General features: G+C 38.8%; 1 protein-coding gene across 1 annotated transcript; it reads right to left on the reverse strand.

Annotated features, from left to right (window-relative positions):
- Nucleotides 1-1,237: 1,237 nt before the first annotated feature.
- Nucleotides 1,238-179,484, reverse strand: LRP6 (LDL receptor related protein 6). Its single transcript, XM_082665597.1, has 23 exons — nt 179,163-179,484; nt 158,929-159,322; nt 108,752-108,949; nt 77,274-77,470; nt 75,395-75,526; nt 71,613-72,009; nt 70,377-70,548; nt 52,923-53,139; nt 51,533-51,822; nt 50,010-50,236; nt 47,651-47,835; nt 46,699-47,025; nt 39,658-39,860; nt 37,511-37,722; nt 36,447-36,637; nt 25,148-25,357; nt 22,842-22,967; nt 18,168-18,404; nt 17,145-17,255; nt 13,009-13,239; nt 11,226-11,362; nt 10,471-10,568; nt 1,238-6,934 (listed from the first exon to the last, which is right to left on the reverse strand). The coding sequence occupies exons 1-23, from the start codon at nt 179,215-179,217 to the stop codon at nt 6,637-6,639; spliced, it is 4,845 nt and encodes a 1,614-aa protein (XP_082521723.1). The 5' UTR covers nt 179,218-179,484; the 3' UTR covers nt 1,238-6,636.
- Nucleotides 179,485-217,622: the final 38,138 nt, after the last annotated feature.

Consider the following 217,622-nt stretch of genomic DNA (forward strand, 5'->3'; position numbering starts at 1 on the left):
AAATAATCAAGATGCCAAAGCGGCATATTTTGCAGTGGTATATTCTGCTACCCTTCAATATCATATCATATTGGGCTCTGCACCAGGAAAAGCAAGTTCATTTTTAAAGATAATTTGGAGGAGGAGAAGGGGGTGGCTCAGAGGCCACATCAGGACTCCTTCTAGGAGTTTATAAAAACAAGAACAGGGCTTCCTTGGTGGTGCAGTGGTTGAGAGTCCGCCTGCCGATGCAGGGGACACGGGTTTGTGCCCCAGTCCGGGAAGATCCCACATGCTGCGGATTGGCTGGGCCCGTGAGCCATGGCCACTGAGCCTGCGCGTCCGGAGCCTGTGCTCCGCAACGGGAGAGGCCACAACAGTGAGAGGCCCGTGTACCGCAAAAACAACAACAACAAAAAAAGAGCAATCAGAAGCACAAATTGTGAAACTGAGCAGGACCCTGTGGGGCCCTCCTGAGCACAAAAGCCCTCCTATCTCCTGTTTCTTGTTTGTAGAAAAAGGCTTTAGTCTCCTAAGCCTTCCCAGAGTTCCTACTAATTAGGGAAGAGAGGGAATTCAGAAACAAAAGAAAAGCAGTTAAGCAAGAAAAGCAATGATAATAGTTCAGTGGTAAAACAGAATCCTAGTTCCTTCTCAAGGGATATACCTAACAACCTGATGCATACCTTTGAGCTGTTCTGTAGAAACTAAGATTCCCAGCCCCCCAACCCAAGTAGAGAATGGTGACTGCATGCTACCCACAAGCATGTAGAACCCAGACTGGCTAGAACCACAAGGTTAATGATAAAGACTCCTGAAACACCACTCTGTTACCTTACCACCAACCAATCAGAAGAAAGTCAAGCACCTTGCAGCTCTTACCCCAAATGCTGCCTTTAAAAAAACTCTCTCCTGAAAGCTATCAGGGAGTTTGGGTCTTTCGAGCACAACTGCCCATTCTTCTTGCTTGGCACCCTGCAAATAAATGCTGTACTTTCCTTCACCACAACCCGGTATCAGTAGATTGGCTTTGCTGTGCAGTGGGTAAGCAGACCCAACTTTTCCTTATTCTGTTCCCAATCACAGGTATTGTCAGCATTGCACTAAGCAACAGCCGTTCTCAAACCTCTCTTCCAAAGTTGTATTTTATTTGAAATGCAAACAATAAAGGTGGGTTTCGTTGTGTCTGAAACACGACATTCATATATCATAGCAAAGCACAATCAACTGTTTTAATTTCTTGCTGAAGAAATGACACTTGTATTTTCCACTGTTTTATTATAAAAATCAACATTTCATTTGTTACAACTCAACTTATTGTAATAATCAAAAAGGGGATTTATACAAGGTATTTTTATACAGTTTAAAATTAAAGCACTTATTTTACAAAAAGGGGGAAGTGAATAGTGGACAAGGGCTGACCAAATGTTGGTCATTAAAATATAAATACATCCTTGCAAAGCACCATCGTACCAAAGTCCATGAACAAGAAACACCAGCTGACTTTAAGACAATGACGAAGATTAAAGCTTAAGAAAAAATTTAAAAACACAGAGGATAAAACATCTGAAAGCAGCACCAGATCCTTCACTTGCAAATAAGGCTAGTCCAGCTTAAGCATCTCAGTATCCTCTTTACTCATTATAATAAAATGTCCTCAACGAAGCCCAGATACTTAATTTCATGTAATGTTAGGTTTAATCAGACTTTCTTTGCTTTATTTTCTTTTTAATATTCAATATTTAGGCATTGATATTTAGAGAGACATATACATAGAGATCTATCTGTATATATTTATCTATATCCCTGCCCTTATATTTGATTTAAAATTTTTTTTTAATAATTAAAAAAACTTCTTTCTTTTAAAAAAAGAATGGACAGTTAAGCAAAAGCACATTGTATAATTCTTTGGTGTTAACTACTGGGCAAACCCTAAGTAATGGGAAATCTAAAAGTTAGTTAGGGCTATATTCCACTTCTGAGTACAAGATATCATTTAGTTTATAATTCTACCTGTAAAGTCATGATGATTTTTTTCAGCAATAACTTAAGAATGGTTTAAGAATGCCTTATGAAAAAAAACACCAAAACCAAAAAACCAGTAAAGTTTACCTTGACTGAAGAAGGGTGAAGTCAGTAATTTCATTCTAAATCATCTAGATTAACCGAAGAATCTACCTCCCTCTCCACTCAGGTATAGGCTTAGTTTAACAAAAGGCAGAATCCAATCAAACAAATATCCTGAGTATATGGTTCACAATTTTAAAAATCTTCTAAAATTATAACAGTAAAATGCTATGCTTTAGGGTCCAAAGTCCTTTAAAAGTTTGAGAATTTGAAAAGCTAAATTTTGAGCCTATTGTGAAATGATGCAATCCCAGAAGTCAGAAACCAACCATATGCTACTAGTACTTTGTAAAATCATCTGTTATTTCTCTTGGTTCATTTTAGGTTTGGGATAAGGAAAGGGGTACCAAATAAAATTAAATTTCTTGAGTTTAAGAATTCTGAGCACATGTTTTAAACAATGCTTGATTATGAACTTCTTTAAGACTCAGTCCATGTCTACACTCAGTGTACAGTCTCATTTACTGATGCTCAAACATTTGTCAGCCATCTGATAATCACATACTCATACCCACACTCCAGACATACTATTCATGTCATTATTCAGAATGAAGTACTGCGCTTATTAAAAGTTTGACGTACTTGGGGGGCGTGAAAAGGCCAAGATTTTTGTTCCTGAATCTTGTTAGATGTGTAATGGCAATAACCAACATGCTGTTTTTATGGCACGCAAATCAATGAAGTGGCAAGCTTCCCCCTGCAAGAGATAAAGCAATTTTAAAAACTGCACTTTTGGGCTTCCCTGGTGGCGCAGGAGTTGAGAGTCCGCCTGCCGAAGTCGTGCCCCGGTCCGGGAGGATCCCACATGCCGCGGAGCGGCTAGGCCCGTGAGCCACGGCCGCTGAGCCTGCGCATCTGGAGCCTGTGCTCCGCAACGGGAGAGTCCACAACAGTGAGAGGCCCGCGTACCGCAAAAACAAAAACTACACTTTTAAGAATCTAGTCGAGGCACAGGACTTGACAGAGAATCAATAGCAGCAGACCTCTCACAGAGCCAGGCTTGCTTAAGGCAAGCCTTTCTTTTGTACCAAAAGTAAACAGTCTCTGTACTATGATTACTGCTATCAGGTCATATAAATATACAGTTCATTAAGGGATTAAGTCACAGTTACTAACCCTACATGAAGTATTCTTCATTAATGAGCTTTTACAGCAAAACAAAAAAATTTTCCCTCCAAACTAACTGCTACCTAATAAGGATGGTGGCGATTTTTATACCTTAACAATGTCTTAATATCAAATGAGTTGGTTGTATACAAATGATTGACTTTGGAGTATTTTTAAATGATGAAAACATATAATCCTCAATCATCTTAAAATTTTACTGCTCAAAAGCCCCCACCCCCAATTACTGGCCGATATTAGATGAAAATGTACTGTAAAGACTTCATTTCTAAATACATATCAACCCTTTAGAATAGTTGTTCTCAAACTTATTGAAGGGTCAGATAAGCTCTTGGTGGTATATCACAAAGTATTTTTATATTAAAATTAAAATAATGATAATTTTCTGTTAAACATATAATATCTCATGATATGCTAGTTAGAAGAGTTATAACAAGTGTCAGAGGCATAACACAATTTCCTGAAAGAAAAATTAATATTGAGAAAATTCTATGCCTTAACTGTTTTTTACATTGTGAATATGCCATTATCTGATATAAGCAACAAAATCCTTTGGGCCACTGTTCAGAAAACCAGGGCTCTGCAGAAGCCAAGTTCAAGATTATAAAAGCTCAGAATTATAAAAGACCACTTCAGTGAAGAATAGCTTACTACAGGGCACAGAAAGCATGCTATGCTGAAGTTCAATTCTCAGATAATTTTAATGACATCAGTAAGTGGGCGTACTTCACGTCATACAATCACAATGAATACTTTTGCATTTAAGGAATATAATGAAATTTTATTCATTGCCCCCCAGCATGTATGATTCTAGCAATACTCCAAATTCAAAACACTTTTTCCCTTTTTCCCCTGATTTGTGCTCTCATATATTAATTTTTTATTTTCCAATTAAAGACTTTGTGTTTAATAATCAAGATAGTCTACTTTTAAGCTTAACTGTCCATATAATCTGAGGGTCAATAAATCTTTCCTGAATTTTGACAATCCTCTCGTTTGAAAGGTGCTCCCCAAAATGTTAAGCATCCATCTCAAATACCAAGAAAGAGGATTCTGAGATTAAGCTGAACTGCCTTCAAATAATTTCAAACAAATTGGCACACAAATTAGTATTTTGCAAGAAGAGGCCATTGCCATCGCAGTACAAGCACTTGAACTGAGATATAACAAGGCAATATTCTTCTTAGTTCATTATAGTGCAAGTTTCCACATGGGAAGCCCACCACATAAAGATGCACATTAAAAAATGTAAACATATAGAATTCTCAAATTCTAAGTGATACCCAGTTATTGCTAACCTTTCCATCTTCATTTGAGCATCAAGCGCCCTTGTGTGTCACAGAACGCAACTTCAATGTCCATTTTGTTAGAACTTGAGCACTCTGTTCCATCAACAGGAAGAGTTAACACTCGTCTGACTGAAATGCAAGATACTAATGGATTACCATTTATTTATACGTAAAATCAAGTGCACCTGATTCATATAAGGTACTCCCAATAATCTAAGCATTACTCTGAAACTGTGTTTTTTTCTCTTTAAAAAGATTACTTAGGTATATTTTTAAATTGCTTAAACAGTTAGTTCACCTCTATCAAAATTCTGAATCCCTTCTTCCACTGTTTTCTCTTCAGTCCTGAAATCCAGAGAGGCCTCAACAAAACAGTATTAAAAAAAAAAAAATCATTCGATAACAACTGACCAACAACTGTTAAGGTAAAAATACATTAGTTTAAAAACACATTCAACTTTAGCAGAGAAATTCTGGAAACATGTAAAAAGCAGGAAATCAACTTCTGGCAAGGTGGCAGAGCAGTGCTAGAATCATTCCACAGGTCAGCCCTGATAGCTGAAGATGAAGCAGCCCCAGTACCACACAGGTCAGGCAGATTACGTAAGAGCCTTCCAATATTCCCCTCCACCCAAGTTCTGACAGCTGAGAAGTTAATAGTTTGCCTTCTCATGTAATCCATATTGTTAAATTTGTTAAATCGTCTTAATCCATCATGGAATAAGAGAGAAGACACATAAAAAATATATGAGGTGATTATAATAATTCATGGATAATTTGAAAACAATCTAACATTCACATTAGGTAACAGAAAGATATTAAACTCATGTCACATGTTAGAAGAGGTATGTATGTAGAGATCATTCTGAGAAAAATTGGCCTAAAGAACATGAAAATGTCACCAACAGTTAATAAAGGGAAAACCCAACGATAACAAAAAAATTCTCTTTTTAAATAGATTGTCTCTAACCGGAACATATTTAAATGGTTTACTAGGAAAGATACATATAAAAATGATTTCATATTGTGATATTATATGCTGAAAGTACTGCAAGGATATATGATTAATTTACAACAAAAACTTAATGGTTAAATTTGTAACTCTTAAACATTTTCTATATGTGTTGTACAAAGACATTTTAATGAGCATTAAAACAATCTTGGAAGTAAAGAGGAGCAATAACATGTCTAACCTTTGATCATTATGCGAACACAGCAGTCCAAATGAAGAGCTAAGCTGACTGGGGTATGGAGCTAGTAGAAATATTAAAATGAAATCTTAATTAGAAAATTCCATTTTATCAATCCTCAGATAAAAAACTGTGAATAAATTATGGTATTTTGGCAATATACCCTACAATACTGCTAGGGGAGGAAGCAAGGTGAAAACACCCAGGGAAAAAAATTAATATATGACAGAGGGGTGAGTTTTAACGTAGGGATAGAAGACTTGCACAACAAACGGCCCCATAGCATCTTACCAGACAGCTGATCTCTCCCACAACAGCAGCACCCCAAATGGATTTTTATAAATATCTATTTTCCTCGATAAAACTGTTGGATTCCTAGAGAAAACAAAGCCCTTTATCCAAAGTTAGTATTAATTCTTTTTTTTCCTTTCATTTCTTAAATCTGCTGGCCTTCAAATGTTAGTTAACATGAAGGCCATTTGGCTACTTCCAAGTATCTATAGTTTGCTGCTCTGAGATGGACTTTAATTTTTTTTCTTCTTTTTTTTTTTTTTTGGTATCAATAAAGCCCAGACATTCCTGGTCAGTGATGCCTTTATTATTCCTGTTTCCTTTGTACTCAGTCACTTCACTGGGTTTAAGGCATGCTTTGTGTATTTAGTTTGCAAAAATAAAACTTTTAGTACAAATTTATTTTTTATACAAATTTTTATGGCACAAGCAGCAAATGTGCTGTTTTAAGAAAATATATAAATATCTTTTCCTTCTGTACAAATATCTCCAGTATGCCCTAACCCATTTATAATTTTTATCTGTACATGGTCTGCCTCACCCTTCTCGAAGAGCTCCCTCCCCCCCTCCAGATCTCAACCGATTTCGTGTTTACACTTTCGTGTGGGAGGCAGTCAGAGGAGGAGGGCCCCTCCTCAGGAGGAGTCTGTACAGGGAGAGGGCGGCGGTGGGTAGAGGTGATGAGAGTAGCTCCTCTCTGTGTATGGAGAAGGTGGGCAGCTTTCATAGTTCTCTTCTGCCGACAAGTACTGGCTTCGGGGCGTGGGAGGCGGAGGCACAGGCTCTGAGTCATAGTTCAAGTCACTAGTGTAGCCCTTGGCTGTGGCCACTGAGGTCATTATTCTCCGGCTGGGAGCGTAGTCACTGTCACAAACATCTGTGCTGCAGGGTGTGGTGGGCGGTGCAAAGTGCCGGTAACTGTGCGGCCTGTAGCTGGCATAGGAAGAAAATCAGGAGAGGCTGAGTCAGGCTTCTGGAGAGGTGGTTTTCTCTATCAGAATACAGAGGTATTAAACGCAAACCTCACCTGCAAGACGATAAGCTACTACAATTTAAGGCTGAACCAACCAAGAGGCAGTTTTCCATGGCAGATTGGAGGAGGAAGATAGCATGTGTTTCATATTTGTAGATAAAATGTGATTAGAGGCAATTAAAAGTGGATAGAATGGGAATGCAGAGGTGAACCCATTCTAGCCTCTGGGTGTGCGCTTGTATCTTTAAGTTACCCTGTATCATAGAATAAAAAAGAACTATTCAAAGTTGTATTTAATGGTCATCTTTGGAAAATCAGTTATACATTTTGGATTTAGTCTATAGAGTGGACCTCACCAACTTCTGCCTCTCCATGATCTGTGAGAAGAATGGGTCTTTATTATCTTACATTACTCAAACATGTTAGCATTCTCTCAATACTCCTTAAATGATCTATGATTTACCTGATGAATAATTTAATGATATCTGAAGACTTCACTCTCTCTTTACAACTCAAATACTGTACAAGCCAGGCTGAATTTTGGTAGACAGCCTAAGGAGCTTATCTATCCCATTATTATTACTATCAGCAAAGGAAAATTGCTGTGGTTTGGGGGAAGGAGTGTTGATTCCCTGTATGTAGACAAGCATATTGTCATAAGAGTGGCTCTAACTGAACATCAAAATGATAAATTCTAGGTATCCATACAGGACCAGTGAATTTTCTAATACGTATTTCAGAGTCCTAATTTATTTTTTACACCTTTTAAGCTACCTTTTCAAGTAATCTACAGCTGTTAAGTCAAGTTTGTAGCGTGGCTAACTAAAGAAAAAGGCACTGGAAAGAGAGAAATATACTAGTGAAAATAAGAGCTGACAAATTGCTGGCTTTTCTATCATTTCTACTTCTATCTATGACTTCTTATACCATTCATAGTCTAAGTATAGTAAAGCTGATCTTATTTCATATTTATCTCAATCAAGATTTATTTATATGCTTTCCCATCAGACAAAATGACTGCAAGAGTAGAGCAAGAGCAAGTGTAAAACTGAAGGAACGATTTATAAAATACCTAGCGATACAGAGTGCCAGATAACACCTCAGGATAAAAGCCATGTGAGGCAAGCCCTCAGTGGTATGAAAAGAAATGGCTGCAAAAGACCACAAGTTACATGACCTGCCAAGCAGGTTCTCAAGCATTTTTACTACCAGTACTGACATGATGTCATAGTATTTTTTAGGTCTTATCTTTCTGTCCAATCAGGTGGCGAGCCTTGGAGAAATTTCTTGGCTCTACATTTAAAGGGCCCAAATTCCATTTTCATGGGAGAAAAAAAAAAAAAGAGGAGAGAACGAAAGGAAATAGAATTAACAAAATTCTTTAAAGTTCCACAAACTTTAAGTTAGACAAAAATTTCAACAAATGATGAAAAGTTTCACTCTGAAGAAATAAATTGGGCTTGAGATGTGGGAAATGGTTAAATAAGAATTGTTTTTGATGCAATTACGTTTACTTGAACCAAACAGTGTTTTATTCAACTTAAGGAAATTAATTTTTTAAAAGTAAAATTTTAGGTCTTTCCTTTTGTTTTTTCAATTTTCAGGTTTCTGCCTTTCTATTTGGCTTTTTAGAACAAACCTGTGGTAGGGAAAGCAACATTTACAATAAAACATAAAAACAATCAGTTCAGAGCCAAGCCTATCTTATCCATAAACTGAATGAGAATTGTGAATGAGATACTATAAACAATTTCCACTTGCTTTCTACACATCTATGAAGTTATATATCAGGGCAATCTGACTGGAATGCTAGAAAACACCTGATCTCGAAGATAATAGGCACTTGAGGGATGCCAATAAACACTGGGCACTAAGTGAAGAGCGAGTATAAGTTTTTGACTCTCTGCTGGCCTCTCGAGTAAGACGAAAGATGACACACGAGGACTTAACTTGCTCATCCCTATGCTCTACGGCCTCACGAATCAGCACAAAGGCATAATCCTCCCATTTCTGGCTTACAAATACATTTCAGTTATTTTAGTGAGTCATGATTTATTCCATGCAACTATATGAGAAACTTTTCATTCCAGATTGTAATAACATATGTAAGCAAGAGGTGAACTTAAGCTTCTCTCAACTCTTCTCAAATTCTGTTCCCTTAATACTCCTGCTGTTTTAGAGTTCTCGTAACGCTCCCAACCTTAGTTTTATCCCAATATTCCACTGAAGACTATCAATCAAACCTAACCTCAGCAGTAACCTTTCTGCAATCAAGTCACTTTGTGGGGTAACTTCCTTAGAATACTGCCAAAGCCTGGGGGCTCTACCTTAATACTTTAAAAGACAGCATTTTTGACTCTCTTTAAAAAATGTATAGTGCCCTGAAGACCCGAACAGACATTTTTCCAAAGAGGAAATGCAGATGGCCAACAGGCACATGAAAAGATGCTTGACACTGCTATCATCAGCAAAATGCAAATCAAAACCACAATGAGGTATCACTTCACACCTGTCAGAAGGGCTATCATCAGAAAGAACACTAATAACAAATGTTGGCAGGACGTAGAGAAAAGGGAACCCTTGTATACTGTTAGTGGGAATGCAAATTGATGCAGCCACTGCGGAAAACAGTATGGAGGTTTCTCAAAAAACTAAAATAGAACTATCATATGACCCAGCAATTCCACTCCTGGGTATGTATCTGAAAAAATGGAAACACTAATTTGAAAAGATATGTGCACCCCAATGTTCCCAGCAGCATTATTACAATTGCCAAGATATGGAAGCAACCTAAGTGTCCATCAACACATGAATGGATAAAGATGTGGTACACACACACACACACACACACACACACACACACACACACACACACAAAATGGAATACTATTCAGCCATAAAAAAGACATTTTGCCATTTGCAGTAACATGGATGGACTTGGAGGGTATTGAGTTAAGTGAAATAAGTCAGACAGAGAAAGACAAATACTGTACGATATCAATTATATGTGGAATTTAAAAAATACAACAAACTAGTGAATATAACAAAAAAGAAGCAGGCCCACAGATACAGAGAACAAACTAGTGGTTACTACTGGGGAGACAGAAGTGGGGAGGGGCAATTTAGGGGCAGGAGAATAAGAGGTATAATATTTTAGGTATAAAATAAGCTACAAGGATATATTGTACAATACAGGGAACAGCCAATATTTTATAATAACTATAAATGGAGTATAACCCCTAAAAATTGTGAGTCACTATACTGTACACCTGTAACTTATATAGTATTGTACATCAACTATACTTCAATTTTAAAACCGTATAATGCCCCAAAAGAAAAGGATTTGTGGTAGGGGCAATATCAGCATTGCCAAGATAAGATGCCTGTTCTCTCTTGGTGACCATCATCTATTCATTCAGGGCTACAGCAAACTCACAACTAGAATACTTGCTTCTAATAAATACTTTGATTTATGCTGGAGGAGGATGTGTATTACCTGTAGGACCTATGAGTGGAAGGACTGTTTGAAGAATAACCAAATTCCATAGTGTAATGTGATCGCTCTGTGGCCGGGGATGGCGGAGGGTTCAAAATCTAAAAGGAAAAATAATCAAATTATTGAAATAAGAATAGTCTATTCCAGACAAGAGACTATTAGCCTTTTTTCAACTTATTTTTCTTCATCTCTGTTCATATTACTTTCCATTACACTAGTAGCACAATCCTGTTTCAAAGAACTGACCTAAAATAGTACTTCAGGACTGTGGCTCTGCACCCCCCAAGACACAATTTCATTATGGCTGAATAGCACAAGGTGATGAGAAGGAAATCTGTAATCTACAAGTCACTGGTTTAAGTGCAGCACAACTGGGTTCTGAGTTTTTAAAATTATAAATGTTTAGAGAAAAATTACTGACTTAGGAGAAATACCAGGCGTGCTTCGTCTCTTGGGAGGTCATGGAATGAAGGTCCTTAGCCTCTCAGGAGGTACTATTCAATAGTTCTACTTTTACCTAGTATATGAAATTAATGTCAGTGTTTTCAAATATGCTGGTTGCTACACAGTAAACTTAAAGAAAGATTTCTAAGTGCTCACGTGGTGGTAAATCCTTTGAGCCTTATATACCTAAATTCTACACTAAAAAACTTTTTATATTACCATCACTGAGTACCCACATTTAAATAAGTTAAAAGTCTAAGATCCTGTTTATCTTAGTATTCAAAGTGAACAAAGGAAAACAGACTGCTTACTGCAGGGAAGTAAGTGCCTTTGGTGCTTGAAGAACTACTTGACGATGCTCCTGTGACATGAGCTCGGTCATAAGGGGGTCCACTGCTTCCCCCCATGATGCTGAGGGAGCTTATCATTGATTTACCTCGAGACATTCCTAAAATGAAGGAGGATAATACTGAAGTTGAACAAGATCTATAAAAATGCATGAAATAATTTTATTCAGTACTAAAATTACAGATACCAATAGTCAAATAGTTTGGCTTTAAAACAATTTACGCCCTCTTTCCCAATAACAATTGAAAACACTTAATGGAAAAGAGAAACAAATGTTCCCTAGAAGTGGACACTTCCACTGAGAGCTGGCCTAGAACAAGGCCAAGAATAGCTCCCAGCCCTTCCTCTTCCCCAGAATGGAAGCAGAGCTCTTCAAACTGAGAGGTTTTCAACCTCTTAGAGGATCTGAGAAAGAAAGAACTGTGGAGAGTGGAGGCTGCAAAGCAGGGCAGACTAAGTAACAGATCTGCTCAAAAGAAAACTAAACCCATTTTTAAGGGCATAAATTCACTGTATGGAAGATTATTGCTTTATCTACTGGATGCAAATGTTGTTGGAATCACAACTACAATGCTAAAGAAAAAATTCCATTTTTTCAAAGTGACTTCCCAAATTCCACTAACAAAGTTGGGTATGGTAACAAGGAATCATTAACAGTTTTTAAAATCACATGTTTCCTTAGAGTTAACATCCAGAATAAGTTCTTATTTTCACAGGGCTCTTGGCCTGGTATTATCTTTCTCCATATTCATCACAAGAAAGGCTTCCTTTCACTGAGGGTACCAAAATGCATTGAAAAGAAAGCTGGGGCTTCCCTGGTGGTGCAGTGGTTGAGAATCTGCCTGCCAATGCAGAGGACACGGGTTCGAGCCCTGGTCCGGAAGGATCCCACATGCCGCGGAGCAGATAGGCCTGTGCGTCACAGCTACTGAGCCTGTGCTCTGGAGTCCGCAAGCCACAACTACTGAAGCCCGCGCGCCTAAAGCCCGTGCTCCACAGCGGGAGAGGCCACCGCAATGAGAAGCCCGCGCACAGGAACGAAGAGTGGCCCCCGCTCGCCACAACTAGAGAAAGCCCACTCGCAGCAACAAAGACCCAACGAAGCCAAAAATAAATAAATAAATTTATTTAAAAAAAAAGAAAAGAAAAGAAAGCTGTACGTCCCTAGAGCAATATGGTCTCTCTCAAGTATAGAACATCTGGTAACTTGGCTATGTTTGAACAAAACCTACTCCCACTGTCATCACCTAAGTTAGGAGAAAACGTAAGATGATATATACCTCCCTGCTATCACTCAGGTATTTCTAAATCTCTGTTTGCTGAAAAGGAATCTTCATCCATTTTTTGGCCTCCTTTAATTCCTGGGCTCAGTAGTACTGAGGTCTCTTGGTAGTGAACCTAAAGAATTGTGGTTCATGACTCTTTTCACCAAATGACCAGCTGATTCATTTTCAGTAGAGCACATCCGGAAACGCAGTATATGCAGTAAATGTATTACATATAAATGCTTGTATGTACATATATTTGCTTTATATCCTTTGGCAATTTCTACCAAACCATACCTAAGGACTTCTGTGTAAAGAGAAGGTGCTAAAAGTAAAAGAGAACATTTGTTCTTATAATTGTTTAAACCCAAAGCGGTCTACGTTGACACAGACTGTAGGCAGTATTCTGTTTCCATAATGGAAACGTGGCAATCTTGCCAGGACCCAAGACTTGATTCTCAATGGATCAGTCTCAGCTCACCTGGAAGGGATCCTGACAAAGAGCTTGGGTGTGGCACATAACCAAGGGGCACAGAAGCTGGTCCATGAACTACATAGTCATTAGTCATGGTTTCCCCATCGCCCTTCATACGTGGACACAACATCCTCTGGCAAATAAAGTATATGGTTCCAGACACAAAAATGGTAACAATTACTCCAATAACTGAACCAACTGTATTGGTGGCCTGTGGTGCTGGCTCCTCAGTTGGATCTAAAATGGGAATGCAGTACAATTATATAATGGAAAAACAACTGTAGGTCCAAAATAGTAATTAAAAAGAGGCTTGCAAGCAGAATGTGAGGCTAATGAAGACAACTCATAAACACTTTTCTCTTTTATGAATACATATACATCATGCCCCATGGATATATACATAAATGTCATTGTTAGGAATCAAAACGAATTATCCTTAAGTGAAAACAGACATAGAATACATTGGGAAGTATAATTGTAAATCAATAACAAAAATGTTAATTATAGATTTAAACACCATTAAGAAGCTTAAAACCACATATACAGATAAAATCTATCCTAGTTCATTCTGTATATCATAAAAATCAATAAGGTTACTTTGGAATTTCAGAGAAAATTTTAGGGTCAGAAGGGATGGACCTGGAAAAGTCATCAAATGTTTTACCTGGAATGGTAAAGAAGCCAATATCAGCTCTGAGCTTGATTTTAGGTCTGAAAAGTGACATTTAGGCCTCGTGAAGAGAAAGCAGAAGCTACAGATGAGCATTAGCTCTCAGGCCCAACATACTGCTGCCTTAAGGGGGAGTCTAGTTGCCTGAGGGCAAGGAATATAAGGTCTCTGATACGTGAGTGCCCGAGGACTCAGAAAGGAAAGCCAGAGCATGAGATGCCCATGGCATCTATATTCATGGAATCCCTCATCTATCTGATCTGAGAAGCAGAGGGCATCAATATTAGAGGTAGAGGGAAATAGCAAAAGGGCTCATCAGATTCAGAGCATTACTCTTCTATTCAGAAGGAAAATCCTTCCATTCTGAAGTCAGACTATATTCCACAATTGCAGATCCTTTAAACACCTTCCTTCTACTTCATCTTGCCTCAAAAGCACCCATCCACATAGCTAACTCACCCTATGATTAAATCCAAGAAATGAGAGAAAACAACATCACTACGTTACATAATATGTAGGGGCTGCCAGTCCCATATTATCACCTATGGACCCTGAGGCAGACTCCTTAGTCCTTGTGAGCAACAGCCCATCTTTCTCATTCTTTTTCAGTGCACCGCCATTCCTTTCTAACGCCAACCTTCAAGAAAGAACAGTTTACACTCACCATCTCCAATTCTTAGTCTCTGGGTCACATCTTAACTCACTGAAATTAGACTTCTGTCCTCACTACCACAATGAAACTCGTCTGAGAAGGTCAAAGTTCTCCTATTTGCCATAGTCAATAAACTCTTCTCACTGACATTTCTACACATTCGATATTGCTGACTCCTGTTTTCTTCTCAAAAATGCCTGATCCTTCCAAGATACCGCGCTCTCAGTTTTACCATCTGATTATTTGTTCTGTTTCCTCTTGCTGGCTTCATTCTCTTCTGTCTGCCTCAAGTGCAGGTGCTTCCCCAGAGTTCTGTCTACCACCTGCTATTTTCCTCCGCTGCTTACTCTCCCTAGGAGATTTCGTCTACTGCCTCAGCTGTAATTAACGTTAATAAACTAAAAAGCCCATCTCTCTCTCTTGAGCTACAGACCCATATAGTTAACTTTCTGAATAGCTACAATAGGATACCCAATGGGCAACTTTAATGCAACATAATCCAAACTGAACTCATAGTCACCATCATTTATCAATGTTTCCTAGACTCCAGGGTAAGGTAGATCATAAATAAATGATGGCACCTGTAGCAAATTAAAGGAATTTAAATTAAATTTAAAACAAAAATAAACTAATTAAAAATCTACATCAGCTAAACATGACATCCACAGTCAAGATACAAAATGATACTTGGGTTCTTAGTCTCTGACATATATTCTGGTTTATGACTCCAGTCACTCAATGAGGTAACCTGTGAGTCAACCTAGACTTATCAACTCTAAATGGTTACCAAACCCTTTTTATTCTATTTCTGGAATAACTTTGAAATCTATCCCCTCCCTCTTTTCCACCACCACTGCTCCCCTTGATTTAGACCTCCACCATCTTCTGCTGGAACTACAATAGCCTCCAAAGCATTTTAAAATTACAGGCTGCAAGTCATTAGATGGTAAAAACTTAGTGGGTTGAAAGCAGCATTTTGAAACAGAAAACTTCAGAATGCATTCCACACAATATAGGTAAATACTGTTGTATGACACTTTCATTTGTGTGTACTCACATCTTTGTATTCCTCTTGATGTGGTCAAAAAATTTTCAAATCTAAAACCAATCTAAAAAATTTCCCTGCCATAATCTTATCACCTCCAATGCATCTGCTTTGCAGCTTTCACAATTATGTAGCCATGCCAGTCCTTCACTTAAGTTTTTCAATGGCTCTCCGTTATTCTGGAATACTGTCTAGACTCTTTAGAGGAAAAGCAAAATCCTTCGTGATCTCACCTTTACATATGCTATCTCCAGCTGACACCCCTCAAGACAGGAGACTGTATTTTGGCAGTCCAATTTACATGTAACTTCTCAAAGGTGCTTGTTTCACTCTGGTTTTGAGCAGGACAGGACAGTCCCTCTGCCTGGAATGCAATCTCTCCACTTATCCGCATAAGTAACGCTATTCACTGACCAACACCCACCAACCTTATGCACCATTTTTCTAAGACGTTTGCCCTGAAACCCATCTTCATTCCTAAAGATCTGACTACTCTCTTCTTTGTGCTAATCCTTGTATAGATCTCTATTACAGCACATTTAATATCATTTATCACACGCCTTTATCAAGTATCTACTATGATCCAAGCTGTATGTTTTATATACATTAAATCATTTAATTTTCTCACAACAGCCATGCTAAATATTATCTTCATTTTAAAGATGGAGGGCTTCCCTGGTGGCGCAGTGGTTGAGAGTCCGCCTGCCGATGCAGGGGACACGGGTTCGTGCCCTGGTCTGGGAGGATCCCACGTGCCGCGGAGCGGCTGGGCCCATGAGCCATGGCCGCTGAGCCTGCGCGTCCAGAGCCTGTGCTCCGCAACGGGAGAGGCCACAACAGTGAGAGGCCCGCGTACCGCAAAAAAATAAATAAATAAAAAAAATAAAGATGGAGAAACTGAGGCCTAACAAGAGCAAATAATTGCTGGTAAGCGGTGAAGTTAGAATTCAAACCCATCTCTGCCTGGCTTTAAAATCTCTCTTCTTACTACCACCTCCAACCACAGAGGACTTTGAGAACCCTGGTACAGGTACCATGCATCCTCAGCACACAGTAGGTATTCAGCACATGTTTGCTGAATAAATGAATAGTTTCCAAAAATTTTAGTGAGTCTCCCATTTGAATTTTGTAAAAATACCAGCTTAAAGTCTTTGTTAAGATTAAAGAGCTTTAAAATGAGTTCTGTCTAAACTCCACAAACAGGGTAGTAGACCTGGCTTGTGTTGAATTCCATTCAGAACTGTTTGTCAATTTGGGATATACTTTATGTTAGGACATTAATCAATAGTTATGAACCCTGAAGAAACACAGGTTATTTAGCCTAAGGTCTCTAGACCTAGGGGTATAAGGTGGCTCACGTATCCTCAGGCTGCATTTTAAGGAAGCTCTTAAAGTCACTGGTAGAAAATTACCCAGAAAAAAAATGGGAGATTTTAAACATGGACCAATGTTCAGAAACTCTTAAGTTCAGACCACTGATTGATTTCTACATATCTAAACTGAGAATTTCCTAACTTTAGTTTCGGCAAAACAATATTCTTTTCTGATGCTTTACTAAATGTTTCTGTGAAGATTTTTGTACATAAGAAAACTACTGTCTTTAAGAAATTATTAAATATAAAATGTAAGAAATCCCTGGTACAAACAACTAACTTAATAACTTGTTTCTTAATAAGGAAATATTGGTTGTAAGTGAACCTCACACATAAAGAAAAGGAAAAGTACTATAGAACTTCTCCCTTAAGAGTAATAAACAAGGTTTTAGTCATACTTACAACAATCCAGTTCATCTGATTTGTCGCTGCAATCTAAATTATGATCACATTTCTTGTGTTTTCCAATGCACTGACCGTTGGCGCAGCGGAATTGATCAATTAAACAAAGCACTGAGGAAAAAAATGCAAATAGTTTTCTTATTTTTGCTACCATGTAAAGGTAAACTCTGGCAAAATTCAAAAAGTGCTTTCTGGGGCTTCCTTGGTGGCGCAGTGGTTGAGAGCCCACCTGCCGACGCAGGGGACACGGGTTCGTGCCCCGGTCCGGGAAGATCCCACATGCCGCGGAGCGGCTGGGCCCGTGAGCCACGGCCGCTGGGCCTGCGCGTCGGAGCCTGTGCTCCGCGTCTGGAGCCTGTGCTCCGCAACGGGAGAGGCTGCAACAGTGAGAGGCCCGCGTACCGCAAAAAAAAAAAAAGTGCTTTCTGGGCGCAAACGAAAAACAAATTAGACTTTTAGAGAAAACTTACAAATTATTCTCTAGGGATTTCAACTGGTTGAAAGAAAAGAGAAGACAAAGGAATCCAGCACAACATTTCCTGTTTTGTCCTTTATGCTAAATTTCATCTTTCACTAATAATTCTGTCAAGAATTAAAGAATTCTACATGCATTTCTGTACACTAAAAATTTCCAGAGAATTTGTTTTTCTTGTTTTTGTTGTGGTTGTTTTTTACTGTGTTAAAGGTTAGCAGATAAAAGAAGAAAATATGAAATTATTTTACGTTGTAATAAATAAATCCACTAACTGAGAGCTCATTGGAAATAAGGACTAGTTTTACATACTGAAGGTCTAATGTTTTGGCCTCATTTCTCAACTTGCAAAGCTTATTAACGTGTATAAACCTTACGCACGTTAAGTGAATTAAAACAATTTAGAACATGCTACTATGTTTAGAAATAATAAAGTCAAATACACTTGAAAAACCCCAAATCTACCACTGAATGAGCCAAAGCAATACTCTGAATTTCAAACAACTTAATTGAAAAAGGACTCCATAACCAGGCCTAGGAATTTCGGATACCTTCACAGTTCTTCTCATCTGACTTATCCTGGCAGTTGGCATCTCCATTGCATCTCAGGGCGCCATCAATACACTGCCCACTGGCACACTGGAACTGGGACTCTGAGCACACAGGACAATTGAGCTCATCACTGTGATCTTCACATTCAGTAAACCCATCGCACCGCCAAGCCACAGGGATACAGTCAATTTCTCCCGTGAAACAAGTAAACTGCTGAGGAGAACATGTCGGGGGTTCTTCAAATGAACAAGGGGGAGGGGAGTGACAAAAACATAATCACAGTCACACAGAGGTACAGACATTTACACCTGAGTGAAGCCCACTTTATAATAGATAAAATTTGTAAAGTGTCTCACTGAATCAGAGAAATATAATCTTTACAGTACTTCATTTAGATTCACTAACTTGCAAAACTATAAGGCAGAAGTTTTCTCATATACTATAATTCAAGTAGGATTACTGTATTTGCAACCCGTTATAATCTCACACATAACCTGGGAATCATCACTATAATCATCGACCTCCAAATATTTTAAAGTTACCTTAGAATTCATAACTTTTCTAGCCCTGAGGTTCTCAAATAATGGTCCACAACCCCCTGGGGGTTCCTAACCTGCGACCTCTTTCAGGGAATTGACAGAAACTATTTTATAATAATATTAACATGTCACTTGCATTGGTGCCACAAAAGGAATGGTGGGTAAAACTCCTGGCACCTTAGCAGATTCGAGGCAATGGCACCAAACTGTACTAGCCGTCACTGCATTGTACACAGTCACATACACACGGGGTGGGGGGCAATGGGGAAGCCAGTTTCATTTAAGAATGTTCTTGATGAATCAGTAAAAATATTAATTACATTAAAATCAATTCTTTGAGTACATGTCTCCTCAATACTGTCTGACAAAATAGGAAGCATGATAAAGCTCGTGTTGCCTACCTCAGCATGATGGTTTCTTAAGGGAAAGCATTCTGAGCTATAAACGCAACCTAAAATGGGACACCCTTCTCATGTGAAAGAACAACTGACAGATAAACTATCAATGTTTGCACTTGGGTACTTGGCAGGAAGTTTTAAAAAAAATGAACAAGTGAGTCAATTATTTCAAGGAAAACAAGAGCAAATCATTATAACACTACTTCTGTGGCAAATTATAACACTGGAACTTTCAATCAGAAATTATAATTTTGGAAGACCTATATCCAAAACTAAACTTGACAGACTCCTAGTACTTAAATATTTTTATGATGAGATTGGTGGTAATGTTATTTTTTTCAATACTGTATAATGAAATGCATCAAAATCTGAAGATCTGGGAATTTCTGAGTGCAATTCTAATATTTCCAAATGACCAAGGTGTAAGGTTACAAAACAGTGCATGGGTAAAATATCCATTCTGAGCACAAGATAAACTAACAGATTTCAACATGAGACTAGGAAAAGTGAGCTGATATGGTTTCAAATTCCACATTACAACTCAACCTATAGAAAATGACCCCTTGTCAAGATTTGGTGTAGAATTCAACATAAATGTACACAATTATTTGAAAAGGCTATATTATAGTCCTCCATTTTCCTCATATCTGTATGAGGCCAAATTTCTTCATGTACTTCAACAAAACTACGTACTACAACAGACTGAATGCAGAAGTAGACATCAGAGTCTAGCCCAACATTAGAGATTTACAAAAAAGTAAAAATAATGCCATATTTCTCACTAAAATTATTTTGCTTTAGAAAATACAGTTAATTTTCTTAACAGTTTTAATTTGAGAACATGTAAAGGTTTATTATTGTTATTTTTTAAAGTTCTTGGTTTCAAATCCTGCTACGGTAAATACAGATAAATATAACCTATGCAAACAAAAGCTCTCCTCAGCAGTTCTTTAAAATGTAAAAATATGCTGAGACCAGTTTGAGAACTGTCATTCAATCCGAATTTGTTTTGCAAATGAAGAAACTGAGGTTCAGAGAGGCTAAGTGATCACCAAGGTCAAAGAGCTTCCTATGAACAAGAGTGATTAAAAAAAAAGAGGACTAGAAGGGCAGTCTCCTTACTTTTAGCCCATTACCTTTACTACTGTATCACAGGCCCACTGACTCCTCTTAAAAACTTGTCTGTTAGTAAATTCTCTAGAGAACAGAACTTTATTATATGACTATGGATCAGAAAACCTTTTATCCTTAAAATAGAGAATATTAGATAGAGAATAGAGATTACAAGTGAACATTTTACATGGAGAATTTGAGGGACTTTTTAGAGGAAATCTAATCCTATTATGTATAGAGCACTGTAACAGATCATATGGAGAATAAAAACAGTAAAATATGGTCCATGTCCTTAAAGAGCTTTTAATTTGGTTGGGGCTAGGAACACACTAATGAATATAAAACAAATGATTATGTAACTCTGAGTTGCATGCTGCTAACAAGTGCTACAATTCAGAAAAGGGACAACAGTAACAGCTAGTGAAGGTTTCAAAGATCATGAGGAAGACTCATCAGCTGCACCTTGAAAACGAAGAGATTGAGGATGTGCAGGCAAGAAGAAAAATACATCCCTGAAATACCACAAGAAAACCCACAGAAGCAAAACAAAACAGAACATGCCACAGTGATGTCGAACTCCAAACAGCCACACAAAAATAAAGTGAGCAGATTGGGCAGAAATACAAATGAGATGGGTTGGTAAAATAGGCTGAAATGAAAACACATCTTGAAGGTCAAGCAGAGGAATTAAGATTCTGTATTTCATTTACCTCCATTGTAAAATCAATGTTAAGTCACAAGAAAAATCTTGTATAAAAACATTCACTGCAGTTTCACTCTTAATAACAAAAACTGAAAACAATTAAAATGTCCCTCACCACAAGAATAATAAAACTGTGGCTTATTTATACAATGAAACATACTACTAGCAACAAAAAGATAAAAATGACTGATGCACTCCACTATAAGGATGAATCTCAAAAATATTATATTAAGCAAGAGAATGCAGACATACAGTACATACGTCATGATTCCTTATATGAAGTTCAAGAACAGGCAAAGCTAAACTATGAGGATGAGAATAAAAAACATCGTTACTTCTGGAAGAGAACTGGCTGCTAGGACACAGGGAACTTTTCTTAATGAAAACACCGTATGTCTAGATTTGGGTGTTGGTAACACCATTGTACACATTTGTTAAAAACAATGCATTTGATAAAAATATGCATTTAATATATACATTAAAAACAATCACTAAATGTGAAGGAAAAAAACACTGGTCTTTTACAGGACATTTTCTAAATGAAAGGTGGTATCTTTGATTCAGTTTTAACTACGTTATCATTACATAAAGGCATATTTTTCTAGGATTTGCCTTATTAGAGCAATAACCTGGCACCCTGACATGGAAACAATTTTTTTTTTTTTTTGTGGTAAAATATATGTAACAAGTTTACCACTTTAGCCATTTAAAAATATACAGTTCAGTGGCATTAAATATATTCACATTGTTGTATAATGCCTGCTATTTTGGGGAGAGATACTTCAAGTACCAGAGCTTAACTTTTACTATGCACATATCTGATCTCCCCCACTAAACTGTATGCTCTGTGTCAAAGATCTGCAAATCTTCTGCAGTCCAAACAGAGTGCCTCATAGCTGCTACTCAATACATGTTATTTATTTTTTTAAAAAAACTTAAAGGAAAGTTAGAAGAATAAAATAGTCTTATAATACCATCTTATCAATAATTTTTATATTTTGAGTGTACCATCTTATCAATAATTTTTATATTTTGAGTGTAAGCCCTTTCAATCTTTGTTCACAGAAATACTTTTTTACGTAATTCTCATCACAGTAGAAAACGCAATTTTAATATTTTTTTTCCACTTGTACCAAATTTTGGCCACATTTTTACGTCAGCTTATGCTCATAATGTTTAATAGCTATATAAACTCAGTTATTTTACTAACTTTCCTATCATTAGAAATTGCTTTTAAATTTCTGTCACTGCAGAGAACAGACTTTTTCCTTCAGTTGAATTAACTTAGCATTATCCCCGAGAGGAGAATTTCTGAATTAAGGAAAAAAATATTATAATGGCATTTGAAGCTACCATACTTTGCTTTAACAAAGGAATATACCAATCTGTTATGGTCCCATGAGTGACTGAACCAATTTCACTACAACATTATTACTACTCAGTGATATCTTAAAAAAAAAAAAATTTTTTTTTTTTTTGGCTCCGTAAGTAAGAGAAACAACAGGGAACTGCTGATAGAATTGAACAAAAGAGTATTCTTTTCACTGGATACACTCCCAGCAATGACATATAAACTGATAGAATCTAGGATTCAGTGGATGGAGACTATAGGAGGTAGAATTAATTCACCTTGTTACCCTTTGGGGTGGGAAAAGCTACTTTTTAATTAGGAAGTAGATTCATTCACAGTTTTGAGTTTCCCCTTTTGCCTTAGTCCCAGGGTTAGGTTACACCTATCACTTGTCATGATGAATTCACTCTTAGAAGAATCCAAAAGCCTAGTATAGTGCAGAAAATGAAATATAAGTGAGCAATCAAGTTAGGAGAAAGCAATTTCACTGTCAAATCAAAGAATGCTAGACTAAGTTTTGGAACATGACTGGCATTTAGACTTTCAGAAAAAAATAATAACATATTTACCTCCACATAGTAGCTCATCTTGAAGCAGAACCAAGTGCATGGGGCAGGAGCACCTTGTAGTACCATCTCCCTTTACAAGACAAATATGTGAACAGCCACCATTATCCTGAGTACAAGGGTGCTGTCCTGCAAAGAGAAGAGAGAAGAGAAGAGAAGAAGAGCACAGAAGAGAAGAGGAGAGAAGAGAAAAGAGAAAGGAAAGAAAAAGAAAGAACGGAAAAAGAAAAGGAAGGGAGGGAGGAAGAAGGAAGAGCCCAGACAAAATCAATTATTTTTGAGTTACCAACAAAACCAAATGTAAAATCCCTTTGAATTTTATTTCCACACAGTATTTCTCACCCCATCCCTACACAATCTACAAGAAAAGGAGGACAACAATTTAAAACACAAAATACTTACATCTAACCACTATCTTTACATACTTATACATAAAATATTTTACAGTATTTAAAGTAAGGTAACGGTACAGCTCATGTTAGTTTTTGTGAATAAGAAAAAGTGATTATTCGAACTAAAAAAAATGCTAGGGAGAACGCTGAAACTTGGATATTATTCTCTTTAAAATATAAAAACTCTTCTAAAGATTTTTAACTCCGAAATTCTACCTTTCTGAGAGATAAGATGATTTCACTCAAAAAGTATACTCCAATGAGGAACCTGCTGAAAATTAGAGCTGTTAGAAGAAAAAACAAGTTCACATGAATCTAACCACCCAGAGACAATCAAAATTATTTGCTTGGTCAACTGCAAAAGAACTTGCAATGTTACAAATGTTTAATTTCCTCATATTTGGGTTAAATTAAATAAATACACTATCAGGCACATTTCAAAGTCTGTCTCATAAGTTGTATTTAATGAAATCATTGTTTTGACTTTTCTACTTAGCTCGTGTCAAAAGCAACTTGACAGCTGTCATCCCAGTAGCCACCCATTTATTATGACTCTTTTCTCAGTAACACATCAGTCCTGCTTCAGTGTGTGTTGATGAGATTGAGGGAGTCAACTCTGTACAAATGAGCAGATGTGTGATACTACACATGTGTGTAGTATCACACAAAGCAGACACCCCAGTCCTTGTATTAGGATGTACAACCTATAGAGCACTTTCTCAACCTTTTAATTCATGACACTTTTCATAAACAGCAATCCAATTTTCTTTAATGTTATTAGAAATTTGAAAAAAAAAGTTTTTCTAAATATAAAACCAAATTTAAGTGTTGAATTTTAAAGATATTCCCCCTGAAATTCTGAAAACCTTCGTTGAGATTCTTCTGTAAGAAAATGTTCATATCAACTGAATAAATAACTTAGCCATTACATCATCTCTACCTTATTTCTGTTAAATATTCAGCATGAATTATATGTTATAACACAGAATGACAACAATTCTAACTTTCTAAATCTCAGATACCTCCTAACTTAACTTCTAAGTTCATGAACAGTGACAACACAATGAAGACTTGAACAAGCTACGGTGCTCTCACTCCTCTTCCCTCCTTTCATACTCCAATTCATTTCTGAAGCACTGTGCCAACAAGTTAAGGAGTTTCAATACTTCTCTCAGTCCTCCATTTAACATGTGCATTCCTGATATACTGTATAAGACCTACAGTAGTGATTGCTAGGAAGGCACATTTGATGACAGACACATATTAACAAGAGTTAACAGTATTACATAAACACACGTTAACTAGGCCAAGATGACTAGTCATTTTCAAGTTTTCAGTAAGATAAAAAAATAATTTATGGCCATTTTTCTAAGCTAGAATTGAAAAACTTATCCAAGTGGGGAAAAAACAAGCTCTTATTAAACACAGTCTTCTCTAAGTTTACACACTAATTTTTAGTTTGTTTTGCTTTTGCTTAAGAATAGGTTTATTTCCATGATAACTATAGTCATCATTATATAAATGTAACTTTTGCTTTTGTTGAAACCATGGGGATGTACATGGAACAAAAGAAATATATGCTGTATACCAATATTCTTAAAAGGGCTGAAGGAGAGAGGAAAAACATGACAAGCAGAGTCCTTGCTATACCTGGGGACATTTTTGAAAATGAGCAATACCATTCCTTTCCCCCACTCCTGTTTCATGAGGAAAAAGTATTTCATATGAAAAAGCTCCCAGGTGAATATAGGCTTTAAAAACATGAAGAGTTTAAAAAAAAAAAAAAAAAAAGGCAAAACTAAAGGTGTATGAAAATCTTAAAGATAAAGAAATAAGAAGACACAAAACAACATCTTAGTTTTATACCATTTCTTACAACATGAATCTTGCGATTAGCAGTACACCACCAACACTTACTATATTCCTGAAGATTCAGCTCCTTTACTGCATGAATGTCACTAAGCTGGGCAATTCGAGCCTGCACTTTGGTTCTACCCTCTCGACCTGTCATGTCAATTTTTTCAATCATCTGCTGCTGCTTATCAATCCAATACAGCCAGTTTTCAAACACAGTTAGTCCCACAGGCTGCAGAATGTTGGAGTCTTCTAATACTATCCGGTTGGCACCTTGGAAAGGAGAACATTCAACAGAAATGATGCATATGGGTCAAGTCATACATTCAACGGCTATTTACTGAAAACCAGTTAGATTTTTAAAGTACTGAAAAGGAAAATATGATAAGCTCTCTACCAGAAAACTTAAAAATCATTCTGAGAAGAAAAGATATATACATCCCAGAAAACAGGTAACAGACTAGACATCCAAGTGCAATCAAGGGCAAATACGCGTCCAGTACATAGTAGATACTAAGTTCACAGAAATGTAGAAAAGCACTTGAGTCGCTTTCAAAAATTTTTTAAAGCACAGTCCAGGGCTTCCCTGGTGGCGCAGTGGTTGAGAGTCCGCCTGCCGGTGCAGGGGACACGGGTTTGTGACACGTTCCGGGAGGATCCCGCGTGCCGCGGAGCGGCTGGGCCCGTGAGCCATGGCCGCTGAGCCTGCGCGTCCAGAGCCTCTGCTCCGCCACGGGAGAGGCCACAGCGGTGAGAGGCCCGCGTGTACCACCAAAAAAAAAAAAAAAAAAAGCAAAGCACAGTCTATCTTTCAAATTAAGTCTTATGAAACTCTCTAACATGTACAACACACAAAAACAATACTTCTCTGGATGAAGCAGTGGTGGTGGGCCGAGAGCTCTGTGTTCTCGGCTTCCCCCACCTGCCGAGCACACCCAAGGCGTCTGTGAAGACCACCACCCTCACCCACCGGGCCACTCAGAACACAGGAAAAAGGACTCAAAGGTTACCTGGTTCAAGCTTCACCTCAAAATAAGATTTCTACAACACCCCAGACACAGAGCCATCCAGACTCTGAAGAGGCAGCCTATTCTACTGCTGAACTAGGAGAAAGTTCTTTCACATAGTGTGCTGAAATCTTGCCCCCTGCCCACCCCCACAGCTTCTCCTTCATTCAAAAAGAATAAAATACATCAATTCCTTCTCTCTTCCTCCTAATCATCCTTCAAATATCTATAGAACTTTTCCCTGGTCCTTAAGTGTTTGATCAAAGAAAGACATTAGCTTAATACTTTGGAAATATCAGGGAAAGTTCCAGGAAAGAGGCAAACATAAAGCTAAGTTTTAATAAATGGAGAAAAGTGGGGAGGTATTACGGATGAGAAGGCACCGCCTAAGTGAACATTCAGATTCATGGTGGGTTAAACACAAGTCTACTTAAGCTCCCTCCTAAACATCTACTAAAACGATGGTAAAAAATGAAGGCGTAAACCCATAAGGACAAATGGGACAGAAGAGTAGAAAAGCGATATAAAATTTACAAGTTGGAGAACAGACAGACAACAGATCAAGAATTTTAGCCTCCTATGAACCTCCTTTCAATAAGCTAATAGAGGATGTGATCTATCACGTAAAAGGAATTAACGAAAGAAACGGAATCTGGGAAACAGCAGGTTCAGAACCAAGGAGACTGGCAAGTACATTCCCAGGATAACGGTGAAAGAAAGTTGCCCTAGAAAGCAAGCAAATCCAGACTGGAGCAAGATGACAAAGAAATGCAGGAGGTACGTCTTCAGTTAAAAAGAAAAAAAGATGGAGTGCTTGATGCATCTGCACATACTGAAACAATATTTACATTAGATAAGATTCATTTCAGAGAGAAATAAAGCTACAGAAGGAAATGCAGCTCATAGTAATATTTTCATAGCCATAAATAACAAACAATTATGAACTTAAAAATTATGATATAACTAAGCTGGGAGGATAGGAGGAGAGTTCATATAGGTATGTTAGGGATATATGGTTTAAGACAGCAAAATCATTATCTTCCATTAAAAGAAGTCAAATTGTGGTATCTAAAAATTAAAAATCATGAAGCAGCAGTTTTAAACAAGTTATTTTAAACTATCGGAGATGCCTCTGAGAGTAGGAACTGAGAGGAGGAAGTAGAGCAGTAGACTTGGTTTTTGTAGGCCAATTAGAACCATTTGATTTCTATACCTACATGTATTACTTTGATGAAAATTAAAATTAAATTTAAACTGTAACACTAAGAGTGATTAAAAAAAGATTAGTTGGTGGTAGTGGAAGGATGGCCTCAATTGGACAACTGGGGAAAATAAGAGGTCAACAGTGTTGCTGGAGGATCCCAGATCTACTGATTGACTCTGATGGCAGTTATAAAACTCTGGAATCAGCAATGAAAAGACATTTATTCAACAATCTAAGCATATACTAAACACAGTGCAGTATAAAAGCTCTGTAGGAGGCTAAAAATACTAAGTAGAAAGATACCCCATGAAAAAAGTATATGATTATCTGTGAACATATAAGGAAGGGGGGAAAAACCTACCAACATTATACTAATCTTATTCAGAAAACGTAAAAAAAGGAAACATTTCTTTTTATGAGGCCAATGTAACCTTGATGGCAAGACGCCAACAAGTACATTATAAGAAAGGAAAATTATGGGGTAATCTTTCTAATGAACACAGATGTAAACATCTTAAACAAAACATTAGCAAATCAAATTCAGCAATATATAAAAGGGATAATGTATCATATCAAGTTTGATTTATTCTAGCAAACTAAGAACAGAAGAGAATTTCCTTAATCTGCTTTTTAAAAGTTATCTACAGAAAAACCTTAGCAAACATAAAACCTAATCAAGAAGTATTGAATGCTTCCCCCAAATCATGAAAAACAAAAACAAAATGAAACAAAAAAATCTAAGGATTCTATTATTTTATTCAATATTGTACTGGGGGGTCCCAGTCAGTGTAATAAGGCAACAAAGAAAAAGGACTGGAAAAGAAAAAATAAAACTCTCCCCATCTGTAGACAAATGATTCTGTAACACAGAAAATTCTAATTTAGCAAGGTCCCTGGGAACAAGCACAATGTACCAGACTGGGGAAGAAGGGAAAAACTGTATTTCTATATTCCAGCCACAACCAGAAAATGAAATATTAAATATTTAGACTACTCTTTATTACCAGCACTCAAAAGCATTAAATACCAAGGAATAATTCCAATGAAACACAGGCAAGACCTCTACACAGAAAACTACAAAACACTGAGGGAAATTAAAGTTCTAAATAAATAAGGGATATACCATGTTCATGGTTTAGAATCTAGACTAATATTATAAAGATAACAATTCTCCCTAAATTGATCTATAAATTCAAAGCAAACCAGAAAGAATTCTAGTAGGTTTTTGCTTTTTGGTGGAAGAGGCTGATCCTAAAATGTATTTGGAAATGCAAAGTGTCAACACTAGCCACGGTAATCTTAAAGAAATACTAAGAAGAAATACTAAAGATGTACACTGCGAGATACACTTGTTATAAAGTTTTATTAATTAAAACAATACTATGTAAGACAAAGTGACCAAGGGACGATTAGAGTCCAGACACAAAGTTACACTAATATAATCATTTCATTTATAACAAAGGTGACAGGAGAGCACAGCAGGGAAAGGATGGTCTTCTCAAAAGAAACAGTGTTGAATCAAACAGTAATGTGGGAAATAAAATATAACTTAACCCCTGTCTCACACCATACACAAAAATAAATTCCAAATGGATTAGAGATCTAAAATAAGAAAAGTTAAACAAAAACATTTTAGGAAAAAACACAAGAAAGTATCTCTGTGACTATGCAGAAGTCAAAGATTTCTTAAATATAACATAAAAGGCACTAATCATAAAGGGAAAAATTAATAAACTTTACTACAATAAAAATAACTTTTTTCATCTAAAGACACCACTGGGAGAGTGAAAAGGTAAATCACAAACTGAAAGATTTATGTAATACATATCTTTCTCTATAGAGAAAGTATGAAGGCATACCAAAAATTATTAAAGAAGACTTATAAATGGAAGGATACCCCACAGTCATGAATGAAAAGACTGAATTCCTTAAACATAACAATTCTCCACCAATATGTATGTAATTTGATAATGGATTAACATCCTGAATAAAGAATTTCTAGAAATCAGCAATAGGAAAATGGGCAGAAACTACGAATTGCAATTCACATATGAAATATGAAATGACCAATAAATTAACCTCAAATTCAAATAGAGAAATGCATACTTTATTAACAATGAGATATACCTCTAAAACTATTGGATTGGTAAAAACTCAGAAGTCTAAAAGTACCAAGTACTGGAGGAGAAGCTCATATACTTCTATATATGCAAAACTGTGGGTATTCTAAACTGATATAATCACTTTGGAGAGCAATCTGAATAGATATAGTCAAGTTGAATATATACGTACCACATTAGACAGCAATCCCACTACTAAGTTTAGGCCACAGAGAAATATTCAAATATGTACATAAGAATAAACACTGCAGCACTGCTTTTAATGGCAAAAAATTGGAAATAGCAGTTTAGATAGCAGAATAGAGAAACTGTAGAATGATCATCAATGAAATACTATTTAGCACTGAAAATAACTGACATAGATTTGTGGATCAACAGGGATCACCTCAAAACCACGATATATCTGAAAAAAGCAAGTGACAAAAGAATACATGAGACTACTTATACTAATTTTAAAAAGTGAAAAGAAGTTTAAATGTGTGCGTGTACATGGTAAAAAATACAGAGAGAGAGCGAGAGAGAACGAGCAAGAGAGAGAAAGCAAAACATGCATGGCAAAGAAACACATCAAAAGTTACCTCTGAGGAAAGAGGGAGGAAAACAGAACAGGGGAGGGATACACAAGGGCTTCAAATTCTCCCTAATGTTTTTTTTTTTTTTTTTTTCACGAGAGAGGAGGAAGGAAGGTTCAAAAGAAAATATGGCCAAACACTAAGATTTTTTTTTAACATCTTTATTGGAGTATAATTGCTTTACAATGGTGTCTTAGTTTCTGCTTTATAACAAAGTGAATCAGTTATACATATACATATGTCCCCATATCTCCTCCCTATTGCGTCTCCCTCCCTCCCACCCTCCCTATCCCAGCCCTCTAGGTGGTCACAAAGCACTGAGCTGATCTCCCTGAGCTATGCAGCTGCTTCCCACTAGCTATCTATTTTACGTTTGGTAGTGCATATATGTCCATGCCACTCTCTCACTTTGTCCCAGCTTACCCTTCCCCCTCCCCATGTCCTCAAGTCCATTCTCTAGTAGGTCAGCATCTTTATTCCTGTCCTGCCCCTAGGTTCTTCTGACCATTTTTTTTTTTTTAGATTCCATATATATGTGTTAGCATACGGTATTTGTTTTGCTCTTTCTGACTTACTTCACTCTCTATGACAGTCTCTAGGTCCATCCACCTCACTACAAATAACTCAATTTCGTTTCTTTTTATGGCTGAGTAATATTCCATGGTATATATGTGCCACATCTTCTTTATCCATTCATCTGTCGATGCACACTTAGGTTGCTTCCATGCCCTGGCTATTGTAAACAGACCTGCAATGAACGCTGCGGCACATGACTCTTTTTGAATTATGGTTTTCTCAGGGTATATGCCCAGTAGTGGGATTGCAGGGTCATATGGTAGTTCTATTTTTAGTTTCTTAAGGAACCTCCATACTGTTCTCCATAGTGGCTGTATCAATTTACATTCCCATCAACAGTGCAAGAGGGTTCCCTTTTCTCCACACCCTCTCCAGCATTATTGTTTGTAGATTTTTTGATGATGGCCATTCTGACTGGTGTGAGATGATATCTCATTTTGATTTTCATTTCTCTAATGATTAATGATGTTGAGCATTCTTTCATGTGTTTGTTGGCCATCTGTATATCTTCTTTGGAGAAATGTCTATTTAGGTCTTCTGCCCATTTTTGGATTGGGTTGTTTGTTCTTTTGTGATATTGAGCTGCATGAGGTGCTTGTATGTTTTGGAGATTAATCCTTTGTCAGCTGCTTGGCTTGCACATATTTTCTCCCATGCTGAGGGCTGTCTTTTTGTCTTGTTTATGGTTTCCTTTGCTGTGCAAAAGCTGTTAAGTTTCATTAGGTCCCATTTGTTTATTTTTGTTTTTATTTCCATTTCTCTACGAAGTGGGTCAAAACGGATCTTGCTGTGATTTATGTCATGGAGTGTTCTGCCTGTGTTTTCCTCTAAGAGTATGATGGTGTCTGGTATACATATAGGTCTTTAATCCAGTTTGAGTTTATTTTTGTGTATGGTGTTAGGGAGTGTTCTAATTTCATTCTTTTACATGTAGCTGGTCCAGTTTTCCCAGCAGCACTTACCGAAGAGACTGTCTTTTTCTCCACTGTATATTCTTGCCTCCTTTATCAAACATAAGGTGACGATATGTGTGTGGGTTTATCAGTGAAATTGGCCTGTAGATTTCTTTGTGACATCTTTGTCTGGTTTTTCGTATCAGGGTGATGGTCGCCTTGTAGAATGAGTTTCTGAGTGTTCCTCCCTCTGCTATATTTTAGAAGAGTTTGAGAAGGACAGGTGTTAGCTCTTCTCTAATGTTTGATAGAATTCACCTGTGAAGCCATCTGGTCCTGGGCTTTTGTTTGTTGGAAGATTTTTTAATCACAGTTTCAATTTCAGTGCTTGTGATTGGTCTGTTCATATATTCTATTTCTTCCAGGTTCAGGCTCAGAAGGTTGTGCATTTCTAAGAATTTATCCATTTCTTCCAGGTTGTCCATTTTATTGGCATAGAGTTGCTTTGTAGTAATCTCTCATGATCCTTTGTATTTCTGCAGTATCAGTTGTTACTTCTCCTTTTTCATTTCTAATTCTATTGATTTGAGCCTTCTCCCTTTTTTTCTTGGTAAGTCTGGCTAATGGTTTATCAATTTTGTTTATCTTCTCAAAGAACCAGCTTTTAGTTTTATTGATCTTTGCTATCGTTTTCTTCATTTCTTTTCCATTTATTTCTGATCTGATCTTTATGATTTCTTTCCTTCTGCTAACTTTGGGGTTTTCTGTTCTTTCTCTAATTGCTTTAGGTGTAAGGTTAGGTTGTTTATTTGAGATGTTTCTTGTTTCTTAAGGTAGGATTGTATTGCCATAAACTTCCCTCTTAGGACTGCTTTTGCTGCATCCCATAGGTTTTGGGTCATTGTGTTTTCATTGTCATTTGTTTCTAGGTATATTTTGATTTCCTCTTTGATTTCTTCAGTGATCTCTTGGTTATTAAGTAGTGTGTTGTTTAGCCTCCAGGTGTTTGTATTTCTTACAGATTTTTTCCTATAATTGATATCTAGCCTCAAAGCATTGTGGTTGGAAAAGATACTTGATACGATTTCAATTTTCTTAAATTTACCAAGGCTTGATTTGTGACCCAAGATATGATCTATCCTGGAGAATGTTCCATGAGCACTTGAGAAGAATGTGTATTCTGTTGTTTTTGTATGGAATATCCTATAAATATCAATAAAGTCTATCTTGTTTAATGTATCATTTAAAGCTTGTGTTTCCTTATTTATTTTCATTTTGGATGATCTGTCCATTGGTGAAAGTGGGGTGTTAAAGTCCCCTACTATGACTGTGTTATTGTCGAGTTCCCCTTTTATGGCTGTTAGTATTTGTTCTTATGTATTGAGGTGCTCCTATGTTGGGTACATAAATATTTACAATTGTTATATCTTCTTTTTGGATTGATCCCTTGATCATTATGTAGTGTCCTTCTTTGTCTCTTGTAATAGTCTTTGTTTTAAAGTCCATTTTGTCTGATATGAGAATTGCTACTCCAGCTTTCTTTTGATTTCCATTTGCATGGAATATCTTTTTCCATCCCCTCACTTTCAGTCTGTATTTGCCCCTCAGTCTCAAGTGGTCTCTTGTAGACAGCATATATACGGGTCTTGTTTTTGTATCCATTCTGCCAGTCTGTGTCCTCTGGTTGGAGCATTTAATCCATTTACATTTAAGGTAATTATCTATATGTATGTTCCTCTTACCATTTTCTTAATTGTTTTGGGTTTATTATTGTAGGTCTTTTCCTTCTCTTGTGTTTCCTGCCTAGAGAAGTTCCTTTAGCATTTGTTGTAAAGCTCGTATGGTGGTGCTGAACTCTCAGCTTTTGCTTGTCTGTAAAGGTTTTAGTTTCTCCGTCAAATCTGAATGAGATCCTTGCTGGGTAGAGTAATCTTGGTTTTAGGCTTTTCCCTTTCATCACTTTAAATATGTCCTGCCACTCCCTTCTGGTTTGCAGAGTTTCTGCTGAAAGATCAGCTGTTAACTTTATGGGGATTCCCTTATGTGTTATTTGTTGAAACACTAAGATTTGACAAAGATGGATGGCAGAAATTCTACACTTTCTGTATGCTGGAACCATTTCATAATTAAGGGTGGAAAAACAAACAATAAAACATGAATAGACAAAAAAAGAAGCATTAATAACGATAGTCTTTTGTTTACAAGCAGCTCATGCAGCTCAGTATCAAAACAACAACCCAATCCAAAACTGGGCAGAAGACCTAAATAGACATTTCTCTAAAGAAGATATACAAATTGCCAACAAACACATGAAAGAATGCTCAACATCACTAATCATTAGGGAAATGCAAATCAAAACTACAATGAGGTATCACCTCACACCAGTCAGAATGGCCATCATCAAAAAATCTACAAACAATACATGCTGCAGAGGGTGTGGAGAAAAGGGAACCCTCCTGCACTGCTGGTGGGAATGTAAATTGATACAGCCCACTATGGAGAACAGTATGGAGGTTCCTTAAGAAACTAAAAATAGAATTACCATATGACCTAGCAATCCCACTACTGGGCATATACCCTGAAAAGACTATAAATCAAAAAGAGTCATGTACCACAATATTCATTGCATCTCTATTTACAATAGCCAGGACATGGAATCAACCTAAGTGTCCACAGACAGATGAATGGATAAAGAAGATGTGGCACATATATACAATGGAATATTACTCAGCCATAAGAAGAAACGAAATTGAGTTATTTGTAGTGAGGTGGATGGACCTAAAGTCTGTCATACAGAGTGAAGTAAGTTAGAAAGAGAAAAACAAATATTGTATGGTAACACACATATATGGAATCTAAAAAAAAAAAAAAAAAAAAAAAAGGTTATGAAGAACCTAGGGGCAGGACAGGAATAATGACACATATGTAGAGAATGGACCTGAGGACATGGGGAGGGGGAAGGGTAAACTGGGACGAAGTGAGAGAGTGGCATGGACTAATACATACTACCAAATGTAAAATAGGTAGCTAGTGGGAAGCAGCTGCATAGCACAGGGAGATCAGTTCAGTGCTTTGTGACCACCTAGAGGGGTGGGATAGGGAGGGTGGGAGTGAGACACAAGAGGGAGGAGATATGGGGATATATGTATATGTATAGCTGATTCACTTTGTTATAAAGCAGAAACTAAGACACCATTGTAAAGCAATTATACTCCAATAAAGATGTTTTAAAAATAAATAATGATAGTGTTTTGGATTTTCTTTTTTTATTTGCTAAACTGTCTTTAATAAACATGTGCCGCTTTTATAACAAAAAATAAACATCATAAACGAAGAGAAAAAGAGAAAAGGAAAGAAGGGGGAAAACCCACATTAAATACTAGAAAAAGTTATAACACTGTTATAATAAATAACTATCATACACACGAGAGGGGATATAAGAGATACATGTGATCAGGTAAGGGAAAGAACATACTATGCAAGGTGGGTGCATACACACGCAAAGTGAGTGCATGACTGTTTGGAATCAAAGAAGGCATAATGGAAGGGAGGCATTTGAACCTGAAAAGACAGAATTTCTTAAAATTTTAAACAAGTTACACATATATGCGAAAATATAAAACTTATATGATACAGAAATAAATACTCTTAACATATTAGTATGCTAACCTTACATACCTTTCTCAAGGTTTATGTGTTTGCATATTTCTCAAGGAATATACAAAAATACATACCTATATTTTTGTTAATAGTATACATATTGTCTGTGTGTGTGTGTGTCTGTGTGTGTGTGTGTGTGTGTGTGGTACACACATTTTTGGAGGCAATTTGCCAGTATATATAGTATATAGTTTGTGTGTGTATGTGTATTTATATGTGTGTGGGTGTAAAATATAGTTTTAAATTTCAAATAAAACTAAATCTTAATAAACATTACTATACAACTTAATTTTAAAAATCATCCTTCTATGTCAGTACACACAGATCTACTGAATGACTGTAATAATTACTGAATGATTGTTAATATTTCATATCCCTGATATACTAGAATGTATTTCTCTGTGATAGACTATTACAAATAATGCTCAGCAAACACCGTTGTACAACAGGGTCAGTGTTTCTGTAAGACTGCTATACGCAAGAGAAAGTTACCAGCAAATGGCCCTCCAAAAAGGTTCTACCAATTTCCACTTCTACAAAAGTGTACGAGAGCATGCCATTTTCTACCATTCTGGCCAATGTTGGGAATAATCAACACCACATTTTATGACTCTGATAGATATAAATAGTGTATTATTTTAATTTCATTTTCCTGATCGCTAGTGAGACCACACAGAGTATTTGGACTTCAGAAATTGGGGGTAGGGGAATAAACATGATTGTAAAGAGAGGACCACTGAGAAATGAGAAAGTAAAAAGTATATTTGAAGACAAACAAATTATTTCATTAAAACACACCAGGAATCTTAAGATCATTTGAGCTTGAGGATGAGTCTGTGAAAGGAAAATACCAACTTAAGCATGCAACCAGACTTTTTTTCTTCAGGTTCTAAGAGTACCCTGAAGGGTTTTTTTAGTATAGTTAGTGACATGATTAGAAACCATGCTTCAGAAAATTAATTTAGGAACAGTGTGTAAACTTTCAGGGGGGAAAAAATCAGCAGGCAGGAGACTAATCATAGGCTAGAATTCAGGCCAGAGATAAGACAAAGTAGAGCAGAAGAATTAGAAAAGGAGAAGAGATGCATTAGAAACATATTATTTACGGAGCCCAAATCAAGAAAATTCTCAAGTTATTACATAAAAATGGAGTAATCATGTTGATGGTTAAAGAAAAAGTGCTTCCCAACCAACTTGATGCTGACTATTCTTAGTGAATAACTGTAAAGAAATGTGTACAAAAATAATACAATTGAAGGAAAATACAAATGCTATTGGTGAATCATCTCAATAACTCAAATCAAAATAAGGAAACACATTTCTTGGGTACCTGAGAGATCACTGCTTTCAATTCGCCGGAGATCTGAATCAGCCCAAAAGAGTTTGCCCAATCTGCTATCAAGAGCTAAAGCAATTGGTTTACTTAAGCCACTGAAAAAGAGGACCTCCCGTTCTGTTCCATCTAAAGCAGCTCGTTCAATTTTGGGAGACCTTTCCTGAAGATTGGTAAAATACATATACCTGAAGAGAAAGGAGGAAACTATAAGTTTACCAAAGTAAGAAATCACACAAAATGAGAACACTCCTGTTGATTAAGACAAAAGGAAGTAAAATAATATTTTTAAATCTTATTTTAAACGTTTTAAAACATATGTTTTGAAGGTCATGGGATATATTTCAATTTCAGTAATAGTAACAAAGGGTGCACAGAAGTTCTTAGGGAGTTAACTTTAAGGAATTAATAAAACAAAGTGTTAGATACAGGCAGCCTTATGCTTTTGGAATAATACAATATAATAAATAAAATAGCAGTAATCAGAGAGATCTGGACACAAAATTTTAACTTTCTTCTCTATTAGTCTATTTCATAACTGAAAATAAGTCATATATGAATCATTTCTTATATTTAACTTCTATAGTTCATCTCTTTCCTGTAACTCCTTTGAAGTAAGCTACTTTCCCTGCTGAATTCCTTATCATTCATTCAGATTCAAGTAAGTATAATTTATTAAATGCAAAGCTCTATATTAAATGAAAGAAGGCATATTAGTTCTTATCATAAAAGAACCTAAAATCTAGTAGAAAACATAAGACTGAAAAACAAGTATAAGGTAAAGTGGAAAGGACTAAGTATAACTAGAGAGGTGCAGACATAGAGCGGTGGGTATTTGAGAGAAGAGAATGTTACATCTGGCTGGGGGTGGGGCAGATCAAGGGAAACTTCACAGAGGATGTTACAGTTCAAACAGTCCTGGAGATATGGGTAGAAATTAGAATTAAAGCAGTAGTGACTAAGGAAGGAAATTCTAGACAGTAAAATCAGAGAAAGCAAGAATATACATGGGCTGAAAAGGAAGGCTGATGAGGGTTTCAGATGCCACCTTAGTAACATACCCTTTTTCTGGGTTTACCACAATGGCTCGAGGTCTGTCTTGCTCGCCTTTTAACACCACTCCAATCGATCTCCCATCTAATCTTGTTACATTAATGACATTGGTGGCCTCGCAAGTCCAATAGATGTAGCGGCTATAAATGTCAATGCTGAGGTCATAGGGCTGTATTTCTAGGTTCTGATTTGGAACTGAGCTCACAACCACTGTAAAGCCCTAAGGGAAGAAAAAGAAACACACACAGAAAATTGGATTCCAAGCCAGACAGCTCCGAGGAGACCACTCACAATACTTATACTTACGTGGTCACACACCTGAGAAGGAACTCTCAAGTCTCAAGCGACATTTCTTAGTGAACATTTCAAATGTTCCCTTTGGTTATTACAACATAAAGCAGTAGAGCGAGCTGAGGCCATATTGGTTGCTCTAAGAAGCTGATAGTGCACTGATCAGAAATGAGAGTGAGAAGGTGGCAGCTGTCCCTGTAAACCAGAGACAACTGCGGCTAGAACCACACTCTAGAAATACCTCTAAAGCGGTGGTGCTCAACCAGTGGCGATTCTGCATTTGCAAATGCCTCCACCAGGGGCACTGGCCAATGTCTGGAGACTTTTTTTTTTTTTTTTGTGGTACGCGGGCCTCCCACTGCTGTGGCCTCTCCCGCTGCAGAGCACAGGCTCAGCGGCCATGGCTCACGGGCCCAGCTGCTCCATGCGGGATCCTCCCCGGACTGGGGCAGGAACCGCGCCCCCTGCATCGTCAGGCGGACCCTCAACCACTGAGCCACCAGGGAAGCCCTGGAGCCATTTTTGATTGTCACGCCTGTGAGACTGTAACTGGCTTCTAGTGGGGAGAGGCCAGGGATGCTGCTAAATATCCTATGACGTACACGTCAGACCTCCACACAGAGAATTATCCAGCCGAAAATGTCAACAGTGCGGAAGTTGAGAAACTGCTCTAGAGACAATAGCAATTAGTCAGGGCTACAAACCACATCTATCAGTCATGTCCTTCTCTAATCCTCAAATCTACCCCCCACCAAATTTTCTTTTAAACAAAGCCAAGCAAAAAGAGAGGCTTTGTTCATCTGTTTTATCTGAATAAATTATATTTTATTTACTCGGCATCTCTGAGGTAACACTCCTTAATAAGGCTATCTCATTTATTTGCTATGTCCTCAGCTGTATAACAACAGCTATAATTTCTATCAACTAGTTATCAGCCTATTGGTCCTGGCCTACACCATGTAAAGTGCATCTGTAGTACACCGCTACAACTATACCCCTAAATGATCCTCGGCAGCCCTAAATACACTATCTCCTTGCTCTTGTCAGACAAGACATGAAAAATAAGTAATCTAATCTCCCTAAATTTTAATGCATTAAAAATGCAACTTAACATTACTGTTAAAAGGAAAATGACAAATAATTATATATAGTAATCCCGGTCTAATACTGCTTGGACACAGAAAGAAAGCAAAGAATTATGGACAGTGGTATGTAAATCATGACTAGAATGTAAGCACAGATAAGACATGTTGATAATATTTTCATTCCTATCCCATAGTCACCAAATAATAGTTACCAAAACAAAAACAAAAAAAGATTAGACTAATGATAACATATCCTAGATGTAATTTTACTGAGACTGTGTTTTATGTTTCCCATCCTCTGAACCTTTTAAATACTAGTTAACTAGTAACACAACTATTATTTACTGAGGGCCCACTGTGTGGTAATGGGCTATGTGCTTTTACATTCCTTTCAGCTAAAAAGTTCATAAGAGTCCTAGTGAGTGACAAAGCTGAGATCAGAACCAAGTGTGTATTTGATTTCAAAGTTTCCAACACTCCATGTAAATGGAATTAAAAAAAAGAAACTATATAAATGATACAGGTGGCACTGACAGTCATACTAATATATGAGTATAAGTTATTTTAATACAACACAATCTTCATTCTAACAGAATTATCAAACAATTGTTTACTCAAATATCATTAGGAGGGAAAAAAGCTGCTAGGTTCAGAATTTCAGTTTTACACACACACACACACACACACACAAGCGGAGTCAAGACTTCAGTAAAATAGGATGGTTGGCTGGTCCAATTACTAGGCAGAAGAACTGGATTTTGAATGCAGCCCTGAATTACCTGGCTGCCATCTTCTTGTGCTTTTCGGATCATGTTTTGTCGTGAGTCAACCCAATAGAGTTGCTTGTCCAGCGGGTCATAGTCAATGGCCCGGACATTCCGAAGGCTGTGGATAGGAAGGATGATGTCAGGGCTCTGCTGTTCATCAATCACCATGCGGTTGATGGCACTCTTTTGACTGAAGAGCAGGAAAGTAGTTGGAGCTTAAAGAAAGAAAAAAGTAAATAGGAAACGTAGTTACCCTAAGTCTTGTATCACTCAAAGATTTGATCAGCCTGTTGTCTGTATCTCATACAAAACAGACATGTATGTTGAAAAGGTAAGGTTGAGATAAAACCCTTTGGAATGCCTCCAGAAACTCTCCTAGAGGTAACACTGATCGGCACTCTGGTTACCAAACCAGTTATGAATTTACCCCATGATAACAGCCAACTAGCCACTTTTTCTCTGTCTTGTCCACAGCGGTATCACAGGACACTTGATTTTAATGAAGCATTTAATAGAGATAGACAAAATTCTCCTGTCTGCCAAGTAAATAATCCTAACTCCTCCATAACCAATTCTTGTAGATGGAAGGAAGCCTGGGTCTCCACAGGTCAAAGAAGAAACTTCAAGATTGGTTTTAGTCTCACTTCTCACACTATTTAGTCACTTGATCTTAACTAAGACCCTAAACCTCTCTGAGTCAAAATCTACTCAACTCTAAAATAAGGTCATAGCTATGTTGTCCTGCTCATTGACTTGCTATAAAAATTTTACAACATATGTGTAAATACTTTAAAAACTGTAAGGCATTATGGCAATTATACCTCAACAAAAAATTGTAAGGCATTATGTAAATGTCAAGTAAAAATAACTACTGTTTATTATTATCAGTAGTAGCAGTAATAAACTTGGTATTAGTAGGATTCAAACCAACCCTCACTGGTTGCAGATATAGGCTTAATATTTTGCATAGGGGGTTGCAAGGAGAGGGAGCCAGTAAAAAAAAAAAAAAAAAAAAGCACACTTAAGTTGATGCCCTAAATTTATGAAATGGGAAAATGCAACAGAGACAACACTTCCCTTTCCCAGGGACTAGGCCTCTGCATCTCTAACCTAGAAAAGGATAGCATCTGGCAGTGCTACCAAAAACTTCAAAGTCTAATAGCATTTTTTAAATCTTCATTTAAAATATATGTAAAAATTCTGTAATTACATGTTGCTCAGTCACCACCTAAATCCAGGAGATTTTTGGAGAATTTTGTCCTTCTCAGGGATATAAACATAAATGGCCAAGACAGAACTCCCTGCTTTATTTCCCCTTAAACCCCATTCTTCACAGCTCCATTATTTGTGGTTCCCTGGTTGACTTTACGTTTACACCCAAATGTATACTGGCTTAAATCCCGAAGAAATTCACTGGTTCTCACAAAGAAACTTGGTATTCACAACACTGAAATTCGGCTTTGAGTTCCTCACTGGCTAAAAGTCCATACCTAGCTTGGAAGATTTAGAAAGTATTCCAATGATCCCACTGGAACTCTCCATTACCTGGAGTCCATAACATATTGATTTAACAATTTTCAGCAATTTTAGTAGAACCCATGCCTTAAGCAGTAAGAATACAGGTCACAACAGAGTAGTTAACAAGTTTCCCATCTTTTTTTTTTTTTAAAGAATTATTTTTTTGGCAGTTACTACATTCTTGTAAATCAAGACAATAGAAAAAAAAGTTCTGAATTCTAAATTTCCAACAAAATAAGCACCGCTTATACTAAGACATACAATGAAACTTAGAAGAAAGACCCCACAGTTTTAGGTGTCAACTTTTCCTGCCTGGGAAATAATCAAATATATATTTGGCTCCAAGTATGTTTCACTGGGTACTTTTTTTTTTTTTGAGTCAAGTTTTAACCTTTAATAAGATTCCACAATTAGGTGTTCTAGAAATGTAGATTAAGACAAAGCCAAATATGGCTCCAAAGAAATGCTTGTTTCAAAGTCTATGGATGACATTAATAATTACAGCTGGCTAAATATTTCTAAGAGGAAGCTAATGTTTTGACTTATTTACAAAAGTGACAAAGAATATGCAATTTTGTAAACCTCAATCCATCCTAATTTATGTAACCTCTAGCCACCACTCCCTCATCTCCTGCAGAATGCTTTCAAAACTGTCCTATGAGGCTGTCTCTGTTTTGCATTCCCACAACGAAGACAGCCAGCCACACGCAGAAGCTGGAGGATGATGTAGGAGGAAGCTCTTCAGCTCTCCTTTGAAGACACAAGTGTTCACCCAAAGCTGAAAGAAAGGTATTACTCTGGTGTAAGAACAGCATAAATGACAAGGCCAAGCCCACCATGTCTGACTGTGCCATCTGTGCATTGTGCCAAAGGCGCCAAGTAGGGACTGAAGTCCAGTCCACACTTCATTAGCCAAGTCAAGCACCTATGCAGCTGCATCTGCCCAGAGGAAACACCTTTTCCCAATTTGCACAAAGGTTCCATAGAGGCCAACCACTTCAGTACTGAACAAGGGATTACACAATTTGGCCTCCTCTCTGACTTAATTTCTATTCACTGTGTTCCAGAGACACTGGCCTCCTAGGTGTTCCTCTAATATGCCGAACATGCTTCCCCCTAGGGCCCCTGCATTTGCTATTCCCTTTTGCTTGACAGGTCTTCTCCTAGATATCCAGCATAGCTCATTTTCTCACCTCCCTCAGTTCCGGACATAGTGTCACTTTTACAGTCAGGACTTCTCTCATGACCCTATTTAACACTGTGATCCTCTTACCCACCCTTTCTTGCTCTTAATTTTCTCCATAACACTCATCTCCATCTAACTCCTGACAGAGTTTACTCATTTAGTTCATTATCTGTCCCACTGAAATGTAAGCTCCATGAGGGCAGGGATTAATGTCTATTTTATTCAGTGCTACATTCTTCACTGGCTCAAATGATGCTCAGTGTGGATTAGGTGTTCAGTAAATATTCACTGAAAGAATAAATGAGTAAACAAATGAAGAAACAAGCATGAGATGATGACAACTAAGGACAGCCCTGTAGCCATGATTTTGAAAGTAAGGAAATAAAATTATTTCAGAAAACTGGGAAAGAAAAGAAACAAGCATTTATTTAGGAACTCCAAGATGTCACACATCATACCAGATGTCATCCAATTCCCCAAATTACTCCATTTTATAGGTGAGCAAACTCAGAACGGTTAAGTAATTTCTAAAGAAAGCCTCAGAAAGGTTAAGTAATTTTTCCCAGGTCACAAAGCTGCTGCTGAATGGAAGAGCACATGTTTTTCCAAATCCTGTCCTGCTTCTTCATTCTTCTATTTAACGATGATTTCTTGAATGACTACTATTTACCGAACACTTTTTTAGGCACCTAAGATACATCAGTGGAAAAACAGGAAAAAAATGCTGCTTCATGGAGTTTATATCCCAGTAAACAGATAACAAGTAATAAGCATAATAAAGAGGCTATAGTATATAAATAACAGAGTGTATAAATTATACAGTATATCAGAGAGTGATTAAGTGTCACAGGAAAAAGAAAAATGGTAGGTAAGGGGCACTGGCAATGTTAGATACGGCGGAAGGATGACTTGCAATTTTAAATCGGGCAGATCAGGTCTCACTGTGGAGGTCACAATTAAGCAATGACTTGCAGGTGAAGTATATCCATGCAAATATCTGCAGGAAGAACATTCCAAGTAGAGGAAATAAGCAGTATAACAGTCCTGAAGTAGGAGTAACTGGCATATTTGAAAACAGCAATGAGGCTGGTGTGGCTGCCATGGAGAGAGCAAGAGAGAGAATGGTAAAAGCTGAGGTTAGAGAAGCAAAGCGGGGGTGTGTGTGTGCGAAATGTGGGGTACAGATCATGCAGGAACTTGTAGGCCATTATAAGAACTAGGTTTTCACTCTGTGTGAAATGGGAGGTTTTGAGCAGAGTAACAACATGATCTGACTTAGCTTTTGAAACACAGGTCTAGGAGTAAATTACACAATGTTAGAAAACTTTTTGAGGGCAAGTACTTTGTGTTAAACTTCTCTTGTAATCTGCTTTGGAATCTAATACATCTGTGCACAAATATTAAATAGTACTCATAAAAAGAACACGCAACAGGAAGCCTCTTGAAACACTGCCAATCATCTCAGAAAGAGCCAAAGACAGACATTAGGGACACTCAGCACTGATTTCTCAAGACCTTCACTCACCAACTAGCACACACTGGTAAAATCAGCCCAAACAATAATGACCTCAAAAGGTCTTTCCCTATTCTTCTGTCTCCAACACTTATTACCCCCATTTTCTCCTTCCAAAGTTAAACTTCTTAAAAAAGATGTCTACATAACACATACACTACCAGCCCTTCCTTTTCTCCATTCACTTGTTGATCTATTCCCATCTTTCACCATTACCTCCCTGAAATTACTTTTTTCAGGGTTACTAATAACCACCTCATCCAAATATCCAATGGATACTATTTTAGGCCTCACCTTACTCAACCTGTCAACAGCATTAACACAGTTCTATTTTCAAACAATCTTCTCTCTTGTCTTCTGTGTCACTATCTTCTCCTGGTTCTCCTCTGGCCCTTCTCGCTGCTGCTTTTCTGCGTCCACTGCGAGCTTTCTCTCCTCAACCAGAGTTCCTGAGGTTACCAGACCCCTTCTTTTCGCCACACTAGAGTTTGCAAACTATGGCCCACAAGGTAAATCTGGCCTGCTGCCTGTTTTTATAATAAAGTTTATCAGAATTGAGCCACATTTTAAAAATGTAACATCTATGGCTGCTATCACACTGAAATGTTCAGAGCTGAATAGATGTGAGAGAGACTATAGGATTTACAAGCCTAAATATTTACTCTCTGGCTTCTTAAAGAAAAAGTTTGCTGATCCCAGGTCTATACCTTCTCCCTAAGTACCTATTTTAAATACATGCTGGCATTTCTAAAATTAATACCTCTAACATCTCCCTGAGCTATGCATTCTTCTATACAATTTCTTTCTTTCTTTCTTTTCCTTCCTTCCTTCCCTTTCTTTTCTTTCCTTTCTTTCTTCCTTCCTCCCTCCCTCCCCTCCCTCCCTCCCTCCTTCCTTCCTTCCTTTCTTTCTTTCTATCTTCCTATCTATCGATCTAACTATGGCTGCATTGGGTCTCTGTTGATCGACTGATCTATCTATCTATGGCTGTGTTGGGTCTCTGTTTATCTATCTATCTATCTATCTATCTATCTATCTATCTATCTATCTATCTAAGGCTGCGTTGGGTCTCCGTTGCTGCACACAGGCTTTCTCTAGTTGCAGTGAGTGAGGGCTACTGTTCATTGCAGTGCGCAGGCTTCTCACTGCGGTGGCCTATCTTGTTGCAGAGCACGGGCTTTAGGCACGCGGGCTCTAGAGCACAGGCTCAGTAGTTGTGGCACGCGGGCTCTAGAGCGCAGGCTCAGTAGTTGTGGCTCACGGGCTTAGTTGCTTCACGGCATGTGGGATCTTCCCGGACCAGGGCTCGAACCCATGTCCCCTGCATTGGCAGGCGGATTCTTAACCACTGCACCACCAGGGAAGTCCCTACAATTACCTATCTAATAGTTCTATTTCCCATAGGAAAATCAATACAAACCTAAAATTATTTTTTAATTCTTTTTGAAAACGAATCCTCCCCATTTACTATCTACTTAACTGCTCACACCAAAAATCTACGAGTCATCCTTGCTTCCTCCCTCTTATTCTTCCTCATATACAACTCATTAACAAGTTCTGTTCATTCTAGTTTCGAAATATACCTTGAACCCATCAACGTCTCTCCATCACGACAGCCACCAGCCCCGTCTAAGTCGACCTGCATTATAACAAGAGTCTGACTGCCCTGCAACCACTTAATTTTCCTCCTCAAATCCATTCTCCACAGCAATCAAATCATGTTATTATATCTTATTCAATTTTCATAGCAACCCTACAAGTTAATTACTATTATTATTCCCATTGTACAAATGAGAAAAAATAAGGCTTAAAAAATGTATGTGACTTGCTTTGGTAAAACACAAAACTTACATGTGACAGAGATGCCAAATCATTAAACTATAAACTGATGTTCTTTCCTTTTCAGAACTGAAGTCTTGTGTCAGAACAGACTAGATCCTTTCCTATGTGACCTCCTATACTTTGAGGCACAGAATAAGGTAATTTCAATAGTTCACTATATCCAATATCCTAGAGCAATTTTGTTACCTTCTAACTTAGTGAACTACCCTACTTCTCTCCCACGAATCTACTTTTTCTGATCTATTTATCATATCTACCAATTTGTTCTTGTCTATCCACCAAGACATGGGCATTCACGCACACCTGAATCATAAATCAGGACTCCCCAAGCCAACAATCTTTTGTGGCACACTGTGTTTTGGTGTTCTCAGCACTGTATGTGTGTGTGTCTCTGTGTGCATGTGAATCTGAGAAGAGCTGGTAACATCAGCTAGAAGTGGCGACCACTCACTATGTTCAGAGCATGTGCTCTTTAGTTTTCCTTCCCCATCTATTTACTGTTTCCTACTGAGCTAAATTTACTCATAGCATTTTCTGCCTGGCCTCTTACACACTTAAATTCTTCATCTTTAGCCTATTCTATGAACTTCAAAGGACAAGGAGATCATATTTTGTAGATTCTCTTTGTTGTACTGTTTGTACTGTTCTTCCCTTCCTTTATCATGAATAAATACGTATAGCACACATATGTGCTGTCTGCTGTCTCTCAAAGAAGCTATGCACATTTTTCAATACATATTTAATCCCCAAGGATAAAAGACTTACTTTTTCTATAGTATCAATTCTTCCATAACATCAACTAGTTAGCACCAAACAAATGAAAGTAACAAAAACTTGCATTTTTCCACATTTAGTCCTTCCCTTTTATTAAACAAATGATCAACTCTGGACCTCTACAACTTTTTATTCTAGAAAGAACATGAACTACAGTGTTTTCAAAATCCTGCTTTCTCCTCTAATTGTAGATTGCTTTGCGGGGGGGAATGCAGCTTACCACTACAAGTCCTGTTGTCAGCATTAAGAGAGTAGTGGGCAGGGCATCCACAAACAAAACCTCCAACTGGCACTGCCAAGCAGAGGTGGGAGCAGTGCCCATTGCTGGAAGCACACTCATTCCACCCTGCCTGCCGAGAGGAGTGAAACACGAGGATGTCCATCACATAATCCAAATGGCCCTGGATGATGGTGCGGTTTTGGCCACTGGTTTTGTTGGCACGCTCGATGCTGCGTCGGCTCCAGTCCGTCCAGTAGATGTAATCTTGGTACTGAGTTAAGCCAAACGGATGAGGCAAGTCATCTGCTATAACCTCACGGTTGAGTCCTGTTTTCAGAAAGGCAGTAGAAAGGGGAGAAGCAGAGAGATGAAATATGTGAGAATGTTAAGTCTTGTTGGCAAAAATAAAATGTTAACATATAAAACATTACTTTTGTAAGCAATTTAAAACAGAAGAATTCCTTTAAAAGCAATTCTTAAACCAGACTGGTCCTCTGAAATCAACCCACCTGCAGTCTGACCCCATGCCTCAAACTAATATTCTTGCTACAAATCACTGAGTTTTTTTAAACTCCTGTAAATGGTCTATTTTGATTGTGGTCTTATTTTCCCTCCATAAAGGTCTACAGTTCAACTATTTTTCCTTCCAAAAAAGGATGAAAATGCATATATTGTATTTTACCGGTACAAAAAGTCACTTCAGGAATGCCCAGGGTGTTATAAATTCCATTATAAGCCCAACAGTAATGAAATTTCCACATATTAAAGAGATATGAATCCAAGTACCTAGCCCACTATTAATAAATAGGATACAGTGTGAGACAGAGGAAAAACCTAGACATTCGTATGAAGTTTTATTAATAGTATCTAACCTATGGTAAACAGCAGCCACTGACTTTTGCACAGAAAGGATTATATACTATCTGTCTGAACAAAAGGGAGTACAGCTTACCAAGCATATTTGAAGATTCTATTAAGTTGGTGTCCAGGTCTGTCCAATAAAGCCTCCTTTTAGCATAATCAATAGTCAGGCCATTTGCTCGCCCCACATTTGGAACTAACGTAGTACGTTCACTTCCATCCATGGCAGCTCTGTCTATCTTAGGCTTTCCACCCCATTCAGTCCAATACATAAATCTAAATTCAAAACAGTGGATACTTAACATTTCATTTTTGACTATTTGGGAGAAAGGATCATATTCATGCACAGTAACTAAATGAATTTAAAGAAAATATACATTAAGTCAAGGAAATTGGTAAAGCAAAATCATAGCTATAATTTTTTTCAAGAATACTGGCAGCCTCAACTAAATATTTTTTCTCATATCCTAAAAAGGAAGTGAGTCAGCTTTCCTTAGTCTTTCCAATGAATTTGTTCCATCCAAAACCTAGGAACTGGAAACAAACCAATGATTTCCTTATTGCAGCATTGCATTTATAAAACTAATATTCAAGAAGTTAGCAAAGAATTAAAGCTCTGGTCTCAGAACCTGATTCACTTCAGAACAAAATATATGTATTTCTGAATACAAGTAATTCGAATTTTTAAACTTCTTTTCAATTTGTGTCATCAACTCTCCCCCAAACTAAGTTGCCGCAGTACATCAAGGGTAAAAATTAATAGCCTTTAACTGAAACTTAAAAGCAACGTTTGAAAACGTATTTGGTCACATGGTCCAAGGTAACATACTGCGACGTGTAAGAGCAACGAACCACCCCTTAATGTGTCAGCTGGTCAGTGAACACTATTACTACAACCCCTGTGAAATTTTAGAACCCTCTTTTGCTTTTGTTGTACTCTTTTGAGTTCTTCACCTTAACCTTAGAGCAGCTCAACAGTATAGGTTTTTTACACGTGAGGAGGCCAAGGCACTAAAAGTGTGACTGATTTGTCTGATGTCTTCAAGCCAGTCATATGGCACCGCTAGAACTAGAAGCTAATCCTTAGCCAAATGCCCTTTCAGCTGAACTAGTAGTGCTAGTTTCAAGACACTCTGAATACTGGGAGTAGGAATGTTCTCCACGTGCCAGGTCTCATCAAATACCCATGGCAGACATTCACTCATCAGCCTGTTAGCTGATGGTTGATTTGGTAGCAATGTATGAACATGGTTTTCTGAAAACTGAAGTTGTCTCGGTCTTTGTTTGCATTTGTACTTGTCAGCTGACAGGCACGTGCACACCCCGAGAGCCCAAGAGAAAACAACTGTGGGAGAAATTTCACAGTTGCCAGCAGCCACATAAACTAGAGTACTTCGTCCCAACTACTAAATATCTGTCTGGTAACTAATGTTTAGAATAAAAATCACCATAACCCAATCACAACATGTCAGCACAGAGGGGGCACTTTCAGTATGACCTTCTTAACTACATGGCTAACGAGCTAACCATGGAACTGACTGATTCAGGGAAACTATTTTTCATTACGGCTACAGTAAATATGTTTGTATGTTCACACTGTTAACTTCTGCTTTTTAAAATGGAGTTATTCTTCACATTTCAGATTTCTTAGATGCTGGCTTTTTAAAATTTGCTAAATCATGTAAGAAGGATCATCTACCGTTGAAAAACATGTCACGTTGTAAAAAAAATAGTTTATCAGAAAGTTCACTGTTTAATATCAAAGTTTCCCCAAGTTTATAATAATAATCAAACTAATTGTCCATTTTTGAATTAACAAACGTTCTAGAATGGAGCTTGTAAAATGCAGTTATTTCCTAGCACACATTATTTCAGTGGTTTTACTTTCATAGGTTTGGAATCTGGTGTAACTTGGGAGAGAGTGCAAGCAAATACAGACTTGATGACACCTTTAAAAAGGCTGTCTACTTAGTATATAAGTATGATCATTAATATTTAATTATTAATCCATTTCACTTTTTTTTTTTTTTTTTCCCGGTACGCGAGCCTCTCACTGTTGTGGCCTCTCCCGTTGCGGAGCACAGGCTCCAGACGCACAGCCTCAGCAGGCATGGCTCACGGGCCCAGCCGCTCCGCGGCATGTGGGATCTTCCCAGACCGGGGCACGAACCCGCGCCCCCTGCATCGGCAGGCGGACTCCCAACCACTGCGCCACCAGGGAAGCCCTCACTAATCTTTTTCACCCAATGTTAATGATGACAAAAGTCAAATTTAGCTAATAATTATTAATTCTAAATCAGTGAAATCTCAACTAATGGTTTTAAGATAAAGCCTGTCTATGGTTGACTTGTCAAATTCCTAATAAGCATTATTTAAGACATCAAGAATATAATCCATAACTTGGCCATGAACAATGCAGTTGCAAAGAATGCATACAAAAAGCTGTTTACCCTTCAGCGGGGTCCAATGCAAGAGCTCTGGGACTATCTAGGTCTTTCCACACCAAAACTTGTCGGTGCTGCCCGTCCAACTTTGATACCTCAATTCGATTTGTTCCTGTGTCTGCCCAGTACAAGTTCTTCCCAAGCCAGTCTACTGCCATGCCTTCTGGATAATCTAAGCCAAATTCTACCACATGTTCCAGTGCACTGCCATTCATAAAGGCTCTGCTGATGGTCTGCAAAAATAAGATTAACAAAAAAGTCACAGGGCTTAAGTACAAAACACCATCCAGAAGGAATGTATGGTTTGTTTTTCGATGGGTGGGAGGATCCAGAAGAGCCAGAGGCATAGTTTCTCAATACAATTCACATATTTTATGAGCAAAGAAAAAAAATGATGTCAACCTCTAATAAATGCAACTGTGACCTCAAGTTTTATTGCCAATTCAGGGAGAAAGTTTTGAAATTTTTAAGGACCAGAAATTTATTCTAGTAGAACAGTGGAATGACTATTCTTGTAAAATTTATTAGTAATCAAGTGAAAGAGACGTGACCAGAATGTTGTAGACTTTTAACTGGTAGTCAGTTTCCTGAGGGTATTTGAGAGTAGGCCATGTCACCGTGTCAACTGAAGATCTCAACAACCTTATATTGATACCTTATAGAAGTGCATGTGACTATTATCATACCATTACCACTGTAGCTTTGAATCCCCTAAAAATTAAAACCGTCATAATTCAAGCTATTAATAACAGCTGCTACTTCATGGCAAGTACTATCCTAAGTACTTTGTGTACATATATTTTCTGATTTAATCCTTACAACAGCCCTGCAAGATAGACATTATCGCTATTTTCAAGATGAGGAAACTTACGAACCCACACAATAAAAGCCAAGATAAAGCATTTATTCACTCATTTAACAGATTTTACTGAACACCATTAGAATCCAACTCTGGCTCTAACATTCCATGATTTTTTCACATGAGACAAAATTTTACACAAGTTATCTAAAACAAGTCCAAAACAATCTGGAAGAAGGAAAGCTTATTCTCCAGATTTTCCGGTTAAGAGCTCCTCCTTATGGACTCAATGTGCTTTTCAATATTTATTCTAGGGGGGGAAAAAAAGGTATGCTATAACTCATAATTGCCATTTTCTACCTCAGTCAGGTGCCCCAAAATTTTTTTTAATACATTTAGAGTCAAGTCTCTATAAGCCATTTATATGAAGCATACAATTGCTTACTCTCTAACTGAAGAAAACGTCACTCATTAAATTCAAACAGAACAAAGCAGAGGAAGATTATGTCTTGCAGATTGAGAACACTCAAGCAGAGTATCTTGCACTAAAACATACTTAATAAAAAATACTGAATGGGCCTTTCCCTCGACTTCCTTTAAAAAGTTAAGTGTTTTTGTAGAACTCTGCCTATTAAGTAATGAGGAAAGTTGATAATAGCACGAGGAGTCAGAAATCCTAGACGCTCTCCCTTTTAGCCTCCAGTTTTAATATTCCAGTTCTTTTGCTAACCTTGAGTGATATGTCAGTCCAGTAAATTCGGTTGTCTGTCACATCAAAATCCAAAGCAGAAGCTTCTTTGACACCAGTGAGCGGGATGGCCACGTTATTATTGTTAGTTTCCAAAGAAATTCTCCTGATATCTGCTCTCCGTGAAAACAAAAGGAAAGCCTCTGGGACAATGCAGGTCTTCATGTCACTGATGAGTTCAAAGCCAATGGGGCAGGCACAGCGAAGGCCCTGAGGTCTATAGAGGCAGAGATGGCTACATCCCCCATTCTCCTCAGCGCAGGGGTTGGAACCTAAAATTATAAAAGGGCACAGAAGGACACACACATGATACAATCAACACATTTTCAATTTAAAATGACTAAGCATTTGTTTCACAAAGACCAAGGATGATATTTGCTCCCAAATCTAGAGTTTCAGTTGTAATCTCATAGACATGCACTGTGAGGGTTAATAGGGAATAAAAGGCCAGGCACAGTTGTGCAGGCCTATAGTCCCAGCTACTCGGAAGCAGGATGGCTTGAGCCCAAGAGTTTTGATCGGTAATGCTCTATGCTGATTGGGTATCCGATTAAGTTGGCATCAGTATGGTGACCTCCCAGGAGTGGGGACTACCAGGTTGCCTAAGGAGTGCTGAACTGGCCCAGGTTGAAAACGGAGCAGGTCAAAACTCTTGTGCTGATCAACTGGGAATAGAGGTATGACAAAAATACTTTCCTTTGTACCCACAGTAAACTTTAACTAAACTGCATTATTCATACAGTAGAAATTCTTTTCATGAAGGGGTGTGTGTGTGTGTGTGTTAAGTTTAGCCCTTCGATTCAAACTATGTAGGCAGAGTACTAAGCCAACATTTAAAAGGTTATTCCTGCCAAGCAATCTGATAACTTAAAGTTCTCATTTGTTTCCGGATAAACAACTTTAAAGAAAGTTCTTGATTCCAAAATTATTCATGGACCATCTACATGGTGCCCAGCACTAGGTCATCCCCAAATATCACTGAACTTGGTGATATGCTGAAAATATGTTTGGAGGTTTCAGGAACCAAAAGAAGAAAGTGATTTGGAGTATTTTCCCCGGGGCATTTATTTAATTTCTCTGGTTCTTACATTTAGGGTTTGACAGTAGGGAGGTGGAAGGAAATGGAATGATAGTCCCTGAGAAAGAAGATAATTGTCTAAAAGCTGTTCACTGTCTTCCTTAGCCACTAGACACCATGGGATATGATGTAAAAGGTATCAGACTTTGAGAAAAACGTACTTGTACCACAAAGAATTTATGTATATCCCCTCAAAACATCAACAATTTACACTGCTGACTTTACAAGCTGCTGACTGTCTCTATCTTTTCTCATTCCTCGTTCAATCTCTAAGAGAACTGTGGAATTACTTACCAACGATTCGATGAACATTTGTGGCCTTCAGGCCCATGAGGTCAGGGAGCTGGTCTATGATGATTTCCCGCTCTGCACTTCGTTTGTGTACTCTTTCGATGCTACGCCTCTGCCAGTCGGTCCAGTAAACATAGTCACCCAACAAAGTAAACCCAAATATGTGGGGAATTTTGTCTTCCACTAGCACTCGTCTCCCAGTCCCATCGGTATTCATAACCTTCAAGTTTAAGTTTAAAGAGAAGGAAGAGGAAAAGATGTGTACTTATTCTTCAAACGTATATAAAAATGACAAAACCAACTATGCCTACATCAAAATCCAAGTGTCATCTTAGTTACTCCTGTTACAATGCTTTCACAAAGTGACAACATGTTGGTTTAATGAGAAGGATTTCGAAGACTCAACGTGGGCTCGTATTTTACCTCTACTTGCCCAGTCTTTTATTACCCTTCCTTCTAAAAATCCCGGCAACATTAGATTTAGTAGGCACCTCCTCTACTAAATGACTGTGTAAAAATTAAAAGTACAATATTATCGCCTTAAGTTTGCTTGTACATCTGTTTTCAAATTATAGTGTACCTTTGCACATATTATTTTATTACGTATTGTGTTTTATAACATATTTTATTTTATCATGAGAGTTTTGCCTGTTTGACATCTAAGGAAACTAAGATTCAAATAAGGTTGCACAGCTTGTACAGAGTTGATGTCTTTTTTAGAACTCCTTCTATTTAGTGTATTTTTTATTTCATTGTTTTTGTTTTAAAAAAAAAAAAACACTCTAGATACTCTCTCTGCAACTAAGTTTCAAGTAGCTAGGACGTATCAGCTCTTTCCAACTACCCTACAGCACAGCGGTCCCCAACCTTTCTGGCACCAGGGACCAGTTTCGTGGAAGACAATTTTTCCACGGACTGGGTGGAGGAGGATGGTTTCAGCATGATTCAAGCACATTACATTTATTGTGCTCTTGATTTCTATTACTATTATATTGTAATATAATATGAAATATATAATGAAATAATTATACAGCTCACCATAATGCAGAATCAGTGGGAGCCCTGAGCTTGTTTTCACTTGCCACTCACTGACAGGGTTTTGATATGAGTCTGCAAGCAACTGATTTATTATGGTCTCTGTGCAGTCAAACCTCTCTGCTAATGATAACCTGTATTTGCGACCTAGAGCCCTCACATGTGCAGTTCACAGTAGGGTTCGCGCTCCTATGAGAATCTAATGCCGCCGCTGATCTGACAGGAGGCGGAGCTGAGGCAGTAATGCGACCAATGGGGAGCAGCTGTAAATACAGATGGAGCTTCGCTCGGCTCACCTCCTACTGTGCAACCCGGTTCCTAACAGACCACGGACCACTCTTGGTCCGTGGCCCGGGGTTGGGGACCCCTGCTATAGCAACATTATTAAATTCATTCTGACATTCTCATTGTAAACATCAGCAATTTCCCTAGGCGTCTTATCTGTCTCTGACGTTGCAGAAACATGTACTAATCTTCTGTTCTAAAAGACAGAGGAAGTATTCTAAAGCACCAACTTCCAAGTCCTCATCTGAGAACATTTCTATCATTTAAAGTGGCCTGTGTACCAGGCAAATCAGCCTTCAGAAATGTTATTGTTACTAATAACATGTACATGCAAACACCCACCTAAAAAGAAGTATCAGGAATAATCTTATACAAGTATTAATTTTTTATTCATAAATTATATTCCATGTAAGTCAATACTGTGATGCCTAGATGGAATGACAAGCAAATATCTTTATCTCTCCTCTCTAAAAATTTTAAAACACTTGTTGACCTTCCCCAAACATCCAAACCTTGGAAACAAAATACTTAAAAATTGAGCAAAATTGTGCCATATTCTTGTATCTTCACTTGCAAATATCAATAAATATTTGATTTATATCTGATGGAAGAGAGATTATATTAGTTGGATGTTTATCTGTTCATATTAGATACAAGAGGACTTCTATTAAGCCAACTGAATAAATCTATATTTAAATGTAATGTTTTTTAAAAGTCAAAAACATAGTTAAAAAGAATTAAATACTACTCCAACTCCTAACATTACACACTTTTTAAAGTTAATAATTTCTGCCTGAGACATGAGTTTAGATTTTTTACATTCACATTTTCTTGCAACAGACCATTCCTGGATATATTTTATGATGTCTACGGTTTATCTTAAAATTACTTTGGTGTTTAACAGTAAAATGACTAAGCAGAGAAAAAGGGTTGATAATCTGTTTTCATATATAACTAGGATATAATCTCTAGAATAGCAGGAACCTAATTTCATCTATTTATGTCTTTCACAGCTACTATTAAAGAGCCTGGCAGAGAACTCAATAAATATTTGTTAAATAATTTTTAAAAGGAGGGACTTCCCTGGTGGCGCAGTGGCTAAGAATCCGCCTGCCAATGCAGGGGACATGGGTTCGAGCCCTGGTCCGGGAAGATCCCACATGCCGCGGAGCAACTAAGCCTGTGCGCCACAACTACTGAGCCTGCGCTCTAGAGACCGCAAGCCACAACTACTGAGCCCGTGTGCCTAGAGCCCGTGCTCTGCAAGAAGAGAAGCCACCGCAATAAGAAGCTCATGCACCGCAACACAGCGTAGCCCCCGCTCGCCACAACTAGAGAAAGCCCGCGTGCAGCAACGAAGACCCAACACAGCCAAAAATAAATAAATTTATTTAAAAAAAAAAAACTTTAAAAGGAGACAGGTTTCCTAAGACCTACGACAGTCATGAAACCTTAGTAAAAATGGAAATTAAAATTTATATAACAGTTCTTATCCTCAGATCCTAGCTTAGCCATGTGAATGAATGAAAGGTATTCTTGCCCAAATTTTAAATCCATGTGAAAATGCATACTACTGCCTACTTTTAGAGAATGGATACTTTCCTGATCCCTCCTAAAAGCAGAGCTCCAAGAAAGAATTTCTGGCCCCATTTTATTACTGCCTGGAAACTCTGATCAGGGTGAAAATTTTTCCTGTATTAGACATAATTTAGAATAGTCATTATTTTTAGGTGGGAGAAGCTTATTTTAAAACTCTGTCCTTTTGCCTCCACCCTAATATGGAGATTCTCTCTTGACTCTGGTATCTTCCTCTACCCTCCCTGCAAGAATTTCCTCCCAATACTATGTCCTTCCTTCCCAGGATCTCCAATTTCTCCCTCTCCATAAGGTCCTTCTTTTCTGCCTTTAACACAGTTTCCACCATTTTAGAGAGACACAGTTTAAAAGCTGAATGATTCTGTTTTTGCTGCCATGTTCTCTGAATGATCTGTAGCTGCTGCCTCCACCTCTTACCATTCATTCCCTCACCTCCCTACAACTGGCTGACAATCCGAGACTCGGCTCAAATGACTACTGAAAACGATCAGTGACTACTTTTCTGTTCTTCTCTGCTCTTCTGCACAATCTGCTTTCTATCTCTTCATCTCCCTGGTTCCTCTTTCCTTCTTCAAACCTGGCTGGATATGTTCCAAGATTTCCTGAGTTGTTCTGTCTATAAAACACCTTTCAACAGGCCCATCAAGTCTTAAGGCTTTAATATGACCTTATGCAGAAAAATTACAAATATGTAAAGTTCTAGTCTAAAGCCTCATCAGTTTCTACTGCAATATTTCCCACTGCATCTACCAGAAAATGTACTGCTACCTCATCTAAAATGTCATATACTTAACGGGAAACCTATCTTCTCCATTAGGCGGAGGAGTTCATCATCCTATCAGAGAGCATCTAACACAGAGTGCTAAACATTCTGTATTACAGACCTCTAAAATAATACTTTCTTACAAGTGTATGGTATAGTAAAACGTGTCTGCTTTTACCTTATTCCTTGTTTCAGTATTATCTTAAATCAATTATTATCTTACGTTTAATAAATACTAATTTTGCTGATTACTATGCTCCAATATTGGCCTTCCTATTAAAATTTATTTGCTGATCTAAAAGCATACACTAGTTACCTAATACTGAACTTTTTAAAAATAAAATCTAAATTTCTACTTCAAAAATATTACAGGATCAACCAACTCTCCTCTTTCAGTTATGTGTCCTGCAACATTCTTGTTTGTTCATTTTGAGAAATTAACAACTTAAACAAAGATAGCTGATTAGCTATGAATTTAGATAATGGGCAAAGAATGAAACTGAAAACCACAGTGAGAAAAATAACAAAAAGATAATTCCAAAAGATTCTTCTGGTTTACACAACTCAGCATTTTCTTATTTAGCATTTATTCTTCATTCTTCTGCTCTCTAAAAATCTCTTATGATTAGCAAACAATACTCTGGCAGAATTAGACAGATTTGGATTTTAAATATAAGATCTATCACTCACTAGATACCCTTAAGGAAATTTCTCACATGTAAAATAGGGAGAGAGCACTTCCATTACTGAATTATTTAAGAAAGAAAAGAATGTTTACTTATATAGCACAGTATCAGATTAATAGATGCTCAGTAAATGCTGGTTCTTGCCCTTTATTGTTTTAGTAAAATGCTTTAGTCCCTAAAAGTAAATAGCTATACTTAAATGGCTATATTTAATTAAGTTAGTAAAATATAGTGCTTCAAAATAAAAATGAATACATAAATATAAAAGGATACGTGGAAGTAAAAGACCAAACCACCACACCGTTTTAAGCTGAATAAAAACAGCACAGACTTTTCTGTATCCTGGCCACTAGTGGAAAACTGCAGGGCTGCAGCCTTATTCCCATTTCCAACCCCCATTCTTATTGTTTGCTTATGCTGCTTAGATGCACAGTAACTAAAACAGTAAACAAAATGGAGCAGTTTGACAATTTGATTGGAATATACTTTCTGCTGCTCTACCAGACCCTCAACTCCCCTCCCCACCCCAAATCAAACAACATTAATAAACATATCTACTAAACGCAAATCACATGAAAAGCATGATGAATGCTAACAGAAGTTTACAACAGGGCCTCTTCTAGCTAAGGGATTACAATCTGGTTGAGGAAGTAAACTATATTTACATTAAAACCATAAACATACACCCTTCTCTGGCGTACAGCTAATCAGGAAAAACTTTAGGAAGGAGCAGGAGTTCAAATCCACCTTCAAGAATTAGAAGAATTTGGACAAAGAAAAAGAGAAAATGATTTTTCAAAATAAAAGAAGTAACACACGTTAAGACACAGTCATGGATGTCTTGTTTGACTTTGAAAGAGACGCTTTGAGGTGGAAAGAATACAAAAGGGACTCAGAGAGACAGCACCCTATAGGAGGTATGAAATTCCAGGTAAGAAAAACTATAGAAAACAAGAAACTTCTGAAAGCACTTTAAGGAGAGTGACATAACAAAGCTATATTTCAGGAAGACCTCATTTACCTCTATTACTGCATCCAGATTGTGCTTAAGATAAATATCTTAAATATAGAATTACGGTTAATAAAATTAATAATATTTTCAATTTCTATGGGATGATAATAGAGCTCCAAAAATCCTCTTTCTGAAAGTCTTTGGGGCTAGCTCTATTTTAGAATTTGGACTTCTCTGAAATACCGAAAGGCTAACACAATGCACATGGCGTATCACCTCTACCTGGGTCCAGGGCAGCACTTCATTGCCAAGCATGATAATATTTTTCCAGCAAGACATATACATATTCCCACAAACGGGGATAAATAGGGACTACAATTAGTCTTACACTGCTTCAAGTCAGACTCCTTTTTTTTTTTTTTTAACTGTTTTTGATGTGGACCATTTTTAAAGTCTTTATTGAATTTGTTACAATACTGCTTCCATTTTGTGTTTTGGTTTTCTTGGGCTCCCCCACCAGGGATGGAACCCGCACTCACTGCCTGGATTGCCAGGGAAGTCCCTCAAGCCAGACTCTCTACCAACTGAATTAATAAAAATAACTTTCGGTTTCAAGAGCTTTTTGGATTTCAGAATTGCACATAAAGGATTGTAGGTTAGGAATGCTTTGGTGATCTTCACTCTGGTCCCCTGACAAAACTGGGGCTTGGATCAGTGTTAATGCTGTTTTAAGTGCAAGCAAGGGTCTCAGGAAGAAGAAAAACAAGCAAAGGACATGTTAAAAAGATAAGGTAATTTTTAGCAACATCTGGCAAATCAACAACAAATGATAATGAAGGTCTTAAGAAGATCTTTAGAATAGCACAGAGTCCAAGAACTCAAATATAGTTCCCTAAAAGCCACAGCTAAGGATTTTGTAGCTTTGCACACTAGAGTATTAGTCCCTTCCAGCTAGCTATTCCTTGTTCTCTCACTTTAAAGGCAAAAACTAAAAGTGTTTTTTTGTGGGGTTTTTTGGGGGGAGGGGTAGTAGAGTAAATAAAGTACACACTAAAGCTAGATATATCACATCTATTTCAAATTAAACAATGTAATTAAGATATGCTAAGATACTTTAAATGTAAGTTTGTAACCACACTGCTTCCCTTAATTCCCTATCTTCCCATTCTTGACTGTTGTAGTAGCTTTTTACAACAGGGTTGGGTCTAGAACAGTGCTGTCCAAAAGAAATACAAGTTACAAATGTGAGTCATGTGTGTAACTTAAAATTTTCTAGGAGCCAGATTTTTTTAAAGTTTTTTAAAAAATAGGTAAAGGTAATTTTGATAATATATTTAATCTATTCATATATATCCAAAATATTTTATTTCAACATGTAACCACTCTTTAAAAATTTATTAGCGAGATTTTATGTTTTTTCTTACTAGGTCTTCTTAGTATGCATTTCACACTTCAAGCATCTCAGTTCAGAGTAGCCACATTATAGGTGCTCCATAGCCATATGTGGTTACTGGCTACCCTAGTGGACTGCGCAGTATTAGAATTTCATGGTGGTGACTATAGAGCCCACAACAAAATTAATTTACTCCTGTTTTAGATTAGACCCCTGTCCCCCCTCAAACCTGCCACCTTCAGGGTTGCCCTAGACTCATCAGGCTCCGTAAAGCCACAAACAAATGCCTTCCATTTCGTCTTTCCTCCCTCCCCAGCTATGCTATACTTAATTCTAATATGGGTTAAAATTACTTCAAAAATGATTTCTCATGAAAAGAATAAAACTCTACTTTTTTCATCTTTTATCACATTTGTAAGTTTACATTTCAAAGTTCTAGCTGAGATTTGCAAGAGTAAGGACAAAGGCCTGATTCTTTCATTTCTTTTAAGTTATATCAAAATAGAAGTATTAAAATCACATTTATATTAATAAGAGAATCCCTATCTGCCATCTCCTTGGCTCTCCCCTTAAGAGCATTCTAGATTGACAGATAATGGTTGAAGCCAGGTAGTTCCTGAGTATCTTTACTCTGCTTTACTACATGTCTGAAATTTTCCATAATTTAAAAAAAAAAAATGAAGAGAGGAAAGATAAGGGAAAAAGTCCAAGGGCATCCGAAGAATAATAATAGTTGTTAGTAATAAATGCTGTTATCATTTTTGTTGTTCACATGATGTAGGAGGCAATTTATGAGAATCCTCTGAAGAAATTAAGGGATCAAAAACTTAAACAAAATCTGATTGTGAGACTTTACTTCTAAAGAACTACATATTTCCCTTTATACCGAGACTGATTACTTTCTGAAATGTGTTTCCTTCCATTACTTTTGCAGAGTTGACACTTCTTAGAAAATTGGCTTCTGCCCTAAATGCTTCTCTTTTATCAGCCACACAATCTCTCTCTACTACTGGGCAGAAGCAACATAGAGAAACAAGAACATGTTGCTTTGTCTCAAAGAAAATTACTGTTACATTTCTCATACCCAAGGAGTAACAGTTTTGGACAGGTTACTAGGTTTGTAAATACAGTTTTAAGCCCCTTTATGTTTAAAATAACCACCCAAATCCTGGTAAAAGCTTGCTTGTACATTCTGAACCCAGAACAAATGCACCATTTTAGGCCAATCCAGAAGATAACCCTTATGCTTTAAAAGCTGAGCCAACACTAATTAAATCTTCTTGAGGGTGTGTTTCACCATATTACCTCAGAGTGGTTTAATTAAACTGAAATTAGGCTTCTGTCACTTCTAAAATCTACCTCCAAATCTGAACCAGAGTCTCCAGTGGTTTCAGCTGCTTCAACCACATTGTGGTATGGATTTAACATTCTGAGGCATTTCCAAATATTGCAAACCACACTGAGCATACGGGCTACAACAGGAAACAGATGTGGGTTAACCAGAACATTATCTTCACAGAGAGGAGGTAATAGCAAACCTTCTGCAGACATCACATCCGGTTTTTTTGAGTAGTTTCATCAGCCCATTAAATGCCAAGACAGGATTACCCATGAAATCCTGGAATGCAGCCAGTCTACTACCAAAGTTGCTGCTATGCAAATTCACTTGACTGGACATGTTCAAGAAATAGATGACAACAGGACAACCAGGCACCCCTCATAAAATGAACTGGGAATGCTATCAAGTTCCAAAAAAGAAATGCAAATGAACCATTCCTCTTATACTGTTCCAGCCAATATCCAAAACAAGTAGTAAAGTAAAAGTTTATATATATATATATATATATATATATATATATGTGAGACAAATAGGTATCGTTGGGGGCTGATTCATCTAATTCATAGGTTATAAAGTATAATTTCATAGAAATGGCATTTTTGAAAACTATATCGATGGAAATAACATTTCAATCACGCAGAATCTCACTGGGGTGAGAAGGAAAGAGAAATGCTTTGCATCCAGTAGGGGAAGCAAAGGGACGCCACGCACCTGTTTAAGAGAGCAGTAACGGCAAATTCAGTGCTGCATTTAAAGCCTTTAACCTACTTCAAGACATATTATGTCTGAGTAAATACAAGTGATTTTTCATATGGAAAGAAAAAGTATCAAACTTGCACTAGGTAGTTTCATAATATTTTTTCAAGGAGTCGTGCTTAGAATATTAAACATTTGCAGTTACTATGCTCTTTTACAGATAGAGCTACGAATTGCTATTGTGACCAAAGCATTCTAAAACATGAATTACTCAGGAAAACTATAAAATTGAGAACAGATTTTCAGCTGAAGGTATCACTATGATGAAAACCAACACCACCTTAGTCAATACTCAAATGCTTCATGAGATACTTGTGAGAAACCCACTGTCCTGGAGCCTTTAATAAACCCTCAGGGAAACACATTAGCATATTAACAAGGGAAAAATGCTCCCTTTCCTCTCATTCTTTTCAAGCACAACTAACATATATTTGGAGTCTTAGTAGGAAAAAAAAAATCAACTCTAACATCTTAGTATTAAGACAAATTACTCAAGTACCAATGAGCATGCCTTATGCCCAGATACTGGTTTTTAAATACTATTCTTCATTAAAAAGAACCATGGCTCCTTGGCATGGGAAGTAAGAGAAAGCTGGAATATGCTGTTGTTCCAAAAAGTATTTTAAAAATGACAGGGGCTCCTTACAAAATTAAAATTAAATGACCATTTGATTCAGCAATCCTACTTCTGGTACACACCCAAAAGAACTGAAAACAGGATCCCAAAGAGATATCTGCACACTCATGTTCACTGCAGCAGTGTTCACAATAGCCAAGAGGCAGAACCAACTTAAATGTCCATCAGCAGATGAATGGATAGAGAAAATACGGTATATACTACAATGGAATATTATTCAGCCTTAAAAAAGACGGGAAACCTGTCACAGACCACAACTCGGATGAACCCTGAGGACATATGCTAAATGAAATAAAGCCAGTCACAAGAACATAATACTGCATGGTTCCACTTATAAGAGGTATCTAAAGTAATCAAACTCTTAGCAACAGAAAGTGAAATGGCAGTTGCCAGGGGCTGGTGGGGAAGCAGTTGTTCAAAAGGAATGGAGATTAAATTTTGCAAGATGAAAAAGTTCTACAGATCTTGCAGAACAATGTGCATATAATTAGCACCACTGTACACTTAAAAATGGTTAAGATGGTAGGTTTTATGTTATGTGTTTTTCACCACAGTTAAAAAAAAAAGACGGAGGCATGTCAAAAGGACACAGAATCACCTTGAAGGTGATCCTAATGCCAATTCTGGAACAATTTTTGCAACGATATAATGATGATAATGAAATATACCCTGTAGAATAAACTGAACATCCACTGGCTCATATATACACATATATATGTGCATACATATATATATGAATAATTGAATAAATAGGAAAGGGGACACCTCTTCCTTATGGGAGAATTCCAATTAATATAACAGGAATAATGGAAATGGTATCAGTGTTAATTTCCTGGTGTTGATCACTATTCTATGAGTATGTAAAATGAACCTGGGTGAAAGTTTTATTACTCTTGCAAATTTTTTGTTGAAGTCTGAAATTATCTCAAAATGAACAGTCTAAAAAAGAGGCAGCAGAACTCAACACAATAAGTACTGTATTAGGAATCAGGAAACTTGAATTCCATTGTTTTCTTCATAAACAGCAAGTTCTATGACCTTTGACAAATTAAAGAAGCTAACTAATCAAAAAGCAACAAACACTGCTGAATTCTGGGAAGAGAAACCTGGGATAGAAAGAACAAATGTTTGTGTAAGTATATGACACTATCTAGAAATCATCTGATAATGTCTAAACCGTCTGAACATGGCTTTTTTCCCAAAGACAACAACACTTTGAAAACCCATGAAACTCTGTTTGCTTACTATCTATAGACTAATGAAATCTATTGTGGCAGAGAAGGGTTTGGGATTTTTTCCCCATATTTTAAGAATAACACTGTAACTAAAACACAATAGTAGTGTTATAAATCTCAACCAGACATAAAGACCAAGTCATAAATCAATCTAAAATCAAAAATAAATGAACATTTAACGTTTTAAATGTCTAAAGCTAAGTGAAAGAAGCCATACTTACAAGGTAACATACTGTATGATTCCATTTATGCAAATCTAGGTGCAGAGGTTGCCAGAGAGTGAGTGTGGGGAGTTGAAAATAAAGGGGCAGCACAAGGCAGTTTTTGTGATTGATGGAAATGTTCTGTATCTTAATTGTGGTGGTGGCTACATGACTCTATGCACTTATTAAAACTTATGGAACTGTAAAAAAATCAATCAACAAAAACAAAAAACTGAACAGGGTCTATTTATTAATAGCATAAAGCCTCTAATTTCAGTCCTACTTACAAGCTCTACAAGCCTGGCAGATCTCAGAAGCTCAAAATTATAAATGAAATAACAAAATACTAATCTGTTGAAAATCTCAGCACTATAAAAGGGATTCTAACTCCTTCCCTCAGATTATTATTTCAGATCAAATCTACCAAAAAAACAAATCATAGTACAATGAAGAGTTTAGGAAATCTATTGAGTTCAACAAAAAAATTACAGGGCCTGCATTATAACATTCTCAACATTTTAAAATTGTAAGCTACACTTAAAGTGGAAAAAAAATTGAAGGAGAATCCTTTGCTCGTTATGGATAACTTCAGCAATGACTATTACATAGAATCCTTAAATAGCTGGTGATAAATTAAGTTGAAACAAGAAGTTAAAATACTTGTTATTGTTAACATTGCTCTGTGTTTTGCAAATTCCCTCCCAAGAAGCCCGAAAACTGTGGTCCTTGCCATTATATTACTTTTTACCCTTTCCAAACCTTCTAAAAACAGTAAAAATAAAATCTCTATGACCCCTTTAAAAGTATAATAGTTTCCCAGCTACAGGGAAATAACCTCCTGAAAAATAATGTTTTACATGAACTCCATTAACATTTACATGTTTGGCAAGCTTCAAACAACGGCTTTAAACATTTATTTAAACCCACCATGCATATTAATAATGGAGTAGCCTGCATACAGGTCAACGCAAAATCTAAATGAATAGCTTACTGGAAGTCACTAAAACTGAGTTACTAAAGACACTGAACCCCCAACAGGCAAGTTTTCTTTAGGTGATAGGAATTAAAGGCACAGTAAATAAGGAAAAATTTAAAGAAAAAAAGAAAACAGTCATGTCATCTTCAATATAGATTCCCTTTTAGCAACTCTCCCAAGCAAAGTGTTTAATTTGTTCTTAACCTATGACATGCAGTTAATATAAAAAACATCAGAAAATGTTATAACTGGAAAGAACCTAAAGATCACCTGGTTCAAATGACCTCACTGGCCAAAATACAAAGACCGGAGATTATGTGAATTATCTAAAGTCACCGAGTTAAACGGCAAAATCAAACAAGAACTAGATCAGGGTCCAATATTATAAAATGTTTCAACAAAACATCTAGAGATTACCTCGATAAAAACTAAACATTAGGGCTTCCCTGCTGGCACAGTGGTTGAGAGTCCGCCTGCCGATGCAGGGGACACAGGTTCGTGCCCCGGTCCGGGAAGATCCCACATGCTGCAGAGCGGCTGGGCCCGTGAGCCATGGCCGTTGAGCCTGCGTGTCCGGAGCCTTTGCTCCGCAACAGGAGAGGCCACAACAGTGAGAGGCCCGCGTACCGCAAAAAAGAACAAAAACAACAACAAAAAAAACCCACACTGTTATAAACTGTAAAGAGGATGACCTCTCTTCTCAAGAAAGTAGGACACTGAAATCAGGACTCTTACTTCAGGGGTACAAAAACCAAAGGAATAAAGAAGGTACTTCTAAAATAATGACTGTAACTAAAAACAGCTCCCCACATATTAAATGGTTTTATACTAAAACATGAGGCGAAAAAGTATAATAGCAGAACATTTAAAAAATAATCCAAGTGCAAGTTCAAACTTGGTCACTAAAGTGCTTTCTAGGTACCAAATGAACAGATTATCCTAATTTACATAGATAAAATTATACTAACTCCAACGTGAGGCAACTGCATCTTGTTTGGTGAGGCTCCAGGGTTTGCTGTGCCAGTTCAGGAAAATATGATCACACCTATCATCAAGCAAGTTTCTCTCACTATAAATATGTGCAATAACTTTTTTAGAGCCAGACAAAGTAGAGGAGATAATGAGATGACAGCACATACAACTGGACGATATACTACTCTGGCTGCTATAGATGATAACAAGTTAAATAATGTTGTTAGAATTGTACATCAACAGGTAACCTTCAAATAGCAGTTCAAAGATAGATATAATCATAAGATACACCCCAATCAGAAACAAGATGATAGCCCATGCTTACAACTCAGTGAATACAGTCTCCAAATCCAGGTATTCTGTTGAGCTGAGGAATCTAATAACGGAATTTATCAAAATCATTCTTCCATTATTATATGTCAAGAAGATGTGGGGAAAAATATATATTCATATATATACATACATATAATGTGGTAAAGTAGTAGGAATGGGCAAAGATTCAGGTATTTAAGTTATCCTGAACATTTCTCTAAAACTAAAAGTAAAATCAATTTTAAGAAACACATAAACTGGCAAAGATTCAAAAGAAAGAACTTGTTGGTACTTGTCATACACTCAGGAGAGCTTTATCTCAACAACAGATGATTATATTATTATAATTTCTTAAGGAGGAATTAATCTTAGAAAAAACATTAAGAAAAACCATCATAAATGGGTCCTTGTGTGTTTTAACAGACTTTCACAATACACAGGCTAAAGACGCCAAAGAAATTACTTTTAAAAAAATCTGAATACTTGGGAAACAAATTTCTTTATAAGAGTACTGATTAAACAGAGGAAGTTGTCAGGAGAGGAAAATACAGCCCTGCATAATAATCTCTGTTTCTGTTTCCCAACAAAATTGTGCCAGGTATAATTAGATTTGGAGAAAACTACCTATGGACACTGTTCTCTAAAATAGGGAAATTTACAATAAAAGAGGTATGAAATAATTCTACATGTCCTTGAAGTAAACAAGAAAAATCTCTCTCTTCACCTACAACCACTAGGTGTTGTTGCATTTGTCAGCATAAGCTCAGAAATGAAAAGGGGAAAAAAATGAATAAAAAGTATATAATGAGAAAGTAAACTGTGAGAAAATTTCAGCTATGACAATATTATTATTTTCAATAAAACCAGCGACTGAAAACGCATTAACTGAAAATGTTTTAAACTTATAAATTATCTATGATATGTCTTCACTATTGGTAAGCAGTACTGCAGGCCCTCAGTACAACCAATGTTTCTGGCAGTTAAAACGGACCGAGAAAAATGAGAATACTGTTAAGACACAATGTGCTTCTGCCTACTGCAGGGTCTTATAAACCCGAAATAAAGGCTTGTTTGATGTTCCCCAACCAGAAAAAAGAAAATGATCCTTTCTGCTAATACTTTAGTATTTATTATCAGGAAGCCCCAGAACACTATAGTAACACTTGGGTGGGGAGTAGAGGGGACCCCAGTGCAGACAAGTAAACTAGAAGCTTGTATGTAAAAGGTGATGAAATGATTTCAGCATAATGAAGAAACGTAAACAAGTACCAGGAAGTACCTTTTAAATAACACCTACAGTTAAGTGGTCACTATCAGTTGAAAAGCAGGGAAATCAGACATATCCTCACAAACACATTCTTATATTAAAGCACCAGCCAATACGATGACTGTCTTTTTTTTAAAAAATGTGACATCATCAGCAATTCCCTATGTACCATCCCTCTCTGCGGAATTGGTTATAGACCTCAGGTAAACCTATTTATTCTTTCTTGCAACTCTGTACAACAGAAGCCGAGTCTGAAACCCAGAGCTCCCCATTAATTTTCTCTGGTTTCCCCAATCCTCAGACCCAGCTCCCCAATATCCAGCATCTGGTTACATCACCACTTACCAAAAAAAGTGAGTGAGAACCTGATCTAAGGAATCTCCACTGAGGGAGCAGAGAGCATAAGCGAATGAACATTTTAAGCTCTTCCCATAAGATCCACTCAAAACACAAGAGTTTACTATGCCTTACACTGCTACATAATTTATCAAATACCTATCTTTTCTTCCCAAATGTACTGGAAACATATATCCCAAGTAAACTCTAAGTCTTCCAGAAGAGAAGGCCACTACAACCATAATTTAATATTTTCTTATAGTCCCAGGAAAAAGTACCTTTCATTCTTGGGCATGACAAAAGCAGGGAAGCTTTCTTAAGAGAAGGGGAGTAGCAAGGAGCATGTGACCTAGACTAGGGTCAGATCAGCACCTAGGATCAGCTGATACATAACAAGAGGCTAGCAAGTAATCCTAGAAAAAGAAGCATTTTTAAAATTCTGTGTCTTCCCAAAACTTTTAGTCGACCTACTACTGAGTAAAGCCAAATGAAAAAGCTGGTGGTTACAGTTGCTCCTATAATCACTACTAGTCTCAGAGAGGGAAACTAACTAACAGTTTTTCTCCCTCCGTTATGCAATATGGAGAGCTGTGCTCTTTCCTTAGTTTGCCATATACCAGCAATTTTACATATCATTGTAAATTTGAGGGTAACAGATAACAATGTCTGCTCTCTTTATTTCCCAGATGTGTCTGTAAAAAGAATTTTTTTTTTTACATTGTAATTGTAATTAAAATTACAAAAGCACTGAATGTTCAATTAGGGAAACTTCATCAGAATCTCTGGGGAAAGAATGAGGGGAGGTCATTGTGTATATAATTTGGTGGAAGGAGATATATCACTAACCTCAAATAATCTGTCAAAAGGGAGACAAACAACAAATAGCAGCTGTGTTCCAGTAAACCTGGAAGAAGAGAAATAGATCTGAAAGGTAAGTTTAAGGATGCTGGTACAAGTCAAGGAGGAAGGAAATAAGAGGTGAGAAAGCAAATGACACCACTTATAAACACATACACAGCTCAAAAGGCCAGAACTAATACTAATTTTAAGACCTACTGCACTTCCTGCAAACTAAGAAAATAAATCCTGTAAAATGAATATTAGATATTGTTATATAATGTGTATTCGTTTTTATTCTTAAACACTGTCATTCAGAACCTCCATAAATTCCCATTTCTTTACCTGAATCCCTCCTGAACTATTTGTGATTTTGAATGAATTTCTATATCTAAAGTGCTAAAAGTGATCTGCAGTAGGGAAATTAAGACTTGAAAAATTCCCAGAAAGAAACAAATGTTTTATTTACAATCTAGTCAGTCAGTCATAGTAAGCTAAGAAAGATCAAATACAGAATTTTTAAAATCCCTATAGAATAATAAATCACGTGTTCTTCCGTGATGTAAATTATGCGCTCTTCCCTTATGTGCAGACATTCCTCTGGGACACATGGACTTAAACTATTTTTCTAAGAGTAGTATACCTATACACTCATGTATAGTCCACAGCTGATCAACAATACACATTTGTGAACTGGATGGGAATGCTGTGAGATTTGTACTCAAGCCTACCCAAGTGAAGCTAATAGCCTGTCTGAAAAGTGAACTGGTAACCTTTGTCTCATTAGCACTGCACTCCAGCTGCTAGATTCAAACCTAACTTGGATTTAAAGGGGGTGGGGGCAGTGAAACACTAACAACAGGGAGAAAATTTATATAGTCAAGTCTATGCATAATTTTCTATTAATGGAAACCAGCTGCAAGAGTTGAAGATGGTTTTCAGTATTTAAGCCTGGTGGAATACTAATGGCTTTTTTCTATTCCAAGATTCCATTCTTAAAGGAAGGCCCTTTAACTCATTATTCCCTCAGAGTTCCTGACATTCCTAAGAATCACCTTTCTAAAGTAACTGCTCCAGAGCCCAAATTATCTATCTATTGCGAGATGTGTGCTGTGCCTTTGAAGAGCCATTCAAAGCTATTCCTTATATGAGAAGTCATGTGTTTTCCAAAGAAATATTGTGATCAAAACTCCGCTTTAAGTATGTGATTCACAAGACCTCTAGCAATTCAAAGTTGTAAAGTTAGACTTCACAATCAATTATCAAGGATATATGCTCTTCACAAAACAATGTGATAAAATAGTCACATATTCACATATGGTGGTTGTTTCCACCGTAATTCTATTCTGATTGCCCTTAGTTCTATCATTTGGAAAATATTTCCCCCAAGCTTTGGCTAATTAATTTTTCTCCCACACAGCTCATAAATCAATTTAAAAACCATTTGCATGTAACCATCTTAATAGTTAATATATGCCACCACCTGCCCCAACACCATCACCAACAGAAAGTATATATGCATGTATGGGCTTTGTTTTCCTGACAACGACTATCAGCTCTTTCAGTCTAGAGTTTATGTAATATTTGGTTTGTGCAAACTGCCCCTAGGAAATTCAGGCAGTGGCTTTACCCATAATGAGAAAAATCATTCACATAAGCTTTTAAGACTAGAGATACATGAATACCCATTTCTCATGCCAGTGTAACTCAGAAATTTTATGGTTAGATGGAAGAAAATACACAATCCCCAGAATCCTAAAGGTTGAATAAAATACCTCTGGCACCCCAGTGAAGATGCAAGAATATCTGCATCAAATTACCATTAATTCAAAAACGATTACAAAACTGGTTTCAAAATGAAAAAGCAAGAAACAAACCTCAATTTTGTCTGTTTTGGCATCTCCCCAGTATATTTTGCCTTCATCATAATCCAAGGCTAAACCATTTGGCCAACCAAGAGAAGTGTTAACCAACACTACTCGATCAGAACCATCCAGAGCTGCTCGCTCAATTTTCGGGATTTCTCCCCAGTCAGTCCAATACATGTACCTATAGAAGTACACAGAGTATGAGCTAAAAACAGATAATAAACTGTAACTTTCAGATATCCTAAAGGTGAGATCCACCCCTCCTTTACACTGATCATCTGTTAACACCACAGAAGGAAAAAAACATAAGACAAACATACGAAGAGTAAGTTTAAGACATTTATAACAGCAGTGTGTAAGCTTGTAGAAAATTTTCAGAATGAAACAGTGTTTTCTAGAACTGATAATGCCTCCCAATAATGATACTCTATTTTCAGCTGTGTTTTTCAAAATATTTTGTGCTCCTTCCCAGGAACAGTCCTCTCTTACTTGCTGGCTTGTCATCTCTGACACAAAAAGGTTAAACCACTAGTAATATTCAGATGGCAAACTGATTTCCCCAAATAACTAACTCCTCCTGTAGCACTACGTGATTCTTGAGGCTCCTGAGAATTTAAGGGGCTCGAAGGCATTGGTATGCACTGAGGTGTAATAATTTGTCATTATGTTCACCCTCAGGATGAATCTCATAGTAACAAACAACACTGGTGAGTATGCAGAAAGCTGTGTTTCCCTGGACCATCGTCAGGGTATTATAGCCAAAAAAAAAAAAAAAGACTAGGCATAAAGCTACATGGCCTGACCAAGTTTTGGAAATCAAATCATTTATACGCTTGGGGACATACAAAAAGTAAGATATATTCTTTACCAAGTCGTTCTGGAAGTACTGAAAATGAGATGAAATTAAATTTTCTAGGGGGGAAGAGAAAGAGCTCTGAAAACAACTTCTTTCCACAATTTTCATGGTCATGATGCAACCTCGGCAAAATCTACAGCCAACACCCACAGTCAGCAAGCATGGACTTAATTTAGAAAGAAAAAATATTCAAAACATTCAAGGAAATAAACTAGCAATCCTTTAACTTGAGATTTTATTCCAATCACTATATTCTAAAAATGGACAGTTGTTAAAGAGCTATTTATTGGAAACCAGCATATACTTCACATTGTTTTTCTCAATGTTTCTAGGAACCTGTAAAAAACCAGAAACACCTGGCAAAATTTTCTATCAGCAGAGCCTCTTACCCAACCATGGGATCTAAAACAATAGCCCGGGGTTCCTCTAAGTCCTCTGAAATCAAGATCTTCCTCATGGTCCCGTTGAGCCTTGTCACTTCTATCCGATCAGTGCCAGTGTCTGTCCAATAGAGATTTCGGGCAACCCAATCAACAGCAATACCATCAGGATGGGCGATCTGAGCAGTGACCACAAACTGACTGCCAGATCCGTCTATGAATGAGCGGCGTATGGCCCTCACTTCATCATCAGTCCAGTAGATATAGCCTTCCACAGGATCATAATCTATGGCAATGGCATGACGGATGTCTTCCAACTGTAGAACAATGTCTGTGAAATCTGGTGTATCCAAAGAAATTCGTCTCAAATCTGTCCTTCGGGCTAAAAGCAGTAATTCAGTGGCACCTAGAACAACAAAGTGAAAAAAATGAAGAAAAGACTTGAAACCCACAGGCAAAATTTAGTTACTCTAAATAAAGAATGCAGAACTTCTTCAGTAATTGAAAAGTAATGAGTATAAAAGGATACTAAGGGGCTTCCCTGGTGGCGCAGTGGTTGAGAGTCCGCCTGCCGATGCAGGGGACACAGGTTCGTGCCCCGGTCCGGGAAGATCCCACATGCCGCGGAGCGGCTGGGCCCGTGAGCCATGGCCGCTGAGCCTGCGCGTCCGGAGCCTGTGCTCCGCAACGGGAGAGGCCACAACAGTGAGAGGCCCGCATACCGCAAAAAAAAAAAAAGGATACCAGGGTCTATTTAGGGTGGAAATGGAAAGTAATGCAGTAAAACAGGAGTGGCTTGACTATGAGGTCAAGCTCTATAATGGCTGAATTCTCCAAATCAAGTTTTGATTCTCTCTCTGGCTTCACCCATTATATAGCCCCTGGAATCAATAACATTTATTTAAAGGTATAATGAATAGCAACTAAGTAATGACTAAGAAGCTAAGTAGCTGAATATCAGAGGAAGGAAGTATAGGTCCTTTGTTCAAGAAGGATGTTTAAAAAGGTCTTTACCTTTTTAATCTAGGACAAGGATCTTTTGTGATTAACGAGAATGTTCTAAAATTGGATGTACTGTGATGGTTGTAACTCTGTAAATTTACTAAAAATCACCGAATTGTACATTTGAAATGGTTGAATTTTATAGGTAAACTACGTCTCGGTAAAGCTGTTGTAACAAAAAGAACTACAGGGCAATGCCTGACACAATTAAGGACAAAGGAACCTATGGAGGAGGAAACAGCAGCAGAAGAGAGAGGGAATCAGATAAATACGACACACTGGGTAAGGGTTAGAGTTGTTCATCTGACAGAACTGGATTCAGGCAGTTACACAAACTCGGGCAAAACACCTAATCTCTCTAAGCCTGGTTTCTATAGGGTTGCTGTGAGACTTTAAGGAGATAAATGTAAAACTCAGAAATGTACCAAACATTTAAGTATTCAATAAATACTAGCTAATATATTATTATTATTACCATTAGAAAGTAAACTTTCAAATTTTTATTTCATTGAGTTTTAAATCAGATTTATTTATGAAATGCTTTTAACCCAAAACAGTATTCAATAAAAACACTGTTGTGAATGAGAATATTAATCTTTTTGTTTGCTTTGATTTTAAATATTCAAGTCAACCACTAGCAAAAAAACATTTAACTTTATATAAAAGCTAATAAAAGATAGTAAACAGGGCTTCCCTGGTGGCACAGTGGTTGAGGGTCTGCCTGCCGATGCAGGGGACATGGGTTCGTGCCCCGGTTCGGGAAGATGCCACATGCCGCGGAGTGGCTGTGCCCGTGAGCCATGGCCGCTGAGCCTGCACGTCCGGAGCCTGTGCTCCGCAACGGGAGAGGCCACAACAGTGAGAGGCCCGTGTACCGCAAAAAAAACCAAAAAAACAAAAAACCATAGTAAGCAGGTTGACATCTCAAAGAGCGAAAAAAGATTCCCAACCAAAGAAATGAGTCCGAAAGAAAATACTGATATTAAACTTCAAGCATTAATCTGGAATCATAGTAGAAAACACTGAGAAGAGGAGTGAAGAAGCTCTCAGCATCAGCTTTTTGACTCATGGATTAATTATAAATGAACTCTGTCTTGGAGAGAATACAGCCCTAAATGCCACAGCAGGCACCAACTAGGAGTAACTTTATCCAATTCACTGCCTCTGCTAACTACCAAAAGAAGCCAGCCCTAAACTCTGCAAACAAAGAAGTCATAGAGAGTGAAGCTGTCAATTTGGCAAGGTGATCAAAACAGAAGAGTTAACTTAAGGCTACTACATGCCAAATGTATATCTGAAATTCAAAACAGGAGTTAAACTCGTACATCTGCACTGCTATAGGGTGTAAACAGACCACTACCGCTAAAATAAATCCTCTGTTTTAAAGTCAGGCTACATTTTTAAACAAAAAGGCAACATTACAAAAACCTTTTGTTTTAAACTGAAACCAAATTATTGTCTGCCATGAAAACCGTCTGACAAGAGTCAGCCAGCTTCACCTTTGACTAGGAGGATAATTTATCAATGCCAAGTCATGACAAATATCCTGTACACCAACTCAATTCCATCTCTCTGACTCCCTGACCCCCTTGCCAGGAACTCTAACCCACTCCTAAATAAAGGCTTCTACTTCTCAGAGTTAGATAAAGAAGCCACTGCTAAATATAACAATTTTCTTATCAGGTCTTGCTGGTGGCTAGAGAACCAGATGGTGATCCATAGGGGTAAGAATGAAGAATAACATTCTCATTAAGAAGAAAAAGAGAAGAACTGGTGTTATCCCAAACCAGAAGTCCCTTGAAATGTCCTAAATCAGAATACTTCTCCAATATGCCCTCTCTCTATAGGGAATTGAGAGTAAGGAGAAGAGGCCGTGTGGTGGTTAAGTATAGAAAAAGTTGCTTTAAACAGTACAATAAGGAATTCTTTTCTTCTTCTGAAGGCAATTCTCTGTTGTTAAAAGGCAATTAAAAACATCATTCAATCATTTTTTAGAAAATGTTTATCCCATGATAGTCTTTATAGTTAAAAGTTTAATAAACATCTTTTCCTTGCACTGAAGTTCTTTATTTACAAATGCTACCTACTGTTAAAAATGTATTCTTTATGAGAATACTCATTTCCACAAGAATCAATTGTGATCAATGACTATGAGATTTTTTAAATTTCATTTTATTTTTTTATTTATTTATGGCTGTGTTGGGTCTTCGTTGCTGTGCACGGGCTTTCTCTAGTTGCAGTGAGCAGGGGCTACTCTTCGTTGCAGTGCGCGGGCTTCTCATTGGAGTGGCTTCTCTTGTTTCAGAGCACGGGTTCTAGGCGCACGGGCTTCAGTAGTTGTGGCTCGTGGGCTTCAGTAGTTGTGGCTCATGGGCTCTAGAGCACAGGCTCAGTAGTGGTTGCGCACGGCCTTAGTTGCTCCACATCATGTGGGATCTTCCCGGGCCAGGGCTCAAACCTGTGTCCCCTGCACTGGCAGGCAGATTCTTAACCACTGGACCACCAGGGAAGCCCTGACTATGAGATTTGACAGAGAAAAGAAATGGCACCTAATTTTTTTTTCCAAAATAGCATGTTAAAAATTCAGTTAAATACTGAAGTAATTTATAATATTCGAGAGTTGCCATAAAACACAAAACACTCCTAGTATATAACCAATTGTGAAGACTGAGAGATTAAGTGACTAGTCTCCCAAAGCACTGTAGAGCTTATTACAGAGAAATAAAATAAATCATAAAGAATCCCAATTGCTATCTAAAATTCTTCCTTCTTGGAGACCAACTTCTTACCATCTTTGCAGGTTTTTCCATTCTCCAGGAGTTTAACCCCAGTTGGGCAAGCACACTGATAAAAAGGCTTGACTGGAGACATCAAACACAAGTGGGAACAACCACCATTATCAATTCCACATGGATTTGTAGCTGTCAAATATAAATCACAGTAATTAATACCAATGATTATGGATGACCTCCCCCACTCTAGATACACAAAGGTTAACAACCATAACATGAGCAACTCTGATAAACCAAATTATTACCAAATGTCATCCAGGTGCTTGACTACCAGACCATCTGCAAGGAAGGGAATTAATCAGTGAGAATTTACTTAGCATTTTGTATCCAAAGAGGAAGATACAAGAAATAAAGCAGGATGTCCCTGCCCTAAAGAGCTTGCAATCTGGCCAGTATGACAAAATTAATGAACAATAATACTGGAAAACAATACAAAACAATGAAACTGCTATCTTGCACATTTAGACTGTAAAGTCAGTATAGAGTCAAATGGGAAGTAAATCACTAAGGAAAGATACAGGACATGACTGAAGTCTTGAAAGGTAGGAAGAACACACAGGGGGACATTCAAGTGTGGTAAAACCACATGAATGAAGGCTTGGAGGCTGTACACTGGGTGAGATAATAAAGTGAACAGTGTAACGGAAGATTAAGGTTTGACTAATAGGAACTAAAGCTGAATGAGCACAGGGAGGGGAAAGTCTGTGGTGGAGGCACTGAGAGACAAGAAAAGCCACACTTTGGAAAGATTTACATGGAAAAGATAAACAAAATGGACTTAAAAGGGAAAACTGAGAAGCAGAGATTAATTAGAAAATGTGCAGAAACTATATATAGAAAGGGATGGATTTAAATAATACTCACAGAAAAAAATCAACAAAAGATGGAGATCAACAAAATATGAAAGATAAAAGAAAGCAATATCACACATAACTGCAAATTCGCAAACTAGTAAAACATAAAGGATCAACAGTGTCATTAAAAAAACAAGAACAAAGAAATTCTTTCCTGAGGGCCAACACTGAAATAAAAAATTCACGCAAGTGACTAAACATTTTCTTTTCTACAAAAGAGTAACACAAACATTTTAAAACATTTTTATGGACTCATGATCACCAGATTCCAATATGACACATTCAGTATTTGACTATCTCCCCCTAAATGGAAGGAACTAATACAAAGCAATGCATAATCCAAACCCCCTGCATTTCTGGCTACAGAATACAATCTGAAATACACTCAGACACATGCCAGACATTTATTTACACACCAGTGCCAAACACTTAACATTCTCATATTCTTTACACCTAATTCTAGTCCTCTCTTAACAAGAAATTGTTGTCAGCAGTCACAGCCCAAGTCATTATAAAGGATGGCCAGAAACAGAAGCAAAACTAAGAAAAAAAGGCGGGAGGATGTGCACAGAAAAGGTATAAACAAGTATTTTATTTAAGTAACCTGAGGTACTTAAATTAACCAGTTAGATTAATAGAGGTTTCCATTCAAGAAAAGTGCTCATTTTTAAACATACAATGAACAAAATCACTCATTAGAGAGAAATAATATGAATAAGAAATGCATTTGTGCACAATCTTAACATATGCGCTATCTCAATTTCTTATTTTATTTCTCTCTTCTTTACCTTCATACCCCCAGACTCAAACAAAGGGCTGAGGTGGTCTGTAGTGACAGATATCAAGTTACAAATGGTTTACGCTGTTGTCTACCCTGAATTATATTTTGACATTTTCCCTGTTTTTTATTTCTTCCCACTACCTTTGGATATATCCTCCCTCCTCTTGCCCCTCACTAAAGCCAGGCATCAGAGTGCTACAAAGCTATTCCAATTTGCAATTTAAAAATCAAGATCACTTACCATTTGGCTGCCTCTGCTGGCTGAAGGCATGTATATCCATGGGAGAAAAGATGTTAGAATGGATTTCACGCAGACCCTCGCCAGTGTACTTGTTGCAAGCCAAAATGGAGTGTGTATTCCAGTCAGTCCAGTACAATGTGTCCTCAAATAACGTCAAGGCAAAAGGATGTGGAAGGGAACCTTTAACCACCGCCTGCCTATTAAACACAAAGAGAAAAACTCAAACGTTTCTAAATTTTCTTCTTTAATCAAAACGTCACCTCTCCCATTAAAATGGTCTTGCCGTCCACACTAACACATACAAATTCTGGATAACACATATGTTAAGGTCAAATACACCTATGAAAAATAAGACAAGGAGTAAATTCAAACGTATTTGAAATCATGGTGCCCGAAATCCTCAACCAAGCACGTCAGAATGGTTCCTAACTTGGCGGCAGGCTCCGGGTGCACTACAAGCTAGCAGACAAAGTGAAGGCCCAAGTATCAGCACTGCTGTCAGCTCCCATCTCCGCACTCACACCTTCCATCCTTCCACATAATTCATGCCATTGGAAAGAGAAAGGCTGGCAAAAAGAAAAATCCCAGGGTTTAGAGTTGGCCGTGGGAAGTAGTTTTAAATCAGCAATAGGTTTTTCCCTTCTTGATGTGGAAGAACAAAGAATCTGAGCCTATTTCTTCCATCACTTCTTATGGCTTTGGTAACTGAAAAGTAAAAACATACACATGAGGCTAAAAAGTCATTCTGGTAGAGCTCTCTCTCTGCAGACTCCAGTCTCGCTCCAGCAAATGATCACCTCAGTTGGCTTTCTGCTATATGGTACTTAATCTCCACAAGCCAGGTAGCAAAAAGGAAGCCCAACCACCGCAGAATGTGTTCAAGAGACAAAGCAGATCCCCAAATTTCACAAGCAATCCTAACTATATGGAAGGAGAGGTAGAGAGCCTGATTAGTACTGAAGGCACAGAACTTTGCAGAATGTCATGGAGAGTTATGTAATTAGTAAATAATGTAATTCTTGAATAATGAACAAACTGTGTTTGAGCCACAATAGCAGTCAAGAAAATAAATGCTTTGATATTTTCATAATATCAAATCTAATATTTTCATAAATCGCTCAGCTAGGAGAGAAAGAGGAAAATGTAAGCAACTAAAAAGAAATAAAGGATAACACATTGACAGAAAATCCAATTTTTAGGTCCCTGAGGTTATCTGATATCTAACACCTAACAGATCACAGGTATACTAAATTAAATTTAAGAGCAGTAAGATAATTTTCATCTAAGCAGAATTAGCATCTGTTATTGTACATGGAATGGTCTTAGCCTAAGATGTTTTAAATCTGAGCCAGATTTTTAAATAACTGTATACAAGATGAGCAGGACTAGTTTATCAAACTTTCTATTTTAAAACCTCACGCCTAGGCCAGCCTACATCACCACAACTTTCTCCTCTCTTTTTTAATTCTCGCTTCCCTAGCAGATTACTTTCCCTCTCATTTCCCAATTAGAACGGTCACAATGACTACTTCTGAAGTGGTTTCTTCCACTTTTTGAATGAACAGCTTTATTAAGTTTACTAAAATGATTATGCTATTACAGGAGTGATACCATAGTTTAAGTTCAAATTTAAATAGGCCTGCATATTTCACACTGACGTTTTCCAAAATTCATTATGATAAGACATAGAGTTCTGAGAAGCTGTCAAGAAAGTCAAGTAACATGACTGAGAAATAATAGTAAAGATGAAATTACTTAGGTTTTCATTAACCATCTTAAAGAATCACAAATTATATTATCAGATCTTTGAAAAACTCTAGGGAGAAAAAAGTCTTCTAAGTCCTTTGTATATTATTAAATAAAAAGTTAAAATTCACTCTAATGAATTTAACACAGCAGAATAAACAGATAGGAAAAACAGAACCCCTCCCTAAAAGATTTACTCATTTTACATATTGACTGAAAGCATTTATATACTGAAAAGAAATGAGACAGAGCCGAGTTCAAATGTCCCCCTGTACTTACACTACTTATTTCCACAAGCTTTGTTTTCCTCATCTGTTATTGGAAGATAATAACCTAACCACACTGAGTTACTGTGAAGACTAAATGATAACATATGCAAAAGCATTTAAGCGTTATGATTGGTACTTAATAAACATTTCATAAATGACTCCTCAATTTTAGGATGTATGTTTTCAATATTTTAATATTTCTGACATAGGGATAATATTTTACAGCTGAAGTGAACATTTCATGTGCTGGTTTGTAAGTCAAAATAAAAAGCTCTTAAAATCAATAGCTTATCAGAATCAAGTAAATACTAGACTCTGGCTTATTTATATTAACAGGATCTCACACAACACAATATGACAATATGTACAAAATTAGGTGGACTTATTAGACACTCAGTGAACGCCTGATCAAATTAAATATCTTAAATGAAATATGTAATTAACAGAACTGTACAAAAAGCAGAGCTAAGAAGGCTATCACCCATTCTTGTCATATTCTTTGGTGACTTACCGATTTGTCCAGCCAATGGTGACTTGCTCTGAAACTGCAGACAAGTGAACACAGTCTTCACCTTTCCTCCCTCTGGTTGGGATTACCCCCCCGGAAACTCGAGTTACTTCAAGGAGGAGTTGATCACGGATACTGAGAACAAATGTGGCTGGCAAGGTCAAAGCCCAGTCCTTCAGTAGTATGCCACAACCAAAACAGGACTTGAAAAATTGATCTCTTCTACAGAGACCAAAGGAGAGAAACCGAGACCCCTACTGATGCTTTGCTTTAGTGCTGGCAACCTCTGAGCATCATCTCCTCCCTCTGTCTGTCATTTCCTGAGGGCTCACTCTCACCAGTACCGCCAAGTACAGGAGTGCACTCACCACCTCTCTCAGATTCCACGCCTGGCAGGTGCCTCTTTCAAATTCTGCACCAACCAGACTTATCCTTTATAAAACACCTGTACACTTGTATTCACTTTCTGTTTCTGAACCTCTTCCCAGAAAGTCGTCCTCTGCCCCCAACTGAGAACTCCCCACCTGTGTGGGTAATAAATCTACTTAGTCACACCAAAGCACTACTGTCATGAATTCTGACATCTGAACCTAACCTTGGAAGAGAGCTTCTCCACATCACAGTGAGGTTTTAATAACACCTAAAAAGATGACAACAGTGGTAGTGGTACAGTGTTTGAAAAATCTCTACAAGTCTTCCACCTGAAAACAGAACAACTAGGTAGCAAAACCAAAAAACCCTTGGACAACAGTTACAACAAATCTAGATGAAACAAAGCTAGATGAGAAGGTACTACCACAAAACCCAAGACACAAAAAGGAAAACTACCAACAGCCATAAGATCTCATTGGCATCAGCACTTCTGCAGGAGGAATAGGAAGGAAAAAATAGGGCATTCAGCAGATCCAGGAACAGGAGAACACACAAAATAGACAGCAATGGAAAGACAGGGAAACCAAACTGCCGAGGACTGGTTCTGTCCACTCAGAGAATGCAAAGAGTGGATGGTTGGTACTGAAGGGACTGGTGCACTTTAACCTCCAGTGAACTCTCCAACTGACCCAACAGAGCTCCCTTACAGACAAAGGCCCATACTGACCATACATTACTGGGAGTACAATGAAAGTGAGGATTATAGTACAAGAGAGGTAATGGAAAACTAAGGTACAGAAAAAAGTGGAAGAAGGAAACAGAGCCAGGAAATCTCAGAAAGCAAGCTGCCAATTTTTTAAACACACACACGCTCGAGTAACTTCTGTGAAGTTACAAAAGTTATGATAAAAAACTCTGCCTTCTTCAACAAGTTCCAGAAAAACAATTTCAGGTGAAAATTTAAAAGTAAATTAAGATCAAGTCCATTAAAAAAGTTAATATTAAAAACAAAAAAAAAAAGAATAAAGAAAATAACATCCCTAAAGATAATAAAATATGCGAGAAAAGTATGGCCCTAAAACAAATAGTTTACAGCCTGTTGCAAAATAACCTGAAATGCTTTAAAATCATATATTAGCTGTAAAAGAATAACACAAATTACAATTTAAAACCTCAAAACTGAGGCGACAGAACTAACGAAAGAATTAGAAGTGTAAGAATAAGTCACTTAAGAAATGAATTATCAACTAGAAATAATACAAACACAGGAGTGAATAAACATAACAGATAAGGAAACAGAAACAGCCAGTGAAAAGAAGGAATTTTTTTTCTTTTTTCATGATTTTTTCCCGTTTTATTAAGAAATAATTGACATATATCACAGTACAATGTACAGAATGATGGTGTGAGTTAGACATATTGTGAAAAGATTACCACATAAATTCAGCTAACATCCATCATCTCATACAGATATAACAGAAAGAAAAGAAAAAAAAATTTCTCCATGGGATGAGAACTCTTAGGATTAACTCTCCTATAACTTTTCTATGTATCATCCAGCAGCGTTAACTACAGTCATCATGTTGTACATTACATCCCTAAGGAGGAATTTCTGAAGATCAAAAAGAAACAGAAAAATAGATTTTTTAAAAATAAAGATTTGAAGCACGAAGGACAGGGAAGAGAACAGAACTAATCCGGAGCAAAGAAATGACATCAAATAGTAATTCAAACGCTCAGGAAGAATTACAGGGTACCTGAAATGGCATATATGTAGGTTAATACAAAAGACCCTATGAATAATGTTTTCTCTTTTTCTCCTTTAACCTTTTAAAAACACCTAAGATTGTATAATGTGATAATTATAACATTCCATTGGTTATAATAGAAATGTAATATAAATGACACTAATAGTACAAAGGAGGGGAGAGGGAATGGAGATACACTAGACTAAGATTTCTATAATTTACAGGAATTAACTTAGTATTTTACCATAATACAGATTTTGACAAAAGGAATATTGCAATCCCTAGAATAATCACTAAGAATATTTTATTCTCCAAAACACTGTTTAAAAACATAAAAGGAATTAAAACGATACACTAAAAAATATCTACTTAATACAAAAGAAGGCAGAAGAACCAAAGGAACAAAAAAAGACAGACATGAAAAATAAAATAAAAATGTCAGATGTAAACTCAACCATATTATTAACAACATTAAATGTAAATAGATTAAGCACCCCAATTAAAAGACAAAAGGTTGAACACCTTAAATATATAGTTTTTCTTTGTAAAAAGAAACCATATATATATGGCAAAGGTTGTTAGACTGGGTAAAACAAAACAAGACTCAACTGTAGGCTGTCTACAAGAGACACCTTTTATATCCAAAGATCCAAATTCGTTGAAACTGAAAGGTTACAGCAAACAGTAACCATAGGAGAGATGCAGTGGTTCTATCAGACAAAATATATTTTAACACAAAAAAGTATTACTAAAGATAAAGCAGCACATTTTATAATGACAAAAAGTCAAATCATGAGGAAGATGTAACAGTTATAAACATACACAAATAAAAACAGAGCCCCAAACAAATGAAGCAAAACCTGACAGAACTGAAGGAAGAAACAGACAATTCAACAATAACAGTCTGAGATCTCAAAATCCTATTCTCAGTAAAAGGTAGGACAACTAAACAGGAAATCATAAAGGATATGGAAATTCGAACATTAGGACAAGTATCAATTAATTTTAAAGACTGAAGTCATACACGGTGTATTCTCTGAGCACACTGAATATCAAGAACAGAAAAATTCGGGAAATCCACAGTGAGAATTTTCTCAGTTAAATTTTTCTAAATCCTCCCTCAATGTCTTCTAAGTAAGCAATGGGTCAAAGAAGAAATCCCACTAAATTAAAAAAATATATTTTGCGCTAAAAGAAAATGAAAATACAACATATAAAAATGTGTGGGATGTCACCAGCCAGAGCAGTGCTTAGGGTAAATTCTATAAATTTATCCCTAAATGCCTGCATTAGAAAAGAAGATAGGGACTTCCCTGGTGGTCCAGTGGTTAAGAATCTGTCTTGCAATGCAGGGACGCCGGTTCTATCCCTGGTCAGGGAACTAAGATCCCACATGCAGCGGGGAAACTAAGCCCGTGTACCACAACTAGAGTGAAGCCCACCGCAACGAAGTGAAGAGTCCACACACCACAATGAAAGACCTGCGTGCCGCAACTAAGACCTGACACAGCAAATAAATAAATAAATATTAAAGAAAAACAGAAGAAAAAGACAGACTTCAAATCTATAATCTAAGCTTCAACCTTAAGAAACGGGGGGGGGGGGTGCAAACTAAATCCAAAGCAAGAAAATTTTAAAATATTAGGGTGGAAATCAAATGAAATATAAAACAGAAAAAAACAATACAGAAAAAAATAAATAAAACCAAATGTGGGTTCTATTAAAAGATCGACAAAGTTGACAAGCCTTGCACTAGACTGAAAAAAAAAAAGAAATTGGGAAATTTGTGAATAAAATTATGAATAAAAGAGGGACATCACTACTGACCTTAGAAATTAAAAGGATTATAAAGATACCATGATTATGCCAACAAAATGGAAAACTTAGATGAAATGGAAACATTCCTAGAAACAAATTACCAAAACTCACTCAAGGAGAAATTAAATGTAAAGACCTAGAACAATTAAAGAAATTGACTTAGGGCTTCCCTGGTGGCGCAGTGATTGAGAGTCCACCTGCCGATGCAGGGGACACAGGTTCGTGCCCCGGTCCGGGAAGATCCCACATGCCGCGGAGCGGCTGGGCTCGTGAGCCATGGCCACTGAGCCTGCGCGTCCGGAGCCTGTGCTCCGCAATGGGAGAGGCCACAACAGTTAGAGGCCCACATACCGCAAGAAAAAAAAAAAAAAAAGAAATTGACTTAATAATTTAAAATCTTTCCATAAAGAAATCCCCAGGCCCAGAGAGCTTCATTAATGACTCCTATTAAATATTTGCAGAAGAGGGCTTCCCTGGTGGCACAGTGGTTGAGAGTCCACCTGCCAATGCAGGGGACACGGGTTCGTGCCCCAGGCCGGGAAGATCCCACATGCCGCAGAGCAGCTAGGCCCGTGAGCCATGGCCTCTGAGCCTGTGCATCCAGAGCCTGTGCTCCGCAACGGGAGAGGCCACAACAGTGAGAGGCCCGCGTACCACAAAAAAAAAAAAAAAAAAAAATTTGCAGAAGAAATAATATCAATCCATCACATACTCTTCCAGAAAACAGAGGAAGAGGGAACACTTCCCAACTCATTCTATGAGGCTCGTATTACACTGATACGAACCAGCCAGACAGCACAAGGAAAATAAACTACAGACCAATTTCTCATGAATAAACACATAAAAATCCTCAACAGAATATTAGCAAACTGAATCTAGAGACATCTAAAAAGGATTCTACGGCTTCCCTGGTGGCACAGTGGTTAAGAATCCACCTGCCAATGCAGGGGACACAGGTTCAAGCCCCAGTCCAGGAAGATCCCACATGCTGTGGAGCAACTAAGCCTGTGAGCCACAACTACTGAGCCTGCGCTCTAGAGCCCGCAAGCCACGACTACTGAGCCCACATGCCACAACTACTGAAGCCCGCAGGCCTAGAGCCCATGCTCCGCAACAAGAGAAGCCACCGCAATGAGAAGCCTGCGCACGGCAGTGAAGAGTAGCCTCCACTCGCCACAACTGGAGAAAGCCCACGTGCAGCAACAAAGACCCAATGCAGCCAAAAATAAATTTTTTAAATATTATTTTTAAAAAAAGAAATAAATAAAAAGGATTCTAAAACATGACCAAGTGAGATTTATTCCAAGAATGCAAGATTGGTTAAACAACTGAAAACCAATTAATGAAATTCACCATGTGTATAAAAAACAAAACCCCATGATCATCTCAACAGATGCAGAAAAAGTACTGGACAAAATCCAATACGCAATCATGGTAAAAACTGAAGATACTAGGAATAGATGAGAACTTCCTAAACCTGATTAAAAGGTCTCTACAGAAAACCTATAGCTAAGATCCTGCTCAATGGCAAAAAAAGAAAAAAAAAATTTTAATGATTTCCCCCCATAGATCACAAACAAGGCAAAGATGTCTTCTATTCAGCCTAAGACCTAGTGAGTACTACCAAGTAAGAATAAAAGGCATCCAGATGGGAAAGGAAGAAGTAAAACTGTCATTATTCACAGATGACACAATTCTGTATGCAGAGAATACAAAAGAATTTAAAAGAAAAAAGCCTCACAGATGTAATTAATTCAACAAGGTTGCAGGATACAAGATCAATATACAGAAATAAATTGATTTCTATAGACTACCAATGAAAAATACAAAAAGTGATACAGTTAACTAATATTTAACAAGGGAACCAAGAATATCCAATGGATAAAAGACAATTTCTTTAATAAATGGTGCTGAGAAAACAGAAAAATTGAAATTAAATAATTCATTCACAACACCATAAAAAACCCCAAATACTTGGAAATAAATTAATAAAAAAGTGTAAGACATCATACACAAAATGGATCATAGATCTCAATCTTAGGAATTAAAACAATAAAACTCTTAGAAGAAAACACAAGTGTCAATCTTTGTGACTTTGGGTTAGGCAAAGATTTCTTACTACATCAAAAACACCTTTAACAAAAGAAAAAACTAATAGTTTGAACTTTATTTCTAAATAATATATCCAATGAAGAACTTGTATCTAGAATACATAAAATTCTTACAATTCAATAATAAAATAACCCAATTTAAAAATGGGCAATTAACTTGAATAGTGTCTTAAACATCTGAGCCTCATGTGAAGGAAGACTGAGCTACACTGTATTCAAGAGGATTACAGGCAGGACAGACTGAAGTAAAGTTAATAATGTATCTGGAGTAGAGGCAAAGGAGAAGCATGAAGGGACCTAAACCATGTCGGCAAAATCTGGTATTTACTTTTTCCAAAGTAATTATTTTCTCCTGATAATATAAAGAATACACATATGTTGACTATAAAAAATGTGGAAATAGAAAGTATATCTTTCTAGTTCTTTATTATGTGCATATGTACAATATGTACATGTATATACACAAATACAAGCAATTTCCAATGATCAAGGAATGGAAAACCTGGTTTCTTTTATAAATAGTTAAGGTACAGCATGAAACCAACTAAGACATAACAGGAAACCAACTAACCAATGGAATTTAGAATTAAGAACTTGGTAAAAATTCATTAGTTCTAAATAGTAGCCCCCAACAGGACGAAGGAAAACAGCTGAGCCAAACCAAGAAACAATTGAGGCGCCTGCACCAAACCAGGAATAAAGAGCATTTACCACCAATAATTACTGAGCTTCTTCACTGGGTATATATGCAGCAGGTCCCAAGGTCCTTGTTGCATCTTAATAACTGTTAATAGGCCCTGAGAAAAAATGGTTAATTTATGTATTTTGAAAGACTCCAACTCATCCTCTCATCTTGTTTAAACAATATCTGACTGTTTTTTTTTTTTTTTTTTTTTGCGGTACGCGGGCCTCTCACTGTTGTGGCCTCTCCCGTTGCGGAGCACAGGCTCCGGACGCGCAGGCTCAGCGGCCATGGCTCACGGGCCCAGCCGCTCCACTGCCATGTGAGATCTTCCCGGACCGGGGCAGGAACCCATGTCCCCTGCATCGGCAGGCGGACTCTCAACCACTGCGCCACCAGGGAAGCCCCTGATTCTATTTTTTTTACAAAAGTGGATTTTTGTAAATGCACAGCATTTACTGCATCATAATGACCCATCTTCATTTCACAATGTAAAGATTTTCAACATATTATTAAATATTGCTTTCACGTTAATTTTAAAGGCTATATAACATTGCACTGAATGGCTGTGCTATAATTTAAAAACCCATATTGCCAACATTCAACATTATATATTAAATAAGGTGTCTTTAAACATAAACATATATTTTAGAAATTATGTAATGATCAGTTGACGAAAATTTTTTGACAACAGTCTAGCAGGAAACTAATTCTGTATTTCTCCTTAGAGCAACGGTTCAGGGCTCACTGTATTTCCATGTTCACAACAACTTTATAAAATTAACTACCATGAATCATGAGAATCCACTATAATTAATACTATGGAAAATATTCACTCTCACTAGTAAAGAAAAAACGCAAATACAAATAAAATATATTTTTAAATTTCAAAAAGGATGAAATTATCTTTTCTTAGCTAAACTTAACGTAAAAAAAATGGTAGATTAGATATGCAGAAATATACTCTGTGTGACAGTGGAAATTAGTAAAATCATTCCATTATAAAAAAAAAAAAAGACGGCCTTAAAACTCTGCACCTTGACATACAAATCCTACTTCTTGTAATGAATTCTAAAGATGTAATAAAAGATGCAGATTCATTTAGGTTCCTCTTTACTCCATCAGTATTTATACAAGTAAAAAAATTACAACTTAAATATTTCACAATAAGGAAGTGTGTAAAAAATATTGTTTAACATTCAGATTATTTCTTCCATTTATATTTAATAGCATAACTGTTTGACCTTACTCTTTTCTTATAACTTCCATTTTTTACTTTTCCTTATACTCCACCTCTCCATTTTTTCATGGACTTTTCCTACTACACTGGATTTATATGCTTTTTAAAATGCCTCTAGGGATCTGGAGGCTATACAAACTGTTTTATTCAATTTTATTATCTTTATGTTTTAAAATCATATGTGATCCTACTTTAGACAATAAACTTCAAGAGTAAGACAGTATCTACTGACACTCCCATGTGTAAGGTAAGAAGTTAACATGCTCTTCTTCCTCATCAAACCATCCCACTACCATCTCTCTCTCTTTTTTTTAATACATTTATTTACTTATTTTTGGCGCATTCGGTCTTCGCTGCTGCGCGCAGGCTTTCTCTAGTTGCAGCGAGCAGGGCTACTCTTCGTTGAGGTGCGCGGGCTTCTCACTGCAGTGGCTTCCCTTGTTGCAGAGCATGGGCTCTAGGCACACGGGCTTCAGTAGTTGTGGCTCTTGGGCTCTAGAGCGCAGGCTCAGTAGTTGTGGCGCACAGGCTTAGTTGCTCCGTGGCATGTGTGATCTTCCCAGATCAGGGTTTGAACCCATGCCCCCTGCATTGGCAGGCGGATTCTTAACCACTGCGCCACCAGGGAAGTCCCTACCATGTCTCATTTTTTAATTGATGAAACCTGGAATTTTAGATCTCTATTACATGCTTTCATTTTATCATTTTTATTTGAGAGAACAAAATATCTCACGGTTACATTAAGTTTTAAAAGTACATTAACAGTAATTACTAGATTTAACTCCATGTTTAACTGGTTTCATTCTTCACAAATATTTAATTATCCGATATCCTCACTCTTGAGCTCTACATTGTACTTCATCTCTATCAGTCTTCTGAAGTGTAGCAAGTAACTTTTTCAGAAAGAGTGATATAAATGGCATATTTTGACTCCTTGCATATCTAATAATAACGTCTTCCTGTTGCAGTAACAGAACTCCTAGATCAACCTCCATGTCTCAGATCTTTTTATTCCATTGTTTTCATCCCTGCTTCTACAACTTGTGGGAGAATTTCTCAAGGTTACCTTCCATTTCACTTATTTTTTTTTCAGTCATTTATTTGGTTGATGCTGCTCAAACTTTTTTTTTTTTTTGCTTAAACTTTTAAATTGAACAATCATGCTCTTTATTATCATTCTGTCTTCACCAGTCTTGAATGCATTCTTTCATACTATTTACTCTGTTTTCATACACGCCGTGTCTTCTTGAACTTCTATAATTTTTTCTCCTACATTTTACAGGAAATTACAGGAAGACATTGTTCTGATTCTTTAACATGGATCGTTCATTTGAACTGTAGTATCTTCTCATGTGCCCTGTTGTTTTTTTCTAACAGGGAGGGAGGGCTTTCAGAGGGAAGACTGTACATTATTGGAAGTTGATATTAATTCTGTTGCAGCCTGAAAATTCTTGGTCCAAGCTTTCAGATCAAGAAGGGAGAAGGCAAATAAATTTCTGATTTATCACAACTTCATTTTAATTTGGAAATCTGTGCAGAGGACAGGGCGGTGGGATCTGAAGCTAGCAATAACAGCAGCATATTCCTGTTTCTTTTGCATGTTTCTGGTAGCACCAAGAAGTCTGCTGATATCATGACCCTGCTTATTCTCTGGCACCACTGTATTCATTCAGAGCCAGCTTTAACTACACCTCTGATGTTTGCGTAAGATGCTCAATCATGTCAAGTATGGTAGTCATAAGGTACGTGTCCTTTAGTGCCTGGTATATTTCCCAGAGGTGCTAACAGAATCCAGATGAGGCCTACCTTCCACCTTACCCTACCTCCCTCTCATCACCCTCACCTTCAGCCCTCCTTCTCTAGAGTTGTGGTTATTATTGTTTATGTGGGTAAATCTCTTCAATTTGCTTCTTTGGGAAGCAGATTCTTCACAAACTCTGTAGGTGGCCAACCATGCTGATTTGCCTGGGTCTGAGGGGGTTCCTGGAACCAGGCAAACAAGGATGGCTAATCATGCAACAGCTCAGTCAGACTGGGACATCCTTCAGTCTTGAAGAAATTCTTCAAGGTTTCTGGTATGTGGTTATTATCTTTGCCTAAGTCTCTAGCACTGATGTAAAATTCCCCTATGTTTATAGCCCATGGCTTTAATAACCATTAACTTGATAATGGCTATAAATCTAAATCTCCCTCTGAGACCGCTCTGCTGAGCTGCAGGCTCATATATCCAAAGCTCCCCAGACTTTATCACCATAGTTTTCCGTAAGCAACTCAAATGCAAACGCAAACATGTCCAAAGCTGAATTCAATCTCATTCTCTTTCTACATCAAAAAAAGAAAGAAAGGGCTTCCCTGGTGGCACAGTGGTTGAGAGTCCGCCTGCCGATGCAGGGGACACGGGTTCATACCCTGGTCCGGGAAGATCCCACATGCCGCGGAGCGGCTGGGTCCGTGAGCCATGGTCGCTGAGCCTGCGCATCCGGAGCCTGTGTTCCGCAACAGGAGAGGCCACAACAGTGAGAGGCCCGCATACCGCAAAAAAAAAAAAAAAAAAAAAAAAAGAAGAAGAAGAAAGAAAGAAGTAAAGAAAGGAAAAAGAATATATCCTCCTTTCCTGAATTTTCTATCTCACCATCAAACCAGCCATTAAAAGCAGAAACCTAGGAGTCATCATAGACACCATCAGGGAGTCGCAAGTGGTTTGTTAGGATTGGGGCATAGTAGGCAAGGGAGGAAGCGGTGAGAATACTTGTCTAAAACAAGGTAAATGAATTAGATCATGTAAGCTATAGTGAAGAGTCTGTACTTTACTGGAGAACAATGACGATTAATTGGAAGACTTATGGGCGAAATAATTAGTCTTCAAACCATTTTCTACACAACTACCAAAGGTATTTCAAAGACAAATTCATCCGCGGCAATTTGCTACTTGAAACTTTCCAATGACTCTCAATAACTTCAGGCTAAACTTCAAATGCTGCATCTTAGACCCGGCGGGATCTGGCTCCTAGCCATCTCCGTACACTTGCCTCCGACCAGTCTTCACATTTCCAGCTGCTGCTGAACAGGAACACTGACGAACCAAAGCTTCCTTTAAGAACCTTAATAATAACTTTAATAAGCTTAACTTGAAAACCTGACTCTACTAATTAGGAATTAAAATGTTTTCACAGAAAGGGCTTTTATATTCCTCCCAGTTTTTAAAGTTTATTATTTTACTTCAGTGTTTGTCAAGGCAGTTAAAAGAGCACATTTACATCCTTGATACTTATGTTAAAGTCAACTAACCATATATACACTAGTACACTAGTTTCTGAACCCTATTTTGTTCCACTGATACCTATCTATGCTCAGATTTAGAACCTCATTGTTTTAACTACTCTGGCTTTATGGGAAGCCTTGAAATCAAGTGCAAAGTCATCATACCCAAAGTCCACAGTTTACCCTTAAAGATCACTCTTGGTGGTGTACATTCTATGGCTCTGGAGTAATGTACGTATCATTATAGTTTCATACAAAGTATTTTCACCGTTTTAAATGTAAATCCTCTGTGCCTATTCATCCCTCCACTCACACTGTCTTTTCAGTCTCTTTTTAAAATGAAATATAAATACAGTTGATTTACAGTGCTGTGTTAGTTTCAGGTGTACAGCAAAGTGATTCAGTTTTATATATATCTTAAGATTCTTTCCTATCATGGGTTATTACAAAATATTGAGTATAGTTCCCTGTGCTATACAGTAGGTCGTTGTTGGTTATCTATTTTATATATATAATATGTATGTTTTAATCCCAAACTCCTAATTTATCCTTACTCCCGCCCTTTGCCTTTAGTAACCATAAGTTTCTTTTCTAAGTCTGGTTTTTTCTTTTTTTTTTTTTTTTTTTTTGCGGTACGCGGGCCTCTCACTACCATGGCCTCTCCCGTTGCGGAGCACAGGCTCTGGACGCGCAGGCTCAGTGGCCATGGCTCACGGGCCCAGCCGCTCTGCAGCATGTGGGATCCTCCCGGACCAGGGGACGAACCTGTATCCCCTGCATCTGCAGGCAGACTCTCAACCACTGCGCCACCAGGGAAGCCCTCTAAGTCTGTTTTAATCTACAGGTTCCCTCATCATTCTTTGCAGTTTATCTGCTCAAGGACCTGGGGTGTGTGACCTGTATGTCTGCATCTGCTGACGCATACTCATGGTGCAGTTCAATATGTTTCTCTGTCCCTTATTTCTCCCACAAATTTCCTGCAAATTCCAAGTTTCATCAGATTCCTGATGAACTGACCCTTTTGGCAAAATGAAAGAGGATGCTCTTTTCTTCCTTCAGATGGCAGTGTCTGTTATTTTCCTTGTGATGTCAGCAGCCATTGATGTTCAATGCCTAGATCTAATACTTCACTGGAAGTTATAAAATGCTGATGTTCTAATTATATTATTTCTATCATTTATTAGCTGGAATAGCTTTCTCATATCTACTACTTTGTAGCTACTGGTAGATTCATATACAAAAGGGAAGATAAATTGCTTGATTCTCTTTATTACCAACATTCAAAGTTATGAACTGGGGACTAGGAACCAAGATGGCGGAGTAGAAGGACGTGTTCTCACTCCCTCTTGCGAGAACACCAGAATCACAACTAGTTGCTGGACAATCATCGACAGGAAGACACTGGAACTCACCAAAAAAGATACCCCACATCCAAAGACAAAGGAGAAGCCACAATGAGACGGTAGGAGGGGCACAATCATAGTAAAATCAAATCCCATAACTGCTGGGTGGATGACTCAGACTGGAGAACACTTATACCACAGAAGTCCACCCACTGGAGTGAAGGTTCTGAGCCCCACGTCAGGCTTCCCAACCTAGGGGTCCGGCAACGGGAGGAGGAATTCCTAGAGAATCAGACTTTGAAGGCTAGCGGGATTTGAAAAGGACTGGGGGAAAGAGAGACTCCACTCTTGGAGGGCACACACAAAGTAGCGTGTGCTTCGGGACCCAGAGGAAGGAGAAGTGACCCCAGGGGAGACTGAACCAGACCTACCTGCTAGTGTTGGAGGGTCTCCTGAAGAGGCGGGGGGGGGGGGTGTGGTGGTGGTGGTTGTGTCTCACCGTGGGGACAAGGACACTGGCAGCAGAAGTTCTGGGAAGTACTCCTTGGCCTGAGCCCTCCCAGAGGCTGCCATTAGCCCCACCAAAAGCCCAGGTAGGCTCCAGTGTTGGGTTGCCTCGGGCTAAACAACCAACAGGGAGAGAACCCTGCCCCACCCTCAGCAGTCAAGCAGATTAAACTTTTACTGAGCTCTGCCCACCAGAGCAACAGTCAGCTCACCCACCACCAGTCCCTCCCATCAGAAAACTTGCACAAGCCTCTTAGATAGCCTTATACAACAGAGGGCAGACAGCAGAAGCAGGAAGAACTACAGTCCTGCAGCTGTGGAACAAAAACCACATTCACAGAAAGATAGACAAGATGAAAAGGCAGAGGGTTATGTACCAGATGAAGGAACAAGATAAAACCCCAGAAAAACAAGAGAATGAAGTGGAGATAGGTAACTTTCCAAAAAAAGAATTCAGAATAATGATAGTAAAGATGATCCAGGACCTCGGAAAAAGAATGGAGGCAAAGATTAAGAAGATGCAAGAAATGTTTAACAAAGGCCTAGAAGAATTAAAGAACAAACAATCAGAGATGAACAATACAATAACTGAAATGAAAACTACACTAGAAGGAATCAATAGTAGAATAACTGAGGCAGAAGAACAGAAAAGTGATCTGGAAGAAACAATGGTGGAATTCACAGCTGCGGAACAGAATAAAGAAAAAAAATGAAAAGAAATGAAGACAGCCTAAGAGACCTCTGGGACAACATTAAACACAACAACATTCGTATCACAGGGGTCCCAGAAGGAGAAGAGAGAGAGGAAGGACCCGAGAAAATATTTGAAGAGATTATAGTCGAAAACTTCCCTAGGATGGGAAAGGAAATAGCCACCCAAGTCCAGGAAGGGCAGAGAGTCCCATACAGGATAAACCCAAGGAGAAAGACGCCGAGACACACAGTAATCAAACTGGCAAAAATTAAAGACAAAGAAAAATTATTGAAAGCAGCAAGGGAAAAACGACAAATGACATACAAGGGAACTGCCATAAGGTTAACAGCTCATTTCTCGCAGAAACTCGACAAGCCAGAAGGGAGTGGCATGATATACTTAAAGTGATGAAATGGAAGAACCTACAACCAAGATTACTCTACCTGGCAAGGATCGCATTCAAATTCGATGGAGAAATCAAAAGCTTTACAAACAAGCAAAAGCTAAGAAAATTCAACACAATCGAACCAGCTCTACAACAAATGCTAAAGGAACTTCTGTAAGTGAGAAACACAAGAGACGAAAAGGACCTACAAAAACAAACCCAAAACAATTAAGAAAATGGCCGCATAAACATACATATTGATAATTACCTTAAACGTGAATGGATTAAATGCTCCAACCAAAAGACACAGGCTCGCTGAATGGATACAAAAACAAGACCCATATATATGCTGTCTACAAGAGACCCACTTCAGACCTAGGGACACATACAGACTGAAAGTGAGGGGATGGAAAAAGATATTCCATGCAAATGGAAATCAAAAGAAAGCTGGAGTAGCAATGCTCATATCAGATAAAATAGACTTTAAAATAAAGAATGTTACAAGAGATAAGGAAGGACACTACATAATGATCAAGGGATCAATCCAAGAAGAAGATATAACAATTGTAAATATGTATGCACCCAACATAGGAGCACCTCAATACAGAAAGCAAGTGCTAACAGCTCTAAAAGAGGAAATCGACAGTAACACAATAATAGTGGGGGACTTTAACACCTCACTTACACCAATGGACAGATCATCCAAAATGAAAATAAATAAACAGAAGCTTTAAATGACACAATAGACCAGGTAGATTTAACTGATATTCATAGGACATTCCATCCCAAAACAGCAGATTACACTTTCTTCTCAAGTGTGCATGGAACATTCTCCAGGATAGATCACATCTTAGGTCACAAATCAAGCCTCAGTAAATTTAAAAAAATTGAAATCATATCAAGAATCTTTTCTGACCACAACGCTATGAGATTAGAAATGAATTACAGGGAAAAAAACGTAAAAAACACAAACACATGGAGGCTAAACAGTAAGTTACTAAATAACCAAGAGATCACTGAAGAAATCAAAGCAGAAATCAAAAAATACCTGGAGACAAATTACAACAAAAACACAACAATCCAAAACCTATGGGATGCAGCAAAAGCAGTTCTAAGAGGGAAGTTTATAGCTATACAAGCCTACCTCAAGAAACAAGAAAAATCTCAAACAATCTAACCTTACACCTAAAGGAACTAGAGAAAGAAGAACAAACAAAACCCAAAGTTAGCAGAAGGAAAGAAATCATAAAGATCAGAGCAGAAATAAATGAAATAGAAACAAAGAAAACAGTAGCAAAGATCAATAAAACTAAAATCTGCTTCTTTGAGAAGATAAACAAAATTGATAAACCATTAGCCAGACTCATCAAGAAAGAAAGGGAGAGGACTCAAATCAATAAAATTAGAAATGAAAAAGGAGAAGTTACAACAGGCACCACAGAAATTCAAAACATCCTAAGAGACTACTACAAGCAACTCTATGGCAATAAAACGGACAACCTGGAAGCAATGAACAAATTCTTAGAAAGGTATAACCTTCCAAGGCTGAACCAGGAAGAAATGGAAAATATGAAAAGAACAATCACAACTAATGAAATTGAAACTGTGATTAAAAATCTTCCAACAAACCAAAGTCCAGGACCAGATGGCTTCACAGGTGAATTCTATCAAACATTTAGAGAAGAGCTAACACCCATTCTTCTCAAACTCTTCCACAAAATTGCAGAGAAAGGAACACTCCTGAACTCATTCTATGAGGCCACCATCACCCTGATACCAAAACCAGACACAGATACTACAAAAAAAGAAAATTACAGACCAATATCACTGATGAATATAGATGCAAAAATCCTCAACAAAATACTAGCAAACAGAATCCAACAACACATTAAAAGGATCATGCACCATGATCAAGTGGGATTTATCCCAGGGATGCAAGGATTCTTCAATATATGCAAATCAATCAATGTGATACACCATATTAAATTGAAGAATAAAAACCATGTGATCATCTCAATAGATGCAGAAAAAGCTTTTGACAAAATTCAACACATATTTATGTTAAAAACTCTCCAGAAAGTGGGCATAGAGGGAACCTACCTCAACATAATAAAGGCCATATACGACAAACCCACAGCAAACATCATTCTCAATGGTGAAAAACTGAAAGCATTTCCTCTAAGATCAGGAACAAGACAAGGATGCCCATTCTCACCACTATTATTCAACATAGTTTTGGAAGTCCTAGCCACGGCAATCAGAGAAGAAAAAGAAATAAAAGGAATACAAATTGGAAAAGAAGAAGTAAAACTGTCACTGTTTGCAGATGACATGATACTATACACAGAGAATCCTAAAGATGCCACCAGAAAACTACTAGAGCTAATCAATCAATTTGGTAAAGTTGAAGGATACACAATTAATGCACAGAAATCTCCTGCATTCCTATACACTAATGATGAAAAATCTGAAAGAGAAATTAAGGAAACACTCCCATTTACCACTGCAACAAAAAGAATAAAATACCTAGGAATAAACCTACCTAGGGAGACAAAAGCCCTGTATGCAGAAAACTATAAAACAGTGATGAAAGAAATTAAAGATGATACCAACAGATGGAGAGATATACCATGTTCTTGGATTGGAAGAATCAATATTGTGAAAATGACTATACTACTCAAGGCAATCTACAGATTCAATACAATCCCTATCAAATTACCAATGGCATTTTTTATGGAACTAGAAAAAAAATCTTAAAATTTGTATGGAGACACAAAAGACCCCGAATAGCCAAAGCAGTCTTGAGGGAAAAAAACAGAGCTGGAGGAAATCAGACTCCCTGACTTCAGACTATACTACAAAGCTACAGTAATCAAGACAATATGGTACTGGCACAAAAACAGAAACATAGATCAATGGAACAAGATAGAAAGCCCAGAGATAAACCCACGCACCTATGGTCAACTGATCTATGACAAAGGAGGCAAGCATATACAATGGAGAAAAGACATCCTCTTCAATAAGTGGTGCTGGGAAAACTGGACAGCTACATGTAAAAGAATGAAATTAGGATGCTCCCTTACACCATACACAAAAATAAACTCAAAATGGATTAGAGACCTAAATGTAAGACTGGACACTATAAAACTCTTAGAGGAAAACATAGGAAGAACACTCTGACATAAATCACAGTAAGATCTTTTTTGATCCATCTCCTAGAGTAATGGAAATAAAAGCAAAAATAAACAAATGGGACCTAACTAAACTTAAAAGCTTTTGCACAGCAAAGGAAAGCATAAACAAGACGAAAAGACAACCCTCAGAATGGGAGAAAATATTTGCAAACGAATCAACAAAGAATTAATCTCCAAAATATATAAACAGCTCATGCAGCTCAATATTAAAGAAACGAACAACCCAATCCAAAAATGGGCAGAAGACCTAAGCAGACCTTTCTCCAAAGAAGACATACAGATGGCCAAGAGGCACATGAAAAGCTGCTCAACATCACTATAATTATTAGAGAAATGCAAATCAAAACTACAATGAGGTATCATCTCACACCAGTTAGAATGGGCATCATCAGAAAATCTACAAACAACAAATGCTGGAGAGGGTGTGGAGAAAAGGGAACCCTCTTGCACTGTTGGTGGAAATGTAAATTGATACAGCCACTATGGAAAACAGTATGGAGGTTCCTTAAAAAACTAAAAACAGAATTACCATATGATCCAGCAATCCCACTACTGGGCATATATCCAGAGAAAACCATAATTCAAAAAGACACATGCACCCCAATGTTCACTGCAGCACTATTTACAATAGCCAGGTCATGGAAGCAACCTAAATGCCCATCAACAGACAAATGGATAAAGAAGATATGGTACATATATACAATGGAATATTACTCATCCATAAAAAGGAACGAAATTGGGTCATTTGTTGAGACGTGGATGGATCTAGAGACTGTCATACAGACTGAAGTCAGAAAGAGAAAAACAAATATGATATATTAACGCATGTATGTGGAACCTAGAAAAATGGTACAGATGAGCCGGTCTGCAGCGCAGAAGTTGAGACACAGATGTAGAGAACAAAGGTATGGATGCCAAGGGGGGAAAGCTGCAGGGGGGTGGGGATGGTGGTGTGATGAATTGAGCGATTGGGATTGACATGTGTACACTGATGTGTATAAAATTGTGTGTACACTGATGTGTATAAAATTGATGACTAATAAGAACCTGCTGTACAAAAAAATAAATTAAATTAAATTTTAAAATTAAAAAAAACTAATACTAAACTATCTTTGGGTTATTTGTATGGAAATATGTTAATATAAATGTTTCAGACATTACATGAAATTTCTAATAATCTTATATGTTCTGGTATAATGTTATAAGTCATAATTCTAGTTATTATTTTTTGCATGTAATACCGTTTTCACTCTATCTTTAAACTTTTATTTTATTTTATTATTTATTTATTCTTTTTTGGCCGCTCTGCAAGGCATGTGGAATCTTAGTTCCCCGACCAGGGATTGAATCCATGCCCTCTGCAGTGGAAGCACAGCATCTTAACCACTGGACCGCCAGGGAAGTCCCTTCACTCTATTTCTTAGAGTGGTGCTCTACCTACATTACCTAGACCTTATATACCATACTCTCAATCTTAATCCTCGTTTAGTCTTAATACAAGTTAATTATATGTTTGATGCTCTTCACCAAGCCTTATTTTGTTATATCGCTCATCATTTTGATTATCTAAAGCTCAGCCACTAGTCCATTTTCAGAATGACTCAGGGAAACAGTATTTCTTGATTTCTTGCATGTTAATAAAATTTGTCTATGGCTTTGTATAAGGAAAATCACTTTTGCTGGGGAAAAAAATCACTGGCTCACACCTTCTTACTTTCAATATCTTAAAAATACTATTCCATTTAATCCTGACAGGGAGTGTTGCTGTGAGAAAGCCTAATGTGAATCTAATTTTCTTTTCCTTTTAAAAAGTCATTTATTTTATTCTTAAAGGAATATTTTCCTTTTTCTATAGAGTGATTTTACTTACATCTTGTATAAGCTTTAGCTTATATTACCAGGTACATATGGTTCTCTATCTGTTATTTCAAATTTTCTTTTAAAAACCTTTTCCTTAATTATAGTTCCTCATATTTGTCCTATTCCTTTACAAAAGTTATCTTCCTAAGAGTCTTTTATCTATGTGTTTTTTCTTCTTTGCCTATCTTTAATATTTGTTACTTTCTCTCAAATCCTGTTCATTTTTTACATTTCTTTTTAGTCCTTAAACTTTTCCCCCTTTTCAACTTCTGTTTAAAGATCTTTTCTGTTTACTCACTCTTGTGTCCCTTCTAGTTTAGCTAGCTTTTCTGAAATCATTTTTTTCTTTTATTTATAATTCTTTCCTCAGTTCTGGCATCTCATCTCTGAACTTTCTAATTTTAATTTATGTTGGTCTTTGACATGTGATACGGGTGTCTCAATTAGTGATAGTGCATTTTAAAATGGAGGTTTAATGTGTTCTATGATCATATCTTTCTGGGGAGATTTTTATGTAAGACATTATTCTGTTCCTCACTTTTTTTGTTGTTCAGCTTTTTCCAGGTATAATTAACAAACAAATTTGAAAGATACATAAAGTGTACATAGTAATGATATGATACACATATAAATTGTGAAAGAATACCCCTCCCCTCATCTAGTTATTTATCACATCTCACACATTTGGGGGGGGTTGTTTTACTTTTTAGGGTTTCATGTTTTGGGGGGGTTTTTTGGTTAGAACATTTAAGTTCTACTCTCTTAACAAATTTCAATTACACAGTACAGTGTTATCAACGACTGTCACAATATTATACAGCTGACCCCTGAATAACACAGGGATTAAAGTAAACCCCTGCATCTGTGTATAACTTTACAGCTGGAACTCCCATATCTGAGGTTCCACCAAGCACAAATCATATAGTACTGTAGTACATATTTATTTTTAAAAACCTGCACATAAATGGACCCACATAGTTCAAACTCATGTGGTTCAAGAGTCAACTGTAGGGCCTCCCTGGTAGCACAGTGGTTGAGAGTCCGCCTGCTGATGCAGGGGACTCGGGTTTGTGCCCCAGTCCGGGAAGATCCCACATGCCGCGGAGCGGCTGGGCCCGTGAGCCATGGCCGCTGAGCCTGCGCGTCCAGAGCCTGTGCTCTGCAACGGGAGAGGCCACAGCAGTGAGCGCCTGCATACCGCAATAAAAAAATTAAAAAAAAAAGAGTCAACTGTATACTAAATCCTCAGACCTTATTCATCTTATAGCTGAAAGTGTACACCCTTCCACCAACCCCTTCCTATTTCCTCCAATCTCCTGACAGCCACTTTTCTTCTCTTTGTTTCTATGAGTTTAACTTTTTTTTTCTTTAAAGATTCCACACATATGTGATATCATGCAATATTTGTCTTCCTCTATCTGGGTCATTTCAATGAACATTATGGCCTCAAGGTCCATGCATGTTACCACAAACAGCAGGATGTCCTTCCTTCTCACGGTTGAACAATATTCTACTGAATGTGTATATACCGCATCTTCTTTATCCATTCATCCGCTAACAGACACTTAGATTGTTTCATGTATTGGATACTGTGAATAATGCTACTATGAACATAGAAGTGCAGATATCTCCTCAGGATCCTGTTCTCATTTCCTCTGGATAAATACCCAGAAGTGGGATTACTGGATCATATGGAATTAATATTTTTTATTTTTTGAGGAGCCTCCATACTGTTTGCTTGTGGTGTCAAACACACACAAAAAATCATAACCAAGACCAATGTCAAGGAGCTTACACTCTGTTCTTTTCTAAAAGTTTTATATAGTTTCAGGTCTTATACTGGAGTCTTTAAGCCACCTTGAGTTGATTTTGTGTGTGGTATAAGATAGGGATCTAGGGCTTCCCTGGTGGCGCAGTAGTTGAGAGTCCGCCTGCCGATGCAGGGGACACGGGTTTGTGCCCCAGTCCGGGAAGATCCCACATGCCGTGGAGCGGCTAGGCCCATGAGCCACAGCCGCTGAGCCTGCGCATCCAGAGCCTGTGCTCCGCAATGGAAGAGGCCACAACAGTGAGAGGTCCGTGTAATGCAAAAAAAAAAAAAAAAGATAGGGATCTAGTTTCATCCTTTTGCATGTGGATATCCAGTTTTCCCAAACCATTTATTGAAAACACTATCCTTTCCCCACCGGATATTCTGGTTCCTCTCTCATAAATTGATTGACCAATTATGCATGGGTTTGTTTCTGGGCTCTCTATTCTGTTCCACTGATCTATGTGTCTGTTTTTATGCCAATACCATACCGTTTTGATTACTACATCTTTGTAATACAGTTTGAAGTTAGAAAGTGTGATGCCTCCAGCTTTATTCTTTCTCAAGATTCCGTTGGCTATTTGTGGTCTTTTGTAATTCCACAGAAAGTTTAGAATTGTTTGTTCTACTTCTGTGAAAAATGTCACTGGAACTTGGAAAGGGATTGCACTGCATCTGTAGATGGCTTTGGGTAGTACAGACGTTTTAACAAATTAATTTTTCTAATCTGTGAGCATAAAATATCTTTCAATTTATTTGTGTCTTCTACAATTTCTTTCATCAGTGTCATAGTTTTCAGTGTACAGGTCTTTTACCTCCTTGGTTAAACTTAATATTAGGTATTTTATTCTTTTTGATGATATAGTAAATAAGGTATTCTTAATTTTGCTGACAGTTTATTATTAGCATACAGGAACATAGCTGATTTTTGTATACTGATTTTGTATCCTGCAATGTTACTGAATTTGTTTTTAGTTCTAACAGTTTTGTGGTGGTTTCTAGAATTTTCTATATATAACATCAGATCATCTGCAAATACAGCTTTATTTCTTCCTTTTTATTGAGATGCCTTTCTTCTTTTCCTTGCCTAACTGCTCTGGCTAGGACCTCCAGTACTATGCTGAATAAAAGTGGCAAGAGTGGACATCCTTGTCTTGTTTTAACCTTAGAGGAAAAACTTTCAGCTTTCCTCTTTTGAATATGATATTAGCTGTGGGTCTGTCATATATAGCTTTCACTGTGTTGAGGTATGTTCCCTCTATACCTACTTCGTTGAGAGTTAATCATGAACGGATGCTGAATTTTGTCACATGCTTTTTCTGCACCTATTGAGATGATCACATGATCATCACATCTCTTTTATCCTTCATTTTGTTAATGTGCTGAATCACATTGATTAATTTACATATATTGAACCATCCTTGTATCCCTGGAATAAACTCCACTTGATCATGGTATATGATCCTTTTAATGTGCTGCTGAATTCAGTTTGCTGGTATTTTGTTGAGGATCTTTGCATCTATACTCATTAGGAATATTGCCTGTAATTTTCTTTTCTTGTAGGCTTCTTGTTTGGTTTTGATATCAAGGTAATGCCAGCCACTTAAAATGAGTTTGTAAGAGTTCCCTCCTCTTCTATTTTTCGGGAGACTTTGAGAAGGACTGGTACTAATTCTTTTTCAAATGTCTGGTAGAATTCACCAGTGAAGGCTTCTGGTTCTCAACTTTTATTTTTTGGCAAGTTGTTTGTTTTTTTTCTTGCGGTACGTAGGCCTCTCACTGTGTGGCCTCTCCCTTTGTGGAGCACAGGCTCCAGACGCGCAGGCTCAACGGCCATGGCTCACGGGCCCAGCTGCTCTGCAGCATGTGGGATCTTCCCGGACCGGGGCACGAACCCATGTCCCCTGCATCCGCAGGCGGACTCCCAACCACTGCGCCACCAGGGAAGCCCGATATTTACTCTTTTAGTAACTTTCAAATATGTAAAACAGTATTATTAACTATAGTCACAATGCTGTGTATTACATCCCCAGGACTTACTTATTTTATAACTGGAAGTTTGTATTTTTTGACTCCCTTCAACCATTTCACTAACCCCCATACCCTGTCTATGGCAACCACCAATCTGTTCTCTGTATCTATGAGCTTGGTTTTTTGTTCGTTTGTTGTTTAGATTCAACATGTAAGTGAGATCATATGGTATTTCTTTCTCTGTCTGACTTACTTCACTTAGCATGATGCCCTCAAGATACATTCATGTTGTCACAAATAGCAATACTTCATTCTTTTTTATGGCTGAATAATATTCCATTGTACATATATACTACATCTTCTTTATCCATCCAACACATCAATGGACAATGGGTTGTTTCCTTATCTTGGTGACTGTAAAAAACATTGCAATGAACATAGGGGTGTATGTATCTTTTCAAGTTAAGTGTTTTTGTTTTCTTCATATACCCAGAAGTGGAATGGCTGGATCATACGGTAGTTCTATTTTTCTTTCTTTGAGGAACTTCTACACTGTTTTCCCCAGTGGCTGCACCAATTTACATTCCCATCAACAGTGCACAAGGGTTCCCTTTTCTCCGCATCCTCACCAACACTTGTTATTTCTTGTCTTTTTGAAAAAAGCCACTCTAACAGGTATGAGGTGATAATTTTCCAGTTTTCTTCTTGTAACTGATTTCTAGTTTCATACCACTGTGGTCAGAAAAGATACCTGTTATGATTTCAACCTTCTTAAATTTATTAAGACTTGTTTTGTGGCCTAACATATAATCTATTCTCCAGAGTGTTCCACGTGTGCTCTAGAAGAATGTGTATTCTGGTGCTGTTAGATGGAATGTTTCTAAACATCTCTTAAGTCCACCTAGTCTAATATGTACTTTAAGTCCAATATTTGCTTATTGATTTTTGCCTGGGTGATCTATCCACTACTGAAAGTGAGGTACTGAAGTCCCTACTATTGTTGTATTACTGTCTATTACTCTCTCCAGGCCTGTTAATATTTGCATCATATATGGAGGTGCTCCTATGCTGGGTGTATTAACAAAATTATATCTTCTTGGACTGACTCCATTATCATTAAATAATGACCTTTTTTGTCTCTTGTTACAGTCTGCAGCTTAGAATCTATTTTATTTCATATAAGTATAGCTTCCTTGCTTTCTTTCAGTTTCCATTCATATGGAACACATTTTTCCATCCCTTTACTTTCAAAGTGTGTGTTTCCTTATGGCTGAAGTGAGTCTCTTGCAGGCAACATACAGTGAGTCTTGTGTTTTATCCATTCAGCTACTCTACATGTTTTCATTGCAGAATATAGTCCATTTCCATATAAAGTAATTATTGATAGGTATAGGCTTCCTATTGCCATTCTGTTGCTGTCTGGCTGTTGTGTATTTCAATTGTTCCCTTCTTCTCTTCCTCTCTTTGTGATTTGATGATTTTTCTATTAATCTTTTGTATATCTATGACAGGTTTTTGTTTTCGATTCCCATTAGGCTTACATAAGATGTCGAGCCCAGCAGAGCTCAGCACAGAGGGAGCAGTCAGAATTGCTCATCTCCCAGTCTTTCCCTAAAAGAGGTCTATTTTCATACTTTAAAAGCTGCTGTCTAATGCTCATGCTCCTAACTTGGCAGACATCCAGGGGCTAACTGCAATCCTCCTAGGAGACCAGGGAAGCCAGCAGATACTGCCTCTGCCTTCTCCCACTAGCCCACTCCAAATCTCCAGTATTTCCACACAGAATCAGCTTGTACACACATCTGGTACCCCAGATTTCATGGATGCCACTCAAAGAATGGGCCCCTGGCTCACCTGGCTTTGAAAGTCAACAGGGCTTGCCCTGACAAATCCCACAGGACTGTGGCAAACAACGAAGCAGTTTTTAATGGGTACAGGAGGAACCTCTTTCACAGCTATAAGCTGGGTCCAGAGCAGAAGGAGCAGGCAAAAAAAGCCTGTCTCCGAGATTCTCCATAGAAGGGCTCAAACTACATGTATATTCCCTGCTGCCTGGGGGTCTGACTTCCAAACAGCCTTCACCTAGGTACCAACTGCAATCCTCCTCTATGGAACACTTGACAAATCCTGGCACACACTCAACTACTGGGAGCAAGAAGAACAAAGAAGCCAGCTTGGACAATCACAAAGGTTTGAGAGACAACCAAGAGCTCAGGCCAAGCTGAATGCTAAGGTTCATATCCTACACAAGACTCCTCCTCTGTCAGGACTGGGAGAAGTGGCTGTTTTATCTAATGCACAGAAACCAACACAGAGAGTCAAGGAAAATGAAGAATCAAGGGAATATGTTTCAAACAAACAAACCAAAAAAACCCCTACAGAAACAGACTTCATAATGAAACAAAGATACATAATTTCCGTGATTAAGAGTTCAAAACAACCATCATAAATATGCTCACTGACGTCAGGAGAACAATGCATGAACAAAGTGAGAATTTCAACAACAACAACAAAAATTAAAAGAGAACGAAGTGCCAAACAGAAATCAGAGAGCCGAAGAATGCAGTAACTGAAATAAAGAATTCAATAGAGGGGTACAAGAGTACACTAGATCAAGCGGAAGAAAGGGTCAGCAGACTCAAAGACAGGGCAGTAGAATTCATCCAGCCAGAGAAGCAAAAAGAAAAAACAATAAAAGATAGTGAAAATAGCTTAAGGGACTTATGGGACACCATCACGTGGACTACTATTTGCATGACAGTGGTCCCCTAAGGAGAGGATAGAGAGAAAGGGGAAGAAAGCTTATCCCAAAATAATGGCTGAAAACTTCCCCAACCTGGGGAAATAAACAGACATCCAGATCCAGGAAGCCCAGAAACTTCCAAAAAAGATGAATCCAAAAGGACCCACACCAAGACACTTTATAAATAAAATGTCAGAAGTTAAAGACAGAGAGAATCTTGAAAGTAGCAAGAGAAAAAACAAGCTGTCTCACACAAGGGAACCCCCATAAGACTATCAGTAGGTTTTTCAGCAGAAACCTTGCAGGCCGGAAGGGAGTGACATGATACAGTCAAAGTGCTGAAAGAAAAAACTGCCAACCAAGAATACTGTACCCAGCAAAGCTGTCCTTCAGAATGAAAAGAGAGATAAAGAGTTTTCCATACAAGCAAAAGCTGAAGGAGTTCATCACCACTGTATCGGCCTTAAAAGAAATGTTAAAGGTACTTCTTCAAGATGAAACAAGAGTACTAATTAGTAACAGGAAAACATATGAAAGTATAAATCTCACTGGTAAAGATAAATATAGGGTTAATTCAGAATATTCTAATGCTGTAATGGTGGTGAGCAAATCACTGAAAACCGAAAGTAGTAAAAACTAACTATAATAATGTGTTAATGGATACACAAGGTATAAAGATATGCATTGTGACATCACAAACACTAAATGTGGGAGAAAAAATGTAGAGTTTAAGTACATGGTTTGTTTTTGTTTGTTTGTTTTCTGGTTTTTCTTTTTAGCCGCACCACGCAGCATCAAGGATCTTAGTTCCCCAACCAGGGATTGAACCCGAGCCCCCTGCAGTGGAAGCGTGGAGTCTTAACCACTGGACGGCAAGGGAAGTCCCTAAGTACGCATTTAAAGTTTAGCTGTTATTAGCTTAAAATACTGTTATAAATATAAGATATTCTTCATAGTAACCTTAAATGGGATTTTATACCTTGATATTTTTATGTTTCTATTTATGTGAAATTAGTTTTCCTGAACTTTTAGAACATAGTGGTGTTCAGCGTAGTTTTTCTAACTTTACAGAATTCACTCTTCTGTTTTCACGTTAAAAAATATGGTAGCTCCCTTTCTGAGATATCCCAGCTCTTCCTCTGCCCATCGTTATCTGAACCTCCTCTTTCCTTCTCCTTTCATTCCTTAATTTTCCCTACTGTGCTGAATTTTGATGCTATTCTATTCAACTTTGTCTCTACTCTGTAGTACCCTGTCCTGGTAGAGAACTCTAGCAGGTCTGTTTTGAGAATTCTCTGGAGCCAGACTGCTCTGTCCTCTTCTGTCTTTACCACGGACACACTGCACTTGCCTCATATTGGAGTGGGCAACCCCCCACTCTCATTTCAGCTACTGCTCTTAATATAGCCCACTACACTGTCTAGTAAATAGCTGGGGCTATTTTGGAGGTCCCCTGCTTTTAAGTTCAGTGAAATACTTTACTCACTCCCTCAGCTTACTCTTGCACAGACAGTAATACTATGGAGGTCTTGTGGCTGTTAGTGGTCTGCCCTTACCTGCTTTCATTTCTGGATGCCTGAGGTTAACTTTACGGTAAGTATTCAGATTTGCTATCTTGTTCCATTGGTTTTTTGGGGGGTATTCTGAGAGAGTCAAAAACCTACAGAGTGGCCATATTCACTTCCTAGTATCCCTCTCAAAGACAAATTTGAAGTTCAAACAGAGCAATTATGTTGTTATATTCATCATATACTTATCACTTTTTTTGACACTTATTTCTAATTATTTTTTAAACGATCCTGTTGTGAGTCATTTCATTCTTTTTTGCAACAAGGCAAAAAATTCTCTCACTCCATGATTTTAAAAAGTTCACTTTAATATATTCTTTAAATCTTTCCTGGTTTTCAACACTTATAAATGATTCCTGACTCACAATTCAGATAAGTTACAAATGTGTACACTTTTAAAAATTCCTTCAACTACCTAAGCCTCCCTGCTTCTACTAAGGTTTTAGAATGAGACCACTAGAAACCTAAATAATCTTCCAAACACAAGAATATATAAAGTATTTTTAAAAATCTGAACAGGACTTCCCTGGTGGCACAGTGGTTAAGAATCCGCCTGCCAATGCTAGGGACACGGGTTTGAGCCCTGGTCCAGGAAGATCCCACATGCCATGGAGCAACTAAGCCTGTGTGCCACAACTACTGAGCCCACATGCCATGACTACTGAAGCCCACATGCCTAGACCCCATGCTCTGCAACAAGAGAAGCCACCACAATGATAAGCCTGCTCACCACAACTAGAGAAAGACCACACACAGCAACAAAGAGCCAACGCAGCCTAAATAAATAAATATTTTTTAAAAATCTGAACATACACAACATTGTAAATCAACTATACTTCAATAAAAAAATTTTTTTTAATCTGAACATGATCTGAATAGAAATTCCATGTTTATGTATTATAACTTTGTCTTCTGTGAATACTGAGGTATAGCATACATGCAGTAGGTTTTCTCCTAGTCTAAGGGTCAGCAAACTAGAGTCCAATGGCTCAAAAAAAGTTTTACTGGAACACAATCATGCCCATTCCCTTAGCTATTATATATAGCTTCTTTCACACCACAACAGCAGAGGTAAATAGCTGCAACAGAGACATGGCCCACAAAGCCTAAAATATTTACGATCTGGCCCTTCGCAGAAAAAGTTGGCCAACCCTGTCCTGGTCTACAGACTTATCAAATGAGCTTCCACAAACAGCACCTGGGAGGTGGGTAAGTCTGAACAGGATGACTCTTTGTCACATTAGGTGCCCAGCACATTACAGGATGTTTAGCATCTCTGGCCCCCCAGGAACTAAAATGCTAGTAGTACTCCCAATCCCAGTGTTAACCAAAATTCTCCACACATTTCCAAACACTCTGGAAGAGAATGGAAGCACTATCCCTGGTTGAGAACCACTGCAGAACTAAATTAGCTCAGAGTAAAGAAGGAGAAAATACAACCCATAAATTCTAAGTGCCACCAAGATAGATGAGAAATGTCATTACCTTTTTAAAAAGCAAACTAAAAATCTATTCTTCTTCCCCTTTGACAGTTAAGCCAAAAATATGCTAACTTCTTAATAAAATTAAGCTTTATAATTTGATTACTACATCAAGATATCACAGGGTTGACTTAAAGTTTAAAAATAAATTTATAAGGTAATCTTACCGATTTGTTCCATCCAGATTTGATCTGTGGATGAAATTCAGTTTTGCATCTGCCCAATAAAGCTTCCGTTCCTTATAATCCAAAGTCAATCCATTTGGCCAGTAAATTTCAGTGTTTATTATAATGAAGCGACTTGAACCATCCATTCCAGCACGTTCTATCTTTGGTACTTCTCCCCAGTCTGTCCAGTACATGAACCTAAAAATCATGAAAAATAAACCCATGACATAAGCAGGTTAACCACCAAGTATCTTATAATTATCACTATTGGATAAAGAAAGCTCTCTCAGGAACACTAAAACTGAAACTCCTAGAAACCGTTATTGAAATTTTAAGCATCTATCTTTTTGCCACCATGATGGTAATAACTGATTCAAGACAAGCATCATCAGGACGCAAAAACCATCTGATCAGTTTCTTTGGCAAAAAGGATACCTTACACTGTCTCAATGTATCTCCCCACAAATTATTTATTAATGACAAAGGGGAAAATGGTAACTTTAGAGAAAATAAACTTGGTGGACACCACCTTATCCACATCATCTAAATTAACATCATCAACACTGGCATCATATATGTGATATGCTGGGAAGAACATTCCATCTTCTTTTATATATAAATTTATTTATTTTATTTTATTTTTGGCTGTGTTGGGTCTTCATTGCTGCACGCGGGCTCTTCTCTGGTTGTGGTGAGCAGGGGCTACTCTGTTGTGGTGCGTGGGCTTCTCATTGTGGTGGGTTCTCTTGTTGGGAGCGCAGGCTCTAGGTGCGCGGGCTTCAGTAGTTGTGGCACACGGGCTCAGTAGTTGTGGCTCGCGGGCTCTAGAGTGCAGGCTCAGTAGTTGTGGCGCACGGGCTTAGATGCTGTGCAGAATGTGGGATCTTCCCGGACCAGGGCTCGAACCCATGTTTCTCGCATTGGCAGGCGGATTCTTAACCACTGCGCCACCAGGGAAGCCCCCATACCATCTCTTTTATGTATATTCTCTTACATATTATTTCTGTCCCAAAATGCATAACCTGAATAAAATTATTAAGGAAAGAGAGAGTACCAAATTAAAAAACATTCTACAAAACAACTGCCTTTGAAAATATCAATGTCATAAAAGTCAAAGAAAGGCAGATGAACTAAGCTAGGTAGGAGGAAAATAAAGAGACACAGTAAGGGACTTCCCTGGTGGTCCAGTGGTAAAGAATTCACCTTCCATGCAGGTGACGCGGGTTCGATCCCTGGCTGGGGAACTAAGATCCCACATGCCGCGGGGCAACTAAGCCCACGTGCCACAAACTACAAAGCCCACGTACCACTAGAGAAGAGAAAACCCCCAAGCCGCAACTAGAGAGAAGCTCCAACAGACCACGCAGTAACGAAAAAGATCCCGCATGCCTCCACAAAAAAATCCCGTGTGCTGCAACTAAGACCCAAAGCAGCCAAAAGAAAGAAAAATAAATAAACAAAGAGAGACACAGTAACTATATAAAGTGTATGATCCTGTACTGATCAGTTGGGGAATATGCTACAAAGACATTATTGGGAAACCTGGCAAAATTTGACAGCATGTCAAATTCTGTAATAGAAATGTACTAATGTTAATTTCCTAAATATGATCATTGTACTTTGGTTCCAATATTTCAAATAAATCATGACCAAAAACTTCCCTAATTTGATTTTTAAAATACTGGCCCATACATCCATGAGGTTTAATAAACTCCAAGTATGATAAACACAGAGATATACAACTATACACATCAGTTAAACTGCTGAAAGACAAAGGAATCGAGAGCACTAAGAAAATCAACTCATCACTTGCAAAGAAACCACAATATAACTAAGAGCTGATTTCTTATCAGAACAATGGAGGGCAGAAAGCAGTAGGATGACACACTAAAAGAAATTAAAATGTCAACCAAGAATCCTACATACAGCTAAACTATCTTTCCAAAATGAAGGTGAAATAAAGACATTCCCAGATAAACAAAGTGAGAGAATTTGTGGCATGCAGATCTGCCTTACAAGAGATACCAAAGATATTCTTCAGGCAAAAAAGAAGTGACCTAGATGTTAACTCAAATCCACATGAAGAAGCAAACAGTACTCATACAGATAATTATGTAGGTAATTATAAAAGACAGTACAAATATATTTTTCCCTTTTCTTCTCTTAATGGATTAAAAAGACAACTGCACAAAAAAGTAATTATAAACTTGTTTTATTGGGCTTGTAACATATAAACGTGTTATATATATATGGAAATAGTAGCATTAGGAAGGGAAAAGGGAAGCAAAATTGAGGCAAGTTACAGCCATTCTTTAGGCCTAGCCTAAATTCCTAGTTTCATCACCTCGTGTTCCCTACCTTGAATCCTACAGTTAGAGCCCCAAGTTGACAGATTGTTTCCTTCCCCTAACAGCCAACCATGAGTGACTTGGTATGGTACTCTGTTCATAAAGGCTGTGAAGCCTAGTCAAAGCTGTGGGGGGAAACTCAGTGATTTTTAGTCAATGACTTCTACTAAGAACCCAGGGGAATGAGCTAATGCAGGCCTGCCTTTGTTGACCCTACTCTAAACACAGCGACTACATGCTCTTCCCAAAAGACACCCTGAGTTTTTTGTCCCTATGTTTTCGCACATACTATTTTACTCCACCCTAATTTAAAAAGCTAATAACCACCATCAATAATTAACTCACAAAACTGCAGCTATTACACATTAACTTCTACTGAGATAGCTATAAATAATCATAAAATTAAACAAAATATATGAGGCATCTGTTCTAGGAACTGAAAATAAGGTGGCACGAGACCACAAACCATGAGACAAAGGAAACTCACCAGGTGAGCTCCAAAAATCACCCTGACTCAACCTAGTGACAACTCCCCAACCAAAGTGTGGAAAGCTGAAACTGAAATTAGGAACAGTGGTCTCAACAAGCTTAAAGAGGCAGAGAGAATTTGGGGAAAAGAAAAGACTGGAATCTGCAGGGCCCCAAAGAGGAGAAAGTTACATTGGTGTGGGTGGGGGGGACTCATGGGGGATCCCCATGAGTCCTTGGACCAAGAACCAGGCTGTGCACGCTCAGGATCCTCAAGGATTATCAGGTTGAGAACAGAACTAAAATGCCAGAAGTCAAGCAATGCGGGTGGTCTTACATGTTCTGCCAAGACAGAGTAAAGAGCATCAACACCACACTGGACATTCAGCTGAGACACCTCAAAGGGCTGAATCCAGACCACACCCTAGGGCAGTGGTTCTCAAAGTGTGATCCAAAGATCCCTGGACAGACTTCCCTGGTGGCTCAGTGGTTAAGAATCTGCCTGCCAATGCAGGGGACACGGGTTCGAGCCCTGGTCCAGGAAGATCCCACATGCCGTGGAGCAACTAAGCCCATGCACCACAACTACTGAGCCCGCATGCCACAACTACTGAAGCCCATGCGTCTAGAGCCCATGCTCCGCAACAAGAAAAGCCACTGCAATGAGAAGCCCACACACCGCAACGAAGAGTAGCCCCCGCTCGCCACAACTAGAGAAAGCCCGCGCGCAGCAACGAAGACCCAACGCAACCATAAATAAATAAATAAAGTTATTTAAAAAAAAAAAAAAGATCCCTGGAGATCTTCGGAATCCTTTCAGGAGGGCTACAGGGTCAAAACTGTTTTCATAATATTGCTAAGTTTTATGTATTTATTTAGCCTTGTTCACTTTCATCCTGGAGGTTTTTCATGGATACATATAAGGTGTGGTGATGACTTCACCCTGATGGCTCATGGAATGTATACCTATTATATTTTCCATAAGCTTCTAAGGTAGGTTTTGGAAATAACTATATACATGTTCCGAGATTAACTCAGTTCCCAGCACTTTTGCACTCTTACTAGCTACCTTTGATTATACCTGCTATAATCTCTGTACCTCATTATCATCTAAAAACTTGTTACTTTTGAAGTCTTGAAATTTTACTGTGCCCAGAGCAAAAACACATCAAGGAGCAAATACACTGCTTTGTTTTACAATATTTCTTAACTTTAAGTTTTTATTTTAAACTGTTTTTATTTTGAAATTTACTAGTATTCTATTTTAAAATAAAAGAAAATTTACTTATATTTGTCTAGTATTTAAGAATGGACCACTGGCTTATAAAGGAGAGATGAGAAAACTCACTTCTTCAACCCACAGCTATACTGCCTACATTTAAAGATGTTAAAAAAGATGATACTGATCTATCAGAGAGAGTTCTCTGACTCTAAGAAGGGATGAAATCTACTCCAAGACCCTGAGCAAAACTGTAAATGAAAAAGTATTACAAAAGCAATCTTTCCATTGGCTTATACACGCTATCTTTTTGTGAATAGTATTATGGTTCCAGTTAAGCTGAGGCATTGAGACAATCATTCAGAGTTTAAAGAAAAATGAATTGCAGAGTTTAAATGTAAATATGACCTCATTAAAAGCCAAACAATGTTTATTACAGCTTTCCAGCTGGAGAAACTCACAAAAACAGAGACTCATAAAGCTTTCTCCAGTCAACATTACTGAATTCCTCCCAGAGGAAAAACCAATAAAAGAAATCATAGTGCCGCCAATTTCCAAAGCTACAGTAACAGAAAATTAAAATTTAGCTGCAAACATGAAGATGGAAGTTAATGTCATCTAAGAAACTGTGCTTTTGCCTTATATATGACTAAATTTAAGGATATGGCCGGACTTACTGTTTTGTTTGTTCATCACGTGTCAGTACCAACTAATCATCAAAGATCTTCTATGTGAATGTTTACAACAATAAATGTAAGTGGTGCTGAAATATTCAGTGTTGAATAACTTTTTTGAATTGCACAGATTACCCTGAACTACCTACCTGTGCTGATATTTGCACTGATAGTCCAAAAGCAATGGTGGGTAAGACTGCAGGGAGTGGCAACCAACTGTACTAACAGTCACTATATTTATTCTTCACCACATACAAAAGAAAAGTCAGTCTCAATGAACAATGACATTGGTAAGGCAGAAAATTATTAATTTCATTAGAGCTTGACCTCTGATTACACATTTAATATTCTGTGTGACAAAATAGGATCTACAGAGAAAGTACTTTAGCTGCATATGAATGTAGAATGGTTGTCTTGAGAAAAAGCCCTTGGCCAACTGAGCTAGCTGCTTTTTTCATGGAACACCATGTTTACTTTAAAAAAAAAAAAAAAAGAATGACAAACTATGGTTAATAAAACTTAGGTATCAGGCAGATACTTTCTTGGAAATACGTGAAATGACCTTGTCACTTCAATTTGTTGCCAATAACAAAATCTGAGCTTTCCGTGTTCAATCTGTTGTAGTACATTATATATATCTGACAAAGGACTTATATCTGTAATGTATGAAGAACTCCTAAAACTCAATAAGACAACCCAATTAAAAACTGGGCAAAAGATCTGAACAGACACATCAACAAAAGACATACAAAGGCAAATAAGCATACAAAAAGACAGTCAACATAATTATTCATCACGGAAATGAAATTAAAACTATAGTGAGATATCACTACAGATCTAGTAAGATGGCTAAACTTTAAAAAATGGACAGTACAAAGTACTAGCAAAGATGCAGCGCAACTGAAACTCTTGTACACTGCTAGTGTTAATGCAAAATGGCACATCTACTTTGGAGAACCGTTTGGCAGTTTCTTACGTTAAACATTCCCATAAGATCTAGTAACCCCACTCTCGGGTATTTACTCAAGAGAAATTAAATACGTATTCACACAAAAACCTGTATGAAAATGTCTATAGCAGATGTATTCATAGTCACCAAAAACTACTGAATATTCTTCAAATGGGGAATGGATAAACTATGGTACATTCGAACAACAGAATACTCTCAGGATTAATAAAAAGAACCACTGTAATAAAAATAAAAGTGCAAAAAAAAAAAGGAAAACTATTTTAGCTGTTAGAAGTCAGAATAATGGTTACTTCTGGGGGAAGGAGTAGAGAATGAGGGGACTTCTAGAATGCTGGTATTGTACTCTTTTCTTATCTATATGCTGTTCACATCGGTGTGTTCACATTTATAAACTTAATTTGCTTTATATATATGATTTGCACATTTTCTCTGTTATAATTTAATAAATGTTTATATTTTTAGGAAAAAAAGAACCACTGAAATACACAATAAACACATATAAACTTCACATGCTTTACGGCAACAGAAAGAAGCTGGATTCAAACACTACACGACATGATTCCATTTATGTTACATTCTGGAAAAAACAAAACTGTACAGAGTCCGAAAACACATCAGTGGTTACCTAGAGCTGCAGGTGGAGGGAAAGGTTGATAACAAAAAGCCAAGAATATATTTTGGGGGGTCGTGGAATTGTTCTATATTTTAATTATGGTAGTGATTACCCAAATGTAAGCATTTGTCTAAATTCAGAACTGCCACCCAAAAAAGTGTAAATTTACTGTGTGCAAATTTTACTTTAACTTTTTTAATGGGTAGAAGGCATCATTTAATACTTCACAAAAGATACATAAATGGCCAATTGGCACATAAAAAGATGCTCAATCTCATCAATCATCAGGGAAATGAAAATTAAATCAGTAATAAGATATCACTTCACACTCACTAGAATGGCTAACATTAAAAAGGCCAACAATACCAAGTGTTGGTAAGGATACAGCAACTGGAACTCTCATACACTGCTCGTATAATCACTTCAGAAAATAGTTTGGCAGCTTCTTACAAAATTAAATGTACACTTAACCCTATGAACCAGTAATTCTAGTTCTAGGTATTTACTCAAGAGAAATAAAAACATACCCACACAATGATCTATACATGTAAGTTCACAGAAGTTTTATTCATAATAACCAAAAACTGGAAATAAATCAAATGCCCGTCAATAGGATGATTAACAAACTCTGGTATATTCATAAAATGGAATACTACTCAACAATGTAAAATAACTACTCACATATTCAACAAGGATGTATTTTTTTAAATAATGGTAAACAAAATAACCCAGACTCAAAAGAGTACCTACAGAATGACTCCATTATATGAAGTTTTAGATTCAGCAAAACTAATCTATAGTGACAGACATCAGATCAGTAGTTATCGTGGTGAAAGTAGGAGCAGACTTGAAAGGGACTAAGGCAGCTTTCTGGAGTGATGTGATAAAATGGGGTTTTTCTGGAGATAATGGTTGATACACACATTTATCAAAACTCATCAAGCTATAAATGCTAAAATATACATTTTTTGCATATAAATTATATCTCAAGAAAGTTGCTTATAACACAAATAAGAATCAAGAGACTTTTTTTTTTTTTTTTTTTCCATTACGCGGGCCTCTCACCACTGCGGCCTCTCCCGTTGCGGAGCACAGGCTCCGGACGCACAGGCTCAGCGGCCATGGCTCACAGGCCCAGCTGCTCCGCAGCATGCGGGATCCTCCCCAACCGGGGCACGAACCTGTGTCCCCTGCATCAGCAGGCGTACTCTCAACCACTGCGCCACCAGGGAAGCCCCCAAGAGACTATTTTTAAAGTTAATGCAAAGGTAGCTTCTTTTCTGTAGAAGCCTTTCCTAGCTTGCCTAGACAAAGTAGAGTTACTCCCTCCTATGTGCTCCTACAGCTTGTTTCACTGTGCTCTAATACTTATCACAGTTTGTAGACAAATTATGAAGAACTCATATGGGCTGACCATAAGCAATTTGCACACTATCAAATGGATATAACAAATAAGTGCCGTTGTCTTTCCTGTATAATATAATTTACATAGGTCTCACGATTGCCAATAAGCTTGTCTAAAGAAGCACTAAACTTACAAGAACTCAGTGTCTAGTTTACGGTGTAATAAAAAGTTGTCACAAATGAATTAGTCAGCTCAACAAGAATTTTAGTAATAAATAAAATTATATGCATGCCACTGCTCAAAGCTAATAAATAACTCTTCCAGTACTCAACCCTAAGAAATATATCATGTCATGTTACTTCACGGGTCACATTCAGGTAAAGGCTTCAACTACAACAAATGAAACCGAAATCTGTCAGGTGAGAATCTGATAAAAATTTAGAATTTTTAATTGAAGCTTGCCGGTATTTTCATTTGTTCAAATATTTAAAATTTAAAGTAATAAATTTCATCTATAAATACTGAACATTTGCATTTGTTATTTAATTAAACTTTAAGCTAAAAACTCATTACATACTTAATACAGAAAGGGAAAGAGGAACAGGCAGCAGAAAAACACAAATATTTTATAAGTTACCAAGATACTATTTAATTTTTTTAATGTTCTGACCACCTATTAGGAGCTCAGCATCATGCTTGACATGGTAATACAAAAATAAGCAAGGCAAAACTACTGTCCTTAGGAAACTTGCAATCCAGGCAAGGAATGATTAACTATTATCAAGAGAGGTATGAACAGGCTGCTGTAAGAGGACTGGGAATTGATACCCAATCGAGCCAGTGAATGTAAGAGTTCTCAACAAAAGCTCACCAGAGGAAGTAATACTTTTATTTAGGCAGTTGCCAAAATGGGAAACAGTGTTCCAGGAAGAAGACACAGCTTATGCAAAGGACACAAAAAGTCATGACATATTTGAGAAATAGCAAGATCAGCAGAGCTGCAGGATACTGTGTATTGTGGAGGACACAAGGCAACAAAAGTCCCACAGATGGGATCTATTTTGCTGTGCTAAGAAGCTTGGACTGCATAGCCTATAAGGGATGAGAAGTTACTTAAGACTAGTACGCAGAAAAGTAAAGTGCTTATTATCCTTTTACAAATTACAAAAGATTATCCTTTTACAAATCACTGTTGATAATACTGAGGGACTGACTAGAGGGGGAAGAAATTAGAGAAAGAGAAGTAAGGAACAAAACTCAGATATTCCAAATGAGAACTGATGAAGATAAAAGTTGAGGAATGGATCAACAAGGGAGAAGAAAGATAAAGGACAGACTAGGATGGCTCCCAAGATTTGGCAAATGTGAGTAAGTCCATACTGGTGTCATTCAACAAAATACGGAATAGAGACAGAGTTTAGGGGGCAACATGCTGAGTTCAGAAAAAGATGAAACGAGCACACTGACATCATTGTTCTTCCTTCTATATCCAAAGAACCAGCCAAAAGAGTAACAAAAAAAAATAGTGTAAAAATTAAGGAAGAGTTGGACAGAAAATAAAATAAAAAGGATGTTACCAGTCAATGCACTTGGACTATAGTAACAAGGCAAAAGAAACTACAATTAAGAGTTGCATATAAAACCAAGCCAACCCCAAAGTGTAAGCAAGAGTCATGCCACATTCTAAGAACATGATGTGACAGATGTTAAGGTAAAATCTAACTATAAAGAGCCATGGATCCTCAAAAACATTTTCTTGCCATAAAATTTGTTTTGAGAAAGTTTCTAAAATCACTGGGACTAAAGCCAGTGAAAAAAATTCTGACTTAATGAAAGTGAAAAGAAAAGGGTCATGCAGAATTCATACACCCTTCGCCTTCCTCATCCCTGAACCAGTTCTGTTTTACTTTGATTATAGTAGGTTAGGCTTTTCAGTGAAGAAAAGGTTGGAGAATTCAATAATATCTTTCCTGACAGAACTATCATAACGTCCTACGGAAAAATCGGAACGAACTTTTTGGCCAACCCAATACAAAGAGGAAAAAAAAATGTGAAGAAATCTGCTATACTTCCCGTGTTTTCCCGCTCCTTGATTATTTGTGTTAGTATCATATTTTAACTATATGTGGTGATTGCTGGAAGATAATGAAAGCATTTGTTTTGGATGATTTGTTTTTACAGAGAATATACAGTAACCAAATCAAAAGAAAAGATTCTATTATTGAGGAACAGGAAAGACCATGGGTTCTATTAAATACAACCTTGCTCTGACAATATGCATCATAATGGAATTCTGCATGTGCATGTATAAACTGATTATCCTGGAGAAAAATGATCCTTAGGCACCCAGTCTAGCTGACAAATTTAAGAGTTAGTGGACACAATACTAAGAATATATTTCATTCAGAAACAACATTGATATAACACTACTGGAAGGTATAGCTTATAAGCCTGAAATAAACAGCACGCTAAATCAATTTAATTCCCTACTCTTACCGAAGAAAATGTTAACTATAGCAATTTTGACAAATTGCTGTTATCCACATTCCTCTTTCTGAAGAAAACAAGGTGATGCATTTTGAGCTCCTTTAAGTATAATAAAAATGATATATTAACTGTCTGGAATGCCACCCTCCTCCTTCTAGACACTCATACACACCCTGATTCTTCAGGACAGTTCAAATGTCACCACACCTTGGTGAAAGCGTTTCATGACTCCCTCAAGCACACTCTCCTCTGTGCTCCTCCAGTGCTCTGTACATCTCAAACACATATGATAACCAGGACTGTTTACACGTTTCCCACGCCTCTAGATTCCAGGCCCTTGTTTTACTCATAGTTGTATCCCCTATCCTAAAACCATCTAATATAATGGCAAGCATATTTATAGTCAGTACTCCAAAGTTTAATAATGGTCTGCATTCACCTGCTCCTGGACCAGAATCTTGTATGTGGGTCTTATTACAGAGACCACATCCTTGAAAAATACAGGTAGAATTTTATTTTAATGTGTATACCCTTATTCCTATACTATGCTCCAGTTACAAGCTATTTGTTATTCCTTGAATGTGCAATGAATGGCAGGACAGAGTTTGGCACACAGTGTCCCTACTGACTAAGAACTATTACCCATTTCCATACCTTGTTCCTCTGGCCAACAACTGCTCAGCTAGAAAGCACCAACCTGAAATAGCCGCCCGAGTAAAACTGATAACTCTCTCCACTGTACAGATTCCCATAGCAATACCTATAAAGCTTTATTATACAACATTATTTCCCTAAATTTAAAACTGGCTTATACCTAATAAATATATAATTAGTCTCTCTTCTATGCACATTTTGCTATTAGGTCACCTCAGATACTAGAATATCCCATTGCTCAAACCTAAAAACTACACATAGAGCTTCACTGACTTTTTTTTTTAATGGCCTGGTGAAGAGAATAAAGGTAAAATTATTTCAGTCGTGCCCTATGAGGACTTCAATTACATGTCTGATGTATTACAGGAATCCCAAAATTAGTTTTTGAGGAGAATCTTGCCCTTGCCCTTGAGTACTCAGTTCACATCTCTAGCTCACCTTACCTGCTTCTACTGAACTGCACTGTGCCCTGACACTGCAGCACAAAGACCAAATAAACGTGTCACTGATGATACTACAAGGGTGTTGTTCTCTACTTTATACAGCAGCTTCTTTATGAGGACTAATGGGGGTAGAAACTGGTTTCACTAACAGGAGTAAAGATGATTTCTCAGCGAATGGCATTACTCTTATAATCAGTATTTTCTTCTTTAGATTGGCTTAGATAATTCCTAAGGCCCATTCCAGTTATAAAATTTATATTTCTAGTAACTATCTTCTTTTCTATCTATCATCACACTCCATTCATTCTTTCAACATGAGAAAGGAAAAAAAATACAGTATTCAAAGTACAGCAAAAATATGGACTAATCCTATGACCATTCACTTACAAAATGTTCTGTCATGGATAGCTGGCATTTTAGGGGGCTATCCAGCATCTAGACTACCTTACTATGGTTGAAGAATCCTCTACCTTATGAGACAGAACCACTACCTGAAACTAAAGAAACTGAAAACACCAGCTACTTTCTTTCCAAACCTTCCTTGCAATTGCGACAAGAGCATAAGATCTGGGTTTTACCAGTCAGACACACCAAGGAAAGGAGGAGGTAGAGGCAGGAGAGGAGGAAGCAACAGCTGCAGCAGCAAGGACCACAGCAATCCATTCTGGTGAGGCTGGGGGTAACAGCAAAGGCTAATTAAACCCAGTTTAAGTTCATTCATCCTTCTTTAATCCAGTTTTACAAGGGAGCACTGGCAGTTTACAGACTACCTGTTGCCTCACGTCAGTGAGAGAGTACAAACAGTGGTAAGCATGCCACCTAACAGTGGTGCCTTCACCGGACCAGGTCTGTGCTATGATTTGCAGCAGAGTCCCTGGATGTAGATTCCAAGCTTGGTAATTCTACCATTTATGAAGTTCTATGAGTAAGCCAACATCCTCTTTAAAAATATTTTTTCTGTTTAAAGTAGAAGGGTTTCTATTCCTTAAAACTATGAACACTAACACACATTTTTAGATCCAAATGCCATCACTTAAAAGTTTAGACAAAGTCACTTCAACTCTTGTCCCAACAAAGCCTCATATCTTAGACCTCCCCCCGCCTCCGCTATCTTAGAAATGGCATGTTTCAAAAATCTCACAACTCTTCCCTCAATCTACTGTGACTCCTCTCATCAAGGGCCAATGTCAACATTCATGAGAATGACTGGCAGAAAACTCAGGCAAATCACATCCTGAACCTTCCACCTGTACACTTACCTAAAACAGTACCTTGCTGAAAACTGATATAAAGGGAACAATTTGTGACAGATGGAAAAGCCAACTTAACATCAAAATATGACACTTACGTCACCATAAACAATGAGGCGTAAAAGAAAATTCAACTGAACTGTCTGCTGTATGTGCACATTTCCAACTTCAAAATCCAATAATCACCAATACATAATGACCACGAGATGACCAGTTCTTGAATACTCAGAAACCAGAGCTGTATGCATAATTTACAGTTATGGTATGGCCTGAATGCTCCCCTGCCCCCCAAGATCATATGTTGAAATCCTAACTCCCAAGGTGATGGTATTAGGAGGTATGGCCTCTGGGGTGATTAGGTCATGAGGTTGGAGCCCTCGTGAATGGAATTAATGCCCTTATTTAAAAGGCCCAAGAAAGCTCCCTTGCCCCCTCTACCATGTGCAGTTACAGTGAAAAAACAGCCGACTAGGAAGGAGGCCCGCCCCTGACACCAAACCTGCCAGTGCCTTGATCCTGGACATCATAACCTTCAGAACTGTGAGAAATAAATTTCTGTTGTTTATAAGCCACCAGTTATGGTATACTGTTACAGAAGCCCAAACGGACTAATACAAGTTACCTTAAGTGCAATGTTTCTTAGATTATGCACACGCTTCCCCACACACACACACTAATAAAAACAACAACAACATTAATACCACCACCATCAACAACAGCAGCAGCATCAACAGCATGAAACACCTAAAGCATACATTTTTTTAACCCAGGCAGCATTTGAGAATGACCTGAAAAACTCATTAAAAATATCAGTAACTTGGGTTCCTCCATCAGAGATTCTGATTAAATTGGTCTGGATTGGGGTCCAGGCATCAATATTGTCTAAAAGCTCCCAAAGGAATATTAGTGCACTCAGGGTTTAGAAAGAGTAAAGAGGAGTCTGACTTTCTCAAGCACCTGTTTATCCGTAGCACGCTGTTCCTGTACAGGTGTTGTTAATGTGTTTAAATCATTAACCAGCTGACCCTAAATATTAGCTAATAATTAGCCTCAGTTGGCACTCAGGCCTTAAGCTGTGGAAGACCACAAAAGGAAACAAAGTGCCAAACGAATTCCTTCCCACACACAACACTTCCGTATTTCTTTCAAAAGTTTTATAATTTAAGAAATGGTATTTTGAAAGTTCACAATTACTGTTTAAAATTCTACTAAGAATAAATATACAAACATCTGTGAGGATAAAATGAATTTTCAAATTTCTTCTAAAACTTTTCAAGCTTTTGACAAACAATTCTTTATATACATATGGTGGCAACTCTTCATTGGAGGTTTTAATTTGTTAATTCATTCAATATATTACACACAACGGGGTTTCATTTTACTTATAAGATATAAACATATAGAATATTATAATAAATGTCCTTAAAAAACTTTTGTCTTCAGTTTAGAAGATGCTGCCAAAATGGTAAAAGATGGATTATGTTAGGCTAGCAAGAAATTTTCATCAAAATGTGTAATATAAATAGTATAGTCATCGTGACATTGTGTTATTTTGACACTGGTTGACTTGCATCTACCCTTAGCTATGCTAAATAAATCTGAAAAGATCACAAAACTAATGTTTTTTCTAAATAATTAAGGATTTTTTACTTTTTCCTTCATGCAGGTTCAGTCCAGTAAGAGATCAATATTTAAAAAGCTGTCATCCACTCTTGCCACTTTTATTCAACATACTTTTGGAAGTCCTAGCCATGGCAATCCGAAAAAAAAAAAAAAAGAAATAAAAGGAATTCAAATTGGAAAAGAAGTAAAACTGTCACTGTTTGCAGATGACATGATGAAACTGTCACTGTTTGCAGATGACATGATACTTACTATACATAGAAAATCCTAAGGATGCTACCAGAAAACTACCAGAGCTCATCAATGAATTTAGTAAAGTTGCAGGATACAAAATCAATACACAGAAATCTTATTCCTGTACACTAACAACGAAAGATCAGAAATTAAAGAAACGATCCCATCTACCATCATATCAAAAAGAATAAAACACCTAGGAATAAACCTACCTAAGGAGACAAAAACATGCGTACTCTGAAAATTGTTAAGACGTTAATGAAAGAAATTGAAGATAACACAGACAGATGGAAAGATATACCATGTTCTTGGACTGGAAAAATCAATATTGTGAAAATGAGTATACTACCCAAGGCAATCTACAGATCCAATGCAATCCCTATCAAATTACCAATGGCATTTTTCACAGAACTAAAACAAAAAAATCTTAAAATTTGTATGGAGACACAAAAGACTCCAAATAGCCAAAATAATCCTGAGAAACAAAAACAGACCTGGAGGAATCAGGCTTGCTGGCTTCATACTGTACTACACGGCTACAGTCATCAAAACGGTATGGTACTGGCACAAAAACAGAAATATAGATCAATGGAACAGGATAGAAAGCCCAGAAATAAACCCTCGCACCTATGGTCAATTAATCTATGACAAAGGAGGCAAGATGATACAACTGAAGAAAGACAGTCTTTTCAACAAATGGTGCTGGGAAAACCAGACAGCTGCATGTAAAAAAAAAAAAAAAAAAAGATTAGAACATCATTTAACACCATACACGAAAATAAACTCAAAATGGATTAAATACTTAAATGTAAGACTGGACACTATAAAACTCTTAGAGGAAAACATAGGCAGAACACTCAGACATAAATCACAGCAATATCTTTTTTGGGCCGTCTCCTAGAGTAATGGAAATAAAAACAAAAATAACAAATGGACCTAATTAAATTCAAAAGCTTCTGCACAGCCAAGGAAACCACAGACAAAACAAAAAATACAACCCACAGAATAGGAGAAAATATTTGCAAACAGTGCAACTGATCATGGATTAGTCTCCCAAATTTATAGACAGCTCATGCAGCTCTATATCAAAAAAAAAGAAAAAAGAAAAAAACTCAATCAAAAAAAATGGGCAGAAGACCTAAACAAACACTTCTCTAAAGAAGACATACAGATGGCCAAGAGGCACATGAAAAGCTGCTCAACACTGGTAATTATCAGAGAAATGCAAATCAAAACTACAATGAGGGCTTCCCTGGTGGCACAGTGGTTGAGCGTCCACGTGCTGATGCAGGGAACGTGGGTTCGTGCCCCGGTCCGGGAAGATCCCACATGCCATGGAGTGGCTAGGCCCATGAGCCATGGCCGCTGAGCCTGCACGTCCAGAGCCTGTGCTCCGCAACGGGAGAGGCCACAACAGTGAGAGGCCCGCGTACCGCAAAAAAAAAAAAAAAAAAAAAACTACAATGAGATATCACCTCACACCAGTCAGAATAGCCATCATCAAAAAATCTACAATCATTGCTAGAAAGGGTGTGAAGAAAAAGGAACTCTCCTACACTGTTGGTGGGATGTAAACTGGTACAGCCACTGTGGAGAACATTATGCAGGTTCCTTAAAAATCTAAAAATAGAGATACCATATGATCCAGCAATCCCATTCCTGGGCATATATCCAGAGGAAAACATGGTTCAAAAGGATGCATACACCCCAGTGTTCACTGTAGCACTGTTTACAATAGCCAAGACATGGAAGCAACCTAAATGTCTATCAACAGATAAATGGATAAAGATTTGGTACATATATACAATGGAATATTAGCCATTAAAAAGAATGAAGTAATGTCATTTGCAGCAACATGGGTGGACCTGGAGATTATCATACGAAGTGAAGTAAGTCACATACAGAAAAACAAGTACCTTATGATATTGCTTATATGTGAAATCTAAAAATAAAAAATGATACAAATGAACTTATTTACAAAACAAACGGACTCACAGACTTAGAGAACAGTTACCAGCAGGGAGGGATAGATTGGGAGTTTGGGACTGACATGTACACACTGCTATGTTTAAAATAGATAACCAACAAGACTTACTGTATAGCACAGAGAACTCTGTTCAATATTCTGTAATAACCTAAATGGGAAAAGAATTTGAAAAAGAACAGATACATGTACACAAATAACTGAATCACTCTGCTGTATACCTGAAACTAACACAACATTGTTAATCAACTAGGCTCCAATATAAAATAAAGATTTTAAAAAATAAATAAGTAAGAAAAAGCTATCATGCCTTAAACAAAACTGCATTACTCAAAAAACAATTGGTAACTCTGAATTTTCCCCTGGGAAAACTGGTACACTTCTAAGAGTTTAAACACTCCTGAAAATAAAAGCCATCACTCATTACCGTCTTTTTCAAATCCATATAAATCAGCAGAAAAAAGCTGGTAATCTTACTCAGATACCCACAGTAGGCAGACATGCCCCAAAGTCAACCCTTTTTTTATGTATGTGTGGGGGCATCATTAAGATTCTTTGACAAAATTAGCAACTCAGTTTCTGCCCAAGACACCAAGAGTCAGAGTGAAATAGCATCTAGAGGATGAACAGTCTTCTGATACTGGTGCTAAATTTAGAGTTAACTGGGTACTACCTAGCACTAAAAGTTACCTCCAATTTCACCTTGAGGTCAAACAGGTCAAAAGAATAAACGTCAAGATAACCACCAAAAACAAAACAGAAATAGTTATTTAAAACTTAAAAATAAAAAGGCACCATAGGGCTTCCCACGTCCGCCTGCTGTTGCAGGGGACACGGGTTCGTGCCCCGGTCCGGGAGGATCCCACATGCCGCGGAGCGGCTGTGCCTGTGAGCCATGGCCGCTGTGCCTGTGCGTCCAGAGCCTGTGCCCCGCAACGGGAGAGACCACAACAGTGAGAGGCCCACGAACCGCAAAAAAAAAAAAAAAAAAAAGAAAAAAAAAAAGGCACCATAAACATCTACTTTAAATGTATTCTCCAGTTAGAAAAGGAGCTAAGTAAAAGGATTATTATTTTAAGTAGGCCTGTTTCACAAGGATTTAGTTGCAAAAGAATTTAAAGTGATGGGTGAAAAATTAATTTGTTAATAAACTCTAAACAAATACTACTTAAAAAGGTGAACAGTATGTTTCAGTAGGCAATTCATTAATCTACCACAGGTGGAAAGCAGGTGAAAGAAAAAAGGACAAAATCACCTGAAAGCTACAGAATAAATTTTCTTAAATTGAAATAACTCAGAAAGGGAAAATGGCACTAGACTAGGAATTAATCTCTAACCCAACTCTCAAATTTCATCAAATTAAAACTCTAGTATATATTTTATTTTATTATTATTTTTTTTTTTGCAGTACGTGGGCCTCTCACTGTTGTGGCCTCTCCCATTGTGGAGCACAGGCTCCAGACACACAGGCCCAGTGGCCATGGCTCACAGGCCCAGCTGCTCTGCAGCATGTGGGATCTTCCCGGACCGGGGCACAAAGCCGTGTCCCCTGCATCGGCAGGTGGACTCTGAACCACTGTGCCACCAGAGAAGCCCTCTAGTATATATTTTAAAAACTCTTCATTAGGGGAGCTACTTAGAGTCTCACCCTACTTCACATCCCCCAAAACAACTGAAGAATTAAATATGAAGTATGGTACAAGAGAGGAGGCAACCAGTACAGGGAGCAAACCGCACTGGTAATGTTCTACTGCATAGCTTATATAGTAGGCACAGTGTTCATTATGTTATTCTTTTTATCTTCTTGTAGGTATGAAATATAAGTATGTGAGTGGTTTAAAATGCACAGCAAACTAAACCATAAAGAAAAAAAGAAGAGAGAAAAGCAAGCTGGACATACTTAACTCTCCTTAGTACTGGAAAGAGTGGAATATAAGAATCATACAAGAAAGAAATAGCAAATTAAATACTGGGGTGGGGTGGGCAGGAACACTTATAAAGTCTGTCTCTGGCAATACAGCAGACTGTAAGTCCAGAGAAGGCTTTCTATTATAAAACACCTAAAAATGATAAACTCCAAAAATAATTTTTTAAGTACATGTCTGCAACCATAGAAAATTAAGGAAACATTTTGAGCACAGCAAAAAGAAAGGAAAAATCCAGAGAAGTAATCTAGCAGTGAAAGAGAGACAGTCTCCGTAATCTACACAAGGTAGCACCCACAGAGGGATTATACACAGTACCAGAAACCCCAACTTGAACATTCTCAGTGGGTTAGCTAAAAGGAACACACGCACGCGCGCACACTCACACACACACACACACACACACACAGAAAGAGAGAAAGAAGGAAATGGTAGGAATACCTGACTGTATGAAGAGATAATTAATGAACATGAAAATAATTCTGGATAATCTCTTTAGTGCTAAATACAAAGGGAAAAAATGGATTCATGAAAGACAGGTTATCATAAAAAAACATGGAAGAGTGAGGAAAACAGATTTCTACTTAGAGTTCTAAAAAAAACAATGGGGCAAATGCAATATTTGAAGAGAATTTTCTACAACTGATGAAAGACATCAGCCCACAGAATCCAGAAACCCAACAAATCCCAAGTAGCATAATAAGAAACAAAAATCTACACAAATTATACTGAAATTATACTGAGAAAAACAGATTTCTACTTAGAGTTCTAAAAGAAAACAGTGGGGCAAATGCAATATTTGAAGAGAATTTTCCACAACTGATGAAAGACATCAGCCCACAGAATCCAGAAACCCAACAAATCCCAAATGGCATAATAAAAAAACAAAAATCTACACATACTATACTGAAACTGTGGTCAGGAATGATAATAAGAATAATAGATTATTTCAACAAAGAATGCCAATGGACAGTAGAATGATACCATGAACATGATAAAATCTATTGACCTAGAATGAAGGCATATCAGACAAACAAAGCCTGAGAGAGTCAGCTACCAACACACCTTCACTAATGTAAATTCTAAAGATTCCAAAAAATTAACTCACCTGGAAGGTCTAATATGCAAGATAGCATGATAAATCTAAATTTTAAAAATTTCTAGTGAGTTACAAACAATGAAGTAGAACTTAAGTTCATGATAATGATATTTATATAAGCCAGGAAAGTAATAAACAGAGGTCAAGTGTACTAAGAATTTCATAAGTATACATGTTAAAAAATTCCTAGGGTATCTTCAAAAAGAACAGAATGTGTACAATTCACACACTAGTAGAGGGGAAAAACTCAAGGACAAAATATAATCAACATGAAAAAAGCCAAGAGAGAACAGAAAAAGAAACAGAAATGGGAAGGACAAACAGAAAGCCCAAAATAAGATGTCAGAAATGAATTGAAATATATGAGTAATTACAATAAGCACAAATGGACTAAAAGCTTCAGAAGAAGACAAACTGTAATGGTGGACTTAAAAATCAAACCACAAGCTACTTAAAAAAGAAATACCTAGAAAACAAATGTACAGAAAATTTAAAAACAGAAAACTATTTATCAGGCAAAAACTAACTGAAAGAAAGTGCACGTAGTTAGTAATAACAAACAAAACAGACTTTTAAGTCAAAGTGCATTAGTAATAAATTCAGTCCCTAAATAATAGTATGAGGTACATCAGGAAGATAATTCTCTACCTACGTACACTTCAAAACAGTCTCAAAGCACATTTTTAAAAAGCAAAATGGGCATATCTATAGAAAGAAACTGTCAAGATTTTTAACACACTTCTCCCAGCAATAGATAAATCAAAGAGACTCAAAAATCAGCTAGGAATTAGAAGATTTCAACAGAACAAACATGCTTGATTTAATCCCAGCAAGATTTAATTAGAATCTGACAAGCTGACATTAATATTCATTTGAAAAATCAAAGACTAGAGCTGCCAAAACAATTTTGAAAATGGAAAACAACCTTGGAGAACTCATACTAATTGCTTTCAAGACTTACTATCTTTACTACAGTAATCAAGACAGCATGTTATTGACAAAACAATGGACACAAAGATCAAATGAACAGAGTCCAGAAATAGACCCACATATTTGGTTTTCAATAGATACAAACACAAGTCAATGGAGGGCAGTCTGTTCAACAAATGGTGCTGGAACAATTGGATATTCACATGCCAAAAGATGTACTTCAATCACATCACATACAAAAATTAACTGAAGATTGAGGAGGAGCTTCAAGATGGCGGAAGAGTAAGACGTGGAGATCACCATCCTCTCCACAAATACATGAGACATACATCTACACGTGGAACAGCTCCTACAGAACACCTACTGAACGCTGGCAGAAAACCTCAAAACTCCCAAAAGGCAAGAAACTCCCCACGTACCTGGGTAGGGCAAAAGAAAAAAGGAAAAACAGAGACAAAAGAATAAGGACGGGACCTGCACCAGTGGGAAGGAGCTGTAAAAGAGGAAAGGTTTCCACACACTAGGAAGCCCCTTCACGGGCGGAGACCTCAGGTGGCGGAGGGAGGAAGCTTCGGAGCCGCGGAGGAGAGCACAGCAACAGGGGTGCAGAGGGCAAAGCGGAGAGGTTCCCGCATGGAGAAGCAGTGCTGACCAGCACTCACCAGCCGGAGAGGCTTGTCTGCTCACCCACTGGGGCGGGCGAGGGCTGAGAGCTGAGGCTCGGGCTTCCATCGGATTCCAGGAAGAGGACTGGGGTTGGCTGCATAAACACAGCCTGAAGGGGGCTAGAGCGCCACAGCAAGCAGGGAGGGAGTCCAGGAAAAAGTCTGGAGCTGCCTAAGAGGCAAGAGACTTTTTCTTGCCTCTTTATTTCCTGGTGTGCAAGGAGAGGGGATTAAGAGCGCTGCTTAAAGGAGCTCCAGAGACCCGCGTGAGCCACGGCGATCAGCGCGGACCCCAGAGACGGGCATGAGATGCTAAGACTCTTGCTGCCGCCACCAAGAACCCTGTGTGCGAGCACAGGTCACTATCCACAGCCCCCTTCCGGGAGCCTGTGCAGCCCGCCACTGCCAGGGTCCCGTGATCCACGGACAACTTCCCCGGAAGAACACACAGCGCACCTCAGGCTGCTGCAACGTCATGCCGGCCTCTGCCGCCGCAGGCTCACCCCACATTCCGTACCCCTCCCTCCCCCCCGGCCTGAGTGAGCCAGAGCCCCCGAATCAGCGGCTCCTTTAACCCCATCCTGTCTCAGCGAAGAACAGACGCCCTCAGGCGACCACACGCAGAGGCGGGGCCAAATCCAAACGTGAATCCCAGGAGCTGTGCAGAACAAAGAAGAGAAAGGGAAATCTCTCCCAGCAGCCTCAGGAGCAGAGGATTAAATCTCCACAGTCAACTTGATGTACCCTGCATCTGTGGAATACCTGAATAGACAACGAAACATCCCAAATTGAGGAGGTGGACTTTGGGAGCAACAATATATATTTTTTTCCCTTTTTCTCTTTCTGTGTGTATGTACGTGTATGCTTCTGTGTGTGATTTTTGTCTGTATAGCTTTGCTTTTACCATTTGTCCTAGGGTTCTGTCTGTCCGTTTTATTGTTTGTTTGTTTTTTAGTATAGTTTTCAGCGCTCATCATTGGTGGATTTCTTTTTTGGTTTGGTTGTTCTCTCTTTCTTTTTTATCAGATAAAAAAATTTTTTTTAATATTTTTTGGTTTTTATTGTAATAACTATTTTTACTTTATCTTTTTCTTTCTTTTTTCCTCCCTTTTATTCTGAGCCATGTGGATGACAGGCTTTTGGTTCTCCAGCCAGGCATCAGGGCTGTGCCTCTGAGATGGGAGAGCAAAGTTCAGGACATTGGTCCACCAGAGACCTCCCAGCTCCACATAATATCAAACAGCGAAAATCTCCCAGAGATCTCCATCCCAAAGCCAAGACCCAGCTCCACTCACCGATCAGCAAGCTACAGTGCAGGAAACCCTATGCCAAACAACTAGCAAGACAGGAACACAACACCACCCATTAGCAGAGAGGCTATTAGCAGAGAGGCTGCCTAAAATCATGAAAAGGTCACACCCCAAAACACACCACCAGATGTGGACCTGCCCACCAGAAAGACAAGATCCAGCCTCATCCACCAGAACACAGGCACTAGTCTCCTCTAGAAGGAAGCCTACACAACCCACTGATCCAACCTTAGCCACTGGGGGCAGACACCAAAAACAACGGAAACTACAAACGTGCAGCCTGCGAAAGGAGACCCCAAACACAGTAAGTTAAGCAAAATGAGAAGACAGAGAAACACACAGCAGATGAAGGAGCAAGGTAAAAACCCACCAGACTAAACAAATAAAGAGGAAATAGGCAGTCTACTGGAAAAAGAATTCAGAGCACTGACAGTAAAGACGATCCAAAATCTTGGAAACAGAATGGAGAAAATACAAGAAACGTTTAACAAGGACCTAGAAGAACTAAAAGGCAAACAAACAATCATGAACAACACAATAAATGAAATTAAAAATTCTCTAGAAGGGATCAACAGCAGAATAACTGAGGCAGAAGAATGGATAAGATGACCTGGAAGATAAAATACTGGAAATAACTACGGCAGAACAGAATAAAGAAAAAAGAATAAAAAGAATTGAGGACAGTCTCAAGAGACCTCTGGGACAATATTAAATGCACCAACATTTGAATTATAGGGGTGCCAGAAAAAGAGAAAAAGAAACTGAGAAAATATGTGAAGAGATTATAGTTGAAAACTTCCCTAATATGGGAAAGGAATTAGTTAATCAAGTCCAGGAAGCACAGAGTCCCATACAGGATAAGTCGAAGGAGAAACACGCCAAGACACATATTAATCAAACTATCAAAAATTAAATACAAAGAAAAAATATTAAAAGCAGCAAGGGAAAAACAACAAATAACACACAAGGGAATCCCCATAAGGTTAACAGGTGATCTTTCAGCAGAAACTCTGCAAGACAGAAGGGAGTGGCAGGACGTATTTAAAGTGATGAAAAGGAAAAACCTACAACCAAGATATTACTCTACACAGCAAGGATCTCATTCAGATTTGACAGAGAAATTAAAAGCTTTACAGACAAGCAAAATCTGAGAGAATTCACCACCACCAAACCAGCTTTACAACAAATGCTAAAGGAACTTCTCTAGGCATGAAACACAAGAGAAGGAAAAGACCTACAATAATAAACCCAAAACAATTAAGAAAATGGTAATAGGAACATACATATCGATAATTACCTTAAAAGTAAATGGATTAAATGCTCCAACCAAAAGACACAGACTGGCAGAATGGACACAGAAACAAGACCCGTATATATGCTGTCTACAAGAGACCCACTTCAGACCTAGGGACACATACAGACTGAAAGTGAGGGGATGGAAAAGGATATTCCACGCAAATGGAAATCAAAAGAAAGCTGGAGTAGCAATTCTCATATCAGACAAAACAGACTTTAAAACAAAGACTATTACAAGAGACAAAGAAGGACACTACATAATGATCAAGGGATCAATCCAAGAAAATATAACAATTGTAAATATTTATGCAGCCAACATTAGAACACCTCAATATAGAAGGCAAACACTAACAGCCATAAAAGGGGAAATTGACACTAACACAATCACAGTAGGGGACTTCAACACCCCACTTTCACCAATGGACAGATCATCCAAAATGAAAATAAATAAGAAAACACAAGCTTTAAATGATACATTAAACAAGATGAAAATCGATATTTATAGGACATTCCATCCAAAAACAACAGAATTCACTTTCTTCTCAAGTGCTCATGGAACATTCTCCAGGACAGATCATATCTTCGGTCACAAATCAAGCCTTGGTAAATTTAAGAAAATTGAAATCATATCAAGTATCTTTTCTGACCACAACGCTATGAGACTAGATATCAATACAGGAAAAAATCTGTAAAAAATACAAACACACGTAGAATAAACAATGCACAACTCAATAATCAAGAGTTCACTGAAGAAATCAAAGAGGAAATCAAAATATACCCAGAAACAAATGACAATGAAAACACGACGACCCAAAACCTATGGGATGCAGTGAAAGCAGTTCTAAGGGGGATGTTCAGAGCAATACAATCCTACCTTAAGAAACAAGGAACAAAAAAAAAAAAAAGAAACAAGGAACATCTCAAATAAACAACCTAACCTTACACCTAAAGCAATTAGAGAAAGAACAAAAAAAAAAACCCAAAGTTAGCAGAAGGAAAGAAATCATAAAGATCAGATCAGAAATAAATGAAAAAGAAATGAAGGAAATGATAGCAAAGATCAATAAAACTAAAAGCTGCTTCTCTGAGAAGATAAACCAAATTGATAAACCATTAGCCAGACTCATCAGGAAAAAACGGGAGAAGACTCAAATCAATAGAATTAGAAATGAAAAAGGAGAAGTAACAACTGACACTGCAGAAATACAAAGGATCATGAGAGATTACTACAAGCAACTCTATGCCAATAAAAGGGACAGCCTAGAAGAAATGGACAAATTCTTAGAAACGCACAACCTTCCGAGACTGAACCAGGAAGAAACAGAAAATATGAACAGACCAATCACAAGCACTGAAATTGAAACTGTGATTAAAAATCTTCCAACAAACAAAAGCCCAAGACCAGATGGCTTCACAGGCGAATTCTATCTTAGAGAAGAGCTAACACCTATCCTTCTCAAACTCTTCCAAAATATAGCAGAGGGAGGAACACTCCCAAACTCATTCTACGAGGTCACCATCACCCTGATACCAAAACCAGACAAAGATGTCACAAAGAAAGAAAACTACAGGCCAATAACACTGATGAGCATAGATGCAGAACTCCTCAACAAAATCCTAGCAAAGAGAATCCAAAGCTCACTGAAAGGCTCAAACACCATGATCAAAAGAGGTTTATCCCAGGAATACAAGAATTCTTCAGTATATGCAAATCGACCAATGTGATACACCATATTAACAAAATGAAGGAGAAAAACGATATGATCATCTCAATAGATGCAGAGAAAGCTTTTGACAAAATTCAACACCCATTTATGATAAAAACCCTCCAGAAAGTAGGCACAGAAGGAACTTACCTCAGCATAATAAAGGCCATATATGACGAACCCACAGCCAACATCTTCCTCAATGGGGAAAAACTGAAATCATTTCCACTAAGATCAGGAACAAGACAAGGTTGCCCACTCTCACCACTTATTCAACAGTTTTTGGAAGTTTTAGCCACAGCAATCAGAGAAGAAAAAGAAATAAAAGGAATCCAAATCAGAAAAGAAGAAGTAAAGCTGTCACTGTTTGCAGATAGCATGATACTACACACAGAGAATCCTAAAGATGCTACCAGAAAACTACTAGTGCTAATCAATGAATTTGGTAAAGTAGCAGGATACAAAATTAATGCACAGAAATCTCTGGCATTCCTATATACTAATGATGAAAAATCTGAAAGTGAAATTAAGAAAACACTCCCATTTACCAATGCAACAAAAAGAATAAAATACCCAGGAATGAACCTACCTAAGGAGACAAGAGACGTGTATGCAGAAAATTATAAGACACTGATGAAAGAAATTAAAGATGATACAAATAGATGGAGAGATATACCATGTTCTTTTTTTTTTTTTTTGCAGTATGCGGGCCTCTAACTGTTGTGGCCTCTCCCATTGCGGAGCACAGGCTCCGGACGCACAGGCTCAGCGGCCATGGCTCACGGGCCCAGCCGCTCCGCGGCATGTGGGATCCTCCCGGACCGGGGCACGAACCCGCGTCCCCTGCATCGGCAGGTGGACTCTCAACCACTGCGCCACCAGGGAAGCCCCCTACCATGTTCTTTGATTGGAAGAATCAACATTGTGAAGATGACTGTACTACCTAAAGCAATCTACAGATTCAGTGCAATCCCCATCAAACTACCACTGGCATTTTTCACAGAACTAGAACAAAAAAGTTCACAATTTGTATGGAAACACAAAAGACCCCAAAGAGCCAAAGCAATCTTGAGAAAGAAAAACGGAGCTGGAGGAATTAGACTCCCTGACTTCAGGGAGTCCCAGTACTACAAAGCTGCAGTAATCAAGACAATATGGTACTGGCACAAAAACAGAAAGATAGATCAATAGCACAGGATAGAAAGCCCAGAGATAAACCCACGCACATATGGTCACCTTATCTTGATAAAGGAGGCAAGAATATACAGTGGAGAGAAGACAGCCTCTTCAATAAGTGGTGCTGGGAAAACGGGACAGCTACACATAAAAGAATGGAATTAGAACACTCCCTAACACCATACACAAAATACACTCAAAATGGATTAAAGATCTAAATGTAAGTCCAGACACTATCAAACTCTTAGAGGAAAACATAGGCAGAACACTCTATGACAAAAATCACAGCAAGATACTTTTTGACCCACCTCCTAGAAAAATGGAAATAAAAATAAACAAATGGGACCTAATGAAACTTCAAAGCTTTTGCACAGCAAAGGAAACCATAAACAAGACAACCCTCAGAATGGGAGAAAATATTTACAAATGAAGCAACTGACAAAGGATTAATCTCCAAAATTTACAAGCAGGTCATGCAGCTCAATATCAAAAAACAAACAACCCAATCCAAAAATGGGCAGAAGACCTAAACAGACATTTCTCCAAAGAAGATATACAGACTGCCAACAAACACATGAAAGAATGCTCAACATCTTTAATCATTAGAGAAATCAAAACTGCAATGCGATATCATGTCACACCGGTCAGAATGGCCATCATCAAAAAATCTACAAACAATAAATGCTGGAGAGGGTGTGGAGAAAAGGAAGCCCTCAGACACTGTTGCTGGGAATGTAAATTGATACAGCCACTATGGAGAACAGTATGGAGGTTCCTTAAGAAACTAAAAATAGAACTACCATACGACCCTGCAATCCCACTACTGGGCATATACCCTGAGAAAACCATAATTCAAAAAGAGTCATATACCACAATGTTCATTGCCACTCTATTTACAACAGCCAGGACATGGAAGCAACCTAAGTGTCCATCGACAGATGAATGGATAAAGAAGATGTGGCACATATATACAATGGAATATTACTTAGCCATAAAAAGAAAGGAAATTTGAGTTATTTGTAGTGAGGTGGATGGACCTAGAGTCTGTCATACAGAGTGAAGTAAGTCAGAAAGAGAAAAACAAATACCGTATGCTAACACAATATATATGGAACCTGGTGGGGGGGGCGCGGGGGGAAAGGTCCTGAAGAACCTAGGGGCAAGACGGGAATAAAGACGCAGACCTACTAGAGAATAGACTTGAGGACACAGGGAGGGGAAGGGTAAGCTGGGACAAAGTGAGAGAGTGGTAGTGTATATATGGACATATATATACTACCAAATGTAAAATAGCTAGCTAGTGGGAAGCAGTTGCAAAGCACAGGGAGATCAGCTCAGTGCTCTGTGATCAGCTAGAAGGGTGGGATGGGGGCGTGGGAGGGAAAGAGACGCAAGAGGGAAGAGGTATGGGGATATAGGTATATGTATAACTGATTCATTTTGTTATAAGCAGAAACTAACACACCATTGTAAAGCAGTTATAATTCAATAAAAATGTTTTAAAAAAATTAACTCAAAATGGGTCAAAGAGTTAAATGTAAAACCTAAAATTTCTAGAAGGAAACACAGGAGAAAAATCGTCGTGACCCTAGATTAGGCAAAGATTTCCAAGATTTGATACTAAAAGCCCAAAGTACAATCCCTAAAAGAAAAAAACTGATAATCAAAACATAAAATGTCTGCTCTTTGAAAGACGCTGTTAAGAGCGTAAAAAGACAAGCCACAGCCTAGGAGAAAAGATTTATCAAACACATACCTGATAAAGGACTTGTATCCAGACTGTATGTCAACAACTTTCAAAACTCAACAATAATTAAGAAAAACAATATAAAACTTGGCAAAACATCTAACAGATATTTCACCCAAGAAGATACACAAATACATCAGACATATATAAAGATGCTCACCATCATCAGCCATTAGAGAAATACAAATTAAAACCACAATGAGATCACAACATACGTATAAGAATGACCTGACGGAAACTGACATTATCAAATGCCAGTGACGATGCAGAACAACTGGAACTCTCATACACTGTTAGTGGGAATAAAATACTATATAACCACTTCAGGAAATTTTCAGTTTCATATAAAGTTAATTATAGTTACCACAGAACCCAACAAGCTATCTTCTGGGTATTGCCCAAGAGTAGGAGGAGAAATGAAAACTTATGTTCACAAAAAAACCTGTCCACGAATGTTTACAGTAGCTTTATTTGTAATGGCCAGAAGTGGAAACAACTGATTAATGGACAAACTGTAATACATCAATACAATGGGATACTACTCAGCTACAACAACAACAACAAAAACTACTGATACACACAACAACATAGATGAATCTCAAATGTATTACGCTGAGCCAAAGAAGCCAGTCTCAAAAAGCTATGTAATGTATGATTCCATTTATATGACATTCTGGAAAAGACGACAGGAACAGAGAACAAATCAGTAATTGTCAGGAGCCAAGGGTTAGGCAAGAAGGTAAGTACAACAGAGCACAAGGAAATTGGGGGTGAGGGGGAGGTGATGATAGAACAGTTCTATATCTTGATTGTGGTGGTGATGCTGACAGAGGCTCTCTAACTAAACTCCAGCCATGCCCCTGAGTCCCCTCCTCAACTATGCTTCAACCATGGCCTATAAAGACTTGAACAGAACACTAACATAGTTTCACAGCTGCATCCCTAGGATAACTCCAGCCTCTCTTAAAATACCTGCCAAAAAAACCTCAAAGCTGCCAAAAGAATTTACTGTGTGTTCCAGCCAACACCTGAACATAGGGCTTCTGTCTGGCAGGACGTGTGGGATGGTAAGAGCTTTGGATAAGCAGCAATTTACCAATCCAGATAGTTTCACGTGGACCAATAACAAAAAGCTCCCCTTCCAGCCTCCTGTTATTTATCACTTCCCTGAGTCCACTGAACCCCCTCTCACCCCTTCTCAATGCCTTCATTCTCCCTTTAAAACGCCAGGTCACTGCTGTACAAAGGAAAGCCGAGCTCCATTCACGCTGGAGTCTTTTCCGTATTGCAGTAATATGTTACTGATTAAAATCTATCCTTACCATTTTAACTAGGGTCCAGCTTTGTTCACCTTTAACAGTACACAACTATATTCATTTGTCAAAATTCATAATACCATACAATAAAAAGGATGAATTTTACTGTATGTAAAATTATACCCCTATTAAAATAAGAAAAACAAACTTTTGTAAACCACAACAAAAAACTTCTGAACCATCAGCAATAATTCACCTCATTAACAGGGCAAAGAAAAATCACATGATCATCTGAAATGCTGAAAAGTCATGACAAACACCAATTCTAGAATTTTTGTTTCTATCAAACTAAACACATATGCCCTTTCTCTAAAACAGGAATAGGCAAACTATGGCCAGGGGTTCAAATCTGATCATGCCTTGTTTTTGTATGGGCCCATGAGCTAAGAATGGTTTTTACGTTTTTAAAGGGTTGTAAAAAAAAAAAAAAGAAAAGAAAAGAAAAAAGAGAAAGATGCAACAGAGACCATATGTGGCCAACAAAGACTAAAATGTTTACTAACTGGGCCTTTGCAGAAAACATTTGCCCACTCATTGCTCTAACACCTTGCAAATGTGGTCCATGAACCAACAGCCTCAGAGAAATCTCAGGCTCCACACTACAACTACTAAATCAGAATCCACGTTGTAATAAGAGAATAAAACTCAAGTATTAACTTTCCTTAGAAATGTCTTTGTAACATCAGAAAATACACACTCAATACAGAGTAATCGTAGCATACACAACTCTAGAAAACACCAAGCAGTATTTCTAGGATAAATCTATAAAGCATTTGGCAAAATGTTCCTAGGTCAATTTGGAAAAACCAGCAGTTAAATCTCAATCATATTGTGACTCTATTTTCTGAACCCGAAATTATAGCTGACACAGTCCAACACCAAGATAAAATACTTTAAATCATTCTCCCCAGAAAAGTAGTAAGTCTTCATGCCATTAGCTAAGCATAAAAATTATAAAGACACTCCAAGGTTTTAAAGACATATTTCCCCAATTATTTCATTCAAATCCTTCCTTTCATCAAAAGAAAAAACAGAATCTGAATTTTCCCAAATCTTTATAGGCACGTTATAGCCATTTATCTCAGCCTCCCAGAACGACTTGGAAATGGCCATTCTACAAAGTCTTTTCACAAACTGCTTAAATGAAAATTAGGTACAAGTATTACCTCCAAACACCGTTGCTGCGTTTCCCCCTGGGAATGAGAGAGAGAGAGAGAGAGAGAGAGAGAGAGAGAGAGAGAGAGAGAGAGAGAAGGAAGGAGCATACCACATATACTGAACAATAATTTAAATAAAATTACAAATACTGCAAAATACAATCATGATTCTATGATCAAGGGATTTGTATTTGAGTCAATACAAATCTCCCTCCTAACAGAAGGCATTCAACAATATGATTGGCAATACTTAGGTCTGGATTTAGGACTCTGTCCCATTCTGTAAGATCTGACAAATCCTGCAATACTTCTTAAGGCAAATGCTTATTAACTATAATATACTTTTCAACTACTCCCACCTTCATTATAAAACATTATTAAGGGACTTCCCTGGTGGTGCAGTGGTTAAGAATCCGCCTGCCAATGCAGGGGGCACGGGTTCGAGCCCTGGTCCAGGAAGATTCCACATGCCACAGAGCAACTAAGCCCGTGCGCCGCAACTACTTAGCCTGCGTGCCTAGAGCCCACGAGCCACAACTACTAAAGCCTGTGCACCTAGAGCCCGTGCTCTGAAACAAGAGAAGCCACCGCACAGCAATGAAGAGTAGCCCCTGCTCGCTGCAACTAAAGAAAGCCCACGCACAGCAACGACGACCCAACACAGCCCAAAATAAATAAATAAATAATAAAAATAAATTAATTATAAAAAAATTTTTTTATTTAAAAATACGATTAATTCCAAGGCTGAAATTTCTATTTTTGATTGCTTTGAGGTTAATGAACTAAACTCATTTAAGATGTATACTTATATCGATAGTAAGTTAAATATGAGCTTATACTAATATCTCCAATTCTAATGCACTACCACATGGATCACTGTAGCCTCCTTCCCTTGCTTGTCTGTAACCTCCCACTCCAACAGTAAGAAACCTGGTTCCCACCACCTACCACCTATCTTACTTGTTGAATTCTAGTATAGAATCAGAATTGTTAACCATTCCTCTATAGGAAGCAACATTATCAACCTGAGTACACTACTTATGTGCAGTTCCTTTTGCCTTTAGTCTTACAGGTTCCATGCATTTCCAAAGTTATTTAGGACAGTAAGTACCTTTTCTCCCCCATTATATTCAGTGAGATTTTTTTCATACATTTCTAATAGAGTTAGATTTGTTTGGCTCAGTCTGCATTTCATCCTGGGATCCTCTAACCAACTACATGTTTGTTTTTTTAATTTGCACACATTAAGGTTCACTTTCTGCTTGCAGAGGTCTATGGGTTTTGACAAATTTACAGTGTGCTCTTTTATGATGCTTCTCATCTTCTATATACATATAACAGCTTACAAACAATTTTACTCCTCATTCTTCAGGCAAACATACACATTTCCAAAGTCCTCTTTAATTCTACTAAACAGAGTACACAGTCTACATGTTTGTAGGCGTATCTCCATGAACATAACACTATTTTCAGTCTCTGAGGCGACATTTGAGAAAATTTACTTTCAGATTGCTAACAGTTGTTTGCTCATGGTTAGGCTTCAAAGGAAAATGTTACAGAGTTATAAGAAAACAGATTTCATATCTTATTTTACAACCAAGTTCTGAGAGTTTCACTTAAACCTCTATCATTAATAAAGTTAGTGAAAATTTAAAAAGACAGTTATGAATTCATTTTACTGCTTTCATTTCCACTTCAGTCTTCTTATATATAAACTGAGATGATGTGGATTCACTTACTTAGTTCAGTCTCACTGTAAGGATTCTTAAACAAAGTCAGTCTAAACAGTATCTGTTTACTGTAGATAAACAGTTTATGGTAATAAATAAAAGTATTATTAGACCCAATACCAATGGCTTAGGGAACTAGACTAAGGACATAAATAAGATATAAGAGCATACAGGTTCTATTCCCTGGATGCCTGCCCCAATCCAAAGCAAAACCTGAATATGTCTAGAACTCATCTATCGAAATTAAGATTCCAGATTATATTATGTAAGATTCTTCTAATAAATATTGCATTACTTAAGCTTCATGTATTTAGATTTTTAATGCAAAAAAAGCAAAAGCCCTGATTTCCAGTTTCTAGTCCAGCATGTAAGAAGCTTAGAAACCATCACTCCATCCTAACAAGCAGAAACCTGAACTGAAAAATATCAGCAATTCTTCTTAGATCCATCAGAGAGTTGGGTCACAGAGCAAACTGCTGATCCAAACACTGGAGAGACAGACAGGCAGATACAGAGAATCATAATTTACCAGAGCAGTAAACTATGTGGGAACCAGTAGCAGGGTAGTAAAATCTAAACTGGAACTGATGAATTGCTAGAGACTTAGTGTAAATAAATCTGAAAGTTAAAAACTCCAGAGAGAACCAGTCATGAGGTGGCCCTCACACTTGCCTGAATTCTCCCTCCAGTAACTCTACCAGGTCCTCACTGTGAAGATCAAAGAAAAATCCCCTCATGCTTCCAGCAATGGGAAGGAAAAAGTAATAATTTTTTAACTATAGAATAGTTTGAACTAACAGAATACTCTGAATAAAATCAGAGTATTCTATTCTTCTTAACAAGGCCTGCCCTGCCCTCAAGAGAAACTATTTTACCCTAACCTATTGGGCTTTTATCAGACCTGAGGGAGGGAAATACCCAACTCCAGTCCCCTCTAGCTATCCTGCCCCACCTAAGGGGATGAAAAAAACAGACACATTTGTGAAGCTCCCAGTCCAGGAACTAGAAGACTCACTAAAAGACTGAGACCTACTCATAGAACTACAGAACATATCCCCTCTTCCAGCACATTACTAAAGGCCTATTTACTGCAGTCCCTTTTGCCCACTACATAATGTTCAGCTTCCAACAAAAAAATTACTAAAGGAAAAAAAGTTAGGCTTTTACTAACAAGGCTTACTAAAAGGAAAAAAAGGAAAAAAAGTTTGAAGAGACAGAGCAAGCATCAGAACCAGACTCAGATATGGCCAGAATGTTGGAATTATGAGATCAGGAACTTAAAACAACCATGATTAATATGCTAAGGACTCAAATGGAAAAAACAGGCAACATGCAAGAATACACGGATAATATAACCAGAAAGATTCTAAGAAAGAAACAAAAAGAAGTGCTGGAAATCAAAAACACTGTAACAGAAATGAATGCCTTTAATGGACTCATTAGGAGACTGGACACAGCTGAGGAAAGAATCTCTGCATTTATAAAATGTCCACAGAAATTTCCAAACTAAACAGCAAAGAGAAAAAAGATTGGGGGGGGGGGAAGAGCACAATATCAAAGAACTGTGGGACAACTACAAAAGGTATATCATATGCATAATGGGAATCCCAGAAGGCAAAGAAAAAGAGAAAGAACTATTTGAAGCATATTCTAATCTGAAGAATATTCTAATAACTTAGAATTTTCCCAAATTAGTTTCAGATACCAAACCACAAATCTAAGCAGCTCAGAGAACAGCAAGCAGGAAAGGTGAAATACTTAAAAGAGTTGAAAGGGAAAAACCTGCCAATCTAGAATTCTGTAACCTGCAAAATTATCCTTCAAAAGTGAAGGGGAAATAAAGACTTTCTCAGAAAAACAAAAATTGAGGGGATTTATTGCCTATAGACCTGCTCTGCAAGAAACGAAGTTTTTCAGAGAGAAGGAAAATGATACGGGTAAGAAACTCAGATCTACATTTAAAAAAAAAAAAAGTATTAGAGAAGGAATGAACGAATGTCAAACAAAAAACTTTTCTCTTTTTCTTATTCGTTTTTAAAATTTTATTTATTTTTGGCTGCGCTGGGTCTTCATTGCTGCGTGCCGGCTTTCTCCAGCTGTGGTGAGCAGGGGCTACTCTTCGTTGCACTGCGGGGCTTCTCACTGCAGTGGCTTCTCTTGTTGAGGAGCACGGGCTCTAGGGCACGCAGGCTTCAGCAGTTGTGGCACATGGGCTCCCCAAAGGCAGCTAAATTACATGCCCAAAGGAAGGAATAAGAAAGAGAGACTGAAAGAGATTACAGTAAATGTTATTCCTAAAATGTCTCCAGTCAATGCAATGACCGTTCAGCAGAATGAGGCTCTCTGCTTGGGTCTTCTCCACAACGGTCACACTATAGTCTTTCCTATGTTTCAGGCTCAGAACCTGCTTTATGAGACTTTGTCCTTTTCTAGAGAGTGCGGAAAAAAATGGCAATGGGCCCTAGAGAGCCAGGAGAGGAGCATTCATAGCACTCGGGGATGAAGCACTGAAGCTGATTCAAATGGAACGGAAGCTACTGAACCCCGCTCAGGACCCTTGTACAGATATGTGTGTGATGTTGGACAACTATGGCAGCTGATCTCATCACTGGGAATTCCACTTCTGCAAACCCAAAATCATCATTCAACATGAGGGGAGGAGAAAAACCATGGAGAGAGGAGAAAAAGAACATCCACTGGTATTTGTCCTCCAAAATCAAAGTATCCTCCATATCCAAAGTAGATACAGAGGATGTACTCTGTATTTTGAGTTTGATTACGTAAGAGCTTTATTTGGGTCAGGTGAGGGGACAAAGTTGAATTACAACATTTTAACACTGTCAAATGAATATCAATTTACATCCCTTAGTAAAAGTGCAGTGCAAGACAAGACTAGCATGCTCTGCCCTCATATGTAATCCAGACATGGCACAAATACACAATATCTCTATAAATACAAGAGACTCTACTACTCTAGGTACTGGAAGAAAGTTAAGGTTCAGTCTATGCATCAGAAAGAGAAAAATTCTAAGTTTACAAAAGAGATTTTAAAATTCCCAGTTAACTTTTTTAACTTTATAATTTTTCCCATTAATCTATTATAGTACATAATTTAAAGCAAAACTGAATCCTTTAGAAGTTTGTCATTTTTCAAGATGATTCTATGACTTCAAAACTTCCAGAAACTTTACACAGCTGGGGAAGAGCTGCCAACAAGAAGCATCATGGGGCAATGAATGTCAATAAGTCATCAAGAGTTATATCTGCATTGGGGAGGTGAGGGAAGGTCATTTCCAGCCCTAAAATATATAGCATACATACAGACTCTGGCTCTCACTGTTAAGTTGCATAAGAGAATATGAAAAAATCAGGATGATATGGTAAAGGGCACCTGCTAAAAGCCTGAATGACAAACTAAGGTGTTATATTTAACAAACAACAATATTTAAGGGCTACTCCTTTTAAGACAGTTACTCCTTAAAGGGGCGGGGGGATAGGCACCAGCCAATAAGAGAAAGATGTAAACGTTTTATTTAAAGATCAACTAGTAGGATGGAGAACATCAAGACTACCAACAGAATAGAGACTTCAGAATGCAGAGAAAAAAGAGGAAAAAAAAATTCTCCAGATTATCTGCTAGGATATCACATAAACATTTTCTATTATTAAAATGAAGAAAAGAGTATTTGACACTGAGGCCTGAAAACCTCCCCCCCTTAACCCAGCTGCCTAAAAATTAAGACTATGAGGTGAACTCCTTGACTACATCATTTTATTCTGGACTCTTTCCAAAAATAAAAAATAACTGGGGTACACATATTAAGGCGTCAGTTTGGTTTGGCCTGGTTGTTTTGTTTTTGTTTGGGCAGTTAACCTAGCTTAGTAACCTATGGTTACCTAAAAGCACTTAACAATAAAGTTGCTAAATTCAACTAGTTGTGTAATATATTCTACAAACACTTTTTATCAGCATATTTAAAAGCCAAAAGGATACCTAAAGTATCCTTTAGGAAATGCAAGAGTGTTTGATAAATACCTCCTATGGCTTCTCAAAAGCCAAGTTACAGGCTCACATAAGAGAAATCTCTCTTCAGCAACAATTATTGCTAACTCTCCAATTATGTAGTCTGTTTGGCCTCTAATTTATTTTGGCTCTGGGTTCTATCTGGGCTTTGAATTAAGAGAATATAAACATATCTACTTGATACTGAAGAATTAAATACATGTGGTTACAGCTCCGCTTTGCCAGAGTGTGCACATCTGCTATTCATCAAAAATTATGAAAACCATTGCCAGGCTGCTATATGCTGTTCACTAGTTTCCACACAAATGTAATTTTATTGCTGTATCTGGCATGATATCCATTTGCAACGCTTTCTGGAAAATAATTTTTAAATGGAGTAAAGGGTAGAAGATAGGCTTCATTTTAATTAGGAAGTAATTAAAGTAAGCAAAGAAAACAGTGAGTTTTCAAGACATCAAAATTTCTTATGCCAATAAAGTAAAAATATCTCAACTGTCAATCAGACTAGATATCAGCCATTTTACACAAATTTATTACAATCCCAAGCATATAATTTCTATGATTAGGTAAGGAAAAAATAATATATTTTCCAAAATATTTACAGACTCCTAATCTAGTATGTATACTTAATTTGAATCCAGCTTCCCCTAACAAAAATACTCAGAAATGGTCAGTTTCAATAAAGTTAAACAAAAGGGATACATTTTCACCCTTTACAAGATGTATTACATTCAAAGGTGACTAATTAAGACAACATTTAGAATTGAGTCATAAATCTAACTGAACCAGATCTATACCAGGTCATAAACCACTTCATGATCCTTGAAGTTATTTATATAATCCTACCTATAATTAAAAGAAGTCATTAGTACACATATTAGTAAGTATGAATAATGCCCAACTATCATGCACATATATCCACAATAAGAAAAGGTAATATTTAAAAACATAAAAGTTAGAATTTCTATTTCTGGTAATTTGATAACAGCATAACCAGAAAACCCTCCTGTTACAAAACACCTAGAACACCTAGAACCACTGGTAAGTCTTTTTACTTGATTTATACATTGCTATGGTCCTCAAAATTCCTGTACTGAAATCCTCAAAAATGATAGTATTAGAATGTGAGGCCTCTGGGAGGTGCTTAGGCATAAGGGCAGAGCTGTCATGAATGGAATTAGTGCCTTATACAAGAGGCTCCAGAAAGACCCCTAGGCCCTTCCACCACATAAGGACACAGAAAGAAGGTGCATGAACCAGGAAGAGGGCCCCCACCAGAAGTGGACCAAGCTGGTGCCTTGATCTTGGGACCTCCCAGCCTCCGGAACTGTACACCAGGGGTCCCCAACCCCTGGGCCACAGACCACTACCGGTCCACAGCCTTTTAGGAACCCGGCCACACAGCAGGAGGCGAGCGGCAGGGGAGTGAGCGAAGCTGCATCTGCTGCTCCCCATCACCCGCATTACCGCCTGAGCCATCCCCTCACCCCCCGTGGAAAAACTGTCTTCCAAGAAACCGGTCCCTGGTGCCAAAAAGGTTGGGGACCGCTGCTGACAAGCAATAAAATTTCTATCGTTATAAACTACTCAGTCTGTGGCGTATTGTAATAGCAGCCCAAACAGACTGATACACATATATACACAAAATAAAAATACATAAACACTCCTTTAAATGTACAACTAAGGTATGAAAGTAGGGGAAATCTCTTAGAGAGCCAAAAATTAATAGGGAAATGAAAAGCAGCACACGCTTGATGCTACAGCCACCCTGCAGGTTATTCTCGTCTCAGAAACTGAGGAACTTCTGTTTCAGTGGCAAAGCAGGGAAAAAGACAAGGCCCTGACACACAAGAAGCACTGGGTTAGAAGATTTTTGCACAAAGCACAGACCCTTGGGGAACAAGGAAGTAAAAAAATCTGCCATTGGTAGAAGGAGGCAAAGAAATTTTCTGTCTTGGCCTAGGCTCTGAAAATGTGGGAAAAATCACCAAAGACTTTGTAATCACAAGATGCCCTCACATAGGTTTAGAGTTTGAATTTATTCTATCTACGTTGTACAGGAACTCCCAATTCCAAAAATTAAATAGAAAAAATGTTCTCTGCTTGAACACGGTGATAACATAGGTATATACACATGTCAAAACTGCACTGAAAATCTGTTCATTTTAGTACATGTAAGCTATACTTCAGTTTAAAAATAAAGCAGTCCCTGGAAACACCTCTAGGGTGCTTGGCAAAAACAAACCTCTCTGGAGTAATACGCGCGCCCCCCGCTGCTCCGCCAAGAAGCCACTCAGAATTCTCATAGACAACCCCTATGAAGATCAGCTCACAACTCAGAACTCTAAAACACCTAAGGAAACGGTTCACCTTAAGAATCAGCAAATATAGCAAAGAACAGAAGTGGATTTCTAAGAACTTCAGACAAGTGAACAATATGATAGACATTTATAAGTAATTTAAATGATTAAAACACATAAAAAATAAACTAAAATACATGGGACAAGACATCATAAAACAGTAACAGACATCCCTAACACAACAATACAAGAACTGATACTCAGTGGATGTTAAAACAATCAACAGATGAGGAACTGGATATTGGCATGGTACAAAAGGATCATCTCACAGATTGCATGAAGGATATAAGAGGAAAAGCTCAGTATTATAATACGAATATTAACTTTCATCATCTGATTCTACTGAATATTAGCATCACTGTAAGTAGGACAAAACATTTCTGATGTGATGAATACAAAGTACTCAATACTACCCATGAAGCATTTATGCCAAAACACTGAATTCGTTGCAAACAAAGCCTCCTATCATAAATTTTAATTTTACAAGAAATGTAAAGGAGGGCTTTCCTGGTGGCGCAGTGCTTAAGATTCTGCCTACCAACACAGGGGACACGGGTTCAAGCCCTGGTCCGGGAAGATTCCACATGCCGTGGAGCAACTAAGCCCATGCGCCACAACTACTGAGCCTGCGCTCTAGAGCCCGTGAGCCACAACTACTGAGCCCGCACACCTAGAGCCCATGCTCCGCAACATGAGAAGCCACTGCAATGAGAAGCCCGTGCACCGCAACGAAAAGTAGCCCCTGCTCGCCACAACTAGAGAAAGCCCACGCACAGCAACAAAGACCCAACTCAGACAAAAATAAATAGATAGATAGACAGAAAGAAATGTAAAGGAATAAAAATAAGTCAAACATCCAAATAACTCTTAAAAAACCCAAAATCTATGGGCTTCCCTGGTGGCACAGTAGTTGAGAGTCTGCCTGCCGATGCAGGGGACGCGGGTTCGTGCCCCGGTCCAGAAGGATCCCACGTGCCGCGGAGCGGCCGGGCCCGTGAGCCATGGCCACTGGGCCTGCGCATCCAGAGCCTGTGCTCCACAACGGGAGAGGCCGCAACAGTGAGAGGCCTGCGTACCGCAAAAAAACCAAACCAAAACAAAACAAAATCTGGAACATTCTACAAGACGACTGTAGAATCATTTCAATAAGTCAAGAGACTGAGAGGAATAAAAAGATGGGGGGGACTGTTCTAGAGAAACTTAAAGAGACATAATCAAATACAACTTATGAACCTTGTTTTAAATCCTAATTCAAACACGCCAACTATAAAACAGCATTTCTGAGGCTATGAAAGATATCAGAATATGGAATAAGTAAACTATAATATTAAAGACTTGTGCATTTGGGGTGTGTGGAAGACAATGGTACTGCGGTTATGGAGAAAAATGTCTATTTTTCAGAGATGCAACATAAAGTGAGATGTCACTGTGTGATTTGCTTTAGAACACCTCAGCTAACAAAACAGCCTAAATTTCTGAACACAGGAGAGTAGCTGAATAAGCTATGCTGTATTTGCACAATGGAATACTAGGCAGTATCAAAAAAAAAGAATGAGGAAGAGCTCTATGAAATGATACGAAGTGACATTCAGGATATACTATTAAGTTAAAAAAGAAAGTGCAAAAAAAGTCTTTAGTATTTCTTTCATGTAAGAACAAAAGGGAATATAATAAGAAAATTTATATGTATCAGCTCATTTGCGCAAAAAAGAATTCCAAGAAGATAAAACCAGAAATAAATGATAATAAGATATCCTAGAGGACAAATGGGAACAAGCTGGAAAGAAAGTGAAAATGGGACCACGGTAGAAGGACAGGGAGGACGGACACTACTCTGAGTAAAGCTTTTCGTGTTATTTCTAACTCTTAGAAACATGGTAATTATTTCACATAACCCCAAAATAAATTGATAATTAAAATCAACCAGGATATTGGCGGGGGAGATTCAAAGTGGAACACAAACAGTAATAAATATATTACAAATGCCACACTGCATTGGGTGGGAAAGAAAAGAAAGTACCTAAATAAATTTGGAAAACAGTATTTTGACTCTACTGACAGTATTTTCATAGTAGTGTATTCTAGATAATAAATTTGTTTCTCACAAGAGTAGAGGTTAGCAATTCTGAAATTCTTGTATACTAGGATTGAGCAAATAAGAAAATACATTGTGGATAATGAGAACCAGGTTTCTCACTATCAAAGACTGGAAAAATAACCTACCAAACAAATGGTGTGGGGGAAGAAGACTATAACACAATTCTGTAAGCAGTGGATTGGAATTGGAGCTATCAACACGAACTCTTTTTTTAAATATATAGATACAAATAGAAACACACAGAACTAGGTGTATGTATATACATACATGTATTTCTTAACTCTGTCCACTGAGAGGACTTAAAAGCAATGAAAATCCAGTATGAACACACCGAGCTTCCAGATCGTAATTTCTCAGTACCATTTTCCAATCAAAGGAGAACAGAGCCCCTTGGAGAAACGGTTGATTCTAAGGGTGAAGCAGAAGGACAAGTTGAATCTGGAACATCTTGTGCTATGCAGATAGTAAAAAAAAAAAAAGGGTTTAAAAAATAATGAGGGCCTGTCAAAAGGACACAGGAGCAAACTTGAAGGAACGCCCAATGGCAAAACCTGGGACAACCCTAAGCAAGAAATAAATGACACTAATGGATTATAACCTATAGAATAAATAAATGCCCAAGTCCATACTAGTATAAATAATTGGATAAATGAATAAATAGTAAAGACAGGAAAGCTCTTCCTTAAGATGGAATTCTAACTGAGAATGCATGTAACAGGAACAATGGGACTAGAAATATCACCATTTGGCAAACACCACAGTAATAATTGTTGCAGGCAAAAACCATCAAAAAATGCTGAAAAGTACGATAAACAGGATAACTGCATAGCTTCAAATATTTATTACAAGGGGGGAAAAAGTAAATACAAAAAAATAAATAAATAAATAAACCTAACAGACAACACCATAAGCAAGTGATCAAATGTTACATCGCCAGTATCTACATCATGCACCTGCTGATATGAAGCCCAGAGAAGAGCACAACACGACCTCTGCCATGCCAAAAATGTATAACCAATCACAAGAAAACATCAAACAAATCCTAAATGAGGGACATTCTACAAAATGGCCAGTAATCTTCAAAAAGTCACGGTTACAAAGACAAAGACTGGTTAAATGTCCAGATTAGAAAAGGCTAAGGAAATAACAACTAAATGCGACATGGGATCCTAGTCCACAAAAAGGATTCTAGGGGGAAAACTGGAGAAATTCAAATATGGTCTACAGTACTGTATCAACATTAATTTCCTGATCTAAGGTATAACTATTCTATGATTACATAAAATATAATATTAGGGGAAGCTAGGTAAAGGTTATACAAGAACTATACACTATTTTTGTAACTTTTTTATAAGTCTAATATTACTGATAACACTATTTTCTCTACTTTCATGTAGGCTGACATTTTCTCATAATAAGTCTTTTAAATGAGGGGCACAAAGAACTTCTAAAAAGCAAAATACAACTGCTGATATTAAAAAATCAACTGACTCAAACTGTAAAATTAGGCACAGCTGAAGAAAGAATTAATTATCTGGAAGGCATGTACAAAAACTAACCAGAAAGTGGCCTCAAGAGATAGACAGAAGATATGAAAGCAAGATTAAGAGGCAAGGAGCAGAAAATTACATGGTCCACACACATCAAACAGGAGATCCAGAGGCAACTAAAGAGAATGAAGGGTAAGTAAGAAAATAATGGATAATAATTTTCTAGAATTAATAAATAATAATGATTACATTCTAGAAACAAGAGTTCTAAGCAGGATAAATAAAAACATAGCCACATCTAGACACAAAGTGAACAAAGCTGCAAAATATCAAAAATTAAGGGATGGGGCTTCCTTGGTGGCACAGTGGTTAAGAATCCGCCTGCCAATGCAGGGGACGGACACGGGTTTGAGACCTGGTCCGGGAAGATCCCACATGTCGCAGAGCAACTAAGCCCGTGCACCACAACTACTGAGCTTGCACTCTAGAGCCCGTGAGCCACAACTACTGAGCGCGCATGCTACAGCTACTGAAGCCTGTGCACCTAGAGCCTGTGCTCTGCAACAAGGGAAGTTACCGCAATGAGAAGCCCGCGCACCACAACAAAGAGTAGCCCCCACTCGCCGCAACTAGAGAAAGCCCACGCACAGCAAGGAAGACCCAATGCAGCCAAACATAAAATAAATAAAAAATTAATTAATTAATTTTTTAAAAATTGGGCTTTCCTGGTGGTGCAGTGGTTGGGAATCCGCCTGCCAGTGCAGGGGACATGGGTTCGGGCCCTGGTCCGGGAGGATCCCGCATGCCGCGGAGCGGCTGGGCCCATGCGCCACGATTGCTGGGCCTGCACTCTAGAGCCCGTGAGCCACGAGTGCTGAGGCCCGCCCGCCTGGAGTCCGTGCTCCCCAACAGGAGGAGCCACCGCAATGAGCCCGCTCACCTCAATGAAAGAAGGCCCACGTGTAGCAGCGAAGACCCAAACGCAGCCAAAAATAAATTAATTAAAAAAAAAAATTAAGAGATGTTCAGGGACTCCCCTGGTGGTCCAGCGGTAAAGAATCCACCTTCCAATAAAAGGGACATGGGTTCGATTCCTGGTCAGGGAACTAATATCCCACATGCTGCGGGGCAACTAAGCCTGTGCGCCACAACTACACAGCCCACACGCCCTGGAGCCCACGTGCCGCAACTTGAGAGAGAAAACCCACACGCCACAACTAGAGAGGAGCCTGGGCGCCGCAACTAGAAAGAAGTCCAAGCAGACTGTGCGCCATAACGAAAAGGATCCGGCTTGCCTCAACAAAGATCCCATGCGCCACAGCTAAGACCCGACACAGCCAAAAAAAATAAATAAATAAGGCAAATAAATATAATATTTTTTTTAATTAAGGGATGTTTAAGGGCTGCTTTTAAGCAACCAGAAAAAAAATAATAAATTACTTGCCAAGCAACAATTATTAGAAACAGCAGACTTCTCACAGCAACAATTAAAGTCAATTCCCTCGAAGTACTGAGTGCAAGTAACTATCACAAAGAATTCTATATCAAATAATTATCATTCCAAGAATGAGGACAAAATAAATACATTTTCGACAAAGATCAAGAGTTTACCATCAACAGACCTCTGCTGAAAGGAATATTAAAGAACATACTGCAAGCAGAAGGAAGCTGAACACAAATGGATTAAGTGGGATGCCAAAAAATATAGTAAAATAAGAAATTAGTACAGTGAGTAAATCTAAAAACAGAGAATTTATAAAAATCCTCCTTTAAATAAAGCTACCATGTTGCATTTTTAAAGTAATTAAATGTGCAAAAAAACATGGCTTCAGCAAGATACCTTTCGTGATGAAAAAAGCACTGAACGTGGAACTGGAAAATCTCAAACAAGAATCTGACTTTCTCTTATTGTAGCCAAAGGCCTAAGTTTCTTCAGCCAAAAAGTGAAGGCATTTAGCTAGAAGTTCCTTAAAATTCCCTACCAGTCCCAGGATTTAATGGGCAGGAAACAGGCTTCCCCAATTGACCAGGACACTTTTAAAAATGTAAGTTACTGAGAGTTCAGAGAAAGATATTTCATACTCAGAACCAGTGCTTCAGGATATGGAGCTTCATGGATAACTGGCTATCTGCTTCTGTGCAAAAACTATGGAAATGGATATGATCCTAGGAAAAGAATATAGAAAATGATGCATTTTAAGCTTAAAGAGTTAATAAAGAAAGGAAAAGGGTGGTCCAAGTGGTAGGAAAACCAACAGTATGAAAATGAGAAAGCCTTAAGAGAAAATTTCTAAAAGGAATATGGTATCAATATCAAATGCTGCAAAAAAATAAAATACTCAAGACAATCATTTTATTCCTACTTCACAAATTAGCTATCACAGACTCCTCCTTCCAAAATCTTAAAGGTTCAATGACAGAAATACCAGGAGCAATCAAACTAATTTGCTATAATTTCTAAAGAGCCAATCATACTGGAATACAGCAAGGGTATGTAAGATCTCCAAAATGCAGAGAACTCAGTTAAAGGTATCCTATTCTTTACTCACATAAAATTTCATTGTTCTCCTTGTTAAGGATAAATTAAAAGGTCAATGCTGCAAGCAAGGATAGCTTTTAGCAAAGAAAGCTATTAAGAGACTGGGCTAGGTCATACTGCAAATACTCCCTTTCAACATTCCTGCAATAAAAGTGGGCCTTGGAGATACAAAACATAAAAATATCAGACCACATAATCAAAACTCAATTTGAGATGTGATGTATATCACTAGATATAAAGAATTAAAAATTGGATGAGGGTTAAGATGTTTGTAAGAGGAAAGACCAACACTAACATTTAAGAATACATATAAATATACACACATTTATTTATTCTTTTTTTTAATTGTTGAATTTTATTTTTTTTATTTTATTTTTTTATTTTTATTTTTATTTTATCTTATTGGTCATCAGTTTTATACACATCAGTGTATACATGTCAATCCCAATCACCCAATTCATCACATTTATTTATTCTTAAAAAAAAAAAAGTTTTCACTTCCAAGGGCCTTGATTCCTATCCCAGAGGCTAGTAAAGCTAAACCTATTAACCAGATTTCCTGGATTAGTGGCTTTTCTTACACACTCTCTCAATTTTTAGGTAATCTCAAAAACACCTATCTCCAAACATATCTGAATACATATAGTCTGCCTAAAAGTAATGGGCCACATTTTCCATTCTTCATACAAAAAGAATCCTTCAACATTTTCAAATATTTTTCAGTTTACATCAAGTGGAACTAGAAAAGAGGTTTAAACTAGAGGTGAAACAACCCTAAAAAAGTGTGATGACATATGCAATAAGGGCAGTAGAAACAAAACTTTAAGAAGAATCTGTTCGGCAGAAACACAATTCTAAGTGTAACATACCTAAATTAGACTTGAATATGTAACTGTAAAATACGATTTTTAAAATTAGAGTACTTTCTTAGGGCTTCCCTGGTGGCACAGTGGTTCAGAATCTGCCTGCCAATGCAGGGGACACAGTTTTGAACCCTGGTCTGGGAAGGTCCCACATGCCACGGAGCAACTAAGCCACTGCGCCACAACTACTGAGTCTGCGTGCCACAACTACTGAAGCCCGCGCGCCTAGAGCCCGTGCTCCGCAACAAGAAAAGCCACCGCAATGAGAAGGCTGCGCACCAGAGCGAAGAGTAGTCCCCACTCGCCGCAACTAGAAGAAAGCCTGGGCACAGCAACACAGCCAAAAATAAAAATAAATTAAAAATTAGAGTACTTTCTTTAAATGTCTGACTTTTAAAACTTAAATAATGTCAAAATTGAAAGGAACTCATCATTCTACAGATGAGGAAATTGAGGTCCAAGAAAATGAAGTAACTTGCTTGGTAAATAACAGAGCAAGATGTGACATGAAACATGCTCCAGTGAGTGTATTTTTATAAAATATGATCTTGAAAACTTCAAATGAAAAGACTAAAAATCTTAATTATGTTTTAAGTTAACAACTGCAATCAAAGCCATAGTGATTTAGAATTCACAGGACCATACTAAAATTTACATTTGCTTAGAAAACAAATGTCCCTAACAAGGATAATTAATAGAATTATAAAAGAAAATATAAAGTCCAGCCACTCAAAAATATTTACTGAATACTTACTATGTGGCAGGAACTATTTTAGTCACCTGGGATATACCAGTATATTAAATACTTTTAAACATACTCAAGTCATGACAATTATACGTACATAATTGATAAGGAAATTATAAATCATTCTTTTTCCACTGAACTAGTTCGGCAAGCATTTTTAAAGCAGAACTTTTAGTGTTGTTAATATTATTCTTAACAATGATAAAAATGTACTTTTTAAAATACGTATCACTCAAAGCTATTCAGTATGAATTCACTTCAGACTGAATCACTAAAATTTAACTTTTTAAAATATCCAAAATGATGTGGAATAGGAACAGATCCTTAACAACCAAAAAACCCTTAGAACTGCTTTATTTGTACCTGAAACAGCAGGTCCTCAGCATCACTAAGATTAGTACAGTCACTGTGGATCAGATTAAGGAGCTCCCCCATTAGGAGCAGCCACATAGGAACCACCTCTCACTATAAAGGAAGGATACTGTTTTCTATAACTATGGTTGTTCATTTCTGGAACAATTTCCATACACACGTTTTCCTGCTCCTTATTCAGAATTCTACACTGCCAGTCACTCAAAAGAAAAAAAATCTCAGACTAACAGAGGCCACATTTAGGGAGGGAAATAAAAATCTTCCTTCAGTCTAGGCTAAATGGACTGACTGCACAAAGAACTCCATACATCCAAAAGCACACAGATTTCTGCACCAGTTCCCAGGGTTCAAACAATACCAGTCATTCAATAGCTTTCCTTTTACATAAGCTGCTGTGAGAGAGCTCAGTCAGCTCTTCTGAACCTCATAACCCAGGATCCCGGAACTCTGATAAAGCCACCTTTTTCCTCAGCTCTGTTTTCATGTACTTTCTCTGGAAAGCAAACTTCATTTTTCCCCTAAAAAATAAATCTGAAAATCATCTCTTCTGCTTGATAAGTGATATACTCAATCCAAAATTACTACTCCATTAAAACTAAAAGCATTAACATAAAACCTAAGGTCAATACCGAAAAACTGTTTGATAAAATATATTTTTAAATGCATGAGTTTAAAATATAATTTTAAATACGCTTCATCATGCTAATTACCAAATGATGCCATTTGTCTGCATTCTGTTTGCTTCCAGTTGCACAATTTAAAAATTAGCCATCTGCCACAAAATAACTTTCAAAAAAGTAAAAGAAATTTTAAAAGAACTGTTAAAGGGGGGGAAAGTGAATTTACAAACATACTCAACACTAACTACAGACATCAAAAATAATAGAAGACATTTCTTTGAGTGTTTGACCACACCCCCATTTAGGCCTCAGGAAAAATATACATATTCTTCACTGAACATCCCTTAGAAGCTTAAATAACAGTACTTTCTACCTTCAAAGCACATTATTATTGATTCTTCCAGTATCCTTTACCAGCTGAGTCTTTGGCAAATTCAAACTTTAAATATTAGTAAATATTCAAGCCACGGAAACGCTAATGTAAATACTTCTTAATCACATGGCAAACTTACTTCCTAAGACACTTATCAGACCTGCCACCCAGAAGTAAAACTCAGTTTTAGGGGACAAAATGAGAATGATTCATTTACTTATTAAATTATCAGCTCCTGAATAGTCAATAGTTGCCTATAAATTCATCTCCCTTGACTATGTACAATCACGTAATCATTATCCCTTATAGAAATAAGATGCTACTCCAGAATTGTGATAATCTAGCTATTTTATCCACCCATCCTCCTTAAGAGTTCTGTGGCCCTTGTAATTCCTTTAACACTCTTTCCCTCTCCACATACATACTACATAACGCAAATAAACATGCTTTGAAAAAGGAAAAGTTCTCGCTCCTAAGTTTTCTCTCCTTAAATAAAATAGTAAATCCTTAAAGATATTCCCCCTCTCCCCCAGAAGAACACAAAAAGCAGAGCTCTGAACATACTAACCATTTAACAGATATCTGGGGAAATTTCCATCATCACCCTTAGAGTTATAAGATTGAATCTGTCAAAAATGGAAAAAAAAAAAAAAAAACTTTTCATCAACGTATTACTCCCTAATAACCACTGAAAGCACCAAAACCCTGTGTGTTCTGTGAAGCAGTAACCTCAGAAACATTTCAACACTCCCTAAGACTTAACGAACTTGGCTGGCAAAACAGATTCCATTTCTCAAAAATACCTTGCAAGTTCTCAAGAAGCAAATTCTTCAATCAATACAGTTTACCACACATTCAACATCTGTGACCTCCTTGGGACACACAAACCTTTTTCCTACCACTAGAGTCAGTACAATATTTTCTGATGCTCTATTAAAAGACCATCTGACTTTAGCAGATACCTCTTATTACCCCTCTAAAAAGACATGTTTTACATATTATATAAAGTATACATAATATGTGTTTTCTAGAACCTCTCACCCTAAAATTTCACTCACCATTGCCCATGTTATCTTTTATAGTCAGAAAAGGCTTTTCATTTTCCTATAACATTGTATCTTCTTTAACTTTTGTCACCAAAAAGGGTCTGATATCAAGAGAAAGGAGCATATATAAACCTTTCATTTTTCCCATATTTTAATTTATTACATAATATTAATCCACTGCCTTCTATAAATGAGTTTTAAAGCATTCCAATATACTTGAAAGTCAAAGAAAATGAAGTACTAAAAGAGTTATTCACAGGTTATTTATCTTTAGATTTTAAACAATTATTAGTAACTCATTTCAGGTTCATGTTTAGTTATCTATACCTAGCCATGACAGACTCTGGCATGACACTGTATTCAACAGATAAATAGCAAGGAATTGTATATGGCAGGACTGAAACACAGTAACAGAGAAGCACCTGAGGATACAGTTCACATTTTATAGTAAGATCTGCCCATAGCTTTAAGTTTCTCTTCTATTAGAAAATAAACTTGTGCACTTCCCTGGTGGTCCAGTGGTTAAGACGCCGCGCTTGCACTGCAGGGGGCGCGGGTTTGATCCCTGGTTGGGGAAGTTCCACATGCCACACCCGGTACAGCCAAAAAAAAAAAAAAGTAATAGGATACCATGGTATCCCTATACATTGTGTTGCCCAAATTAGAGACAGCTTTCTGAAAAATCAGTGGTTCTGTAGAGAATATCTGCACTAAAAATATATATATAATAAAAACACAAATATTTAGGAAGAAAATAAACTCTTATGGCAAATACATGTCTAGCTAACTAAAAGTGAGTTATTTAATAACCTAATTTTTATTTTTCATTCAACAGTGACATATTAAAAAAATCAGTTTAATATAAAAAACACTAGGCATTACAAAACAATTGTGTATATAATAAAAGGTACAAGATTCAGAAGATTTTTTATATAATCTTGAGCTATCAAATACTACTCATTTATCATTCCTTCTTCTCTGCCTTCTGATTATCCTCCCATAATTATAAAAAATAAATGCAGAAGAAAAACCAAGAACTATAAACATGGCTATCCGGTAAGTGATACTAGAAACGCAAAACTATTTACAGACACACCTTACTTTCAGAACATGACCTAACTTCCCACATTCAAATCTACTTGACAAAGAAGCCCAAAGAATCTAAAACTGGGGTCTGATGTTTCTTTTCTCCTGGAGGTAAGGGGTGTCTATGCTAATGGAGAGAAAACAGCCAGGAGAAGGAGATACAATAACCTTTGTACATGATGCAAAACTTACCCACTTGAAGGATCTAAGGCAATAGCTCTAGGTTGATCCAACTCTTGCCAAAATAAAACTTTTCGTAAAGATCCATCTAAATTAGAAACTTCAATACGATTAGTTTCAGAATCTGTCCAGTACAATTTTTCTCCAAGCCAATCACATGCCAGCCCATCAGGGGACAATAATCCAGAAACAACAACATTCTGTACACTCTCAGTTTTGTTGAACTCTGTTCGTTTAATGGCTTCTTCGCTGACATCACTCCAGTATATCAAGCCATGACCAAACACAAAGTCCACCGCAGCTGCATCCTCCAAGCCTCCAACTACAATCGTAGCATTCTCTTTGCCATTTGCAGCATCAACCAATCGCAAGTCCCGTCTGTTTGCATAAAGCAACAAAGGGGCCGCTAGAACAAAAAAAGAAAAATATGTAAGTCAAAACAAAGGAAATGTCTTGGTTCCTATAAATTGAGTTTCAAATCAGTGTTAGTGAGCAAATACTATCAAAAATAAAGAGTAAATCAATGTATAGAAAACTGGCAATATCTTTTCACAAAGCATTATTTTTGCACCATTTTAAATACAAAAGAGTTGCAAGAGGGGAAATTAATTGTACCAGGACAGTCTTTTCTTGTTAAAATATCTGTCAGATAAAATTTTTAAAAGCCTGGTCATTCCAAGAACTGGCAAGGATATGGAGCCAGTGGACCACTCATACTCTCCTGGGGGCCTGTGAAATGGTGCAGCATCTTTGGAAAGCAGTTTGGCAGTTTCTTAAAAGACTAGATATTTACTTCAGAGAAATAAAAGTATATGTCAATACAAAGACCTGTGCACGATGCTCACAGCAGCTTTTTTGTAATAACCCAAACTGGAACCAACCCAAATGTCATCAACAAACTAATGGATGAACAAACAGTGATATATCCATACAATAAAAAGTAATGGGGACCAAGACTGAACCAGGAAGAAATAGAAAACATGAACAGACCAACACACGTAATGAAATTGAAACTGTGATTAAAAATCTTCCAACAAACAAAGGTCCAGGACCAGATGGTTTCACAGGTGAATTCTATCAAACATTTAGAGAAGAGCTAACACCCATCCTTCTCAAACTCTTCCAAAAAACTGCAGAGAAAGGAACACTCCCGAACTCATTCTATGAGGCCACCATCACCCTGATACCAAAACCAGACAAAGATACTACAAAAAAAGAAAATTACAGACCAATATCACTGATGAATATAGATGCAAAAGTCCTCAACAAAATACTAGCAAACAGAATCCAACAACACATTAAAAGGATCATACACCATGATCAAGTGGGATTTATCCCAGGGATGCAAGGATTCTTCAATATACGCAAATCAATCAATGTGATACACCATATTAACAAACTGACGAATAAAAATCATATGCTCATCTCAATAGATGCAGAAAAAGCTTTTGACAAAATTCAACACCCATTTATGATAAAAACTCTCCAGAAAGTGGGCATAGAGGGAACCTACCTCAACATAATAAAGGCCATATACGACAAACCTACAGCAAACATCATTCTCAATAGTGAAAAACTTAAAGCGTTTCCTCTAAGATCAGGAACAAGACAAGGATAGCCACTCTCACCACTATTATTCAACATAGTTTTGGAAGTCCTAGGCTTGGCAATCAGAGAAGAAAAAGAAATAAAAGGAATACAAATTGGAAAAGAAGAAGTAAAACTGTCACTGTTTGCAGATGACATGATACTATACACAGAGAATCCTAAAGATGCCACCAGAAAACTACTAGAGCTAATCAATCAATTTGGTAAAGTTGCAGGATACAAAATTAACGCACAGAAATCCCCTGCATTCCTATACACTAATGATGAAAAATCTGAAAGAGAAATTAAGGAAACACTCCCATTTACCACTGCAACAAAAAGAATAAAATACCTAGGAATAAACCTACCTAGGGAGACAAAAGACCTGTATGCAGAAAACTATAAGACACTGATGAAAGAAATTAAAGTTGATACCAACAGATGGAGAGATATACCATGTTCTTGGATTGGAAGAATCAATATTGTGAAAATGACTATACTACCCAAAGCAATCTACAGATTCAATGCAATCCCTATCAAATTACCAATGGCATTTTTTATGGAACTAGAAAAAAAAATCTTAAAATTTGTATGGAGACACAAAAGCAGAATAGCCAAAGTGGTCTTGAGGGAAAAAAACAGAACTGGAGGAATCAGACTCCCTGACTTTGGACTATACTACAAAGCTACAGTAACCAAGACAATATGGTACTGGCACAAAAACTGAAACATAGATCAATGGAACAGGATAGAAAGCCCAGAGATAAACCCACGCACCTATGGTCAACTAATTTATGACAAAGGAGGCAAGCATATACAATGGAGCAAAGACAGCCTCTTCAATAAGTGGTGCTGGGAAAACTGGACAGCTACATGTAAAAGAATGAAATTAGGATGCTCCCTTACACCATACACAAAAATAAACGCAAAATGGATTAGAGACCTAAATGTAAGTCCAGACACTATAAAACTCTTAGAGGAAAACACAGGAAGAACACTCTTTGACATAAGTCACAGCAAGATCTTTTTTGATCCACCTCCTAGAGTAATGGAAATAAAAACAAAAATAAACAAATGGGACCTAATGAAACTTAAAAGCTTTTGCACAGCAAGGAAACCATAAACAAGACAAAAAAAAAAAACCCTCAGAAGGAGAGAAAACATTTGCAAACGAATCAGCAGACAAAGGATTAATCTCCAAAATATATAAACAGCTCATGCAGCTCAATATTAGGAAACAAACAACCCAATCCAAAAATGGGCAGAAGACCTAAATAGACATTTCTCCAAAGAAGACATACAGATGGCCAAGAGGCACATGAAAAGCTGCTCAACATCACTAATTATTAGAGAAATGCAAATCAAAACTACAATGAGGTATCACCTCACACCAGTTAGAATGGCCATCATCGGAAAATCTACAAACAACAAATGCTGGAGAGGGTGTGGAGAAAAGGGAACCCTCTTGCACTGTTGGTGGGAATGTGAATTGATACAGCCACTTTGGAGAACAGTATGGAGGTTCCTTAAAAAACTAAAAATAGAATTACCATATGACCCAGCAATCCCGCTACTGGGCATATATCCAGAGAAAACCATAATTCAAAAAGACACATGCTCCCCAATGTTCACTGCAGCACTATTTACAATAGTCATATCCTGGAAACAACCTAAATGCCCACTGACAGACGAATGGAGAAAGAAGATGTGGTACATATATACAATGGAATATTACTCAGCCATAAAAAGGAACGAAATCGGACCATTTGTAGAGATGTGGATGGATCTAGAGACTGTCATACAGAGTGAAGTAAGTCAGAAAGAGAAAAACAAATATCATATATTAACGCATATATGTGGATCCTAGATAAATGGTACAGATGAACCGGTTTGCAGGACAGAAACTGAAACACAGATGTAGAGAACAAACGTATGGACACTAAAGAGGGAAAGCGGCAGGAGGTGGTGGTGGTCGTGTGATTAATTGGGAGACTGGGATTGACATGTATACACTGATGTGTGTAAAATGCGTAACTAATAAAAATCTGTATAAAAAAATAATTTTTAGAAAAAAGTAATGGGGACTTCCCTGGTGGTTAAGAATCTGCCTGCCAATGCAGGGGACACAGCTTTGAGCCCTGATCCGGGGAAATCCCACATGCCGCGGAGCAACTAAGCCTGTGCACCACAACCACTGAGCCTGTGCTCTAGAGCCCACAAGCCACACCTACTGAGCCCGCATGCCACAACTACTGAAGCCCACGCGCCTAGAGCTTGTGCTCCACAACAAGAGAAGCCACCGCAATGAGAAGCCTGCGCACCACAACGAAGAGTAGCCCCTGCTCGCCGCAACTAGAGAAAGCCCGCACGCAGCAACGAAGACCCAACGCAGCCAAATTAAAGAAAAAAAAAAAAGTAATGAACTATTGGGAATTCCCTGGCAGTGCAGTGGTTAAGACTCCGCGCTTCCACTACAGGGGGCACGGATTCAATCCCCAGTCAGGAAACGTGCCACACGGCATGCCAAAAAAAAAAAGTAATGAACTATTTGTTTATGTAATTTGGGTGAATCTCAAAATAATTACGTAGAATAAAATAAGTCAGAAAAAGACTGTATATATTGCATACTCCATTTATATAAAATTTTAGAAAATTCAGATTAACCTATTGTAACAAAAAGCAGATCGGTGGTTGTCTGGAGGTGGGGAGAGAGGGTGGAAAAGAAGAGAAGGAGGGATGATAAAGGGGCATGAGGAAACTTTTGTAGGTGATGGCTATATCATACTGACTGTGATGATGGTTCCAGAAGTGCATAGATATGTCAAAACTTATTAAATTTTAAACTTTACATATGTGTAATTTCTTGAATTATCAATTATACCTTAATAAAACAGTCTGGCAGATATAGTTCTTAATGCAACTATTTTTATTCTGTTTTATATCATTATTAGAATGATCTTTGAATAAGACCTAATACCAAAACTAAATATAAAGCCTATCCGAAAGAGATATTTAACTCTGAGAAAGCTGAAGCTGTTAGGACTGAAGTAGTATAAATGCTTTTTTTTTTTTACCCAAAATATGCGTTTTGGTTTTTTTAAAGCATTTATTGCAAGCTTCTCACATCTACTTTCCTGGTATCAACAGTAATTAAAGATCTAGAGCACCACTATCCAACAGAAATTTCTATGATGATAGAAGTGTTCTCTCCACTGTGCAGTACAACAGCCACTGGCCACATGTGGCTATGGAGCACTTAAAAGATGGCTAGTATGACTAAGAAAATAAATTTTTAATTTTATTTAATCTTAATTCATTTAAATTTAAGTAGACAAGTGGTCGTATGGATAGCACAGATCTAGAGGCTGAGATGAAGAACACAGACGAGGCAGCAAAAATAAGACCAGAGTTACAATGCAATAATCTACATGATCTTCTCTCACAATTACTTACTAAAGGTCTAAGACAGTCATCCAAAGCCAAGACCAAGTGCCCCTGAAAACTAACCACTCCCTCTTTAAGAAAGTAATTAAAAAAACATTAAGGTGCTCAAAAACAGTAAAGAAAAAAGTGATGTTTAAGCCAGTTTATGGGTTGTGTCTGCCAAATGGAGTTATGAAGTCCACTATTTTCATCAGTAAGCACAACATGAACTCTTCTAACTAAGCTTAAGTCCAACTTTCTTAGTCAAAAACAGATGGGCAGACAGCTTTTTTAAAAAGTGACTAAGAGCCCTTTCTGCTTATTCTGCGTACCTACAGCTGCTATTGGCAAATTTCCCTCACAGATTCACTTTTAGCTCGTTTCAGGCCTTCATACATCACACTGATTTATCAGTCCACATAGTGTTCACTGCACTATCTTATACTGAGCCCCTCATAGTATGCGCCAATTATAAAAATCAGAAGGTCAATATTAGTTAAGGGTACAATGTTAAGTGCTGCACAAGGCTAAGAAATAGCCCAGAGCATTTACAATTTAAAATCCAAGAGTGATGATAATCTGATATTTATTGGGCACCCTTCTTTATGGCACTTTCCTTGGAAAACTACACCACATCTGTATATGGCATTAAGTACCAGCTAAATGTCTTTTATGGCTTTCAAGTCAAACATTAACATTTCTACTAAATATGTGGTCTACAAAATCCAAAGAACTTTTCTGGTCATTTAAGGCCTCACAAGCCTTAAGAGTACAAAAAAAAAAGGGGGGGGGGGTGTGAACAAGTTAATTTAAGTTAGCAGTAGTGGTTATAATTGAGGATTTCTAAAGGACTATACATAAACCTATACACACTATTAAAAAGAAATCCCAGGGCTTCCCTGGTGGCGCAGTGGTTGAGAGTCCGCCTGCCGATGCAGGGGACACGGGTTCGTGCCCCGGTCCGGGAAGATCCCACATGCCGTGGAGCTGCTGGGCCCGTAAGCCATGGCCGCTGAGCCTGCGCGTCAGGAGCCTGTGCTCCGCAATGGAAGAGGCCACAGCAGTGAGAGGCCCGCGAACCACAAAAAAAAAAAAAAAGAAAAGAAATCCCAGATTTCATCCTGTCCAACCACCCTTCTGATACTTCAATACTTTCTACAATATTGTCACCAGTATCTACTTAGCAATATATTAAATGGGACATCTGAAAGGTATAATTTGATTTGTAATACTGTTTTAATCTACTAAAGAAATACACTGGATCCACACACACTTGCCCCTAGTTGTAGCGTATGTGCCATGCACTCAGTATCTTCCACTCCAAAGCACTTACCTTCAGACTTCCTAATACCCAGATAACCCAAATAACCACCATCATATCTCTTTAGTGAACCTTCACAGGTGCTTAGAAATCCTTATTTTCCTTTATTAACTTCCTACCAATCTTTCCCTAGTGCCTTTCTGAACTTTTTCTGCTTTCCTGAAGACAAATTCCATGCTTTGAATCCTTCATCCCAGATCATCTCACAAAGTAATCTCAGTGAAGCAGGAAGCAAGGTAAATGTCATACATCCCCAACATCTTAATTTAAACTTCTCAAAAATCTCTTTATATCCCACCCATCCTCCTCTATTTTGTCCTCAGTCTCAAATGACAAGTTGCCCTGCCTCCTTTCTTAGTCTATACCTATGTTTGCTAAGTGGGAGGGAAGATCTGAAACTAAAAGGCAGATGAAGCATGATCAGAGGAATAATAGTATAGTATGCAGAACATTCTACATAGGTGGGGATATGGTCAACATTTTTGAATGCTGCAGAGAAGAATAAGGACTGAGAAAAGGCCAGTTGGATTTGGTTATAAAGACTTGGAGAAAGCAGTTTCAGTTGTGTGATAGGTGGGAAGTTAGACTAAAGGAGTTAATAACTAATGGGTGGTTATATGAAGTGCATACCAATACTGTAAGGTTTTGTGATTAATATAATTATTCTCTTGGTGGCAGCAAGGTTAGCTTTATTAAAACAAAGCTTTTTGAGAGCAGAGACCTGGCAGGAGCCATTGGAGATTCAGGAAACAGGATAGTGAGATGGCCAACAAGAAGTTATATGTGTAGAACTGAAGCTTAGGCTGGAGATGATGACTTGAAAATTACCTGAATAGAGTTGCTGGTTAACCAGGTGAACTTGGATAATCTTCTCTTCTACACTCTCTTGCTTAGGGAACAACACAGAGTGTAGATGAGAAAATTATCTAAGTTGGCCGTCTCTTCCTGCCATAAAATTAAATTCATCACCTTTTCCCCAAAGAAAACTCTCAAGAGTCAATGGTACCACAATTTTCCTAATCCTACTGGTGTGCCATGGAGCCATCCTTGACACCCACCTTTCTCCCGCCGTCTGCCAATCACTCACTGTCTTGTTGATTCTCCTTTAGCATGTCCTTAAATCTGCCTCTTCTTTTCCATTTTTTAGAACCACTATCCTACTCTAGACCTTCATAACCTCAGGTCTAAACTACCTCAATAGTAAATGATCTCAACACTCTCCCTTCCCTTTTCTACTTCTAATACTTCTACTTTATCCAACTCAAAAAGGTTTCTGATTTCCTGTGCCTAAAATTAAAAAGCCTCAATACCTCAGGCCTCCACCAGGTGCTTTCTACCTATGACTCTAACTTACCTTTTATAGTCTCTGCATCATACAAACTAGTTTTTAACACATCAACTGTGAGCACATCATACTCCACCACCACAGTGTATTCATTTTCCTGCACGCTCCATATTTCTCTAACCTTATCCAGCAAGCAAATCCTTCAAGGCCAGATTCAAACCTTATCTATTCCAAGAATCTTTCCAACTGCCTCAGCTTTTCTTCTTTGCACCCTTACAGTCTTCACCACCTATTTGGTATTAGCATTTTTTTAGGTATATTTCCTTCTTCAACTAGGACCTCTGCCACTTGGGAACAGGAGCCATACCTTTCAAATAATTTGGGGGAAATCCGTAACAGTTCACTGTAGACGGTCACATAGAAAACATTTACTAATATTTAAAAGGAATTTTTTAGAACCTGATCTAAAAGCATACTTGTCATAAACCCTAAAGGATTTTACATTAAGTACTGGCCAAATGCACACAAATGCCCAACTTACACACTGACTTGGCCTGACCAGATTAGTCAGGCTTCTCTGCCCTGAACTCCGGCTAGCCCTAACCTTAAGCAAGCCAATCCAGAACATCCTCTCTCAAGGACTCATCTGAAGTACCAGCTGACCATACACACAAAAACCTCCTGTTAAAACTGCCCTGGTCATGTCATCTGCTAACCTCTACCCACTTGTCCCACTTTCCCACAAATATCCTGCTGGCACTATTCATTTCTACATATAAGAGTAAAGTCCTTTTGGGTTTGATTCTGAGATACCTGCATACCTTGTGGTCATTCTCCTTACTGCAAAAGTCTTTGTGAATAAAGACTCGCCTTACCAAGCAGGAATTTATTTGTATTTGACATCTGTATAGTGAGTGACATGACTTGGATGGGTATTGACCTCACCTATGGACCCATGCCATCGCCACCTCAATAATGACACTTTGTGAGTCATTTAAACTCCTCTCCTGCTCAGAGACTCAGGGATCTTTCCTTGAGTTCAACTCTTTAACCAGTGCTGCAGACATTTTGTCTGTTGCAACATGGCAAGAAGTTACCTTGATATTTTCCAGCAAAGAATTTTTTTCTTTGACTCTGAGTAGACAATCACACCCTAACTCTTGAGGGGGAATATTCCCAGCTCTTCTGTGAGGCCTCTTCTAACTTCCCTAACTCCTATAATGGAGATTACACAAGGGAATTTCCTTGGCTCTTCACAAGGGAATAGCCCTTCCCAGCTCCTTTAAATTCTTATGTCTTCATCATCAAAAAATCTACAAACAATAAATGCTGGAGACGGTGTGGAGAAAAGGGAACCCTCTTGCACTGTTGGTGGGAACGTAAATTGATACAGCCACTATGGAGAACAGTATGGAGGGTCCTTAAAAAACTAAAAATAGAACTACCATACGACCCAGCAATCCCACTACTGGGCATATACCCTGAGAAAACCATAATTCAAAAGGAGTCATGTACCACAATGTTCATTGCAGCTCTATTTACAATAGCCAGGGCATGGAAGCAACCTAAGTGTCCATTGACAGATGAATGGATAAAGAAGATGTGGCACATATATACCATGGAATATTACTCAGTCATAAAAAGAAACAAAATTGAGTTATTTGTAGTGAGGTGGATGGACCTAGAGTCTGTCATACAGAGTGAAGTCAGAAAGAGAAAAACAAATACCGTATGCTAACACATATATATGGAATCTAAGGAAAAAAAGGGTAATGAAGAACCTAGGGGCAAGATGGGAATAAAGACACTGACCTACTAGAGAATGGACTTGAGGACACGGGGAGGGGGAAGGGTAAGCTGGGACAAAGTGAGAGAGTGGCATGAACATATATACACTACCAAACGTAAAATAGGTAGCTAGTGGGAAGCAACCGCATAGCACAGGGAGATCAGCTGGGTGCTTTTGACCACCTAGAGGGGTGGGATAGGGAGGGTGGGAGGCAGACGCAAGAGGGAGGGAATATGAGGATATATGTATAGCTGATATTATACTCTAATAAAGATGTAAAAAAAAAAGAAAAAAAAATTCTTATGCCTTAATTATCTAATCCAACCAGTAACTGTCACTCTATTGAGCGCCCTCCGTCTTCTCCCACTGACCACACGCTTCACCATAACAGCCCTAATTCAGTCCAGTATCTTAAAAAATGGCAAAATTTTACTAAAGACAATTTAGAACTTCAATGTCCTCCTTGGGAAACGGGATCTCCCTAAAACCTCTCCTTTCCCATCACCATCTCTCTTCCTTCCTCCATTTTACCAACCTCAACCTTCCCTTAAATCCTTTATCTATCTTCCTTTAATACCCCAATCTCCTCCACCCCTCTATCCACCCTGTCAGACCTTTCCCTTCTTACTCCAACCCCTCAATTCCCTGTAGTCACTAGCACTTTTTCCCCCCTAGGGATTCACGAGGGGCTCAGGGACCTAAAGTTAAAAATACAAATTGGGGGCTTCCCTGGTGGCGCAGTGGTTGAGAGTCCGCCTGCCGATGCAGGGGACATGGGTTCGTGCCCCGGTCCGGGAAGAACCCACATGCCGCAGAGCGGCTGGGCCCGTGAGCCATGGCCGCTGAGCCTGTGCGTGCGGAGCCTGTGCTCCGCAAAGGGAGAGGCCACAGCAGTGAGAGGCCTGCGTACCGCAAAAAACAAAAACAAAACAAAAAACAAACAAAAAAACTGATTGTGGTGATGGTGGCACAACTCTGTGAATAGACTAAAAACTACTGAACTGTACACGTGACATGGGTGAATTGTATGGTGCGTGAATATCTCAATAAAGTTGTTAAAATAACAACAAAAAGTGCTCACATAAAAAGTATTTCTAAGATTTCCAGAAGTTAAGGAAATTAAAATTCTTAAAAACTAACCCAAATGTTTTAAAAATCCAAGTTAACATACATTTAGGCAAATCTTTGGTATATGAGACCAGTTTAATATTGTTGGTTTAATAAAAACACCTATGTCTTCTGAGTTATGGGCATTAAGTATAACACAAGAATAGGTTTTTATTCTACTTGAATATGTTCTTCCTAAATTTTTACAGGTTTATTGACAGAATAAACTAGCATTACATCTACATTTGTACTTAGTCAAGCTGAATCATTATTCTGACAAACTGTACTTCAAAAGTAATTATATCTTGTAATAAGCCAACTTGTAGTTTCCAAAATCTTTTAGTAACTTAAAACCTTAGACTTATGCTAAGTTAGTCCATGGATATTCATTAAATACCTAGGTCATTTCTAAGTAAGACAGAACACTGAAGCATAAGCATTTCAAGTTTATACAAGTTTTTGCCTCTTATTTTCATGGTACCAAGAAGCCACACATATTTGAGTCTATCAATGAACATATTCATTTTTGTCACATTGAGAGGTTGTACTATCTGGAAGTGCATGGCTATAAGAAGTTGTAAGATGTATATTCATAAACTCTGCCAGTCTACTACAAAACGTTGGTGTATGACAGACATTTCACAACTATCCACCTCATAGTTTTCTCTGTAAAATAGTAGTTACTGTAATTATAAGTTATAACCTTGTATGTAAATGAGACTCTAATAGAAATAATGACAGAAAGGAACAACTCTATATGCAGAATGTGTTTTTAAGGGAAAAAAAAAAAAGGTCCTAAAGTAAAATGACTAAGTGCTCCAGAATGAGAAAGAGGAACATGCAGAACAAACCTGAATGGACAGAGAAAGTTATAACAAGTTGATGATAAAAAGAATTTTATTTGTCACGGTCAAAGCCAGCTAAGACCTGACAGGTTTATTTGTAAGATTTTCAGAAAGTGCTTCAGTATCAAACATTATACTTATAAAATTAAAATTTGGTTTTCTACTAAAATGACAAAATTTTCTTGGGTTCTGATCCGCTGTTAATAAAGAGGTTATAAAAGGTTTTTCTTTGCTTTCTGAGTAATCAATCTCCTCAGAAGCCAAAAATTCGGTGTCTTTTCGGAATTTCCTGCACTTGGTGTTAATTTTATCGTGTGTTATCATTTTAAAAAGTCGTCTCACTTTTGAAAGAGCTAAAGTTCTTTCCTATGTTCACTTTTAAAAAAATATTTTTTCGACACTGGTTAAATAGGTTGCCAGGTATTTTTTCTCACTGATCCATGATCCCATTTAATCGAATGTTCAAACCTCCTGACAACTTTTGACATTCTGCCTTTTCAAATTCAAATACTAAATGATGTCTTTTGCACCTACAACTGTCTTTAAAATTTCCCAAAGGGCCCCTGGAAGTTCACAAAGGATTAATTCTTTCACCCTGTAAGAAGAGAGATACTAAAAATAATTGGCTTATTTGATCAATGCTATGATTTGCATGGGAAGCACTGCCCAATCAGAAGAGAGGCTTACCCTCCCTAGATTAAATCAGTATGGGTAAAATGTTAATATGATTATTTCAAAAACTGGATGAAGTTCCTAGAAATTTATCACCAGCCTCAGTGTTCACAATGTGTTTCCATTTCCTGAGTCCCAGTGGTGCTTTGTCTGATATTAGACAACAGTACAGAGTCATCAATTACAATTTTGATTTTTCTCTTTTATGATTTTTTTTAATGTTACCTTGGTCACAATTTCATTTCTCTAATTTGAATACAGTATATTATTGGTAGGCCAGTGAGTGGTTCTCCACCAGTGATTCACTTAACTTACTTATGGAATTTTATTTTACAGATGTTTAGGACTTATTCCAGACTTAACTAAAAATTTTTACTTGATAATCTTGATATATTCTTGATATGCTCTAACTATACGCTTCATGACACATTATATCTCAGGATTACACTATATCTTTAAGTCTTTTTCTGTACAACAGTTATATTCATTTATACTCATAAATCAGATGTAATAACTACTCTTTTTAAAAATAAGGTTAATCATTATGCTTATAGATATCTTGCCTAAAACTTTTCTGGACTGATTTTATTTTGGTTTGCATGCCATAAAAACAACCAAACTTATTCATCAACTGCATTATTATTTTTTTTTTTTTAGATTTTTAAATTTTATTTATTTATTTTTGGCTGCGTTGGGTCTTCGCTGCTGTGCACGAGCTTTCTCTAGTTGCGGCAAGCGGGGTCTGCTCTTCGTTGTGGTTCGCGGGCTTCTCATCACGGTGGCTTCCCTTGTTGCAGAGCACGGGTTCTAGGCGCACGGGCTTCAGTAGTTGTGGCTCACAGGCTCAGTGGTTGTGGCTCGCAGGCTCTAGAGCGCAGGCTCAGCAGTCGTGGCACACGGGCTTTGTTGCCCCATGGCATGTGGGATCTTCCCGGTACAGGGCTCGAACCCGTGTCCCCTGCATTGGCAGGCAGATTCTTAACCACTGCGCCACCAGGGAAGCCCAACTGCATTATTTTTTATAACAAACTCTCATCAGATCTTTCACTTTTGAAACTACCCGTATAAGTCATCACCACCATTTTAAGTCTTTTGTCATCTACAGAGTGTTTTTTGTTTTACTTCGATGCTTCCCTGAAAGTGCCTGCAAGTGAGCTACAGGCCAAGTGCTTGTCTTCAACAAAAAAAGGATTGTTGAAAGAGGACTATACCGGTAACTCCTGGGCACAAGCTTCTGATGGCATCACTTAAATAACTTTGAGACTATACCAGTGGACTGAGTCAGGATTCCCAAAAAACTAGTGAAGCGGATGGATTCATGAGACTGTTAACTCAAGATCTAGCAGAACAAGAATTAATCACACAGGACTGAATAAACTGATGAAGGATGATTATGGGTTTTAAAATACTGCTGATGCTTTAATGTCCTATTTTCTGGATATAAGGAATTCGTTTCTCTTTTCTCTTAAGCTATCTATAATTCATTGACAATTTCAGCAGGCTATGCTTTTGTAAACAAAAATAAAAACATTTATCTTTTTCTTCCTAATTCATCCATAATTCAAAAACAAAACTCTTATTTAAATGAGTATTCTTATTTTCATGGCAACATAGTTATTTGTATAGGTTCAATAAAAGTCTGTCCTCCCGGTTGGAAACATTATAATGCAACCAAGGCTTTGACTGGATGTCATATTTGAAAGTCATGTTCACTTCATCTAATACCACCAGTTACTTTTAAGGAGCTGTGATTGATTTTATGGAACAATGCTTACAGTTCCCTTGGGAAAACTAGACTGGTACCTGGCTTACAGTTCCCAGACTTACAGGTAAAGTAAGCAAGGTCAATTCCAGGCAGGCCCAGGAACCCTAGGATATTTTGGGGACCTTAGGAATTTATCCAAATCTACAGGTACTGCAAGTGAAACCCAATGGTGAGTACTTGACTTGGCTTCCTGGCCTCAAGAGGCTTCTAAAAGTTCAATCCAAGATTCCTTATAAAAAGTCCCACTGAAGCAGACCTAAAATGCCTACACCTACATAAATAATCAGACCAATCTAATGAGACCAACTTCACAATGACTTTAGCCTACTTTGTTGTGGACTGAATGTCTGTGTCCCCCATAATTCATATGTTGAAACCCTACACTCCCCCTCATGTGAATGTATTAGGAGGTGGGGTCTTTGGGAGGTAATTAGGATTAGATGAGGTCGTAAGGGTAGAGTCCTCATGAACAGGATCAGTACCCTTATAAAAGTCCAGAGAGAGCTTGCTTCCTCTCTCTTCTCTCTGCCCTGTGAGGATACAAAGAGAGGTCAGCAGTCTGCAAACTGGAAGAGGGTCCTCAACAGAATCTGACCATACTGGCACCCTGCCGTTGGGTTACCAGCCTCCAGAACTGCGAGAAATAAATTTCTGTTGTTTATAAGCCATCTAGTCTATAATATTTTTGTTGTAGCAGCCTGAGCTGACTAAAACATATCCCTAAGACTGACAAATTTTCTTTTAAACAACAGCAGGACTGACCAAGTGCTCACAACTACCCTTGCTTATCCACTGACTTGGCTTGACCAAACTTTAGTCGGGCTTTTCTCCTTTCCCACAAGCCCCTAAAGTATGGCTTGCCCTAAATTTAAGCAAGCAGATGCTCTTAGGCTCCCTTAACAGCTCATTCCAAGCCATCAACTGACTGCAGTAAATAAAAAAAACTCCAGTTAAACTATCTTGATCATGCAATCTGCTCACCCTCACCCACTCGGCCCTGCCAGCCCTGCTCACCCTTCTCCATAAAAGAAGAGTCTTTTTGTGTTTTATTTTGAGATGCCTGCAGATCCTACAGAAGAGCATTCTCCCTTTTGCAATAATCCTTTTGAGTAAAGTCTCTCCTTACCTAAATCTGGACTAGTTTTTATTTTATAGTAATATGACAAACCACCTACGTGCAAACTCCAAAATTACAATGTTATTTATTTTCCCTTATCCAAAGTGATTGGTATCATTTTCAAAACCATATTAAGGTCCAGATGAAATCAGATGCATACAGAAAGCACCGCATGTAAAATTACTGTCCAGAGCACAAGTAATCTGGCCTTAGGTCAGTCACGCGTCTTTCTCGTGTCAATTAATAATTTAAATTTTCACTTTTTTTTTTTTTGCCTAAAAATATGATTTCACTTCACATCCCCAAGTTCCTGGCCCTTCCAAGCAAGGTATCACAGAAACAAAAATTAGCAAGTTACATTATAGCTAACAGGATCACAGCATTGAAGTACCTGTAATGTTCACCAAATTGAGCCCAGGTACATTTTAGTATTTTCCAGTCTCACATCTGCATGACTTTTTTGTGAGGACAGTCACTGCCACAAATAACACAAACAGCTTGAGAAACAAAAGCATGTGCTAATAATATCAAATAACAGTTTTCCTTGTATTTATGATGAATTATATTTTAAATGAATAATCTCAAAGGCAAATATCCTATGCTTTAGGTTGCCTAGTCCATGTATCTGACTGAATTTCAAAGTTATTCACATGGAGCAGAGTTCTATTCATTAAGAGGAGGTCCTTTTACAGAAGATATGTAAAAGACTCTCATACAAAGACTGAAATATACAATGCAGGCACTCGGTATAGCATTTACCCATCCTACAGGGAGAAGTCCATCAACTGATTTTAATTATTATAAACAAATACAATAAAATTCTCAATTAGACAATATTTTGATAAAATTATTTTGCCCATAAGTATGGGCAACTTTTAAATAAGTAAATAAGTATTATAATCAATCGAACTATTTATTCTCTAGCTTATTTATAATAATCACCTACCAGTGTTCAAGTTGCAATCCTTTAGAAGGTAAAATAAATTTAGTAGATAGTGGCCATCTTGTTTATATAAAACAAAATAGAAAATATCAAAAGTAAAAGTATTTCATGGAGTTTGTTCCAGTTGCAAAAGAATCAAGTTCAAAAACCACTGGTTTAAAACTACTGTCTAAAACAGTGCCCAGAATATATATGTTTTACTCGTCTTTCCTGTGCATTAACATTTCTTTTAAATTAGCCATCTTGACAATAGTGACCATTTACTCAAAGTCCACAGACTGTGCGCTGTGCTATCCCTTTGCAAACACTTCATCAGTTCTCACAGAAATCTTGGAAGGTATAATACCCGTCTAATAGTAGGAGAAATAGTAGAAGAAACTAAAGCTAAGTAACTTGTCCAAGGCTATATAAAGTGGTGGAAGACGAACCTGATTTGTCAACAAAGCCCATACCTTTCTGCTACAGTGCCCCTCTTTATCATCTTCTCTGAATATCAACTTTCAATAAAATGTCCATGATGAAAATGAATTTTCTCAGAGTATTTACCCATGGCCTAAGCAGAACTATAACCTGTATTACTTGTTTTTCCAATATAGTCAATTTATAAATTCACATAAAATATTTTCCATTTATATACTCCTTCACAGAATCTTCTTTGATATTCAAAAAAGACAAACCTTTCTGATAGTCAAAGCGTATATAACTTATACAGAGAAGCATTTCAGTTCAGCAAATGGAAAAACCTCCAATTAAAGAAAAGAAAAATTCTCTGAAAAACTTAACCATGGGAAATCACTGTTAGGCCTGATGGTAACAAGGAGCTGAAACCCTGAAGTTTCATAACCAGTCAAATTATTTCCTAGTCAGATGAGCAAATCTAAAGCCAAGTAAGTAAGAAGGGATTAAAGTATCAGATTCAACTATATGAAATTATCATCAAATATCAATTCACATGACTCAACCTAACGCTTAAAGGGTTACCTGGTCCAGGTTCTCTCTACGTGTGTTGCTTGGAACAAAGGTTCAGCACAATGTTAAAAGGATTTACAGAAAAATTCATTGTCTACTTTGGGAAACAGTGGATTAAACAAAGTTAAAACTGGTCTCTACCTCAGAACCTCTCAAAGCCCTTAGTGTGTTAATATGAAGTGAGAACCTCCAAAAGGAAGATTCATTATCCTAACGAAGGTGTACAGAGATTAGGTAACTTATCCAAGGTCACACAGCTAGCAAATGACAAACTTAGAATAAGAATCGAATTCTCCTGATTCCCACACCAAAATTCATTCTATCTTCCCAAGACTTCGTTACACCTGATACTAAACAATTTCCCAAGGACCACTCCTATAAAAATGTAAGATGGGAAACACTAGTGGCTTGTGCTGACAGTATTTACCAACACCCACCAAAACAAATAACAACAAAAGGTAAGTAACAAAACATTCTTATAAAACAACAAAGCCTTCTCAAAATAAGCTAGACATAGTATTTACGGATTATACACACTATGGTATTCCAAAACTTATATTCTTATAAAAAATATTTCCTCTAAGAAATCAGAGCTATAATCTTTTCTAACCAGCACCTGGATGGAAGGATGGCAACCTAGGTCGTGAGGTCCATGAGAGCAGGGCCCGTGGCGATTTTGCTCACCAATATACCATCAGAGCCTGATATATAGTAGGTATACCATACTTAAATGCTGAAAGAATGGACAATAAATCCCTGCTCTAACATTAATTAGCTGTAGGATCTTGATCATGCTATAATCTCTCTGAATCTGCGTTTCCCCACTTGCAAATGAAATGGTTAGACCAGAAGGATCAAGATCTCTTCTATCTTTAAGAATCTGTGAATCTCATACGAATTAAATCTCAAATCCCCAGCATTTGAGGATACGTCCACAATCAAAAATTATAACAAAAAATAACATTTGCAAATCACCTGATATTCAGTACTTCATTTAATATACCCAACAAATTTGCAAATTAGCTTGGTATTACTACCCACATTTTACAAGTAAAGAAACTGGGGCCCAGAGAAACTCACTGACTAGACTAGAATCATAAAGTTATTAAGTAGTGAAGCACGGACTTTAAACGCAAGATTTTGGTGTCGAAATTCCCAAATCTTTCCATTACACCTTGTCCTCTGATGATAGGGACAGGGATGCAGCCCAGATAACGACAGCATTTTTCCCTGCCTTTCAGCTACTGATTTAACAGGGCCAGAGGACAAAAGGTCTCCCAAACTCTCCCATCATCCCATCTTCCCAAAGTTAAAAGTTCCAACTCTTCTGTGAAGAAAAATTATCTTAATGCAACAAATTAATCACATTTCTCCCTGGAGTCCAAGGTTATCTAATATTGCCATTTTAACAGAAGATGACATTATCACGGAATGAAAAGAATCTAAATTATGAATAAAAATCTTTCACACTGAAAGACAGTTTTAGTTCAAATATATACTCACAGTTAAGTACACTGAATTCAAAGACCACCTCATACTACATTTAAAATTAAAGCTTCACTTTTGGAAACTCTGCTTGCTAGTGGAAATGAGGCAATTTAAACTATTAACTCTTTTAGGTCTTCTTACACAATATCATACTTCACAATATTACTTCAAGTACAACTTCTCTTAATTCCAATAATGAATAGGCTCAAACGTGGTGTTAAACAAGTGGCATTTACATCATAACCTTCCCTTCCAAGAAACACAATTGGGCAACCAGAAACATCCCGGTTTATGGATTTCAACTTCTCAAAGACTTTAACCCATCAGCTGACTCTCCTATTTGTTAACTTTATTAATCTCCTGTCTTAAAATACATACATATTTTATGGCAAATGTAATTGTTTTGCACAGCTACAGCAAGATCCCCTTTGGACAGGGAGTATATTTATTAGACCTCTCAAGTACATAGCACTGCATTAACTTCTCTGCCATGAAAATGAAATGGGCACTAGCTTTCTGGAGTTTACACGTGGAAATAGTTCAGGATATGCTTACAGTGAGTCGTAATTAAGTAAAAGATACAACAGGCAGACGTAATAATCCTGAAGCGTAACTAAAGAAAAAAAATTCCTCCTCCAAAACAATGCCAATCACTCTCATCTAAAATAAATATATACTCAAAAATGGCATATCTGGCTCATTTATAGCACAAGACTATTAGTTTCTATCGTGTTCTGGAAACCTCAGTAAGTTTGCACACTTAACAAAAGTTTAGCCTGTTAAATTAATAGCTAAAAATCTCCTTAGACCCAAGAGGTGACGTACCTGAAAAAAAACTGACCGTGAACACAAGCGAGAGTTTTAACAAAACCAAAGCTACAAGTCATTGCATCAATCGGCACTTAAATTCCTCTGCTGGTAAATGCCCCATAGCATCAGAGTCATCACCACTTCCCCACTGGTAAGTCTGAGAAGAGCTGTTGAAATCTTGCGGGCCAGTGAAAAACCTCAGTGAACTGTCACAAAATAAAAGTCACAGCGTATGTGACAGCTTTGCAGGCCAATTCAAAAACAAAAACAAAAACCCACAGGACCATCGAATTTACGCGATTCTCGGGGCAAATTATCTAGAATACCCTATGTTATTTACCAAAGTGCCAAGCAGTCCCCAGGAGAGCGCAGCAGATGATAACTTAGGTCCCAGGACAGGCTCCTCTCCACCAAGGATGACTCTCCTACTTGGTGCCAACTGTGCACTTGCATGCTCCGAAAATAGGGGCAAGTCCTGAATGCCAAGAGTTGCAAGGGCAACGTTTCTATTTTATTATGGCCTGAAGCCCGGGCGATTCCCAAGGCTGAACCTCTCGACCTTTAACCTCGGAGTCACTTTCCAACTGTGCTCTCACCCACGATCATTATATCCCCAACGGAAACCAGTTAATAGTTGCAACAAGGCCTGGAAAAATAGTAAGGGAGCTCTCAAAGTTCCCAGGACCGACATGGAAAAGGCGGGGGCTTCGAGGGTGAAAGCCCAACGTGGAAGCATCTTGGGCTCCACCGTTTCGAGAGCCAAAATCCAGACAAAGCCCCTCGTACCCGGTGACTCCAGGCAGAAAGAGACACACCGACCCTCAGTCACTCGGACAGAATGGGGCTCCGGGGGGTCGGGGTGTCACCCGGTCAGGGAGGCCGGACGGAGGCTCCGCTCGGCCCCGACGAGGTGGGCAAAGCGAGGCGGGGGCTGCAGCGTGGCCGGGCGGAGCACGCAGCCCCTTCTCCCGGGCCCCTCTCTCCCTCCTTCCCCACGACCAGGCCTCTCCCGGCTCCTCTTTCCCTGCTTCGCCTCCCTCCCTCCCCTCCCCCCCCGACACCGCAGAACGAGGCCCCCTCCCCCCCAAAGCCCACCAACTTCCCCATTCCCCCGCTTCTCCCCACCTCTCAGGAGCACGCAGAAACTGCAGGCCAGGAGGCTCCTCAGGACGGCCCCCATCTTCCCTTCTCGCGTTCGCTTCTCTCACCGGCGAGGGGCGGCCCGAAGAGGGGGAGGCGAGGAGCCGGGGCGGCCGCCGCAGCGGCAGGTCTGCACGCTCATGCTTCCCAGCTTTCCCGAGAGAGAAGAAAGAAAGGGGCCCGTCAAGGCTCCGCGCGCGCCGCCGCCACCGCTGCCGCCCTCTCTATCGCGCCGCTCCGCCCGGGGCTCGCGCGACGCCAGCGTCTGCTTCCATGCCGCCGCCTCCTCCCCCGGCGCCCCGCTTCCCCCGCGCAGCTCCTCATTCAGCCTCTTCCTCTCACGCAGCGGCGCAGGGATATACCTCCCGCCGCCTGCACGAGGCGCCGCCGAGGTCTCCCTGCGCGCAGGCGAGCCCCCTCCCTCGGCGCCGCCTCCCGGGCACTCCAGAAAAGGAGAGGGGGCCGTGCGCACGGCCTCGGCAGGGAGACCCCAGGAGACCTGCGGGGTGAGCAGAGGCGGGCGGGAGGGGAAAGGCCGCCCGGCGGCGCATTCCAATGGGATTCTTTCCCGGGCCGGCCCCTTCGGCCCTCCCCGCGGAGGGCGTGAAGCGACGTCGAACAACATCGGAGACGGCGTGGTCGGGACTACTTTCTGCGGCTCGGCCCAGCCGCCGCCTGAGCGGGTCTTTGTGCGGCCGCTGCCGGCCGAGCCAGGTGGGGCTCCCGGGCCTTGCCGGCCGCCACCTGGGCTGGGGCGGCGGGGGGCGGCGGGGGGCGGCGGGAGGCGGCGGGGGGCGGCGGGCCGGGGCCGGCGAAGCCGCAGGTCCACGCTCGGGGAGCCTCGCGGGTCCCAACGCGGGTGATGAGCTTAGTCCCAAGGTTGGAAATTGGTTTAAGCATCTATTTTTTTTAAGGCAAATAAAAATTAATGCTGCGTCCACCGACTTTCAACGTAGATATGGTTTGAACACCAGAAGGGTGTTCAAACGCCAACACAAAACGGAGATTTTTTAATTTTTTCTCCTGGTTTCCCAGAACTACAGATTGACCCCTCAATTAAGTCCAACAAGGACTAAAGATTTCTAAACTGGCAGATAAAATTCCAAGATAAATGCGTCAGCACCTAAGACAGCAAAGGGACAATCGGTCAGAACTGTCTTCGGGATTTTACAAACGCGTTTAATGATGAATGTTGGGCATGTTTTGACTATCCGTCTTCAGCTTGAGGAAAGGATTCATCGGAATCTCAGACTCTGATTTTGTTCAGCCTCTGCTGGCTGCTCTCCGTGCACTGGGCATTCAGGAGTAACAACCCACACGCCCCTGGAATCACATGGCAGCTTCAGTGCGGGGTGAAGCGGGAGGTGGGGAGGGAGGAGGGCAAGCCACCAAGAGTTACCGTAAAGGAGCCATTAGGTGCAATCTGCCCAGCTGTCACATGCCCTTACCTGGGGTCAGATGGGTGCGGAGCTGGAGCTACTCCCGCATTGGTACTGGTATCTTAGTAATGTTGGAGTTCACCAAGTGCTGAGCACACATGATCAGATTTGACACTCACAGCTACCCTGGGGTAAGGCAGGTTGTGTCACTTAGTATCCTTAGTGCAGAGAGGAAAATGAGAAGCTGAGGAGTTCAATGACTTACCCAAGGCCACCCAGGTAGAGCATAGCAGGTCGGAACCCAACCCAGGTCTTCCGACTGCAGAGGCTCTGCTCCTTCCGAGAAATGCACACGGAACCAAGGCGATAGGTGTCTGTAAGCAGAAGGGCAGAAAGAGCTAAATCACTTTCTCCTAAACTCACCTGTGAAAGTCTGACCATCACTGATTTAAATTACCTTCTTCCAAGAAACATGTCAGGACTCTGCAAGTTTTGTATTCTGTCCTCCTCAAAACAGGTAACTGAGAACCAGGTTTTCAGCAGTAGCCTAGAGAATATTACCTCGAAGCTGTGAGGCTGTGGAGACAACACGATGTAGTGGGAAGGCATGAGCTTTGGAATAAGACTGGTAGGCTCCAAAACCCTGCCAGTTACTAGATGTGTAACTTTGGGCGTGATATTTAAGTGCACTGCACCTCAGTTTTCTCATCTGTAAAATGGGGATAATACCTCCTTCAGGTTTGTGGTAGGAATTAAATTTTAAAATATATACAAACTTCTCACTATATAATAGGTGCTCAATAAATAACCATTTCCTTTCCCAACTGCTGCAAGGTGAATGGTGTCATAGTAACTTGGAATCCTTCGAAGAGAATGGAAAAGAGGGGAAAAAATTCATGCTCAAAATGTTTATTCCAGGATTATTTCTAGTTGGAGGTAGATAACTGTGAAGCCAATAAAAATTAATCTTCAGGACTCCCCCCACCCCGACTTTCACAGGCCCCTTCCAAAGCCTGGGGAGGGGCCCTAACAATGTGTTCACATGGTTCTATTTGCAAAAATAAGATAATTTTGTATCCTTTTTCTGAAACCATGACTCAAAATTGTGTAAATTTCAAGTTCCACAAAACCTGGATCTGTTTCTATTTATAATAGAAAACTGGGTATAACCTAAGCCGCTTTTAGGCTATCAACCGAAGCAGGGAAATGAGATATGCAATCCTGGAAAAATGATAATTTGGAGGACTATGAAACAGTGTCGGAAATGCTTACAGTTCATTAAGCTTAAAAACATATAAACGTGCATGTACATTTTAATTACAGCTATGTAAAATATAAATATATATATACATGTATAAACAAAAACACACACACACACATATATATATATATATATCGCATATTTGAGAAAAGACCGAAAGTAAATACACTAAAACAGGGATTAGGATGGTGAAATAATATGAGAATATGAGATTTACTTCAGTTTTCTGTCCTTAAATTTCCTTTAATGTATTATATTTTTTGCAATTTCTTTAAAGGTACTTATGTGAAAATCTATAGCTTAAGCTTAAGCTCAGCCAGGAGGCTGTTCTTACTACTTAATAATTTGTTTCACGTGCATTCAAGCGCCTGTTAAAAATACACAGTGCCAGTCCCGGTGTAAAGTGCTGAGTACGCAAAAATGAGATTAGTCATATAATCCCTCCCCTCTAGAAGCTTACAACCTGGTTTGGAAACTCTAATTAATAAAACAAATAAAATGTTAAAATTGCTGTAGTGCATGTTTGTGCCATATCAACAAGGAATTCAAGTACAGAAGCACTTAAGTCTGCCTGAACAATTTAAAGAAGGGAAAATAACCCTACAGCTGAGTCTTGAAATTTAAGTCGGAGTTTGTCAGGCCAACACGAGTGACAAGGAATTCCAGGCAGAAGGGGAGCAGGTGCAAAGGCACTGAATTATTAGAGAGAGAGCTTGGCATGTTGGGGCTTTGAAAGTAGATCCATATATCTGAAGCATAGGGCGCTTTCAGAGAATATCGGGAAATGAGGCAAGACCGTTAAGTAGGTATTGGATAATAAAGAGCTTTTTAAGTCATGCTAAGAAGTTTAGATTTTCACCTCTTGACAATGGACGTTGAAGGATTTTTCTCATGGAGAGAACTGATTTGCATGTTAAATAATTTCTCTGGCAACAGTGTGAATAAGAGAATGGAGGCAAAGCAAAAGTAGGAACACCAGTGAGGAAGTTATTTTTAGTCTGTGAAAGAGATGGTCAGGACAGCAGCACTGGGGATTGAAAAAAGATGGTGGATTTCAGGAATATGAGATAGAAACAGCAGGATGTGGTAACCTAACAGATGTGAATTTGGAGAGAGAGACAGAAGTAGTCTATGATGAATTTCCAGGTTTCTAAAATATGCACCCCAGTGAATGGGAGTCTCATTTACTAAGAAAAAAATGCATAAAGAGCATTCCAAGAGGGACAGATGATAAGTTCAACAATGGGTCTTTTGTATTGGCGGGGTCTGTAAAACACCAAGCTGCTGCTATCCAGGAGACCGTTTTGTTTGATTGTTTTTTGTTTTTTTAATTTCTATTGGAGTATAGTTGATTTACAATATTGTGTTAGTTTCTGCTGTACAGCAAAGTGAATCAGTTATACATATACATATATCCACTCTTTTTTAGATTCTTTTCCCATATAGGCCATTACAGAGTACTGTAGAGTTCCCTGTGCTATAGAGTAGGTCCTTATTAGTTATCTAGTTTATATATAGGAGTGTGTATATGTCAATCCCAATCTCCCAATTTATCCCTCCCCGCCTTTCCCCTTGGTAACCGTAAGTTTGTTTTCTATATCTGTGACTCTATTTCTGTTTCGTAGATAAGTTCATTTGTACCCTTTCTTTAGATTCCACATATAAGCAATGTCATATGATATGTCTTTCTCTGACTTACTTCACTCAGTATGACAATTACTAGGTCCATCCATGTTGCTGCAAATGGCATTATTTTGTTCTTTTTGACGGCTGAGTAATATTCCACTGTATATATGTGCCACATCTTCTTTATCCATTCATCTGTCAATGGACATTTAGGTTGCTTCCATGTCTTGGCTATTGTAAATAGTGCTGCAGTGAACATTGGGGTGCATGTATCTTTTCGAATTATGGTTTTCTCTGGATATGTGCCCAGGAATGGGATTGCAGGATCATATAGTAGCTCTATTTTTAGTTTTATAAGGAACCTCCATACTGTTCTCCATAGCGGCTGCACCAATTTACATTCCCACCAACAGTGTAGGAGGGTTCCCTTTTCTCCACACCCTCCAGGAGACCATTTTGACATAGAAGTTTGGACTCAGGAGAGGAATGGAAAACACAGTCATCAGTGATGATTGTGGAGCTTCTACACCACACAATCCAGGGGACATACTGTAGAATATTAAATAGTGATTGAACAGTTATTAGCACAATTTTCTGGATGACGATAGTAAGGCATCTTCAGGAAGGGAAATCCTTTTTTCAATTCAGGTGAAGTCACCTTGGGGTCACCTCACTGGCAGGCTGAGGGTAGAGATGATAGTTGAAACCATAAACCTGCCTAAGGAGAGAACAAAACATTTAGTGTGACTAGAAAAGTGAGCCATGGCAGAACCATGTGGTATACAAGAATCTAGGAATAAACAGAAGAGAGGCTAGGGAAAGAGACAAAGAGAGGTGAGTGGAAAACTGGCTGAGAGTGCTGCCAGGAGAGAAGGTGCGTCAATGATGGCAAATACAGGGACTTCCCTGGTGGTCCAGTGGTTAAGACTTCACCTTCCAATGCAGGGGGTGCGGGTTCTACCCCCGATCTGAGAGCTAAGATCCCACATGCCTCTCGGCCAAAAAAACAAAACATAGAACAGAAGCAATATTGTAACAAATTCAATAAAGACTTTTAAAATGGTCCACATCAATAATAATAATAATAATAGCAAAATGCAGTCGGCCTTCTGTACCCGCGGTTCCACATCCACAGATTCAACCAACCCCGTATCGGATGGAGGATGCAGAACCTGCGGTCACGAAGGGCTGACAGTACTACACCACTTTATATAAGGGACTTAAGCATCCCCATATTTTGGCAACCGAGGGATCCTAGAATCCACCCTTGAGGGCCGGCTATACAGTGTACTGTGAAGTCTGCTAAGAGAAGCACCGAAAAGAGGCCATCGTGACATATAACTTCCCAAAAGGTCATTGATGGGAACATACATTATGCCAACATTTTAGGAAAGCAATCTGGGAGTAAAATACACACACCTTTTAAACTAGAGTCCCACTTCTTGGAATTTATCGGCACAAAGAAAAGTTTATAGAGATACGCATATATAAATATTTACTATAACATTGTATGTAATAGAAAACAAACAAAACAAAACAACAAGCCTATAAAAAATGGCGGTTTTATGTGATTCAACCTAGGCCAAAGAACCCAAATGCACTTCAGTAGGGAATAGTTGAATCAACAACAGTGTATCCTTATTGTGGAATACTATACAGCTGTCAGAAAGAATTCTATAGGTTTATATCTATTGGTTTGAAAGTGCAGCTGTGATATATGGTTAATTGAAGAGCAGGTTAGAGAATAGAATGCTCAATGTGATGGAATTTTTGTTTAGAAGAAAAGAAGGAATGAAGGGAGGGTGAAAGAGAAGAGAGAGACAGAAATCGTATGTAGTTGCATATGTGTTTGTTTTAGATTTAGATGGACAAAGCAAAAAGTATGGATGGTAAACATGAAATTGTTAAGAGTGAACATTCAGGGACTTCCCTGGTGATCCAGTAGTTAAGACTCTGCGCTCCCAATGCAAGGGGGCCCAGGTTCGATCCCTGGTCAGGGAACTAGATCCCGCATGCCGGAGCTAAGACTCAGTGCAGCCAAATAAATAAATAAATGTGTTTTTTTTTTTAAAAAAGAGTGGACATTCAGAGGTGTGTACTTAGCAGAGGTAATGGGAACTTAATTCTACTTTTGACACTTTACTATTTGAGATGCTTGAGGATCCTTACTTTTTTAATTCAAATGCCTGTTTTTTAAAAAAATCACTAATAAACTTAAAGTGAACAAAATAGTCATTGATGACTTTAGCCAAGGCAATTTCAGTGAGTTATGAGAGCCAAAGCAAGAGTGAAGTGAATTGAGAAATGAATAGGAAACAGGGAGGGAGGCCAGTGGTTTTCCCAGAATTTTGTTGTTAAAGGCAAGAGAGCAATTGGGTGGCTAGAAAGGAATTTGGAGATGGAGGAATTTAGGGGTTGACATGGTTAGGGTTGATTGGTTACTTTGTTTTTCAGTTTGAGAGGAACACAGTCACATTTATAACCTGAAGTGGGTGATCCAATAAAGAAGGAGGAAAAAGGAGTGAATTGGAGGCTTCCCAGAAGATCTGGAACCTGGCAGGGTGCATGAGTCTTGGATGGGAGGAGGAGGGAGAGGGAGACGGGAAGGGAGAGGAGGGGGGGCTGCCATTTCTGGGCGAGAGGAGAATGAGTGTGCCTCTCTAGGGCTGCTGAAGTTCCAGCTCCCTTTCTCCCACTCCCATTTTCTACAGACTTCTTCCAGAGGCCCTAGGAGGGACCCTGGCAATGATTTAACGTGGTCATGTGTTTTTACAAAATTTGCAAAAGTAAGGTATTTTTTTGTATTCATTTTTTTTTAAAGTTCCCCCTTCTCGAATTGAATCTGCTCAGGCACCACAAAACCAAACCTTCCCCTGGTAGCTGTTAATAGGTTTGGGGGAGAGGGGATAGGGGAGGCCAAAACGGAAAGAAATTTATGTTTGTTTGCCTTTATTTTATTAATAAACAAAAATCAAAGTTAGTCTGTTCAGAGTGAAGTAAGAAAGAATACAGTGGGGGCTTCAGGAAAGTGATGAAAATTTGGAAAAGCTGCTGAAGGAATGGACGAGGGAGGTGACAAAGAATTCCCCAAATCAGAGAGGGTCCTGCTGCAACTGGTTACCATAAATTTGGTGGGTACCATGAACGGTGGCCTTCTTGCCTCTATTTTCCCATCACAGAATGGAAATAATATTTGTTCCCAGCTACAGCATGAGAGTATTGCAGGGGATGCATAAGAAGAATTCATTATAATTTGAAAAGAATTATACTTTGTTTCTAGTAATAGTTTTTCTTATTTCAACATCAGCTATATAAACCCCCAGTAAAACTAATAAAATTAAAACAGGAACCATAAATACTTAGCCCCTGCAGGAGGAGAGGACATCTGCAGTAGAGGGTACCCTGCCATAGGGAACCAGAGCCAGAGCAGAGAGGAGGGTGTCCAAGCCAGGGAGGGGATGATGGTGGAGTTAGAATATTGGTTACATACAGAGGAATCGATCAAGTAAGTAAACACATTAAGGATAGTGGACACTGGGTTTCTAACTGTTGGAGGAGGAGTTACAAATACAAGGGAGCTGTACTGGTGCCCAAGTCAATGAAAATGGTGGACTAGTTCTGTTAGGGTCCTGTCTCTTCCCAGACACACTGAAAAAACCTGGCAGAAACTGTCAGAATCAACTTTATCAGAACTCTAGAAGATAGTCTAGGGTTTACAGCAACCAAGCAAATGCTTTATCAGGAGGAGGGCCACTGAAACATGTTGGAGGAGGTTTGTCACGTTTGACCTTACCCTTGCCCAGCCTTGCCTCCCTGGGGCAGGAGCATTCTAGAAAACAGCAGCCAGTGATCCCAGAGTGGGTTCCTTGATCTGGAGACAGCAGAGGGGACCTTGTTCCCAGGGACTTGTGTTTGTATGTTTTGGCCTGTTTGGGGGCTCCCTGAAGGACTGAAGCAAGGGGTTTGCCTTTGTATCACCCAACTCAGGACCCTCTAAGAGTGCAGAAGTGGCTGTCTGGAGGAGATTCTTCAAAAACGTGGAAAGGCAGTTGGGACAAACCACAGACATGTAGAAACCTGGGAGGAAAAGCTGAGGATTGATACACGTAGGAAATAAGGTTTGGAAAAGCTCCTGTGCATTCAGGGGAATCGAGAAAGCTATGCACATGCTCAGGGCAGGACACATCCTCAGAAAAGACCTGAAAAGACCATACGCTTTCACCTCTGGCTGATCTCCAGCCTTAGCACAAGCAGGAGTGAAGGCTAAAGCCAAGTGATAAACGGCCTAAGCACTGAAGCATTGGCGGCAACACACAGAGAGACTACAGAGAGTTCAGAGACTACACAAGACAAAGAATATGATCTTGGGCTTCCCTGGTGGCACAGTAGTTGAGAGTCCGCCTGCCAATGCAGGGGACCAGGTTCGTGCCCCGGTCCGGGAAGATCCCACATGCCGCGGAGCGGCTGCGCCCATGAGCCACGGCCGCTGAGCCTGCGCGTCCAGAGCCTGTGCTCCGCAATGGGAGAGGCCACAACAGTGAGAGGCCCGCGAACCGCAAAAAAAAAAAAAAAAAAGAATATGATCTTTAACAAAAGTAGTTTAGGAAAGTCACTAAACAAACAACTACAGCCCACAGCAACCAACAACAACAAATCCTGGGAAAGAGGAGAATTTGATTTCCAAAGTTACCTCATACCTCATTTTTTTTTATTTTTTATTTATTTAATTTATTATTTTTTTTATGTGGTACGTGGGCCTCTCACCATTGTGGCCTCTCCCGTTGTGGAGCACAGCCTCCGGACGCGCAGGCTCAGCGGCCATGGCTCACGGGCCCAGCTGCTCCGCGGCATATGGGATCTTCCCGGACCGGGGCATGAACCCATGTCCCCAGCATCGGCAGGCGAACTCTCAACCACTGCGCCACCAGGGAAGCCCATTACCTCATATTTTAAATGTCCGTTTTTCAACAAAAAAATCATGAGGCATATAAAGAAACAAGAAAGCATGGCCTATTTACAGGGGAAAATAAAGAAATTAACAGAAACTATCTTTGAGGAAGCATAGGCATTGGACTTACTGGACAAAGACATATATTCAAGAGCTAAAGGAAACCATGGACAAAAGGTTAAAGGAAGCCAGGAGAACAATGCCTCAACCAATACAGCATGTCAATAAAGAGAGAAAAATTATTTAAAAAGGAACCAAATAAAAATTCTCAAGCTAAAACTACAACAACTGAAATGAAAATTTCACTAGAATTCAGCAGCAGATATGAGCAGGCAGAAGAATCACTGAATTTGAAGATAGGTCAATCGAAATTATCAAGTCTGAGGAGCAGAAAGAAAACAACATGAAGAAAAATGAACAGAGACTATGAGACCTGTGGGACACCATTAAGTGTACCAACGTACACATAATGTGAGTCCCAGGAGGAGAGGAGAGAGTGAGGAAGAGGCAAAATATCTAAAGAAATAATAATCCAAAGCTTCTTGTGTTTGTTAAAATATATAAATCTACACATCCGAGAAGCTTAACAATTACAAAGAGTTACAAACACAGAAATAGAGAAAACTAGAATGGACCCTCTGATGCTGTATTAGTATTGAATATATTGTTATGAACTCACGGTTCTCAATATATGTGGATAGATATAGAAATAAACATGGCTGTGTGTGTGTGCGTGTGTGTGTATTCCCTAGCTCTGTCCAACAAGCAGATGTATTAGTTCATGTCTACTGAGAAGCAGTCACCAAGACAGGATTAGATGTGTAAGAGATTTATAGGGGAGATGGGAGAGACACAACGCAATGTCATGTGTGATTCTGAACCATATCTTGTTGCTAGAAAACATTTTATTGAGACAACTGGCAAAACTTGAGTGGAACCTGAGGATTAGACAGTCATGTATCAACGTTAATTTTCTGATTTTAATGGTTGCATCGTGATTAAGTAGGAAAGAAGTCTTAGTCATAGGAAATAACACTAAAAAGTATTTGGGGATGATGGGGCATCAGATCCATATTTTCTCTCAAACGGTTAAGGACAAAACGTTCTTTGCACTGTACTGAACTTTTTGTACAAAAAACTTTTTGAATGTTTCAAAATAAAAAAGAAAGAAGAGTACTTATGCTATTTGAAAGATAAATGTGTTATAAATATAAGGTTTTATTATTTAAATCCAAAGAGCTCTTTAACATTTTTTAACGTGATGAGTAACTACCTTCTTACTTTTCTCCTCATCCAAGATGACTGCAATTCATTTACAAGACTGAATAGAATCTCAACATTTAAATACCTAATCGCTTTCTTTCATCTTTGGCACAGATGAACTGGATTTCCCCACATGTATGAGTCACCTGATAACAAATTTCCCAGCTTAAATAGGTTTAAAATTGCACAATTAGTAAAGCTGCATTATGAATTGTGTCTCAGATTCAAGGATTTATAGTAACAATATGTCTTTAGCATTCAAGTTCTTTCTCAACATACACATTTTTCTTTCACGCTGTAAAAAGTTCTTCTGTTGCTGAAAAGTCTTTTTCTCCACCTATTACGGAATGAAGCCCCTCTCCCTCTTCTGGCTCCCAGAAAATCAGACAGCTTGATGTGCTTTTCGCTTTAATCTGAATTGTAAAACACTGCATTCTTTCAGTTTTCCCACAAAATGAAGAGAAAGAAATATGCGCTTGCTATCTGGGGGGTATATGTCTAGGTAAATAAAACATGGTCCCAACCTCTTCCCAGCCTCCGTGCCACTTCTGAGAGTGAGAATGGGGAGGAATTCTGCCATCAGGGAAGAAGAAATTCTCCTTCACCATTGTTAGAATCTATTCAATTTGGAGGCATAGGAGTCAGAGTTTTCCGTTGGAGATAAAGAGAAAAACAATCAGTCCTACCCTAATTTGCTGTATCTGAAACTGTTTAAGCAGATTCCTGAATTAGTGATCCTCAATAGTGGGGAAAGGGGGTAGATTCTGCCCCCTCCCCCAAAGTTTTAGCACTGCCTAGTGACATTGTAGGTTGTCAAAACTAGGGGTGGGAGGTGCTACTGGCATTTCGTGGGTGGAGGCCAGGGACGTTGCTAAACGTCCTACAATCACAGGACAGTCTCCACAACAAAGGATTTTTAGTGCCAGGATTGAGAAACCCTGCCCAAGATGAATACAGAAAAGACGAGGGAGGGAAAAAATACCAAGAAACACAAACACTGAACACAATTAAAAACTAATATTCAAACTATGAATTGCACACAGATTTATAATGACACGGATTTTTTAGGGATTAAGTTCCTATTTTGTGACCTTTCAGGATATTGCTGAGAGGCAGTTAAAGCCCTTTTGAGTTTCCCCATGACTATCTTTTTATCAATTCATTTGCCAAGGATTTCTTGAGCACCTAGAGTGTGTCAGATGCTGAGAACACAAAGATGGATGACTCTCTCTCTTCCCTGGAGGAGCTAAGAGATTTTAGTGGTTGAAATATCTTTAAGTAAAAAAATTATAATACAAATGGCAAGAGCGAAAATAGCAAGTAACAGATTTATCGAGTACCTTCTCTAAGCCAAGCACATCTGCTTATCTTGAGTAATTCTCATACCAGCTCTCTCCAGTGAGTATTATTCCCATTTCACAAAGACGAAAGCATGAAATTAATAACAAGACCTAACAAGTATGTGTCAGGCGCTATTCTTGGTGTCTTTTACATATGAGCTCACGTTATCCCCATGACTGCCCTATGATATGGGTACTGATATCATCATCCCCATTTTACATATGTGGATACTGAGAGACTGAGAGTTTGGTCCGAGGTCCTGCCACCAGGTCATCTGGCTCCAGAATCTATGCTCTTTACAACCCACTCGAGTGCATCTCTTGTGCCTTAGCCCAAAGAAGCAGGTGGCTGATCTGGATGTAAAAGCCAGAGTCCTGCAAACCCAATGCTCTCAGCTGCTACCCAGCATTACATACCCTCCCCTGTACCAGGAGATCACCCAAGGTCATACAGCCTCACTGATTGACTTTGCCTGGGGAAACCAAGGTAGCATCTGAGCCCATATTGGAAGTCAAGGAGGAAAGTCAGGGGAAGGGATGGCACAAGCGAGAAGAGATCAGGACAGATGCCGCCATGGTTAGCAGGTGGCAGTGGTTGAAATGTAGTACACGGGGGAAGGACTAAAGAGAACCCGGAGAGGTGAGTGGGGTCAGATCAAGAAGTGTGAGCTTCGTCCCATTGTCACAATTTTTAAAGGTTATACTCCATTTATAGTTATTTTAAAATACTGGCTACAGTCCCAATGTTGTACAATATATCCTTGTAGCTTATTTTATACCAAATAGTTTGTACGTCTTAATCCCCTACCCCTATATTGCCCCTCCCACCTTCCCTCTCCCCACTGGTAACCAGTAGTTTGTTCTCTCTAACTGTGAGTCTGCTTCTTTTTTGTTATATTCACTAGTTTATTGTATTTTTTAGATTTCACATGTAAGTGTATCCTACAGTATTTGTCCTTCTCTGTCTGACTTATTTCACTTAGCATAATAGCCTCCAAGTCCATCCATGTTGCTGCAAATGGCAAAATTTCATGCTTTTTCATGGCTGAGTAATATTTCATTGTGTATATATTTACCACATCTTCTTTATCCATTCATCTGTTGGTGGACACTTAGGATGCTTCCATGTCTTGGCTATTGTAAATAGTGCTGCTATGAACATTGGGGTCCATGTATCTTTTAGAATTCCACTCTTGCTTTTTTTTTGGGGGGGTGGTACGTGGGCCTCTCACTGCCGTGGCCTCTCCCGTTGCAGAGCACAGGCTCCGGACGCCCAGGCCCAGCGGCCATGGCTCACAGGCCCAGCCGCTCCGCGGCATGTGGGATCCCCCCAGACCGGGCACGAACCCGTGTCCCATGTCCCCTGCATCGGCAGGCAGACTCCCAACTACTGTGCCACCAGGGAAGCCCCCACTCTTGCTTTTTTAATCTCACTGAACTGGGCTTGAATGTTTATGGTTGGAGGAAGAACAGGAAGAATCTAGACTGCCTCTCCCTTAGCAATTCTCCCCAGCAACTCTCAACCGCCCTCAAACCAGCCGACACACAGGAGCTGTTGATGGTGACTCAGTGCTGTTGAACAGCAGGAAGCAACGTGATGCAATTACAACCAAAATCACACTCTCAGAGTTGATGTGGTTGGGTACATTTTGGGTGTGATAATAGTCCTATTAGTAATACTCATACAGTGCTTTATAGCTTACCAAGCTTTTCCACACACACTCTCTTGTTTGATCATCAAAAGAAACCAAGGAGGTAAGTACTGTCCCATTTCACAGATGTGGAAGCTGAAGCTCACAGAACACATCTGAGTGAGTGGAAACAATGAACATGTTCACTCCAGAATTCAAGTCTTAGGCTCCCTCCTTGCCTTCCTGCCTTTCCTTCCTCCCTCCTTAACAATGTTTTTTGTGTGTGTGTTGGTTTTCCCACTTGTGTGGGACAGCGCGGATACCTGACATTGCCTTCCCTTCCCTGTGGAGGGTTAGCCCACTTGGGCCCCTCGCTTGCCCTTGCAGCCCTGTAAGATGTTCCCAAACATATCCTGTTGCCTTCAGTGCCTCTTCCATCCTGCTGATCAAGTGTGTACTCCTTTCCATGGCACATATGACCTTCTGTATTCTGGCTTCCATCCTGGTTTGCCTAGAAGTGAGGGACGGGGGACTTTCAGTGCTAAAACTGGGATGGTTCTGGGGAAAGCCAGACGGTTGGTCACCCTCTATCTTCCTCTCCAGCTCTCTGACCTGCTGCTGTCCACTCTGGCTTCAGGGAGTCTCTGTGTCCGGCCTCTGCTCCCCTGTTTTTACACCCTATCTTTGACTATGCTATTCCTTTTGTCACAACACATACCTCTACCTTTTTTTCTTAGCTACTTCCTACTTTTCCTTCAAGACTATATTCTGAAGTGTAGGTACCGATTTCTCCAGGAGACCTTCCTTGACTTAAATGTCCTGTCTTTGTGCTTCCACATCACCCCACACAGACCTTTATCATAGCGTTTAAATTTACTGTATTTAAATCATCTGTTTCTTTGGTCATCTCTTCCAGAATCTTTTCTACTCCCTTGTAAAGCATCTTTTTATCCCTATCCCTGGTAGAGTTCCGAGCATATAGTAGGCAGGTGATAAATGTCTGTGAGCAGATCAGATGATACTAGAACTCTGTAAGAATTTTTCTCAATTCCCTTCTACATACTTCTTGCCAAAGAGAAGAGGCAGGGCAGCAAGGTAGACAGCTCAAGAAGTGGGCAGAGAGGTTAGGCTACAGAAGCCTTGGCCTTCCATGCTCAGGGGTACAGACTTTAATGGTTTAGCAATAGAGAGTCATTAACGGAACTGAAACAAACGTTAACATGATCAGTGGGCTTTTTCCTGTGAACTCAAGAAGAGCCTGAGCAGGAATAAAGGAAATGTGGGTCACCAGCCCAGCCAGAACAGAAACTACACGGAAGACCTCCTGGTCTACCCAGAGTTCTACACACCCTCCTCAGGGCCAGTAGCACCTCAGAGTGTGTCTGCCTGAACCCACAGATACACCTGGCTGGAGTGAGCAGGGAAGAACAAAGAGGGAAACATTTCCTGACCGGAAAATCTCAAATAGTTTTGCTGCACAGGCATGCATACAGGCAGGTACTGTATAAACAATTCCCTGGCATGGCGGTTCTCAAACTTGCATCAGAATCACCCGCAGAAGAGCTTGTTAACACACAGATGGCTGAGGCCCATCCCCAGAGATTCTGATTCAGTGGGTCTGAAGTGTGGCCAGAGAATTTGCACTTCTAAGTCCCCAGGAGGTGCTGTCAACCTGGGGACAACACCATGAAGTCCACCATCCTAGCACCCACACCACATCTCTCTCCTCGACAGAAGATCTTGCCTGTCCTTTCACCGAGGCCAGCAAGGTCCCCTGTGACCCAAGACTTACCTCTGTCTTTGCTAACAACCTCTCTCATTCTTCTTTCACAGACTCATTCTCCTCTCGACATCCTCAGATCTGTGCTATGGGGGTTGAGGGAGCAGGGAAAAGACAAGAACCCTTTCCCCTGATAGAGTTACTTCTTAACCATCACTCTATTCCTCTTTCTTTTCCTTGCAAACTTTTCTTTTTTCTTTTTCTTTTTTTTGGCCATGCTGTGCAAGTTGCAGGATCTCAGTTCCCTGAGCAGGGACTGAACCTGGGCCACAGCAGTGAAAGCCCGGAATCCTAACCACTTGGCCACCAGGGAACTCCCTCTTGCAAACTTTTTAAATTGTTTACATTGACTATTTTTATTCCCTCACTCTTCATTCTCTCTTTAATGTCCTGTAATCTTTCTCCTACCCCCATCCACCACTTTACTGTTCATCAAGATTGTTTGTAACTTTATGATCACCAGATTCAGTTGTTGTTTGTCAAACCTGTTATGTGACACAGACTTGATATTATTGGCCACTTCTCAGTATTTATAAGAAAAAGTTCTATGTTTAGAACTTTTCCCATAGGCCTCCCATCCCTTCATTAACTCATGTGGCTTCTCCCTACTAATGCTACTTGCTTCCATGTAATATGATTGGTTTGTACTTACCGGACAGAGATTACTGCGTCTTGATGATAGAACCTCAATTTGGTTCAAGTGTCCAGGTCAGATAGGCTGCTCCTACTTCTGGGGGGGATAAACCATGATTATAAGCCAACTTATTAATCCCTATGCCCACTACCAGTGATTAGCTCTGTTCTGGCCAATGCAACAAAGGAGAAGTGTGGTGGGGGGCTCCTAAGAAATATTTTTCTTCTTTAGAAAAAAAGAAGCACGAGGAGAGGTTACTTTTCCTGCTTTGAATATAGTTTGATGAGGATGTGATGGAGCTGCAGCAACCATTATATCACAATGAAAGGTTACATCCGAGGACAAAAGGCAACACATGGAAGATGTCAAAGCAGAAAGCTGGAAAGCACGTGGATTAGCAACAACATCATTTTGCAAGTGAATTAACAAACTCCAGAATGGTCTATCTCCAGACGTCTGTTATGTGAAATAATAAACCCCTGTTTGGGGCTTCCCTGGTGGCGCAGTGGTTGGGAGTCCGCCTCCGACGCAGGGGGCGTGGGTTCGTGCCCCGTTCCGGGAGGATCCCGCGTGCCGCGGAGTGGCTGGGCCCGTGAGCCATGGCCGGTGAGCCTGCGCGTCCGGAGCCTGTGCTCCGCAACGGGAGAGGCCACAACAGTGAGAGGCCCGCGTACCGCAAAAAAATAATAATAATAAATAAATAAACGCCTGTTTGGTCTGAGCTAGTGCTTTTCAAACTTTAATGTGCACATGAGTCACCTGGGGGTCTTGTTAAAATTCAGGCTCCGATTTAGCAGGACGGGGCTGGAGCCTGGCTTTTGCAGTTCTATCAAATGCCCAAGTGTTGCTCCAAGGACCACATTTTGAGTAGCAAGGATCTAAGCTGTTACTTGCAGCGTAATGCATCCTGACCTCTAGGAAAACTAGGTATTTGCTTACAAATGCAATTGAAGTGTTCATCACAGATTCATTTAAGGAAAAACAAAAAGCTTAAAGCCCTAAGTCAAAGGAAAGGAAGAGAAAAAAGTATTTTGAAAGTCATAAGATCCAGCATATTTTGGGCCCTGGGTATATGTTAGGTAGAAATGGGTAGTTGTTATCATTGTATTTGGGGTGGCTGTGAATGAGGTTAGGGACTAATTTTTTTTTTTCTTTGCTTAGGTAGACTTCTGAGAAACATTTCTCTTCCTGTTTTCACATACAGAAACCTAATCTCTCCTAGCTTTTTTTTTCCCATTGGAGTTAAAAATAGCATGGATCTATTTATTTGTGCCTATTTCCCTTAGGATGTCTGCAGATGTTAAGAGATACTTCAAAGCTGATAAAGGAACCTCAGATTTTCACCCAGAAGTGGGTGGAGAATGGAGGCCCTTGATCCCTATTAATTTACTTGGGTATCACCGTCATTTTCACTGCTAAGAAATTTTTCTTTTATGAAAATATGAATATTTTAATTTTAATGGAAGTTTTATATCTACGGTAAACTTATAGGCATTAATTCATTCACTACCAAAATGTATATTTCCCAGAACCAAGACACACAGGCCATTTAACAGGATACATTTAACATAAGAATAAATTAGACAAGCAGGAAAAATGAAAATTATATCTATCTAGAACTTCAGAAAGGATTTCAAGTCACCAGATTGCATGTTATTACCAATTCTTGATTAGCGATATTAGTGCAGTCAATTCGTTTATTGATTCATTAAAATCCTAACTGAGCACCTCTCTGTACACAGCACTTAGGTAATATGGGTGAATACAAAAAACAGAGCTCAAAGTCAGTTACATTTAAGAGAAATATAGCGTAGTTGAAAACATTTGACATATGCGTAGGAAAAGCTGATTGACAGTTCATAATGGAAAACAACCACACAAGAAATTTTGAGAAGCAGAGTGCCAACTGAGTGACAAGGACAGTAAGTGCTAGGAATTCGTAGGCACTAGCTCTCTCACGATTTCATGAAGTAGGTAAGATTCCTTCATAGGAAATAGAAGCAAGAAGAGTATTCTATTCAAGGAAGACCCAAGAGCAAAAGCAGATTCAGGAACTAATGAATGGGCCAATCTGACTGGAGAGATTTTCAGATGGTGAAAAGTAAGGAAGTCACATTTTAGCAGAGTTAGAAAATATCTAAGATTTCATCAACCAGTTCCCTGGAAGAAATTGAGATTGGAAGGTTAGTCTGATGGATCAGCATCTAGTAAAGGTGAAAATGCACATCTCATAGGTACTGGTCAGCATCTTGGCAAGAAAAATGTGCTCTCAGCCTGGGTCACTGAGGAAAGTTTAAGAAAAGGACTATTTACAAAAACATGGGTAGGGTTAATTGAAACTTTAAAAAGCAACAAGGGTAGCAATAGTGGGGAGTTTGGGGAACTTCATTGCAACCCTTAGGCCTCAAGAGGTAAAGAGAGGAGTGCCACCAGATCCCAGAACCCAAGGGGCAGCAGCCTTAGGGAGCCTTAGGGAGAGAAATGCAGCCAATCCACAGAGACCCAGCAGGATGGGAGCCAGGAGGATAAATGCCCAGATCTCACTCTCCTCCTCAACCCCCTGCTTTCCTGATGGTACCTCCCACTGGCCAACTATCCAACAGGAAGCCAGTAGGGAAAGGGAATTCATTGATGTAGTCCACAGAGGTCAGCTTTCTGTGGAGGAGAGAGCAGAACTGAGGGGCAAATGGAAAACACCCCTCATACCACATGACCAGCATTGCTACTTCCAGGTTTACACCCTACAGAAGCTCTTCCAACGTGTGTACAAAAGGACATGCGTGGATACTGTCGTGCAGAATTGTTCACAGTAGATGGGGGGGGAACCTGATAAAGGGCTAAATAAATTGAGGTATTTTCATTTGTTAGAATACAGAGCATCCGTTAAAATGAATGAACTGTGTATCTATATAAGTGTGTGTATCTATATAAGTGTGTGTGTGTATTGTAGAGAAATGCATAACAGTATAAAAACGTTTAAAAGAAACAGAAAAGACAATTGTTGTATGTTATCTATGCCTACATATATGTAATAGAAGTATAAAAACATGAGTAGAAGCATATGTGAAGTCAGAGAGAACAGAGTTATGATAGTAGCTTCCTTTGGTAAAGGAGGAAAAGGGAATGATTGGGGGAAGATGGAATAAAGGACCTTCAACTATATTCTTTATTTTAGAAAGATCCGAAGCAAATATGGCAAAAATGATAACTTCTAGGAAGGAAGGGGGGCAAGGCAAAGAAATGAGACAGAGAATGACGGCGGATAATACTTAAAATGTAGGTAGAATGATTACAAAATGCTCCTCTTGGGAGGTGACACTAGAGAGGAGACTGAAATGAAGGGAAGGTAAAGCAGATAAATACCCAGGGCACACATACCGCAAGCTGAGGGCACAGCAAGCGCGAACACTGAGGGGGCAGCAGGTGTGGCTTGCTCAAGCTCAAGGCCAGTGTCGACGCAGGACAGTAAGTAAAGGGGAGGGTGGTAGGAAAGAGCTCAGAGGGCTAGGCAGGGGCCAGGTCCCCCCGGAGCACTGTGGGCCATAGTAATGACAGTGTAAGAAGAATGGGGAATGGGGAGAAGGAAAAAAAGGTCAGTATCTAAGAAAGGAGAGAAGAGGGTCAGGTAAGTAGCCAGCCCCCTCCTCAGGGGAATAAAATTGGGGTCATGCTCTAGAGAACAGCTAGAGTGCTTGATGTCAAGGAGGAAGCAGGTATTAGTCATGATATCTGTATCTACATCTATAGATATATTTATATAATAAAATAATAATATATATTTATACAGATATATACATACATATATAAATATATATAGATTTTTTTAATGTATTAAGATGAAATTCACATAACACATAATTAGTTATTTTAGGTGAACAATTCAGTGGCATTTAGGACACTCACACGTCGTGCAGTCACAACCTCTATCTAGTTCCAAAACATTTCCATGACTCCAGAATAAAACTCTGCATTCATTAAGCCATTTCTCCCCATCTCCTCTTCTCCCTCAGACTCTGGCCGCCATCCATCTGCATGCTGTCTCTACGGATTTACCTGTTCTGGACTTTTCATAGAAGTGGAACCATAAAATATGACCTTTCGTGTCTGGCTTCTTTCACTTAGCAGAACGTTGTGCATGTATTTGCAATCATGATTTAACATGTTTTACACTGTAGGAAAATACACATGACATAAAATTTACCATCCTGACTATTTTTAGGTGTATGATTCAGTGGCATTGAGTACATTTACATTATCTCACAACACTCATCACCATCTGGGAACTTCTCCTCAAACTGAAACTTTGTTCCCATTGAACGGTGACTCCCAATTCCTCCTTCTTCCAGCCCCTCCTAACCTCCATTCCACTTTCTGTTTCTGTGAAGTTGACTACTGTGGATCTCACATAAATGGAAGCATACAGTTTGCCTTTTTGTCACTGGCTTATTTCACTCAGCATAACATCCTCAAGGCTCATTCACGCTGTAGCGTGTGTCAGATTTTCCTTCTTTTTCTAAGGCTGAATAATATTCTATTTCAAATGGATATACCACATTTCGTTTATCCACTCATCTGTTGATGGGCCCTTGGGTTGCTTCTACCTTTTGGTTATCGTAAATAACGCTGCTATGAGCATCGGTGTACAAATATCTGTTTGAGCTCCTGCTTTCAATTATTTTCTGTATCGTATTACAGTTCTCCAGAGAAACAATAGGAGATAGATAGATCCGTAGAGGGAGAGAGAGAGAGAGGGAGAGACTATTACAGGGAATTGGCTCATGCAATTATGGAAGCTGAGAAGGCCTATGATCTGCCGTCCGCCAGCTGAAGACCCAAGAAAGTTGGCAGCTCAGTTCTAGTCCAAGTCGGAAGGCCTGAGAACGGAGCGCCAGAGCGTAAGCCCCATCCTGAGAGCAAAAGACAGATACCCCTGCTCAGTAGTCAGACAGAGACAGAGAATTCTCTGTTCCTCCACCTTTCGTTCTGTTCAGGCCCTCAGCAGATTGGACGGTACCATCCACACTGGGAAGGATAATCTGCTTTATTCAGTTCACCTGCTCAAATGCTACTCTCTTCCAGAAACACCCTCACTGAGGCACCCAGCAATAATGTTTAACCAGACACCTGGGCATCCTGTGACCCAGTCAAGTTGACACATAAAATTAACCATCACAGGTATATACTCAGACGTAGAATTGTTGCATCTTATCGTAATTCTATTTTTAATTTTTTGAGGGACCATCACACTGTTTTCTACAAAGGTTATACCATATTACATTCCCACCATCAGTGTGAAGTCATGATATTTTAATGTTCCCCAACTCAGTATGTGTGGGGAGGACTGGAAGACTGGATTTGTCTGGAGTAGACAATCACCTGCATATTGCCTGATGGGTGTCTCATTGTCTCTACAGGACAAGACCAGGAAGACAGGCGTAAGCCAGGTGCTCATTGTGACAGGAAAATACACAGGTTGGTAGTGCTAGAAGAGGTTTGGAATCGGGAACCAATGGGTCAGTTGAGGGCTTGGTGCCTCTATGGAAAAGAGATGAAAGCAAGAGATGTTATGTAACAGAGAAGAATAAACGTGACTCCATATTGGATCTATTCTTTTAGCTCTAACCTTTTGCTCTGTAGCATGTGCTTAGTCATGCTGGCTCTGCACCTTTTATAAAAGAATGTTGGCTATAACCTGAAATATACATGATAGCCCAGTCTCAAGGCTCTGACCTTTAAAGGTGTAACACTTTCCCTTTCATGTAGAGATAAAAAGTTGCAGAACAGAAAATAACAATTGTCTTGTTGCAGGTTTATAGAAACATTGTGTCCAGACCTAAGTGGACAGCTGCAAGAACAAAGGATTCCTGCACCAAGAACTCTGAAACAACCAGCCACAACCCCTCCCCTTTTAGTATAAAAGAAGCCTGAATTCTAACTTGGGTAAGATGATTCTTTGGGACTGTAGTCCACCATCTTCTCGGTCTGCTGGCTTTCCAAATAAAGTTGCTATTCCTTGCCCCAATAACTCATCTCTTGACCTATTGGCCTGTCATGTGGCCAGCAGGTCACATGTCGTGTTACAAATTGACTTGGTAACAATTAGAAGATGGCTAGAATAAAAAAGTCAGGTAATAACAAGTGTTGGCAAAGATATGGAGAAATCAGAGCCCTCATACCCTGCTGGTGGGAATGTATGATGGTGCATCTTCTTTGGAAAACAGTCTGGCAGTCCTGAAATGTTTAAATGTAGAGTCACCATATGACCCAGCAATTCCACTCCCAAGTATAAACCCAAGGGAAATGAAAATATATGTCCAATTAAAAACTAGCACACAAATGTTTATAGTAACATTATTCATAATAGACAGAAAGTGGAAACAACCCAAATGTCTACCAACTGGCCAATGGATAAACAAAATGTGGTCTGTCCATAAGTGAAATATTATTCAACCATAAAAAGGAATGAATACTGATACATGTTACATCATGGATGGAACTTGAAACCATTACGTGAAGTGAAAGAAGCCAGTCACAAAAGACTGTATTTCACAGGATTCCATTCATATGAAATGTCCAGAAAAGGGAAATCTATAGAGATTGAAAGTAAATTAGTGGTTACTTAAGTCTGAAGGTGATGGGGGTATATGGAGGTGATAGCCAAAGGGTATGGGATTTCATCCGGAGATGATGAAAATGTTTTAAAACTGACTGTGGTAGGGACTTCCTTCGTGGTCCAGTGGTTAAGAATCCGCCTTCCAATGCAGGGGACACGTGTTCGATCCCTGGTCGGGGAGCTAAGATCCCACGTGCTGTAACTAAGCCCACAGGCTCTAGAGCCCGCGCACCGCAACAAAGATCCCATGTGCCGCAACTAAGACCTGATGCAGCCAAATAACTAACTAAATAAATAAAACTGACTGTGGTGATGGTTGCACAGATCTGTGAATATATGGAAAACCATAGAATTACCCACTTTAAATGGGTGAATTGTATGGCTTGTGAAATATATGTCAAAGTTGTTTTAAAAAAAGAGGGATGTTAGAGAACAGAGCTTTGACTTCATGAGTGACAATTTTCAGGGGCTAGAGAGAAAAAGGAGGAAGGGAATGCCTACTACCAATCCATCATGATAGGGAGAATGTGATAGAAATAGGGCAGTGTGGAAATGGAGAGAAATAAAAATGCAGTTTGGAGGAAGAGATCTAATAAGTTTAAGGAAAAATATCAGGACACTCTTAAGTTATTTTTAGGTTGATTTGAATTTTCCTAGCTTCTTTCCCAGAAGCTCCTAGAAAATGTCTTTTTCATATATTTTTATATCTCATGGGCCTATATCAAGTCATGGCCCTGGACCAAACACAAATCAATCTAGGTGTGACAGAGGGACTTCCCTGACAGTCCAGTGGTTAAGACTCTGCGCTGCCACTCGCATGCCGAGTGGCACGGCCCCCAAAAAAAAAAAAAAAAAAACTGGATGTGACAGAGATGATAATTATCCCTCAGTGTCCACACTTCCCTTTTTCGTCTTAGCAGAACCACCACTTGCCCCAGTTTTAGCTGAGAACATGGCCACTTCCCAGTTTCTCTTTCCCCTTGACGTGACCATATGATGGAGTTCAGGTCAATGGGGTGGGAGGGAAAGTGATGTGTACAAGTTTTAGATCACCTCCTTAAGGACAAGAAAAACTGCTGGCAGTGAACTCTCTCTTTGCTCTTCCTGCAGACTGGAATGTGGATGTCGGCTTCCCCTGCAGCACGTGGTTTTATAGAGAAAAGGGAACATGAAAAATCAAGTTGCTTTTCCAAAGAAGAACAGGGGATATACATTCAGCAACCCAAAGTAGAAATTGTCCGCTACACCCTAGGTCAGGGTTTCTCAGCTTTGGCACGGTTGTCATTTTGGGCTGGATGATTTTTTTTTCTTGGGGGTACCACACTGCTTGTAGGATCTTAGCTCTCCGACCAGGGATTGAACCCAGGCCCTTGGCAGTGAAAGCTCAGTGTCCTAACAACTGGACCACCAGGGAATTCTCGGGATAATTCTTTACTGGGGTTGCAGGGGGCTGTCCTCTACATTGTAAGATGTTAGCAGCACCCTTGACCTCTACCCACCACCATATACCCCTGGTCGTGAAATAAAACATGTCTCCAGACACTGACAACTGTCCCCTGCAGAGGGGGCAAATATCTCCCCTGGCTGAGAATCACAGCTCTGGAGTCTTGAAGCTGACTTTTCTGCCTCTCACCCCTAGTCTTTTTCTTACACGCCTGGCAGATTTTCTTTTGTAACAAAAACGTGCCATGCTTGGAAATAATGACTTTATTTTGTGCATTCATAGGGTAAAAGCTAAACTCTCAAGCAAGGCTTACAAAAACCCCCCCAAAAACTACCTTGCTAGTCTCGTGTACAATTTTATTCCTACATACTCATTGCTCTAGTGATACTGAATTTCCCACTATTCTCAAAGTTGCCCTGCTTGTTTTTTTTTTTACTCCTATGCCTTTGTACGTAGTATTCTTTCTGCCTGGAGTACCATACTCCACTTTTCTCTTAGGGAAACTCCCCTATGCTCTTCAAGACCTAACTTGAACATAACTTCCCGTGGTTTTTTTTTTTTTTTTAAGAAAGCCTTAAACTTTCTGAGAAAACTGTCTCTCTGTACAGTTTTGTTCATCCCTGTAGGGTTACCTGTGGCACAATTTGTTGTAACTGCTTGCACATTAATTGTGTTTGAATCACCACAACCCCTGACACAGAGACGTTGCTCAATCACTGCTTGATAAATGGATGAATGAAGTGAGGAAAACTGTCACAGAAGTCCCTTCAGATTTCACCAATACAAACTGTAGCGTGGCCAGAGAACCCAGACTGGGTCTATGACAGGTGTCCCTGTCGCTGAAGTAGAAACCAGGTGGAAGGCGAGCCTCAGGACGTGGAATTAAATATTTTCGACCCTGTGTCACGGTAGCCCATGGATCAGTGAGCATGAAGTGTGTAAGCAGTAATTTCTAGCTGCTGCTGCCAGGGAGATATTGAATGATGTACCACAGAAAGTATCATGTTATAGTTTGTTACACAGGAACCTCTGTGAGGGTAAACTGGGCATGGTCCCCTCTGGTGATTTTTTTAAAACTAAAAATATTAGGGTTTCCCTGGTGGCGCAGTGGTTGAGAATCTGCCTGCCAATGCAGGGGACACGGGTTCGAGCCCCGGTCCGGGAAGATCCCGCATGCCGCGGAGCAACTAGGCCCGTGAGCCACAACTACTGATCCTGTGCGTCTGGAGCCTGTGCTCTGCAACGGGAGAGGCTGCGACAGTGAGAGGCCCACGCACCGCGATGAAGAGTAGCCCCCGCTCGCCGCAACTAGAGAAAGCCCTCGCACAGAAACGAAGACCCAACACAGCCATAAGTAAATAAATTAATTAAAAAAACCTTAAACTAAAAATATTAATTCTGTATAACTTTAAAGCACAACTCTGCACTTTGTAATATGGATAAACCAGATGGAAATTCATGAGGGAGAAGATGGAGAAAGGGCAGGCAGAAGGAGAGTCCCTTGAGTTGGTGAGAGATAGGAGATCTCAGGGTCCCCACTGTCATGGCTTGCTTGCCCTGGTCTAGTGGATCTCCACCTGCCTTCTGCACACTATGACCGCCTGGGAAACTTAAAAAATAATGATGCCCCTGCCCCAGTCGAATCAGAATCTCAGGACATGTTCAGTACAGCCACCGCTTAAACATGCAGTCATACATCTGGAGTCTGAAAAGGCTTCTGTTTCATAAGCAGAGCACGCTAGAGTTCCACCACGGCTACGTGGAGCCCAGGAGACATTGACCTCCCTTGCCCCCAACCCTCCGATCCCCCATGCCCACCAGAAAAAATAGGATAGTGTTACCAGAAGAAGCAGGAGGGATGCTGGGCAGGGGGGAAAAAATGAAAAATAATTACTATAGTTTTTATTATTGTGCTAGGGCTTAAATTTCATACACTGGTCCCAAACAGCAATTACTAGCTGCCTGAGTCCTATTTTAGTTCTGGACTTGGATGGAGTTGAGCTTGAAGCTATAAGTAAACAAGGCTGGGAATGCAGGATCCAATATAGGTAACAGCAAAAGGTGTGGGCATATTTTCTTAACTTTGAGTGAAGGGCATAGAAGACGGGAGGGGAAGCTCCCTTTTTTTTCTTTGTTAAGGTTCTATCTTATAATGTTGGAAATTTGGAGGTAAACATTTATAACCCCCAAAAAAGTTTCAAATGGGTTACATAAGGTATAGTCAATTGGATTAAGGTATGATTCATAATCTATATGTGTAATTCTGTTTCTTAATCAAAAATAGCATAATGTTTGTCAACTTTACAACTTAAGGCTTAAGAGAAGAAAGTGAACACTGCTGTGGCTCCCTCCTATTCCAGAGACACGCTAATAAAGGCAGTAAAGCTTCATTTTACAGGCTGTATATACAGGTGTGGTGCAGATAAGGCATTGATGCTCCAGGTGAGAAGATCAACTAATCAGCGTGTCACTATGAATTCCCCTTGACTTAGGCTCCTGCAGGTCTGGAGATCACCTGGGTGGTCTTTAATGAAGAATGTCTAGGCTTGGTCCATTAGGCCAAGTGTCACCTGAGGATCCCTGATTCTTACCCACATATGCCCAAACCCCATTTTATGAGAGTCAAGAAAGCAAGAACAATAATAAATATAAATGGTAAAGTGACTTAGATTTAGTTGTACTATGTAGGCTCTGTGCTGAATATTTCACCTATCATATTTCATCTAAACCGCACCATAACTCTGTGAAGTAGAAATTAGCACCATGTCACCTGGCTGAACTGGGTATGTCTGAGCTAGGTCTTTCAGGTGTGTCTCTGAAACTGAGGTTTTCCCACTTTTATCCACAGCCCCTCGAACTGGGGAACTGCACCTCTGGCTCCTTAAAGCCTCAGATCACCCACAAGTTCCAGCCCCTGGGATTGAAGCCTGAGGCCCTGCTGCCGTATCTCCCTGTTGCCAATGTCCTCTTTGGCCTTCTTCCAATCACCTGCCATGGCCTGCCCCACCCCAGCTCGGGTTGACTCTCAGATTCTACAGGGACTTGGCTTATAAAAGTGAGAGTCCATCTGTCTTTTCCCCTTAGGCTTATCTTTTCGTCTTGGCATTTTCTCCAAAGCCTATGACCTTAGCCGTGCACCTATACTGAGGTCAGTGGCCTCTGCCTGTTCCCACTGGTATGCCTGATTTCTGGCTTATCCCGTGGTAGATTACAAAAGAGGTGTTTTATGAAAGAGATGACTTTTTTAGACTCCAGGCACATGATTGGGTATTTAAGCAGCGGTTATACATGTTTTCATGCTTATAAGTGCTGTAGCAAATGCTTCTTCTCCAAAAAATGTAAATTGTGGAGCCCTGTCCTTTGAGAGGGTTAGAGGCTTCTGTATGAAAAACATAAATGTGGTGTGATAAGTGTTTTAAAAAATAACTTTTGTGTTTTTCTAATTATAAACATAATATTTTAGTTTTTTATAGAAATTTTTAAAATACCGATAAATATAATGAAACAAAATCACCCAAAGTCCAATGACCCAAAGATGGATAATCACCGTGAACAGTTTGGTGTATTTGGTAAGTTTTCTTTAAGCTTTTCACACATATAAACCCACATATATACAAAATCAGGATTATACCTAATACAGTTTCATATTTCATTTAATATTATCCTGCTAGCATTTACATGTGTCATTAAAATGATTTTTCCTAGATTTATTGAGGGATATAACAAATAAAATTATAATATATTTAAAATGTAGGACTTCCCTGGTGGTGCAGTGGTTAAGAATCTGCCTGCCAATGCAGGGGACATGAATTTGAGCCCTGGTCCGGGAAGATCCCACATGCCGTGGAGCAACTAAGCCCATGCGTCACAACAACTGAGCCTGCACTCTAGAGCCCGAGAGCCACAACTACTGAGCCCGTGTGCCACAACTACTGAAGCCGATGCACCTAGAGCCTGTGCTCTGCAACAAAAGAAGCCACCACAGTGAGAAGCCTGAGTACCACAATGAAGAGTAGCCCCCACTCGCCATAACTAGAGAAAGCCCGCATGCAGCAATGAAGGCCCAATGCAGCCAAAAAAATAATAAATTAATTAAAAAAAATAAAATGTGCAATGTGGGCTTCCCTGGTGGGCAGTGGTTGAGAGTCTGCCTGCCGATGCAGGGGACATGGGTTTGTGCCTCGGTCCGGGAAGACCCCCACGTGCCACGGAGCGGCTGGGCCCGTGAGCCATGGCCGCTGAGCCAGCGCATCTGGAGCCTGTGCTCCGCAATGGGAGAGGCCACAACAGTGAGAGGCCCGCGTACCGCAGAAAAAAAAAAAAAAAGTGCAATGTGATGATTTCATATAGATATGCATTGTGAAATTATTACTACAATCAAGTTCGTTTACACATCCATCACTTCACAGTTACCTTTTTGTATGTGTGTGAGAATGCTTAAGATCTACTGTCTTAGCAAATTTCAAGAGTACAAATATTATTAATTATAGTCACTGTGCTGTGCATTAGATCTTCAGAATGTATCCATCTTACAACTGAAATTTGTACCCCGCTCCTTCTTTTTTGGCCACACGACACGGCTTGAGGAATCTTAGTTCCTGGACCAGGGATTGAACCCATGCCCCCTGCAGTGGAAGCACAGAGTACTAACCACTGCATTGCCAGGGAATTCCCTGAAATTTGTACCCTTTGACCAACATCTCCCTGTTGTCCCAATTCCCCCAACTCCTGGCAACTAGCATTCTACCCTGTTTCTATGAGTTCAACCCTTTTTTTTAAGGTTCCATATATAAATGATACCGTACAGTATTTGTCTTTCTCTATCTGGCTTATTTCACTAAGCCTAATATCCTCCAGTTTCATCCATGTTGTTGCAAATAGCAGGATTTCCTTCTTTTCTACGTCTATATAATACTTTATTATAGGTAGATAGATAGATAGATAGATAGATAGATAGATAGATAGATAGATAGAAAACACATCCTCTTTATCCACCCATCTGTTGATGGACATTTGTTTTCATATCTTGGCTATTGGAAATAATGCTGTAATGAACATGGGAGTACAGATATCTCTTCAAGACAGTGATTTCATTTCCTTTGGACAAACACAGAAGTGGAATTGCTAGATCATATGGTAGTTTTATTTTTAATTTTTTGAGGAACTTCCACACTGGTTTCCATAGGGGCTGTACCAGTTTACATTCCTACCAACAGTGTACAAGGGTTCCCTTTTCTCTACATCCCCACCAGCATCTATCTCTTGTCTTTTCAATAATAGACTTCCTAACTGGTGTGAGCAGATATCTCTTTGCAGTTTTGATTTGCATTTCCCTAATTAATGATATTGAGCATCTTTTCAGGTGCCCGCTGGTCATCTGTATATCTTCTTGGGAAAAATGTCTGTTCAGGTTCTCTGCTCAATTTTCAGTCTAATCGCTTATTTTTTAAATTTTGAGTCGTATGAGTTCTTTGAATGTTTTGGATATTAACCCCGTATTGGATGTATCATTTGCAAATATTATTTTCCCATTCAGTAGGCTGCCTTTGCATTTTGTTGATGGTGTCCTTTGCTGTGCAAAAGCTTTTTAGTTTGAGGTAGTCCCACTTGTTTATTTTTGATTTTGTTGCCCTTGCCTGAGGAGACAGATCTAAAAGGATATTGCTAAGAGTGACGTCAAAGAGTTTACTGCCTGTGTTTTCTTCTAGGAGTTTTATGGTTTCAGGTCTTAAATTTAAGTCTTTAATCCATTTTGTGTTGATTTTCATGTACAGTGTAAGATGAGGATCCAATTTCATTCCTTTGCATGTGGATATCCAGTTTTTCCAACACCACTTATTGAAGGGACAGCCCTTTTCCCATTGTATCTTCTTGGCACCTTTGTTGAAAATTAGTTATTTGTATCATTAAAATTCTTTGAAAGTATGTTCACTAGCTATTTAATATTCTACCTTATAAATGTACTATGAATTATTTAACTAATCATATTCAGAGACCTAGACTGATTCCACTGATCAATGTGCTGCAATGAACATACTCTGCATTAATTTTTATGTGCAATTCTATGTCCTTAGAATGGAATCCTAGATGTAGAATCATTGGATGGGACAAATGGTAAGATTATCTAAAACAGTGGTTAATCGGTTTTTAGTCTCAGGACACCTTTGTTCTCTGAACTATTGTTGAAGACCTAAAGAGATTTTGTTTATATTGGTTGTATCAATATTTACTATATTAGAAATTAGAAATGAGAAATTTAAAAAATAGTTATTACTTCATTTAAAAATAACAATAAGAAACCCATTCTTTTCGGACAAATGGGTGAATCAGTGAGAGGTACAACTCAAGCATTCAACTTTCCTGCAGGGGACTAAAGAAATTCTCATTTCTAGCGACCCTGTTCACAAAGATGGAAGATGGAGGTGCAGAGGTGTGAGGACGAAGCAGCCTTCCTGGAGGCAGAGGTGGGAAAGTTGGGGAGTCTGAGGGAGAGTCAGCCTGTCTCCCCATGGGACACATGGAAAATTTTCAAGACTCCAGCCCACTGGGTGAAACTTCAAAGGCTTAAGCCACAATCTTCCCTCTCAAACTTGTAAAATGCCTTATAAAATACCTCCTTTATAGAGTTTTAAATACCTGCTTTATAGGGTTCTTTTTACAAACATGAAGCCACTTATTCTCAAAACCCAACGATGAGACAGACTCCACAGAAAGGAATTCTCCGCCTTTTCACGAGGAAACTGAAGCCCTGGGAGGTTGTGACTCGTCTCAGGCCCCTGGGGCATTTTGCAGGGACGACTAGAGTCACCACTCGCCCAGCGGTAGTGCCCATCTGTCCGTCCGGATTGCTCGCCCAGCGGTAGTGCCCAATGATTCCGCAGAGTGAAATTGTTGGTTCATTTGCCGCTTCAAAAACTGATTAAAAGGTACAAAAAGTCCAAGTTATTCCCTAGGCTACCAGGCAGGTGCCAAGTTTTGTTCTGGGGTGGTCGGACCCCTCTCACCTTTTTATTTTCCACTGAGATTGAATGTACAAACAGAACGCCAAACCATATATGACAGTAGAACTCTGACTCCCAGTCCTGCCGCAACCAGCTGGGGAAGTCAGACCACTCGGCTTCCAACTCAGGAGCCCCTTTCCAGCCAGGATCAACCTGAGAAAGCCAAATATGCCCCCCCAAAACACAGGGGACGCCCCGATTCTTGGTAGCCCGCCTCCACCTTCCCCATGCCAACGACCCCCGACCCGGGCACACCCCAAGCCTTCCCTTTTTTTCATTATGAAGCTTCCTCACTCCCCTCTCGGGGCTGAGTCTCTGCCCGATGCAAGTGACGGTGGCTGCCGCCCTCACTGCAGCGAGCTCCGAATAAACAGGCTCTGTGCTCATTTGACTCCTCCGCGTTTGTTTCCACACCACTGCATGAATAATGAAGGATGTTACAAAGCCCCGTTATGAAAAAAGCATCAGTTATTAAACATTTGTAAAGTGCTTGAAAATCATTTTAGTGTGCCTTGGAAACCCCTTGTGAAGTCCTGCTATCCCCATTTTAGAGCTAAGAAAATTGAGAAGGAACCAGGAGATTAAGCCATTTGCCCGATCTGCCCGGAGCTGGGATGAGAACAGAAACCCCCGTGTTGTCTGAGGTCTGTTGTTTATCCACGGAGCTCCGGCCTTCACTTTGGAATCATTACCATTTTAAAGCATTTTACTCTGGGTAGAGTGAATATTAAGAAGTAGATCACATTTCAGCCTGGCAGGCGCTAAAGTATTGTTTTTAGTTTGTTTTTCTAAGTTTTAGTAGACGCCATATGGGCTCCATTAACTTTACTATGTAGCACAATTTTGAAGATCGTTTCTTTTCCAAAATATTTTTCACCGTCATTTAGCATTTTAAAGTTCAGCACACACACATCAACCCTTGATACTTGTTTTTCTCAAAACTGTGGCCTTTTTCTCTCCCCCGGCAAGGGGGGGAGAGAGGGAGGTCATAAATCCAGCCAGGGGTATGTTGTGTTACTCAGGCTGGGTGGGGTGACGTGGTGGGGACAGGGTAACCTGCCCACGCTGGACAAAGTCCTCCTAAGGCAAGGGCTTTCCTTTTTTTTTAAAGAGAGCAGATTTTGGTCTCCACCCTGCTTCAAGTCTGAAGATTGCTGGTGATGCTGACTGAAGGGGATGAGAAGAAAGCCAAGATGCACAGAACCTGACTTGAGTTACAAGAAGCCCCGTCTGGAAGGCAGAGGCAGGAGGGACTGGATGACTCTCTGCACCTCCTTGCTGGCTGCAAAAATGCAGCTGCCCCTGTTGTTCTCCATCCCAGGGCATTCAAAAAGCAGGCTGTGTGGCAGCAGCGTTTGGCCTGTGTGCCACTGAACCTGGTCCGCCCAGCGAGGAACACCCTAGTGATTTGTTAGGGACACTGGCTGAGGGTGCACCTACGCACCCTCACTCCCTCTCCCTCACTTCTAACCTTATATGCTGCCTCCAAATTCTATTTCTTTTACGTTATCCTTTCAGATTTCTTCAGTTTGGGTTTTTTTTTTTCCAGGGTATTATGTACAAACATGCATAAAGGGACTTCCCTGGTGGTCCAGTGGTTAAGACTCCATGCTTCCACTGCAGGGGGCAGGGGTTCGATCTCTGGTCGGGGAACTGAGATCCCACATGCTGCGAGGTGCGGCCAAAAATAATAAATAAACAAACAAACAAACAAACATGCATAAAAGGTCTGCACATGTGTGTGATCAGGTATGTGTTGTGATGTCTGGTAAGGGTTTTCTTTTTCCTCTGAGGATGGGAGTGAGCTTTCAGTGATGTGAGAACAGGCCAAGTCTCTGAGGAGACAGGCAGCTTATCAGAGGCTGCCCATTCTGTGTTTCTCCCCATGTCTCACTGGAGCCAAGGCTCCGAAGGCAGAGGGGAGGCTGGAGGGGAACGCAGGTCTCAGGGCCTGAGGGGCTGAGGGTGGTGTTGGAAAGAGAGGGGAGAGGAAGAACCGGAGGGATGACACGCAGCACGTGCTGCACCCACACGAGGGCCCACCACTCCTAGCTTTTGTAATTCTTGCCTGGCTCGTTCGGGCTTCCTTTCATCCCATGAAACAAAGGCCCCAAACCTTAGAGTTTAGAAGTCTAGAAAATGTTCCAACTAACATGTTTACTGATAACGTATTCAATGCAGGGCCAGCAGGAGTTGTCACAGACACAAAGCAAGGATGGAGAGGCAGAGCTCGAGGCTGGGCCAGACCTTCCGTGCTCTGAGCTGTATCTTTCATATCCTTCCTGCACTGTAATTAGGACTAGTTGAGAAAAAAATTAGGCATGAGTGCCAGCCACACGTGGCAAACAATAAATGATGCTAGGGCTTCCCTGGTGGCGCAGTGGTTGAGAGTCCGCCTGCCGATGCAGGGGACATGGGTTTGTGCCCCGGTCTGGGAAGATCCCACATGCCGCGGAGCGGCTGGGCCCGTGAGCCATGGCCGCTGAGCCTGCACGTCCGGAGCCTGTGCTCCGCAATGGGAGAGGCCACAACAGTGAGAGGCCCGCGTACCGTAAAAAAATAATAATAATAATAAAATAAATGATGTTAGCAGATAAAAAGAAGTATAAGATGGAGTGAGGATCTTCCAGGCACTTTCAATATTTCTGGGAAGACAAATTGTCCATATGAAAAGGTGGACACAAATATAATGTTACAGAGTAATGCTGTTGGCCCTTGATGAAGACAGTATTTGCATATAGTCATTGAAACAGAATTTAGCCTTTAATCAGTCCTATGTGTCCTCATTTTCAAATATTTAAATGTAAATGTATGTCTCTCATGGAGAACAGATGAAAAACAAATGTTTACTAAAGATATTATAAATTACGTAATATACAATGAGATTGAAACTCGAAATTAAACACCTCCCACACCATGTCTGGGTGTGTATGTTATTAGATGCATTATTTCCATAGAGACACAGCCCTGCTCACAGTAGGATGGCTTGGTGGAAAGAATATTGAATCAGAAGATTTCAGTTTTGACTCTTTTGCTAACCAACATCATAATTTGGGGACAGATAACTTAGATTCTGGGCCTTATTTTGGCAATAAAAGTGCTCTAAAAGTTGCCTTAACGTTAACCAAAAATGCAGTCACTATGGAAAACAGTATGGAGGTTGCTTAAAAAGCTAAAAATAGAGCTGCCATACGATCCAACAATCCCACCCCTGGGCATATATCTGTAGAAGACTATAATTCAAAAATATACATGCACCCTTACGTTCAGAGCAGCATTAATCACAATAGCCACGACATGGAAGCATCCTAAATGTCCATCAACAGATGAATGGATAAAGAAGATGTGGTACATGTACATATACTACTCAGCCGTAAAAAAGAATGAAATGATGCCATTTGCAGCAACATGGATGGACCTGGAGATTACCATACTAAGTGAAGTAAGTCAGAGAGAGAAAGACAAATACCGTATGATATCGCTTATATGTGAAATCTAAAATAGGACACAAATGAACTTATCTATGAGACAGAAAGACTCATAGACACAGAACAGACTCGTGGTTTCCACAACATTGTAAATCAACTATACTTGAATAAAATAATTTAAAAAAATTAACCGAAAATGTAAGAGCACCAACAAAAACCCGTTCTGTCAGCCCATCTTCCCATAGGCTAAGTAAACTGTACTACTTTAACTCTAAGAAGAGAAATAAAAAAAATCAAATTGCTTATCTACTGATTCCTCAGCACATGGTCTTCATTAAAATAAGAGTATACACTTCATCATTGTGCACCTGGATTATATTCCATTTTCCTAAAAAAATGTATATAAGTGGGGTCTTGCCTGGATTTTCTCTTCATGATATAGAAGCTGTTACATATCCAGCTGATCACATTACTGCCTGTTGCTGAAAGGCATGAACTTCAACAAACAGGTTTTAAAATTCACTCATGATCATTTATCGAGTGTACTATGGCCAGGCACACACTGAGTATGGGAGAATCAGAGGAGCATTGCTCTCAAACACAGCGGTGTAATATATAAACTGACACATGCAAAGAGACCATGGAAATGTCCTGCTGATGGTATAAATCAAGAGCCGTGCCAGAAGTCCAGGAGGAAGAATACCTCTCCTGGGAGACCCTGGGAAGACTGCAGTGGAGGTGATGTTTGAGCTGAGTCTTGAAAGATGAGTGGAAGTTTGCCAGGTGAAGGAGGGCAATTTACAAGCAGATGGAATAGGATGGCTCATGAAAGTGCCTGGCACGTTTGAGAAAAAGTGCAAAGGAGTGTTTAGCTGCAGCCCAGGTTTTGTGGGAGGGAAGGAAGCTGGGAGGACAGTTAGGTCAGGGCTAGAACACGGGAACCTTGTTAGCCTACACTCGGGGTGATCACCCCTGCAGGTAATGGGGGGCACAGAGGTGTACTGCATGAGGTATTGTGTGTGTTGTGCTTTTAAGGGGAGTGGAGGTCATACGGAACTTGGGAGTAGAGTAAGCAGAAACGGGTTAGGGAGACCAAAAGGGAGGTGGCAGTGGGAAGGGTTAACTTTGAGAAGCAGGGACTTCCCTGGTTGGTCCAGTGGTAAAGAATCCGCCTTTCAATACAGGGGATGCGGGTTTGATCCCTGGTCAGGGAACTAAGATCCCACACGCCACAGGCTAACTAAACCTGCATGCCACAACTACTGAGCTCATGAGCCTCAACTAGAGAGCCCGCGTGCCGCAAACTACAGAGCCTACAGGCCCTGGAGCCCACGCATCACAACTAGAGAGAGAAAACCCGCACGCCACAACTAGAGATAAGCCCATGCACCACAATGAAGAGCCCGCATGCCTCAACAAAGAGCCTGCGCGCCACAAGACCCGACGTAGCCAAAAAATAATAATAATAAATAAAACTTTGAGAAGCATTATTGAAAGAGAATAGATAACACGTGGTGAACCCTGGCTGTGGAGGTGGAAGGAGAGGGTAAAGCAGAGTATGACTTTGAAGTTGCTCAGTACGGGGGAGACTGGGTGGCTGGTGACACTATTAATCCAGGTGCAAGAACATGATGGGCTCTCTACTCGGGTGCGCCCCAACTAAAGGATGACCATTCACTTTGGCACAGGTGGCCAGTGACCGAACAAGAAGCCTGGATGACAGCAGCTGAGGAGCCTGCCCCAGGATCTCTTCATTTCCATGCCTCTGGCTCATGGTATCCATCATTCAGTTCAATACCATTTGAAAGCTGTTATCTAGAAGATACATGATCTACTGAAAACCTCTTTTTTGGGTTACTTCTTATCTGTCCTTTTATAAGAGTGTAAGTGTGGGAAGTCTGGAGCCAGATCATTCAGGCAAGTGACCTCCAGCAAGTCAGTTAAACCTTTCTGTGCCTCAGTTTTCTCATCTGCGAAATAAGGATAAAAATTCTTCATGAGGTTGTTACAGGAATGAAAGGAGTTAGTCTATGTAAAAGGGTGCCTGGCACACAGTGTAAGTACCTTGTGAGTGTTTGCTAGCATTATTAATAAGTGATGGAATACTTGACTAAAAGTGGTACAAATTATTAGAGATTTATTATCAAAGAACAAGATTGGAAGTGGGCAGTTCCAGGTTGGTGCGAGGACCAGACTCTTCCCATATCCCGTTCTGCCATCTTCGGTTTGTTAGTGATTTCTCCCCTCATGGTGGCAGAAAGGCTGCAGTAGTCCCAGTATCCCAAATATCACGTGACCGGCATTTCAGGCAGGAAATAAGTCTTTCTTCCTTGTGTAGCCTTCACTTATCAAGGAGGAGAATCTTTCCTAGAAGCCCCAGTTGGTTTCCTTTCAGCTAGAACTGGGTCACAGGCCCATCCCTCACTGCAAGAGGAGCTGGGAAAGAATCTCGCACTTCCAATCTAGAAACACATGAAGCAAAAGTGGAGCTGGGCCGGCTGTTGCATGGAGAATCTGCAGGGTCCATCACAGTCTGGGAGCCAAAGATTTCAAGACTGCCTCACTCAGGCCAGGGATAATTGAGAAACAAGGACATCGCACTATTCTTCCAGCGTGAATGAGCCACAGACGTCATCCTTCGGGGGTCACTAGCTTTTTTAGGGATAGCTTTTAACTCAGGTGAGTAACTTGTTGGTGAAATACAGAGAGAGGATACTTTTGAGCCCAGGCACCTTCCTAGTCTTCTCACCTGTTCTAGGCTGTCACCTTCCCTTCCCACAAACCAAAGGAGGAAGTTCATAATTCAGTTCACCTTGTCTAGAAGGTTGGCTAGGCCAGTCACACTTAAAGGTACTTAAAAGGAGGTGGATGCAGGCTTCACCCTCTTTTACTGCCCCACGCAGCATCTCACCCATGGTGATGGGGTAATAAGCAGAGAGCTGTGTGAGAAGAGCTACTCTTTCCCCTTGAGAAGGACGCCGCAAATCAGCAGTTCCCCTACAATTTACATCCCCACAGTCATGGCCAGAGTTTGGGCCCATAGCATCTCTCATCTGGGCTCCCAGTCAAATTTGTCCGTCGCAAGAAAGACTGCAGACGGCAAGGTGGATGGAGAGCTCCAGAAGAACACCTTTATAAACGTCCACAGAAAGCCCTATTTCCAATATCCAATTCTGTTAACAAAGGGAGGAGAAATTTTAAAATTCCAAGGTACTTAGTTACTAATCTGATTCTGGCCTACATGTGGATATTCAATAAATACTTGTTAAATTAAACTGAGTCAAGGTTTTATTTATTCAACCTACTTAAAGCTTATGTAAACCCCTTGGAGATTTGTGTCAAGCTGTTAAGTTGGAAAACATATGAAAAGTAGTATTTTCAATAGACCAGCTTTCCTCTTAATGAGCTTTATGAGCTTAGGGTAAACCAGGGGGGAGGGGGAGTGGTTCCAGGCGAGGGGACGGGAAGGAGGAGGAAAGGAGCAAAGCCTGTTTCTGTCTCCTCTACATTTGCCTTCGTTGCTCTACTTATTAACCAGTTACTGCCCTCTAGCGTTCCCTGTATAAATTCTCACCTGAATCCCATTTTTGTCTTTAAAAACCCTGATGACACCAGGGACCAAACCTCTTGATTTGCAAATAAGCAAATTGAAGTCCAGAGAGATGAGATGTCGAACTGACCCAGGCGGTCTCCTGGATTCCCAGTTACCCCACTGTAACTTGTCCGGCAAACCCCCGTTACTCAAAACATTTCTCGGACACTGTAATAACTAATCAATAAAAATTACAGCATGCTAATCACTTAATAATACAGGCAGACCTCGGAGATATTGCGGGTTCGGTTCCAGACCACTGCAGTAAAGTGAATACGACAAGAAAGCGAGTCTCACGAATATTTTTGTTTCCCAGTACATATAAAAGTCATGTTTACTCTGTACTGTAGTATTAAGTGCAATAGCATTGCCTAAACAAAGTATATACCTTCATTTTAAAATATTGCTAAAAAAGGCTAACCATCATCTGCGCCTTCAGCAATTCCTAGTGGTAACATCAAAGACCACTGATTACAGATCCCCGGAACAAAGAGAATAATGAAAA

Source organism: Grampus griseus, assembly GCF_964374135.1.
Source record: "Grampus griseus genome assembly, chromosome: 11".
In the NCBI taxonomy this organism is placed as follows: Eukaryota; Metazoa; Chordata; class Mammalia; order Artiodactyla; family Delphinidae; genus Grampus; species Grampus griseus.

Excerpts from the sequence above, each read along its gene's own strand:
- LRP6 (XM_082665597.1), bottom strand. The coding sequence starts at position 179,217 with ATGGGGGCCGTCCTGAGGAGCCTCCTGGCCTGCAGTTTCTGCGTGCTC. Across the intron at positions 22,968-25,147 it reads GCTGAATCTTCAGGAATATA|GACAGCACCCTTGTACTCAG; the intron begins GTAAGTGTTGGT and ends TTCTCTTTGCAG. Across the intron at positions 13,240-17,144 it reads ATCAGATGAACTGGATTGTT|ATCCAACTGAGGAGCCAGCA; the intron begins GTAAGTATGACT and ends TTCCCATTTTAG.